Below are 214,589 nucleotides of genomic sequence, written 5' to 3'. Positions count from 1 at the left end.
GTTTACCTTTTCTTTTCTTGGAGGCCGAGAGAGTGTGACTTGTCCAAGGTCACCCAGCAGGTTTCCTTGGCTGAGCCAGCAATCAAACCCTGGTGTGGAGTTTGTTAAACCACTACATTGCAATGGCCTCTAGATGGCAGCAAAATCACACGGATGTAAAAACCACACCTTTCTTTACAGGTATATTTGCAAGTCTTCAGCCTGTTTATAGAACAGTTGCATTTTCAAACGAGTTTGTAGAACAATTGGACCTTAGATCTACAATCATGGGGAAAGTAAAACAACCAAAAGGTTTTGCAACCCCCCCCCCCCCCCCAATATTCTACTTTAACTATTCCCTGAGCTGTCATTAACCAGGCCAAATAGTTGCCAAACCTGTGGCACCCACACCACTGTCACTACCTAAGGGCCCACCATCTCATATGACCATTGGGAAATTCTAGGAGTTTTGGTCAAGATCTACCAAGGATTCTTTGTACTGCACGTTTGTGGTCCTTTCAAACTTTAATGTTGATCAGTTTAGGTAGCCAGGAAAGCCAAGGGTCAGGTAATTCCACATCCATTCCTCCCTCCCACCTCTGCTCTATAATATTTGAAATTAAGCAATATTGAGTTTTATTCCATTCCTTATCCATCTCTTCTATTGCTTCAAAGTATGAACATTGATCACCAGTGTTCCGAGACAATCACTCTGGATCAGTGGTTGTTATGTTCATTGATGATTACATGTGACAGTGCAACACATGCTACTTTAGCTAAGCAAATGATCAAGGCAGCACTGAAGGTAAGTGCTATTACAGCTACTACACCCCCCTTAATCTACCAACTGGTTAACTTGCAAAAGAAAAGGTTAAAGAGTTTGGCCAAACTGCTTTTGAACTAAAAAGCTTGGTACTAGTAATGATGAATGTTGCATCTCAGTCTTTTGATTAAAAGTCAAGTGTTTGAAATATAAATATTATGTAAGTGTAGTTGCTCTTCTACATGTTTAACTCAGATGAGTCTTAGTTGGTAAACACAACCCTTAAGTAGACATGCACAGGAGTGTTGTGTTGAAATTGTATTTGAGATTCATGCTTTAGATTTACAATCTGAATATAAAGTAACAGAATTTACCAATCTCATGGGTTTGTACTACCAACCCTCTTAAATATTTGTGAAAAGGGTATTTGAATTTACTTTCAAAACTATCTACGGAATTGGTGGCAACTGCTTCTCTGTCATATGTGAAACAAGAAGTCAGTGTTTTCTACAAGGATAAAAGTTCAATGGCCAGTCTGGCTACGGGAATTCTAAAAATTATAGTCCAAATAAGTAACGTTCCTTTAGGCCAGGCATGGGCAAATCTTTTTGATTTGGGGCCGCATTATGGGCCAGACCAAGAGGGCCGGACCAGAAGGGAGGGCAGCCAGGTATGTGCTGGATGGGATTGGCTCGAGAGAGGGGGGGGGGCTGTGAAAGGATGGGGTTGGGAGAGGTGTGGCAGGGCCTGGGTCATCCTGAGGTTATCCTCCTGGCCTAAGGATGGGGCTGCTCACTCCATCCTTATGCCAGGAGAAAAATGAGACTTGCGGCGACAGACGCGATCCTCCTCCTCTGATCTTTGTTCTCTTGGCATTATGCTGGGAGGAGGGCAAGACAGGTGATGGACGAGAATTCTCCAGAGGGCTCTCAGCTCCTGCATGCCTTCCTTGGGCCGTCCTCTAGGCATAAGGAGAGGGCCGCTCGCACCGTCCTTAGTCCTTATACTGGGAGGAGGGCAAGACATGCAGTGGTTGAGAGTGCTCCAAAGGGCTCTCAGCTGCTGCATGCCTTCCCCATACTTTCTGTATGAGAATGTGGTCGGCAACTTTGTCCTTATGCCAAGAGGGCAGGGAAAATGAGGACGGCCTGAGGTAGACAACCAGGGGCTGTATCCGGCTCCTGGGCCTTAGTGTGCCCATGCCTGCTTTAAGCTCTGGGTTACATGAAATCCCTTGTGGTTGTCAGCTTTTTAAAAAGGGAACAAGGTTCTGATTTTCCCCACACCAAAGCTGACAGTCTAGAAAAAAGAAACAAAGGCATGCCATTATTTGCTACACTCCAAGATACAGAATTGTGAAATCCAATCTAATGAAATGACACAGAGCACCAGGAGCTTCATTATGAAGCTAAATAGCCATCACTCCAAACCAGTGTTGAAGCTTTCCTTTATGCAAAAAGTACATAAAATAAAATCTCCTTCTTTGTAGCAAAGACTACTTTGCACCCATAAATATAGACACGCCACAACTGTACAAGAATGACTAAATAGCTTCAAATCCATTTTCAACATTGCACCCTTTCCTTCTCACCATTTCTTTTGTTGCACTCCAGGAATATACAGGGAACAGAAGAAAAATTTAAAAGTGCTTTCAAAACTGTGGAGAAATATGTGACAAATATGCTACAGAGGAAGGAATATAACAGTAACTGCCTTTTGCAAACCTGAACCAACATGTGATGAGAATTTGAGAATAGCTTTACTCCTGAAAATTTCTTATGCATATATATTTCTCAATCACCACTGGACAAACAGATATTGCAGGTTTTGAGGTAGTACAGAAAACCTTTGCAACTGCTTACCAGAAAGAAAAGTACATGTCTAAAAGTAATGACTGTTCCTCTTTTGAACATACTCCAAGTCTCAGAAAGAATTTCTGTGTCCAGAAATGTGTATTTTAACTTCATTTTTTGAATATATCCCTCTATCAAAGCCTTGTGAGATTGAAAAGATAGATTTCCAACTCCAAATAGGATAGAGTTAGGAAATGCTGAAGCATATAACTAGAGGAAAAGGTCAAGTGTGTATCATGGACACCCACTTTTCCCCCTTTAAATACATGTTTCTTTTCCCGCAAGTTTATTGTGAATGGCTTTTTTCCCAGCCAACAACTCAGTACTAGGGTGTGCTGGGCTTTGAGCAGGAAGCAACATAACCTTCTGGTTTAAAGAGAGAAACACCTGGGAAGGAAGCAAATTTTCAAACTGTGGAGCAAGGAGGTGGAAAAAAGAGCATCATAGAGGAAGGCGGAAAGCAGGTAAAGGCTAAACAGGTCCTTTGATTGTCCACTTTCTCTGAAAATTCAGAGTACAAAACCAAAATCACAAATTCCAACTTGGTGTCAGAGCTAACTCATGGGGCCATATTTCTAGATAGTAGTCAAAATGGGACTATTGTTCTTTGCTCTTTCAAAAAGAAAATCTAGAAAAGGATGTTAATATGATCCATTTTTGGATTTGGCAACCTGAGCCAGAGGTGCTGTAATGCAGGGAGGGTAGGGGCATGCTTTCTGCTTGCTTCTAGCACTGTAGCAAAAAAACACAATTGGAAACTTTCATGAAGTGGGATGGTGAGGAAGAGGCTTCTTTCTTTGTCCTTCCCCAACTGTCTGAGGCCCAGGTCCAGCCTGAGCCTGGATGGATTGAGTAGAGAGATGGAGCCCAGTGCTGTGACATCCGTTCTGCAAAATGGCCCGGTGTCCTAGCTCCTAACAGGGCACAATGCATTCCCTCTGCCCAAGACATGGAGACATTGGTACACCTTGAAAATCCAGGTTGTCATCAGAATAAATGTTGTCTTGCTATTCATGGGCAGATAAGAGAGCACCCTGTTCCCCAAAAAGATCAAGCAGAGGGGCTTCAGCAATGTCCCAAAGTCATTCAAAATATCTACTCAGCTCCGGGGGCAGCAGCACAAGCAGCAACAGCAGCAGCGGGCAGCTCCCTTACTCTAAGAACTTGTGAATGTCTCCATTAAGCTGGTACTGGGGGCCCATGACAGCTTCGTTGAGCAGTGGACAATGAGCTGGGCCACACTGACAACTGTGGATCATCATGATGTTCTTGGCAAAGGAGCTGCCATCAGGGCAATGGAAGGGCACACTCAGTGTGCGAGTGCGCAAGGGCACACAACAGCGCCCATCCAGGCAGGTCCCACAGAAGCTAGGCTGGTAACGTCGTGGGCTCTTGCACCCTGCATAGGTGAACCTCACTGGTTCCTGTACCTTGTGTGTCCTCAGGCACTTCTTACCTTTCTAAGAGAGCAAAAGAAATGACATTTAGTGCCCATAAATTGGCCGGAAACAGTGCTTTTTAAATTGTGGGCCCCAACCCCAAATTGCCTCCCTTTAGCTCAATGTTGGGTTCACAAAGATATTTATGTATTTATGATATTTCTACCCTGCCTCTCTCAAACCCGAACTCAAGGCAGCTGTAAAACATAGGCAGCTATCTGATGCCATTAAAACAATGTAAAAATTACAATAAACATTTTAAACAGAATTATAAAATACATACATTAAAACCTTTTAAAACATATAATACCACTACCTTCACTATTATCCTCATTGTCCAAAAACATTGTCTAAGCCATTCTAGTATTCGATTTCACATAGTTCTATGTTTATCTATTACATTAGGTTTCCAAAGACTTGTTCAAAAAGCCATGTTTTCCCTTTTCTGTGGAAGGTCAGGAGGGAAGAGGCTTATCTAATATCCCTGGGAAGGAGTTCCACAGCTGAGGGGCCACCACTGAGAAGACCCTGTCTCTCTTCCCTGCCAGTTGTGCCTGCAAAGAAGGCGCGACCAAGAGCATGGTCTCCCCAGATGATCTTAAACTGCTAGATGGTTCATAGGGAGAGATACGTTTAGATAGGTAAGCTGGGTTGGAACTGTTTAGGGCTTTATAGGCTAAAGCCAGTACTTTGAATTGTGATTGGTGGCAAACCGGCAGCCAGTGGAGCTGGCATAACAAGGGAGTTGTATGCTCCTTGAATGCTGCTCCGGTGAGCAATCTGTCTGCTGTCAGTTGGACCATTTGAAGCTTCTGAACAGTCTTCAAAGGCAACCCCACATAGAGCATGTTGCAGTAGTCTATACTATACAGTAGTATATAAATTGGCAACAGTAAAAGGTTTCTGAATGCCATTCACCTATTTCCACAAATCTGTTAGCCACACTCTGGTTACATCCCGTATAAACTACTGCAACGCTCTCTACGTGGGGTTGCCTCTGAAGACTGCTGACTTTTAGAAAACTGGTGAAAACCTGGCTCTGGAATTTAGCATTTGATGAGTGAGTCAATAACTCCTGATCACATGGACAGATGGTGATGAATTGTGACTTCATTTTGACGACTTGGCATTATGTAATTATATGATCGTATTTTAATGTTTTAGTGAATTATGGGATGTGATGTTTTAAACTATTGTTTATGAATTTTTCGTTGGAACCAGACTGAGTCCCTCTGCGGAAGTCGAGAAGACCGGTATATAAAAGTTCTAAATAAATAAATAAATAAATAAATAAATAAAAATAAAACATGCAGGAATAATAGTGTGGAAAATGCTTCAGCAGTCCTTCATAAAAAGGAACATTGATTTGTTCAGAAAGACTTGCAAATGCTGAATTATTATAAATAAATGTTTAGTTTTTATATCTATTTGTGGAAAAAAATATTAGGCAGCAAGAAGTTACAAGTGGAAAAAATTTAAATCCTGGTCCATATTCCCGGGACTAAGGTTAGTGGGAGCGAGAAAAAAATGGAGGCAAGCAAAAAGGAATGGGAAAACCTGGTGCTTTGTTTTGGATTACAACTCCCAGAGCTGGAGGAAACTAGAAAGGCCTTTGAATGTAACCTTCTGCCCTGCAGCTAAAGCATTCTTGAAATTTGGCCATCTAACCACTGTTTAAAGACCTGAAAAGAAGGAGCGTTCACTACCCACTGGAGAAATCTATTTGACTGTTAAACAGCTCTTACCATCAGGAAGTTCTTCCTAATGTTTAGACAGAGTCTCTTTTCTGGCAGTTTAAATCCATTGGTTTGCTCCTTATCTCTGCAGCAGCAGAAAGCAATTTAGCTCCATCTTCTACAGGATTCCCAGCAACCCCTACCCATTAGGCCAATATCAGGTGTTAGGGGTGTTGTAGTTCAAAATAGCTACGTATAGGACACCAGACATAGCTGACTCTGAAGCAAATCTCAGCATACAACTGGGGAATCCCAATCCCTCCCATTTAGTATAGGCAGACATGTAATTCCTAAAATAACCTAGGAGGACTCACTCCATATTGGCAAACCCAAGATAGGACATGGATGAGTGCTAGTATGAATCACTCCCATTAAACCAAGGGTGGGAATTATATTGTCCCTCAGATGTTACTGGCCTACAACTCCCATCAGCCCTGATACTGGGAGCTGTCATCCAATGACATTTAGAAGGCTAGAGTTGCCCTCCTCTGGTTAGATGTTCCAGGTCTACATGGCAGAAAAGCTGCCATTGAGGGTTGTTATGAGCACATGGAGACCCAAACCAAGAAATTAGGCTTGAATTGCAGGAAGAGTTGCCTCCTTCACTGTCTAACCTAGCCAACCTCACCTTTAGTTTGGTGAAATCAGGTTGTCCACAAGGCCTGATCTGGCAGAGTCGAGTCTCTTTGACCAGTTTGCATTGGGGATTGTCGCTGGTGACACGAACAGAGATGCCAAAGCCACAGGTCTTGGAACATGGTGACCAGCTGGAGGTCTGAGCCAAGCATTTGTGCTGCTGTTTAGCGACATGACCCTTGATGAGCGGCCCCCATGCTGGAGAGAGAAGGATCCCAGAAGAAACAGTGAGCAAATCAAAATGTAGTCAGCATCTTCATCTGACAAGCAACAATAAGACTGAGAAGGGAGTTTAAAACAAACAGATGGATTGAGAACATAAATGAGCAAACAACTGTGGGAGTGTACAGCTGGCTACTTTAAGAAAAAAAGACATGCTCAGTGAAGTGATCCAGGGAAACTCTTTTCCTTAGACGGTCCCACTATTCAAAATAGTAAATGCAGGAGGAGAGGACAGCAAAGCTATCTTTTGGAGAAGAAATGTGGAAAAATGGGATGCAGGAGAGAAAATAGAGAAATACAAAAATGCCTAGAATGTCGTGGTTTAGATCTCAGCATAATTGTGACAGGGTCCAGGACTGGCTGTATCCTTAGGCAGAGTGAAGCAGACTCATTTTGATGGTCAAGGAAACAGAACTTGGAGTAATGATTTTTGGACTGTAGCTCCCAAAATCCACCAGCTAGGCAGCAGCCATGCTGGGTAAGGGATCTTTAAAACCAGCATTTACGAGCTCTGCTTAAAAGGGCATTAAATAATTAGTTCTTTATGTATGATATTTGTAATTTTTTCCTTATTAAAAATGAGGAACAGTACTTTGTCAGTTTCAAAATTGCTCACATGGCTTTGAATACTCTGTATCTTGACTTGGGTGAAAAAATTAAGGGGAATAACACTTTCTACTCTGCTTCATGTCTCATGGTGTCTTGGGCCATCTCTGGTTAGTGAGTGATGAACTCCTTTGCACACCCAGATGGATATTGCCTCCTGCTCCCTCGGTCCTAGACAATAGCAGACGGTTCCTTCCATGTCAGTGGGGCAGGGAAAGTTGTTTCAGTGAAAGAAACATTAAAGCAGCTCTCCAAGGTGCTGAATCCTGCCCTCCAAATAGGTTAAGCACATTCAAAGGTCACACTAAAACCCAGAGTTAATTCATTGCCTGTGCTGACCAGGAAGGCGCCAGATACTAATGACCCCAGTAGAAGCAAAGTACCTTCTTCTGGGAAGGACCCCCTTCTGCTTTGCCCTTCAACCAGGTGACTTTGCATATTCTCCCTACAGTCCCCAGGGAGCATGGGCAAAGAAAGTGTTGCCTAGAGATCAGGTGAAAACTCCCTCTCCCAGGAATGTTTTCCTCCCCCTCCCTCAACAGCCACACAATTAGGCTTAGCAGAAATAGCAGCTCAGAACCAAAGCAAATGCAAGGGAAGGATCATATTTCACGGCCCTCAGGAGCACCAGATTTAGATCCCGAAAGGGCAAAGGACATGATCCCTATTTTTGTTTAGCATTTCAATCCTGCTTAGGTGCCACTTCTAACACAGCTTTTCATTTCGAAAAAGCTGTTTTTAAGCTCAACCCATTCAGTTTATTCACAAAGTGCAAGGCTTCCCTGACTGCTACGCCACAGCTTGGATAAAGTACAGTGGCATACTGGTACATTCAGAAATGTGGATATTCACATAGCTGCAACTATGTGAATGTGTAGGCAGGTGCTTGGACCCCTGTCAACACAATCCCAGCAGATTTCTTCTTCACCAAGGTATTTTATAAACCAAATGGCCTCACTTCTGCACTCAAAACCAAGCCACTGCAAAATGCTCTTTGTTACAAGAAAGTAGTTCTAAGCATGTATTGGGGAGGGGGTTATCAGGACTCCATAAATGTTGTAGAGGGTTAATGGACATCACATTTTGCAGGTTCCTGTTCACAGGAGAAAAGGGTTGCTGGATCTGACAACCTAGGTCAATCCACTACTGGGCCCAAACTGACAGCAAGTTTCTCAGATCAGCTTCATGGGAGCCACATCTTAGAAGACATTGTTGCTTCCTCTTTTCATTGGCTTTGTAAGTCTTGTTTGAGCAGACACATGCAAAGGAAGTGACAGCACAGATAGGTGGTATAGATGGGATGCTTTTTTTTTTTTGTCGTGTCAGGAGTGACTCCTGGTGTGAGAGAATTGGCTGTCTGCAAGGACGTTGCCCAGGGGATGCCTGGATGATTTTGATGTTTTTATCATCCTTGTGGGAGGCTTCTCTCATGTCCCCGCATGAGGAGCTGGAGCTGATAGAGGGAGCTCATCTGCCTCTCCCCGGATTTGAACCTGCGACCTTCAGTCCTGCCGGCACAGGGCTTTAATCCACTGCGCCACCAGGGGCTCCTGGATGGGATGCTGCCAGAAATCAATTGAAGGAGCAGGTGGCTCATCTGGCAGCAAAATCACTCAGTGAGCAAGCAGATGATTTTAAGCCTTGCCATGTGGCAGAGTAATAAACATCCTGCTTTGACATCCTACCAGAAGAAATGTTCTTGGCAGATACATAAGACTTTGTGTTATCAGAGCAGCAAATTTCATCTAACAACACACCCACCCACCATACAGAGAAGAGAAGGTTCCTATTCCTTGAAGCACAAAAGGCTGAAAATCCCCCAAAATTCCATCCTTTCCTGAAACCCAAATTCTGTATCAGAGGTGGTCACTTCACCATGCCTAATGGTAGGGGCAGTCCTATAAAGATAGGGCCATTAGTAGTGACTCAAAGCTGTTGCTTGCTTATGACCATGTTCACTTTTCCTACAGGGCAGGACAACTGGAAAATAGAGGGAGAAATTGTGGAGGCCATGACAGACTTTGTATTTCTAGGTGCAAAGATTACTGCAGATGCAGACTGTGGCCAGGAAATCAGAAGACACTTACTTCTTGGGAGGAGAACAATGTCCAATCTCGATAAAATAGTAAAGAGTAGAGACATCACACTGGCAACAAAGATCCGCCTAGTCAAAGCCATGGTATTCCCTGTAGTAACCTACGGATGTGAGAGCTGGACCTTAGGGAAGGCTGAGCGAAGGAAGATCGATGCTTTTGAGCTGTGGTGTTGGAGGAAAGTTCTGAGAGTGCCTTGGACTGCGAGAAGATCCAACCAGTCCATCCTCCAGGAAATAAAGCCCGACTGCTCACTGGAGGAAAGGATACTAGAGACAAAGTTGAAGTACTTTGGCCACATCATGAGGAGACAGGAAAGCCTAGAGAAGACAATTATGCTGGAGAAAGTAGAAGGAAAAAGGAAGAGGGGCCGACCAAGGGCAAGATGGATGGATGGCATCCTTGAAGTAATTGGACTGACCTTGGAGGAGCTGGGGGTGGTGACGGCCGACAGGGAGCTCTGGCGTGGGCTGGTCCATGAGGTCATGAAGAGTCGGAGATGACTGAACGAATGAACAACAACAACAACAGGGCAGGTCTGAGTAATTAGCATATAACTCCTGCAAGCTCTAAGTTTGGGGGCGCGGAACATGTCACTCTCCAAATGTTGTTAGATGTAACCCCCATTTACCTTAGCCAATGCTAAGAGCTGCAACTCAGCAACATGGAGGATGACATAATTTCCATTCCTACTGTAAGTTGAAAACAGAGCTGGGAAAATGCCAACAACACCACCTCTGGATGATAACTTGCAGAATCTCCTAGTCAGTATTAACTTCTCCAAGCTCTAGTGAAACAGACTCCCTACAAGCACATATCATACAAGGACCTGTCTTCAGGTTCCTAAAACAATTTAAAAATTGCACAGCTTCTCCTACTTTTGATATTTTCTCTCCAGATTTACAAAGAATTTCAAATATGGGCTAGGATCCTGTTGGTGAGTCCCAACCGTTGAACGTTGAGTCAGAACATAGGCAAAGCCAACAGAGTAAATGGCTCTTCTCTAGTAAGAACTAACAGTAGGATCTTGGACATGACAACAAACACAACTGTATATATATATGTATAGCACCATCTGTGTATATGTACAATGCACACAGAAAGGATTATTTCCCTGGGCAACACAGCAAGTGTTAGGGCAGTCTTTCAAGCCTGGTATTTCAAGCATGTCTTGGACTACTGCACTTACCATTTAAAAATAATGGTCCTTTGGGCCATGCTGGCTGGGAATGATCGTAACTATAATTCACTCTTTCTGGAGGATCTCAAGTTGGGAAAGACCATATTAGAGTCACTTCACTGAATGAGACACAAAATCCCAGATGCAAATGTGTTTGGTTTGAACAGGTAGCCTCCCTTCTCTAATCCTTGCAGCTTTTCAGAACTTGTCCCTTCAACCCACTCACCTGGCAGGTTCTTCCAGTGCCCGCCTTTGCCCACATAGATGAGCTCATTGCCATTGACTTCTCCTTTTGTGTTGTACTCAAAGGTGACCCCTCCATACTTCTTGGGTCCTTTGATGCACACAAACTTCTTGCAGCACTGGCCAGGCACCTTCAGGAGTCGAGGGCTGGGGCAGCCAAGGGAGGCCAGAGGCAGCTCTAGTGGGCAGAGTGGCTGGCAACCCACAGCCCCATCAATGCAAGTGCACTGGTGTTTACAGCTGGGCTGGAAATTCTCTCCATTTTGGTAGATACGGCCATTATATTCGCAGGTCCGCCCTTCCTGCTTTGCTGGGAAGGAAAAAGCAAAGAAAGATACATATTACTGTATTCTGGCAGGCAGACATTCAATCACCCAGATACTTACTGGGGAGGACAAAAAACAGAAGCATTTGGATCATGTCCCTGCATCAGACAGCATTGTGGAATAACGGTTTGATAACAGCACTTTGTAGAGCACTTATAGGTCCCATGAAAAGAAGATCTCGTCCTGAGTATCCACACAACCAGTTTCCTTTTTAGGGGAGGGAAAAGTGGCATGCAAGCCAAATACGGCCTCAAAATCCCCTTTCTCCTGCTTCCCAAAGACGCCTGCCAACAGCCTGAATTTTTATTGTAATTTTGGGTCATTTTCATAGGGAAAAGGCAATGAAACACCCTCCCATTAACCCCTCAGAATTCCAACTATTGAAACCTGCCCAAAAGTATCTTGATGCGGAGCCATATAGAAGTCAAAAAGGGCACTTGAAGTGATGTTATGTCATGTATGACCATGATTTGATCTGATATAGTCAAATGTTGAAGTATGTTGAAAACAGGATGGGAGCTTTTGGTCTGCTGGGGGAGGGTGAGAGGGTGAAATTATCCCCTTGTCCCATTTTAGCTTTTGATCTTAAAGGTCACAAGAGGTCAAGGATGGCACAATAAATCACAGTAAATAGCCAGAGAGTGACTGGGTGGAGAAGTGGGTGCTCTGAGGTCCTCTACGCTTCTCTTCTGATCTATCATTTTGGGTTACCTCAGGAATTATTTACATGCAGGCTGGGCAGAGGAGAAATAAGGATTTGCCAGTAACTACTTGGGCAATTTGCAATCAATTGATTCTCAATTACTGGGCTATAGCAGCAACAAAAGAGCCCCCCTCCAGTCCTAAATCATACTGGAGAAACTAAGCAAATATTCCTTTTAATTCTTATAAAGGATGGTGGGAGTTGGGAGTCCAGCCACATCCATGACTGGACCCATGGAGTTGGGAGTCCCACCCATGATAGACCTGAACCAAACTTGGAACACATACCCTTCATAACCCAACCTAAAGTACTGGCAGGGTTTTTTTTGGGGGCGGGGCGGGGGGGGGCTGATAGAACATGATGGGAGTCCAGACACATTCCAAAAGCCATGTGATTTCCACCCACGACTGAGAGCATGATTCTCCCCTAATTGGTCAGAGGAGCAAGTCAGCCTATTTGCTAGGTTGTGTATCTCAACATCCTTACCCCATCACTAGGCAGGTTTGGAATGATGAGAGCTGAATCCCCCCCCCCCCCCCACAACAAAGACTGAGCCATCTGAATGGTTAAGAGGACAGCCACAAGTTGCAGCCTGTACATATCTGATAAGATTTGCAGCCTGCCCAGGTCTTGAGCTGATGTAAGTTACAGCCCATTATATTATACAGGTATGAATCTTCTAATAGGACAATTTGTAAAATTGAAAAAGTAATAATAAGTATTTCTAATAAACAGCATTACAAAACACCTATATGCGCTAGTATATATACAAATTTTCAGACACTTCTGGAGTAGTAGTATGCAATCTCTATATAAATGGAGTATTGAATATTAAAATAAAATTAATAGGTTTATCAATGGGTTCTCATTTATGATTTTTTAAAAAGTGTGTGTATATATGTGTGTGTAATAAAAATTTAATATTTTAAAGAATTATTTACATGTTGTCTCAAATATTGTAAAAGTAGATTGTCAAAGGCTTTCAAAGCCTGAATCACTGGGATGTTGTGCTGTTTCCAGGCTGCATGGCTGTGTTCTAGCAGCATTCTAGCAAGATGCAGGTGAAATGTTAGGAGAAACTGCTGCTAGAACACGGCCATGCAGCCCAGAAACCATACAACACCCTCTTGTAATTATGTTTTTATTCATTTTTAGAATAGCCCCCGAAGAAGGCCAATTTGTGATAGTGCTGAAATACTCTGATCTTTTTAAAGAAAAATGAATTGACAATTGCATAGCACATGGAATCTGGTCTCCTTTTATTCTTACACTAAAAACAAAACAAAAACATGAGGTAAATTCTGCAGAGAGGATGCAATTTGAAGCTAACTTTGAACTGCATTCAATGGTCAATGTATATGCATAACCACATAATCCAGATCTACCTCAAAGCATGTTCATCCACTGTTAACTTTATATTCTGCTTTTTTCCAGACTAGGACTTAAAATGGCTCACAGAAAACTCCAAAATACAATAAAACATATAAAATATACAAAATCAAGTTGAAAACAGTATTGAATAACAGTAAATTAAAATCAATATAGATCTCTGAAACAGATTAAAAATAGCAAAACACAAAAAAAGAGTGTTATTGTTAAAATCGGTTTCCAAAGGCTTGCTAGAAGAGAAATGTCTTAAACTGCTGCTGAAAGGAAAACAAAGAGGGAACCTTTCTAACTTCCCTAGCAAGGGAGTTCCCAAACATGCGAGAAGGTCACTGTGCCTATGAAGGTGGTGGAGCAGAGGGAAGTCCCTCAGCTGGGCTCAGAGGGAAAAGATCCAGTCCTTTACCGGGAGGGGGGGGGGGGGAGAGATGTGTTGGTCTAGAATATCACTCTGTCAATGTGCCAAGTGAGAAAACAGACACCTATCTTGCAAAAATTGGGTTTTAGGGACCAAATCAACAAGAGAAAAGTGTTTGGAGCTTTAAATAGCTGTGTGAAAACAGGATGTGACAGCTCACACGGACTGGGATCAGGTTGCAGTCACAACAACAGGAGCAGCCTGGGTCTAGGCTGGAACTGGGAAGCCTTCTGCTGGATGTAGATCCTGGTGAAACATATTTTATGGAGACAGCCTTCACCTTCCTCCCCTGCCAATATTCAGCCCTCTCTTCATCTGCTTACTCTCCTCCTGTCTCTCATTAGCACATATGCCTCTGAACTATGGCCTTCAAGTCACACTTCCAGCAAGGGACAGATATCCTCTCTACCAAAAGAAGGGGACTCAAATACATCAGCCTTGGTGTTCATCCACAAAAAAGATGGGAGCAGTGTTGCCCCCAGTCTGAATGCAAACATCAGAGAAAGAGGTGTACATCTCTTTACTGCTTATATGGGAGGAAGATGCTATTCCTCTATAGAGGAAGTCATAGGATGGCAGTTTCTCTAGATCAACTGGGAAGCACAGAGCTTTCAATGCCTCTGTGGTCTCAGGGTGTGTATGATTGCCCAGCGGAGGGTAACAAACCCTGGAAAATAGCTTGTAGCAAAACTGCCTCAGTTTTGGAACATGTATGGGCACCTATTCTCCCAGGCCACAATTTTCTATCTCATAAGAAGAAGGGTGGGGTGGAATGTATTGAAAAACAGACTTCCTGGATTTGCTACTGGGATGTATTGGGGAAGCAACACAAAACTCGCCCAAAGGGAGACATATCTCCAAGTGCCATTGCTACCTTACTGTGACAGAGATAACTGTCTGTTGTTTTTCTCAGCCACTGAGCTGATACAACACAGTTACTAGTATTATGGAAGGGCTACAATAGACTCCACTTGGCATTTTCTCCTTTCTGGATCTAGAAGAAACAGAGAACATTGCATGTGTGCTTTGAATGGATAGATGCCAGCCCCCTCTGTCTCAGTTTGGCTTCAAGTTCACAATTAGACCAAGATGCCAGTTTCTTCTATAAAGTGCCATGGTTGAATGCAGTTGTCACTTTACCAAGTAGCAACTATGTCAACATCCATATTTGCAGTAAATCATTACTAGTAATTTTCAGTACTTCCTTGCAGAGCTCACATAGAACAAAAATGCAATATTTTTCCTTGAATAAAAAGTACTGAGTAAAAAAAGCCTGAAATGCCATTCACAATAAGGCCTGGCCTGGGGCAGAGAGCTGGCATCTCAAGAGAGGAGAATGGCCAGAAGGAGCTGCCTCTCAGCTGTCAGGCCTTAAACAGATTAAATCTATTTACTACCACCATGAACAGAATCAGACAGCAACACAGCCGTTTACAACATTTCTCTTTTCTGATTTCTCATTTCAAAGTAAAATGGTTGAAATCAACCCTCCTCCAACCCCACAAACCATCCAGATAAATACAACCAACATGTTTCTTACATTCCATTTAGACCACAAGGCAATGTGTGAAACAGCATTCCCACCAAGCTCACAGTGTCATTTTTAGGCATGCTGGATGTGCCATTTGGGTATGCCAAGGTGCCCCCCTCCCATCTTCCGCACCCCTTACCCCAACAGATGCCTCGATTAGCCAAGGGGTCCGCCCCAAAATTGCACTCCAGGCCCTTGTGAGGATCGCATGGTGAGAGCCTGTCACAATCCTCATTGAGCTGCCGGGCACAGACTTGGCAACAGCCACAGTCATCCAGCACTAGGCTGACTCCCGGGGGACAGCGAGGCAGGCCTGGGGGGCAGCGGCAAGTGGAAGGGCAGCGGCAGGACACCTGGAGATGGAGAAGGGGAGGGAGCAGGAGAGAAACAGCCATCAGGAAAAGTCCCCTTTGGGGAATTGCAGTCCAAAATAAAGGAACCCAGGCTTGAGAGCACATCCTTCTGCACACAGCTTGTGAGGGAAAAATATTTACACCAGTCATGGAACATATACAAATAAACTACTTACAATCAAAATATTATAATTTCAACTATTGTCACACAAGAAATTAAATCCTGCCCAACCTTTATTTCTCTACTTTCTGTATTAATGGGACAGAACAATAATTTGCAACACAAAAAATTAATTGGTTTTTAAAATATCTACTATTGTTACACTAGAAATTGCCAGAATCTGGAAGACAGATGCCTTGGTGGCAATGAGGGCATGAGATATCTAAGATTTTGAGACTAAAAAAAGAATACATAAATCCAAAACCTTTCGCTGAAAGATGGTTTTCATTAATTGACTATATCAACAACAACCGCCAACAGCTGAAACCTCCAGCTCAAAGTTTCAGATTTTGGAATGAAGTGCTACAAATAGATTGATTGGGCTCGTAATTACCTTGACAATCATTACAGTGGGCCCTCAGGATCCAAGACCCAGGGGTTACTGCCAGCACTGAAGAGATGATCCTCCACCACCAATTTAGTTTGAATGCCCAATCAACCTTCCCAAAGCAGTCACTTTACTCTCAACTCAAGGACAGAAAATGGAAGTCTGGTGGACAGCAAAAGATATTTCAAGATAGGCTTAAAGTAATAGGCTTTAAAAATGTGGTATAAACCAAAACTGTGAAGCCCTGGCCCTAGAGTGTTCTAACTGGAGGTCAGCAATTGCCAACAGTGTTGTGGATTTTGATGAGGAATGGTAAAGGTTTTCCCCGACATTAAGTCCCATCTTGTCCAACTCTAGGGGTTGGTGCTCATCTCCATTTCTAAGCCAAAGAGCCGGTGTTGTCCGTAGACACCTCCAAGGTCATGTGGCTGGTATGACTACATAGAGTGCTGTTACCTTCCCACTGGAATGGTACCTATTGATTTACTTACATTTGCATGTTTTTGAACTGCTAGGTTGGCAGAAGCTGGCGTTAACAGCGGGAGCTCACACCACTCCCCAGATTTGAACCTGTAACCTTTTGATCAGCATGTTCAGCAGCTCAGCAGTTTAACCCACTGCACCACCAGGAGCTCCAATGAGGAATGGAGAGAGGGCAAAAGGGAGAAAAGTGCCAAGAGGAAGGTGTGTCAAACAAACCCATGTTGTGACTGCCTTCCATCTGGAAATTGATGTCCTCACTGCGAAAGATCATGCGGGTGCAGAATACTTCTCCACAGTCACTTGTGGACTTACCGCCAAGACGCTAGCCTTGGAAGACATACTTGGCCATGAGGGATTGCCTATGATCGCAGGAGTTCTTAGCCTTGGGTTGCTGTGAGTTTTCTGAGTTGTATGGCCATGTTCTGGAAGCATTCTCTCCTGACATTTTGCCCACATCTATGGCAGGCATCCTCAGAGGTCACAACCTTTGAGTATTCCTGCCATAGATGTGTGTGAAATGTCATGAGAAAATGCTTCCAGAACATGGCCATACAGCCCAGAAAACTCCCAGCAACCCAGAGATTCTGGCCATGAAAGCCTTTGACAACACGCTCTTAGCCTTGTTCATTCCACAGACCCCTTTGCCAGTCAGGTAAAAACCACGGGCACCTTCTTGGAATGTAACGGCAGATACTTTTATGACGCTCATCACTGGGATGCCTTTAAATTAAATGTTAGGATTATTCAAAATTATGTTCTATAAAGGTAATAAGTTGATTTTTTTTCAGTTCAAGAACACGGATCCCTTGAAATCTTTCCATTGAGCTCCAGGGGGTCCATAGTCTCCTGATCAAGTAAGCTTCTTAACCCAGTATCCACACAATGTGGATTTGTTCTTCAACATATGAACTTGAATGATGTTGGTTGACACCAGTTGTTTTACATCAACCTGCGTGCTTCTGCTTTATCAATTCATTGCAAACCAAAACAAATCAAACCCCAACCACCACCACCTCTCCACAAAACAAGAGGAACTGCTAAGGGAGCTGGGTCTGTTTAGCTTGGAGAAAAGCTGGCTGAGAGGAGGAGGCATTTTTTCTTTGTCAGGAGCAACTTGAGAAATTGCAAGTCGCTTCTGGTGTGAGAGAATTGGCAAGGACATTGCCAAGGGGACATCCGGATATTTTGATGTTTTACTATCCTTGTGGGAGGCTTCTCTCATGTCCCCGCATGCAGAGCTGGAGCTGACAGAGTGAGCTCAACCTGCTCTCCACAGACTTGAACCGCGTCCTATCAGTTAGCAGTCCTGCTGGCACAAGGATTTAACCCATTGCACCACCATGGGCTCCAGAAGGGGGCATAAGAGCCATGTTTACATCTCTGAAATGGTGTCACATTGAGGAGGGGGCAAGCTTGTTCTCTGCTGCTCCCGACAGGGAGCAACGGATTCAAATGGCAGGAAGAGACACTCCATCTAAGCCGGTGGTTCTTAACCTGTGGGCCGCGGACCACCAGTGGACTGTGAGGATGAAAATCTGGTCCGCAAGCCTCTTTCCTCTTTATTTTGTTTCCACTCCTTTCACGCCGCCTGCCACTCCGTTCCTGTCACTGATCATGGCATACGTTCTGTATCAGAAACTAGAGCTGATGTGGTCTATCCAATGGAATTTTCTGAATCAGCACTCCAAACTGAATCTAAAATTGACAAAAAACTGATTTGTAACCGTTTTGGTACTAATGTTGGAGAGTGGTCTCTGGTCAAGTGGTCCCTGGGCAAAGTCGTTCCTGGGTAAGTGGTTTTTACTGCCCTCAAGTTTCTCTGGTCAATTGGTCCCTGGTCAAAGAGTCGCTGGTCAAGTGGATTTTACTGCCCTCAAGTGATCCCTGGTGAAAGGGGTCCCTGGTCAAAAAAGGTTGGGAACCAATGGTCTAAACATTAGGAAGAACTTCTTGAGGGCAGTAAAATCTGCTTCTCCCTGGAATTTTGTAGATCCTCCTTCTGTGGAGGTCGTTAAGCAGAGACTGGATGACCATCTGCCGGGGCTGCTTTGATTGTGTGTCCCTGCCGGGCAGAATGGGCTGGAGGGCTCTCCCTTCCGACTCTCGGATTCTAGGATTCGAAGAGCCAGCTCCATCCCTGCGCTGCGCTGGGGGGCGATTCCCTTGGAAGCAGGCGGCGCCTAAAGGGCTTCCTAGATGGCGCTGCGCCCCGGCCTCCCTCCCCCCCTCCCTGCCTCCCCTCCCTTGGAAACCTCCGTCACGGAATCTCCCGCCGGCCGCGATCAAAGGGGCGCCACCCCCCTCTCTCCCTCCCGCCTTCCTTCCCTCCGGTTCCCGAGCCCCGAGGTGTGTGTGTGTGTTTGTTTTGGATGGGGAGGGAATCAAATAACAGCAAGGCGCTCACTCTCCCTTCTAGATCACCTCCTCTCTCTCCATCGCGCTCTCTTTACAGCCGGAGGAGATTGAGACCTCCCGTTAAACCCCCGAGAGGCGGGCACCCCCTCCTCTGGACATGCGCAGAAAGGCTGCTTCTTTCTGCGAGAGACCCCCCCCCCCTCCCTTTTCTCCCGGGGCGCCGATGAGGTCGGCCTGTCACTCACCTGAGAGGCGGAGGAGGCGGCGCTGCCTAAGGGTTACTACTCACCAGAGAGACGCACAGCAGCAGGAAAGGCACGCCGAGCCGGACAAATACCCTCATTGCTGGGCGACCAGGAACCACCACCAGGGAGGAGGGAGAAACAAATAAATACACGTTCCCAAAGTAGAGAAGAGAAAACGCTCAGGGGAACTGACTCTCCAAGGAATTGGTGGTTGCAAACTTGTCTCCGGCAGGATGGGTCTGCTGTGCGCGCGCGCTCTCCCTCCCTCTCCGTCTCCCTCGCGCGCGCTTCTCTGCCTATTTAGATCATCTATTTTTTGCGTTCACTCACTACCTCCAAAGCAAGAAGGTTGTTTCTGTATTTATATTTCCCCGGCGCCCCGCCCACCGAGCGGGCCGCGAGCCAATAGGAACCTCCTCGCCGGCCAATAGCAACGGTGGCGGACTTCCAAACATTCCAGGGGCGGGGCCTTGGGGCGGTGGGAGGGGCCGAATGAATGGAGTCATTCATAAAATTAGAAGGCCGGCGCATTCCGAGGCAGAGCGCGCGCTCCCCGAGAAGAGAGAGAGGGAGGGAAGAGGGAGGGAAAGAGGGTCTCGCGCGGTTGGAGCCCGGCTCTGTCGCGGGCGGCGCAGAAGGCTCCGGCCTCCCACGGGGACCCTCTCTCCGCCCGCAGGCATCCCGGACACGCCGAAAACTCCTTCGAGCCAAGCCAGCGGGTAGTGCAGCTGTGAGGCTGCATTAATTCCGCAGTGTAGGTCCAGTCCTCATGTCCCCCACGTTGTGCTCAGAGGGCTCTGGAGACCCTGAAGGAACTAAGGCCACAAAAGCAGTACAGGGACCACATGTAGCCAGCCCCACAGAAAGACTTTGCCCAGCCCTGGGATACAGAGAAAGAAGTAGCACTTCAACTACTCCTATAAGCCTTTTATAAAGGCAACTATATTTCCAATAATAATAATAATAATAATAATAATAATAAGCCATTAGAACCAATGCCATCAAAGCCAGAATTGAAAAGTCGACAACAGATCCCAGATGTAGACTCTGTAAGGAAGCAGATGAAACAATAGATCGCATCCTCAACTGCTGCAAGAAGATCACGCAGACAGACTACAAGCAGAGGCATAACACCGTTGCTCAGCTGATTCATTGGAACTTGCGCCACAAATACCATCTTCCTGTGACAAAGAACAGGTGGGATCACAAGCTGGAAAAAGTTACAGAGAATGAACACGGCAAGCTACTCTGGGACTTCCAAAGTCAGACAGACAGAGTTTTGGAGCACAATACTCCTGACCTCATGATCATGTTACAAAACCAAATATGGATCGTTGATGTTGCAATCCCAGGTAACAGCAGGCATGAAGAGAAACAACTGGAAAAGCTGACATGATATGAGGATTTAAAGATCAAACTGCAAAGACTGGCACAAGCCAGTCAAGGTGGTCCCAGTGGTGATTGACACACTAAGTGCAGTGCCTAAAGACCTTGGCACTTAAACAATCGGCCCTGACAAAATTACCAGCTGCCAGCTGCAGAAGGCCACCTTACTGGGATCTGCACACATTATTTGCCACCTTACTGGAATCTGCACACATTATTTGCCGATACATCACACAGTCCTAGACATTTGGGAAGTGTCTGGCGTGTGATTCAATACAACAGCCAGCAGAGTGATCTTGTCTGCTGTGGGCTCATCTTGTTGTGTTTCAAATAATAATAATAACTTTATTCTTATACCCTGCCTCCATATCCTCGAAAGGACTTGGGGCAGCTTACAAGGGAGACAAGGCCACATTACAGATAAAAACAGCATTAAAATCCATCAAATAAAAACATAAACACAATCAATGGCTATATGACCTTGGAGGTGTCTATGGACAATGCCGGCTCTTTGGCTTAGAAATGGAGATGAGCACCATCACCTCAGAGTCACATACGACTAGACTTAATGTCAACGGGAAACCTTTACCTTTACTTTACCACCTAAATACTCATAAAGTACCAGATCCTGTACAATCTTGGAAGCTAAACAGGGTTGGCCCTGGTTTATACTTGGATAGGAGACCACCAAGAGATACCAGGGGCTCCATTTCACAGGAAGGAACAGACAAAACCACACTAGCTTACAAAAAACCTTGAAGGGAATCACTTAGATTAATTGACCACATCACTTTATACCACATTATCAGTCATGGCTTCAATTTATGTAATCCTAGGATTTGTACTTTAGAGCCCATCTGATCTTGGAAGTTAAGCAAGGTCAACAATGATTAATACTTGGGTGGAAGACTGACAAGGAAGACCAGGTGTTTTAAGTCATACTTCAGAGGAAGGAACTGGAAAACCCACCCCTGAGTATTTCTTGCCTAAGAAAATCCTGTAAAATTCATCAGGCTGCCATATGTTGATAGGCGACTTGAAGGCCCAATACATGCAACCCCATGAGCACCAATGAGCTCAGCTGGGGTTTTAAACAAAACAAAACAAACAAAAGGTTGTACCTGCATATCAAAAAGGATCCCAAGTGATCACACAATGTCTAGTATTAGAATGAATCAGTGGTGGTCCTTCAGCCATTTTGGGTGAAATCTGCGCAAGATGCCTGCCACCTTCATTCCACCTAAACTGATGGAATTTGGTTTCATGGCATTGGAGTTAGAAAGTTTTTTTTTCTCAACAGGGTTTCCATAAACCAGGAATATAAAACCACGTGGTTGTCCAAATATTGGATTGCAGCTTCCACGAACGCTCTTTAACACAATCAGTGGTGAGGGATGGTAGAAGCTATAGCCCAACATTTGGAGATCTGCGTGATTCCTCCCTATCACCAATAATAACAGGCTGGAACTCAAAGATTGAGTCCATCAGTGGAAACAGGCAGAATCCCCATTCTAATCCCATGCATTTTTCATATTCCTTATTACAATTCCTGATAGACTGAAAATTTTCCTTTTCCACATTTTATTGAAATTTCCCAGAAAAAAAAGCAAGGACAATCAGTACAGTCCTCTTTCTGGAATATCTTAGATTAATTGACCACATAGAATAAACTGCCTGGTTGCTAACAACTCAGCCCTAATTTTTATTCCTGGTTGCAGCCACCTCAAAATACTGTGGGCGTGTGTTTCCATACCCACCCCTGCCTTTCCGCTACAGATAGGAGCCAGTGTCCATTAATATCTTTGTAAAGGGCAGGCTACAATTAGGTCTGAGCTTTGCACCTTTTTAGCTGGCTTCCTTCCTTGCCTTTCCCTGCTGCTAATTTGGCTTCAAGAATGGCAATGGCATAAGGAATGTCCCAACAGTTCCAATGGGAGATGCAACCAAGGGGATGATCCATCTCAAATTTGAAGCCCCAAGGAGAAGGTGGCACCTAGGCATTCCTCCTTCTGTTTCTTATCACTTGCTTACTCAGTGCAATGTGTGCCAGCTTGATGCATACATAGAGGCAGGAAACATTTGATGATCCAAGAATATGCTATTCTTCTTGCATGCAGTATTTTAAGATTGAAGGATCTCTTGTTAAAGTTGAGTAAGCGTAGCTCAGCAATCACTGGTCACTTCCTTCAGAGATGGGTAAAACCATCTTTTCAGTCAACTCATGAAAGATTAGACTTAGGAGGAATGAGTCACTCTTCCAGGAAGAGTCTGACATGCTAATTTCAGTTAGGCATACATTGCTTAGATCTTTCAAAGAAAAACAAAATATAAGAGCAAATTCAACTAGAGTCAAGAAGACAACTGGAGAGAATTGAGAGTTCAGCACTGTCATGGCTGGACAGCTCCTTCTAGCTGCCATGTCTGGTTTTGTCTCTGTGTGAATGGTCTGGAAATATTACTGAGACTAAATCAAGAAAGCTGTAATCACCGGTACTCCTAAACTTTGGACTGATTCTAGACCCTCTTTTGTATGGAAAGGTTCTCAGAAGTTATGCAGAAGGACATTTAAGATGTTATTGAAAGATACTTGGAAAACACCAATTCTAGATCTAATTTAGTCTAGATTTGGCCTTGTTTTGGGCAGTGAATTGGCCTTGGTTGGACTGATGGAGAATCTTTCCTGAGAGAAGGACAATGAGTGCTCTCCTGATGCTCTTATTGCATCATTCAGTGGCTTTTGACACTATTGACCATGCTGTTCTCTTGGATGGACTTCATCAGTTGGGTATCAAAAGGGGCACTTTCTGATGGTTCTGATCAGACCTTCAGAGTTGGGGTCAAAGAGTAGTAGTAAAAAATACTAATTAACCTATTATAAATAGTAATGCACCGTACTCGTTTGTCCCAAGGATATGAATCTGTTGGGATCCAGGTAAAGGTATGACTTGAGGAGGGTAGCAACATTCTTGCTTGCCCCTCATGGTTTTCCATGGATTCCACAATTGCTGGATTATGTAGTGTGCTATGTATCACCTGTAGTCTGATCTTCAGTAGTTTTTGGCAGAAGGAAAAGATAGGAACTCACAGGTGGCACTCAGTGCTATGAGCCAATTTATAACATTCTCCAGGAGTGACACTATTGAGGCTGTTCATTCTATCTCATTTTGATCTAGGGAGCACAGGTGCTCCTTGACAGTTATTCCTCTGATGCTTCCAATCTTCCTCTTCCTCTGATGAATTTGTGCCCCCAGCTCTGCAGCTGCTCTGGAGTTAAGAAGAAATATTCACAAAAGAGGAGGACATGAGTTGGAGTGGGGTCCAGGGAGGATGCATTTCTTCTGATCCTTTTCTTTACTTTTGAAAGCCTGCTCCGGCACTTGAATGGGAAAACATTCAAGTCATTGATGAGGGGCATTTGCAATGGTTAACTCAAGACACAAATGACAGAGACCATGACATCTGCACACAGCACATTCCATTGACACAGCAGCACAAATGCAGCCTTTCTCCACATGATGCCTCCAGACATTTTGGACTTCAGCTCCCATAGTACCCACATTGGGCCTCACTTACTGGAAGTTATAGAAGCCATAATATGGAAAAGAACTTTCACATTAAAGTACATACAATATTGCCCATGATATTGTAATACAATATAATAATAATAATAATAATAATAATAATAATATATTATTATTATTATTATTATTATTATTATTATTATTATTATATATTACATGTAATATTACTAATATTGCAGTGTAGTGGTATAGGACAATTTAGCATATAATACTAATATTGTGATATGCTAATATATTGTATGTACATATAACTTGTAAGCTGCTCTGAGTCCTCTTTGAGGTGAGAAGGGTAGGATATTAATGTCATAAACAAACAAACAAACAAGGTAAAAATGACAACTGCCAGAATTCTCCAACCATAATCACCTCTAGCTAAGCTTACTGATGAGTCACATGGTCATGTGAAACCACAGGTAATAGTAAACCCTATTGAAATGAAGGACCTCTGACTGAAGAATACCACAGATTTGTGTTGGAGGACTTAGAAAATGCCTAGAGATATCATTATTATTTTTGTCAAGAATAAATGAAACCATGAAGGTTGTACTTCATTGCTCTTGCTCACAAAATCAATGGGTGATACCCTTCTCCACATATTAACATATGGTGACTTGGAAGTGTCTCATTCATAGAGTCACCATAAGACATCCAACTTGAAGGCAATTCTGGTAATAATAACAACAAGGAAGACTGAAAAAGTCTAAGGAGGCCTGCTGCAATGAGCTGCTGGCACTTACCATCTATTTATCTCTAGGAAAGGAAAGTGATCTCATTTGTGTGAACACAGCAGCACCTTGCAATGGCACAATTCCTATGCATTCCCATTAAGCAAATATGGTTTAATACAAATAATTCCTAATGTTAATCTGTATCTCTAATCTTGACCAATAGTTTAAGTTTAAGAAGTCAATAGTTTAAGACATATGTCAGAGTAGGTTAAAACCTCTGCATAAGTCAGAGCAAAAATATTTATAAGAGAAAGAAGGAAGGAAGATGAGTCAATTTATCCTGAAAGACAAGACTAAATAAAATAATTTAAGATTTGTATTTTAAAAGTACATTTAAAGGTCATTCTAATAACATCTACTTCTACCTCAGGTGTGGAAACTTTTAAAAAGGAAAGATATCTGTGTTACTATATATAAATGATTAACAACAAGGTATTTCTAGACAGGCACATGTATCTTTGTCCCATAAGCCAATTTTTTCTTTGCAACTAGCTTGTCATAGATCAGATTTGAAATATTCCACACCCTAAATTAGAATTCTCCTCACATGGCTAAAGCATCATGACATAAATGGCATTTTGTGCGTTAGGTATACACATTTCTTTTTTCCTTCATTAAGATAGTAGCATATCCATGATCACTCAACAACTAAAAATTAATACACGTTGTTGTTGTTGTTGTTGTTGTTATTTTCTATTTGAGCTGGAGCCTTGAGCGTTGCCATGGCATCATAACATGCAAATGTTGGGTGCCCTGACTTTGCAGAGTGAGCAATTTCCAAAACATTTCTGGGGGAGTCTGGGAATCTGGACAGATTGAGGCAGGATGCCCAGAGAAATCTGCTTGCTCCTGGGAGCAGATGAGGTCAGACTATGGGGATCAAGATGTGAGGGTGCAAGCATGGTCTCTCAGAGATGAGCACCGTTCAGAAAGTTCTCCAGGACACAACATTGTGTCTGGCAACTGCAGAGACAGCAGATCTAGTTATTTGCAAGGCTCCAAACATTCATGAATTTGCTAAAGCCACCCAGTATCTGAATCCTGAGTTTCCATGAATGGAAGTGGAAATGACCTGATCTCTCATATATCTAATAAAGTAGTGTAGGCAAGAATCAAAGTGTTAGTTTTCAGGGTGCTATAGACTTGTTGCTTTTGCTGCAACAGGCTAACATGGGTACCCCTTTGCAAACAGTTAGCAGCCCAAATTCCCCAGGCTTCCTTCCCTTCATGCTCCCCTCTTGTTCTATCTCTCCCTCCCTCTCATCCACAGACACACCTCAATGCAAACACGCATCCCTCAGCCCGTGTGTGCTGTGGGATTCCTGGGATGCTTGCAGAACCCTCAGGCAGCTTCCTCCTGTGGCCAAAACCCCGCCAGACAAAGAAGCCTGTGTGCAAGCAGCTTTCCTTTCCTTTCCACCACCCCTGCCGGCCACTGGCCCCTCTTCTGTGGAGCGCATGTGTGTAAACATCACAGCTCCTGGGGAATGGCAGGGGATGCATGTCAGCAGCTGCACAGAGAGGGCAATGGGCATTTTGGGAGCAAAAGCAAAGAAAGCAGCAGCATGAAGCCCATTAGGACCTGGAAATGTTCCTCTCTCTTTTTGAACGTCCAGAACCTTCTGAACAACAAGGCCAGGCTGAAGGATTTTGGAAGTTGCTGTCCACAGAAGGACTGTTTTCAAATTTAGGATGCCAATGAGGATCAGAGCGGCTCAAGTACTAAGGAGGAGGAGGGGTTTCTTTAGGACAGGGCAGACAAGTAACTAGAGCTCTAGGATGGATAGCAGGAGGGAAGAGCCAGATCAGAAGGAAAGCCCAGAAGAGTAACACAGAATGTGAGACAGTGGCAGGCAGATTTCAGGAATGGTGGAAAGTTGAGGAATTAGACTGAGTTACAATCATACATTTCTAGACAAGTACATTCCTAATCCTGTAAGCCAAACATAGACTGGAGGCAAATTTCAACAGGGCTGCCATTTTTTAAAACTTCTGGCCTCCCATCTGTACAGTTTGCATTTTAATTCAAGGTGCTAAAATGTCCAAGAGCTTAGAACAGGATGAAAATGTGAAGCAATGGATCAGTAACTAGTCATGGTGGGGAACTTACTTTAAAACATAATTAGCTTTTGCTATAGTACCAAAGCTCTCCCCCCCTCCCCAAATGAGGTAATTAGTTATGTTTATAGTTACATTTTCAAGTGGATTCTCTACTTCGGTATGCAAACGATTCCTTGTAATGATCATTTTAAAAAACCTGCACACTTCAAAGCTGGTACAAAACACACCCTTATTCCCTCTATCTTGGCATTGCCTCAATAACCATAACACCGGCCAAGGCATAGCATGAGTCAACACTTGAAACATTTGATATCTCTCTTCCCCTGCTTAGTAGTGCCACACCTACATAAGTAAAAATGTAACTAAACATAACCTCAGAAAAGGTTACTTCACAAAAGTGCTGAACTAATCTCTCAAGTTAAAACCACAATAAAATAGAGTTACAACTTGGGGGATGCAAATATATGACAAGTAACTAGTTATTTGTATAAAGGAGGATCTAGGCAAGCCTGGCTAAAGGCAACCAATCAACCCATCTCAGCTCAGGACTTACAGGGAAGAATTGCGAAAAAATATAGGCTTCTCTATAAGAGACCAAACGCATTTTTGATGTTGAGAGATAGAGTCTGGATTTGATAGAGATAATAAAAACTGACAGGATAGGGAACCAATTGTAGAGATTTCAGCTAGGACCACGGATAAAGAGGTCAGTGCCTGGCAAGCTTTTACTAAACAAGACCAGGCAAGATTGAGGACAACTGTTCTGTGTTGAAGACAAAGCTCCAGAGGTTTATTATGATTTAGCAAAATAGGGTGCAACTACAAGCGAAAGGCTTCAAAAGCACAAATTCACAGATATTCAAATTTCCCGCTCCCTCCCCTGATTGCTTGAAAAGTGGGCCTGGCCTGGATCCATGCAGGGATTGGCTGGAGGTTCCCCTGATGTCACTGACAGGAGGAGATTCCCATGGTGGGAAGAACAGTTGGTGGTTGGATAGTCTGAAGTTCCAATTGGTTGCAGAGACAACCCCTGGGGGGCGGGGACTGGGGGAAGTGGTGACGTGGGTATGCAGATTATTCTTTGAGTAACTGAAGTGTCCAGTTCCACTGAAACAAAAGGTGCAGAACTCAAGAGGACAAAGGCAATAGTTCCAAATAATCAGGGGCTTGGCTGCCCATCCAGGAAACTAATGAATTCCTGTTTGCTGTGCCTTCTCTTCCATGGGAGTGGCAAGCTCTCAGACCCAGTTAGATGGACAAACATCCTGAGCTAATCTTGGCGACAAAGGGGATCATCTGTCTTTACATACACACATAAAAGTCCTGGTATTATCTGACTCCGGAAATAGCTGGAGGGACCCTGAGAGCACGGGAGAGGTGGCTGCCTTCAATATACATTTGATACATTGATACATTTAAGAATTGACACAAGTAATACAAGTTACACATAAAAGATCAATTTGTTAAAGGGTTAAATTTAATAGCGTTTGGGGCACAGCTGCTGCTAAGTCCTTCCAGAGCCTATAGCAACTTTGACATTTCACAACTTTGAAACCACAGAAATTGTTTTAAAAATAAAGAAAAATCATATCTCTTGTTTGAAGTCATTCCATTGCTCTTAAACTTTGGCGAGTGGGGTGCCATGGCTTGATAATAAATGTCATTGAGACAGAAAGGACTATGGTTTTAGGGGGCTGTGATTGAGTGAGCAGTTTAAGGGATGATGTATTATTTAGTTGTGTTTTGATACAATTCCACTTATTGATTTGTTTTAAAACAGACTCGGCTGTCTCTATCAAGCCTGATAAAGAGTCAGGTCAGATAAAAGACAGTGTGACTGACAGAGGCCCAAGGACTGGAACAGCAGGGCCAGCCTGGAAAGAGAATCCATCACATCTAGTGACTTCCAAGCTGTTTTAAAAAAATAAGAAACAGTTTGGCTATTTAAACGGCAAAATGTGCGAGGGGGGGGGGGGGCAATTAACACATTACTTTCTAGATGCTATTGGACAGGATTTTTCATCATTCTTTATGTTGAAAAGGAGTGAGAGTAATTACCATGCAAAAGCCCATGAAGCAATGTTTCTAAACCTGGGGGTCGGGACCCTGGAGGGAAGGGTCACTAGGGGTGTCAGAAAGGTCATTAAAAACCATAAAAAACACAATATTTTCTGTTTGGTCATGGGGGTTCTGTGTGGGAAGTTTGGCCCAATTCTATTGTTGGTGAGATTCAGAATGCTATTTGATTGTAGGTGAACTATAAATCCCAGCAACTACAACTCCCAAATGTCAAGGTCTGTTTTCCCCAAACTCGACCAATGTTCAAATTTGGGCATATTGAGTCTTTGCACCAAGTTTGGTCCAGATCCATCATTGTTTGAGTCCACAGTGCTCTCTGGATCTAGATGAACTACAACTCCCAAACTCAAGGTCAATGCCCACCAAACACTTCCAGTATTTTCTGGTAACCGGAGTTCTGCATGCCAAGTCTATTTCAATTCCATCATTCTGGAGTTCAGAATGCTCTTTGATTGTAGGTGAACTATAGATCCCATTAACTACAACTCCAAAATGACAAAATCAATCCCTCCACCAACCCCACCAGTACTCAAATTTGGGTGTATTGGGTGTTTCTGCTAAATTTGGTCCAGTGAATGAAAATATATCCTGCGTATCAGATATTTACATGATGAATCATAACAGTAGCAAAATTACAGTTGTGAAGTAGCAATGAAAATAATTTTATGGTTGGGGGTCACCACAACATCAGGAACTGTATTAAGGGGTTGCAGCATTAGGAAGGTTGAGAAACACTGCCGTGGAGGGTCATGTGTCTCATACCCTTGATGTACAATGAAATCCAACATATGCCAACTCAGAAACAGTTCCCATTTAGCTCAGTGCTTACTCCTGGGAAAGTGGGCATAGTATTTCAGATTTTTCCAGTAGCGTTGCATAGTTTGGAAAAAGAGCCCGCTGCCCAGTTTGTTCTATTTTGTCTGTGAAATTTTGGGTCCCTGTGACCATTATAAACAGCATGCACAGTGTTTGTGTTTGGGGGTTTCCTACGAACAGGATAAAAATGGGGCATGCAGGGAGCTTGGCCCAAGGATCTAATTACTGGTTCCTTGGCATCGGCAGCAAGTCAGCAGAGCCTGGTCACCCGATCTCTACCTGCAAAAGCAGCCCGATAAACAAGCTGCCTATTAATAACAGTGTGGCACTCAGGACAACACTGTTAATAGTGATCCAGTTCATCTCAGTATTAATGACTAGTTCTTGTTATCCTCTCAGATGTGAGGATTTGGTTCTTGGGCCTTCTCAATGACTCCAAATCTCCAATCTTGATCCTCAGCTACAAGAGTGGGGATGGTCAATGCAGAAGGATGGCGTGTTATTGTAGCAGCCAGGTCAGGCCTGACCTTCCCAACCTGGAACACACAAGCTCATCCTGACTTTGGCTTGTGGACCCCACCTTGTGGCTGCCCCTATCTGGGAATCAAAATGCAACCACTGGTGGAACAGAAGCCAAAATAACAAGCCTGGTTTGCCCAAGACATTTGGCTGCCTGAAGCAAAGGGCACTCTACATACAGAAGCTGACAAGACTTGGCAATTTTATCTTAGGGCCCTTCCACACAGCCCTATACCCCAGAATATCAAGGCAGAAAATCTCACAATATCTGCTTTGAATTTGGTTATCTGAGTCCACACCTAGATAATGTGGGATTTCCTTCCTTGATATCCTGGGATATAGGGCTGTGTGGAAGGGCCCTCATGTGCACAGTGGGGATGGGACAACTAGAAAACATAGAAACTAGAGGGTGTATCCATAAAGGTTGTTTTCAGTGAAAAGAAACATTTGAAAAAAATGAAATACATAAACTACAGAAGAAGATGACATTTTCCATTCCTGACTACATGATTATGGCTGTATCTACACTACATTAATAATGCAGTTTGACACCACTTTGACTACCATGGCTCTGTGCTAGACAGTTCCATCACAGTATCACTCTCTTCCAAAGAGTGCTGGTGCCTCACCAAACTGCAGATCTCACGATTACATAGCATTGAACTATGGCAACTAAAGTGGTGTTAAACTGCATTAACTCTACAGTGTAGAACCAGTCTAAGAGAGCTGAAAAGAGAAAGTAAAAGGTGTGGTGGGAAGTGATGTCAAGTAAAAGCATATTGTTATCTCTAACAAACAAGGTTACATTTTGAAAGCTACATAATAATTAAGAGCAAAGCTATTTTATTAAAGTAACAAGTAACAGTTTCTAGTGATTTCCAAATACTACTCTTGAGGACACTTTAAGAGGTGTTTTGAAAGGATGGTTTTCAAGTTTAAAGCCATTACTGTATTCATCGTAAAGTTTTCCCCCTTCAAAAAAATAACAGTAAGTAATGGAAAAACAACAAGTCGTGCAACAAATAACAACTTCCCTCCCATCATCTTGGTGAGTAACAGAAACATGTGAGTTTTCAAACTACGATATGTAATGGAAGAAATTGCTTCTGAAAAGTAATTTTCCAGGCTCTGTTTTTCACTGATGGATGCTGGATTTTCTTTCTAGTTGCTTCTTTTAAAATTATATTTTTAAATGCATGTGAGCTGATGGGGTTATGCTTTAATTGTGCTACCTTAAAAATAATTAGTTTCTTTTGTGGGAAAGTGAGCTATGGCAGACAAACAGCCCTGAACACTGCAATGATATGAACACTTACTGAGGCCCCTTCCACACAGCTGAATAAAATCCCTGTTATCTGCTTTGAACTGGAATATATGGCAGTGTGGGCTCAGAAAACCCAGTTCAAAGGAGATATTGTGGGATTTTATGCCTTGATATTCTGGGTTATATGGCTATGTGGAAGGGATCTGAATTTAATGGCACCAGTTCCCAAGCTAAGGATCCTTCCACACAGCCCTATATCCCAGAATATCAAGGCAGGAAATACCATATTATTTGAGTATAGACAGATAATCACGTTCAAAGCAGATATTGTAGGCCCTTGCTGTGCTTTGGATTTCATTTACAGACAGCCATGTTGACTCACACTGAATCTGCCACTCATTTGCATCTCATGTCTAGTAATATTCTATTTACATCTTCTCAGGAGCATGAACCTGATTATGTCTTGAGATAGTTTGGTCAAATGATCACAAAGAATTTTGAATTAGGTGGTTTTAGAGGTCCTTCCACACATCCATATAACCCAGAATATCAAAGCAGATAATCGACAATATCTGCTTTGAACTAGGTTATCTGAGTCCACACTGTCATATAATCCAGTTCAATGTGGATTTTATACAGCTGTGTGGAAGGAGCCTAGGGAGGCCTGATTCTGTTAGCAAAATAGGAGTTATACAGCCCGTTCTTTGTCTGCAGCAACAGGAAAAGATATCAAGTGGTCATGGAGCATTGTTTCCAAATCCAGTACATATACTGTATCAATAAGCAAAATTACAACTCCACAGGTAGACAAGTTCCTTGAGGCCAAATACAGTTACACAATGGTATGCAAACTTTAATGTTCTCTGGGACTGTGTCCACACTACAGAATTATAGCAGTTTGACAACACAGTAACTGCAAGGATTCAATGCTATGAAATTCTTGGATTCATATTTTTGTGAGATATTTACTCTTATCTGTCAGAAAGCTCTGGTGCCACAAGCAACTAAGCATCCTGAGATGCCAGCAGTTGAAGTGGTATCAAACTGCCAAAAATCTGCAGTGTTGATGATCTGAGGAACTCTTCATTAGGTTAGATGAGGAGTGGGAATGTGGAAGTCCTGAAATGTAGTAATAATGTTAAAGTCTGCAGTTCAGCTAAGTTCCAAGATGGACAATCTAGGTTTGATGATTACACAGAATAATATTTGCTGAGATGGACAGAAAGTGATGGGTCCCCATCTTTGATTGCAGTTGTGCATCCTGTACTTTTTCTTTTAGGAGAAACACATTTTTTTTTCTGAAGTGGCATAGAGATGTGTCAAGAAAAAAATATATCCCACTTTGTCTCCACACCATGGTAGCACGATGAGAAGCCACCCTCTCCCATTATCTTGATATGTAAGGGTTCAATGTGTTTTCAGGAGTGCCGTTCTTTTACACATGATGGCTCATTTACAGAGATAGAGTTGTTTATTGATTAGTCCACTGACATATCAACAATAAAAGATAAAAGACAAAAATACACAGACAGACACTAATAACTATCTTAAAACTCCTGTAATAGTTAACTAAAATAAATTAAAGCACAATAAAACTTGATTATGTAATAAGCTTGGTAAAATTGGATTAAATTATAAGATGAAAGCAGAGTGAGTACAGTGATGAGTGTATAAAAATCACTCTTTGGATAAGTTAATTGCCATGACAAGGGAGCACATTTTGTGAGATATAGGGACCTTCCACACAAGACCCATAATGTGGGAGCTCCTGTGGTTTTAAGGGAGGCATCCAAACAAAGTCTCCAGTAAAACTGAATTAATTCTGAACAAAGCAGGAAAACCCTGCTTTGTCCCAAATTAATTTGATACTGCATTAGATCCGGGTCTTCCTGAAAGACCCAGGTCTAATGCAATATGGGCCCTGTGGACTACTGAGGTGCTGGGACTACCGAGGGGCTGGTCCGCACAGCCCTCTTGGGTTTTCTGGGATGAATCAGCTTTGGAAATCCCAAGGGCACCAACCCCCTGCCCAGATCCCCCCAAAAGTCTTTTTTGGGGGGTAGTTTGGGTGTCTGGATATTCTCCCGGAAGGTACCGGGAGGACATCTAGACACCCCCTGCAGAAAGTGTGAGATTTTGGGGCTGGTGTGCGGACTAAAGTCTACCCTGACCAGGGTTTTTCAAACCCAGTCCATTATGGACTTTTCTGCTTTGTGGAACTGGCCAAAGAAAACTCCCAGGTGGGCAGCTTTTATAATGAATTTGTCTATACAGCGGACTAAGTGCAGATTCTCCCCAGAAAGAAAATAGGACAGTTTGGCAACTAGATCATAACTGATTGTTCTAACCACAAGTGTCTGTAAATATTGGGATCTCACCTTGGCATATAGAAAACAAACAAAATATACACCATGCTCTCTATGGTTAGTGCACCACTAATGTGTGTTCTTTTGTGATAGAGTAGTTTTTGAAATTGTCCTGTTCTTACCATAGAATTAAGTTGTTTGAATCTGGCTCTGGTGAAAGCTATTCTCTGTCTCTGTGTGAGATGCGTCCTAAGATACTTTTCTGTGCCAAATGTTGTTTTGTTTTTGGCTAACCAGTTTAGAGCCGGCCAAGAAAGCTGTATCTGTTTGTGCACTGATATCTTGAACTCTTTGTTTGAATGTTTCCTGGGCCGAATGTCCTAGAGAAGGTAGATGGGAGGGTGAAAAGCCGAGCTGGTGTGTTACTTGGTAAAGCTGGAATGCCCAGAGGTCGGGACGCTATAGACCTAACTGTTTTTCATTTACATTTTCTAAAGGACTGTACTACATGTATGGTTACATACATAAAATTAGTATGCGCTGGTGGCAATTAGAGTGGGGCATCTAGTTAGATAGAAGTAGTCAGTGATGCAGTCTATGTGTCGAATGGTTCCCTTCATTTGTTTTCTTTTTGGCTAATGCAGTGCTGGACAATGCCGATATTCCAATTAGTATTGGTTTGCAAATGACCTGTGTAAAACAGTTAAGAGCTTGCTTTGTCCTGGAAGGTATTTCCAAATACTCAGGTCTAGAGTGCAATAATCAAAGAATCATAGAGTTGGAAGAGCCCTCGTGGGCCATCCAGTCCAACCCCATTCTGCCAAGAAGCAGGAAAATTGCATTCAAAGCGCCCCTGACAGATGGCCATCCAGCCTCTGTTTACAAGTCTCCAAAGAAGGAGCCTCCACCACACTCCGGGGCAGAGAGTTCCACTGCTGAACAGCTCCCACAGTCAGGAAGTTCTTCCTAATGTTCAGGTGGAATCTCCTTTCTTGTAGTTTGAATAATAAAAGATAATTTAATAAAAGTGTGCTTTTGAGAGGGAAGAGAGACATTTCCTCCCTCCATTTTAAATAAAAGCAGTCAGCACTGCAGTGAGGCACAGATTATGATATCCAGGTAGATGTGAACCTGACACCCATGGGGGCCACACACACACACACACACGCGCGCGCGCGCACACACACACACACACACACGCACGCACGCACGCGCACTCACACACACACACACACAAAATAGGAGAAAGAGAGAATGCCCTTCTCCTGTCTGACAGACACTTTTCCACCAGCAGATGGCGAGGCTACCTCATCATGCTGCCAATACTTGAACTTCTCAAAGTTTCATTTTCTGGGTGATGTTTATTTTTCTCTCAGTACCTTGCAAGCGGTTGCAAATGGTCCTTTTATCAGCATCAAAGTCTAGAAGACAGTATCTTAAAACCAGATGCAGTTTGCCCTTTCTTCAGGGCGGCTTGTCAACCATGGGTTCTTCCAGGATAGTCCATTCAATTCTCTCCCTTCCTCAGAAGACCTCATCCCACACAAGTCAGAAGCACTTCAAGGAATCGCCTTACCATCCTGTTCAGTCTGTCTTGTAGGAAGGTGGAAGTAAACTCTCCTGCATCACATCTTGTGTGTCTCTTTCTGTGTTTAAGCATATGAAAGCACATTCTTCCCCATCACTCAGGGGGAAGTGTCATGAGATGGAAAGCATGGGGTGTCAGGGGTTTGAGTTTTAAAATGTGCATGATTTCCCTTTGGGATAAGGCCATTACACTCTCATCCTACTCAGCCTTCACTGAGCAGTTTTGTTTGAGGGTGAAATGGTTTGGCAGCCTGGGGAGCTTTTTAAAAATTTCTCAAAACTTCTTTTTTGTATCTCTGCAAACCCTGGAATTGGAAGGGACTGTAGATCAACTTCCTATTGTTGTGAGAATTGTATTATTACAACAGTCTCCGTAGGACACCTTATGGACTTGACTTAAGATCTTCTAATGGAGGAGATCCACAGTTGGTTCCAACTTCCAAGTCAGTTGATCCCCCTGTGGTAAAGTCCTACCACCAGGAAACTCATTCTCATCCTTGCAATTTGGATGGACTGGTTCAGATCATATCAGTTGGACCAACAGAAAACAAATTTATTCAATAACTGCTATGACAGCCCTTCAAATATTTGAAGATTGCTAAATATATCATTTTTTTCTAACTTTTCCTCACAGGGTTTGGTTTCCATGTCCTGCAGCATCTTTGTCTGGTTGCTGAGAATGAATTCACTATAGAACAACAAACATGTTTTGTGGCATAAGCTTTCCTAGGCTGCATCCTGCTTGCTCAGATGCGTGAATGTTACCCTTGTGGTGTTTGTTTTTCTGTCTGTGCCCCTGTTCAAAAGATTTCACCTCATTTTCTGTCCCTGTGCTAATTGGATTTTGAAAATTTTGACTTGCTGTGGAAAAAAGGATTTGTGAAAAAGCTTCAGTGGAGACACCTTTTTCCCATGATTTCTCTTTCAGGAGTAGATTTCCCTTCTAAGGAGTAGATTTATCTCACTATTCTCTCGCCCCTGTTCTTAACTATGAGTCTCTTACACCAGTAGTGACTTGAAGTTTCTCAAGTTGCTCCTGACACACACAAAAATCATTTGTAAGTTGGATGTTTGTAACTCAGGCACTGCCTGTATTTACCTACATGCCAGGGTGATGGTGGTGGAAGGAATTGAAGAACCACAGAAGGTACCAGGACAGTCCTTTGATTAGAGGTCAGTTCATCGTTAACCAAATTAGCACAATTATCTTGTTGAAAAGTCTTTGTCCAATCAAGTATAAGGAGATAAGTACAAGATGACTTCAGAAGATGGGGGCACTGAAATGAAAAGAGGTAGAAGGAATGGAAATGCAGAAGTTACAGGAAAGTCAAATGGCTAACAAAGTTCATTAAACAAACAGAAGTTGGGTGGTAGCGCCAGACATTTTTGCATAGAAGAGCTGATTAACACATGTAGTGAGATAAAAAGCGTTTGTCCCTGTTCAAGCTGCAGGAGGTAACTGCTGAACCTCTTGATAAAGTCTGTTTCCACTCCTCCCTCTCAGAATGTGCCTTCAAGCTGTTAAGAAGAAAGCCTGTGATCAGTAGCAGCTCAGAGTGTTGGGCGGACTTGCCACCTCATCACATTGAGAGGGTAAAGAATGGGTGACTGTCCCTTTAAGAGCAGAGAATCGCCCCTCTTACATTGTCAGCAGTTCCTACCCCCCCCCCCCCCCAATCACACTCACACATGGAAACTTGAGAGCTGACAATAAGTTTATCTTAGATTCATCATGAGGTCAGTATTATTTTTTTGTTTTTAATCAGGAGAAACAACAATATCCAAAAACCAAGAGAGCCCTTGCCCTATGCCCCTTACATTAAAAGAGACTGACATCAGTTTAAAACCTCATCTTCCCATGGGAAATAATGTTCTGCTCCAACCCCAGAGGGTACAAGAGACAGCGATCCAGGTTAAAATCATTGGTTTCCATGAGATCCTATTGATCTGCATGGAACCCCAGCGGATACAAGTGTTAGTGATCCAGGTTAAAATCATTTCTTTCCATGGGATCACATTGTTCTGCATCAAATCCCATAGAATACAAGAGACTGCTGATGACTGAGTAATGAAACAGGATGGGAAACTTTTGATGGTTCCCATCCCACCTGTTTTCCATTTGTGAACATGGGAGTAAAGTGCGATAAGAGGTAGGAGCTCTGAACATGTTTGCTGGCCCATATTCAGAGTTCTCTCCTTTCAGGATGTTTCTGCCTCTTTCCAACCCTGGAACATGTGATGAGCTCCATGCCTCTCCCTGCTTGAAAAGAGGCTGAAGTGTTCTACCAGGGGTGGGGGGGTGGGGGGTTCTCAATATGATTAGGTCAATTTCAGGACACTTCTCTCCAGACATGTACAGTCCAGAATTTGCACTACAATCCAGTAAATGCTCAATGCTATAGGCCCATTGGAGCACGTGGGAGTGGGAAGCTTAACTCTTTCCCAGTTCCTGGCAGGGTCAGGATCCTGTAAAACAAGATCAGTTGTCCTGGGAACAACCCAGACAGGTGCACACAACTGATAATGAGCATGCGAATGATTTGAATTGATTTCAATACTTTAAGCAATGGTAATGCCTGATGTGCAGTACCCATCATGACTGTCCCAATGGTTGTGGCACCCAAGGAGCATACACATTTTCAAGCCGGTGAGTTGACTCCTATCAAGAAACAAGGAGCAGATCTCTTATTTACTCATTGAGGATCAAGTCACATCTAAATTCTTTGCATTGTAGTGGGAAGTGTAGTGGGAAGTGCTCATAACAACATATGGTTCCTGGAAAAATAGGTTATAATCAATATAATCATTATGATATTTTTAAGCGGATAGTTGTAAAACTGAATTGATTAAGGTGCTGCAGACCATACCAGAACCACTGGTCCTTTGCCTGAAGTCTAACATAGTAAAACATTCAGGATTAATTCAGTGAATTCTGTTGGTGGGGAAGAAGAGATTCAACAATGGACAGCTGCATTTTCCAGGTTTTTATATCTAGGGGCTCCTGAGAAAGATCAGCCTCTCTAAGTATTTGGCGTTTTAGTTACAGTAGTCCTTAAAGGTTTGTGATGATTCTTAGCATACTCTTGGAATACAGAGTAGAGAGCACATGCTTAGAAATTAGTAGCAGTGGCAGGAGTCTGGAATATGCAGATAAAGAGAGGCAGATAATATGTTAGACAACTATAACTGACAAGAGAAGCTTTAAAGGCTAGCAAGCTGAAGATCAAATCAAGAGCTGAGAATTGTGGGAGTACCTTGCCCCAAAGTCTTCATTTTTTTTCTAAAGGTGGCCATGGAATGTGTTGGAAGTCAAAACCTTTCTCACAGCGGTCTCTGCCACATACAATTACATAGTCTAAGAGATGCCAATGATTTGACAGGTGTGCTTTCATAATGTCCTAAGCTTGTTTTTTTCTGGTGGAAGAGCATGCTTGTGATGGCAAGGTTGTGTTCCACACATTTAGTGAGAAGAAGGATGCCATTTGGATGTTTCCAACCCCATCTTTTCCTATGGTCCCTGGCCACAGGTTAAAGTCCCATCCAACTCCTGCATTAAAATCCCTCAGGAGGATGATTTTGTCTTCCTTAGGTATCTCTGACAGGATGGTGTCCAGTTGACAGCAATTTTTTCCTTGAAGTTTTCATCAGCCTCTAGTGTTGGTGTATAGGCACTTATGATGGTTGCCTGTTGGTTTTTGGCAAGGTTAATTCAGAGGGTTGAGAGTCATTAATTAATGCCGATGGGTGCTTCAGACAGATGCTTCACCAGGTCATTTCTGATAGCAAAGCCAACTCCGTGTATTTTTCGTTCTTCTTCAGGCAGTCTTTTCTAGAAGAAGATGGAGCCTCTTTTTACCTCCTTCAGCTGTCCCTCTCCTGCTCTCCAGGTCTCTCAGAGTGCTGCTGTGTCAATGTTAAAGTGTCCCAGCTTCCTTGCAATAATAGCAGTCCTGTGTTCAGAGTGTTCACTGTTTCTGTTGTCCATACATTCCATGTTTAAAAGTTCATTTTTCTTCTTTGGCCACAGGCTGGTGACCCCTCTGGATGTGGCAGTCCAGTCAAAGATGAGAGAGGCAGACTATGTTTAGGACACCTTTTCTATCCCCCTCCCTGTATGGGCTGAGCAGAGTGGATCCTAAAAAGGGCGTGGGTACAGCTGCCGAACTACTTAACTGTCTTGGACCTTGAGGTAGAATGACTTAATTCATATCTACTGCCCATGTGCCAGTCTGTGACTAGGGGCAGGAGATCACAATCTGAGATGTGGAGGAGGAGAGCCACACTGTCATATCAGTGGCATTTTTCAACCCTCTGTAGCCCAGATGGAAGATATCCTCTCATTGCACCTAAATTAGAAGTGATGTGGGGCAATGGGGCTACTATAGATGGGGTCCTTTAAAGTTCAGATTATAACCTGGAGTATATTCGCTATTCTACCGACATGGAAGCTACTTAGCAAGTAGCAGATCCATGGCAATACTACCGAGTATGTAGGTTGTTTGCCTATACTTGTGCTCTCCTTTTTGGGAACTTTTTAAAAACACTGGATGGCCACAACTTGTGGATAGTTGTGGATAGTTGTGGATTCCTGCACTGCCTGGGGTTTGCCCTTGTGGTTGCTTCAAATTCTGTGATTCTGTGACTTGGATATCTTTAAGTAAACTCAAAATACTACAAAGAACCACAGCCCTCGGGTGACTTCATCTCCAAATGAAGCCAGGCCTTGGTAATGCTATGTCTGAAATGTTTCATCAGTCAGGGAAGTTTACCTTCTGCAGCCTAAACACATCTCTATGACCTTCCTTTGCTTTTCTCACCACTTTTCTTGTTTTTACCAGACTATTTTGTTTTTCTTTCTTCATTTCCTTGATGCACACACATACATGCCTTCAGGTTGCCTGTTGACTTATGCCTTCCCCGTGACTTTCATAGGGTTTTTAAGGCAAGGAATGCTCAGGGGTGGTTGGCCATTGCCGCCTTCTGACATATAGCCTGCAACACCTGGAATTCCCTGGTAATCGGCAATTTCCAGGAAGGCGTGCCACATTAATTATGATCAGCAGTGAAAACCTATGACTCTGCTGAGCACAACACCCACCTAGAGCAAGTCACTTCATGTTTCCTTCACCTCTTGAAAGAAATAATTACTGGTGACAGACAGAGAGGTAGATTTTGGCAGATGCCTGTTATTCCTACTAGAAAGTACACTCAGAAACGTACATCTGGCAAGGGTCAGTTTGGCCTGCCTCATGTCATCCATTTATTTCATCCAGAGCATGATGTTTTCTTTGACTGCCACTCATCCTGTGCCAGCATGTGAGTAATTATGCTTGTGGCAATGCTTCGGAAGCTCCTGTCTACACTCATGTTTCACTAGGTGCTATAGAAACTCAAAATAAAGATGCCTTTGTTTTCAACCATATGAGGTGGTGGAGAAATGGATGAAAGCAGGAACTGGTATCTGACTGGCATGGAAATGGGAGGGTGTATGAAATTGCCCATTAGGGATCTGCAGGGGCTGCATGAGAAGGCTTTGCCCTTCTCCCATTTCTCCAGGGGAGGGGGGATGGAGAGAGAGAAGCAAAATTGGATTCCCATCCAAATGTGGCATTTCATCCAGGACCTGATAATATGAAGGGGCATTGCTATCAGCCCTCTTATCATCCTGCCCATGGAGGACCACAACGATGGTTTCCGATCACTGATTTGTAAGTATTGGATTACAACTCTGGACAATCACCCAGCTCTCCCTCTAGCCATAAAAACCCATTGGGTGACCTTGAGCAAGGCATACTCTCTGAGCCCCAGAGGAAGTCAAAGGCAAAGACCCTGAACAAATCTTGCCAAAAGTCTCCATATTAAATCACCATAATTTGTTGAAGGCATATCCCTAACACAAAGGGATGGGACTATGACACAGTTTTATCCTGGAGTAGATTTATGTGTTTAGCAAAACAGCATTCCAATCCTATACACTTTTGAGAAAGGTACAGGGCTTTGGTGACACACTAGCATTTTTTGGTTGAGAAAGCTGTCCATGGCACTGAGCCAAGCCAGTTAAAGTGGTTTCAAACTTCATTAACTCTACAGTGTAGATTTATTTATTTATCTGTCAGAAGTGAATTGAGGGTACAGTTAAAGATGCCTTTGTTTTTAAAGGCATCTTTAACTGTATTTAAAACGCAAACAAAAGTTAAGAACTTGACATCATAATAAATTTCCTTTGACCAGAAGCTGGTCATTTGGAATGCCTCTGGTGTCGCTGTGAGAAGGTCCTCCATTGTGCATGTGGCAGGGCTCAGACTGCATTGTAGTAGGTGGTCTGTGATTGGCTCTTCTCCGCACTCGCATGTTGTGGACTCCACTTTGTAGCCCCATTTCTTAAGATTGGGTCTGCATCTCATGGTGCCAGAGTGCAATATAGATGCACTCTAAGCATCCAAGTGAGTCTTACTCCTGGGTAAACCATCATAGGCTTGAGATCTCCAGCCTTATGTCCTCTTACTTGAAAATGTCTCAATGAACTCAGACAGTCGCCCTCTGTGCATTTACATGGGAGTCAGAGTACTATAGTTGTTTGAGTGTTGGACTACGATTCTGGAAACCAAGATTTGTATCTCTGTTCAGCCATGGAAGCCTTTGAGGTGATCTTGGGCAAATCACATAATCTCATCCTTAGAAGGAGGAGCCCCCAATGGTGCAGTGGGTTAAACCCTTGTGCTGCCAAGACTGATGATTTGAAGATTGGGTTGCTGATCTGAAAGTTGTCGGTTCGAATCCAACCCGGGGAGAGCGTGGATGAGCTCCCTCTATCTGTTGGGTAAATGCAATCTCACACACATTCCTGTGTTTGTGCCATGCTGTAATGCAATCTACTGAAATTCCAAAGCTTATTGCCCCTGATTTAAATATGCATGTAAGCTAATGAGTTGTCCACCATTTCTAAAGGTGTTTGGGTCACGTATGTCTGACCACATGGATGAAAGGGTATAAAAGGGGGATGCATCCTTTGTTCTTCCTCCTTTTCGCCCATTTGCCCAGTTCACCATTTTTGCCCATCTGTTTTGTTTTGCTCTACTTTTTGGGATGTAACCACTTTGGGAAGAGAGGCCTGCCCACCATCATTAAGGCCTTCTACTCATTGCTGTGAACGTAACCGAAAAGAGCTGTTTGCCTGTATGAATTTACATCATGCAAGTTTTCTTAGTAAGTAAATACTTTTGATTTTAACTCTGTCTCTGAATGGTTATTTGCATGCGTATTTCCTAAAAGGGAGAAAGAAGGGGGGTGGCCTAGTACCTTTTACAGCCGCTGGCATTCATCTACTTTAGCTCTGGTTTCCGCAAGCTTGCTACTCTGCACATTAAAGGCTATCTTCTGGTGTTGTAACGACTGCCAGATTATGCAAATATAGTTTTATTCATCACTATCAGCTCCAGCTCCATGCGGGACATGAGAGAAGCCTCCCATAAGGATGGTAAAAACATCAAAAAACATCCAGGCACCCCCTGGGCAATGTCCTTGCAGATGGCCAATTCTCTCACACCAGTAGTGACTTGCAGTTTCTCAAGTCGCTCTTGACCTGAAAAAAAAAATCCTTAGAGGAATGCAAAGGGCAACTTTCTCTGAGAAAATCTTGCCAATAAAACTGCACGGTAGGGTTGCCATAAGTCAGAAAGCACACAGCAACAATAAGTTCTTTGAACTTAATATGTTTTTCATCTGAGTAAACATTCATAGATTTTCTTTGTTATTGCAACGTTCCTCTGAGTAAACATGTTGCTGCACATTACCAATCCAGGGTGGCAGAATTTTCATAATTAGTCACCTAATAATAAGGCCAAGTGCCTCCAGGTAGGCCTGTTCCCTGGGAAGAGTATCATCAGTGCAAATGAAGGGGGCAGATAATCCCAAAGCCAGAAGTAGCGAGTCAAGAGCAACAAGGAAGCTGTAACAGGCTGCCGAGTTTCTTAATGCTCCGGAGCACTGGTGTCAGGCTGGCATACTTTCATTCGACAGTTTCTTCCAGGTGCCGGGATCCAGGCCACCACACAAATATCGTCACTGTGTAAGCTCCGGCAAGGGAAAACTGGCGACATCACAAAGCTCCAGCCCACACACAGAAGAAACCGTCTAGTCCATCTGGAAAACAGCAAAACCCCACAGACGACCTGACCGTGTCTGTTTAGAAGTAGATCCAGGCTGGATGAATTTCCTCCAGACAATGAAAGGCTTTCAGCCCATTCATAATACTAAAGATCAGCTTTCTCCAGAACATAATAAGTACCTTTATAGGTCATTTGCCTCTGGTCACCAAAAGCAGAATTTAGCCCAGAGGGTTGCCTGCACAAATCTGCCACAAACATTTTACGTAATGGCTGGCTCAAGGAGATTATTATATTTCTCTCTCTCTCTGCCTTTTCCCTGCATTTGGACATTACCTACAGTGAGGAGCCTGACCCCAGAGCCAGCTGCATTTCAGGGGCACTGGATGATCTCTGGGCACCCCCTGCCACAAATGGCACTGGAGGATTACTCATGGGTTCCACAAGTGGCTGGTGCCTTTGTTTGCTGGCAGCAAAGTGGAATGCGGGCCCTTGGCACTGAATGAAAAGGGCATTTGTTTTGGGCTTTTTTGCCTTGGCACAAAATGAGCTGTGGAGATCTATATCACTGCAGGTGTGTAAAAGCATCTCCCACCTGGGAATAACAGTGCCTGGAAGATTTCGGAGAGTTGGTTTTAAATGCTGCTGACAACCTCACGAAATGGGAAATGGTACTATCCATGATGGCTGGACCCTTTTTAATATGCTCTACTGATGGAGAACTAATGGTGGACTCAAGTGAACAATGCTGGTTTGGCCCAGGTAAGATTTTGCTGAGGTCTGAAAAACTCGCATAAACCGGCCTGAGATCCCAATGCACAACTAGCTTCACATTGCAGAGAGGACTCCTGAAAAGCATCCTCTCACAACAGAAAGGCATGACTACCCAAGAGGAAGTTGCATCCACATGCTGTCCCTCTGGGACACTGATCAGATAATCACTCAGGGGAAGCTGGACCAACCACTCTAGTTTTTATCCTGTGTTAGGTAGGTGGTGGGTGTATGTAAGTGTAAGCAAATGATTTTGTCTAATTGGGTTGCTGTGAATTTTCCAGGCTGTATGGCCGTGTTCCAGAAGCATTCTCTCCTGATGTTTGCTCACATCTATGGCAGGCCTCCTCAGAGGTTGACCTCACACAACCTCTGAGGATGCCTGTCATAGATGTGGGCAAAACGTCAGGAGAGAATGTTTCTGGAACATGGCCATACAGCCCGGAAAACTCACAGAAACCTAATGATTCCAGCCTTGAAAACCTTCAACAAAATGTTGTCTTATGCTTGAATGGCATCTAATGTTGCCAACTATTAGCCACTCTGAGTTCCTCTACAAAGGAGAGAGGGTGGGATATAAAACACAGTAAATAAATACATAAATAAATAAGCAAGGCTTTTAATGCTTTTGGAATGTGCACCAAAACTATGCAAAAATTACAAAATAGCAACTGGAGGATGGATGTCTCATGGGGAATGCCATAGGGGCCATCCAGAGAGTTCCCTACAGCTGTGATCCCCAGTTTACTAAAGGCTTTCCAGTTTACATGACTCAGGTTTTCAAGGCCTTTGCCTCAGCACTTGTTTTCAGTAAACATACATTGACTCCAGAATGTCTTAAGTAATAATGAAGAGGTTATCAGGTGACAGATCTTAAGAAATCTCTGGTTTCACCCGTTTGCACCTGGGATTAAGGGACAACAAGATTTTTCAGGTCAGTGGACCTAATGTTCAATCTAAATCAGGGAACTCCTTGATAGGTTAAGGTAAAGGTTTTCCCCTGACATTAAGTCCAGTCGTGTCTGACTCTGGGGGTTGGTGCTCATCTCCATTTCTCTTGTTAAATCCAAAATGAATTAGTTATGGGAAGGATCCATTTTACAAACTTGACTGGAGTAACACAAAGCAGCAGCTGTGGCTGGAGAGTTTAAGGCAGGCAAATGGCCTTCAAGGTATTTTGGACTTCAACTTCCACAATTCCTAACAGCTGTAGGAGGGCCGAAGTTTGCCCATGCCAAGTTTAAGGCATGGCTAAGATAGGAGCCCCTGGTGGCACAGTGGGTTAAAGCACTGAGATACTGAACTTCTGATTGAAAGGTCACAGGTTCAAATTTGGGGAGTGGCATGAGCTCCCGTTGTTAGCCCCAGCTTCTGCCAACCTAGCAGTTCGAAACACATGCAAATGTGTGTAGATCAATAGGTACTGCTTTGGTGGGAAGGTAACAGTGCTTCATGCAGTCATGCTGGCCACATTACTTTGGAGACGTCTATGGACAATGCCAGCTCTTCGGCTTAGAATTGGAGATGAGTACCAACCCCCAGAGTCAGACATGACTGGACTTAATGTCAGGGGAAAACCCTTTACCTACTAGATGGTATTTGGCCCTCAATTCAGTTGTGGACTTCAGCTTCCATCATCCTTTTCCAAAGACCTTGCTGGGTAAACCTGACCAAAGTGGATGAGCAAAACTCCTGGCAGGCTGGCATTTCTTCTTCCCCTGTGATCTGGAAGAGGGATCAATGTCACCTTCCATAGCATTCATTCTCAGAGCCACACAGTGCAAGGCGGCTGAAAAACTCAACCCACTGGCAACGGACTGGGGCCAAACTCCAACCCTCTCACACCAGGCGTGTCCTGCCTGAGAATCAGCCCTTTGAATCCGAACATGACAGAGAACTGCCATTGAAATCACAACAGATGCTCCCCTCACCCCACACCTGGTGACACAATGGGTGCCAATAGGTCAGAGGTTCGAATCTGACGAGCTCCCGCTGTCAGCTCCAGCTCCACATGCGGGGGCATGAGAGATGGTCGAACATCCAAACACTGGGGCATTCCCTGGGCAACGTCCTTGAAGACGGCCAATTCTCTCACACCAGAAGCGATGTGCAGTTTCTCTAGTCACTCCTGACATGGGAAAAAAACCCCACCTCCAAATGGAAACTTTACTTGCTCAACTTTCGAAGTAGGAGTTAGTCATCCACAATTGAGAAGTCGACACCACCCTTCCTTCTGCGTGAGTCAATCCCCTCCACGGTGACACTGAAAGGAATTCTACACCAGGCATGGGCCTACTTGGGCCCTCCAGGCGTTTTGGACTCCAACTTCCACCATTCCTAACAGCCTCAGGCCCCTTCCTCCCCCCCCCCCCCCCCAGCCGCTTAATGTAGAATGAATGCACTTGCAAGGCACGGTTGGGAAGGATACGCCTTGTAAAACTCCAAATCCCAGGGTCTTGAGAGCGGGCAGTTCAAGTGGGGTCAGGCTGCATGCAACCTTCATACATCCCCAGAGCATGAGGATGAGCCTGGCCCTGAATGGGGACTGTGGCCGGACGCGGGCCCTTGAAAGCTCCGCCTCAGGCAGAGAAATGACTTGGGCCAGGGACTCCCCGGTGCCTGCCGCCTGGGGCTGCTCTGGGCGGGGCTACTGCGCCTCCTCCCGGGGGCCCCGCCCTCCCCGCGCCGCCGAGCCGGCGGGGGGGGGGGGGTGGGAGGGAAGGAGGGAGGGGAGAGGCCTCGCTGGGGAAGGCGGGGAAAGAGAGGACGGGGGGGGGGGGCAATCCCGGTGAGAGGGGACCGAGTCAGGTGCTGCCGGCAACTCCAGGTAAGGGCCCCACGGGGAAGTCGCGGCGTGACTATAGAATGAGCCCAGTTTCGACGCCACTTTGACTGCCCTGGCTCAGTTCTGTGAGATCCTGGGAGTTGTCCTTTAGTGAGACACTCTTGGGCAGAGAAGCAGAAAGACCTTGGAAAACTACAGCTCCCCCGAATCCAGAGCGAGAGAGCGAGCGAGAGGGAGGGACATAGAGAGAGAGGGAAAAACATGATTTGTCGGGTTTGTTTTACTGTCTCGAAAACGGGCACCAGGACAACGTGGAACATCCCACAGTTGTTTTGGTCTTGAACCAGAGAAGCAGGAGAGGGAGTTGTGACCAGCGAATCAAAGGTGGTCCCAGTGGTGATCGGCACACTGGATGCAGTGCCTAAAGACCTTGGCCTGCACTTAAACACAATCAGTACTGACAAAATTGCCATCTGCCAGCTGCAAAAGGCCACCCTACTGGGATCTGCACGCATTATTCGCCAATACATCACACAGTCCGAGAGACTTGGGAAGGGTCCGACGTGTGATCCAATACAATAATCAGCATAGTGACCTTGTTTGCTGTGTTTTAATCTTGTTATGTTTCAAATAATAATACTTTATTTATAGGGTGCCCTATCTCCCCTAGGGGAATGCGTTGTTGAAGGCTTTCATGGCCAGAATCACTAGGTTGCTGTGAGTTTTCCGGGCTGTATGGCCATGTTCCAGAAGCATTCTCTCCTGACATTTCGCCTACAACCCTCCTCAGAGGTTGAGAGGTCTGTTGGAAACTAGGCAAGTGGGGTTTCTATATCTGTGGAACAATGTCCAGGGTGGGAGAAAGAACTCTTGTCTGCTTGAGTCAGGTGTGAATGCTACAATTGGCCAGCTTGATTAGCATTGTAGCCTTGCAGCTTCAATGCCTGTCTGGTTACTGCCTGGGGGAATCCTTTGTTGGGAGGTGTTAGCTGGCCCTGATTTACTCTTGTCTCAATTCCCTTGCTTTTTGAGCATTGCTCCTTATTTACTGTTCTAATTTTAGAGTTTTTTTTTAAATACTGGTAGCCAGATTTTGTTCATTTTCTTGGTTTTTTCCTTTCTGTTGAAATTGTCCACCTGCTTGTGAATTTCAGTGGCTTCTCTGTGTAGTCTGACATGGTAGTTGTCAGAGTGGTCCAGCATTTCTGTCTTCTCCAATAATATGCTGTGTCCAGGTTGGTTCATCAGGTGCCCTGGGAGACTTCAGTTTTTGCTCCTGAAGGGAAAAAGAGAAACTCTTTCCACTTGACTTCAGTATGGATTTCTCCATAATAGTAGTGCCAGCCTATGCAGGTCTAGTCAGCATTACATCCCACCAGATTCAATGGGCCTTGCTCCCCATCAAGGCAGAATTTGGAGGAAAGTTAACATTTAGAACTGCAGTTATCCCAATCCTTTAACTAGCACGGCCCCTGTCTCAACATGCCTGCCCTCTTCTCCTTCTATGAAGACTGTTGCTATTGAATATAGTCACGTAAAACATCAAATTGGAAAAATTGCAGTGCGAGTTTAGAAGGATTCTGGAGCCTGCAGTCCAAAACAAGTTTCTCAAATGATGCAGATGGATGTAAAGGTGCAAGGGACTAGAAGAAGAATGGGGAAATCCGTGGCCAGATGTTGCTGAACTGCAGTTCTCAACAGACCTAGCCAACATAGTGTGTGTCTACACCAGGCATGGACAAACTTCGGCCCTCCAGGTATTTTGGACTCCAACTCCCACAATTCCTAACAGCCTCAGGCCCTTTCCTTTCTTTCCTATACTTTTTCACTTAAGCGACTGAGGGGGAAAGGGAGGGGCCTGTGGCTGTTAGGAATTGTGGGAGTTAGAGTCCAAAATACCTGGAGGGCTGAAGTTTGCCCATGCCTGGTCTATACTATGTTGGCTAGGACTGAATGTAGTTTCACACCACTGGAACTGCCATGGCTCAATGCTAGGATATCATGGAAGTTGTGGTTTTACAAGGTCTTTAGCCTTCTCTGCCAAAGAGTACTGGTGCTTTATAAAACTACAATTCCCAGGATTCTGTAGCATTGGGCAGTGCAAGAAGAGGTGTGAAGCTGCATTCATTCTACTGTGTATAGATGCACCCAGAGTGAGGAATGTTGCGAATGCTGTGAGCTGCAGCATCTGGTGGGCTTTGGGGAGTGTCCAACTCTCAAAGAAGTCCTTTCTCTTGGGCTGGCCTTCTGCGAAAGCCAGGCGCTCGCACATGCTCAGAGGAGCTGCTTCTGAATTGTTGCTTCCTATGCTCTGAGGTGTGGAGAAACAGGTTTGGTGAGAGGGAGAGCCGGGAATAAATGACGCTGTGCCAGCTGGATTCAACCCGGTGACTTTTGAAAAGGAAGGACCTTGGAATTGGGAAGATGTGTTGATGAGCATTGTGTATTTGTGTGTGTCTGCAGGCAGTTTTCATTTGGTGGGAGCTGAGAACGGAGACCAATTGAAAGCAGCTTGGATGTGTTGATTTCAGCCAGTGACAAGCTCTCTTGGGTTTCTCCTAGGACCACACAGCCAAACGTTCATGTGAAGATTTGACCCAGAGTGACTGGAGATCTCTCCTGAGGAGGAAGACTTAGGACTGTCGCAATTTAAAAAGGTACATTCAACACATTGTCACGTGTTATCTGTCATCTATAAAAAAGCAGGGATTGGAGTGGGGAGGGGAAAGAAAATGGGTAACTTAATACCACAAGGGATATTTAGCCCAGCTCAACTCCACTGTTGCACTGGGTGAAAAGTAGCTACTATCAGATAGGTATGAAAATATAAGAACAGAGAGATTCCAAAGTCCTTATTGTTGGTAGTACAGGCTGTCCCCAAGTTGCAGGCAAGGCAGGTTCTGTAGGTTTGTTCTTCAGTTGCATTTGTATGTAAGTCAGAACAGGCACATTTTTGAAGTGTAACTCCAGCCAATAAGCATGTTTGATAGCATAGGGAAGGGTTAACATATTTGTGGTGTTTCTTATGCTCAGAAAATTTTGCCTCACTTTCTGTCCCTGTAATAATTGGATTTTGAAAAATTTGGCTTGTGGTGGAAACAGATTGGAGAGAAAGGTTCAGTGGAGACACCTTTTCCCCATACTAAGAGTCTAAGTCAGATGTTTGTAACTCAGGGACTAGGAGCCCCCGTGGCACAATGGGTTAAACCTTTGCCGGTAGGACTGAATACCAACAGGTCGGAGGTTCGAATCTGGGGAGAGCATGGATGAGCTCCCTCTGTCAGCTCCAGCTCCCCATGTGGGGACATGAGAGAAGCCTCCCACAAGGATGGTAAAACATCAAAACATCCAGGTGTCCCTTGGGCAACGTAGTAGATGGCCAATTATTTCATACTAGAAGTGACTTGCGGTTTCTCAAGTTGCTCCTGACACACACCCTCAGGGACTGCCTGTAAATGACCAAAAAAGCACAAAATTGTGTGTAAGATTTCCGCGCTATTCAGAACTCTTCAAAATTAGGTGGGGAAGGGAGGGTGCACCTCTAGACTGTTAAATGAATGCACGTCACTTTACGTCACTTTAATGGCCATGGCTTAGTGCTATGGAAAACTGGGAGTTGTAGTTTGGTGAGGCACCAGCACTCTTTGACAGAGAAGAACTTGTAAAACTACAACTCCTATGATTCCATAGCACTGAGCCATGGCAGAAAAAGTGATGTCAGATTGTATGAACTCTACAATGAATATGCACCCATTATGTAGTGAACATGCTGTTTGCTTTTTACAGGCCATTAACCATTGCTTTCCTCAGTTTTCTTTCTGATTGGGAAGTCATTTTCCTCACTGGCCAAGGCAGGAGAGATAAAAAGGGAAATTAGTAGATAAGTAAAAGAATGTAACTGAGGTGGAAAGGGACAAACACCTCCTTTTTCTTTGTGCTGTTGCTGACAATCCCTTTAATGCTTTACTCTTTGCCTGTTTTTGGAGGAAATCAGTGTGGGTAACTGATTGGGGGCTATGTGGGTAACTTTCATGTGTTTAGTGGGTTCCTTCACCCCACAACTTGGCTTGCTCCAGGAGTGGGAATCATGGAGCCTTCCAGATGTTGTTGAGCCACAACTCCCATCAACTTTAGCTATCATATGGATGCTGGGAGTTGTAATCCAGCACCTTAGGTGGACCTTCAGATCTCATGCCCTACTTACAGGGGTTTGGAGAGAGTAAAGTAGAATGTAGTTTATTCTAGATTGGACAAAGATGAGGAAGCGGGGAGCTAAGGGCATGTACAGTATGTTTTATCCATACTACCCCTCTTGTTCATAATATATCTTACCGTAATTTACCCTAACCAATTGTGGAATACATTTGCTAAAGTTCTAGCATCTGTCCCTGGGACTGTTCAAGGCTGAAGGACCATACAGTTTAACTTAAGGGCTTTAAGCATGTTGCTGCCCCCTAGAGGATTTGGTCAGGAGTACCTGAACTAAGACGGTTTTGCCCCCCCCCCCCCCGCGCTTTGCATTGCTTCTCCCCCTTGGAAAGGATGCATTGGATGTTCACACTGCTCCAGGGACCCCACTTCCACACAAAACGGTCAGGAACTAAACTCAGCAGGAGGGGATTTTGCTCTTTCCTTGGCAGTCATTTGTAATGTGTGTCTGTGGTGCTTTAAACCCATCTTTGTGCATTAGGATCCTGCTTGATATTGAAAGTTAAGCAGGATCAGTCCTGGTTAGTGTTTAGATGGGAAATCACAAATGCATATCAGCCGACACTGTAGCCCAGTGATTTCCAACCTTTTTTAAAACCAGGGACCACTTTGACCAGGGACCACTCTCCAACAGTAGTACCAAAAAGGTTACGAATCAGTTTTTGGTCATCTTTAGATTCAGTTTGGTTATTTGGGGTACTGAATTAAAAATTGCATTAGATAGATCACATCAGTTCTAGTTTCTGATACAGAACATGAGCCATCCAGTAGTCACCATCTGCTCACCCACAGAAAATCACATTTAATAAGCCTCGGCGCTATAAGAGGGTTTCACAAGATCAGTTTCTCTCGTTGCAATGGTGTAGTAATGGTGAGGCTGTGGACTATATTTTAGTTCTTGCAGACCACTGGTGGTCCATGGACCACAGGTTGGGAACCACTTCTGTAGCCTATATTTCAGAGAAATGAACCTGGAAAACCATCTCTTGCCTAAGAAAATTCTCTGATACTCTTGGGATTGTCAAACTCCACAGGCAACATGAAGGCACACACAATCTTCCACATACTTGCACTCATACCATGCAAACACCTAGCAGAGAGGCTGCGTTGAACTGTGCTTGGAAGTTTGCTAGTCAGAAGCCCTACCTGCAGAAAGAAAGAGATTGCTAAGAGGAGGCCTTGGCTTTGTTTGCTCTCAAGAGGAGGAAGTTAAACCCATTTGGGTCTCTCCTCGGGGGAAGCAAATATGAATTCACCACCTGTATATTTAAAAGTCACAGGGAGTCATATTTGTGTTTCCAGGATCTGACTGTATCAGATGCTTTGCTCTTTGCTTTGCATGAAAAAGATTTTGATTAGTTTGTGGTGGCTGTAGCATGAGTCTCTCAAGGGTGTACCTACTCAGAGGAGGGCAAAATGAGAACATTTCTCGCTGCAAAGAAGAGTCCTATCTTCCCAAAAAAAGATTTTTTCTTTTAATCTCCTTTTTTAAGCATTGCAGAGGGTGTGTTACACCTTAAGCTAGTCAGTCCCTTGGTCAGTTTGCCTCTTTTGTGTTTTTGGGAGCCTAAACTCCTGTTTCTAAATGCACAACCAGGGGCAGCTCAACTCATTACGCAAAGTAAGCATTTGCAGTATAGATGATTTTGCCCAGGGGCGCTCTTGAGGTAAAATAGACCTTGACATATGAGAGTTGGAGTTACTGGGATGTATAGTTCACCTACAATCAAAGAGCATTCTGAACTCCACCAATGATGGAATTGAACCAAATATGGCACACAGAACTCCCGCAATGAACAGAAAATATATATCAGTGATTGGTTGTGGGGGGGGGGGGGGGGCGCCAAAATACTGTTTGCTTACCGTGCAGCTGCACCCTCATAGGAACTATTATGTAGCAAAAAAGTCCCCCTCAAAGGGAGTCTTTTTTCACCATATAATAGTTGCCACCATATAATAGTGTGACCATGATGTGGTCAAATATGGTATATTTGAGAGGGGGGATACATGAGAATGATGAAAGGGGCATTTGGGAGCTGAGTGGGCAGGAGTTAGGGGTAGCATGTAATGGAATCAGAACCTCTGGATCTTGTCCACAGTTTTAGGGAGATTGACGGGAAATGGAAAGAAGTAGAAGACAGGATTCCCTGTTAACATAGCATTGTGCTTCTACTTCTCTGGATATAATTTTGAGCTAAACTTAAAAGCTGCTCCAAAACAAAAAATGTCTAATTATAAAATGCTCTGTAGGAAGAAACTGACAGGAGAAGAGATGATAACCGGAGCACTTTGGGAATTATCTCTATTCTGAGAGATCTTCCCACTGAAAATTACAAGACCAACTGTATAAATGCCCAACGTCTCTCAAACACAAGATTATCCTAATGGTTGAATCTGGACTTCTCCCTCCTTTGCCTGCCTGCCAGCTCCCTCTTAATTGCAATCTACAGAAGCGTTTGCATGGCTGCATTGGTTCCCACACAGGACACAGCTTTATGGAGACATTGGCAATTTTAGCTGACCAGACATGTTCTTAAGCAGGAATTTCGGGTAGGGCTAGGCCTACCATTATTCAGAATCAGGCAGTCGCCTCAGGCTGTAGGAATGGGTTGGCATAAAATGGGAGCACATTGTTCTTCACTTTGTCATTACTGCATATTAATGGCAAGAAGGTATGAAATAAATAATGAGATTCTCTGCATCATAAGCCAAAATATGTTGGCTGGCTTTGGAGCAAGGGGAAAGCAGAGGAAAGCAGGAGAAAGCAAAGGTAACCATCTTCCCTTGTCTTCTGGGATGGCCAGCCATCCCATTCCCTGTCTTTTGCCCGTCTTTCCCCATTTTAAGTCATTTGGACTCGGAAACGGATCCCTACTGGAAGTGCCTTTAAATCATGTGGTGGCCTCAATGGGACCCGGGGGGTGGAAAGGGTCAATTTCTTTTCCTAAGTGCATCAAAACAAAGCCAGAAGTCCAATGGATCTTGTGGCACAATGTAAAATAATGTGTAATTCACATTTGATCAGCCCACACATTGCTTTGCCAGAGAAAGAAAATATGCCACACAGGTGAACAGTGAAGAACAAATAGTTTAGTCTTCATCATTCAGAACAGCATATGTACAATGTGATCAGCTGCATCAACTCATATAATGTCCTTTTATGAGAGATTTGAAATGTTTTTTTCTTTGTCCATATGGAGATACTCCTTCAGCAGCTCATTAAGCAAGGGCACACGCCAAACTCTGTCTCTCTGCTTCTCTCCCTGCTCCTGCTAGCACCTGCATAGCTCAAGCCTGAACAAAAATGTAACAGTATCCAAAAGTCCCAGGTTCAATCATCTCCCCGGTCATTGCCCGACCAATCAGCTTCATGCATCTTATTTTACAGTTGACACACACATACTTATTGATTCCTTGCATGCTTCAACAGATCTGATGAGGTCCAGTCACCTTGGGAAGGATGTTATTTTGAAAGTTCTGGCTCAGGCAACAAAACGCTTCAGGGCATCCCTGAGGAAGAGCATATGCAGGGCTGTAAGCAAAGATATTTCTACTGGGGAACGAGACTAGAAATCTAATAGCAAGAGATGCTCTGTCCCTTAGGCAATATGTAAAAATAATATTTTTGTTTGTTATCATCATTTATTTATATAGCACCATCACTATACATGGTGCTTTATAAGTAAAGCAACAGCAACACAGTTTCCGGCCCTCAGGCTTGCAATATAATTAAGACTCAACACAAAAGGAAAAAAGATGGCACTCTGTTAAGGAATTAAGTTCAATGGATGCTGCCTTTTCTTCTCTCCCTCCAAACTAGTAGCCAAGATTTTCTTCCTAGTATGTGAGCTGCATTTTGTCATTTCTGAAAGGCAATGAAGCTTTCCTGGGTGGGTGAGAGAAAATTGGCAACAAAGGAGAAAAATGCAGAATGATTACTGGCAATAAACTGCAGGGCCCACATCATAATAATAGTTTATTATTTGATGTTCTCTCCATCATCCATGACCACAAATGGACAACTCTGGTTGCTGTGGAAAAAGTAACAATCTACGTTTTGTTGCTATTGTGGCTGATTTTGTACCTTTTCTTGATTCTGGCCTTAATCATCCATTTAGATTAGCAATACTCAGGAAAAGGGTTGATTCCATAGCTCCATATATTATGGATGCCAGCTTCCCTGCCACTTCTAATAGCCTAGGAAGGTGGACCATATGGCTTTCCAGATGTTGAGCTCCAGACCCTAGCATCCCTCATTATTAACGTCGGTCAAATAATTCATGAGAGACCACATGTTTCCCTTTTCTGCAATAACCTTTGCTTGGAAGTGCCCTAGCACTAGTTTGGTCTAGATTTTAGCATCCTTCCACAGATAGCAGACTTCTCATGCTTGTCAACAGACCTGACCAATACAGTGTATTCTGAATCTACACCAAATTATTTTTGGATTTGTTGCTTTGGTAGAGTCAAGGTAGTACTATGTGGTTAAACATCCTTGAAATCACATACCGTTGAGGGTCTGGTGTACAATAAGAAAACATTGGTATAGGCCCAGTCCATCAAGAATTCCTTCTACAGACATCTACATGTAGTATATTAATAGTGAAACTGATGTTGTGATCCTAAAGCCTTAGGAGCCAGGTTTCTTGGGCATTCAGTTTTCTGCCATGCTGTTCTCTCCTGGCCAAAAGCTGAGCAGTGCAGTTTTCAGGATTGGATAGAAGGACAAGATGAAATTATGGTCAAGATCACCATAGGCAGGGGCCCCATGCATTTCAAGAGAAGCCAGTGTTGACGGAAATTAGATTAGCAGAAAGGGAAATGAAACAGGCAGTATTGTGTGCTAATGCGGTCCAAAACCAGATCTTGTTCTTAGATTGTGACACGAATGATGGCCTGGGAGGCAAACTTCATAGTCTCACTTCCTTGTTTAACTTTGGTACATTTGTGTCCTTCTCCTGATTGCTGTAATGTATGTAAAGCCAATGGGATTTTGGCCAAGGAGTGTAGTGTCTAGATCCAGGGAAGTCATGCTACCCCTCTATTCTGCCTTGGTCAGACCACACCTGGAATCACACTGTGTCCAATTCTGGGCACTGCAATTGAAGGGAAATGTTGACAAGCTGGAATGTGTCCAGAGTAGGGAGACTAAAATGATCAAGTTTCTGGAGAACAAGCCCTTTGAGGAGCAACTTAAAGAGCTGGGCAAGTTTAACCTGAAGAAGAGAAGGTTGGGAGGAGACATGACGAGGACCATGTACAAATATGTGAGGGGTAGTCATGGAGAGGCGGGAGCAGGCTTGTTTTCTGCTGCTCCAGAGACTAGGATGTAGAACAATGGCTTCAAACTACAGGAAAGGAGATTCCACCTGAACATTAGGAGACTGTGAGAGTTGTTCAGTAGTGGAACTCTCTGCCCTGGACTGTGGTGGAAGCTCCTTCTCTGGAGGCTTTTAAACAGAGCCTGGGTGGCCATTTGCTGGGGGTGCTTTGGATGCAATTTTCCTGGTTCTTGGCAGGGATTTGGACTGGGTAACCCATGAGGTCTCTTACAACTCTATGATTCTAAGATTCTATGTGTTGATGTATTGACAAAACAGCTACTATAGCAACCAGAATATCAGAGACCATTATGTTCCATGGGCTACTCTATTCCATGGGAAGAAACTAACTATGAAGTTATGGCTTTATCTGTTGTGGGATTCCCTTTTAATAGGCTTCAACCATAGTCCAGATATATGGAAGATGCCTCTGTTAGGCCCTCTGCTATCCAGCCCTATGCCAAAATAAAGGATCTTAGCACAAGCTATCAGAAACAAGATCACTCTTCTGTTTCAACCAAAGATTAGATCTTTCTACTGGTAGTGCTGAAAGAGAGATCAACTGTCATCATGGATGTAGTTGGGTGAGTGAGCAGTACATGTTTTACTAGATGAGGAAGATCTGAGAATGGCAGTCTCTGAGGCTTTTTTGTAGGTAATAATTATGGTATCATCTTCACAGACAGATTTCATCACTGGTAGTGAATTGTAGCTCTTTTATCACTGTGATTGTGAATCTGCTTTGAACCTTAGTCTTTAAAGGAGGCATCTAAAGATCTGAACCCATTCCAGGATTGGGTTCAGCATCTTGAACAGATCCATCAAAATTCAAAGTAAAACTTGGGTGGAGAATTTAATACCTTACTGACCTGGAAGCCACCAACTACTGTGGCCAGCTAGATGTTTTGAGTTCCCTTCTGGGGAGATAAAATGGGGGTATAAATAAATATAATCGATAAATAAACTACTTCTGATTTAGGGGAAATTTGGCCCACAATATAGCTCCCACAATTCCTTACCATTGGCCATGGTGGCTGGGGCTAGTGTGAGTGAAAGGCCAAAGTGTCAGCAGGGCCAAATTTTCTCTTCCCCGTGACTGTTGCTGTGTAATACTGTCAGGCATTATAATGTATAATCTTCCAAGTTGATTGCAAAACAAATTGCTTGTATTTCCAAAGGCTTGAACTGTCGCATTCTTGCTATTTTGTTCATGTTATTTTTACATTCATTGCAAAATGTTGATATTATCTAGGATTGATCTCTTTGTGATCTAATTAATTCATTAAATAGAGGTTCATTAAAAAACCCCAAAGAGCATCTATCCAAGTTATCTTCATCTTTTTTCATTTAGTTTTAAGAACAATTCCTCCCATGTTAGAAAGCAGGAACATTTTTTTCTGTATTTCTGAAATGTGGGATTGGGCTTTCCAGATGTTGTAGGAGTCTTCCCTTGGCTCATTTTTGAGCTGTGTTTGGTTGAATCCATAGATGCTGAATCTGTGGATATGGTTTTGTATTACCAAATGTGAAGTTGAGGCGTGGCTATTTCATCTGTGTTTGAGTGGTCATCTCAGAGTTTCTTATGTAACTTTGTTGCTGGCCTTTATTGGGTATTCTAAATGTTTTTGGATAAATAAAAGCCATGCTTTATTGCCTTCCAGCAATCTTAAAGGAACATGTGTTTTCCTGATTCTAAGATAAGCACCCTTGTTGGTAGATGCATCAGAAAGCCAGTAGTGAACACGAAATGTGTACAGGGAATCTTTATGGCAGGAATGAGTAGCCTGTATGACCAAATAAGCTGTAGTAACTCCATGCTCTGTCAGTTATACTGTTGCTTCTCTTGATTGGAGAAAGGCAGGACAATAGATAGAGAGAGAGAGAGAGAGAGAGAGAGAGAGAGATGTGATGGAACGTGAAATCAAATAACTTTAGCACCTCTGCTTATATGACTACCGTAACTGCTAAGGGTAAGATCCTGCTGCATCCAATGGCCGGGGAGAATTTGCCTAATTTTGCTTTCTTTTTCCATCAAGTGTAAAGTGATCTAAGATAGAAAAGAATTGGGAAACTTTAATTCCCTAGAGCAGTTACTCCAATGTTGACATCTCCAGCTCTGTTGGAGTCCAACTCCTACTGCCTCCAGGCAGCATAGCCATTGGTCGTCCTGACATGATGAGGAGAACTGCATCCCAGCACACTAAGAAGATTTGGAGGACACTGAAGGGTCTACCCTTTCCCATGTGTATTACTCAGCTACCTCATATTAAACGTGGCATTTATGAAAGAGGGAGACACTTCAGACATCAGATATTCTAACCCCTTCCTCCCTTTTGTTTGTTTGTTTATATTTTGGTAGACAGTATGATCCCGGTGGCCGAATTCAAGCACTTCACAGACCAGCAGCCTGCTTTCAAGGTTCTTAAGCCATGGTGGGATGTATTGGCTGAGTACATCACCATTGCCATGCTGATGATAGGCGTTTTTGGTTGCACTCTGCAAGTAAGTATGTATAGGAGAATCCTACCTGGTAGTCTAGTGGGACTTTGCACAGTGTCACTGGGAAATATTACATTGGTTGTGGCAGGGAAGAGCCTAGAGTTTGGGGGACACTTTGGGCAGGTTTGGAAAAGAACAAGTGAATGGTCTAGTGCAGAAATTGTCAACATTTTCAGCCCAAGTGTAGCAGTAGCACTGCAGAGACGACTAGGTTTCCTACAGCCAATTGCTTGTGGGTAAGAGGCCCTTTCGAAATGATATTGTACAGGCTCAGTAACTTAGACAGAGTTAGCCAAGAAAGTGCAAAAATAAGAGTTAAAAGTATTACTTTTGGTGTGTAATGAAGAGGCAAATATTAAACTATTGTACTCTCACCCTCTCCCATAGCTATACAAATACTAGAATTAGTCTTGTTTGACTACACATGCAGTAGAGTTGAAACGATAGCAGTGAACTAGCAGGTCACTGAGGAGGTTGCAAACTTTTAGTGCTCCCCATGCTTTTAAACTAAAATACACATCCTTAGAAATAAAAAGCAATGATTACCTAGTCTGTCAGGGACAGTTATTCTAGCCAGCATCACTTCCTGCTATTCTATTTTTTGACCTGTGCATAGGATTTTTATAACCTTTCCAAAATATAATCTTCCATATGCAACCTGAAGTAGTTTTTGTGTGTGTGTGTTGGGGGGGGGGGGGGGTGTGCAGCCAAATATTTTCCAAGTTTTATATATCATTCTCTTCCACTGGGTTTTGCTGTCTCACATTCTTTTCTCTTCTTTGCTATCATGGCATGATAGGTGATACATGATAAGATTATCTGCCTTCCCAACCATGTTCCCAATGGCACAGCCTCCACTGATGTAACCTGTGAAGATTTCACCAAGAGGAGAATCAACGCCTCTCAACCAATGGAAAGCCCTGCCTACCAGGTAATGAGTGGACGACGAAACAACCTGGATCTGCAACAGTACAGCTATATCAACCAGATGTGCTATGAGTCAGCCCTTCATTGGTATGCCAAGTACTTCCCTTACCTTGTCGTCATCCACACCCTTATCTTCATGGTGTGTGCCTCTTTTTGGTTCAAATTTCCTGGGACCAGTTCAAAGATTGAACATTTTATCTCCATTCTGAGCAAGTGCTTTGACTCACCCTGGACTACTCGAGCCATCTCAGAAGTCTCTGAGGAGGAGAATGGAACTTCAGAGCAAATGGGTCGGAGAAAGAAAATTAGTGTTTCCAGTGAGGCAACAGAGCTTTCCCCCTTGAAGGGCTCTATTTCAGAGAAGAAGGTTACTGAGTCCCCCTCCTCAATAAGCTTGTTGGACAAAAAGGAAGGTGAGCAGGCCAAGGCTCTCTTTGAAAAGGTGAAGAAGTTCCGACTCCACGTCGAACAAGGAGACATCCTTTACACCATGTACATCCGCCAAACTATTCTCAAAGTCTGCAAGTTTTTAGTCATCACTGTCTACAATGCAATCCTGGTTCCCAACATTAGCTTCATTGTGCCATGCAGTATCAAGATGGAGGATATGACAGGCTATGAGCATTTCTGTTGCAATCACACCAAAGCCCATCTGTTCTCTAAGCTGGCAATCTGCTACATCTGCTTCCTTGGTATCTATGGCATGACTTGTCTCTATACACTCTACTGGCTCTTTCACCGACCACTCAAAGAGTACTCTTTTGACTTTGTACGTGAGGAGACAGGCATCTGGGACATCCCTGATGTCAAGAATGACTTTGCCTTCATGCTCCACCTCATCGACCAGTACGATTCCCTGTATTCCAAGCGCTTTGCTGTATTCCTCTCTGAGGCCAGTGAGTTCAAGCTGAAACAACTCAACCTCAGCCATGAGTGGACGATAGAGAAGCTGCGACAGAAGCTACAGAAGAATGTGCATGACCGGCTGGAGCTCCATCTCTTCATGTTGCCTGGATTGCCTGATACTACTTTTGAGCTGACTGAGGTGCAGGCCCTGAAGCTCGAGCTCCTCAAAGATTTTACTTTCCCAAACTCTGTGACTCAGTTGGTCAACCTTCAGGAGCTTGCGTTGATTAACAGTCCCGTTAAGCTGAATTTCACATCTTTGATGTTTTTCCGTGAACACCTGAAAGTGATGCTTGTCAAGTTTGATGATATAAAAGATATACCAGTATGGACTTACAACCTGAGGGGATTGGAAGAGTTGCACATTATGGGACACTTTAACCCAGAGATGAACCGGGCGGGGAATCTAGAATGCATGCGTGAACTAAGGAGCCTGAAGGTCCTGACACTGCATAGCAACATGTCCAAATTGCCACCCAGTGTGGCTGATCTGGCTACTCATTTGCAAAAGCTCAGGATCCACAATGATGGGACTAAGCTGGTGACCCTGAACACCCTCAAGAAACTCTTCAATGTACAGGAATTGAAGCTGATAAACTGTAGCTTGGACCGCATCCCCCATGCTGTCTTCAGTCTGGTCAACCTGCAAGAGTTAGACCTGAGGGACAACCAACTGTATACTATTGAAGAGGTCCTGAGCTTCCAGCATTGCCGCAAGTTAACATGCCTCAGACTTTGGCACAACCACATTGCCAGCATCCCTGACCATATACGCAAGCTGAAGTCCTTAGAGCAGCTTGACCTTAGCCACAACCGGATCGAGGCCCTCCCTGCTCAGCTGTTCTTGTGCACCAAGCTGAACTATTTGGACCTCTCCCACAATAACATCCAGGTCATTCCTCCTGGGATGGGAGTTTTACAAAGCCTCCAGTATTTTTCCATTTCACACAACTTTTTAGAGGTGCTGCCTGCTGAAGTCTTCTTCTGCAAAAGGCTCAAGGTTCTCAAACTTGGGCACAACAAACTGCGGCACCTCTCTGACCGCATCAGCTGGCTACCTTTGCTCTCCAGGCTGGAGCTGAAGGGAAACAACCTGGATATCCTGCCCCGGGAAATTGGCCAGTGCGCAGCCCTCAAGCGTAATGGCCTTGTGGTGGAGAACACCCTTTACGAGACATTGCCTTTAGAAATTAGGGAGAAAATGGAGAAAGAATGATGGGGAAAATCGCAGGCGAGATAAGGAAGGTGGGTGGAAACCTCTCAAGTGTTGACCAAACTGTTATGGCACATGGAGAGATCTGGCTGAGTCTGGTGCCCATGTGTTCTAATTTAGAGAGTGTCCCACTCTCCCCCCCCCCCCCACCCCACCCATGGTGTCAGCCCAGAGTGGACTTGGCAAGAGAAGCAAAACTCCATCGCTGGCTGGAATCAGGATAGGAATGGAAAATGTTCATCCTGGGAGGCAGAGGGAAGGATTGTCAAACCTCCTGAATTCAGATGGAATGAAAGCCCAGCAAAAAGACACAATGTAGCAAACAACTCTTTTAAAAACAAAAACAGTAAAACAAGTAACAAATTATTCATAAGAGAGAATTGGTTGTACTAAACCAAATCATAATTATAGTTATTTTTATACATGTGTGTGTATGTGTACTTTTTGAAATATTCTGGGGCTTTGTTATACTTTTTTGTTTGCATGGTTTCATACATTCTTATCTACTTATTCCTCTGCCCACCTAATATGGCTTTTGCTTCCATTGAACACTTTAAATTTTATTTAGAGATGCTGTTTGCCACATTTATTGCCTATAGACTGTTTGGTGCTGGGGAGACTCTCTACAGCAGTGGTTCTCAACCTTCCTAATGCTGTGACCCCTTAGTACAGGTCCTCATGTTGTGGTGACCCCCAACCATAACATTATTTTCATTGCTACTTCATAACTGTAATCTTGCTACTGTTATGAATTGTAATGTAAATATCTGATATGCAGGATGTATTTTCAGTTACTGGACCAAATTTGGCACAAATATCCGATACGCCCAAAATTTGAATACTGGTGGGGTTGGGGTCATTTGGTCATTTGGTAATGCTGGAGTTGCTGGGATTTATAGTTCACCTTAAATCAAAGAGCCTTCTGAACTCCATCAATGATGGAATTGAATCAAACATGGCACACAGAATTCCCATGACCAAGAGAAAATATTGGGAAGGTCTGGTGGACATTGACCTTGAGTTTTTGGAGTTGTAGTTCACCTATATCCAGACTGTGGACTCAAGCAATGATGGATCTGGATCAAACTTGGCACAAATAGTCAATGTGCCCAAATGTTAACACTGGTAGAGTTTGGAGAAAATAGACCTTGTCATTTGGGAGTTGTAGTTGCTGGGATTTATAGTTCACTCACAATGAAATAGCATTCTGAACCCCACCAATGATAGAATTGTACCAAACTTTCCACACAGAACCCCCACGACCAACAGAAAATACTGTTTTCTGATGGTCTTTGGCGACCCCTCTGACACCCCCTCACGACCCCCACAGGGGTCCCGACCCCCAGGTTGAGAAACACTGCTCTACAGGGAGACACCCCACATGTATTCACTTTCATTTCTTACAAGAAGAATCATGTTTTCACTGCTAGAGACCTGGAGTAGAAAGCCTTCACATAACCTTAACCTATAAGAGTTCCTGGAATTATTGACCTTGCATTCTTCTAAACTGATAGTTTTTTTTTTCACATTGACTTGTATCATAACTAATACTCCATTGGTACGATTGACTTCACTGGAGAGTTCCAGTCATGTGCTGTTCTCCCTGCAGAAGCAATATTTGCAATATTTGGGGATTCTTCATCTGTGGGGGAAAAAAAACAACAAGGTAGAGGTATGAATATACCTCAGTTGAACTTATAAAAATCATGCCATCCATATTCTCCACACAATGGGAATGTAATTCTGTACTTAGGGCGCATCTATGCTAAAAATAATGCAGTTTGACCCTGCTTTAACTGCCATGGTTAAGTGCTGTGCAGTCTCTGGGATTTGTAGTTTTGTGTACTCTTTGGCAGAGAAGGCTAAAGACCTTGTAAAACTACAGTTCAGATTGCATGGAGTATGTTCAGCTTTTTCCGCCCTTGTCTATATCAGCCTCAAGCTTCTGGACTGTCATTTGAGGAATTCCTGTGTAGGCTTCATTGTGATGGTCTAAACACATCAGAGCATAGATCAAATTATCCCAGTCCAGGAACAACTGTAGCTAGTGGCCACAGACTTGAATAGAGAAGACTCTAATGGATGGAAAATACATCAGATTAGATATTTTCCTCCCTTGGTTTCTTTGTTGATTTCACTTTTACATGTCTGCTGGGTTTACATGCATGGCTAAAAAATGAAAGCTTTTCCTCTTGTTTCTCTCTCCCCCCCCCCCCCCTTTTCGATCCATGAATTTCATAGGGTTTTCTTAGGCATGGGATACTCAGAGGTGGTTTGGTTAGCTTTCCCCCTCCTAACACGCACACACACACTACAATGTTACAGATTATTTACTTTAAAGGCTACTGATCCTGTCTGATTTTGGAAACTCAGCAGGGTTTTTGATAAGAGACCGCCAACCAATACCAGATGCTGTAAATCACATATGTCAAAAGCAAGGCCCACGGGCTGGATTTGGCTACCACATCATTTTATATGGCTCGTGGGGCTTTCAATATTGGGTAAATATAGTTACATTTATATAGCCTTAGAATTGCAAATGACTCTTTGTAGGCAACCATAAGGCTGATGTGACCCTCTGTGGAAATGGGTTTGACACCCCTGCTGTAAATTGCTGTAGGTGATTTCTCACCTAGCTTGCAAAGGGTCCCAAGGGATGAACAAGACTAAGTACCCTGCTGTCATAGGCAATCACTTACGACTGAGCATGGTTGTCTTCCAAGGGCCATCTTGGCAGCGGGTCTGTAAGTGATTGTAGAGACCTGTTCTGGATCCGCATGATCATTTGCAATGAGGACAGAGATTTTCAGATGGAAGGTGGTCCCGACAAGAGTTTGCTTCACGCGCCTTCGCAAGTTTCTCCCTTTCACCATCTATTTGTGCTTCAAAATCCACAGCACTGCTGGTAACAGCTGACCTCCAGTAAGATGCTGGAGGCCCAGGGGTATGCAGTTCCCAGTGTTTATTCCATATTCTGAAAACTATATTTCAGAGGAAGGAACTGACAAAACCACCTTTGAATATTTCCTGTATAAGAAAGCTCTATGAAACTTATTGAGCTGACAAGCAACTCGAAGGTATACAGAGAAATTTTTTAAGTAGGTTTTATCTCTTAGATTGCATGTTATTGCCACCTAGTGGTTGATGCTATTTGAAGTACAGTACTCCTAGAGAAATCTAAATAAGATTATGTCTTAACATTCACTTCATGTATTTGAAGTGAGATGTGGGTGTTCTCTAGCAAGTTTTAAAATGTCATGTAAATAGCCAGTTTTGAAAACTGGCTGGAGAGAGGCAATGCACATCGGAAGTTTGCTTCCCTAATCTGTCAACTAGCTATTGGCTTCCTCTGGGCAAGAAAAGCAAGGGTATACATCTTTTTAAAATGATTTAAATTAATCGCCATTATCTTTTCCTAATTTGGACTTCTCTGTGGCAGAACTGGACCACATCCCTTGGGGTGTCAAGTCTTGCCAGGTTTGTGGGCACCAGACTGCTTAAGTGATTGATGTGTTCTTATATTGAACAAGTCAGAGTAAAACAATGCAACTTTAATCAAAGATTTTTTTAAAAACTCATACATTATTGAGACTGGCATTTATAATTGTGACATTGTTTGTAAATAATAGTCACAAAGTGTAGGAGACATGATTTGATGCACAAAGATGTGGAGGTAAGAGATGGATTATTGGGTGACTAAGGTAGTGGCCTCACACTGAATCGAGACATCACACTGGCAACAAACATCTGCAAAGTTAAAGCAATAGTATTCCCTCTAACAACCTATGGATGTGAGAGCTGGACCATAAGGAAAGCTGAGCAAAGGAAGATAGACGCTTTTGAACTGTGGTGCTGGAGGAAAATTCTGAGAGTGCCTTGGACCGCGAGAAGATCAAACCAGTCCATACTTCAGTAAATAAAGCCCGACTACTCACTGGAGGGAAGGATATTAGAGGCAAAGATGAAGTACTTTGGCTACATCATGAGAAGATAGGAAAGCTTGGAGAAGACAATGATGCTGGGGAAAATGGAAGGAAAAAGGAAGAGCGGGTGACCAAGGGCAAGATGGATGGATGGTATCCTTGAAGTGACTGGCTTGACTTTGAAGGAACTGGGGGTGGTGATGGCCGACAGGGAGCTCTGATGTGGGCTGGTCCAGGAGGTCACAAAGAGTCGGAAGCAACTGAACTAATAAAAAGGTAGGGGCCAATGTGGCATAGTGGTTTGAGTGTTGGACTATGACTCCTGGAGACCAGAGTTTGAATTCCTTGTCAGCCATGATACCAATGAGTAACCTTAGGCAAATGTCAGATGTTATGGAAAACATCTTCTGAATGAAACTTGCCAAGAAAGCTCTGTGATGGGATCACTTTAGGGGTGCCATAAGTCAGAAACCACTTGAAGGCAAGAGCTGAGCTTGTACAAGGCAACTTAAAGTACAGTCAGTGGTCATTCCATCATGTCAAATGCTCAGGGTGTCACCAGCCAGAATCAGCAGAAGGGGCCCTAAAAGCAACTGGGTTTGAAGTAAGTAAAGTAATGCAATCAGCAAAATTATAAAGGTAATTACCATATATACTCAAATTTAAGACAACCCGAATATAAACTGTGACACCTAATTTTACCACAAAAAAACCCAAAAAAACTGGGAAAACATATTGACTTGAGTATAAGCCGAGGGTGGAAAATGCAGCAGCTACTGGTAAATTTAAAAATAAAAATTGTTACCAATAAAATTACATCAATTGAGGCATCCATAGGTTACATGTTTTTGAATATTTACATAAAACTATAATTTAAGATAAGACTGTCGAACTCTGATTAAATCATTATTCCAACCTTCTTCAATCTTTATGTGCTTACATATCCTTCCAATAATAATAAATAGAGTAAAATAATAAATGTAATAACAATAATAGAGTAAATAATAAACATAAAAATAATAGAGTAAAATTCTGTCTATGCAAATAATAATAATAATAATAATAATAATAATAATAATAATAATAATATAAAGTAACATAATAAATAGGCCCCCCCCGGTGGCGCAGTGGGTTAAAGCACTGAGCTGCTGAGCTTGTTGACCAAAAGGTCGCAGGTTCGATTCCAGGGAGCGGCGTGAGTTTCCGCTGTCAGCCCTAGCTTCTGCCAGTCTAGCAGTTCGAAAACATGCAAATGTGAGTAGATCAATAGGTACCACTCCGGCGGGAAGGTAAGGGCGCTCCATGCGGTCATGCTGGCCACATGACCTTGGAGATGTCTATGGTCAACGCTGGCTCTTTGGCTTAGAAATGGAGATGAGCACCACACCCCAGAGTCAGACATGACTGGACTTAATGTCAGGGGACAACCTGTACCTTTACCTTTAACATAATAAATAACTTTGACTCAAATATATGCCAAGGGGGGCTTTTTCAGCCTAAAAAAGGGGCTGAAAAACTCGGCTTATACTTGAGTATATATGGTAAGTCCAAAGTCTAAACTACCTAACCACTGCTGGCTATGACACAGACATGCCACGAGAAAAAACAAAACAAAAGAGAATCAGCAGAGTTAGACGGGAAGGATCAGCAAACTAGGATGTTGAAGATGAAATCTAGTTTACCAGAGTCTTATGACCCTTGGGAAAGACTGGGTCTTCCCTGAATGTGAGCATAAAATTGAGGATAGAAAAAGGTGTATGCTGGCCTAAACCTCATGATAAATATATGAATAAAATATTCTGACAGTAGCCATGTGATGAATTTTTGCAGCTTCCTTCCTTCCTTTGTGTCAAGAAATGTGTCAAGAAATCTCTTGGAAGCAAATGAGGTTTGCTTTCAAGAACACTGTCTTTTCCCTCTCCAGTCCTTTCCTCCTGAATGCAGCTGCCATGGAAACAGTATAATGCGTCTTGCACAGGGAGAGTTGTGTGAGGCGAAAACCACAAGTGAAGGAAAGAGGTCTGGAAGAGAGCGAACCTTGTGGACTGAGGATCAGAGCAAACGGTGTGATCGAAAAGTCCCAGGCAGAAGGCAGGTGAGGATCTTTACAAAAATTAAAGTAAGTGGAAGAACAGAGAAGAGATACAGGGGGCCAGGAATGGGTGTAATGATGGGAGCGACTGCTCCATACAAAGACTCACATTTATGTAGTCATTCTCATGAGCAATATGACAGGCCAGGCGTCACTTGTATGTACTGGAAATGAGGCAGGGCACTGCTTTCTCTATGCAAATTCCCCCATTCCATTCCTCGCAAATCTTCCAGGCACCTCTGATGGAGGCCTGGTTGGCATACAGTCAGTGCCAGCTATTGTAACATACTCCCACCCCAGTTTACTTCAGTTGTTGTGAATGGAGTTCAAAGTGCAAAAAAAGTTTTTATTGAATTAACTCAGTGGAGAGGAAGGGGAAGAACCTTGCTCATGGAATTGGCAAAACCAAGCTGCTGCAATCTCCCCTGCTTCCTTCTCAGTAACTTTTGTCATCTTGATCACACTCTAATGTCACTTGGTGGTACAAGTTCCAATTTGAAAATGACTGAACGAATGAACAACAACATATCAGATAGATCATTGATACTTAGCCTTGTCGAGGCATTCTAAAACTTGTTTATTCAACATGTGGGGAGTGAAGGCTGCTAACTTTCCATTGTTGCTTGAAAAGTGATGCTTCTGAATAGGAGGTGTAAAGAGGAGCGTATATGCCACCAATTTGTAACGTCTTAGGAGAGAGGAGAGACGATTTATTATTTATTACTCTTAATGGTGCCACCAATGTGTGATGTGAGGTATTATTGGGAGATATGGCACACTGGACGCAGAATTAATGGAGGTGAGGCAGTCTTCAAACAAAAGTTAACAAGTTTATTGAGCACAAAGCGTGTGGTTGCAAGTTGTAACTTTTCTTATAGAACTCAGAATAATGCTTGGTTAGTTGAATGTTACACTTTTTCAGGTTATACAGTATCTTCCTGAGGTGAAGCACTTATTACAGAACAAAGTTCCAATACAGGGATGTCTCCCTTATCTGATCCTCCCTTGATCAGATACTTAATAAGCTTATTCTTTAGCCTTTCTTTAGACTAACGGAATACTGGTTATGTTTCCCTTATCAGACTCTCTGGCTAAGAAACTTCCAGTAGCTTAATCTGGCTTTCCAAAGCCTCGAAACTTTGCTTCACAATTCACTCTTTTACAGCTATAACCTCCTAATCTTTCCTCTACCAATTCCTCACCCTCCAATCTTAACTCCTGACTGCTCACTCCTCTAACTCTAAACCCTAACTCTGACTGAACATAAACTGTCGTTTTTCAAACTCTCCCCTCTAAGCTCCTCCCACTTCTCTACAGCATCGTCTCCATGGTAACGCACTCCTCTCAGCTAGGCCACTCCAGCATTACTGCAGCCAATCTAAACACCAATACAGTTAAAATCATATAATTTATAATCAACTTCTTTACACCTTCCCCCCCAGAAAAAGTTATTTTTGGACCATTCTCAGTCCCGGAATGGGCAAAAATAATTTCACAAATTATCCAACAATATCTAAATACACAATATTTCTGAAATGCAAACATATTATGGTTAAATGCATTATAATTCATACATACAAACCTTTAACCTTACGAAATTTTAGTATCATCTATGGATGTGGTATCAAAGTCTCACATTTCTAACATTTTTTATACAAACAATCTATCTAAACATTTCTATTTTTATATATATATTTGTAAATATTTATTGCCTATTGCAAAACATATATACCTACCACACTTTAATATAATGTGTTTATATCTTATACCTATGGTATGAAACATATACAGTTCACCACTGTAATAACATCATACATTTTATAAGTCTATAATAAAACAGTATACCCATTTTTTAAATATTACACTATACTATATTATACTATATTACACATACATTACCTTTATATAATTTGGATCTATCTGTGATCATCCTCTATCCAATTCTCCATATCAACATTAAATATCCTTGTCCAAATGTGTTTCTATCCCATTAACATATACAATTGACCTTCTACCTAGTTTGGTCAATGTATAAGACATTTATCTATATATCATACCACAACTTTTTCCTATACATATAGTTCCACTTTGTTAATAGCCCACACAATAGTTAAACTTCCACATTTGATCATTGACATAGATGTCTTAGTGTCCAATGTCTCATGGTTCAAACACAACCTCGGTTGTACTGGACCAACTGTCCACAGCAATGTCTCTTTATGATGATCTTTTAGCTTCTTTCTTCCACTTCTTCGTTTCTTCTTTTCAGGTTTCTTCTTTTGTCCCTTGATGTCTTTCCGATGACCCGGAGATACGGTTTTCTTCCTCACACGATGTCTGCAAGTCTTTTCTGTTCTCTTTTTTGTTGCTGGGGTTTCTTCTTTTAATCTGACCTTCCAATTATCAGGAACAGTTCTGTTTCCATCGAGTTTCAGGGCTTGAACAACAGCTTGCTTTAATGTAGCATCAGATTTTAGTGAAGAATCTGGAATCCCTTGAACATCTCTTCTTGGGACTGAAGAGAATTCACTGTCCTTGGAAGAACAAACAAGAATACTGTCTTTCTTTAATGCAATTTTTCCACTGTAGTCTGGATGAACCTCTATAGCTAGAAATTGCAGCTTTTTCTTTCTATCACCACCAATACAGTCTGCGTATATCAGCTCTCCTGTCAGTCCATCAGCTTGGCTTTTATTCTCTCTTTCTTCTTTGTTCAAGGATAAAGGAAATCTCTCTTCCGACACATGGCCAAATCTTCTTTTTCTGCTCACTTTCTCTTCAGATGTATGGATCTTTGTTTCACAGAAGACCCCTGGATATTCTGAACTCGCATCAGCTTCTACTGTCACATCCAGAGTTTGTTTTTCTTCAGCTTTCTCTTTTAATTTTATTTTATTGTCTTTGTCAAAAAGTTCGGCTGAGGTAATTTCTTTACGTGGAGCTGAAGGAAATACATCTTTTAAGGTCAAGGATTCCTCTTTCTCCTCAGAGTTTATCACTTGTCTTTCCAGACCTATTGTTTCTATACTCCCTTCACTGGCTCTCAAATAATCAGCCACTGGAATCGGCTCTGCTGCAGGGCTTGTTCCTCGTTTGCATGGTCTCTTCTGGCTGTACACTTCTGACTTTATATTTGGAACACCATCTTCAGCAATAAATCTATAGGGTTGTTCTTCTGCTCTTTGTTCCTGTTGAATTTCTCTGACTCCTCCTGTCTTCGTAATAAGCTCAGCAACCGTAGCGCTGGATTCTGGATTTTCATCTCCATCCTGTTGTATGGCGAAACACATGGCTTTTTGATCAGGGCTTTTGTTGTTATATTTTTCCTCCTCACACGTCATTCTCCAGTTTTCAATCTTTTTAGCCAGATCATTTCCAATTAAACATCTGTATGGTATGTCTGGACTGACTGCAAAATCCCACATACCCTTCCAACCTCCATATTCTATTGGCAAAGACACTACTGTTGTTGGTATTGTAGGTCCCAAGCCTTTTAATCTTATTTCAGAGGTAGGATGCTGAAATTTCTGAGGTATTATATCTGTATGTACAATACACACTTCGGACCCTGTGTCCCACAGTCCTCTCATGTCTTTGTTGTCAATGGAAATGGATTCTAAGTAATCCTCCGATAGGGTGTTTGACAAAATGAACAAACACTGTTTCTCTTGAGGCTCTGTTTCTGAACTCTCCTTTGACACATTATTTGGTTCTGCCTTCTTTGTTTCTTTTACTTTATTAACAAAGAGGGTTGTTTTCTCTTTTCTTAAAAGGGGACATTGATACCTTATATGATCCCACTTTCCACACTGAAAACACCTCATTTTTCCCTCAGGAGCAGTTTGACTTGTTACACTCTGCCTCCTCCAGGAGGGGTTTTCTATTGCAGAACCTTTTTCTTGCTGTGGGTGCGTTTGATGTTGGTAAAATGGCTGCCTGTTTGTTCTTTTATCACTTGGCAGATCTTCCCTTTTGAATCCTTCTTTTAGGGTAATTATTTGATCTACCATAACCGCTGCCTCTACTATAGTGGATGGTTTTCGATCCTGTATCAGCCAGCGAAAATCGGAAGGTACCAATTGGAAGAATTGTTCCAATTTTAAAAGTTCTCTCAGCTGTTGGTAATTTTCCACCTCAGACGTCCTTAGCCAACTATCGAACAGTTGAGACAATCTAGAGGCCACTTGAGCGAAACTTTGGTTTTTATCTCTTTTTAGGGTCCTGAACTTGAATCTGTAAAATTCAGGAGTTAATTGAAATTCCTGTTGAATTTGTTTCTTAAATAAATCATAATCCCCATAGGACTCCTCAGGCATTTCTCCATAAATTTGTAAGAGCTTTCCACTTATCTGAGGCCTTAGGTATGTCATCCATTTTTCCTTAGCAACCCCAACATCCCTACAACATCGTTCAAATGAGATTAAAAATTTCTCTATATCATCATCCTTAGTAAATTTAGGAAATCTCTTTATCATATCTGGGGTATCCACTCCAGAGCTCCCTTCTTGGATGTTACCGGATGTTTGAGACAAAGCTAATTTTTGCTTTTGCAGTTCAAATTCCATTCTCCTCAATTCTATCTCCTGTTCTCTCTCTTTTTGTCTTTCTTCAAACTCTCTTTCCCTTTGTTTTGCCTCTATCTCCAGTTCTCTCTCTCTTTGTCTTTCTTTTGCCTCTATTTCTAATCGTTTTATCTCTAGTTTGTACTTATAAGCCATTTCTGACACAGGCACTGGCCCTGTTTCTGCTTCAGAGCCCGAACTTTCTTCTTGGTCTCCCTCTGTTTCCTCAACAACCTTTTTTTGTCGTCTGGTAGCCATATTTCAATGACTTTTACCTCACAATTTATTCTTAAAGTAGTCTTAAGGCACTTGATCAGTTGTTAAACGGATCCCGTCGTCTGCCACCAATTTGTAAAGAGGAGCGTATATGCCACCAATTTGTAACGTCTTAGGAGAGAGGAGAGACGATTTATTATTTATTACTCTTAATGGTGCCACCAATGTGTGATGTGAGGTATTATTGGGAGATATGGCACACTGGACGCAGAATTAATGGAGGTGAGGCAGTCTTCAAACAAAAGTTAACAAGTTTATTGAGCACAAAGCGTGTGGTTGCAAGTTGTAACTTTTCTTATAGAACTCAGAATAATGCTTGGTTAGTTGAATGTTACACTTTTTCAGGTTATACAGTATCTTCCTGAGGTGAAGCACTTATTACAGAACAAAGTTCCAATACAGGGATGTCTCCCTTATCTGATCCTCCCTTGATCAGATACTTAATAAGCTTATTCTTTAGCCTTTCTTTAGACTAACGGAATACTGGTTATGTTTCCCTTATCAGACTCTCTGGCTAAGAAACTTCCAGTAGCTTAATCTGGCTTTCCAAAGCCTCGAAACTTTGCTTCACAATTCACTCTTTTACAGCTATAACCTCCTAATCTTTCCTCTACCAATTCCTCACCCTCCAATCTTAACTCCTGACTGCTCACTCCTCTAACTCTAAACCCTAACTCTGACTGAACATAAACTGTCGTTTTTCAAACTCTCCCCTCTAAGCTCCTCCCACTTCTCTACAGCATCGTCTCCATGGTAACGCACTCCTCTCAGCTAGGCCGCTCCAGCATTACTGCAGCCAATCTAAACACCAATACAGTTAAAATCATATAATTTATAATCAACTTCTTTACAGGAGGCAATCCTCAAGACATGGAGGCTCTCCACATGAGCCAGGACTCTGTTTTCTCACTGCTCTGGCTGATGTGGAAAGGTTACACTGATTGTGATGGCACGGCTGAGCCTATGGGAAAACTATAGAGTCTGGCTTTACTCGGGGCTATCTGCATATCTTCTGTTAAGATTAAAACTCTTAGCAGACAGAGGCACTTTGAGGCAAGGTGAAAAGATAACCAAATGAGTTTACTGAAACAAGATGAATACAGGGTTAACTCCACCCGGGACTATCATAAAATAACTTAAAACAAAACATTACAAAAGGATATTTTGATGGTTGCAGTAATCTTTCTGGAGACTTTGAAAGTTTCCTGCCTCTGGTGCAAAGCGATGGTTATAAACTGTCTTAATGTGAAGCATACGCTGGTCATAAGCTTCTGTTGTCCTTTGGACTTATGGTGCTAAGGATGCCTGTTTGAATTGCTTGGGACTAGGATTACCAGATAATCCCAAACCTAAGTCACAGTAGCTCTGCTGTAGAAAAGAGGGAAGAGTCCAGCAAAGAGCTCTATACAGGGAAATGGAATAGACCAACTAAGGCTGGCCTCTGGGGGTGTTAAACTCCACCCAAAAACTAATACAAAGGAAGGTATTCACACTACTGAGAAAATCTATGAACGGGGGGGGGGGGGGGGGGCTAAAGCAAAGGAAAGGAAAAGGCAGAGCCAAAACTTCACACTGATTGAAGAGGCTCTTATATTCCGTCATGAAAGCAAGGAGATATGACAATGGAGAGATAGGAAATTAATTAAACACAGATTTTCCTTAAATATATTGATATGATGAAACTGTTTTAAGGTTCTGACTCGGTAAATATTAAAATTAATAAAAATAAATAATATATGTGCCACTTATTCAGGGTATTACTAGAAATGCAGGAAATCAGGAGGAGATTGCTGTGTTTGGTAGGAAGGTCCTACGGCCAAAGAAATAACAAACAGAAAGAAAAAGAGAGGGATGTTTATAGCGACATTTATAAACTGGCTTTCTTCCAACATGCTCAAGGAATTATTCATGGCTCCCTGCCCCACACTTTATTGGTGGACGGTTAGGTCCAGCCAAGAGTAAATGATTGGTTCAAGATCACACACTCAATTTCATAATTAAATGAAGCATAGAACTAGATGTCTCATTTTTCAGTCTAATATAATATAATCATCTTTTATACCACACTGGCTTTCTGTGGGCAATCAATAAATTAACTGCAAAATATTCAGTTGTGCAATTCCTTTAGAATCTGCCTTCAATTTCTTTAATTTTCAGCCCTGAACACAGAGAGAAAAACAACTCCTCTTTTTCAACAAAAGATAAGGATAAAAACCAACAGCTAAGACGTTCTCTTCCACTTATGGAGAAATTGCAAATGCCTGACCTTTCTCTTCTATTCCCTCTTACCCCCTTTGTCCTGGACCTATTTCCATTTACTCAGTTATCAGATTTAGGAAAGAGGAGAGGAGTGGGTGGACTTTTGTCCTTCCCAGTATTTTCAGGGAAAAGCAAAACTCTTGCAGCCTCTCTCAGCTCATGAATAATTGTTGCCACCTTTATCACAATTTGATGTTGCTTGCCACATAGGCCCTGTGAAATGTTGATGGATATTAAGCACCAGTGCAGTGTAGTGGTCTCGGTGTTGGATTAGATCTTTGGAGGCCAGAATTAAAGTCACTGTTCATCCATGGAAATGCTCTTGGTGACCTTGGGCAAATCACATGCTCTCAGTCTCAGAAGAAAGCAAAAACAACCCTCTCTCTGAACAGATCTCATGAAGAAAACCTCATGATAGATTTACCTCAGAGAAACATAGAGTTGTAAAAGACCTCGTGGGCCATCCAGTCCAACCCCCTGCCAAGAAGTAGGAAAATTGCATTCAAAGCACCTCTGATAGATGGCCATCCAGCTTCTGTTTAAAAGCCTCCAAAGAAGGCGCCTCCATCACACTCGGGGGCAGAGAGTTCCACTGTTGAACAGCTCTCACAGTTAGGAAGTTCTTCCTAATGTTCAGGTAGAATCTCCTTTCCTGTAGCTTGAAGCCATTGTTCTGCATCCTAGTCTCCAGGGCAGCAGAAAACAAGCTTGCTCCCTCCTCCCCATGACCTCCCCTCACATATTTATACACGTCCATCATGTCTCCTCTCAGCCTTCCCTTCTTCAGGTTAAACATGCCCACCTCTTTAAGTTTCTCCTCATAGGGCTTGTTCTCTAGACCATTGATCATTATAGTCGCCTTCTCTGGACACATTCCAGCTTGCCAACATCTCCCTCAAGTCCTCCATAAGTTGGAAACGACTTGAAAGCACACAGCAATGGCAAACAAGCATAATCCAGAAAGCTTAATCATTGCATTTTTATTAACAGACCAATCTATTATTCAGGATACATAAATTATACAGAAAAATTGGGTTAAAAAAAATCTACAGAATTCTGAGGAGGACACTAAATCAAAAGCAGAATTTCTACTGGGATACCTGTGTTTTTAGTGCAACAGGCAATGAACATTTCCAAAACTGGTAATAGTGTGATCCCTTTATTTGACCAATCAGAAGGACACACAAATACACATAAGCATTTGAGAACTCCAGTTCACTTATAATGAAGTGAACTGGAGGAAGGTTGAAAAATAAAACTGGCTTGATCTTGAGGTTCTGTTATCTTCTGTATGGTGTCCTGAAATGCAATGAGCACGGAAGGTTCTGTAAATTTTCAATGGAGGCTATAGTAGAAAATGGCGCACACATTAACTCATAAACAGCCTGGGAGCAAGGGAGGTGGTTGTGAGAAAATTCCTAGAAATATAAAATCCAGTTGTAAACACAGATCTGGGCTCTTATTGTGAATAGAATCACACAGGCTCTTTTATCAGTGAAAAATGGAAGAGAAAAACAATGACGTTATTGAATTCATATTCTTTTTTTTCTAGTGATGTTTACTCTGACAGAAGTCACCTTCCGCAATGAGAGCCATGTTCGGTTCCAGATATTAAAGCCTTGGTGGGATGTCCTGATGGATTACTTAGTACTTGCAATGCTGATGGTTTCGCTTCTCTCTGGGACTTTGCTCATCTCTGTTGACCAAGTGACATGTCTGCCTTTGAGCAACAAGCCAAATGAGACCACAACAGTTACCTCTAAACCTGGAGCTATAAATCCTGCCATCAATGAAAAAATTATGGCTGGAAAAAGTGGCCATCCTGTGAAACTTGACTACCAGCAATACTTGTTTATCAGCCACATCTGTTATCAAAAGGCCTTGCCCTGGTTTTCAAAATATTTCCCTTACCTTGCACTTGTTAACTCGATGCTTTTAATGGCTAGTAGCAACTTCTGGTTCAGGTACCCTAAGACTTCATCAAAAATCGAACACTTCTTGTCTATCCTCATGAAATGCTTCGAGTCACCTTGGACTGCCAAGGCTCTCTCCGAGATGGCCTGCCAGCATGTCATAGGCCGACCCAAGACCCCTGGTGCAGGAGGGTGCCAAAACCAACTGATATCACCTTCCTCTTCTCCTATTCTAGAATGGAAGGACAAAGAGCAAGGCTGGGCACTCTTTGAGAAGATCTGCAGATTCAGGGCACACACTGAGAGCGCCAGCTTGATTTACACAATCTACACTGGACAAACCATCTTCAAAGTTGCAAAGGTCCTAACTGTGCTAGGCTACACCTACAGTTATGTAGGATCCATTGCCTTTAAACACATTTGCTGGTTAGACACAGATAACCTCATTGGCTACTCTACCTTTCTTTGTACCCATAGTTTGGCTTCCATTTTGCAGAAACTGATGGCTACTTATTTATTCTTGGTGTTCCTCTATGGGCTTGTTGGGATGTACCCCCTCTTATGGCTGGTACGACAACCGCTGCTCAAGTATTCTTTTAAGCAAATGCAAGAAGGCAGCCACTTAATTGACATCCCAGAGGTATACAATGATTTTGCTTTCCTGCTGCACATGGCTGACCAGTGTGACCAACTATACTCATGGCGCTTTGCCATCTTCCTTTCAGCAATGAGTGGGAGCTGCCCTTCAGATGCTGATCTTGACCATGATTTGGGTATTGGAGGCTGGAGAGGACATAATTTTCTTACCTTACTTACCAACACACAAACGCTTCCCAAATCAAAGCTTGGTAAAGTTCTTTTATGGGACACCCCCCAGAATCTCCCCACACCCACAAGTGTCTGGCAGAAGCGGTTGGGGACTTGCTGTCTAAAGAAGTAACTCTTTAGTAAATCCACTGCAAGGGGATTTGGGGACTCGCTGTCCAAAAAGTAACATTTTCCAGGCTACTGAATAAGGACTCTAAACTTTCCACCAAACCCATCATTTCCAATATCATAAAGGACAACACACCAGAACAACTCAACTCTTTTGAAAAGAGTCAAAGAGACAAGATGATCCACATCTGTCTGGTTTTAAGTTTTCTTTTTCTTCCAGTCAGGGCAATTTTTGGTAATGTTATGTTTCCATAAATTCTTAAGACACAATAGGCGAGCAAAAGATATATGAGACTTGTGTCACTGAAGGACCTAAGTGGGAAAAACATTCAGATCATACGAAGAAATGTCACTAAAACACTGCAGCAGCCTAGCAATTATTAAGGCAATTGGAAAAGAGGAAGCTTACTAATGGACTAGTAGTGTGGTGTAAAGTAAGATATAGCTTCTTACATGATATTAACTTCCCACAATGTACCCAATTTGGGAAAAAAAACACAAGGAAAATTTTACAGGAATATAAAAAAGTCGGTTTTACTAATGGGAAAGTCTATTGCCACTAAAAGTACTGTTAATACATAGGAGCTCAATGTTACTGTTGTACCTTAGCATAACATAGTATAGTATTTTCAGATGTCACCAGACTCCACTGGCTGCCTGTCTATTTCCAGGCACAATTCAAAGTGCTGGTTATGACCTAGATCAGGCATGGGCAAACTTGGGCCCTCGAGGCATTTTGGACTCCAACTCCCACATTTTGTAACAGCCTACTGGCTGTTACGAATTGTGGGAGTTGATGTCCAAAACACCTGGAGGGCCCAAGTTTGCCCATGCCTACCTTAGATGGTTCAGGTCCAGGCTATTTGGCTGACTGCGTGCCTTTGTACAAAGCTGTCTGAGTCCTGCGATCTTCAGGAAGGCCCTTCTCTCAGTCCCACCTCCACTCCAAGCTTGGTTTGTGGGGACAAGAGAGCGGGTCTTCCTTCTCGGTGGCTGCCCCACGACTCTGGAACTCCCTTCTACCCAGCAAAGGCAGATTGGCTCCCTCCCTGCTGTCCTTCTGGCGGCAGGCTAAAACCTTCTTCTTCAGGCAGGCTTTTAAAGAAGAAGGCCTTTAAGATCATTTCGGGGGGTGCTGTGGTTTTATATATTCTTATGGTTTAAATCTGAATTGTTTTTAATACTGATGATGTTTAATACTGTTTTAATATTTTTAAATTTTAAATTATATTGTAATGCTTTTAATGCTAGATGCTTTGAGTATCCTTATGGAGAGAAAAAGTGGGATATAAATAAACATCATAATACTAATGATATTAACAATTTTGTGATCCCTGATGTCACCAGCTCCCAAGAGACTGTAACTACAGCTTGGTGGCAATTCTTTTTCTTGGATGGTGCATTATTTCTTAACATGCCTTTTCTATTAGAAGTCCAGTCTTCCCCTTTTAAAAATGTGAGACAGAGATTCAAAGCAACTAACAAAGACCTAGTTCTCTGAGCTTTCAAACTGGGTCTCTTTAATCATTGTGTTACAAAAAATATGTACTGAGGCATCTATTGGTATCTGATGTATCTCACAATGACAGCATATAAAGCAGCTTCTCAAATGCCACAGACTGTGATCCCCAGTGACACTTTATTATGAAGTCAAAAATGGTACCAAGTTGTTTGTTCCTCATTTTTATTTCTTGCCTTCCTATTTGATTCATCAAGTGGGATCTGGAGGAAATGTGTACAGAACTGGAACTGCAGATATGCTATTTTTCAGGATTACAGGCAAGAGAGACACATACCAAGGATATTCCATTCTGACTTTCTGGTTTTAATTTCCAGTTGACACGCAACATTAATTTGGTTTCAAAAATACATAGGCAAAGGTTGAGACTCTCAAGCGGATACACTGCTTTCTGCATCACCATTTTGGCCACAAAGCCTCCAGGGAGTCCTTCTCTACTTGGGCATCAGAGACAGCACTGTGTTGCCTCTCCCGCCAAAAAGGTTTGCTAGAATCAGCCAAGATGATCCCACTTCTGCTCCAAGCTCCTGCAATCCTATGTTTTCCCAGAATCTTGGGGATTGTAGTTTTACAAAGACTGCTGGTGCTTCATCAAATCACAAAATAATAATAATAAACTCTGGCACAAGCCAGTCAAGGTGGTCCCAGTGGTGATCGGCACACTGGGTGCAGTGCCTAAAGACCTTGGTCTGCACTTAAACACAATCGGTGCTGAGAAAATTACCATCTGCTAGCTGCAGAAGGCCACCTTACTGGGATCTGCATGCATTATATGCGGATACATCACACAGACCTAGACACTTGGGAAATGTCCGACGTATGATCCAATACAACAGCCAGCAGAGTGTCTGCTATGGACTCATCTTGTTGCATTTCAAATAATAATAAAAATTAATATCACTTAATATTCTTTATATTCAACATTTAATGTTATTTAAAAATAATAATAATAATAAACAAGTGTTTCGATTTGTGATTTTGTGATACGAAATCCAGCATATATATCTCGTTTGCTGTGACACACTGTGTCAGTAAAATAATAATACACTTTTATTTATATCCCGCCACCATCTCCCAGAGGGACTCGGGGCGGCTCACACATGTCACTCAAAGTGTGACATGCAAAATACAACAAGTGCAAAATAAAACATAAACAATAAACAGTCAACACAACATCATACATTCACTATACCCCCTGGCAAAAACAATAAAATACAGAAATAAAGGATGCATACAAGTGGTATCAAACTGCATTACTTCTCCAGTGCAGATGTACCCAGTGTCTGAAAGAAAAGCTAACTTCTCTGCGACTTCCAGACGTGCTGCTCCTGTCCCTGAGAAAGTGGGGGAAGCGCATGCGCGGCAGATCTCCAACACGTCCCGTAGACCGAAGTAGACGTTCGAGCCCGGCGCATGCGCAAGAGAGGAGACTGCCAGGCAAAACAAGCGCCGGGCAAAGCCGGAGCCCAGCCTGGTTTGCGAAGGAGGAGGAGGGCGGGGGGAGGAGTACGGCGGCCGGGTTGGTTCATGTGGCGCCTGCGCAGTGCGGTGTTTGTGTATTCTGGCTGCGCGGTGGCGGCGTCGGCTCCGGGGGAGGGGGAGGGGGAAGATGGCGGCGTCCTCGCTGGAGCAGAAACTGTCCCGCCTGGAAGCCAAGCTGAAGCAGGAGAACAGGGAGGCCCGGAGGCGCATCGACCTCAACTTGGAGATCAGTCCGGCCCGGGCTCGGCCTAGTAAGGGAGGGCCTGAGGGGGGAGCGCTTCCGCGGAAGGGCCCAGTGTCGGGTGGGACGGGCGGCGCGGAGGAGGGCGCCTGAGCCGAGGGGAGGCCTGGCCTCGCTTAAGCAGGGGCTCGGACTGGGCTGGCGGGGCAGGAGGACTGAGGGGAGAAGTGGGGCCGGGGAAAGAAAGAGAGCAAGGCGTGTGTGTGGGGGGAGATCTTCGTGGCGAGGGAGACTCTCATAGCAGACAAGGCCGGCGTGCGGCGGGGGAGCCACATGCCTGGACTGGCCCTTATCTTTCAAGGCGACCGGTTCAGGGGGAAGGAAGGAAGGAAGGAAGGAAGGAAGGAAGGAAGGAAGGAAGGAAGGAAAGTGTCAGGAGCAAAAGGGGTGGGCCACAGAAAGTATACAGATACAGATAAAGAGATTATCTTGAACCAATGTGTTTTGTGATGGGGCAGGAGTTGTGGATGATGGCAATCAGAAATACTTTTTCTTTAAAGATGTGGGGGTCCCCTTAGTTCAGTGTTGGGATCACAACATTTAGCAACAATAAAAGGTCAATGTGTTGTCGAAGGCTTTCATGGCTGGAATCACTGGGTTGCTGTGAGTTTTCCAGGCTGTATGGCCATGTTCCAGAAGCATTCTCTCCTGAAGATTCGCCCACATCTATGGCAGGCATCCTCAGAGGTTGGAAATTCTGCAACTGAGGTTTATATATCTGTGGAATGTCCAGGCTGGGAGAAAAACTCTGGTCTGTTTGAGGCAGGTGGGAATGTTGAAACTGATCACCTTTAAATGGGGCCACAAAGTGAATTCCGTGACATGCGAATGTGGAGAAGAGCAAACCACAGACCACCTATTACAATTCAGTCTGAGCCCTCCCACATGCACAATGGAGAACCTTCTAATAGGCACTCTAAGTGACAAGCTACTGTCAAAGGACATTTAATATAATGCTTTGTGTGTGTTTTTAACTTTGTGTTTTTAAATACATTGCAACTGTACCCTTGGGCTGCTTCTGATACAATAAATAAATGAAAACCTTAATTTCAACAGAAAGGAGGAAACCATGAAAAAGAACAAAATCTGGCTACCAGTATTAAAAAACTCTAAAATCAGGACAGTTAATAAAGAACAACATTCACAAACGGGAATTCCAGACAAAAAACAATCAGGGCCAGCTAATTACCTCCTAACAAACTATTCCCCCAGGCATGAAGCAGCCAAACTTGGAAGCTGCAAGGTTATTCAATGCTACTCAAGTTGATCAAGTGCAACATTCACAGTTGCCTCCAACTGACAAGAGTTTTTTCTCCCATCTTGGACATTCCACAGATATATAAAACCCACTTGCCTAGTTTCCAACAAACCCCTCAACCTCTGAGGATGCCTGCCATAGATGTGGGTGAAACATCAGGAGAGAATGCTTCTGGAACATGGCCATACAGCTCATTAAACTCACAGCAACCCAATAAAAGGTTAATTCATGATGTCAGTGTTATTTTAGACATTTACACAAATGTTAGTAAGAACATTTGTGTTTACAGTGGACTCTACAGAAAATACTTCAGCTGCATTTCATAAGAAAGGAAAATCAGACTGTTTAACTAGCCTTGTAAATGCAGATTTTTTATCTGTGAATTTTTATTTCTTTTTTATACCTATTTTATATACCTTTATAGCCGGGGTTGCATAAAACTTTCAAAGGCAGAAAGAGGTTGCAAGTGGGAAAAGTTTAAGAAACCCTGGTGTAGTGAAACAAATTACTTGGGAGAACTGGATTTGGGATCCCTCAGATCACAGCACTGGAAGGAGGGGTTGGGGGTGGATTGAAAGTTTGGTGTGCAGAAATAGCTACAAGTGAAGTTCAGTTCAGAGTCATTCTGTCATATTTGTCTAATATTTTTGTATGGATGAAAGTTTACAGATGTTTTAGAATAATGAACTAAATTCTAACTTAAGAATTAGAAAAGTCTTGAGTGTAAGTGTCAGACAGTGTTCCTCTGATTTCTCATACCTACAGTATAGGCCTTTTTCCTTGGCTGAAATTAAAGAGTCTCTGCTTCCCTGCATCCTGTTTTCAGTTCTGAAAACAATGGTACAGCATTGTCCTTGAAGAACAGTCTAGTTAATATTGTCTCTTGGAGCAAGGTGCTCTCTGTTGTGAGGACTTTTCTGGACTACAGTGATGTTTTTGCGATCCGCATGCAGTAGCCAAATGTAGAATAAGTTAAGAACATAAGAAGAGCTACTTGGATGAAGCTCATCAAGTTAGGCATGTAGTTCCTACAATGGACCAACCACATTTCTATGGGGAGCCCTTAGTTAGGATGTAAATGTAGTATTGCTATCACATTTATATTCTCCAACAACTGGTCTTGAAATATATACTTCCTTTGATACTAGAAGTAGTTTGTAGCCTCCAAAATGACTGGTTAGTGATAACTATATCTTCCATGACGTTACCTAATTCCTGTTTATATATTTTCACATTTATAGCAATTGCTGCATATTGTGGTGGCATATTCCCTAATTTAAATATTTGGTGTGTGAATAAATGTTTTGTCCGGTCTGTTTTGAATTGCCTACAGTTTGGTTTGCTTGAATAATCCAGCGTTTTAGTAATATATGAGAAGATGAAAAGCTTTGCCTGCCTGCTTTTTGCCCACTTTGCTTATATGTATACATACACATCAGGAGCCTTCCTGCTTACCACTTCTCCAGGTTTTGTTTTCTTAAACCAAATGTTGTAACTTTTTCTCCTAGGGAAATGGCTCTAATTATTTTATTATTTTGATTGCCCTTTCTGCGCCTTTTGAAGTTGTACTATTCTTTTTGAGTTGTAGTGACATGGATTGTATGTTTATAGTATTTAGTTATCACACAATAGATGTATATGAAGTCACTATCATAAATTTGTAGGAAGGCATTAATATCTGTTTTTATTATTACAATTGGCTGCAAAAGAATGCTCCACACTAACATCAAAATATCAGTGTTTATGGCATGACTTAGTTTCACATAGGTGACATGGAAATTGTATTGAACTGTCAGTAACCATGATAACTATCAATACTTAGTATAATTTTAAATTACAAAATGTTTAGTTATAGATTATTCTAACTGCATATTCTACATCCAGGAATAGGAAACAATATTAATAGCAGTATGGCTAAGGTGAACTGACTGAAAATGAACATACTTTCTGATAGATAATTAGCTCAGTATCTCTGATAGGACATCTGGGATTATGCCCAGTTCTGATTATTGTAATTGGCCCTTGACTACTCCATAGTCCAAAGTTCTGAGGCAGCTCCTGACACTGAAGTGAATGAACAGGGCCACCTTGATACATACTTTAACTGTTGACATGATAACTGCAAGTAGATCTGTCACTAACAAAGAGGAAGTAGAATCTCCCTTTCAAGTCAACTAAAAGGAAGAGTACATCCATTTCTCAGTACTTTTCAAGTCAACAATTGAGATATTGTTTCTACACCTTGGAAACCTCTTACGTTTGAAGCCTCATTTAAAGCACGATATATTGGAAGAAAAGGAAGAGAGGAGCATTTAAACTTTTAACCTGATACATATAAAGTATATGTGAACAGCATTGGAGGCTATATTGCATATCAACTGTGGATGAATCCAACTTGTACTATTGACACTTGTGAGAGAAGATACTCTATAGGCCAGAGGTCCACAAACTTTCTAAACAGAGGGCCAGATCATAGTCCCTCAAACTGTTGGAAGGCCGGATTATAGTTTGAAAAAACATGAATGAATTCCTATGCACACTGCACGTACCTTATTTGTAATGCAAAAAACACTTAAAAACAATACAATAATTCAAATGAATAATAATTTTGACAAATATAAACTTCTTGGTATTTCAATGGGAAATGTGGGCCTGCTTTTGGCTGATGAGATAGGGTTGTTGTTGTTGTTGTTGTTGTTGTTGTTGTTGTTGTGTGCTTTCAAATAATTTCAGATTTAGGACGACCCTGAGCGAGGGCCGGGTAAATGAGCTTGGAGAGCCGCATCCAGCCCCCGGGCCTTAGTTTGAGGACTCCTGCTATAGGCTATTTGTTGTATGTAAATAGAAATTTCCCATATAAAGCGGGATTTTGCTTGGGCTATTCTTGTGCGAATGAATTTAATGCCCATTTACTGGTACCCATCTCACGTGGTCCTATCACAGAAAAGTTTAGATTGTGGTACTTGGTTAGTTGGAGCAGGGCTGGCGTGTAACGACCTCACCATTATGCATTCTTAGATGTATTTGTATGGGTTGGTCTCAACTGAAACTCACTCACCAAAATCCCCCCCCCCCCCAAATCTCTAGATCTCCTGTTATCCGGAAGTCCTGTATTGATATTCGGAGGCAGGGGTGGTGTTGATGTGTGTCTATGATAATACACCATATCCCTTTATCCTTATTGTTCTTCAAAATAAAATACAGTAATGTTGTATTCGAATACAATAAAAGAATGGGGAGAATTGGAATAAAATGCCAGAATTAAAATTAGCTGGCAGTATTTGCATAGGGCATCCAATAAGGTATCTCCACAGTAAATCATAATAATAAGTTTTTATGTACTTGTAATTAATATTTTGTTGAAATAGTTTTAAAAATAAGAATTGACCACTGATAGGAAAATTTATTTTAAAGTAGGTTAAGTTAGAGAACATTCAAAAGGAGAAAAAAGTTATTCACTTTTGTTTTGCCTTTTAAATGTTCTCGAATATCCTTTTGAAATTTGATGCTCCACACTAACATCAAATTTCAATTGCATATTCTCCCATTCAATATTCAGCATACAGAATAATAAACTTTTTTGAAGTCTCTCTTTTTCACTCTAGTCAACAGATTTCTTTCTTTTTTGTTCTGAATAGCCTAAGCAATATAAAACTATTATTCATTTGAGTTACTTATCTTGACTTTTGCTCTTCTGACTGAGAACATTCAAATTCTGTAAATGCCATTTGTGATGATAGTATTTGAAAGCTATCTTGCCAAAACTAGGAGATTATGCAGATCTTTTTATGTTAACACTAAAAGTTTATAAATCATTATAATGAATAAAGTTCAGTTTGACAGGTTGTTAGGTATGTATTAATCTTTCATTTTCATACTTTCACAACAGTGTATTTGTGCGAAGAAGTTTAAGTCATAATAAGATACCACTATAACAATGTTTTGAAGTTCTTCCAGTTCGTAAAGTGAGGAATTTCCATATTCCCAATCCCTATTAATGAACTTTTTATATTCAAATGACCAAGAGAGTCGGTGCGATTATTGGACACACAGGCTGCTGGAGCAACATAGTGGTGTCTCTCTTTTTATTTCATTATGACAACCGTCTTCACCAACACTTCATAAACTGCTTTCTGATTTTTCAAAAACTCAGAGTAGCATATGTTTTAATTTAGTGGATTTATTTCTACTCCACCTATGTTCATCACGTAACAAAATTGTATTATTCTAAGAGTATTTGTTCAGTTGAGCCAGTCTGTTAATATCATGTGGGCAGTATCTGTAATAGCAAATTATGATACTTTAAAGTAAAAAATAGTTCATGTATAGAAGTTTGACAAAAATAGTTGGAGGAAGTCTATTATTATATTGGGAGTTTCTCGAATAGCAAACTGTAATATTTTAAAGTAAAAATGTAGAAGTTTGACAAAACTAGTTGGAGAAAGAAGGTTTTGAAAGAAATATCAATTAATAGTTTGAACAACTTATCAAAGAATGTTGTCCTGGGCTACAAGTATTTACTATAGTCCGAATGTTTTAAAGTTTTGTTTCTTTGTTGCTTTTAGTTTAGATGATCTTAAGGATTTTCTCTGTTTTGGAAATGTACACACACACAAAATGTTGTATACTGTTGAAAGAGTGTTGTAGGTCATGAACTTTAAAGGAAATGTCATGGTAGGACTAGAGCTGGAAATATAAAAGATTAAAGTTCTTCAGGTATCTAGAAGTTTGAAATACTAGTCTCTAAAATTGTTGAGGTTAGGGCCTGTAATTTAGTCTGCTTTGTGCAATTTCACACTTTGGCTGTTGTACTGCCTCTTGAAAAAATAGCAATAAACGGTGCTTTTCAATATTGCTAATACATGTGTATGGTTGTGAGATGATTGAGGAGTAGATTGTTGTAGCTCTGATGAGTGGACCTTGCCTCCCAGAAGGAAGAGGGCCCATCAACATAGTTGGTTGCATGAGGGATTAGAATCCTGCCATGTTCAATTGAGCAGGCTCATAGAATACAAGCTGAGAAAGGATGGCTTCCTTCCCTTTTTGGGCAATAGTGAGGGACACAGCCTCTGTGAACCTGAGCCTTTACTTGTTTGATGCATCTCATTTTTTACCTTGTCTGTCCCTTTTGTTGGTTTCTCACCACTTCCATTCCTTATCCTGAAATCGATTTGAATATGATTTATTTTCATTTTAATGACTTGATTGTTTCTGTTGTGATTTATCGTGTTTTTTTCTTCCTTTTCCCAATCCAGTTATTGTGATCACTCTAAGCCCTGCTCCCGCTCCATCCCAACGTGCAGGTACCAGAACTTTTTATCATCGCAGCTTGGATTTCTTGCATCATTTACTTTAATGCTTCCTTCAACTGCATAGAATTGCCACTTGTCTGCTTCTTCTTCAAGTGTGTGTCTGACTTTGCTTCTTTCTCCACTTTGATATTCTCTTTTACTGTTTATCTAGCCTAACTCACCAAGACCAGCTAGGCAAAAGCCCTGCTTAAAGCCATGCATGAGAACATGTCTTGAATGCCAACAGCTGCAGTAGTTGCTTACCTAGCGCCTTCTTTTACTGATGATGTCAAAGCACTTTATAAAAAACAGTAACTACTAAATTATTTTGCCTGTGTTGGACCTTGCATTTGCCACCTCCTTCCCCTGTTATATGCCTGTAGTCTCAGGTGGAATGTGGCAGAAAGTTACTTTATCATACACAACTTTTGATATTTCTGGGTAGAAAGACAATAACTAAATGTCAGACTTGCACCTAGCAAGATTAAGTGGTATCATTCATTTGTGAAGAGCAGTTGCCTCTGAGATAGCAATTGTCAGTTCTGTTGATTTAGAAGAAAATTGATATGGTAGGAGGAAATGGCAAAACTTCCACATATAAGGTAATTCTGAAGCATCTGACATCAGTGCATGAATTATGTTGATTATATTAACTTAGTTTAGGTGTGTGTGGTCACTAGGTTGTATTCCTTTGTCAAAAGAAATTGCAGCATTTCACAGGCAGGCTCCTTTGCAATAATTTAAATATCAGGCGTTGTCTAATTATTTTCTATTTGGGCATTTTCACTATAGTTTTTATTAAGCTACTGTATATTTCTGGTGAAATGGACACTGAACCATCTTACTTAGAAGGATTTGTCTGTCAAAGAGGACTGTTCTTTTTTTTATTTCCCATATTAAGAAAACAAACTATTCTCACTTTAACAGCAACACAACTTGTACAAATGCTGAGAAAAAAATCCCAAATTCTCTTTATTAGAGATTTGTACAGATATTTTTGTAGCTGTTTTACATGTATGCAGTAAAGATATACTCAGCTATAAATGGATAATTTAAAACACTGGAAGAGAATGAACTTTGTTTTACTGGTCAATAATTTTTATTAGAAAACTAATAAAATTAAAGGGCATCTTTAATTCTATACTCTGCATGAAAATGTGGGCAGGTCAGCAGTTAAGATTAGAAAACGGTACTTATCAGTCTGTTTCTATTCTTGTACAGTACTCTACTTTTCTTTCCCTGATATGAAAAGCTAGCCTTGATTTGTTTACTTGACTAACAATATGTCATTGATGATGTCTTGTGACTAGATGCAGTGTTGAAAGGATCCATAGCAATACAGGAGCAGTGGCACAGCAAATGTTCAGATGCTTGACTTGTTGGCACAGGCTGCCTTGCTAAATGTTCTCTTTGGTTTACACAAATTGACTTCTTTACCTTCTGTCCTGACCAACTGTGCCCACGTTGTGAAATTTTTTTTTATGTTTTTTTCTACCCTTGAATCAGCAGTCATATGATGCAAAAAACATAAAGAGAACATGTGCCATTTTATCTACTATATTTCTGTCTAATCACTTCCTTAAATCGCACTTTAAGAGAAAGGCAGATGTGAGTTCAAGAAATAAATTTTAAAAATAAAATACGGCTTTGAGGTCTTTAAAGGTGGGAATGTGTGTAATTAACCTTCCACGCTTCCCAACCTTGCTTTCCTTGCTCCTACTTGTGCTATTGTGAGGTGCTACTTATTCCTTGCAGAGGTTGCCCAACAGAAAATCTGACTGTTCTGTTTCAAAATAAGTTTTAATATGATTCTCTTAGGTTTAAGCATATTGTTTTGCGTGTCTTGCCAGCATCATTGTGGCCACCTGGAAGTATATGTCTCACGGGCAGTTAAATGTTCACGATGTATGCTGTCAGGGTAGCCCTTGGACAAGGTGGGTTCTTGTTGCTGGAGGCTGAACACCAGATCAGGCAGAGTCACCAAACCATTTCTTAGCTCCAGCTTTTTTCCTGCATTTATTTCAGTTCTTTATTGAAATGCATGGTGTTACTTCATTTGTAATGAATTTGAATTAATGGAGATGTTTGAGCTTCAGGATTGAAAATGTCCTTAGCTGTTATGATTTCAGAAGAAAATGCTTGAGAGTAATCATTGTTGCTGTTTAATGCTCAGAAATATAAATGCACATAATGGCCCAGTATTGCATTATTTTGAAAACTATCTGATGAGATGACTAAAGAAGAAACAGGATGACCTTTGTAAGTGGCATAGATGTTTTTTCCTCTGTTTGAGTGAAACTGATTGCTGTGAAATTGGAACAATGTCTCATCAATGGTACACCTCAGTTCTTTCTAATAGAGGGTTGCTTGATTTTTGGTGGAATTAGTGTATTGCACTCCTGAATGCTGAATAAGAACTGGTGGGATTAAAGCTCCCCTTTTGCTCCTTTTTAGTTCTTGTGAAATGTATCTAAAAGGAAATCATCCCAACTGTCCTCCCTCTTTGGTTGCAAAATTTTAAAAAGCCTAGTCTATGAGGAACTATATAGGGCAACCATTATTGATCTTTATTGGCTCACAGAACCGTTTGAGAATTTGATGAAAGCAATGGACCCTGCCCATGCTATTAAACACATTTTTTTTAACTACTGGAAAGGAAAACAAAGCTGGTTTTCGACCGTAATTTATGGATTCCTTTTGATCTGTCCACTGGACTCCCTAGGACCGAAGGACTGAAGGTTAAATGCTCATAGATTAGGAGTGTCTCAGAGAAATCAGGATCTAGTTCTGATAATATTACGATAATTCCATGAACACACATTTCAAACATGGGCATTTATAATGCATCTACACAACAGATTATTATGATCTCATTCTTTGAATGTTTAAAAAGTATCTAGCATTCACAGGCATTTTTCTTCAATATTGCATGCTGTTCATACATTACACTAGAATGCAACTGCTCATAATTAATGTCACACCATGTGTACATTCAAAGCAGAGGGAGAGTGGTGTAAGAAAATCATCTGATATTGTAAAATCCTGACCTAATGAATATCTTAGATGCAGCCAAAACAATCCAAGTATATTTGGAATATGGAGGCTGTATGTATTACACCAGTGTTGGTGCTGGCTGAAATCAGGACACCTTTTTGAAGGTGAGAGAAATTGATTTTTCCTTAACAGAATTTTCTGTCTAGAAAGCAAAAAACATACAAGTAGAGAAGTGCTGTTGTTCAGATATCTTCTGACAGCTTAGATGGTTTGCTCTTGTTGGCTTTCATGATGATTTATTTTATGACTGAATGTTTGTAATGTTTATTTGCTTTGTTTTAATTTATTGTTTATTATTTCATGTTGTAAGCCGCCCTGAGTCCTCCTGGGGAGATGGGGCGGGATATAAATAAAGTTTGATGATTGATTGAAATGAGGTATCCACACAACACTTTTGAAGCAAAGTAGGCTGCATAGTTCCCTGCAGTTTCATTGTCTGGAAAATGCACCTGTTTTGGTGTGTGAGTAGACACTAAAAATACAGCTACTAGAAATTAAACCATCTGTGCAGTTCATTTCATAGAGCAGTGGAAAACACATACAGGGGTGCTCTTTTCATTTTGTAGTTTCTGCATTTCAGCACCTTTATTCCCTGGAGAAGGCTAGCATCTCTTCTTTATCAGTGCTCTAGTTATTTTGTTGTGGTTTTTTTGTGTTCTGATTCTACCTGTTTATTGAGGCATCTAGATCATCAGATGACTGATGTAAAAGACCACCAGTTACTCTCTGAAAAAAGGATTTAGAATTACAGTATGTGCAGTCTAGTAATGAAATGTCTGGCTGGCAGTTGAAAGTGTTTGTGTATATAGGAAGTCATACTGCAGTTATTTATCCTAACATCAGTCAAAATGCTTATTTGTAGAGGTGGGTACAAAATAAAAATGATTGTCATTATTTTTATTATTAACAACAGTCTCTTTTTCTCACACCTTTGGTCAAGTTGAACATTAGGTCACCTAAAAAATCTGGTGCAAAGCAAATTCCAAGTCTTGGATTGCTTTGTAGGGTATATGTCTCACTATAGATGTTGTTGGCAGCAATTCCCAACATTGGCTGTACTATCTACGCCTGCTTCAGATTGTAGTCCAGCCTCAAGAAAGCTGCATAATTGCACTCTGCCCTAAAAAGATTCAGTACCCTTACCCTTAACATTACCATTCCTTGAGTGTAATATTTTTTCAGATCCCCTCATATTTTGCCATGTCTTGTATGCCGTGAAATAGAATGAACACATTAAATGTTGTATAGGCTGAAAATAAGTCTGGGGTCACAAAGACAAATTCACGGAATCTCTCATTGTGGTTATAGGATTTAACATTATGTACTTGGAGCATGAAACACGTTTGCTATGCCAAAACATCTGGTTCGTTCCTATGATTTCTGTTGTTTTTCCCTCCCTGTTTTTCCCATTATATTCAAAACACGACACACCCAAAACCCAAAAGCATTTATGTGGAAAATAGTGAAACTACATAAATTAAGCATGCAATTTTCATAATTTCTTCCATAATTTCTTCCATAAGGTTGTTGTTGTTGTTCCTCTTTTTTCTCACCCTCCTTCTCCTCCTTTATCATGTCACCCCCAAAAAGGATTGGGACCCAAACCTTTAAAAACCCCACCACAAATCAATTAAGGCTAGCCTTAGTTGTTCGTTCTTTTCTTTGTGAGTAGCTGGTCCTTGTTCATGAGACATACATTTTAATGGACATTTAATATTGAGGTTGACTCAACACTTTAGTGTGGCAATGTGCGTTAGGAAGGGGCAGCGTGAGTAATAGTTTCTAAAATACATAATTATCACCATAATCATTGTGTTATTAAGTGCTAATGTATTGTTTTATATGTTTTTAAACTATTTTAATGTATTTTTAACTTTATTTATATGTCTGTAGTTGTACATATCCTATGGCTTTGTATGGTTGCCTACATTATTATTATTATTATTATTATTATTTATAACTCACTATTTCTGTCCAAAAGGAGACTCACGGTGGCTTACATTAAAAGCATTTCAATACAGTTTAAAATATACAAAACATTGAAACATTTCAAATGTGTCAAGAATATACAGTTGATAGTAGAATTCCATTTTGATACCTCAGTGACATGTATGCAAAAGCAAGTCAGTTTCTTGGATAGCTGAAATGCCTTTAAGTTCTTTTCTGAGAAAAATTGGTCTCACAAGTGATTATGTTGTTAGTTTGTTCTGACTGAACCTTCTGTTTTATTAAACCTTCTGTTTAGTAAAAACAAAAGCAAGTCAGCATGAGTATTATTTAGATTGTTTGCCTGTCTCTCAAAATGCATTTATTTTGTCATCCTGGATGTAATTTTTTTTGTTTTATTTGTTATAGCTACTTCCTGTAATCTTAATAGCTGCTCCTTCCTAGTCTTCCAATATTTTTAATATAGGCTAATGACTTCTAGGCCACATAAAACTAATATTTCTAAATCCTTGTAGATTAACCTTTCCAAATGCATCCAATACCATCTTAAGCATGCTCCTTAAAATATTGTTGATTATGTTTATTATTTGTGCCTAGAATTTCTTTGATTCTTATGACATCTATTTCCTTTAAAAAAATAATTGACATCCCAGTTTGAGTTCATTTTAAGTGGCTTATCAAGTAAAATACCCATAACAGTTTAGTTTTTAAAAGTTTATTTAGCAACACTGTGTTATTTTTAGCACTACAAATGGTTCTGTATTGATAAAGGAAGGCATCATGATCCAAGTAGATGCCTTGTACCAAGATTTTTAAGGCCATCTGAAGGGTGTAAACTATTCTGCCAATGAGAACTATGGTCATGTTGAGTTCACTGCGGGCTACTTTTGAAAGGTTTTCTGTTTTGCTCATAGTTGGCATCCCCAAAATCAGTAATAAATGCTGAACATTACATTGTCAATAGTCGGGATGCAACTTCCATTTTGCTTCCATTTTCTATGCAGTAACTGCTTATGCCCACTTATATAATTCTCCTGCTTTGCTCTGCTTCTGTTTTGTCTTATTCTATCTCTCCCCTGCCCCCATAGTTACTTCCTTTCCCTTTACTATAGTCTGATTCGGTCATACTGGAGTGATTGACCTTTTCTGCAGCATGGTTTCTCCACTTCTGTGGGTATCTGTTTGGCAGATGGAGCTGATTAGTGTGCATGATCAAGCTATAGATTAGTATGCAAGCATCTTGGACTGAGACCTTGAGTGTGGAGCAGTACTAAAATGAATTTGTCTGTGAGAGACCTTTGAAATATTTACTTGAATTTGGTGTGTGTGTGTGTGGGGGGGGGGGGGGGGTGGGCAGTAGTGATGCAGACGACAGCAGCCAGACTAGTTCTGTGTATTTGTAAATTAGTGTTGTTTTTTTGAGGAAAACATTTATACATCTAGGATTGTGTAATTTTCGCCTTTATATACTGCCCCCTGTTCTGTACTATCAAGAAAACTTGATAATCCTCTACATCATGATCATAGCCATCTGATTTCAAGCAGAAGATTTTCCAAAAAGCTCCAAACAGTTGGAACCATGTAGAGCAGGGCAGTTCAGTTGAAACATTGGCTTGTCTTTAAAATTATGAATGGAAAACAATACGCCTTAGACGTTGGTTCAGGTTTTGTTTTTTTTACAAAGCATCCCAATTGTTTCAGAATGGAGGGGCTATATCTTTCATTTTGTAAAACATCTTACCTTACTTAACAATGTTGATCCTATAATTTAGGATCTATTACTTCATTTCTCACTAGAATTATTTTATGCTATTTATCTAGCCATTGTAAAAGAGTCTTAAATGAACAGTTTGTTACTATACATATTGGTTGCAGATAGTCCAGTCTGGCCTGGCAGGTTGTGGCTAGCCAAGGAGTTCCTAACAGAATGGAGTCCAAATTATTGCTACTCAGAAAATAGTATGGAAGCCATGATATGCCAGTACATGGATTTTATAAAGTGTAGAGTAGCTGTACAAAGTAAAATGAGAATTACATCATGAAGACTGAGGATCCTTTCTTTATCTGGGGAGAACATGGATAGTACAGTAAAAATGATATTTTTTAATATTGAGTGATCTTTGAAAATTATTTTAGGTTTATGCTAGTAATTGGTTTTGTTGAAAACACAATACTGTTTTGTTGAGAACTTTGTTTGTTAAAATCCATTAAAATGCACTTGTATTCTAAGTTGCCAAAAAAAAAAAAAACCTGGCCAAAACATACTTTGGTGCCTCAAAGGTTAGACTAGTCTCTGGGTATATTTGACCTGATTCAAGAAATGCCACCAGTTTCCTCCAATCAGCTCTAGTTTTTGAGATACTGAACATATGTCTCCTACCAGTTGCCACCTGTTCACCCATAGAAAACCATGATCGTCATATCTAAGAAACTAAAGCTGATGTGGTCTATCCAATACAATTTTCTGAATCAGCACCCCAAATATCCCAGGAGTAGGCCTAAAAACTAAGACACCGATAATTTTGTTTGTTGGGCTATGAAATCAATTGTAAATAAAAACTTTGAAATATATTGTTATCATGGAGTATAGTGCAGGTCTTGTGCAAGTTTTTAAATAGTGGTCATGAATGTTGAGAAATTGGAATCTTGGTGTTTTAAAATACTGTGTTCCAATATATGTTTGAAATGCTTCTACTTCATGGATATTTAATAGGCATAAGGCCAATCAATGTAGATAAATCAATGCAGACATAAAGTCAGAGATTGGAACTTTATACCTACCTACAGCTCCTTCAGTCTTTGCCATCATAGCTAATGGTGATAAGGCTTGCTGGGACCTGTAGTCCAGCAGCATCTGGAAAGTCAAATGTTGCTCATCTCTGCAGGAAGTAATAAGTATAATCTGCATGGATTGTTAAATTAATGTAAATAGCTTGTACTTTTAGTCTGTTTTCTCAGTAGTGGGAAGACAGCAAATCATCATAGTGTATTGCAAATATAATCATTGACTCCTAAAACATAACTCTTGCTTAGTTGGATGGGTTTTCTGTATTTTGTAAAAGAATAAGCAAATACAACCCCTTGTAAATCTAAAATGTGTATCAGACAGACTGTGGCTATAAGAAAAATACTTGTCTGGTTAAGGAGTTATTGCATTGTAGCTAACCTATGATCAGGTAAAAAGTTTCTAAAAATATGAGAAAGTAGTCTAGAATATTATTCCACAAGAAAAATATGTGTCAAAGTATGTTGACCCTGTCTGTCATTGCAGTTGAACATCTAGTTTGGTATATTTAAACATGCCCTGCATGTGTATTCCAAGGCAGTTTTTGATTGCCCCACCCCACACACAGGGGAGTGGGTGGGCTCCAGTTCTCTGTTTTTTTTTTAAATGCCTTTTTAAAAACAAAAATACTGTCTTAGGTCCAGGAGAGAATTTTTTTCTTCCCAACTAGTTAATTTTTTTCCACGCTGAATTGCTTGTGTGATAATACCACTTCAAACAGGTCTAAAAAACCTGTGCTTGAACTATCCCATTTTAGACTTCAGCTGTAGGTTCATTTGATAAATGTTCTGTCATTTAAAAACAGTTGACACTGAATATTGACAATGGAGTACAGGTTCTGCTTAATATGGCAACTATTTATTTGCTTAGGAATATCCCTGCCCCTCAATAATATTCCATTGGATTCTGAATGATATGATGCAGATACTTTATCATTTGTTTATGAGAACCAGGTCATGTGTTGTTGTTGTGTACCTTCAAGTGGTTTCTGACTTATGGCGACCCTTGGGCATAGGTTTTCTGGAACTGAAAGAGTGTGACTCACCCAGGGTCACCTCATGGGTGTCCATGGCCTAACAGGGAATCAAGTCCTGGTTTCCCTTGCCGTAGTCCAAAACTAAAACCAGTACACTATGCTGGTTCTCGAACTAGGACATAATTACTTTTAATATGAAATAATGATGTCTCTAGTCAAAACCTGCTTATTTATTTGAGCTATTGACCGGTTGAAATGAGAGACTCTCTGATGTCTCCTGTTACGTTGCTCATAAAACCAGCTCTCGCAACACATTTTGGAAGCAGGAATTTGATTTTGTGTGTGAACTGCTACAGCAAAGTATTTAAGAAGCAACAGGAAAAGGTTTAACTCATTATTTCACCATTACCTTTCTGATAATAAATCTAGATTTTTTAAAGTCTTAGTTGCATGCTTCCCCTCCATTTCCTCTTTTGTTTTTGTTTGCTACCAGTATATTAAAAAAATCCCTTTAAGGCAGCAGTCCCACCCACTTGCATATGTACGCGTGCCCCAAATTTTTCTTGGTCTCTTGAGAGTTTTCCTATCTTTAGTAATGAGAACAGACATCTTTAAAATATTTTTTTATCAAAAATAACTAACTCTCAATTAATTTTCTTTAGTCATTCAAGTCAAGGATGGTTCTATTTGAAGTTTGTTGAACTTTCCTGATCTGTACATACATGATTTGATGCACTTGATTTTTCCAAGACTTACTTTGTGGCCCCTTTGTGGATAATTTTGTATGATAGCTTTGGGAAACCTGCAGTTTCTGTGTCCCTGTCTCCCCTGAGCCCCTGTTAGAAGGATAATACGGACTTCAGTGCAAAGCTTGTAAGGATTGATAGATCATATCTATAGTGCTCTTTTAGCAAAGACTGTATGTTTTGTTGTTACTTTGTCACGTAAGTATTAAGGGAATAGATATTCTGCAGTGATTAACCCATCCTTATAGGAAGATATTCTGCAGTGATTAACCCATCCTCTGTGTTGTCCTCTCATGCCACCTCTCGCCTTGCTCCATCTTTTGGGACAGGCCCAGGGGAACGATGTAGGGCTCTCCTTGGAATCTGTGTGGGAAATTTCAGAGGGATTCAAGAAGGAGGTGGATTTCTGAAAATGCATTCCCTTTTCATTTTAATTATGGATCAAAGAAAATGGTGCAGTTTGGGTAACTTGTTGTTTTAGGTAAAGGAAATATGTACTTCAGTCTCAGAACCAGGAGCCAATGAATTGCAAGATGAAATCTGAGAGGTCATGGAGGCTTTTCCCCTGCTTTCTTCAAAGTATAGTCTCCTAACTCCCCTTGCCATGAGGCACATTGTTTTTGAAGTTGAGAGGAATTCCAAGAGCAGCTTGTAGATATTTTAACAGGGCCAGCTGTTCAAAGGGAAAAAAGGTCAGATATTGGTGCATGCCATGCTTCTTTGGATCCCAGCACAGCATTTGAATAAGCACGTGATGCATTGCTTTTCGGTTTATAAGGAACAGGCAATTTCAATGTGGAAATTAGGAATCGCCATGGTATCATTTGGTATTCTGTACAGAATCAGACATGGCTGTGTTTTTTTTAAAACAACAACAACAACAACAAACAAATCACTGCCTTAAAATCCTCACATGCACCCAAAGGACAGGAGGCATGCAGATGCTTAGAGGTGTAGGAGAGACACTAATCTAGTGCCGAGGGCCTATGGTAACTATGGAAACACAGGGGAGGCATTCATTCTCAAACATTTATCTGCAACTTTGAGGAGAAAAGAGAAATAGTGAATTATGTTGTGCAGACTTGGTTTTTGTAGAAACATGGTGTGGAAGCCAATACAGGCAGTCTCCAAGTTACAAACATCCGACTTACAAATCACTCATAGTTGAGAACAGCGGTGAGACAACAAGCAGTGAGAGAAATCTACCTCTAGGAAAGGAGAAACACTCTTGATAAAGCTATCATGGAGAAAAGGGTGTCTTCAGTAAAGCTTCATCACCAATCCTTGTTTCCATAAGCCATTTTTTTTTCAAAATCCAGTGATCACAGGGATAGACAGTGAGGTGAAATCTTCTGAACAGGAGCACAGAAAGCAACACAAACACCACAAGGGTGTTAACCCTTCCCTATGCTATCCAAAGCTAAAAAAATTGGTTGGTACACTTAAAAATGTAGCTGTCCTGACTTACATACAAATTCAACTTAAGACCAGCTGTCCTTTTCTTTTTGGCCATAACGGTGTTCAGTGTATTTAGGTGTATGAATGAATATTTTTGTTAGAATCTTAAACTCCTGTTCCTTTTTTTGACATGGGCTGTGAGACTGGGGATATGAGTGCCACATAGCTGTTCTTTGTTTGATCTTATGATATCATGGTCAGATGGAGGCAAGTTAGGGTTTCTGCATAAGACGTTTTACAGTCTGGCAACATCCCTAGCTGCTGTCTCTTCCATGCCCCCTCTTCCTGTTTGGGGTTTAAGCCTGTTGAGAAGGACAAAATATGAAATAAATCAGACAATATCCAATCATTGTAGTTCTTGTGCTGGGAAGACATCAGATCTAACCATTCAGCTACTAACCATTGTTGCTAAAAGTTATGCAGCATGACTTCCTACACTAGCCTGTGTGTAGTCCTCTTGGTGTAATGCAGTTTGCTGATCTAGCTGTACATGTCATGGAAAGTTCCTTCTTTGAGATTTATGTCTGTCTATAGAAGGTTATACCTGGTATGCTTTCTTCAGTCTTAGTTACCACGAAAGTACTTGTACTAAGATCAGTAGTGGAGAATGTTCCTGGTTCAAGCTCACAATGCATTCCCTCTGTTCAATACTAGTTCAAGCTCTTGATCAGCATACAAGGGAAGAAGAATAGGTGCATTCTCCATCCTTACTCCTGTCAGATAACTTGTGAGAAGCAGCTTTTTGCTTACAAAGTATTTTAAATGAAAATGGTTCTACTTCCTGTTTGTTTTTTTCATTTGCTCCAAGAGAACAAAGGCTCAGGAGCTATGTCATCTCTTCATATAGTATATGTGAAAGAACTATTGGGGCTATAATAGGCACCTCTTTTCTGTCTGTCACTGTTAATACATAGTGTGGCTTTTTTTCTAGCCCACAGATCCCTAATCTTTGGAAGCTACATTCATAGATGCTAACAATTTGATGAAGCTTAGGGGCAGGGAGAGAACATGAGGGGCCAGAGTTCTGTCATGGAAAGGCCAGCTAGTCTCTATCCATTCACTATTGTGCTTCAAAACCTTTCCACAAGATAGTTCTCATAGCTGTCCTGCATTGAGTTTGTGTACATATATAGACTTGTGTACACACTATTTCATTTTCAGCAGAACATAGTGAGAAAAGATGAGAGAAATCTCTCCATTAGATATTGGAGATATGATCATATTGTTGTTTAAATAGAGGCTTTCAGAATTTTGAAGCTGTTTTTCAAATATATTTTGAAATAAACTGGTAAATTATTCCAATTCATTTTAGAGACCTTAAAGTAATGTTTAATGAAGCTGAAAACAATTATGAAATTGGCTTCCCCTCAGCCAAAGAAAGATAAAATCTGCAAAGATACCATAAAATGGGAATGGTTTAAATTGTTGCCAAGTATTATAGTCACCTCCAGTTCATACTAGGTTTTGCTCATCTGCACAACAGGAAAGGGGAAGCTCTGTCCAGTATTAGTGTGAGCCACCTCCATGAGGGTATGCCGAGGGATTCGCTTTCTGAAGGATGCCGTGAGACTTGAGAACAGCTAAAGGGATTTCAGGCAGACATTTGAATTAGGATAATGTCTGAATTCAACATCTAGATCCTAGATCTTGGATAGGATACTGATACATTTTTCATGAATGTGACGGGCTGTCTTTTCAGCACTCCTGCCTTCAGTGTGGAAAACTTAGGCTGCAGTGGATCCTGCTTGAAACCAAATCCCAGTGTTCATACCTCTTCATCTGACTTACTATCTCCTCCTCCTCCTCTCAGCCCTGCAGCTTCCCTTAGCCAATGATGGCAGCAGCCGTTCTTCCTCTTTGGAGAATTCACCTCAGCACCCATCACGCCCCCGAAATATGCTGGGCTTGCCTCCTCAGCCACAGTTTCTCATGCATAGGAGCATGGAAAGGTAAGCAATGTAATACATAAAGATTTGCAATCCATAAACCTATGCAGCATTGATTAAAGCCAGGTTCGGATCTGAATGGCCTCTCCACCTTACACCAAGTCATGTTACTGTAATTACTGTACCTGAAGTTTTTGTAAATTCATTGCCATATCTGTATTAGTTTTTGAACAAATTAACCTGAAATTTGTTCGGTAATTAATGCATATGAACACACTCATTAACTAATGCACTAATTCTGCCAACTGAATAACTCATTTGCTGTATGTAAAGAGTTATTCTTTACATACAGCAAATGAGTGACAGGCATGTTAAATATAAAGCTATGTCACTTTTGCAGAAGAGCTGCAGCCTGCTTTGGTTCGCCAAATAATAAAACCTATTGCTTAATGTACACCATATTTAGTTGGGTGACAGAGTTTTCTCATTTGGAGCTGTCCATGTTCATAGGATTGTCTAGACCCCCTTATTGAGGATGGGAACCTTTAATCTTCCATTGTACCTCATTGGGGAATATATATCCCTCTTTAATGGATGGGTGCAACTCTACAACAGTTTACCTTTTTCTTCTTTCACTTTTCAGTATAGAGATTGATCAGAAATTACAGGAAATTATGAAGCAAACGGGTTACTTGACCATTGGAGGGCAGGTAAGCTGACTTGAGAATTATGTGTCCTTCCAGGGGTTGTAGGACTGCCACTTTCAGCATTCCTCATACTTGGCTTTGGTTACTGGGACTATAGTCTGTGCAAGGGAGATTCGTTGTTGTTGTTTATTCATTCAGTTGCTTCCAGCTCTTCGTGACCTCATGGACCAGCCCACACCAGAGCTCCTTGTTGACTGTGGCCACCCCCAATTCCATCAAAGTCAAGCCAGTCACTTCCTTTTTCCTTCCATTTTCCCCAGCATAATTGTCTTCTCCAAGCTTTCCTGTCTTCTCATGATGTGGCCAAAGTACTTCATCTTTGCCTCTAATATCCTTCCCTCCAGTGACCACTCGGGCTTTATTTCGTGAAGTACGGACTGGTTTGATCTTCTTGTGGTCCACGGCCCTCTCAGAATTTTCCTTCAGCACCACAGTTCAAAAGTATCTATTTTCCTTTTTAAAAAAAAGTTTTTATTTATAAATTTGTCCAACAAAATGTATAAGCATACATTTTTCTCTCTTTTTACAGTATCTTAGATAAAAGAGTATGTCATATTATATACAATCTAACAGTAAATAAACTTCAAAAACATCTTTAATCATATTTCTTATCATTATTTTTAAATTTCCATTACAACTAATGCTACATATAACTGTATCACACACCTTTTATCCACTTATACATATTGTATTTCTTTATAATTATTTTTATTATACCGTTCCCCCCCCCCCTTCCCCTTCCCCTTACCTCTCTCAGTGCTGGAGAGGTTGTCAGGAAATAGGGACGTACCTTCATATGTGGTGGTCATTTAATATTATACAAAAATTTTGGGAAAGCATATTCAAAGAAATAAGAGCAATAATAAAAATAGAGACTGAGATTACACCAAAATTAGCATTATTACTTATACATGATAATATAATTCCCTTACAAGAGGAGAAAGAATTGGTTTCTAATTTGATAACAGCAGCTAAATTGTTAATAGCAAAAAACTGGAAAGAAAAAAAAAAGAAATTTAATTAGAAGAATGGTATAGGGAAATTTGGAATATAGCGATTAATGATAAGCTAACTTGCAATATTAAAATTAAAATGGAAATATGTAAACAAACAGACTTTTGGAAAATATGGGGAAAATTTATTGAGTATGTGTTTAATGAAGGGAAGGGGTATAAGCCAGCAAGAGAAACGATGATATTTTGGAATTGTGAAACAACATGAGTTGGTTGGTCCTGGTGAAGGGAGCATCTATCTTCCTTCCCTCAGCCTCCTTATGGTCCAGCTCTCACATCCATAGGTTATTACGGGGAATTCCATTGCTTTGACTATGTGGATCTTCGTTGCCAATGTGATGTCTCTACTCTTCACTATTTTATTGAGATTGTTCATTGTACTCCTCCCAAGAAGTAATCGTCTCCTGATTTCCTGGCTGCAGTCTGCGTCTGCAGTAATCTTTGCGTCTAGAAATACAAAGTCTGTCACTGCCTCCACATTTTCTCCCTCTATTTGCCAGTTATCAATCAGTCTGGTTGCCATAATCTTGGTTTCTTTGATGTTTAACTGCAACCCAGCTTTTGCGCTTTCTTCTTTCACCTTGGTTAGAAGGCTCCTCAGCTCCTTCTCGCTTTCACCCATCAAAGTGGTATCATCTGCATATCTAAGGTTGTTAATATTTCTTCCAGCAATTTTAACTCCAGCCTTGGATTTGTCAAGCCCCGCATGTTGCATGATGTGTTCTGCATACAATAGGTTGAATAGGTTTGGTGAGAGTATACAACCCTGCCATACTCCTGTTCCAATCTTGAAACCGTCGGTTGTTCCATGGTCTGTTCTTACTGTTGCTACTTGGTCGTTATACAGATTCCTCAGGAGACAGACAAGGTGGCTTGGTATCCCCATACCACCAAGAACTTTTTATTATGATCCACACAGTCAAAGGCTTTAGGATAGTCAATAAAACAGAAATAGATACTCTTCTGAAACTCCCTGCGTTTCTCCATTATCCAGCAGATATTGGCAATTTGGTCTCTCGTACCTCTACCTTTTCTAAACCCATCTTGTACATCTGACACCTCTTGCTCCATGTATTGCTAGAGTCTTCCTTGCAGGATCTTGAGCATTACCTTACTGGCATGTGAAATAAGTGCTCAAACCATACAAAAATTCGAGCATTCTTTAGTATTTCCCTTTTTTGGTATGAGGATATAAGTTTATTTTTTCCAATCAGATGACCATTCTTGTGTTTTCCCTATTTGCTGGCATATGGCATGCATCACCTTGACAGCATCATCTTTCAAGATTTTGAACAGTTCAGCTGGGATCCCGTCGTCTCCTGCTGCCTTGTTGCTAGCAAAGCTTCTTAAGTCCCATTCAACCTCACTCCTCAGGATGTCTGGTTCTAATTCACTCATCACACCATCAAAGCTATCCTCGATATTATTATCTTTCCTATACAGATCTTCTGTATAGTCTCACCACCTTCTCTTGATCTCTTAAGCTTCTGATAGGTACTTGCCATCTTTGTTTTTTTATCATGCCCATTTTCATTCCAATTTTCTGGAAGAGGTCTCTTGTCCTTCCTATTCTGTTGTCTTCTTCCACTTCTATGCCTTACGTGTTTAAAAATAGTTCCTTGTCTCTTCTGGCTAACCTCTGGAATTGTATTTAATTGGGCATATCTCCCCTTATCACTGTTCTTTTTTGCTTTCCTTCTTTCTTGGGCTACTTCCAGTGTCTCAGCAGACATTCATCTTGCCTTCTTGGTTTTCTTTTTCTTTGGGCTATACTTTGTTGCTGCCGCCTGAACAATGTTCATACCACACTGAAATGCTATTTAAGACAGGTGCTTTTTTGGGAACAGGATGGAAAGCTGGATGTCCCATTGATTCGATCTATAATGACTCAATTTGCACTTTCAAATGGGGAGGGTTGTGGGACCTATGCATCGTTTCCTTTTTATTCCTCTTCATTATAGTGCAAATGAAAGTGGCCTACAGTATTTGTGCACCCCAAAATTTATTCCATATCAGTAGTAATCTTTTCATTAAAACACATTTTACTTGCCTTTGTTTTTGACTTCCTTGTTCAGTTCTTAGGGCTTAGCTTGATCTGAAAAATTAACACACAAAGTCAGATTAGGGAGAGGAGAAATAAAAGAAAATTTATTCATAGCTGTTTGGAAAGCCTTTATTAGTTATATGTGTCAGAGCAATAGCAGATTTAAACCACTGTTAGATTAGATGAGATTTTGAATAAAAGACTAAGTGAAAATATGAATATTATTAATGAAAATAGACAAGTCGAGGAAAGATTATACGTAAAATTGACAGGGAAGTAAGTATTTTGTACAAGTCTATGATCAAGGAAGTAGAGGGTTGGTGAATGAGAAAAAAATTTAAGTTATGGTTTATTTTTATATTTATTGTTTTAATTATCATAGAAAAAATAGATCCTCCCAAAACAAAACCCTTCTCAGGGCATTGCAGTTTCATTAGATACATCTTAGCAACTGAGGTGAGAGATAGAACAATTCAAAATATCTTAATCCATCTGTTTTTAATATAAAAAACAGCCACTCTCCCCTCCATATGCATCTGATTGATAAACAGCATCATTATGTGTATCTGAGCTCTATGTACTCATCTTTTCACAGAGATACCAAGCAGAAATCAATGACCTAGAAAATCTGGGTGAGATTGGAAGTGGGACTTGTGGACAGGTATGGAAAATGCGTTTCAAGAAGACAGGACACATCATAGCTGTAAAGGTGAGACAAATCTACTTGGGTGCTGAGGTATAGGTATTTTAGACCAAAAGGAAAATGTTTGCAAGAGACGACAGGATCTTTCAGGGATTGTACTGGTTATCAGGTAAATGTTTGAGGAGGCAGGAGGACTTGATTCTTGTTGCAGCAGCTGAAGGAGAAGGGACAGGAAGGATGGGATAAATTGCTTGCCGTGACTTTAAATTCCTGTATAAGGCATAGTGAGACTCCTTGAACTCTCATGAAGAATTTATGGACTGTGATGCACCTTCTCAGTCTTACCACTTTGCTCACATATGTCACATTCTGTTTGCTTATTCTCAGCAAATGCGTCGTTCTGGTAACAAAGAAGAGAACAAGAGGATCCTAATGGACCTGGATGTAGTGCTGAAGAGCCATGACTGTCCTTACATTGTTCAGTGCTTTGGGACTTTCATCACAAATGTAAATGAATCCAGTGTTAAGATATTCTCCAGTTTGATTTTATATTTAAATGTAATTTGATTGTCTTAAAAGAATTGCCTTTGTTTTGTTTTTCTTTTTTGCTATTTAGACTGATGTTTTTATAGCCATGGAGCTAATGGGGACATGTGCAGAGAAGCTGAAAAAACGCATTCAGGGACCTATCCCTGAGAGGATCTTAGGAAAGATGACTGTGGCGGTGAGTGCTTGAAATCTCTTTTGCAGAATCTCTGATGGGAACAAAGTGTTCCTTAAGAAGTGTGTTCTCTCAGAAAGTCAGAAAGCTATCTACTATATCCTATATTTGCAATATAGAAAATGGCTGGGATCTGGAAACTTCATCTTTGCAACAAGTGCCCACATTATTCAGATTTATTCGGCTTCTAAGCTGCATCATGCAGGTTTTTATTTCACATTTTTCCCCACACATACACCCCAACTGCTGTTAAAGTTCCAAAGTTCATTTGAAATCAAAAATGAAAAAAAATGAATGGAGGATAAAATGTCTGTGTTTAGCTGCCTCCTCTTTCCTCATGTGCTCCTGTGAATCTGAATGTCCACGGCATACTCTCTGACTAATGATTAATACATTAATGGGAACTGTTTAACTGCCCCACCAGATTCCCCACCCCTTCTCCATTGTAGTTGCTTTCCTTCATAAGACAAAAAAACAACAACTCCAAAACAACAACTCCCCCTTGGTTTGTTACAAAGTTGACCCATTCAATTTTTTCCTCACACTCTGTGTGTAAATATATGAACTACAATTGGGAATATTATTTGAACTTTTCCTAGATTTTTAACTGTCATAGTTTACCTGTACCCTGATACCTACCCATATAAGTGCCTTAAATAGTTCCCCTTTAAAGATGTTGCTGTCTTTCAAGTCGACATTTTGCCTTCTTTCCAAGATATGCAAAATTCCGCCACCATTTGTTTACAAATTCTTCACTCCTTTTACCTCGCAGTCCATTAGACAGCTTGGCCATTTTATATTATCTTTTAATTTTTCCCTCCAAATTTCTCTTGAGTAGTTCTCTTTCGCCCTTCCATGATTTCCCTGGAGACTTGATCTGGCCTGTCATTTGAAGGGTCACAAATCAACCCTGGACAACCACTTTGAGAAACTCTGCCCTCAGGGAATCATGGAAATTAGGAGAAATTGTACTGAAGAGACACCTATGATGACCACAGAACCACATTTCATCCATTTTGATTTACAGTAAATTGTTTGGGCTTTGTTTGTCTGTTTGTTTGCAGATTGTGAAAGCACTCTACTATCTGAAAGAGAAGCATGGTGTCATCCATAGAGATGTGAAGCCTTCCAATATCTTGTTGGATGAGAGGGGGCAAATCAAACTGTGTGACTTCGGGATCAGTGGGAGGCTGGTAGATTCAAAAGCCAAAACCCGAAGCGCTGGTTGTGCAGCATATATGGCGGTAAGAATTGGAGGGCCAGTTGGGCAACATCACCAGAAAATCTGTGTGTAATTTCTGACTGGATAAGTTTGTTTGGGCAGTCAACCCCCTTTCCTCCATGTTGCTTGGCCTGGCTTATATATTATTCCAGACCTGCTTACTGTTAACACCTGACATATAGTATGGGCCTAAGACTTTCTCTGGGACTGTTATTCTTTGTACTAAGAAAGATGGCCACTAAAATCCTGAATGTTTGGAAAATATGCTGTATCATGCAGTTACCTATGTTTTCTCAGAACTGTATTTTGGCTTGGATTTAGTAGGTTGAGATGGGAAATGAGTAGCAAAACAATGTTCTTTGAGTTTCTAACAGCATTTTTATTTTTAGCCTGAGAGAATAGATCCCCCTGATCCTTCGAAACCAGACTATGATATCCGTGCAGATGTGTGGAGCCTTGGCATCTCTTTGGTAAGTCAAACTTTTTTTCCAATCTTGAAAGCATAAACCATGATTTTAAGGCAACTTTCTATGTGGCTGGAATGGTGCAAAGAGTGCATTAAAACTTAAAGCAATTTTATTAACCCAACTATGTCTTGTATGTGCATATGTGTATGTATATTATTGTATGTCTTCAGGTCATTTCTGAATTATGGGGAACCTTGGTCATGACATTTTCTTGGATAGATTTGTTCAGAGGGTTTGTCTTTGCCTTCCTTTGAGAATGAAAGAGCGTGACTTGCCTGAGGTCACCCAGTGGGTTTCCATGGCTGAATGAGGATGTGGGCAGATGACTTGTCCATGTTTCTTGCTCAACTGTACCAATTTCTAACACTATTTTTTCCTATCCTCAATTCAGGTTGAGTTGGCTACAGGGCAGTTCCCTTACAAGAACTGCAAAACAGATTTTGAGGTCCTTACCAAGGTTTTGCAGGAAGATCCTCCTCTTCTCCCAAATAATATGGGATTTTCTGTGGATTTCCAGTCATTTGTGAAAGACTGGTGAGTAAAGTGGTACAAATGCCACCTGACTCTCAGCAGGTGACTGCCAAAACTTTCCAATTTGTAATTCCCTGGCAGTGGAATTCCCTCCACTTGTCACTTTGGCTGATGTAAATATGATCTTTATTTCATTTGCAACTTAAAATTTGCCTATTCACTCACTGGGGTAGACCCATATTGGTTGAATATGGCTAGGGATTCACAAACTGTACTCTTATTGTAAAATATGTTGATATGGGATGGATAAGAAATACCTTAATCAATAAATGATGGAGATCTCTGATTTGTTTACTAAATTACTACTTGTGTACTATGACAATGATTCGTTGGGATTTTTGGTTTGAATGTGTGTTTTTTCTTATCAGCCTTACTAAAGATCACAGGAAGAGACCAAAGTACAACAAACTACTTGTGAGTATTTGACATATTGTAAATATTACGTATTTATTTATTTACTATATTTATAGCCTGCCTTTATCGACTCTGAAGGAGACTCAAGGCGGCTTACAGATAGGCAACAAGTCAATGCCTTAACAACTATATAAATTAAAATAAACGTTTAAATTAAAATTAAGATCAAAATTGAAATAACAATAATACAATAATAATAACTTTATTTTTGTATCCCACCTCCATCTCCCCAAAGAGACTCGGGATGGCTTACATGGGGCCAAGCCCAATCAACAGTTAAAATATAGCACATTAAAATGCATACCAACAGTATAACAATATATAAAAACAGACATCAAAACCATCAACCAATAATAAAATTAAATTTCTTCAAATACATTAAAACATTTTAAAAACATTACAATCACTATAAAACCACACTCTTATTTCCTTAGAGTTTGGCAGAATGTTTTACATTTTTCAGAAGTATGCATTCCAACAGCATTTAGCTGCACTTATGTGTGCTGACTATCTTGAAATCTGGCATAAATTAAGAGCTAGCCTTACCTACCTACAGCTCATTTCTGAAAGCAAGGTATCTCTGATTACTTTCATCTCTGTGATCCCCCCTACACTCAGTCTTGTAGTGTGTGTATGCTTGTTCCAGGCTGCCACACTTGCTAATAGTTGTCCCATCACTTTGTAAAAATATGTTTGTATGTATTCGAAATTTATAGTCTGCCCATCAATTCAAAAGACAGCAAGAAAAGCTGACAAGGTATGCATTTTGCAGTTAGGTATTTATCCAACTTGTTTCCCCTCTTCCTTTACAGGAACACAACTTCATCAAGCGTTATGAGACACTGGAAGTGGATGTGGCCTCCTGGTTCAAAGATGTCATGGCGAAGACAGAGTCCCCCCGCACGAGCAGCATCCTCAGCCAACACCACCTGCCCTTCTTCACCAGGTAGCCAAGTAGCAGCGTGGCTGCTGTGCCGAGGAGAGGGAGTTCCTTGGCAGACAGAGAGCTCCTGAGGTGGGGCAAGAGAAAGCACCCCAGCAGGCACCTACCTTCACAAGAGCAACTCTTCAATGGCATTCAATGTCTGTGCTTCACCTGCTCTGTCATCCTTTTCGCCCATTTTGTCTTCTCCTTCAACATTGCCAGGAAGAGTTGGGATGGCTATCTGGTCTTTCTGAAATTCTGGATGTATGCCTTTTACATCTTGGGCACCACTCAGCCTAAGAATAGAAGGCTCTGGGCAAGAAGGCTCTTTCCAGCTTGCGCTTGTATGGATTTGGGGCTGAGCGCCTGCCACCAAGAGTTGCCACCGAATGACACCGTGCTCCCTGCTTGTCTCTCTCCACCACGACTGGAGACTCAAGGACATGTAACAGTGACCCTTGCTCACGCACTATGAACAGACACAAAACACACAAAAGGAGAAAAAAAGAAAAGATTTTTTTACCACTTATTTATTAAGTTTAGACTTCTGGTGCTGTGGGCTGCCTGCTGCACCCGTTCATCAATCCTTGTGTTATTACATGTTTTCTTTCTTTCTTTCGTTTTATTTTTGTTTGTATTTTAGGTTTGTATTTGCTGAGGGGAAATGGGGCTTGGGGTAGAGGAGTCAGCTGCTGCTTTAGTTTCTGAGCTTAGCTGTTGCTGTTGTCTTGGTTACATTTTTTTCCTTAGGACTGTGAGGACAGGAAAGGGAAGGTTTGAAGATTATTCTCACCCAAGAGTAGCTCGGTTAGAGTGATTTTTTTTCCATCTTCAATTCTTTTTGATCTCAGGGGTTCCTTTTCTTCTTTTTTTGAGTGCGAACAAAGTTTTGTCAGTGGTGTTTTATTTACCAAAGTGTGTATTTGGTGCTAGGATAAATGCTTTTCTATTTTCTTGCAGTATTTAAGAAAAAGAAAAGCAAAGCTTAAAGATAATCCTGGCATCAAGAAAGCCATTAAAAAAAGAGATTCAGCACAAATTGTATGTTAAGTGCTGTTTCTTAGGGATTCTAAAAAAAACTAGTTAGTAACAAATTTATATTCTTTGTAAGTCTTGTGGACTTACTGGGCTAGATTCTTGACTGGTAACCTGTGTTTCCAGTTGAAGAATAGTCAGTTTGCTCTTTGGAGATCATTGAATAGAATCTACAATGTCTTTGGATTCACAAAATGTGTAGATTCTCAGAAGTGAGATCCAGAAAAATCCAAAAGGTTTGGAGGATGAAAACAAATGCAGCCTCAATCCTCCTCTGCTTTACAAGTAGAGTTTCTATCCTTTTAGTGATTTCACAAGAAGGAAAGAGAAACAGAACAGAATCCAGTCACCTCCTAATTCAAAGGTGCCTCATGGGCAGGCAAGCATTCCCACATTCATGGCACAGGAACCAAGGTGTTTGGCTCACTGAAGTCATGATCATTCATTGCCACCAGCAACAGAGAGAATGGGAGGTGGCCAAATGCTATGGGAATGGGTCCTGGGTTTTTTGTTGGGTCAGTCTCCCAGTAACAATTTCAGTTTATATGGTAGCGTAGAGACTAGCATGCAACCCTCAAGCACTGCATGTTAACCTGAAGGTGAGATGTATTCCTGCTTTCTCTTGCCTAGGGATGATTTGGGTATGTTTTTCTTCCTATTTATCTAATCCTTTAGTTGATTGCTTTGATTCATGACCCAGGCAAGAAAAAAAACCCCCCAAGATTTGAGGTCATGAGTTGCTTGGCATGTCCTGAAAACGAGTTGCAACTATAGTAATTTATTATCCAAAGATATTTGACTGGTGTCACTCTCTGGAATGGCGTAATCTTCATCTAAAATTTTATCTGTGTTCTGGCCATTTCCAAAATGAGCATTTCTGTTTGCTAGAACGGAGAAGTAAATATTGGATGTGCTCAGTGGTAGAATTAGTGTAAGGAGGAACAGGTTTACAGAGATGACTGAAGGAGCACTTAGGAGTGAGAGTCCAAAATGTCAAATAGACTGATGGAGCAATGGGTTTGGTGGTTGATCTTGTGTGCCTTGCAAGCACGCCTGCAAAGCATATATGACCTTTTGGGGATTTTCAGGATTGGACAGTTGTTGGCAAAGGATGCCAAATACCAAAGAGGTAGTGCTTGTTTAATGAAAGCTGGAAGTCTTCAGATGACCTGGATAATGGTAACAAATAGAAATTATGTTTCTGTACTGGTTTCAGTAGTAATTGTTAACATGGGAACATTTTTTTAGAGTATAGAGAAAGGCCATTATCTTACATACAGGCTTTAAAGGCAAGTTGATCTGTATCAAGAAGGAAATAGCATGTGGCACGTTTTATAAAGAGTGATATCTTGTATTAGAGAGGATAGTGAGAAGTGAGGAACTGGTGGGAAAATGCAGAGGGCTAAGATAGAAGGTTTAGAGTTTGGGTGGACATAAGCAATGTTGAAGTAAGGAGGGGATATTGGTGTGTGGATTTTTTTAATGGGAGGTGAATAGGAGCAGACCAAGTCAGATGTTGCTCCAAGAATGTCTAAAAAGATAGCACTAGGCAGAGAGAGTCTGAGAGATATTTACTTTCGAAGATGAATTCTTTTCAAAGATGTTTCATATACCTTCTCAGTGGATTGTAGTTGGGTTCACTGTAGTGCCTTCCCCAAACCCCTAGGAATTTAAACTATCCAAAAACATTATAGCCCAGTTCAGATGTATATTTCAGGCTTGCTCATTACTAGAGATGGGAAGGCCTGGAAAAAAACAAAACAGAAAAATTGAGGAAAAACTTCCCCCCCCATTTTTCCACCCCCACGCGCAGGCTTTCCCATCTCTACTCAGTACACAGTTTAGAAAGCCAGTACCAAAAGTTGGGTTGTTACATTCCCCTCTGTTTATCACAGCAATCCTGATTAGCTTATACTGCAGTTCCCCTGTTAAGTCAATAGGGAGTCACCTGCAGTATCCAACTCCTGATTTCTGATATAATAATCCACAAAAGATGATGTTTGGAATTGTGGTTGTGTAGGATGGTGAAAAAAGGGCACAGAGAAGAGTGCAGTATCTAAAGCTTTTCCCATGCAATAATGAAAAGAGCATTGCAAATGGCAAAATGACAGCATTTGAAGCCTAAGAAAGGTTGGGACAGATGTAATAAATATATGTATTGAAAGCCATAGTGAAGGGACTAAAAGATTTGATGTGAAATTCAGAGTATATTGGGTGACCCCAGAAAATGACTGGTCTTGTGGAAGTGCATTAGTAGGGTTGTGTTAGAAGTCCCAATCTGATGTTAAGTGGGAAGGCTAGCTTTCCAAGTGACAGAATGTCAATTGTCTGCCATTTTGCTCTGCATTTTACTATCAGGTTGGAGAACTTGTCTTGGAAGGTAGATCAAGTTCAGATGTCTAAAGGGACTATATTGGGTATTATTTTGGTGGGGAAGTGAAACACGGGAATAAGGAGATGTTGGAGAAAGTGAGGAGTAAAGCAGTCTTGAAGATGGAAGGTGGAATTATAGGTCCAAGTTGAAGAAGAGCAAGTGTTAGATAGGAGTGGAACTGGGCTGAGTGTTCAACACTGAACATTGAGATTAAATGCAAAGTGTAAGGAAAGTTAACTAAAGGATAAAGGTAGTGAATAGAAACTTTCTCCTAGGAACCAGTTAAGTAGCCATGTCCTCTTTAATCTTTTGGCTTTCCTGCTTGACTTCGATCTTACTTTGCTCTGTTAAAAGTACTCTAGCAAAGTAAACACACTAGTTGACAGAGAAGTGATGACACATGATATGATAGCGGGCACTGCCACCACTCCAAATTGGTCAAATGATCTTCATAGTAGAGCTTGCTGTGAAACCGACTTTTGTCCTAACAATAAAAGGAGTGGCATGGCTTTTCAGGCACTGAATACTTCAAATATTTATTAGTAGTGACCAGCAGAGGCTCCAGGGGAATTGGATTGTCTTGCCCTTGAGCCCTGCTTCAGTGCAGTCACAGTAGTATCTGTCTACTTGAGTCATTACTGTATATACTTGTGTATAAGTCAAGAAATGTTAGTTTAAAAACTGACCCCAAAAACTGGATTGATTCAGTGTATGTTCTGTATCTTGACTCTTATTTAAAAAAAGGAACCATCTCCTTTTCCAAGTAGAGTGGCAGATGGCAAGAGCTTAGTCCAGTGGTTCTCAACCTGTGGGTCCCCAGATGTTTTTGCCTTCAACTCCCAGAAATCCTAACAGCTGATAAACTGGCCGGGGTCTCTGGGAGTTATAGGCCAAAACACCTGGAGACCCACAGGTTGAGAACCACTGACTTAGTCTGTTCCAGGGGAACCTGAAAGAAGCACCGGATCGCTCCGTCCTCTCTGCCGTGGCACTGAATGTCTGGGTGGGGAAAGGAGCGCTACAAGAGTAGAAGGGCTTGTTGCTTCTAGGTTCTCCTGGGATGAACGAAGCCCTATCCTTTTGTTAACTCTGCTCAGAGAAAGCTTGATTCCCACTTTTTGAGATGAGAATTAATCATGTACCTTAACTTTTATGAAAAACCTCATTCCTGTCTCTGAATAGAGTGATGAAAGGCCTTTAGGAATGCCTGAGCAGGAAAGTGATGGCAGTAGCTGCCATTCCCCAAATTTTCCACATATCAAAATCAAGGACTTTGATCCCAAAACCTGCCTTCAACTTATACATGACATTGACTTTTACATGAATATATAGAGTCCTAATGAGTCATAGAGGATAGTTGGACAATGGCTTTGTAAAGTGCTAGAACAGGATAATAGGATATGTATTAGGAAAAGTATTGTGAGAATTATGCAAGTGCTCCAAGAGTGAATTCTAGATAGGATATATTTCATTTAACCTGAAAAAATATTTTGTTTCAGGCAAAGAACTATAGGAAATAAATGGTTGAAATTATTTATAGTATGTTCCAGTCAGTGATTGAGAATGATATGGCCATTGCTACAGAGGTTGTCAAGTAGGAGGCAAAATATAGAAGTGCTGTCTTGGTTCCCTAACATATATTGGTGTGGGTGCAGTATTCTGTTTGCTTTTACACTTCAACCTCCTAGTTGCAAACTATCTTGAAAGGACTCGCCTCTTGAAAATCCTCTTCCTTTTGACTTCAAGAGAAAGCAAGAATAATCTCTGTTCTTCTTGATGTTTTGGACTTCAATTCCCAGAACCTGTAGTTGCCATGGCCATCGGGCAAAGAGTTGTGAGAAATGTTGTCTCAAACATCTGGAAGATTAAAAGACCCCTTTCTTACTTGGAGATTGGCCAACTTCCAAATATGGAAGACACTCTCTAAACCAGGCTAAAATTTAGCCTGTGTGGGTTGGGTTTGGAAAGGTTTTAAAGGCTTTTTAAACTATTCAAAAACACGGGATATCTTTTCAAGTAAAATTGAAAAAAATGCAGTTTTATTGCATTTTTAGAATTATTTTTTTAAATGTATTAATTTAGAACAAATCTTTGTTAATGTTATTTTTAATCTGGATGGCTAAATGTTTACAATCGCCTGCCTGACATCTGCTCTTAAAGTGTGTGGGGCTATTGGGCTTGGGTGGGGCACATGTGTGCAGCGTGTGGTGCATGCAATTCAAATGGGGGATTTTAAAACAAACAAAACTGTAAAAAAAATCATGCCAAAGGTAAGGCAGAGACTAGCTGGGTAGATGGTTATATTGTAGGCATTAGCATTTCACTATATTCTCTATATATCATATATTATAAATTTGCATGTTAAAGTAAATAGAAATAACTATCTTATATGGAAAGGGACTTTAATTTTGGATTACTTGTAAATCTGGTCACTTGTCTTGATTCAGGATTGCCTGAACACCTTAAGCTTTAGCGGCTGCTTGATTTTGTTTTGTATTTTGTCTTGTTTTTGAAAGCCACCAAACTCTCACTTTGCTGCCTTTTCATTTAAAAGGCCATGGGTTATCCAAAGTTTTGTAGGGGGTTTGAGAGCAGAGCAATGAATGAGCAGCATCAGAATTGACTTTAGTTGCAGCCAACATAAAACTTGTGGCCAATTTGCGTCTGTCTTCTTAAATACCGAATCTTTGCTGGCCTGTCAAACTGGAAATCTACATGATGGAAACTCCTGAGAGCTTTGTTCCACTGAAATCCACCTGGACAACGCTATACTCTTGTGAGCAGTCTGACGGTTTCAGTTCAGCTTTACTTGTTCAACCAACCTCCCTCTTGTTAGTTCCAAGTAATCAAAGCTACTTTTGTGAACATTTATTTATTGCCCATGGGGAACTGTGTGTGTGTGTGTTAATTTATTTTTTAAATGTCCCTTTTCTTCCAGAGAGTGTATTTTTCAGTGATAGTATTTGCCAAGTAGGCTGTTGATCAAAGTGGAGAAGGGAAGGAGAGCAGATGGACCTGGCTGCCCTCGTCAGGCTGCTTTCCAAATAAATCCCAAAAGATGAAGTTTTGCAGGGCTCCATATGTGGGCAGTAGAGATCCTGGGATCTTGTAAATTTGGAATCACCAAGGTTCAGTGGCCTGTCCTTTTATTGCCCAAGGAACCTGGGCAAAGCTAGATTGTAAACAACGGAAAGAAGGGGACAGGGTTGAGCCTTGGATTTGTTTCTGCTCTACTGGCTTTCAAGCCTCACGGAGCCTGTGAAATTACTCATAGTATGAGGAGAAAGATCAAGGTTGGAATTTGGGATAGTCATAATTATGTGGATTGACCAAATTTTGTTTTGAACAAACATGACATTTGCTTTAAACCCTTAAGCTTGTCTTGATTATTTTTGCTTGTCTACTGATTTCTGACTTCTGGTGTACAGCAAACACTGTGTTCAGTAATCAACACAACTTTTAAGGGGGAAAAGACATTATTTTAGTGCAGTTGGTTTTAGATTTTCTTTCAGACACCTGATTTACAAGAGGAGCAATCAGGAATGTGAGAATATTCAACATTATAAAACAGTTGAAGACAGCTGAGAGAATTAAAACATTCATTGGCCAGTAAATCAGCAGGAAGGAGAGATGGTAGACATCCCCTGGTACTTCCCAAGTAGGGAGAGAGCATTATTCCTCTGTTGCAGCCATTGTACTTAGTAGTAAATTTCACCTGGCATCAGTAAGATTCACAGCTTCCAAGAGTAGAACATAGAAATTATGTTAAAGTGGTGTACAGTATAAAACAGGGAGATGCAAGAAACTTCATAGTGACTGTACTTCAGGAGAGTTGGTTCCTATTCTGACAATTCATGATCTGAGAGAGACTACTATTTTGGACACTTCTCAGTCTACAGCAGAGGTTTCCAAGCATTTCATGTTGGTGACTCCCTTTTTAGACGTGCATCATTTTGCAACACAGTTATTCAATTTTACTAGCAAACAGGTTAAACTAATCTTATAAAAAAGATATGGACACACTGTATACATAAATTGTAATAACGAAATGAATGGGGGCACAGTATATCTCATGAAAATCTTTCATTTATGTTTTTTGAAATACATGTTTTGTTGCTTATTTCACATAGTCTCGTTATGTTCGTGTGACACATCTATGCACTGCAGCCGACACAATTTAGAAAGCTCTGGTGTAGAGGAACTGCATTATCTCTCAATCATTTTTGTTATCAAGTCTGAAGGGTAGTCATGTCTTATTATCTTTCATGAAGGTAACCTTTTGAGTGAGTGAAGGCCACCTCTCAGCCCCTTTGACTAAGATCAAGTGAAGATAACCTTTTATAAAAACAAAGCCTACAACTCTGTATACAGGCTGAGTATCTCTTATCTGAAGTACCTGGGACCATAAATATTTTGGAGTTTAGAATATCTTTACTGCACATACTTACATAATGCAACATCTTGGAGAAGGGACCCAAATTCAAACATGAAATTCAGTTACACTTAATACACACCTTATACACATGGCCTGAAGATGATGTATATAATATTTTAATAAGAGCATTAAATAGTTTATGTACACTGAACCAGCAAAAAGTAAAGCTGTTACCATCTTAGCCACCCATGTGATTAATTTTGGATTTTGGAGTATTTGGGTTTTCAGAATTTTGGATAAGGAATACACAACTTATATAGATGTATGCCTTGTATAAGATTTAAAAAACATATTAGGTTCTATTTCCACATTGGAGCTGAAAACCAAACTGTTTTAAAGTTAGCAATGGTATTTATGCCAAAGTGCACGAGTGATTTACTTAAAAAGGTTGTGGAAGCTGGATATGCCTGTTCAAATAACATAATCCCCCTCTTTGCATAGAGCCTATCTTTATGTTGCTTATTGACACAGCAAACCACTCCCTAATGTGGCAGTTCTCCTCACTCTGGCATAATCTTTTGTACAATCTTGTTGTTCTCACCAGCACCTGATGTTTCCAAAAGCATCCATCACAGACATGGAAACAGTCCATGTGGCAGGCATATAAGATACTGTTATAACAGAGTGGAGGCTGTGTCTACACAGAAGTGGCTTATCCTAAGAAAATTTGCACAGTAGTCTCCAAACAAGCAGATCCTCGAGTTTGAGAAGGGGAACATTCCACAGTTTGAATTCAATTGATTTCAAACCCAGACAGTGTATACTATTCTAGATCGTCTGATCACGTTCTCTGTGTGTGATTGGCCACTTGGTAGCTTGAGCTCACAGCTTGTGTAGATGGGAGAAATCTGGAAACATGCAGATATCTTTTCCTTCTGATTTTCAATTGTAATTTCAGTTTTTAAAAGCAATTGGCTAGTAGTACCTCCTTGAATGTATCCAGGTATCTGTGTGAGATGTTCTTTTCTGTGTCCTGTGGGGCTAAGTCCATCCTATAGGTTTAACCCAGCAGCATAGGACAGCTCCTGGCCATCTGTTTCCATTTCTTGTTTGCTAACCATCTCTCACGGTGTGTTTTGTGTCCTGAATCTTATTGTCCATCAATTGGCCTGTGCTAAGATCCCAAATAGGGCTTTTACTTTGCTTGTCATCACCCTCCCTCCCTGCCTGTAGTCCAGGCAGTTTGTCAGAATTAGTTGCCTGCCTCCGAATAGTTAGGTCCGTCTGGTCAATTTCAGTGGATCTTTTGGATTTAAAACACACCAACAGTAGTGTAAACCAAATTACATTCATCATTACTTTTGAAAGGTTTTTTTTACTCTGTTTGTAAAAACCCTCATAGAAGCTTAAAAATAAATTTTTCTTTCCCTAAATGTCTGTGCCTTTCCATTTTCCAAGTTAATTTACATATCTAGAGCCGTCTTCTCCTTTCTTCACTCTAACCAAAAATAGTGAACCAGCTTGCCTTGGGGATAGACAGAAAAGATATGGTGGAAAATCTCACCGAAAGTAGCTCATTTTTGATAAGATGGGAAATGCTGGGTTACTTAACAAATGGGCAGCATCTTAACTAAAGGGTTTTTTTCTGTTTTTATTTATGAAAAAGCAAGTTATCACTAAATAGTAGTGATGATGATGAACCATTTGAAGGATCAATATTGAACCTTTGCAAACAAAAAAGTGAAAAAGGAAGAGTATGATGAACTTCAGAAAGGTATAGAATTACCTGCTACTCCCTATTGGTTTTGAACCCATGGTAACTGTTTCTCTGTTTCCTCTGCATTTACGTTTCGAGTCTTCAGCTTATTTATTTATTTATTTATTTACTTTGCTTCTATACCGCTGTTCTCAGCCCGAAGGCGACTCACAGCGGTTCACAAGACACAGAACACAGAACACAGCAGAATTCAAACACCAATATAAAACAGTTAATAGCCTAATCTAATACACAATTAATACACAATTACTAAGATAACCATTCACTAGCATTACGTCACTAAAACATGATCCAGATTTGTCATCCATTGTTCCATTCCTATGTCATTACCAGTCTAGCATTGATTAATAACCAGGTCTTTACTTTTTTGCGGAAGACCATTAGAGATGGTGCTAATCTAATCTCTGTGGGAAGGGCGTTCCACAGCCGGGGAGCCACCACCGAGAAGGCCCTGTCTCTCGTCCCTGCCAGCCGTGCTTGTGAAGCTGGCGGGATCGAGAGCAGGGCCTCCCCGGAAGATCTCAAAGTCCTGGTGGGTTCGTAGGCCGAGATGCGGTCTGAAAGGTAGCTTGGGCCGGAACCGTTTAGGGCTTTAAAGGTCAACAACAGCACTTTGAATTGAGCCCGGTAGCAAGTCGGCAACCAGTGGAGTTGGCGCAACAGGGGAGTTGTATGCTCCCTGCGTCCCGCTCCTGTTAGTATCATGGCTGCCGAACGTTGGACTAGTTGAAGCTTCTGAGCTGTCTTCAAAGGCAACCCCACGTAGAGAGCGTTGCAGTAATCTAGGCGGGATGTAACCAGAGCGTGGACTACTGTGGCCAAGTCAGACTTCCCAAGGTACGTGCGCAGCTGGCGCACAAGTTTTAACTGTGCAAATGCTCCCCTGGTCACCGCCGAGACCTGGGGTTCCAGGCTCAGCGATGAATCCAGGATCACACCCAAGCTGCGAACCTGTGTCTTCAGGGGGAGTGCGACCCCATCCAGCACAGGCTGTAACCCTATGCCCTGTTTGGCCTTGCGACTAACCAGGAGTGCCTCTGTCTTGTCTGGATTCAATTTCAATTTGTTCGCCCTCATCCAGACCGTTACAGCGGCCAGGCACCGGTTCAGGACCTCGACAGCCTCCTTAGTAGCAAGTGGAAAGGAGTGACAGAGTTGGACATCATCTGCGTACAGATGGCACAGTACCCCGAAACTCCGGATGATCTCTCCCAGCGGCTTCATGTAGATGTTAAACAACATGGGAGACAGAATTGAGCCCTGTGGAACCCCAAACGGTTGTGGGGTTGAACAGGTGTCTCCTAATAACACCTTCTGAGAACGGCCCTCTAGGAATGACTGGAGCCACTGTAGGACACTGCCCCCGAGTCCCATCCCCGCGAGGCGCTCCAGAAGGATACCGTGGTCGACGGTATCAAAGGCCGCTGAGAGGTCCAGCAGCACCAACAGGGGCACACTCCCCCTGTCGAGCTCCCAGCGCAGATCATCCACTAAGGCGACCAAGGCCGTCTCGGTACCATGTCCCAGTCTGAAACCAGACTGTGCCGAATCCAGATAATCCGTGTCTACCAAGAATACCTGGAGTTGTGAGGCCACCACGTGTTCCAGGACTTTGCCCAAAAAGGGGAGATTGGACACTGGCCGAAAGTTTTCAAATTTAGTGGGGTCCAGTGATGGTTTTTTCAACAGCGGTTTTATTATAGCTTGTTTTAAGCTCACCGGAATCTTGCCTTCCCGAAGGGAGGCATTCACCACCTCAACCCACTCAGCCAATCCCCCTCTGGCCTCCTTTAGAAGCCAGGATGGGCAGGGGTCTAGGATGGACCCCTGTGGGCCTCATTCCTCCAAGTATCTTATCCACATCCTCGGGTTTCACCAATTGAAAATACGCCATCAAAATAGGACAAGCAGGTGCTCGTGTTACATCCTCAGAGACTGCTTTTAACGTGGTATCCAGACCAGAGCGGATCAAAGCGACTTTGTCTGCAAAGAACTGAGCAAAAGCTTCACAGCGAGAGGTCGAGTTGTCAGGGTTCCCACCTTGAGTGGAGGGATTTAAAAGGCCTCTGACAATTCGAAACAACTCAGCCGGACGGTTCTTTGCAGACGCAATAGTGGCCGCGAAGAAAGCTTTCTTCGTGGCCTTTATTGCCGCGGCATATGCCCTTGAAAAGGACACAAACCGTGTTCGATTTGGCTCGTTCAGATCCGAACGCCACATGCTCTCTAGTTCCCTCTTCCTTCGCTTCAGCGCTGCCAGCTCCTCGGTGAACCAAGGAGCTGGTTTAGCTCGGCTACTTGAGAGGGGACGTTCCGGAGCTATCGTGTCAATTGCCCTAGTCATCTCCCCATTCCAGAGAGCGACCAGGGCATCGACAGGATCACCTACCGAGGCGGTGGGAAACTCCCCAAGAGCCATCAGGAATCCATCCGGATCCATAAGCCTCCTGGGGCAGACCAGCTTAATGGGTCCTCCACCTCTGCAGAGGTTAGGGGGTGCAGTGAGCCTAAAACTGACCAGGAAGTGGTCGGTCCATGGCAACGGAGAGATGGTTAACTCCTCAATACCACCACCTTCCTCCCATCCCTGGCAGAAAACCAAGTCCAATGTGTGTCCCGCACTGTGGGTGGGGCCATATACTTGTTGGGACAGCCCCATGGTTGCCATGGCAGACATGAAGTCCTGAGCCGCTCCTGAAAGGGCTGCCTCGGCATGGACATTGAAGTCCCCCAGCACAATGAGCTGCTGAGACTCCAATGCCAGGCTCGAGACCACCCCCGCTAGCTCAGGCAGGGAGACTGTGGTGCAGCGAGGTGGACGGTACACCAACAGAATCCCTATTCTGTCCCGGTCACCCACCCTCAGGTGGACGCATTCAAAATTTGTTGACTGCGGGATGGGGCCCCTGGTCAGAGGGATTGAATCTCTATAGACCACTGCAACTCCGCCTCCCCGCCCTCCGGATCTCGGCTGGTGCTGCACGGAAAAACCTGGCGGGCAGAGCTGGGTTAAATTCACACCTCCAGCCTCGTCCAGCCAGGTCTCCGTGATGCACGCCACATCTGCCCGCTCATCCAGCTTGTGTCCCAAACACTTCAAAGAACAATATATGAAGCAACCTTAAGAAACCCTACATTCTGTGAAATTACCCTTTCATTTGCAAGGAAACAATATGACCAAGGGTTGCTATATGAAATCTCCACACTTAGGCTTCAGCTTTGAATAAGCTTTGAATATTGCCAGCTCGCTGCATATCACATCCACGTAGAAAACATGGTCAGGATTTCTTTGACATCTTGCTCATAAGCAACACACGGGAGCAAGATGTCCCATTCAGGTGCCAACTGGATCCTGACGTCTTTCAGTGTCCCTACTCAAATCTTGCATATCTGCTGTGTGTACATGCATGCGTGTGTGTGTGTGCATGCATTGAGTCAAGTTAAATGATATGCTGCCTTCTGTATCCAGGTCCCTCCCATCCCCATTTTTGAATTACACTGGGAAAGTAGCTGGTGTTCTTGCAGCAGAGGATCAGGTGTCAAGATGACACAGTTCTTTCCCTTGTGCCAGCAGCTGCAAAGCAGCAGTGTCCTTGAACAGGGGCTTACTTTAAATGGCCTGTTCAGTGACTGCATCTGTTGGATGCCTTGTAAGCCTAGAGCAGATGTGCAACAGATCTTACTGTTCACTTATGTGTCAGGATCTTATACTTTGGTGACATTTTCCTATATCAGGTTTCATTTGTCCGGTTCACCACTTTACTGGTTAGGTGTTTGTTTTCCGCTTCACCATTATCTGTTGTAGTGCCAGTAGGTACCATTATTTCTTGGAAAGAGCTGTGTGGACAAGTACCTTTAGCCTATCCTTATAGCCATCCCTTTACCATAGAGCAGTGGTTCGCAACCTGTGGGTCCCCAGATGTTTTGGCCTTCAAGTTCCAGAAATCCCAACAGCTGGTAAACTGATTGGGATTTCTGGGAGTTGTAGGCCAAAACACCTGGGGACCCACAGGTTGAGAACCACTGCCATAGAGGGAAGCTTTGAATTCATATTGGGATCTAGTAAATATGGTGGTCTTATATGAATTAGACCAAAAGGATCAGGAACCTATCAGGAGGACCCAGTTTGTGGTGTTGGCTGTAGTCTTGACATGAGGTGTAAGCTGAATGCAGTCTTTTAGTACAGCCTATCCCAGTTAGGAAACACATCAAGTCTTAATACACCATGATCTGTACACGAGTCAAGAGTGTGATGTAGCAATTTTAAAAGCCATTGAGATTCTAGGCTGTATCAATAGGAGTGTCTAGATCAGGTATGGGCAAACCCAGGCCCGGGGGCCAGGTGCAGCCCCTTGGGCCCTTTTCTCAAACCCTCCTCTCTCACACCATCCAATCCTTCCTTCTCTCCTTCTTCCTTCCCACCCTCTTTCTCCTGCTCTTCCACCCATTCGTCCTTCCTTCCCTTCCTTCCCTTTTGTCTTTCCTTCCTTCTCTCTTTCCTCCCCTCTCCCTCTTTCTCCCTGCATTCCCTTCCATCCTTTTTCCTTCTTTCTCTCTTCTCTTCCTCCCTCCCGCCCTCCCTTTTGTCTATCCCTCCTTACCCCCCCTCTTTCTCCTTCCATCCTTCCTTGCCACCTTTCTGTCCTTCCTTCGTTGTCTCTTTCTTTCCTCTCTCCCTCTTTCTACTTCCATCCTCCCTTTTGTCTTTCCTTCATTCTCTCTTTCCTTTATGTTTCCCTTCCTTCCCTTCCCTTCCTCACTTTTGTTCTTCCTTCTCTCTTTCCTTCCTCCTTCCCTTCCTTCCTCCTAGCAGGGAGTGCTAGCAGGTGGCCCCCAAGTGTGAAAGTCTGCCCATGCCTGGTCTAGATGGAGGGAAATCATAGTCCCAGTCTTTTCTGCCTTGGTCAGACCTGTCCTGGAATCTGTGTCCAGTTCTCGGCACCACAATTCAAGGAGGATATGGACAAGCTGAAACATGTCCAGAGAAAGGCAACCAAAATGCTAAAAGCTCTGGAAGCTTATGAGGAGCAGCTGAGGGAGCTGGGTAGGTTCAGCTTGGAGAAGAGAAGGCTGAGAGGGGACATGATAGCCATGGTTAAATCTCTGAAAGGATGACATATTGAGGAGGGAAAGGAGCTTGTTTTCTCCTGCTCTAGAAACAGGCACAGCAATAGATGCAAATTACAGGAGGGAAGATTCCACTTAACATTAGAACTTCCTGGCCATAAGAGCTGTTTGACAGTGGAATAGCTGCCTTGGAGGGCAGTGGAGTCTCCTCTGGGGGATTTTAGGCAGAGGCTGGATGTGCATTGATTTAAGTGTTCCTGCATAGCAGGGGGTTGGACTGGATAGCCCTTGTGGTCTCTTCCAACTCTGTGGTTCTTTACTCTGACCAGACAGATTGCTGGTCCATCTAATTCTGGATTGAGATTATGTTGGTTTGCAACAGATTCCTAGGACCCCTGATTTTTCCCAACCTGGTTATTAAATGAAGCTCCTGGCAGAACATGAATACTGTGGCCTTCTGTTTTTTTGTTAGAAATGGGACAATTAGGATGACCAAACCATTGGCTCTGGCTCAAGATTGTTGTCTCCCAGATTGCAGTTTGTCATGTAAACAATTGTGTGAAGATCCCATGATCAGCTTGTTTTTGAGAAACAGCTGTAGATTGCAGCCTTTAGTTCTGCCAGCACAAGGAGGGCCATTTAATATGTTGTGCTTCAAAGCACGTGTTTATATTGGCATGGGAATCCTTTGTTGCAACGCAATAAACCTTCACAATACTTTTAAGTCCCCGTGACTTAAGCAGTTCCTACCATGTTTGTTTTACATTAGATACATGTGGGTGTTCCCTGGAACACAGCAGCCTCTCTCTGTGGATTTCCTTCCGCTTTCTCGCCTCTGCTGTGTTTTGGCTCCAGAATTCCACTCAAGTTACTATAAATTTGGTGAATCTCTGTGCCCAGCCCACATCTGATAAATGGATATCAAAGGAACAAATCAAGAAGCATTGATGAGGGAAATGGCGGAGAGCTGACTTTCCAGGTAAGGAAGGCATGGCTAGACTGGCCAACCTCTGCATGGGATGAGACTGAAATCTAAGGATCTAAACAAACCTGGCTCTCTGGCTTTGATCAGCCTGAAGTAAAGACTTCAAGACTGTGTTATTGTGCCTCAACAGAGCATTCATGTATTCCAGAGGTAACCGTGTACACCTTGTGTACACTTCTAGGAAAGCAGAAATATTTTTAAAGACAAGAAAGAACAAATGGAAGTGGGGGAGTGGGAAACAAAAATATAAAGCCGAATCCCTATTTTAATATAGAACAATCAAAGCAAGTCAGTTTTGGATCATTTGTTTGATAAGTTTTCAGAGACTCTTTGAACATGTAGCAGGGCATGGTACAGTTCCCATTTACTGTTCTCAACCTGTGGATCTGCAGATGTTTTGGCCTTCAACTCCCAGAAATCTGAATAGCTGGTAAACTGGCTGGGATTTCTGGGAGTTGTAGGCCAAAACACCTGGGGACCCACAGGTTGAAAACCACTGATCTAGAAAATGTTTATATTCCAAAATATAGTGACAATCTCTATTGACTTGGGAATCTAGCAGTGTAGCTGTCACATCAGGGTATATGTACTTTTATCCCAAGGCTAGATATCTTGAGGCCCTGCAGATGACATTGGATTGCAAATATCAGAAGCCTTAGTAATTTTAATGGTAAGGAATGGTGGGAGCTGAGGTCCAACCTCATATGTAGGGTCATGTGGCTTTATCTTTTACAAAGTCTTCAACCCAAATTTAATATCTGCCAATGTAAAATTACTAAGTATTGTTTGCCTGGTGCTTGTTTCATGTACCTGCTTAGGAGGACTCTACTTCACTCACCAAAGGATAGAGGTGGGGCATCTGTGGCCCTCCAAATGATAGCTATTGGGAAATGTTTACTTGTTACATTTGATAGCCTGTTTTTCCTTCAGTGAGCTTGAGGAAAGAATACATGATTCCCCCCATTACTATTTCATCTTCACAATGATGCTATGAAGTTGGTCAGGTTGAGTGACTGATCCAGTCGTGGCTTCAGCTTGGATTTCCATCTACTGCCCCAACTATTACATCACCTTTGCTCTTAAAATCTGAAGCTCTACATGTTGGCTACTTTTGCTCTTCAGAGCTGCAACCCACTTTGTTTTGGTTAGGACAAACACAAGAATGTCCCCTGCAGGGAGATTGCCATGGCCATGCCATGTGGTCTTGCAAGGCTTCTTGTTCCCTGTGAATCTTTATCCTTCTGTGGGGATCTACCACAGTGTGCCGAAGAAGATAAAAGTTGTGCAAAAGAACAGCTCTCTCTTCCAAAAGCCTCTTTGCTCCCACTATTAAATGCTTTCCCTTCCTGCTCTGTCTCAGTCTCCTGGCCAGTGATCCCTTGAAGCCAGATCACTTACCCAGACTTTCTCCTTCCTGGCCTTACTCCTTGGAGGTGGAAGCAGGTCATACTGACCCAGTGGGTGTCACTCTTTGGGGCTCTCCACGTACCTGTCTGTGCCTGTTGATAAGTCTCTTCTTGCATGTGTTCATCATAAATCCACCCTTCTTTTTAGTAACCCAGTAGCTTGCCTTGTGTTTCTTACTTGATGGGTCATTGTCAGAGTGAAGGTTGATCTTCTGGTGGCTCTTGGCCTCCATGGGCCTTGCAGCTAGTGCAAGGGATAGTAGGGAGAGAGCACCATCTCCCTGCTCTGGAAAGTGATGAAGCTGTGACTAAATAAAGGTGGGAGAGTCTTCAAATCAGAGGAGGGGGGGGGGAGAGCAAAGGAGACCTGGATGCAGCTGCGTCTGCTGTCTGTGTCTCCCTCTCTCGGGCACCTTTCCTCTGCTGCTAAATTCCCTTAGGAATCAACAGCTGCCACATAAGGCAGACAGCTTCCCTTCTGATTTGTAACCTGACCATCCTGTGGTTATTTTTAATCTTATGTTGAACTGTGTTGTTTTTTTATTGTTTGCAAAATCAGACCCTCATGAGGACAAGAGGCACTATGTTTTCTACGATTTCTGCATCTTCAAGAACAGTGTAAGAACTTCAAAAACTGCCAACTCTTGTCCTTCCTGCTTTATGGGTCAAGTAGCATTTTGTCTGACCTCTATTGAACTTTCCTCTTAAGCGGCATCTAGAACAAACTCTAGCAGAACGACTCTTGTCAGCCAAGGTAAGTGTTTGGATGGCAGCCTTTCAAAAATGTGGAATTTTGCAGATTTAACGCTCTATAGCCCCAATATTCTGTCTTGATGCATTTTACTTTGCAGTCTTGATGCATCTCCAAACTAGGGATGCCCACCAGAAAACAGCCTCGACAGCTGAGATGGATAGAAAACTTGAAGGAGAGAAAGTCTTTAGTGGCACCACTACCATCTCCATGGGAGGGAAATGGGACTTGTTGAGCATATGCTGTGCATGCCAAAAAAATATAAAACAAACAAAAACATTCAGCTCTTGGCATCTTGAGTGACTGGAAGCACATGCTGGGGAAGGACCTTGTTTGGAAATTGGGAAGAGATGCTGATGGAGTAGATAATATGGATCAAGATGATGCAGTTGTCTAACGGAATAGGGCAGTTTATGCTAAAGCAATTGAAACAATTGCATGATTGGGAATTTGGAGCAGCGTAAGGAGAAATGTGCTGTTTCAGGTAATGCATTTCTCTTTGTAGTGCCCTTTCACACTTACACTTCACAGTTACAGAGCTATGATTCCACTTTAATTGCCCTGGCAACATCCACTGGGATTGTAGTTTAGGAAGGACTCTTTAGCATCCTCAGCCAGGGAGATCCCCTGGTGTGTCTGACCAAGTTCCAAATCCCAGAGCAGTCATGGCAGTCCAAGTGGAAACATAGCACTTTAACGGTATAGTTTGAAAGGATTCCTGAAAGGGAACTATTTCCTTGATCTGGTCTTACACCATAGATATGGTGACATCTCCAGCATAATTGTGGGGACAACAGAATGGCTGCAGGATTTCACAGTGTGATGAAACTGAGTGTGTGCCCTTAGATGACATGCTCTATATGTTTGTTGCAAGCAAATCAGAAAAATGCTTAGCATCCCATCCAGGAATCTGGTAAAGAAATTAAGTTAATTAATGTGAAGCAGGAAGTGGCAGGAAAGTGTTTCCAATGGGCCCTGGTGTTCTGCAACAACTTCCCCTTCAGCTCCCTTGGCTCTCTTGCTCTAGTTTTGTTTCCTCTCCTAGATTTGCAGCCTTGCTTTGGATTTTGGGAAATATGTGCGGGAACTGCCAGCAAAGAGATCACCTATGGAGATGCAACCTGCTGCTGTTTTTCCTTTGGAGTTGTTCTGCGTCAGGTGAATCCTATGCCCTAGGGTGCCCTGGGTTTGGCTTTTAGTGATTAGTTAACTGCAGCAGGCTGCCAAACAAGGCATCACAAATAATATTCCCTTCTGCTTTCATAATATATGTCCTGCATGGCAACTTTTCAGGAACAGCCATCTCAACAGTTTGAAACATTGCATGATAATTGTTACAGTGGATTAAAGGCAATGTGCTCATCAAATGCCTCAAACATTATTTTTTAAAGGAAGTGTATGCTTGTTAAGGACAAGTGTTCTGCAAAGAAAATTGGAAATATATATAAAATGAAATAATCACAACCCTTAAAATATATTTACAGGTATTTGCTATTGTGGATGTATTAAACCTGTATTCATTCAACAGTAGCTATTTAGATCTTGTTATGTTTGTCCACTTACAAGCCCCTAAAATCTCAGATGGAACCAAGAAGCTGATCAAATGTTGTTCTCATGTCAAATTAATACCATGAAGTTGTTTTTTTTTTGTCTGTGTGGGGTGAGCAGTTGATATTTTGTTACATAGGGACTTTTTTGGGAATATATCCCTAGGGAATCAGGTTTGTACAATGAAGGATATACTTAATCTCCTGTGCTGGAGGTGCTCACTGAGAGAGCCAAGCATAGATGCTTCCTGTGGATGACTCACAGCACGTTGCTGAAGGCCTTCAGTACCTGCCGTTTGTGGGTGGCTTCTATAAAGAGAGATGCCAAGGATTTTCGAGTTGCCTAGGAGCAGAACCTTTCTGATGTGAATGGCAGAGAAAAGACCCTTCTGGAGAGAGGTCCTCCTCTTGTTTCCAGGACTCAGTGGACCCACTGAATACTCAGCTGAGTGCAGCATTTGTACAGCACCTTGGTTCCCTTAATTTTGTTGAAAATGGGAATAACTGCTGGGAGGAGCTTAAGGAGAAGCTAGCTGTTCTTCTCTCCCTTAGAGGCAACAATGGTGGGAGTTGAGAATGAGGGAGACCTTTCCTCAGCTCCTGGACCTGGTGGGAACCTATATAGACTCCAGTCTACATAGCTGGAAACTTTCTTTCTGCCATTTTAAATTATCAACTTAAGCTCCCCTCCACTGGAAGTGACAGTGGAAGAAAATCTCATCTATCACATTGATCTCACGCCTCTCCTTTCCACAAGTTCGGAGAAGGCAATAAATAACACAGACACCCCCCCCCCTACAATTTTTTCTTGGTGTTTTGATTTTAGGCCTGTTCCTGGGGTTATTTGGGATGCTGATTCAGAAAACTGCATTGCATAAGACCCCATAAGCTTTAGGATCTTAAACATGGTTATCATGATTTTCTGTGGGAAAGCAGATGAAGATTGATATGGCATTTGATCTGTATCTCAAAAACTAGAGCTCATAGGGGGAAACTGGTGCCGTTTTTGAAATCAGCAGGCCAGACTTACCCAGAAACAAATCTAACATTTGAGGCAGCAAAATGAGTGTTGGCCAGTCTAATCATTCCTTCTAATAGCAAACTTGAATGGTACTTTGCCAATTGGATTAGAGCCAAATCAGTCATCGAGAAACACAAGTGTTCATAAATGCAAAATCACCGTCAATTTATGTTTCATAGTCAAATCAAATTGCCCATAAGCAAAATCAGTTTCTTTTCTCTCTGCAGAAACCTGGCCACACCCCACATGTCTCCCCTTGTCTGCTTCCACCCCACAACCTGTGCAGGGATTTTGGGAGCTGCTGCGAAAAGGCACTGGGTGCTCCAGTCAAGAGCGATCTTCTACTGGGCAAGAAGTACACATTGTCAGCCTGCACAGGGGGATGCCAATGAATGCCCAGGTAGTGTGCGTGTCAGTGTGTTGCTGCAGACATATCCAACCCCATAGTGCAGGAATTTAAGGACTGATCCCTGTATTGCTGAGGCCAATGGGCCAATGGTTTCCTCTTTTGTTGCATTGTGAGAGGGCAAGATGGCAGCTGGGGCTGGAGAAATTATTGGACATCCCAGTTTTATAAAGGTTGCTCTCAAGATGATTGCAATAGGAAAAGCATTATGGGAGATCCAGCAGAAAGCTTGCTTCAGTGGAAGATTTCACAGTTACTAAGCCAATTTGGAAAAATGGTAATACAGCACCTTCAGACGCACCTGGGTCACAGAAGGATTAGGATGAAGGGATGGGATAGGATAGATACGCCTGTTCATCAGTGCCTTCACTTAGTCAGCCTGCCTGAAGCACAGAGCAGCATCCACTTCAATATTGATATGATCCTCCACATGTTAATGGACTTCAGCTCCAATCATCTCTCATCATTGGTTGTGTTAGTGGGAGTTGTAGTCTCATAACATCTGAGATGCAAGTTACTCATCCCTGATGAAAGAGGGCTCAGGACTGGATTTCACATTGAACATCACCTAGGTCAGACACTATTCACTGTATACCCTTCTTTCTGTACCAGCCATTTTTTCTGACTGGTGTCTTTCCCATTCCCTTTCTCTTCTCACGCTTTCTCCCTTTCCTTTGTTTTTGGAGAAAGCTAATTGCTTGGCTGCTTAACTCCATTTTAGGTCATTCTTGTGTTGAATCCTGAGCCAAAGGATGGAGCCCCCATCTTTGTGCTGCAGTCCCAAGAGCCTGTGCTCTGGATGCTGTCATCTCCTCCTGGGAAAAAATGGACCTTCCAGGTGAGAATGGTTATTGGACAGAAGAACCCAAAAGTACTATTGGAATTGCTCAGCGATTCCTAAGGGAATGGTTGAGGTCAAAGAGCAATAGCTGCATGCCGTGGAAAGAGTGGGAAACACATCCACCCATTGCCTGGCTAAGACTCTGAATACATGCAACTTGTTTTATGGTCTAACCTTGTTTGTTCTCAGAACCACGCTATGCAGTAAGTTACTGTTATTCCCATTTTACGGATGGGGGAATTGAGGCTAGAGAGGCTTGTGACGCAGTAAGTCTATTGCTGAAGTGAACTTGAAACCATATCTTCCATGTTAAACTAGAACACTGCTTCCCCTTAGTGTCTCTTGGCTTGGGATATCAGAGAGGGGCCAGGTCTGCTAGGTCAATATCCTTGAACCTTCCTTTCTGCAGGTCTCCCCGGGTTCCAGTCTTTTAGCCCCTGAGCCAGGGGCTTTTACTGAGGAGACCAGCTTTCCAGAGGCACCCCGAGGTCTGCTCAAATGGGCACGGAGGGAGCATGGAGGGGTCACATCTCTGGCTGAGTATCATGGAGTCAACACTGTCTACATCCTGGGGAATGGTATGCGCAAGGAGGGGAGAGAAGGGGGCACTGTAAGCCTGTGCCAGTTTGGTATTAGGAAGTCAGGGAGGGGGCACCAGTTTTGAAGAATAGTCTTTCAAGCAAGTAGGTCAGGAGACATAACCTTTTGGGTGAGGAGGAACACATCCAGTGTCAGAGCTTGGAAAAGTTACTTGTTTGCTCCATAACTCACAGGACCACTCAGTGGCCAGTTGTAATGTTAAAAAGGAACTGTTCCAAGTTCTGCATGTGGAGTCTTCTCATCCACTTATTATGCGGAGGTTTAAGTCCTCTGTCCCTGTATCTGTATCTGGGATTAAGGTGTGTGAGTGGAAAGGAAGGTAGGAGGGAGTGATCCTGTAGTGACATTTGCTACGTAAACAAAGAACAGGATGGAAAGATTTGCTCCAGCTGTGAGGCCTGCTTGATGTCCTTCCTGAATTAGATCACAGTTTGTCATGCTTAAAGTCTCCTACAGCCCTGCGGCTACCCCAGTTCTCCCTTCCTGGCCTTTCTCCTTCAGATGCTGCTGCACCCGCCACTTGCAAGTTGCAGAGGAATTTCCTCTCTTCCTTGCATTTTGCCTCTAAGCGCCAACGTCAGCCTTTGCAGGTCTGCCTGAATTCTCACCCTCCCCAGGACCTGGAAGTTCACATCATCTTCTCTAAAGGACTTGCTCTGAGGTGTGTGCTAGAGTTTGCCTATGGGAATCTGTAGCTGAATGTGTAAGAAGCATAACACATTATGATAAGGGAAATATGCAGAAAGCTGAAACCGTTTGCCCTGTTGAAGAGGAAGAGACTGACTCGGGAATCAAACAGGATGTGTGTGAAGAGAAACATGTATATGATAAACTCTTTCAAACAAGACTTGACATTACAAATGAATATGGTGTAAACTAAAAGTCTCTAAGATCAAAGGTAGAGACTGCGGTCAGGTGGCAGATAGCCACTGCTATTATAGCAGAGATAGAGGAAGCATTATCTAATGTGTTTCTTAACTGTGCTTAGAGACATAGTCTTTTTGCCTCTGCTGTGTGCTTCATTCTTTGGTCTGATATTGATGGTGGGAATGGTGGTATGCTCTCTTCTAGGTCCAGCTTGGCCCATCTGACTGTGGAGCTTCATGGTGTCCAAAGATCCACACGCCAGGGGCTGCTCTTGATACTGAAGAGCGAAGGAGCTGCCCAGTGGAGAGTTCAGGCACACCACCTTACTGGCCAACTGCACATACTGGTATGGATAGGATCTTGGCCATCCACAGTTTTCTGAACTCCTTAGGTGAATAGAAGTCCCTCTTCCCTAGCCAAGGACTGCAGTGCTACATTTGTGCATTTGTGTATGTCAATAATCACACCTAAATGTGATGTAGACTTGCAACCTGGTCATAACCCTTCTCTTATAATGCAATCTTCTTCTAGTACTATCTATTGCTTCCCTTCCCTTGGCTAGATAGAACGTCACACACTTAGCTATAGTGAGCCAAGGAGTGCTGCCCAGATTCTTTGCTTGCTTTCTGCACCCCCCGCCCCACCCCTCAGTTGGTGAAAGACAGTGCTGTCCTCCTAGAAGCCTGTCTAGAGGTCACTGCTTAATTCCCTGGCCCTTTGGCCCTTTTGGCTTATGGTATTATATGTGCTCTGGGATTGGTTTTCTTTCCAGGCTTCACACGAAGTTATTGTCAGCAGCACAGGAGCAGAGCCACCTCTGATTGTGACCCAGGAGGTGTCCTCCGAGTTGGCTTTCATCAGGGATCCCTTGCAGTACGCAGCAGAGCAGAAGCTGCCTGCCTTCACATCCTATACTGAGGCTGAGTGGGTGAACAGGTTTCTCCTTGTGGTTGGGATGAATGGTAGGTGAAACATGGAGGATTTAAAGGAGCCTAAATTGCAAAAGGAGCCACTCAAGAGGTCGGGAACAGTGTTCACTATATGTTCTTGCCATCCTTTTTTAAGCATTTGTATGATTAACCAGTCCTGGAATGTCATCCTCTACTTTTTTTTGTGTCATTTTGTCTGGAGCTATTCCTGATAAATCCTGACTCATATAAATTTTACTTTAGGACATGCATCAGGCATTTCCATTTTTAAAAATCTCCAGCATGAGAAGTTTATTTTCAAGGACTCTAAAATGCCCTTCACCTATTTAGTTCACAACTCTATCTGGTGCTTTTTTTTCACAGCTGCTGTGGGATCCCAGCTATAAGGAAACATGTAGTGAATAAAGTAGTGCCATGTGCACTAACTGATGAGATCTGATTTATTAATTTATCGTATCAGTAGCAAACCGAGGGTACAGTTGTAATGTATTTTAAAAGCACAAGGTTTGAAACCTTGGCATTATATTAAATGTCCTTTGACCAGAAGCTGGCCACTTGGAGCGCCTCTGCTGTTGCTTTAAGAAGGTTCTCCATTGTGCGTGTGGCAGGGCTCAGGCTGCACTGTAGTAAGTGGTCTGTGGTTTGCTCTTCTCCACACTCCCATGTCATGGACTCCACTTTGTGGCCCCATTTCTTAAGGTTGGCTCTGCATCTCGTGGTGCCAGAGCGCAGTCGGTTCAGCGCCTTCCAAGTCACCCAGTCTTCTGTGTGTCCAGGAGGGACAGAGACTTTAATCTGTGAGATCCGATGACATGATAGTATCACAGGGCATATTTCCTTCACTCTGAACGTGTTACTGGGGGGAGAGGAAGCCAGAATGTAGCTCCCTGTCTTTCTGTTACTGCAATGGGAAAAGGAATGAATTTTTGTGTTGTTGAGGCCCATTTTTTTTATTTCACTATATTATGAGGAGACATGAAATGGATGGTAGAGAGGGAGAGATTATTAGTGGCCCCACTTTTTTGTATAAAGCTTCCCCCACAAAATAATTGTCATAGGCAGCCACTATCAGTCTGAACCTTTTCCCGACTCGCTAATCCTAGATCTTGCTGGTTCATATTTCTAGAGCTGAAGGGGGAGTCTTTGGCAACTGGACAGAGAAGCCTCTCTAAGCAGCTTAGATACAGTCTAGGGCAGTGATTCTCAACCTGTGGGTCCACAGATGTTTTGGCCTTCAACTTCCAGATATCCTAACAGCTGGTAAACTGGTTGGGATTTCTGGGAGTTGTAATCCAAAACACATAGGGACCCAGAGGTTGAGAACCACTGTCCTAGACTGTGTCTAAGCTGCTTAGAGAGGCTTCTCTGTCCAGTTGCCAAAGACTCCCCCTTCAGCTCTAGAAATACCAACCAGCAAAGTTGGATTTATTTTCCCAAGGCCTAGATAACTTAACACAACTTTGTTGAAATTTTTCAAGACAACAAAGAAGTGGCTTAACAGCCATGCAGTTAAACAGGAAGGGGAGAATGACTAAGACATTTCCTTTTAAAAACAGTGTTGCTAAATACTGATATTTTTGTTAAGTCCCTAGTTTTGTCGATAGAAATTATTCCATTTTTCTACCAGAACTGATACACCTGCCATTTGAGGAAGAGGTGGGAGAGTTCATCTTCTGTCTAGCAAGGAACAGCTGGATATGTTTTCCCTGGCTGCATCACCTTTGCACATCTCTTATTTCTTTATAGAGACCCCAGCTGCTGTTTCAGCAGATCCTACGCTCTTCTGGCCATTGTTTCTGCCTCCCTCAAAACTCTCAGTCAAAAGACAGAAGTTTCCAGAAGCTGTTGTAGCAGCCAGGGAAGGAAGGCCAGAGATCTCAGAAGAAGGCCATTCTGCAATTCCTCTGCTGCCCATTTCTAAAACAGAGGGAGTGGAATCTACCCAGCATCCTACTGTGGAGCAGAAACCCTTTAATGAAAAAAGGGGCGCTCAGAAAGTGAGTACTCCATCTTGTTAACACCAGATTGGTAGACTCTGCACTGCCATATAAAATCCCTAGGATCTGCTTTGAACCAGATTATATGGCAGTGTATTATTTATTTATTTATTTAAAACATTTATATTCCGCCCTTCTCACCCCGAAGGGGACTCAGGGCAGAGCACAGTATATACACGGCAAACATTCAATGCCGGGACACGAATTCACATACACATACATAAACATTAAAAAACCATTTATCAAAATATTAAAATACACCATTTAAAACCATCCTAGTCATCTGCGTCAAATCATTGGCCTGGTCATCTTTCCTATTGCCGCTTTATTGCCCAGTCCTGAAAGCTTGGTCCCACAGCCAAGTTTTTACCATTCTTCTAAAGGACAGGAGGGAGAGGGGGCAACCTGATCTCACCAGGAAGGGAGTTCCATAGCCGGGGAGCAATCACCAAGAAGGCATTGTCTCTTGTCCCCACCAATCGCCCACCAGTGTAGACTCATATGATCAAGTTCAAAGCAGATAATGTGGATTGATCTACTTTGATAATCTGGATTACTATATGGCTGTGTAGAAGGGGCCTTGGTTTCTTAAAGTGTGGCATTATTTCTTTGTTTTATTTAGTATCCTGCCTCTCTTCAGGCAGACAATTCAGGGTGGCATCGAACCTTTTGAAAACACAACTCAAATAAGTTAAAACAATTAAGGTGATACAGTGGTTGGAGAGACTTTCTCCCACCATTGAGGATTCCCTTGACATGAGACTGCGTGAGCATCTAAAATGGCTTTTATACAGTGCCAAAGGCTGGTCTTGCTTGCTACTGAAGATTTCCTATTTGCACAGTGGCTCTTCTGTATACCAAGCTGTGGCTTCTGCTAGCATTGTCACCCAATAGTCATTTCATTGGAGGTGCTGGAAATGGAGCCAGGGTCTCTTTCGATTCCAGATTCGGCCATTAGCATTCTGAGTTCTCTTTCGGAGCTTTATTCTTCTTAATGCAGATTAGAAATACCCTGAAGCTTCTACTCAGAAGCTGACCTTTAACTTGGATGCCATTATGGTTACTGCTGTACATCAACAGCCCATATAGGCTGGTGTTTCTCATGCAGGTCTCCTTTGCCTCATCACCTCCAAACCGGACCTCTTCCCCAGAAGCCATGATATCCTTTCAGGATCTTCCCTTCAGCCATGGTAATGTCCTGCTCAACCTAGATGTTTACAACTCAGAGTCTTTTGCCAAACAGCCAGGACCCTGTACAGTCTCAGCAAACAGCCGCGTCTTTGTAGAGGTAAAGCTTATGTTTGTACCTTGCAGGAATTGGCTTTGAAACAGATGCTAGGTTTTTGAGTTCTTTCCATAAATGAGCCCAAATCAGTAAGCTTCTTTTGTCCTAGGTGGGGGTGGGGGGAACGCAGGGGACAGAAGTTTAGGCATATGTTGCATATGTCCTTCAGGCATTCCCAGAAGACAACATCCCTTTTCATATGATGCCATCCCTTAGCAGTTTCTCAGCATTTGTATGGGTTTCTCTCCATTCTAGAAGACCGAAATCTCTCTATTAAGGTTTAGGTAGTACCAATAAGAGTTTTAGGCTAAAATATACTGTTCTTTCTGTTCCCACCCTTTTGGCTTTGGCTCTAGTGAGTAATGGACTTATCTGAAACTGATTTTGGCTCTTACTCTTCTCTCTGCCTCCTCCAAAAGTCTCAGTTTTCCGTGCAGCTTTTGTAGAGATGTCAATTATAACTGTGGCTGGCTCTTGCAAAGGCCTGTTAAGCATAGCAGGGAGCATTTCTCACGCAGAGAGTCAGTGCTGTTTTTTGTAGGCCCAGGTATGGCTTCAACAAATTTGATACAGAAGCCTTCATTTTACACCTGGAAAAATAGCAAGATAGGCCACCTCTTCAGTTTCAGTCCTCCTGCAATATTAATTTTGTTGATGAGTAAACTCTGAATGATGCACTTGTTGAAGTTCTTGCAGCTTTGTTACATTACACTCTTGCCTCTTAGCATCCATCATCTAGTCAACTGTTAAAGACACTGTAAGAAGTATCTGACAGGAGCTGGATGTCCCAGCTATATATTTACCGTATTTTTGTGTAACCATTCACAAAGAATAAAATGTTAATTGCTTGGTAGGCAATGGAAATTTTTGAGTGTACTAAAGTATCAGGACAAAAGAAGCAATTTAAGAAAGGAATATGTATTCAGGGAAAACCATGAAACATCATATTAAAAAAGCAAATGTGCGTTGTGATTTCACAGAAGCAGAGAGATTTTGCAGAATACTGTATCACTGAATTCAGTTTATCTTAATGCAGGTGTTGTTTATATTACTGTAAATAGCACACACAATTCTGCCCCATAATAGTAATTTTAATTCCACCCAGGAGAAACCACTTCTATGAGATTTTGGTGATAGTAGAGGGATCTCAGAGGCTGAAGGACTTACTACTTCATCACACTAGAGAATGAATCCACTTTAAACCTAGTTTCTGTCTCCTGCAGAATTGTGGGGTTTGTAGTTTATTCAAGCTGTTAAAGGCTCCTCTAAACTACAAACCCCACAATTCTCCAGGAGGCAGAAACCGGATTTAAAGTGGATTCATTCTCTAGTGTGATGAGGTCTTTAGGAGGTTGAGTCACAAGGCTGTTTTCTATGCAAGAAAAGGGTTAATCCATTGTTTCAGTACTCAACTTCCTCAGACAGGAAGCCTCCTACAACATCCATTATGCATCAATAACAAAGTGCTGAGATTGTGTAGCAGACCTGACGACACCTTTAAGAAGAGCTGGAGGAATTGGCTGCCCTTTGGCTTATGACCCCTATCAAGCAAAATCTATTAAACATAATTGGATGTAGTGGTGCAATAGCAGCTGCATTTTCCAGCACTGTTGCTCTCTCTCTTTTTTTTCAGCTTTTTTTGAGAATCGGGCACACTTGAGCTTCATGGATAATTGCAGCTTGTTTTTCTCCAGGCTTCCTTGGCATCCTACGACTTGAGTCTTGGCTTCACCATCCAGCGATGCTTCATCTCTCCCTCTTCTGATTCTTCAGTGGTCTTTCCATACCTGCTGATCTACCACGGCTGTGCTGTTGATGCCCATGTCAACATGTCAGAGTTGGAGCAGGCAGCCCTGGGCCAGGCATTGCCTCCAGGCCAGCAGGAGCGCAGGCGGCTGAGCTTTGTGCTCCAGCCCCGCTCCAACCACTCTATTCATTTCCTGCACTGCCACCTGGTGCTCTGCAGGAGGGAGCGCTGGGATCCCAGCAAGCCCAAGGACCCAATCCCAAAGGTCTCTGGTTCCTCAGGCAAGGGAACACAGATCTCTAGTTGCTATCTGGTGGCACTTTCCCTACCTCATATCTGTGTATTTTAGACTTGCTGCTCGATGGGAAATCTTTATGTGAGAACTTGCCCGTACCAAGTCAGGCTGACAGGATATTCATTCTAGTTGTGTGCAGAATTTTTCCCATAACATGTTCCTCTTACCAAAAGATGTTGGGGGGTGAAGTTGTATGGAAAGCATGTATTCTACCACTGAACCATGGTTTGATTCACAATCTTAGAAGCATCCCTTCCCTTGGGATGGAAAGGTGCTGCCTAAGAAATAGTGTGTTCGTAGTTAGAGTGCTGGATAGAGGCTGGAGGTGGTGATGGTGGTCCAGGTTGTACTTCTCACAGAACCATGAAACTGGCCCTGGATCATGTGATATACCCTCCCCTAATAAAACCCAATACATTCTGTAATGGAGGATTGTAATGAAGATAAAGTGAGTGGTAAGGGGAGCCATGTGGAGTATGTACGGAAATAACAAACTAATAAATGAGTCGATAGGATTAGACCATGGTGACACTACTTGGACAAAGTGAAGGCTGTCTGGAGTGAGCTTGGAGTCCTCCTGGTTAATCTGGGAATCTCCATGCATAAATGAGAGATCTGAGCTTCTTGGGAAGAAGGGAGTGGGATCTGGGTCCAGGCTGTTTTCTTTTCCTGGGATGAGCATCTTTTGATTTATGTTTAAGTGCCCAACAGAAAAGGAGGCCTGCAAGGGAGAAGTGGAGCCGGGCAGTGCTCGCTTCCAGCGCACTGTCACAAAGCCCATCATTGTGACTGTGAAAACTCCACTCAGAGCTGCCACTCCAGATTTGAGACAAGGTAGGTAAGAGCTTTGGCAAGGATTCAAGAAACTGGCTAGGAGGGACTATGCTCACAGTTACATAGAAGCATAGGGGGCTGTCAGGTCAGGTCATGGGCCCACCTAGCTTTGTGTTGTCAACTCTTGACTTGCAACAGCCATTCTCAAGAACTCAAGGCAGGTTTCTTATCTTAGATCCCTGGCATTCTCCAGCAGTCTTGCATCCAGATATTAACTGGATCTGACCATGTCTAATTTCAACATTAGGGTATATAGCAGAAAATATTATTTCTAAAAGAGTGCCCTTTGTATCTGCTTCTACTTTATCAGGAAATGGAAGATGGGGCTGGCATGAGTGAGACTGACTTTAATATCTGACCCCAACAACTACAGACTCAGAGTTTGCCAATGATCTGTGCAGAGTTTGCCAATGATCTGTGCTGAGGAGCCCCCGGTGGTGCAATGGGTTAAACCTTTGTGCTGGCAGGACTGCTGACCAAAAGGTCGGTGGTTCGAATCCAGGGAGCGGATGAACTCCCGTCTGTCAACTCCAGCTTCCCACATGGGGACATGAGAGAAGCCTTCCACAGGATGGTAAAATATCCGGGTCTCCCCTGGGTAATATCCTTGCAGACAGCCAATTCTCTCCCAGTAGAAGCAAATCGCTCCAGATACAGAAAAAACAAACCTATGCTGAGAAGCTGAGATTTGCTGTGCAGAATTAAGTGTCTGTTTTTTTTTTTAAAAAAAGATCTTGTGCTGTGTTGTGTGATTTTTCCTGACTCACGGAGGGATGCTGTTTTATAGAGGAATGTTTTAATTTTTAAGTCTTTGTTATTAATTACCTATGTCTTGCTGGAGAATAGGCAGGATATAAACCTTTTGAAATAAAACTGTCTTTTTCTTATGGCTGTTCTTCAGCAAGCATTCTCTTGAATCCCCCTTTCTCCTTTCCCCCCTTTCTATAGATAATTTCCTACCCAACCAGCAAGGAAAACCACGGAAAAATGTGCAACCCATCCCAAGTAAGTATATTTTGGCTATCCTCTTTCACTAACCTCCCTGAAACAAAGAGAATGGGAAACCTCCTCAACCCAGAATCCACCTTTAGCTCTGGGAGGAGTGGAGTCAAAGAAAAGTCCAGTAGTGTAGGCTGAAAGTGATATTTTGCTGAATGGGACAGAACAGCCAATGGTGGTTTTCTCATTTAAAGCAAGGTACACAGTACCTAAAGCCAACCAAATTATTTTGGATTGCATGAGGCAAAAGTTATGAAACTGAACATGAGGTTGAAAATGCAAAATCCCTGTCTCCCTTTCCATGGCTGTAAAAATGGGGGGGGGGGGGGTTGCTGTCATTTCACAACAACCCAAATCTTCTGACTGAATGGCTGCCTCATGTATGGTAGGGTCAGCTCTGCATGCAGCCTTTTTCTACATGCTTCTGGAGCTGGGGTGTAGCAAGAGCCCCAGTTATGGGACATCATTTTATTTCACTCTTTTGGGGGGCTATAAAGCAGGCACATAATTTCTTTTTACTTACTTCTCTATGTATCCCCCCCCCCCTCTCTCTGCAGCAACAGTTGCCCCACGCCTAGAACTCCCAGCTGTAGTTGGCATTGCCTTTTCAGCTTTCATCATTGGCTTATCCCTTACTGGTGGACTTTGGTTCATTCATTCCCAGACAAGTAGGTAGGAGGCTGAAGCAACTGGATAGCCATCTTTTTAATTGCTTTAGTTGTGTGCATGGCAAACATGTGATGGCCCTTGTAGACTATGATTTGGTGAAGAGGATAATCTCAGTTTCTACAGAACCCTCTCTTGTCTGTTTATTAATGTATTTGGAAAAACCCAAGGAAGTGTATTTTCATTCACAAACTTGGTATAGCTTTGGATACAATTGGACCTATAAGATTCAGCTTCCCCAACAATGACAGGATTATGGTATTTCCCTCCTATGTGCCTTTAAGTCAGCTCCGACTTATGGTGACCCTAGCATTTCCTTGTCCAGGTTTATTCAGAGATTTGCCATTGCCTTCCTTTGAAGCTGAGAGTGTGTGGTTTGCCCAAGGTCACTCAGTGGAGTTTCATGGCTGAAAGAGGTACTGAACCCGGATCTCTCACAGTTGTAGTTCAACACTCAAACCACTACATCATACTGCTTATATCAAATAGAGGCATCATGGTATAGTAGACTAGAAATCCAGGCGCCCTGGGTGTGAATCTCTATTCAATCACTGTCTGGCCTTGGACAACTCACTCTCTCTCATGCCCAAGGGAAGACAATGCTTAGACCCTGACAAGAAACCCCCAGGATAGGGTTACCATATGTCAGAAACTACTTGAACACACACAATAAGCAATATCCAAAGATCTTAGGGCAGCGTGTCATTAAATCGATTTAAGACAAATAACAAGAACCATCATTTTAGAAGACTAAAAGTGCATTGAATATTTTCTCACTTAAATCAGACTATTTAAAACCAGTAATAAACAGAGAAGAGCAATGCCCATCAGAGAAGGAGGCATGCAATGTGCAAATTGAATAAATTCAGTTAGGTTGAAAGAGACCACATTGGTCAACTAGTCCAACTCCCTGCCACACAGGAAAAATCCCCCTACCCGTTTCTCAAACTGTGCTCCTCCGGATATTTAGGACTTCAGGTTCCACAATTCCTAACAGCTGGGATTTCTGGGAGTTGAAGTTCAAAACACCTGGAGGAGCATAGTTTGAGAAACCCTTGCTTACAGTATAAAATATGGCACAAGGGAAACATCAGGTGAAGGAGTCAGGGATAAACAGGGAAGAATGATTAAATAGCTATGCAGTTTGATGTACTTAAGCTTGATTTGGCAGATCATGGAACTAGTTTGAGGAAGTGCCTGAGTGAAAGTTTTCCTTGCAGCTGGGTTCCTGTGAGGGCCAGATAATGGAACCAGGGCTCTTAGAGGATCTGTGGTGCAAGCAGCTTGCACAGAGATTGGAATCAATGGTCTAGCCATGCTTGAGCCTATGCCATGGAGGGGATTAGGTGTCTGGCACATCTGATGTCCAGCTTATTATGACCAGTAGAGCAAAGTGCTTTCTTTGTCTAATCGTATTTGTCAATGTCTGTGCACCCAACTATGGAGAGAAAAGAAGTGGAACGCATGGGAGGATAAAAAGGATAAACAGTGATATTTGTGACAGAGAGTGGAAATCATGAGTGGGAAGTGGGATTGGTGCACCTATCAAATTGTTGACACTCATCCACTGGCTTTTTTGTTTGTTTTAGCAGACAAAGAACTCATGCATTTTCATTCCTTTTAAAAAAACAATGAAATCTAGGAGCATTAATTTCTAGACTTTAATGCCTGCCTTGAACTCTTAGGTGAGGCAACTATCACAAAGAGAAGTCAGATGGCAGCTGAGAGAGGTGAGGTGGACTGCTGGCCTTTGGAAAGCCTTCCCCTTAGATTCAGGGATTCTGAGCCGTACCAATTTCTGTCCCTGCTGACCACTTTAGCGAATATCTGTGTGGGCAAACATTCATTGGTTTTATTGTTGACTGTTGTAGTTTCTACCATACAGAAAAATGATTTCTTTCTGCTTGGCATGAACCATCCATGGTGCACCCTTGAAGCATACAGAGGGGAAAAGAAAGAATGGCAAATGCTGAAGGACCAGAATTTCCAAACCATGATTCTTGTACCTTTGAGCTGGTTTAGTTTTGTCCCTATGTTTATTGGCAGGAAAACATGCCAATATGTATGCTGTAATCTTTTGGGAGATATAAGTTAGTACAGGTTGAGAATCTCTTACCTGGAATTCTACAATATGCCAAAATCATCCACATGCATGGCTGAGATAGTGGGACCTTTGCTTTCTAATGACTCAGTGTACACAAACCTTGCCTTGTGCAAAACAAGATTTAAAATATTGTCTCAAGGGGATGTATATTAACTAGAAATTTTATATTTAGACATGGAGCCCAACTCCAAGCTATCTCCTTAAGTATGTACATGCAAATAAAAGTATTTCAAAATCCCCGCAAAATTCAAATTGCAAAACACTTCTAGTCTCAAGCATTTTGGATAAATAGTCAGTAGGTATAACCATGTGCATGTATTTTTGCAGGATGTGGTGGGGGGAGGAATCTGCAGAAGGGAGGCCAGCCCAATGTGTATACTATTGGTCCAGAATATGTACATTTTGAGGGGAGGGGCTGTAGAAGAGAGAGCATGCACAGAGTAGGCCAGGCTTCAAACCCCTACTCAGCCATGCAAACCTACTGGGTGACCTTGGGCAAGTCATGCTCTCTCAGCCTTAGAGGAAGGCAAAGGCAAATCCTATCTGAACAAATTCTGCCAAAAAACAAAAACCCTTGTGATAGATTCACTTAACTATCACCATAAGTCAGAAATTACTTGAAAGTACACAAGGAATTGTAGAAGGAGGTATCTAGTGCCTCTTTTAGCAATGCTGTTCCCCAAATTGGCAAGAGCCGCAAAGGAAGTTCCCTGGCTCTAGCTACTGATGAGTTGTGAGCACTCATCGTTTTGGCATCCTTTGTGCACCTGGTGAAGAAGCAGCAGCCTTATGTTGGAGTTGGTGGGAGCTGCATTCCCCCCCCCCCTCCCCGGGGTGTAAGAGCAGCTGGACCTCGGCCACATACAGAGCTGTGCCAGGGATCTCCCCTGTCAGCCCAGTGGCTGTTTCACCTCCAACTTGAAGGAACAGCCTCCATCCTGTGCATAAGTATGGTGTAAGGTGTAAGGATGTTGGGAAAGTTTTAAAGCATGCTCGTGCTTAGATAAATATGCAAAGAGCAAAGGGTGGGTAAACAACAAAGCATGAAGAAAAGAGATGGGGAAATAGAAGTAATGCCCCTGCATCTTTTCTCTTTTCTTCCTGACAGGTCCAGAAGAAACAGCCATTCCAAAGTCCCCAGAAGTATCCTCAGCTCTGACTGCAGCTGACCCTGCATATGGTTCCATGCCTTAAGGAATACAGTTAGCTGGATGTAAAAAAGTTAAAAGAAACGAAGTTCTGGTATTCTAATGAGGAAAGGGGGTAACTAAAGGACAACCATCAACCATGATGTATTTTCATTCAAGCTGGCCGTATGTCTGTTTTATAAGTTTCAAGTTGTGTTTTGCTTGTGACCAAGCATTTGTTTCAGCACAGCTGGCTGTGTTTCCCCCTCAATACAAAAGGCACCTATGAAGATATCAGCCTAACACCCATCTTTTAATCAGTATCGTACTATTCTGCATAACCTCATGCTCTCAATAAACGAGTAAATTCTGAAGCTGCCAACTGATACAATGTGAGGCTCAGGTACGTCTGCGGGCTGCCATTCCCAGTGGAGGAATCTGGACTAAATGACACTTGGCAGTTTTAGTTATCTGACTTTATTACTAAATCTGTGCTCTTTGCATGAATGTGAATCTGTATTTAAAGATTCTAACTTTCATTTATCTTTGAAGCACTGGTTCCTTAACTTCCTGACAAAAATCACTACCAAAAACCAAAATTTAAATTTAAGTATACTTGGACAGTGTGCGTGCCTGCTTATCTGGTAAGCTACCTTGCAAATGATGTACCAGCAGATATGCAAAAGTTCACTGTAATTATTTCAGCTAGCAGAAATGCTTTCTTACGGCCTTTTAGTGGATGCTTTTCAATTAAAATTCTAGACCTTACGTTGGCTGTTTTGCAAAAGCTTGATTGACAAGGGCAGACTATTAATGGCTATATTACTGTACTTAAGGATTTTTGAGAGAGAAAAGTAAACGGCATCTTACATGTGATCCTTGGTGCATTTTTTCCATAGTGTGTATGTAAATTATCAGTTCCACTTAAAACTACAACTCCACAGCAATAAAAGGAAATTTAATTTGCATGGCTAGTAGGGGCAGAGAACCTTTGGCCTACTGAAAGATACTGGGAGACCAACACCCATCAGCTGTTGGCAACGCACATGATGGCAGGTTCGGTCTTCCACACTGTAGGTTTCCCACCTCTAAGATAGTCCAGCAAGTACACAGATTAGCCTTTTTGAAAATGCCAGTTATATTACATGGATTCTATGTGATCTTTCAAAATGAGAGATTACTCTAGGTTTGCTATGTTGCTATAAAGACTTTTGTAAACAACATATACCTATTGGCCTCCAGGTAGTATCTATAATTTAGCACTTGACTCCTTTGCACTGCAAATACTGGCACAAACCTGGAGTTGGCAAACACATTTCTCTCAGTGATTTGAACTGGCCCCACCCGTCCAAGCCCTGTGACAGAATTATTAAGACAGTGTAAATAGTTTATTTTGTTTTTGGAAATTACAGATATTTTATACAACAGTATTTGTTTTAAAACGGGCATTGGCTAGAAAGAATGGAACTTACTAGGAGCAGAGAAGGGGACACAGTTACAGAAAATACATGATTTCAGGAACAGTTGGGGCAGTGAGGAGATCAAGATATCAACCTGGAAAGCAAACACAGTGTAACCTGCATGTTCCTCCTGGACAGAAGCAGATGGCTGTTTATTAGCAGTGAGTGGTCTAGCTGCACAGACTATGGGGTACACTAATATACAAAGATGAAATAGGAATAGGTCCACTTCTGCCACAGAGGCCAAATTTGGCAATTCATGGCATATCCCCCCTCCCCACCTTGATCCTCCAAATCTTATATCCTATCATGCAGCCTGCTCCACAAGTTGGCACCAATAGAGCCCAGAGGTGCAACCAAGCATTGTGGCAGATTTGTTTCACTAATTACATCAGCTAGCTCCACTGTTCTTGAGTGGTCTGTGATTTTGAGGTGAACTTCAGGAACCACCACCCCAACAGTAAAAATTCTTTATACTTTTAAATGCATATGACTATATTGTTGCTTTGGGATTTCCAGGCATGTTGTGCATATAAAAGTACTCAGGGTTTTTACTTTGGGGTGGTGATTCCTGAAATTCACCTCAAAATCACAAACTAAAAACAGTGGAACCAGCTGACATAGTGAAATAAATCTGCCACAACTCTTGGATGCACATCTGACCCCTACTGGTACCAATTTGTGGAACAGTATGCATGAATGTGTCTACTATCCCAGAGAGGGGGGCTTCTTTTATCCTAAGATGGGCTTTAATTTGGCATTCTTGCAGTTATAGCATACTTAATTCCAGATATATTTTCAACCCAAAGTAAAAAAGGATGTAGAAGAAAATACTGTTGTCTACCTCTGTCTAAACAAAACTCATCTCGTCTGAATTCACTTTTCCTTCTCTTAAATCACCAACCTGTTCCCAGGTGAACCCCCTTCTTCCTCAAGCCCTTCATTGCAATGGCATTCCTGTCCAATGTCATTATCACCAAAATCTCCTTCCCATCATTACAGCCTCAGCCTATAGGAAGAGTGAGAAGCAACAGTGCATGCCTTCAATGCCTTTGCTGAAGCAAATCCTCAGCAAGATCATCCTTCTGGCTTCCACAAAAATCAGGTCTCCACTCCCCCCCCCCCCCCAGCATCATCATGATTTTTAAAAGGACACCAACCTTTCGAACAGTGAAAAGATAGGGATATAATAGCATTAAAGAAAGACCAGCAGCACAGTTTTAGAGTACCCACAGTGCTGTTTTCACTTATTTTGCAACTGCCTGTTCACGGCAACAACTTTAATAATGCTGGAGGAGTGATTTGCTTCCCAAGGAAGTCTATCTCGTTCTCTTATTTATCATACATTTCATGTACCAGGAAGCCCGTTATTTTTTAAAAGTGGCAATTGTTTTGATGCAATACATACTCCCCCAATAGTAAAGAAATGTTTTTATTGCAAAGATTCATAGGGACAAAAGTGTGTTTCAAAAGTGCCAACAGACCAGTGCCAACCAAGGCCAGCTATGTCCTGGTTCAGACTTAGCAAGGCATGAGCAGTTTTTCTAAGTTCCCTTCAGAACAGAAGTGACCAGTTATGGGGTGAATAGTAGTAGTACTTTGAAATGACATCATCTGGTTTTAAAATATGGAGGTCTGCGTTCATCATTACTGTTTTCACGGAAGATTAAAAACAAGGGCTTGAGGACTACAGCTCAGTATATTATGCTTTCCATTCTACTTTGTCTCTTGGCAGATAATGTCTTTACATCCTATGTCGGGGGCTGGCATGGTCTTGGCTAGCGTCGTTAACAGGTTGTCACCCGAAGTTATTCACAGTAGTAAATGTAGTCTCTCCTGCTTCTACAGAAAGAGATATTGTGGCACATGAGAAGGCTGAGTTCAAGCTAGGAAATGACTTGAAGCCTAGTATCAAAGCCAGAATGATAGCAGAGGGTGCATTGCTAATGCTGGGTAAACATGAAAACCATATTACTTTCCCTCTATGAGGAAGGGAAAGAAATACTATTAAAGTGCAAGTTGAACCCCGTACACAGCTTTCAAAGTCACACACCAGCATCTTCTCCAGCCTATCCTGTCTAAGTGAACAGGCTGGGGTCACACACAAATGTCTGTTCCAGCCTACTTTTTTCCCCTGGTAGGAATGAGCAGCCTGCCATGGAGCATAGAGAGGGTCTGATAACCCAGTGCTTTTGAGAATACTGGAAGGCCACATGAGTAGCCAAAAAGGGTTTAAAAAAATAAAATAAAGAAGGGGTCTGTGCAAATCCACAGTTGGGCAGAAACAGATAGGCACCAGAGAGATGTCTGCATGGGGAGGTACATTTCCCTGCCTCTCTCACCTGGCTCCAGTCTTCCTGGACACATTTGTTGTCCAATACTGCACAACACTGAAAAGGCTAAAGTATTTGGCACCTTCAGTTGGAAATACTCAGGAGTAGCTGCAAAGGGAAATGCATGGAAAGAAAGCTCACAAAAGCCATTATGCCTAGAAAAGAAAGTACACAATCCTTTACAATATTTTGCGCCAAGAGTCATGCTTAAAATAATAAAAGGAGGCCAGCAGAGAGGGATGACAGAGAGTTTGACATGACAGTTCAGAGAAACGCCTGCTAAAAAGGGACTCTGGCTAGGCAGAAAACTATCCTCATGATACAGATCAAAAAGAATAATGCCCAGGAAGAGTGGCATGGAACCAGACAGGCTGGCCCCAGCCATGCATGGCAAGGCAGAAGCTTTGTGTAGATAATATGCAGAACGCAGACATTGGCTTGAATCTTGATTAGTGTAAAGGAGAGGAGACTTACTGAACCGGTTCTGGACAGCAGTCAAAGTCCACAAAGAAGTAACACAAGAATTCAGTCTTGTGTGGTAAGTCAACACATTGGGGAGTCCTATTTTACATGGAAATAGCAATGGAATTATGGTCATTCAGAGGGCAAATATTAGACAAAAAGATATGCCCGTATTTACGGAAGTCTAAGGCACCATCAAATCTAATGCACACCTCAAGTTTCAAAACCCTGAAATCCAAAAAAGTATTTACTATATTATGCAAATCTAATGTGCACCCTAATTTAGAGAAGGTAATTTAGTCAAAAAGGTGAGCATCAGAATTGAGTAAATACGGTAGCTTGATTCCAAGCGGGGTTACCACTTTAGTCAATCATTACAACTAAAGCAAGTCCTTGGACAGATTAGAATTTTGAGAACATCATTTCGGAAGGGATATTATCTCCGTATGAACAGATTATCTGTCAAAAACCAAAGGGTAGGTCTGCATGAGAAAGTAAATCAGCCTCACTATGGAATACTTGCAGTTGTGTTCACTTCGCTGGGCATTCTCACTGACTACCATTTAGCCAAGCACAGCAGGAGGGGACTGAAAATGCCATCTTGAATCAGATGAATGTCTTGTGCTCTTTAGCAGCAGAATGACAATTGCTGCCATCTCCCATTCAGTCCTTTGATACCTTTGCTTCTTCCATGTTTGGGAGGAATTGATTAGGTTTCAATTAGGAATAAATTAGTGTTTTAAAGTTTTATTGCATGTTATCCAGATTTTTACCACATGGTTTTATCTCATTCAGTCAGTGCTCAAAAAAAGATATAAACAAATATTCTCAGCTGGGAAGCAGCAAAAATCAGAGTCCTTGGGGTGAAAACACAAATTTAGACCATATGCCAAGTTTGGTGGTCTGCCAACACTGCACTTATAGAAGCATAGCTGGGGTTTGTGGCAACCACCAATCATAATAAATCACATCGTTTTATAGCCATAGTTTCAAATGCTGTGTCAAAATGTTAATAATGGGAATAAATAACTGTAGTAGAATATAATAAAAGAGGTGAACTGTTACAAGCTCTACTTCATACAGATGTCGCCAGAAGAAGCCAAACTCAAAATTAAATGACTTTCACATTGAAAACAAGCACCTGGAACACTGACCAAAACAGGCTAAGGGTTGGATTTGGGATTTTTGTCTCAATGAGGCTGGTTTTCTCCCATTGACTCCTGGGACCTCCAAAGGGGTTACTTCGGAATTAGTGCTGATTAAAGCTCTTCCCAGCTTGGAATCCTGGAGGCAGCAAGTGTTCAAGTAGCACTACATAAACAAGTAACAGCTAGGAATTTTGCACAAATTGGCAAACAGTTTCACAGGCCATCCAACACAACGAATTTGCCCACTGCTAGCAAGGAGGCAAGGGGTGGGGGGAGAGGCAGCAAGAGAAAAAGAAAAATAGCAGCAACACCAGCAGACCAACAACATGAGCAGATCAATGCAAGAGCGCAGGCTGAACCCCTGTTTGGACCACACACTATGTTGCTGATGTCAGAAGGGAGACTGAAAAATGACAAAAGAAAATTTACAGGAATTTGGCAATACAGTGTAGCATGTATGTACAGAATACATCTATTAAAATATCCAAGGTTATACCAAACTGGAGCCTTTCCCCAGGTCTATTTATATAAATACATAATATTATAACTTCAGGACCACCGATGAGGTGTACTGGGCCGGTGCATGTTTGCCTACCTGATTTAGCCAATGCTAATTTAATTTCACTACAACATGGGAGCTGAGAGCAGCCAGCATAGCTTGTTGCATGGATAACACACAAGAATACTTAGAAAATTCAAGGAGCTACTCCTTCATAAGGTACCAAATATATTGTAAACCCATGCCAAGGAGACCATTTTCAGAAAGGATTGTGTGCCTGATGCAGAATACTGTTAATTCATAATGTTGCAGGATTTAGAAATTAGGTCAAACCAGAAGGCATACTTGTTAATAACAGCACAGTGTTTGAAAGAGTATTGAATGATGGATGAAAAGAAAGTCAGTCCATAACAAGAAACACCCTTCCTTCCCTGAAAGCAGAAACAGTCAACCTCCAAATTCAGGATCTAGTCCATAGATTCTATGGCAAAGGAGGTCCTATTTAACCAGAGCTTGCCTAATGAAACTGCCTCCCACTTTCGTGGGATCCCCAATGTTATGACCCATATATGCAGGATTCCACATTCCTTACTCACAGAATCACTCCTAACGCTACTTAGTCTTCATTACCCGGCAGCAATCATATTTTTTTCGATACTTTGCAAGGCTACGTATCTCCAGGACAGTTTTGAGATCTCCCCATCTTCAATGAAAAGATTATGACAATACTGTACATGTACCCAAGTGACTTTCTGTAAAGCTGTCATGCCCTAGTCTGTTGTTTAGTAGGGATCAGAACCTTGGCCTTAAGCACTGGGCTTAAGGCCTTAAGGACCATCTTATGTGAAATGGACTTTGCTAGTTTTAAACTGTGGCTCCATCAGATAAGGGGGATGGGGTGCAGTGAAACTAACAGCCTTGAACCTCAGAAAGAAGAGAAGGACTATGAATGCCAACTGCAGATCACATCTAGTTGAGACAGTTTAGCGATAACACATGCTGCTAAGCCTTGCTCCCTTTTCCCCCAGATGGTGGAGCTGAGAGGGAGGGTGTAATAATGGGTGCCAGAGGTCACCCTGTAATCCAGACATTCAAGTAGTACTCATCCCCATTATGCTGGGGACCATGGGACAGTCCCTTTAAAATATTATTTAATCAGAATGACTAGTTGTGAATTAGGAACTCTCAATTCATCCTGTGTCAGAAATCTTCATGATAACCAAGTGACAAAGTGGTGTCATTGAGAAAGGAACATTTTTCCTCTTCTTCCCAACTCCCCGACCTCACACCAATTAAGAAAAAGAAGAAGAAGAAGGAGGGGGGGGGGCAAGGTTATTGCTGCAAGTGGCATTTCTAGGGGCAATGTTATGTACTGTACTAGTAATACATAACATTGTATAACATTGCAAGGTATTGTAACTAGTTTTCTGGTTACCATAAGAGCACTAGAGGGAAGTTGAGTAGCCATTTGACTGGGACAAGAGATGAAGTACTTGCCAATTCTCCACTGCAACTCCAACCCCATTAATGTTAGCAGGCAAAGCTGGAGCTGGGAGCCTCATGTATGCTTCATGGACAGCTTCACATACAAGTCTGGGTATACAAATTTTAAAAAAATCTTTGGGGGATCACAAATCTTTGCAGCCCTGTAATTCCCATCTCTTCCACATGCTAACTTTGCTTATCAACAAAAAAGCATTTCTCAACTTGCATTCTCTTATACTTTAAAATTAAGCCAGTTATTCTGACCTAGTGAGTCATGGGAGGAGTTTACTAACTCAGCTTTCTTTCCTAAATAATATATATTTGCCAGGTGTTTTGAAGGACTGTCACCTACCTGAAGCAAATCAGGTACTGATCTGAATTTTCCCAGGACCAGTGTTTGAAGAGACAGCCATAAAGGTGGAGTTGTGGAAAAATACAGCACCATTCCACACAATTCCAGGCAAGGAATCCTTGAGGAACTGCTGTTTACCGTGGGGAGTAAGACAGCACCTAAATCTCCTGTTACGATTACAGCACAACAGCTGCAGGCAAAATGAGCCACAGAAGGTAACACAAAACATTTCCCTTACCACAGCACAGTTAAATAGAAAAAAATGCTGTGTTTTTAGCTACATAAGCAGTTCTGGCTGCTCCAGAAAAGCCCTCACGATCATTAACTTAAAGCTTTATGCCAAGGCTTCTCAAGGAGAGGAGGTTTGGCAATTACACAGTATAAATAAATAATATATGCAGGAACAAAAATATAATTTTCTCTCTAGAACGCAACCTCTTCTTCAGAAGCACCCTCTACACACTCTCTTTCCTGTCCTTCCCCTAGTCTGAAAACAACAAGCAAGTGTTGTGGCATTTGATTTTCTCTTCTGTATGGATATCAGTAGGGGAAGGGACACATATAAACAAAGGGAAGACTGGCCCTTCTCATCTCTCCTAGTGCAAGGAGACTGAGATTCATTCTACTGGAGTGCCTTTGATGGAACCAGTGGACTGCTTGGTTCTGTTGTCCCTTCACAGTTCTTGAGTGTGCAAACCTGTGTGTGGGAGAAAATTTAAAAAGCTGTGGCAATAGGGCGGGGTGGGGAAATGTGAATGAAGCTAATACGAGGGTTTGGATTTCAACTACCAGTGACCACAGAGCTTGGAGCAAAAGGCAGTGCAGACAACAATCAAGTCAATAGAGATGTTCCAGGTAATGCAGGCCTGCTGTAGAGCTCTGCCTTTCCCCTGCGCCATCCCCAGATAGGGGCATAGTACTCACTGGGCAGGGAATGCTCAGTTGCATCTCGCATGGTCTGTCTCTGGCCCTGGCCCCTCAGTACAGGCTGGGCAGAAGACCAAGTGCCTTCCTAGTCGACATGGGGTAGCAACCTCTCCTCATTTGCCCAGGGCTTCAGCAAAGATGATCTCGCCATTAGGCTCGGTGGCAGAGGCAGGGTCATCTGGATCACTATCTGTAGTGCCATCACTCTCCTTGCCAGAGCTCTCAGCACCCCGTAGAAAGTGTGTGTTATGGGGAGACAAAGGGTACAAGACGTCTTGTAGGGCACCCACCACCATGGGGCTGGTTAGCAGCTCCTCGTCTGAGGAATGCAGGGAGTCATCGTCCACTGCCAGATGGCTCACAATATGGATGCCATCAAAGCCCATAGAGTCCTCAAAAGGCTTCTGGCCCTTCATCAGCCGGATCTACAAGAAGACAGACAAAGGTATTAAAGGCAGCCTTGGCACTCAGCATTGTAGGTATCGTCTACCCCAATGTTTCTCAAACTCTGCTCCTCCAGATGTTTTGGACTTCAGCTCCACAATTCCTAACAGCTGCTAAACTGGCTGGGATTTCTAGGAGCTGAAGTCCAAAACACCTGGAGGAGCAGAGTTTAAGAAACACTGCTCTGACCATTCAAGTGCAGAGAAAGCACCCACAGCTGACAGAGTACAATTTCTTCTTCTATGCCTTTGTGTAATATATACTGCTCCTAAAGCTCCTATGGAACTACCGTGCTCAGATGTACTAAGGCTCTGCCCTTCCCTCCCCCCACCAGGGACGGTGTGTGTAATAAAAAAAAAATCAGAAACAACACTCTAAACAATTGTCTATGTCAAGAGGGTTCCCAAACTTTTAAAGCAGAGGGGCAGTTCATTATCCCTCCAACTGTTGGGGGGCCAGACTACAGTTTGAAATAAATACGAGTGAATTCGTATGAACACTGCACATATCTTATTTGTAGTGGGAAAAAAACCCATGAAAGAACAAAACAAAACAACATGTAAAATGAAGAACAATTTTAAGCAACATAAACTTACCGTTATTTCAATTGCAACTGTGGGTCTGTTTTTGGCTAATGAGATAGTCAAGTTAATTAGGATTCTTGTTGTTGTGTGCTTTTAAGTTATTTCAGACTTAGGACTTCGACCCTGTCTAAAGTTTAGGGCAGGGGCTGGGTAAATGACCCTGGAAAGCCACATCCAGCCCGCAGGTCTTAGTTTGGGGACTCCTGGCCTAAGTGTACACAAATATCCTCCTGTTCTCTAAGAGGTGCCAAAAGAAAAACGGCATAATAGGATATCTAGTAATAATCATCCCACTTTTTGCAAACAAGTTTGGTAGAGATTCTTTTTTGGACACAAATCTCAGAATCCTCCAGAAAATGTGATTGCTATCTGGCTGGGAGTGTTGTGAGTTGCAACTTATTCCAGCTCTACTTCAGAGATTGCCAGGATTGTGTGAGACAAGCAGTTACTTTCAGAGCAAGCTAGAGGGAATCTTTTAAATACATAATGTGAACATTGGGCTTTCATCACTGTGGTATCTCCTACATTAGCTGGTTCTGCGAGTATGTAGATCTCCTCTGTAGTGCTTTGTTGGCACAATTATGGCATTTCATGCTGCAAGTTAAACACCAATAATCCACTTATAAAGATAACATAATGAATAAGTCCAACAAATAGGTAAATTGTGAAACTTAGACTGTTCAATTCACAGTAGTCACAAAATTAAGCAATATGAAATAAGTTCTGTACAGTCTTTTAGTGATGTCGTTGTATGTTCATGAATCAGCCTCCCACGACCGGTTTCGGCCTTTACTTTAGGCCTTCTTCGGGTGGTCTGTAATTTTACATACATAAATACATTTTACAATTGTATAGGTTGAACATAATGAAATAGAATGCATTTAGAAATACTTACAAAGTTCAGTCTTTTACATATGTTCTCATAAGAGATACTTAAGTTTTTTTGCAATGGGATCTAGGTAAAAGGAACAAATTGTGGCTATTAACATTTAAACGTTACATATATCAAAATAAATGTTTTACCAATATATTTCACCAAATAGGTGTATACTCACAAGATACTCTGCTTCTAAGTTTGATTCTAATTGCGAGTATGAACAGGATCTGGGGGTTTCCCCTATTTAAAGAGGAAAATGCACATCAGATGTAGAGGAGACAGAGAAGTTAATTAAAGGCTCATTTAAAGTTATAGGTGTGTAGGAAGTCACCACTAGATGGCGTTGTGAGTAATGTACTCCCCAGGGATGTGTAGTATACAAGGGATAATACAAAAAATCTCAAGGTTATATATAGCAACTGTATGAATTGTATTCATTAAGACCGTGTGGGTGTTCCGTCCGTAATCTGAAGATCCAATATGTTTCCCTTTGTAGGAGTTTAATGTTAAAGTCCATGTGTTTGGATTGTGTGACTACTTCTAATATGTGGTATTTAAAAGATTCAGGATTGTGCCGTAGATCATCAAAATGTTTATACAGTATGGAGTCTCTGGAATTAGTTCTAATTTTGCTCCGGTGTTCTATAATCCTAGATTTCACTTCTCGACGAGTTTGACCAACGTACATCAGATTGCATTCACAAATAATCATATAGATAACTCCTTTAGTTGTGCATGTAGCAAAATGGGAGAATTTAATTTTCAATGGTGGGTGTTGGTGTGTAAAAAATTTTGTCTCCACCAATTGGTTACACACTGAGCAATGGTGGCACCGATAATTGCCAATCAGATTTGATTTCATGGTCCGAACATTATGTGTTAAATCTGAATGTACCAAAAAATCCCCGATGCTCTTGGTTCTTTTATATGCTATTAATGGGGGTCTTTCACAGCCCGGGATGTCCCTTATTAGGTTCCAGTATTTTTTAATTGTTCTGATGGCTAAACTGGACATATTAGTGAGAGTAAGTGGCCATATTAATCTTTCTACTCTAGGTCTAGTCTTGTTCTCTAGAAGTTTAGACCTGGGAATATTGGCTACTTTTAAATAAGATGATTGTATTATATGTTCAGGATAACCCCGGTTTCTAAACTGTCGTTTCGTTACCTCAATCTCCTGAGTGAAATCCTGTTGGGTCGAGGAGTTACGTTTAATCCTGAGCATCTGTGAAAACTGTAGATTATTTTTTAATGCCCAATGATGGTAGCTATTGTAGTGTAACAGAGAGTTTCTATCCGTGGTTTTACGGTGGTTTCTCACCCTCAATCGGTCGTTTTCTTTTATAATCATGACATCCAGGAAAACCAAGGATGTGGCACTGATGTTCCCTGTAAATTTGATATTGTGGTGTACTGTATTGATCCAGGATAATAATGTTTCTGCCTCATGATGTGAGTTTATAATGATGAAGATATCATCAATAAATCTGCAATATTTGATTATGCTATCCGCTACAGGGTTATATGCACGATTCAGAATTATATTGTTTTCCAAATTATCCATAAATACATTTGCTATTGAAGGTGCAACAGGGCTGCCCATGGCCACTCCTTGTATTTGAAAATAATATTTTTGGTCAAATTTAAAGAAATTTTTTTTCGAGAATGATATCAAGGAGGTCCAACAAAAAGAAAGTGGGAGGGTGACAGAATCATAGAATAGAATCATAGAGTTGGAAGAGACCTCATGGGCCATCCAGTCCAACCCCCTGCCAAGAAGCAGGAATGATCTCCTGTTCAGAGTAGACTCACATACTGTGCGTGCCTCTTCTATTGGAATGCTAGTGTATAATGAAGTTACATCTATAGACATCAGAACAGCATCTGTTGGAATCACCAAGGGTTCAATGATATTGATAAAGTGTTTAGTGTCCCTAACATAAGATGAAGTCTGTTTTACAAAGGGTTGTAAATGCAATTTAAAATTGATTTGGACACCCTCACAAATAAACTCAAGGAATTTTCCACACAACTTAGATCTTTTAAACTGAAAAAGTTTGAAAGGGACGAAAATGATTACAAGAACAACAAAGTTTACCAGTGGCTATACTCCAAACACTACCACTCCAGAAAACAAGTAAGGTTTAGTGAATTTACTTCTGAAGAAGACACAGGTTCTATGTCGGATAGTTCAGGACATAGTGTGGCCTCATACAGGAGGGACAACAGCCACATACCTAGACGTACGGGTCGTATCAGAAACAAACCTAATCGTTTTTTTCAAGAGGCTCCAAATGTGAAACGGAAAACTTAATAGTGAATTTATCCAACAGAGTTTTAACCCCTCAGGAAAAGCACGTTATTAATAAAGGACTAACATTTGTCCCTAAACCCAAATACAATCCATTTAAGATGCATATAGAATTAGCTAGGCTATTTCGTACCATCAGATTAAGACAGCATTTTGGGACCACAATAAACAGCACTATTTCTACCTTCAAACCTCGTAGTAACTTTTTTCCTAGCACAGACCATATAGGACTTAGAGTTTTTGAAAAAACAATATGTGAGGAACTCTGTCACACATTCACAAAAAATAAAGGGACACACAGTACAAACTTTTCTAACAGTGAGTGGAACACGCTTCGTAGTTTAGCCAATGACAAAAACCTCATTTGGAAGCCGGCTGACAAGGGTGGAGCCATAGTGTTAATGAACCATACTGATTATATGAATGAGATCCACAGACAATTATCAATAAGAGAACACTATCTTAATATAGAACGGGATCCCACACATCACATCCAATCTATTATAAAAACAGTGACAATGGAAGGACTGTCGCTTGGATATATATCAGAGGATGTGTATAAGTATGTACACACTCCATGGCCCAGAACCCCTGTACTGTATATTCTACCGAAAATACATAAGAACATCAGGCCAGTTCCGGGCCGTCCTATCATATCAGGATCAGGCTCCATTCTAGAACCATTAGCAAAATTTGTGGATTACCATTTACAACCCTTTGTAAAACAGACTTCATCTTATGTTAGGGACACTAAACACTTTATCAATATCATTGAACCCTTGGTGATTCCAACAGATGCTGTTCTGATGTCTATAGATGTAACTTCATTATACACTAGCATTCCAATAGAAGAGGCACGCACAGTATGTGAGTCTACTCTGAACAGGAGATCAAACTGTCACCCTCCCACTTTCTTTTTGTTGGACCTCCGTGATATCATTCTCGAAAAAAAATTCTTTAAATTTGACCAAAAATATTATTTTCAAATACAAGGAGTGGCCATGGGCAGCCCTGTTGCACCTTCAATAGCAAATGTATTTATGGATAATTTGGAAAACAATATAATTTTGAATCGTGCATATAACCCTGTAGCGGATAGCATAATCAAATATTGCAGATTTATTGATGATATCTTCATCATTATAAACTCACATCATGAGGCAGAAACATTATTATCCTGGATCAATACAGTACACCACAATATCAAATTTACAGGGAACATCAGTGCCACATCCTTGGTTTTCCTGGATGTCATGATTATAAAAGAAAACGACCGATTGAGGGTGAGAAACCACCGTAAAACCACGGATAGAAACTCTCTGTTACACTACAATAGCTACCATCATTGGGCATTAAAAAATAATCTACAGTTTTCACAGATGCTCAGGATTAAACGTAACTCCTCGACCCAACAGGATTTCACTCAGGAGATTGAGGTAACGAAACGACAGTTTAGAAACCGGGGTTATCCTGAACATATAATACAATCATCTTATTTAAAAGTAGCCAATATTCCCAGGTCTAAACTTCTAGAGAACAAGACTAGACCTAGAGTAGAAAGATTAATATGGCCACTTACTCTCACTAATATGTCCAGTTTAGCCATCAGAACAATTAAAAAATACTGGAACCTAATAAGGGACATCCCGGGCTGTGAAAGACCCCCATTAATAGCATATAAAAGAACCAAGAGCATCGGGGATTTTTTGGTACATTCAGATTTAACACATAATGTTCGGACCATGAAATCAAATCTGATTGGCAATTATCGGTGCCACCATTGCTCAGTGTGTAACCAATTGGTGGAGACAAAATTTTTTACACACCAACACCCACCATTGAAAATTAAATTCTCCCATTTTGCTACATGCACAACTAAAGGAGTTATCTATATGATTATTTGTGAATGCAATCTGATGTACGTTGGTCAAACTCGTCGAGAAGTGAAATCTAGGATTATAGAACACCGGAGCAAAATTAGAACTAATTCCAGAGACTCCATACTGTATAAACATTTTGATGATCTACGGCACAATCCTGAATCTTTTAAATACCACATATTAGAAGTAGTCACACAATCCAAACACATGGACTTTAACATTAAACTCCTACAAAGGGAAACATATTGGATCTTCAGATTACGGACGGAACACCCACACGGTCTTAATGAATACAATTCATACAGTTGCTATATATAACCTTGAGATTTTTTGTATTATCCCTTGTATACTACACATCCCTGGGGAGTACATTACTCACAACGCCATCTAGTGGTGACTTCCTACACACCTATAACTTTAAATGAGCCTTTAATTAACTTCTCTGTCTCCTCTACATCTGATGTGCATTTTCCTCTTTAAATAGGGGAAACCCCCAGATCCTGTTCATACTCGCAATTAGAATCAAACTTAGAAGCAGAGTATCTTGTGAGTATACACCTATTTGGTGAAATATATTGGTAAAACATTTATTTTGATATATGTAACGTTTAAATGTTAATAGCCACAATTTGTTCCTTTTACCTAGATCCCATTGCAAAAAAACTTAAGTATCTCTTATGAGAACATATGTAAAAGACTGAACTTTGTAAGTATTTCTAAATGCATTCTATTTCATTATGTTCAACCTATACAATTGTAAAATGTATTTATGTATGTAAAATTACAGACCACCCGAAGAAGGCCTAAAGTAAAGGCCGAAACCGGTCGTGGGAGGCTGATTCATGAACATACAACGACATCACTAAAAGACTGTACAGAACTTATTTCATATTGCTTAATTTTGTGACTACTGTGAATTGAACAGTCTAAGTTTCACAATTTACCTATTTGTTGGACTTATTCATTATGTTATCTTTATAAGTGGATTATTGGTGTTTAACTTGTCTACTAAGGAACCCATTCATATTGTATTTCATGCTGCAAACCTGGGAGTCATGCACATTAAAGTTAGCCTCTGACCAGAAGAAAAACGGTAGTTCTGCAAGCTACTTAAACCAAAATAGATAGCTTGATATGGAGCTAACCGGGATATCTGAGATACCTACCAATAAGCTATCTGAAGCCACACAACCTGGCTCATTCACAGATTTCTCTTCTTTCTTGCACCAACTTGGGCTCACCTCTGCCTTGAGCTCATCAATCTGATCCTTCAGTTCACGGATGTACTGGGAGGAGTCAGAATTGTTTAGCTGACCCTGGATCATTCCTTCTTCCCTCTAGATAAGGAAAGAAAAGGAAAGGGATTTTAAAGTCTTATGCTTGATTAAAAGTATTATAAAATTGATGCCTCTGAGAGATCTTCTGCCAATATCACTCCCGCCCACCCCGTTGCTGCTGCCTGGTAGCTATTTGGGACATTTCGTCTGGCTCTTCACTAAAATGTGTCAGACAGGGCAAACCCTTCCAGCAGCACTACAGCCAGCAGCAAAGTCTCTGGCATCACAGGAGCAAACATTCACACCACTGCAGAAAGGTAGTGCTACTGGTGGTTCTCCACAGATTGCTACTATATGTGTGATTTGAATTCCTGATCTTCAAAAAAGTCTTGAGTGCTTAAGCTCAACCAACTGTACCAACCAAGAAATTTCTGAGTTTTTAAGAACTATTTTATTACTAAGGGGATTAAGCCAAAGGCCTGTAATAAAAGTAAATAGGTTACTAGAAAGCATTAGGAACAGCTTTCCAGCGCTATTTTAAAAACTCTCTTAGGACTCTCAAAAAAGGAGGTTTAAAAAGTGTTTTGATCATCCAAAATAATAACTAAAACTCCATATCCCCCAGAGAGGTTGACTGCTAGGAGTCTATTTTGAAATTAGATGCATAAGCAAGTAAATCAAAGGGGAAAGTATAATGGTAGGGTGATGAAAAAAAATGCATTTTTGTTTTTAAAAAATTCAACAATAGTTGATGCTAACAAAATAGAAGATGGGGAGGGTGAAGGGTTCCAACTGCCCAGGAGCATCAGTACTAAAGGGAGCTCCATGCACAATGAGAGGAAACACACTCTCATTCCTCTTGGCTCTATTCCTCACTTTTGTGAGTATCTGGGGGGTAATATGAGACACTAATGCATGATAGCATGTTACAACATTGCTCGCCTCCCCAGTGGTATGAGGCTGGGGCATGGTACAGAGACCTGTGGCACAATATCAAGCTACACTTAAAATGCAGTGAGTTGAAGTGGGAGAAGAGATATTAAACATTTAGTTTGGGAACAAGTTATTCTTATAGAACATGATTTAAAAAGTCAACATTAATTATGACACCAAGGGGATGGTAGAAATTTAATGTCCTAAAGAGCCATTATGTCAGTTTTCATGTTTCATATTCTTTTTCTGAGTATCTTCATGTTCTTTATATGAATAATTCATATCTCAATTTAGAATACTCTAAAAATAGAAATAAAAGAATATTATCAATAATTCTTTAAATATACGTGTTTTCACTGTTAATTTTAAGTCCACAGAGTACTATTTCAAATTATGAGAAAAACAGAGATCACTATCCTGTATGTGATTTATAGATGCATAATCCCTGTAACTGTGATGGTATGCAGTAAATCCCAGCCCAGTTCCTCCAATCTGTTTTACAGTGCCTAAACTATGGGCTACATACAGATTGTGAATATGTAACTCTGACAAATGTGTAACTACACATTACACATTTTTAACTGATATAAAGGATTCTGATAAACTACTCTTGGGACAAAATGCTGCCTTGGACCGAAAGCAGGTCAGTTAACCTTCCTTTGTCCCTCACCTGGATCTCCAGCTCAGCGATCCGTTGCCGCATTTCTGCCACAGCAGCCATGCTGTCAGCTTCTCGCAGTCGCGCAGCCATCACCTCTTCTTTGCTCTGTGACACAAAATCAGTATCAATGGCGGCAACTCAGAAGAGCCCAAGCAAGACCAGTCAAAGGTGGGAACCAGACACAACCACAACACATCACTGACACCTCCTTATGACACCTGAAAATGTCAGAATCCCCAAGAAGAACCATTAAATTGCAAAAAATGCCCAGGGCCAGAGTGCTAAAGCCAAAGATTTCTGGAATTGAAGATTCCATCTTCTGAAAAAAAAAAAGCAAATTGCCATATAACAATTCTAATGGGTCAAAGAAACACTCTTTCAGACAACAAGAATAAGCCTTATAGGTCTGGAAACAGTTTCCGTTTTGATTGCTTCTCTTCTGAGCAGTAATTCAGTAAGAAAAATTCATGCCATGTATAAGACAGGTCAAAGTACCATATGGCCACTGTATGGCCCCACACTAGACCTCACCTTGCATTCGGATTCAGCATGCTTGCGTTTGGTCTCACTTAGCTGGGTCTGCAGTCCCTTGTTTTGGGCAGTGAGGTATTGTACCTTTTCATGCAGCCCAGCACACTCCTGCTCCATCCGGTTTAGGTGATTGCTGTGGATCTGATCCTGGAAAACAGGGACAAAGGCAACATGACAACTTGGCATTTTTAAGCTCAAACACAAAAAACATGTCTCTGTGTACTTCACCCTGAGAGGCTGGACAATTTAGTGTACAAGCTGCTTGGAGGATTCTGGGAGCTGCAGATCAAAAAATGAATGCACTGAAATTCTGAAAACCCTTCCCTTAAATACAAACACACAGTTCTCTTCCATTGCTTCAAAATGTCACCCATTTCATTCAACAGAAGTTATGAAAAGAAGCAACATTATATTTCAGGTGGCTAGAACTCAAAGAAGCTTCAAATTGTAAGAAAAAAAGAGTAAAAAGAACAATTTCTTAAGGCATTTCCACTGAAGCTCTAGAGCAGGGGTCGGGAACCTTCGGCCCTCCAGGTGTGGTGGACTTCGACTCCCACAATTCCTTGAGGTTCAGCATTCGCCCCAAAGGCTTACCTTGGCCCAACAAGGTTTGTTTGGCTCTTTTTCATGGAGGACGGGCAGCAAAGGGGGAGAGACGAGCGTAACGTAGCTGTGCAGATGGCGAGGAAGGATGCGGAGCCCACAGACTGGCCTCGGAGGGAGAGAGCGGGCGGAAACCCCTGCGGGCAACGCGCCTCCTCGCCACTTCGGCCCTTAGCAACCGCCCCGCATGGACCCCCTCCCTAGCTATAGCCACTTTGAACTGCAGGTCACATGTTACTAGCAAGGCTATTTCTAGTGCCACAGAACTTTCTTGTGCCCCTCTCCCCCAAAATGCATGGCAGGACACTACAGGGCCTGGCCATGCCCCTCTGTATAAGTGTGACATCCCCCCCCCCCCCATTTTGTCCAAGAGGACAACAATATTCCCTGTCTCTGTAAACAGCGCAGAGCCCTTTCCCTCCAGCCTTCGCCTTCCCTTTTCCCCCGACAAGCTCTGAACGACGTCACTCAGCCGGCGTCATTGCTAGGGAGGGGGTCCATGCGGGGCGGTTGCTAAGGGCCGAAGCGGCGAGGAGGCGCGTTGCCCGCAGGGGTTTCCGCCCGCTCTCTCCCTCCGAGGCCAGTCTGTGGGCTCCGCATCCTTCCTCGCCATCTGCACAGCTACGTTACGCTCGTCTCTCCCCCTTTGCTGCCCGTCCTCCATGAAAAAGAGCCAAACAAACCTCGTTGGGCCAAGGTAAGCCTTTGGGGCGAATGCCGAGCCTCAAGGAATTGTGGGAGTTGAAGTCCACCACACCTGGAGGGCCAAAGGTTCCCGACCCCTGCTCTAGAGGAACACATCTATTAACCAATATTCACTTGCCTGTGTTTCAAGCTCCACCACCCTCTGGCGCAGTTCTCGGACCTCAGCCTGAGCTTGCGTCTCACGGAGACGGAGGCTCATCAGTTCATCCTGGAGGTCATTCATGGTGTTCTTGCGAGGTGAGTCTTTCCATCTCCCACCTGTCCGACTCAGATGGGCCTAGATTAGGGAAGCCAGAATGATAATCCACAAGTCTGATTGGGACTGATCAATGCAAGGTATAGACACAACAGAACAGGTCAAGATACTACTGAAGCACTGTCCAGAAAGCATCAAACTGGAAACTAATCTGAAGAATTTCTTGTTTCCAAAGGGGCTCACTACTGATGCTTCTCGGAAAATAGGGAACACGCAAAACAATAATAAAGTATTAGAATTCCTGTAAAAATCAATTTGATGGAACAACTTTTCCATTACATCAGCAATCGTTTGCAAGAGCATTGTTTTAAAGTTTCATATTTACAGATTTGTAAAGATGGGCCTTGTTTTTGCCCATTTTACAGTGATATGTATAGGCATGGAGGAATCTCTGAAGTGAAATACTACTCAGATTTTCAACACTAAATTCATATATTTCTGCTATCGGTTTGTAAATTACTTTTATAAATACATTCATATGTATTTTCAGACCCATCAAAATTTATACACTTTGTATGTGACTTTATACACAATTGACATATTTTTGAAAGGTTTACCTTGACAGGATGCTGATTAGACAGCCCAACCATTAAAGATTCCCTTGGTGTCTTGGTTTTTAAGCATGTTCCTGGAGTTATTTGGAGATCTGATTTAGAAAACTGCACTGGATAGACCAAATCAGCTCTAGTTTCTTAAATATGATTATAATGATTTTCCATGCATAAGCAGATGGCACTGGTATACGGCATATGTTCTGTATCTCAAAAACTAGAGCTGATAGGGGAAAATTGGTTCCATTTTGGACTCAAGTCAAATATACTCAGAAACAGGGCTAAAATTTATGTGTTATCCAGTGTATTGTTCCCTAACATGTAATAAGAGGAGCCGGCATGATGTAGTAGTTTGGTTGTTGCACTGGGCTTTGGAAAGCTAGGGTTCAAATCTCTGCTCAGCCAAGGAAGTACACTGTAGGACATAGGGCAAGTCATATTCTCTCAGCCCCCAGTTGCAAACCTCTTCTGAAAAAATCTTGTCAAAAAAACTCCATAATAGGTTTGACATGGGGCTGCTATAACTCAGAAATGACTTGAAGACACAGAATAAGAAGGAGCAACCTGTTATACTATGGATTAATATAGAATTGTAAATGTTACATGTTATAATGACTCTTATTTTTGGTTTAAATATAGATCTTCTAGAGTTTTGGCTGGGATGGTTATTTGTCTATGTGTTTTTCTTTTGAATGTTTGCTGACTTTGTTGTTCAATATCCCTAGTCTCTTCAGGGAGATAGGACAGTATATAAATAAAGTTTTATTAATGTATTATAAATATTTTTGTGCTTAACAAACTTTTATTTTAAAAACTTTGTTCCTTTGATACTAGTACTGTGCACTTTAAACATCCAGCCCCTGTTGCTTTCTATAAAAAAAGGTTTAGCAATGCCGCATGCTGTGAAAGGGGTGAAAATCCAGAGCAGTCTCAATGAGGAAGTAGGCAGCTACAAAATGAGCAGCCGCTCTGGTGGAACTTGCCTGCCAGTTGTCATTGAGTTCCTTGACCTGCTGCTGGAGTTCCCTGAAGGATTTCATGGCCTCAGACTCCCGCACCTTCATCGCCTTCAGTTCTTCCTGCAGGCGTGCCACGTTGTTTTCATCGGGCAGCAAGCTGTTCTTCTGCAAAGGGAAGGGAAGTCAGAAAGTTGACTTAAGGATTTGGACTCACTCTCATGCCTTTGGTCCAGATTATCTGAATAACTATATTCTCCCATATGGGCTTGGCCCATCTCTCTGTTCCACCATCCTCACAGACTCCTCTGGTGGGAGTCTGGCAAAGGGCCTTCTAGGTGGCTGTTCCCAGGGTATGGAATCCTTTCCCACAGGAGGCATGGCTGGACCACTTTCTGCTCCCTTTCTTTCAGAAGGCTTTTACATTTAGGCAGGTCTTTGTCTGTTAATTGGATATGGCAGAAAAGTATTTCAATGTGGCATCTTGTACTTTTAATTTTTTTTCTTCACTGTGTTTGAAATATAACAGTTCTCTAGCAGTGTTTTAATAGTTGTGCTTGTCTAACTTTTAAAAAGATTTTTATTATTCGAATTTTAGCTATTATTATTATTATTATTATTATTAATGTGCCACTTTTTTCTCTTAACTGGGACTCAAAGCAGCAAAAAACAATACAAAATACAAAATAAAACCTAAGGCCTATAAACAATAAAACAGAATTAAACCAATAACTATTTAAAAATAAATAGTTAAAACCATTAAAAACCTATTTAGAATACATAAAACACCACATAACAGCTCTTGGCTTCAACTTTAGAATGTTTTAAATTATGGTATATAAGTCTCAATTTTTCACCCAGAAATTGGAAAGTAAAGGGGAATATAAAGAAAGTGAGGAAATAATAAAACACATGATAGAGGCAATCAAAGCCTCAGTGGCTCTGGGCTGGAAGGACCACAAGAAATGGGATATAAAAACTTGGTATAAATATCTAGCCTTCTCCAAGATTATATCAGCGAAAGGAAAGTTACTATACAACGGGTCAAAGCAGAAGGACATAGGAAGCAAAACAGAAGGGTCTCATTTGCAGGATAAATATACAGTGTTAAATAAGACTATTCTCACGATTGAACAATTGTAATAAACACAGCAAAAGTACTTAACTGTTCCGGGGGGGGGGGGGGGGGATTGTGGTGGTGGGGGGATTGGGGGAAATACTGGTAATTTGAATGTTAATTTCAAAGATTGTATGTTTCTATGTGTTATACAATAAAAAACTTAAAATTATGGTATATGTTAATCTGCCTTGGATCCTATGCCATTACAGAGGCAAGCGATACACTGAATGTATCAGTGAATTCTGATTGAACTTCTTTAAATAAAGCACATACTAGCAAGGCTTGAGCTCACTGTGTTCCCTCATTTCAACGAAAGAAAAAAAAAATCCTTCAAAGTGTATTGTTTAACATCATCTTTTTTATGGAGAACATTTGTTCTGAGAGTTTCTTCAGGTGAATGTATGAATACATATAATGCTTTAATATTATTGGTAAGACCATGGGATGGACCCAGGATCTACCTGCTATGGATGGAGCAGATCCGCAAAGAATGCAACCTCTGTCTGGTTTTTTGTGACCTTTCTTCACCCCCCAGCACCATAGTCTGACCCATCTGGTCCTGCCCCTCAATTCTCTATGCATCATTTTCAGATATTGGGATGCTTGCTGTAGGGAAGAGTTGATGGTGGAAATCCATCTCAACCCACACAATTGCATGTGCTTAAATACCGATCCGAAGGCATAATTAAACCTTTAATGGGAAACAGTTGTTTTCAGTACTGCAGTCTTCATTCACATAAAAGATGCTAAGTTAACAAACTTCTTTGAGAAGTCAGTGAAGCTTTGCTAGCTTAAGTTACTAAAGCATGCATGCATACTTCCACACCAATCCTGGCAGCAAGTGTACCTTCTCCATATCCAGTACTTTGTCCTGCATCTCTTTCAATGCACTCAGAGTTTCAGATTCCCTCAGGCGTGATTGCTCCAACTCAGTTTCCAGGTGAGTCACAAATTCCTCAGAGTGGCGAGGATTTCCCTGCACGAACATTGCTAAATCAGTACAATTCCAAGCCATTGTAGTCATCCATAAATTATGAAGTATAGAATACTGTCTTCACACTTTTTATTGTATCTACAACTTTTACTGACAGCCAGTATGTTGTAGCTGATTTGAACTAGAAAACTAGGATTACAATTCCTGCTCAGCCACAGAAATCCACTGGATGAAAACCCACTGGATATCCTTGGCAAGTCACACCCTTTCAACCTCAGAGGAAGGCAAACCCTTCTGAACAAATCCTGACCATAAAACCCACAGATAGTGTCACCATAGATTGAAAAGCACTCAACAAAAAACAGTTCTGGAATGAATGGAAAGATTAAATATAGAAGGGAGCACTCAAGTAGATATGACATTGAGCAGTCTCTCAATGCCTGGTGGTGTTTTTAAATCTGATTTAAGAAAAATGCAACAGAAATAATGTGGAATTTCTACCATCACTGCATTTTTTCAAAAAGAAAATTGAGACAAATTTCTTACATTAGCTGTAATTTCATCTTTCAAAAGAGGCTGTAAACACACCATGAATATGTTTATATAGTGTACCCATATGTGTATATATAGTTTGTATAATGTGTATAGTTTATATAAAATATGTTTATATAGTGTATACAGTGGTATTCTTTCTTTAGAGAAGGGTGGAAATTATGTAGCACTTTACATGTTCCTGGACTACAACTCCCAGCTCCAACCATAGGCTCTGCTAAGGCAGATGGCAGTTGTGGGACCCCATCCCAAACAATGAGAATGGTGGATCACAAATGCCATGATGATGTGTGAGTTAAAAGGGCATCATCTTGGTAAAGCCTGGTCTAGACTGCCATGTAAAAATTCAAACAACCACACAAAGAATTTGAATTATTTTTTTAAAAAAATAGTGGGAAGGCCTTTTTATTTGTCCTTTGTTGGCCTTTACTTGGCCTGGTCTCATAGAAAACCACTACCCAAACAAAATCATGTAACTGGCAACTTTCCCTCAGCTTTGTGATTTCATGTGTGACACCACATGCTTACCTGTTGTTCCTGCAGCTGCCGAATAGTGCTTTGGGCTTTCTGTAAGTTCTCTGTTGCTAAGCAGCACTGCTGCCTCACAACAGCCAACTCTCGCTTGATGATGTAGTTCTCCTCGGCTTCCTGTGCTCGGGTAACTTGGCCCTAAAAGGGAAGAGACTAGAAGCTATTTTCTGAAAAGCAGTGAATCGACATGAAACTTTTCTATGATACGTGAAGGACAAGGCATTGCAACAAAATAATTATTTCATGCTAGTAAGTGAAATCCTTAACAGTTAGGGTTGCCAGACTGTAAATTAGAGAGCTGCTGTACCTGTAATGATTATTCCACTAGAGAGAATCTCAGCAGGTGTTGCTTCTCATACAACCATGCAACAAACAACACCTGCTGAAATGTTCTTTTCTATTCAGGAACCCTCTCCACCTCTCACTCAGGCAACCCAAGGAAGAGACATCTTCATCACTGGGACCTACCAAACCCCTGCTCTGTTGCTAATGACAAAAGGGTAAGCTATGTAAGTTGACTTTACCACTCGATTTACCAATTATTTTTAAACTTGAAGCCTGGGTAAGGGGCAATTCAGTCTTCTAAAACTACTTGTGAAAAAGAGAAAAACTGTATCATAAGGCATATAATTGGAATTGTTCCCCAGTATCTTAGAAGGCTTAGCTAATATCCTTCTCCTTATCAAACCATGTCCTGAATGGAACAGTTCTGTCTCAGTGATAGTAGGGTACTAAATCTGCTCCACATTTTAGTTTAAACTCACTTCAAAGGTGCTACCCAAGCAGCTAAACTCTTCCCCCAAAACTGAGACAGCTGCTTTAAAGTTCAGATTGAAAAGTAGAGTGGATTCACTGCCACTCTGTCACTATCCTCTGTGTAATTGAGGTGAAGGCCAGCACAACCTGTGGCCCTCCAGGTGTTTGGGCCTCCAACTCGCAAAAGCCCTGGCCACACTGTCCAATGGTCAAGAATTCTGGGAGCTGAAGTACAAAACATCTAGAGGGCCACAGGTTGTGCAGGCCTGGAGGAGAGACTGTAGCCTCATGATGTTTGCAGGACTCCAACTTCCATCAGCTGTGACTGTCAGCTAGGCTGAGGTTCAAAGAAATCTGGAAAGCCACAGGATCCCTGCCTTGATGCAAGGAGGTGTTTGTAAACAAAAGTACAAAAGACTTCCTGCATGTGTTTCTGCAATGGGTCAAAAGAAAACAGGGAGTGGGTAAAGAATCTAGCAGTTCATTTGAAACTGTTTTATTTTGGTATGAGTTTTCACAGATTTCAGTCTACTTCCTCAAAGAAATCGAGCTAACATTAAAGTAACAGGTTTGTATGCCTATATACCAGTGGTTCTTAACCTGTGGTCTGTAGACCACCAGTGGTCCGCAAGAATAAAAATATGATCAGCGGCCTCACCATTACTGCACAGTTGCCTTGAAAGCACACAGCAACTAGAGCAACTGGTCTTGCAAAGCCTCTTATAGTGCCAAGGCAACAGGGATGTCAGGAGGGGAGAGGCTGACTGCCCACAAAATATTACAACTACCATGTCAGCTCTAGATTATTAAATATGGTTTTCTGCAGATGAGCAGATGGTGACTACTGGATGACATATGTTCTGTATCACAAACTAGAGCTGATGTGGTTTATCCAATGCAGTTTTCTGAATCAGCACCCCAAACAAACAAACTGAATCTAAAGTTGACCAAAAACTTACTTGTAACCCTTTTGGTACTAATGTTGGGAGTGGTCCCTGGTCAAAATAAAAGTTGGGAACCACTGCTATATACCATAAAGGCACCAGATCCCATCTGATCTTGGAAGATAAGCAGGGTCAGCCAAGGATAATAACTGGATGAAAGACCACAAATGAACACATGGGGCTGTAAGCTATATTTCAGAAGAAGAAACTGGCAAAAGCAACTCTGAGTATTCTTTATTTAAAGAAAACCCTATAAAGTTCATGGGATTGACAAATGACAAGAGGGCACATATACACATACAGCGGTTGCATATTTGTGAGGGTGAAATCTGAGCATAGTAAGGTCCATGGTGGGTGTATTATTCTCTTAAGCCCACTTTGGCATTATGACTACACAAGAGACCCCAGGAGACGACCAATTTGTAATAAGCCTCACGGTACAATACTTAGACCTCTGAACTCAATAAGATTCCACCATGAAACAGAACACAGTGTTTTAGTATTCCTCATGCCTGAGATGGAAAAGGCAAAAGAGACAAGATTGAAGACTTCTGGCTTCAAGTGCATCAGCTATTATGCTATTTTGTTAAAAATTTAATTCATTGAGATATTCTTTCTTCTTTTGTTAGCACCTAAAAACATAACATAGTGTGTCCTCGTTGTACATAAAAGGAACACATCCAAAGAAATCCCACAAAGTCACAGAAAATCAATGCCAGGACAGAACATTGATTAGGAGAATGCTAATGATGAGAGTAATACCTAGCCACATTTTGCTCTTGATAGCTCTTTTTTGGTTACAAATATAAATCAGAGGTTATTTAAATAATTTGCAGCAATAAATGAAGGAGTGATGTAAAGGAGTGATGACATTATTATGTCCCTTATGCAAGAGAGACACCATTGTGTCCCCAATACAGAGGTACAGAAATGGCTATGTACCACAGAGGGATTGGCACGCCATACCTCCATGTGGACATGGTGGATTTCAGACCCCTGACACTAATGCTTCACACCATTTTGGCCAAGTATACAGGACATCATGACATAGGACTAAAGACAGGCCATACTCCCCAGATACATACACTGTTCCTACCCCACTGACCATGTATGGACATTACCCTTGAAGACAGGAAGGATGACATCGCCTGTAGCTGACCTCACCTGTAGATTACCTCACCCTTAAGAGTCTAACCAATCGCTTGGCAGTTATGTAATCCTCCACTGTTGCTATGCAGACTTTGCTGAAGAGCACCAAAACCTATATAAGCATTGCTTAGACAACAATAAAAGGTCATCATCATTCACCTCTACACCCTGCCTCCCGCCTGGTCATTATCTCGTTTCAACATCTGGTGACCGACGACGTGATAAGATCCAGGCATCCCATGCTTACCGCTGGAATAGCTACAAGGTGCGCACCTTCAGTGAGTTTTCTCACTCCCACAAATCGTAAGTTATGGGATTAAGTATGTCAGTTTCGCAGCTGCGGCATGCACAAGAACTGTACAGGTTGTTAAGACAGGCAGGGTATTTTGAAGTAAATCAGGGCCAGGTAGAAGATTTACTTAGAGAAATCAGGTATCATTGTTTATGGTACCCAGAAGGAGGTTCATTGATCCCATCAGATTGGATCAAAATTGGTCAAACCTTTCATGAAAAACCCCAGGGGACAATTCAACAATTATTGCTGTGGAAGCAATGTTGTGAAACAATCACTCTCCTGAGAGTGACAGATAATTGCCCACCCGTGGCTCCGGCCGCGAGTCAGCCTCTTCCAACTCAGATCATAAATCCTCTTTTTACCCCACTAGAGACAGAATGTCCACAGCTAGCCCTCCCTATCCTGCCTTCATGTGTCTTTGCTTTTGAATCATCCACCGCCGATTCAAATCTCCCCTCTACTTCTCTTAAAAATAAACAACCAAGTCTTGAAAAATTGTTACAGCCCCAGCCACTGAGAGACATGATTCCTCAGACCATTCAGAATGCTGAGGGCCGAAAAAACATGACCGCAACCCTTCTTGACATGGCAGGATTCGAGGAAGCTATATCCTCGACTGAGCACATTCAAAACACAACAGCCATGATTCCAGATCTAATTTATGGCTCCGGCACATTCACTAAAACAGCTGGCCGACCAGAGCTTCCAATAATGTCATTTGATCCCATAACATGCACAACTGACATTGATCACCAAACAATCATAAATATCATAATCCACCTCCCAGATTTTGAGTCTGAAAAGGCGCATGCTTTTGCAGGGGGAGTTACATAAATAAACAGTGCTTACATCAAATCTGGATGGACTGTTAGGTCACAGACTTCTCACTTTTCCTAATACATCATTGAGTGAGACAGTTTAACAACCCCTCTCTCCAAAAGATAACATTAAAACATTTCCATTCAACACAAAATAAAGCTCCTGTGATAAATATGGTTAAAAAACGCCTTCTGATAAACTTATACTGTCATTAAATAAACATTTGTTACAAAATGGTTTTTAAAATGAACTTCTGTTCAATCAGAAGTTCTAGAATTAATACATACACAATATACAGTTAAGGATCAATAAAAAATCCTCATTCTTTTTAAAAGAGTGTTTTGATAAAAAAGCTTTCAAAGTTTTATCTTTGATAAAGATAGACAATACACAGTCCTCTAAAAATTGTCAAATTTCATCTCCTTTAATGCTAAACAATATTGATTAATTATAAAAGATAATAAAAGCCACTACAACTCTTTAAGATAGTTCTTTATGTTATACTAACCCTCAACTGAGAGATTGTTTGAGATTGTTTTCATTGTTATTGCTATTTCATAGTTATAATTTTACTCATTGTTATTGTTTCATAATTATAAGTTTCCTACTGTCATAAATTGTGATAAAAATGTCTTACATACAAAACAGACTTTCATTTGCTTGATCAAGTGTGATACACATACCCATATACAACAATTTAAATACTGATAGAGTTGGTGTTGATTTCATAATCAAGAGTTGTGCTTCTTAAAATCTATAGTTCACAACTCAAACACATTCTAAACTCCACCAACAATAACATTAAACCAAACTTGACACACAAAACTTCTTGTCCCTTTCATTTTAAAGGGTCAATTATATATAAGACTCAAATTACACTATATTCAACTCACACTTCTTCCTAAATTTTAATCACACCTAAACAATTACATGCTTGGTTTCCATGCCTTTCATCTGATACTTACAGATGAATCACCTTCATAAAAACACACTTCTTACAAAACATTAGTTAACAACACATGCCCTATCAAACACAACACGCTACCTATCAACATTTTAAAAGTCTGATCTCAGCTTTCACTAGATTTAAACATTCTGTCATTAAATAAAATCAACACTCACTTCTTACAGACAGACACACACCCCTATTCGTTACCCACATTTAAAACATTAATAAAACAATACTCAAAACCAGACATTTATTGCTTTATTCATACATCATATCTACCTTACAAGACACTAAAATCCATGAAACAAAAAATCTCTCCCTCTCTCTCTCTCTGAGAGACCGAAAACAACACACGCTGCCCAAAAAGGGGGGCGTACATTCCACAAGCCGTACAAGACACGGCTAGACTCTGAGATCTGATCAACACACACACACACCAACATTGCCTGCCTCCTCCCTTTCTGTCTATTTTAAAATGATTTTTTTGATTCATGATTGTTTATACTTGATTACTCTATTTTATGCTTTTAATTTGTCTCTTTTATATGATATTATAAGATGTCTTTAAATATGCTTTCATTCTGCTTTCATGCCTAATACTTAAAAACTACAATTCCCTTCCTTACACACCGATGCCCACTCTATACTATGCTGGTCAAAGACCATAATAAATCATTGATTGATTGATTAATAGCTCCCACAATCCTTCCTCTACAACAAAACACAACCCTATGAGCCATGCCTTTTCATCCTCAAACTACAAAACCTATCATCCCTTTCTCATTACACAATCACTAAAGTTTTCCAACAGCTTTACTGTTGCTCATTGCCTCACTCATCCACATATATTTCAACAGATTAAAACCACTTACTCATAACATTGCTCAAAATACATTCCCTAAAGATTTCAATACAACATTATCTACTTTGGCCAAATCTATTCTTTACCTTAACCTTAAAGATTCTAAAACTGCTTTTTTCCTTTTATGACTCTATATCAGTTCCAAAACTTTTACATCCATACCATCCTAATACTAAAGGTTAACCATGGCTTCCCATTATTAACCTGGGTTTAACACACTCAGTTTTTTTAAGATGTTCAGTTAATCTGATCTCTTCATCACAGACAGTTTTCTGTCTCCAAGCCATCCCTATACACTCATGACAGACTTACAGACTATCTACATACAATCAACAGGTGTTTCATAAACACCCCATCCTCAATAAAATATCACCATTAATAAACTCCTAACTACAACAGTCATTTCAACTTCAACCACTTATACTCTTTGCCTCATTTTTTCCTTACACAATTACCTTTACATTCATAAACATCTTTACTACAACATACCTTATGTTACAATGCTAAATTCACAATGTTCTACCCATATCTTTAACATTCCATATAATAGCCACACCAAACGCGATTACTGAGTATTCAAATCATACCTCAACAAACCATCTGCTTTTTCTCACACACAAAACAAAAGGGGGAGTCACCCCCTTCCTCTTTCCTGCTCGTTTTTGGGTTTCACTTTCCAATGACCTTCCTATACGTGTTATTTACCATTAATCATTTAAATTTAATTTTATCTGATTCTTCTTTCGTTACCAGGATCCAGAAGCATTTCCCTCTCCCTACCCCCTTCTACTCCTTTAATGCAGGTTGCCAGATCCGGAGTAAAAAGGCCCAGCCCCCCTCATCGCCTAGAGCCAAGGAGTTAAAGGAGACCTCATGGGCCATCCAGTCCAACCCCCTGCCAAAAACCAAGAGTTCCTGCTTCAACTGTCATAAGCCTATGAACTTTACTTCTTAAATCAAGCGCTTTGGATTCCTGCTCACTACATTTGTCTCTGGAAAGATGACGTGACACCAAGGCCTCCAAAATTCCATTCACCTTCCAGTCTATTCTATATATTGTTTCAAATCTCACAAATAATTTCAACAAAATACTTATGCATGTTGTTTTTTTAATGACTTAGCTTAACATTTTAAGCAAAACACTGTACCTGCTTGGTAAAACTTTTATTATCCAATTTGTTTACTCTACACAACTATTGATGGCTATATAATAATCTGCTACTGCTACATTTGCCCATTATTATAAGCTTCTTGCTAGCCTCACGCTCTGCTGACCTTTCCCCTCCACCTCAAAGTGATATCCTAATATATGACCTGACTTCCTGTCGACTACAAAAAACAGTTCAAATTGCTTTACTATTGACTGGCTGTTTAATCATATGCTGCTGCTACATCCCATCCCTATAGCAGCTTTACCAGCCACGGCCCCTATAAGCCCCTCCTAAACATGATGTCCTTTATACGTACAAATTGTTAAAAAAAAAACAAAAAAGGGGGAGATGAAGGAGTGATGTAAAGGAGTGATGACATTATTATGTCCCTTATGCAAGAGAGACACCATTGTGTCCCCAATACAGAGGTACAGAAATGGCTATGTACCACAGAGGGATTGGCACGCCATACCTCCATGTGGACATGGTGGATTTCAGACCCCTGACACTAATGCTTCACACCATTTTGGCCAAGTATACAGGACATCATGACATAGGACTAAAGACAGGCCATACTCCCCAGATACATACACTGTTCCTACCCCACTGACCATGTATGGACATTACCCTTGAAGACAGGAAGGATGACATCGCCTGTAGCTGACCTCACCTGTAGATTACCTCACCCTTAAGAGTCTAACCAATCGCTTGGCAGTTATGTAATCCTCCACTGTTGCTATGCAGACTTTGCTGAAGAGCACCAAAACCTATATAAGCATTGCTTAGACAACAATAAAAGGTCATCATCATTCACCTCTACACCCTGCCTCCCGCCTGGTCATTATCTCGTTTCAACAAATAAATCACAATTTAGGATTGGTTCAAGAAAGGAGTAGCTATAGGGAATAGGTAATCACAAAATTCTATAAATCCTATTTTAACTTTGTGTGGAGGAGGTTCTAGGTCTTGTTCTTCAAGGAATGCAACCGACAGAAAAACGTTAATAAACTGTCAGGGTTGATTTACAGCTAGGAATAAGGATCACATGGGATCCATTTTTTCTGCTTCAGAACAACCTTTTAAAAATGTTATTGGAGAATATTTTTTAATATTTATCATGTTGACGTTGTAGCTAAGTTTCTTTATAGCACTGCTACCATCATCTTAGCTGTGGCACAGGTGAATTGGCCCTTGTCCTGTGAAGAATTGCTGGCAAATGAACAGCAGCTGTAAATGAATCGCAGCAAGGTTCTAACATAACTCCCAAAGGGAACAATTTAAAGCAGCAGATCTTGTAAAGGCTGTGTAATTGAGGTTTTAGGCAGCAGCATAGGTATTGTTTTTTTTTTTTTTTGAAAAACTGAAACAGCTACAGTGAATGAGCACAGGTTTGCTTTGCTCTCCAGTATCTTGTATTCAGTCTTCTTGGGTTAATTTGTTCTCCTGTGGAGATCCTTCAATTGTTATATTTGTATCTGGCCCTCTTTCCACAAAGTTTTGAATAACAGTTTTACACTCACAGCTACCACTGTTGTAGATTAGGCTAAGATATTTTGACTTGCCCATGACATGAATGAGACATGGAGAGGAAAGAATATGAGCTTCGTCCCCAACATGCTATTTTAGTAATTGAATCTTACAAAACACACTTCTGTTGTTTGAACAATATTATCTGTAGAACCTGCGGTTCTTCTATTTCCTCTGCTGTAAAAAGTTTCAAGTAGAACCTCTATAAGGTTTTATGAGCACCCACCTAGTGATTGTCTTACACCCCTCAGAAAAACCAATCATTTCTTTAATCTCCTGATCTGTTTCGTTTGACAAGATGGCTCACAAGGACCCATTTGGTCCATGTGAATAAACAGTGTGACGTTATTAAGTTTTAAGATGCATATCTGTCAACTTGTCACTTATATATGCAGAATATTTAGCTTACTGCACCTCTGAAAGCTTAATGCCCCCAAAATGTATATGGATGAGAATGGACCAAATGACATTAAAGGTCAAATTTTGAGACTGTCTCCATGGCCATTACCATTCTGAGTAAAGGACCCTCATACTATAGATCAGTGGTTCTCAACCTGTGGGTCCCCAGGTGTTTTGGCCTTCAACTCCCAGAAATCCCAGACAGTTTACAGGCTGTTAGGATTTCTGGTAGTTGAAGGCCAAAACATCTGGAGACCCACAGGTTGAGAACCACTGCTATAGATCATTTGTGTTTATTGGTCTCTCTGGTGAACTGTATTATCAAATTACCCATGTTGCTCTCTAGAGAGCAAGCTAGGCTGACATTTCACCCTGAGTTCTCTTCAGAGTAAGATGGCAAGTTGCATTCCTCTGCTACAGTACCACAACAGATTTACTGGCACAGTCACCTGTGCAGGGCAAGGCATGAGGTATGCGATTTTCCCATTTTTGGAGTTTACCATGCCCTCCTTTGCCAGGATAAAATGCCTTATTTAACTTTCCCAAGGTACAGAAAGGCTTTTTTCTTGGCAAGTTTTAATATCATTCCCTCTGACCTATTTATCTGCCAGATTTAATAGAACTCCACTGAGTAAGAGATACTGCCCTGTGATAATTATGAAACCGAAATTATATTACATGTACTTTTCCACTGCAGTTTTGACCGGGGTCAGACTGGAGTATCTATGATATCCCATCATACAATGCTTCCTCTGGTACTCCCTGCAATCTCTTGTGGTTGTCCTGCTCCAGGGCTCTAACAAATTGCTTACGCCGCAATCGACAAAATGTTTAACCCTCAATATTATGAACAGATTTTCCGTGTCTATGTAATTTTAATGGGCCCCGTGGTGGATGGGTTAAACCACTGTGCAGCTGAACTTGCTGACCGAAAGGTTGGCAGTTCGAATCCAGGGAGCAGGGTGGACTCCCCGCTCCCCAGATTCTGCCAACCTAGCAGTTTGAAAACATGAAAATGTGAGTAGATCAATAGGTACCACTTCTGCGGGAAGGTAACAGCACTCCATGCAGGCATGCTGGCCACATGACCTTGGTGGTGCCTATGGACAACATCGGCTCTTTGGCTTAGAAATGCAAATAAGCACCACACCCCCAAGTTGGAAACAACTAGACTTAATGTCAGGGGAAACTTTTACCTTTTCCTATGGAATTTTAATATATTCTTTTAAACTATTGGTTTGATTTGACCATATTCATTTGTATAGTGTCAATCCTACTACCTCTAGGCACTGTTTTAAAATGTATTTTATATGCTGTTTTAATGGACTCTTGATTGTAATAAACTAATGTGTGAGAGGCAAGTGGTTACTCTGAAGAGCCATACAAGTTTAATTTCTGATATAGCATTTACAGAAGCAGGAAAGCAGTCACTGGCACTGCCCGGGAGTCCTCAGAGCACAGTATAGGTCTGATTAGTGACAACTGGCAAGACAGGGTGTGTTTAGGGCCCTTTCCTGTCATCTGAAGTAAGGATTTAATCCTTCCTCAAGAGATGGGTGGCCTTGTGACTGGCAGTTTGTTAGCTTTATCATTTACAAGTTTAGTCCTGTCCTTCCTCTCCCATCCCCAATTTTTATGCACCAGTGAAAATTTCTGAAGTTCTCCATGAGAAATAGGTAGAGCAAAGATAGTTACATTGAAAGTGACCTGTCCCCCATATCACTGCTGGCATGTGGATTGCAGAGACTCTGAAACACACCAGGAGATTCATGTATACATTAACCCAGGAAGGTTGAACATAATGTGAGAAGAAGAGCACCTATATTGATTTGGCAGAAGCAGGAGGAATATCACACCCTTTAAAAAACTATGGGATTTACCCAGATGGATTCTTGTTCAAAGCATTCCTGGTTGTCTTAGCTAGGGGGTGTTAACCCCTTTTCTCTCCCATTAAAGCTTACACTTTAAGGTGCATTAGTTTGTATCTATTGCTAAATGCACAAAGTCTATAATAAAAAGGAGTCAGACTGTATGTATGCATTGTTTGTGCTTATACTATTATCTGCCTTGTTTTTTCATCTTCTCATCACTCATGACTTACTAAAATTTAAACATATTTTTGGTATAGCCCATCAAAGGAAATCCTCTGGCCATTAACAAATTCTGCTTATATGTTACTGTTATCACAAGATCAAACTCTCAATAGCACTTGTTCAGTCCTTTTAAAAATCTAGTAAAAGATTAGAAACCCAAAATGAAGGGTTTTGCTGTTCATATTAAATTCCAGAAAAGGGGAAAGCTACTAAATTTGGGGAATGTTATCATCAAGCAATCTGCAAGGAGATGTTTGGACAGAATGCTTCTCAACCTAATTTTTCTCAGTTCTCTTTTTGCAGTGGTACCATCAGATACAGAACCTGAATCAGACATCCTGAGTCTTACTCAGACAAATGAGTGTCCAAACACAGGAGAGTTGACTACCACACTTCAAAGTTAAGTGATGTACTATACCTTATGGTATTGAGGGAAAAACATTTGATCATTGTCCAGAGTCTAAAACTTTCTAACTGCAATCCTGCTTTTTTGTTGCAACAAATCAGGGGCTAAGAACAGCATGTATATCTAGGACCAGCAAGCAGCTGCATTGCAACAGTTAAAGTAGGCTACCAGAACAACCTAATGTGGACTTTTAAGAAGGGGAATTTATGCTCCGTGGTTCTGAATTTCCATTCCTCTTAATTGAGACCCCTTCCCAGTAGTATTCTGGATGCACCACAAAGACTGGGGACCTAGGCAGAAGTTTATCTCCTGGCTGAGAGCACTCTCCTGGCCTTTCGTAGCAGGAAAGCCATCATCCAATTCAAGTAAGGTAGTTTAGGCACATTTGCCAAATAATATCTTCCATCCCTGGCCAGGCTTCTTTGATAAAGAGCAAAATATATATATGATTCCTTATAAGCACTCAAAACTTTTCTGTAACTATTTTTATACAGGAAAAAGAAAAGAAAAAGAAAATGTGTCCGATCCTATTCACTCTTCTTGCGGTTTGGTATTAAAGCAGAAATCAGCAATCTCTCTAAAAGAGGCGGCCCAAGATTTCCTATTCTTCTCCCCCTGTCACTAACCCCACCCTTCAGGGCTCTTAATGTTTATTTTCTATTTAGATTGCTGAGGAATGCAGAAAAAGTAATTAAGCATGGGTGCTATGCAATACTACAATACTATGTTGTACATATTTTGATGTAAAGCCCACTGAAAATGCAACATCAATATTTATTAAACAACAAACAAGTAGGAAGAGACATCCAAGCAAGGTGTAATCATAATTATCCTTGCTAAGTCTGGACTTCACAATAGGTGGTTAGACACTGAATCTTGGTTAACAGATGTAGGCATAGCTCTAAATCACATTCCTTGCCTCTAATATCTTCACTTACCCCAAATAAGGTGTTTATTGCCAAATACCTATTTGCTCAAAGTTTTAAAAGCCCTCATAAACATGTTCATGTCAAACAAAGGATGGCAAAGATGCTTGTAAATCACAGACCTGATCACACAGCACTCACACACATGCCTGCAAGGAACATGCATCATGTTGTCATACTAGTGAACAGCACGTGCTTCTTGGAAGTGTTACGTGAGTATAGATGTATCATACATCAGCATACACACAGGAGGAGGAAAACACACACTGACAAAGAATAAATATATACAGATCCCACTGAATGAGATGTTATTTCTTTTGTACAGAATACAATCAATATAGTCTTGATTCCATTCTAATGCTTACTTCAAGGATTACAAGGAATTGACCTGGATCCTGTATTTTGTCAATGTATGATTATGCTACTTTCAGTATTAGCTAACAGATCGGATATATTGTAGAATTTTGAAAATATGCATATCTTTCTAAGAACATCTAAGAGTGACAAAGGGAAGTCTGAGAACCAATGCAGAATGGTTAGCCTAGATGAAAGTGCCAAGCGAGTCCAACATTGCAAAGAGACAGGGCTGCAAGTGGTTTAGTTGGATTGGAATGAAATGAATCACCAGGAAGATAGTTAGAAACAAACAAACAAACAAAAAGGTTTACTATACCTGGATCAATCTATCTGCCAAGGCAGCACTCTCCTACAGATCCAGAAGAGGAAGGAAAGATGAAGAAAAAAGACAACAGCAAGGTCACACAAGCACTCAGAGCTAGAAGCACAGAAGAAAAAAAAGACAAAGATCCCAAAAGAGCCCAGGGAGAGAATTTCCATTCCAGAACAGTGTATCATTTCCCTTTGCAGAACAAGCAATATAGCCTGTATCTTTGTGATTTTTCCTGTCTATAAATGAAAGCATTACATACTTGTCATGTATTAAGACTGATCCAGCCTTGTAACTCATTCCCTTTCTCAATCAGACAGAGACATCTCTGCACTACAGAAGTCATATATGTCCCAAAGATTTAAAATAAATGGACACTAGTTTCTAACTCATAGGATTCCCTAGAATTGTTGCATCTAGACCATTTTTCAAGATATTTATCTACAAGTTCTTTAGACCAGTATGGTGTCAAGGATTTTTGAAATGTTTCATGTAAAAGTCTATTATTTAGCACACAAAAACATGTGAGGTAGTATGATTGTGAGAGGGGAAATATAATTAAGGCTCAGCTGCTACACAATAAAGTCAGCCAAAAGGCAGGGTAAATGACTGCTTGTTCAGAAAGTCAGTTATTTATGTTCATGTTACCAAGTTCATGAATTATTTTTTCCAGTTGCCAGAGTTTGCTGATTTTTCCATCTTAAAGCATCTAGGCAGCAGATGACTTGGGATTTACCTCTTCATCATTACGAGCAGAGGCACCAATGTAGAAAGGCCAGTAGTACTTCCTGGGAACATGTATTCTCTATCGTTAGAACTGCATGAGAGATAAATGCCCACAGCAGTCCCTATGAAGATGCACAGCAGAAATTAATGGTTGGCACTTGTAGTAGTGTCTATAGTCAACTGGGACATATGACTGTTTAATGTTTCATTTTTGGTGGCCAAACTAGTCTGGAAGCGGAGGAAGTGGATTCTCATGCGGCTGGGTACACTCCTCACCTTCTCCAGGGTTTCAATTCTCTGTTTCAGAAGGCGGTTTTCAGTACGAAGCCTCTGTAAGCAAGATCAAAATCAGCACGTGTTCTAATGTGTAAGCATGAGCTTTTGTTAAGTTGTTGCCAGCATACAAAATTATGCTGAAATCCAGAATATCAAACTAAAGCCATCTGCTCAAGAAGCTGCTTGAATAACCAAGAAAGGAAAGATTTCACCACACTCACACAAGCAAATAATTAGACCTACTGTTCAGTAGGTGGGGATCCCTTAAATTTCTATCATACACTGCATTCTACTAATAGAAGTGGTTAATTGTTCTATGCCTTTTTTTACTAATAGAAGTGGTTAATTGATCTATACCTGAAGTATGAGTACTTAAAAAATAAATGGCACTGTCGTTTCGTATTTAAATAGAATACACTTCTCCCTATAGACAGAAAGAACCAACACAACAGAAGTTTGTGACACTATAGAAGGATGATGGGAGAAAGCATCAATCAGTGCAGAACAAGTAAAGGCACCAGGTACAGACTATCATTTAATGAACAGCATTTTGAAGACTTTCTAAGTATGAGGCTATACTAACTTAAGAAACAAAGCACAGCAAACTCCCATAATTTAATTCTATGAACTGGTACAAGAGCAAGACCATATGAAAGAGGGCTGACCTTGATTTCAATCTGCTCTTCCATCTCTCTGTTCTTGATTGCAGTGTACTCTTTCTCCAGTCTGTAATATAGGCAGAATGCAGTTCACTGTGTTTCTCCTTAAATAATGACTAAATTCTTAGAGTACCCTGATTGCCAAACTTGATGTAATGGAGCAGATTTGTGTTTTTAAACTCACATCTGCTGCAATCACATAGAATGAGGCAGGTTAGATTAAACATACGGATTAGGGAACTTGAAATCCTCTGGTGCAACTTTTTCTTCTGAGAAAGGGCAGGGATATTGTTCAATTATCATCTGCCTCACCCAGCATGATCAACAGTAAGGAACTACTGGAATTGTAGCCAGAATTGTAGCCCTATTATTATTATTATTATTATTAACTTTATTTGTACCCCGCTAGCATCTCCCGAAGGACTCGATGCGGCTTACACGGGCCGAAGCCTCAAAACACAATACAATAGAAAACATAACACAACAATAGACAAGCAAATCAAACAATTAAGCAAATAACCACAATAACAATACATCAAGACACTATTAAAACTGGTTCGGCCAGCGCAATGGGGTACAGAGTTAAAAGTGCTGAGATGGCAGGAGGAACGTAGGATTAAGTGCGGTGTGCAGCAACATTAGTAGTGCTAAAGTGCATCTAGGACTTGGGATGGGGATTCCTAATCTGCGAAGGCACATCGGAACAGCCAAGTTTTTAGGTTCCTTCTGAAAACTGCCAGAGTAGGGGCCTGACGAAGCTCTTTTGGAAGGGCATTCCAAAGTCGGGGGGCCGCCACAGAGTGCAGAGGTTCCATATCTAGCACATAGCTTACACAAAATGCCTCTGAGTTAGTTAGGTGAGAAGTCACTAGCTGGAGATAATAGTAAAGCGTTCCTTCCACATTCTCACCCAGCACTCACAAGGTGCCAGCCAGGCCATAGCAACAGAATTTAGCAGCTAGTTGAGAGTGACATGCTCTTTCTCTTGACACTTGACGCGCAAAACAGGTCTCTCACCTAAGTGCCATGTGGAGAAACTCAACCTGGCACTATGGCTAGGAATCCAATGACATGAGAGAAATGAGGGAAGTGGAGCTACCACAAGAACAAACTCTCTTTCCCCTAGCACAGCTCCCCAGCTCTAGTCTAAGCAGTTTACCCCACTCAGCATCATTTCTAGTACTGAAACAAGCAGGAAGGCAAACGGCAAAATGAAGGCTCAACTCTCTTTGTTAGCAGGCCTTTTTTCTTCCTTAAGCCACATTCTCAAGTCGCTCCTGACACGACAAAAAATTTGCTTAATCACTGGTTTTCCACAACTGCATGTAGTTTCAGTTTAGAAGTGCCAAGGTTCACTCCAACAATTCCCTAACCACACTGCATGCCATGTAATATAACACTGGCCAACACACATTTGGTGCCTCAAACATTAGACCTGTTTCTGGGTATATTTGACCTGCTGATCCCAAAAATGGCACCAGTTTTCCCATATCAGCTCTAGTCTTTGAGATACAGAACATGTGCCATGTACCAGTCTTCATCTGCTCACCCAGAAAGTTATGATATCCACATCTAAGAAACTAGAGCTTATGAGGTCTAGCCAATGCAATTTCCTGAATCAGCACACCATTAACTCCAGGAACAGGCCTAAAAATCAAGACACTAAGAATTTATTTTTTTCCAGCTGTGTAATCTATCTTCATTGTGGCCACGGTGGTCCACGCTCTGGTTACATACCATATAGATTACTGCAACGCTCTCTACATGGGGTTGCCTCTGAAGACTGCCCGGAAGCTGCAATTAGTCCAGCGCCCAGCAGCCAGGCCACTGACAGGAGCTGGGTACAGGGAGCGCACAACTCCCTTGCTGCACCAGCTCCACTGGCTGCCAATTAGCTTCCGAGCACAATTCAAAGTGCTGGTTTTAACCTATAAATCCCTATACGGTTCTGGCCCAGTTTACCTGTCCGAACGTATTCTCCCGTATGAATCATCAAGGACATTAAGATCTTCTGGAGAGGCCCTGCTCTCGGTCCCACCACCTTCACAAGCGCGTTTGGTGGGAATGAGAGACAGGGCCTTCTCTGTGGTGGCCCCTTGGCTATGGAACTCTCTCCCAAACGAGATTAGATTTGCCCCCTCCCTCTTGTCCTTCAGGAGGCTAGTGAAATCCTGGTTATTGAATGAAGCATTCCCAGAATAATGGCTGAGACTGATTACAGACCAAAGTGAGTGACCACATATGCGGACTGAGTTGAACATGATTTTACCTTGGCGATTTGGAATATATGTATTTTATCTATTTGTATTTTAATCTTGTATTGTTGTATGATGTTTTAACTTGTATTAGTAGCATTGAATCCTTGCTGTAAGCCGGTCTGAGTCCCTCTACGGAGGTGAGAAGATCGGGATATAAAAGTTTTAAATAATAATTGTGATAGTGAACTTGATGTCATTGGAAACTATTAGGCGCTTTAGATAGCTACTCAGCACATGCTAGTTTGCGAAGTTTAAACAAAATCCTCAATTAGGTTATCTAAAGAAAGTTAACTTCTTTCAACAAGTAGCATCTGGGCCCAAAGACATTCAATTTTAGCCTCTGCCGCATATTATTCTAGAATTGCAGTAGGTAAAGTCTTCATAAACTGATGTCACTGTCACTACCATGAATAAATGTTCTGAGGAATTAGCTGCTTCCTGACAGCCTGCTCTGGATCTTCAGAGCAAGGCCTGTGGGTGAGCAGCACTGTCCAGGCAAATTATCTGTGCCATGCCACAGATTATTTCCCTATTAGCTCCAGCCTCCCTGACAGCCTAGCTCTCAGAACTGAGAATTGGCTACTCAATAAGGAGTCTGTTTCCTTCTATAGTAGAACTGGTTATTAGTAGTGGCAGCAGCAACATGTTATGACACAAGAGGGTGGGTTACTGAGATGGTTGTGCTTTCTTTAGCTAGTAGCAGCAGCACTTTTTCTTGGTCCATCTTCCAAGGAATGACACAAATTTCTGACTGACAAGGAAGATTTGCCCAAAATTGATGGAAAGGTGCAAAAAGGAGCTTAATTGCCATGAAATCCAGTTAAAAACTGCAACACCATTTTTGTTGAGGGGAAAAGGATTTCACATTAAGGAAGACTGAAGATCTCATGAAGCTATACCTTGCTGCTAGTTAGCCATAGCCCGAAATTACTTCAAGTCACTGATACCTTATAGCACAACAGTACTGGGGAATTGGATTGGAGCTGGGCTTGGATTGGGGCCGCTGGTTTTTCTGCCAACACTCAACTTTCAACTGTTCCTCCTGGGCTTTTGTGGGGACTTCTGTTTTTGTTTTGTTTTCAGAATTTATTTTATTTTTATTGACTGATTAATCGATCGATCTTTTGTGGAGACCTCTCTTAATTTTCTTGCTGGCTCATGCAACATATACTACTTAATAAATGAGTCTCCACAATCATTGTAATTGGTTTTAAATGTTTTGAATGCTTAATTTATTTATATCTTATTTCTGGATGTTATTATGCTTTGTGTGATTTTTGTATTTTATTTCATGTTAAATGTTCTTTGATTTGTATTGTATTATGTTGTGAGCTAGCTTTGGATCTTTAGGGAGAAAAGCGGAATATAAATAAAGATTTATTGTTATTATTATTATTATTATTATTATTATTACAATTTCTACGTTTGTTCTAGAATCTCTCTCATGTTGTTCCGTATCAAATATCCAGATTTATGAGCATTTTAAAATAAATCTTTCACTTTAGAACAAGTTGGAATTCATATTTGATGGTATTTAAACTACATTCATGAACATTCCACCATGTTTTCCATTGCTCAAATAACTATTTTGTTGAACTAATACTAACTCCCTCCCTACATTTATATAGAGCTTTTTGGATTTCTTCTGTTAAAGATTAATGTTAACACCAGGTACTTTTTTGGTGTCTTAACAAGTTCAAAACTATTTACATATATGTTTTCTGGGACAGCCTTCAGCTGAGCTTTACGTAGTTTCTTTATTCTCCTAATTAAGTTATTGTGTATTATTCAACCACATTCAATATTAGGTAAAGGTAAAGGTAGTCCCCTGACATTAAGTCCAGTCATGTCTGACTCTGGGGTGTGGTGCTCATCTCCATTTCTAAGCCGAAGAGCCAGCGTTGTCCGTAAACACCTCCAAGGTCATGTGGCCGGCATGACTGCATGGAGCGCCGTTACCTTCCCGCCGGAGCGGTACCTATTGATCTACTCACATTAGCATGTTTTCGAACTGCTAGGTTGGCAGAAGCTAGGGCTGACAGCAGAAGCTCACGCCGCTCCCCGGAATTGAACCTGTGACCTTTCGATCAACAAGCTCAGCAGCTTAGTGCTTTAACCCACTGCGCCACCGGGGGCTCCTCATTCAATATTAGGATGGGCTAAAAACTTACCGTTTCATTTTCTTAGGATTGTATTTGATCTGATAGGCCTTGAAGATGAGTTTATCAGGACAGCTGTCAAACTGATGAGGAATTACCTTCTGGAAATACTGAAAGATAGACAACACAAGAGTCAGACTACATCTCACATATATTATTTGAAGGTAAACATGGCTCTAATGCCCTGTTCAACTGTATATGCTGTTTCCTATCTAGCTAGGCATAAAGGAGAATGCAAAGTAACTATTTTTGAGTATGCTATCTGTGGCAAGATGCCCAAGTCCTGATCACTTAAATTTTACTTCTATAAAGTTCTAACATTATGATCTGCCAGTCTCAGGAATGAAAAAGGGCAGGAAAATCATGACAGAGCACATTCTTTATAGCTTAGTAAAAACATTCTGGCAACTGTAATTCTTACTCGCTTGGGAGGTGTGTGTATGTGCACATGTATATACAGAAAATGATGGAACACAGAACAGTGTGAAATTAAGTTTGTAAGACACTGCTCAACTTCGACAATCACATTGAATTCAGAACAGAACAGGTTTTGTCTATATATGTGGATGTGTCAGGCAGTACAACTAGAAAAAACAAAATGAAGACATGAAATCCCTGTTGCAAAAAGTAGTTACAGCTCTTGATAGCTACAAAAGTCAATTCAAAAAAACCAAAAGCTGTTATATTCTACTGTTTAAAGCTCTCACAAGCAGCAAGTGCATATTCTTAGTACTTCACTTGCCAAGATAAAGTGACTGCATAACTTTCTAGTTATCTTGCCATTCAGTAATATAACTGCAACACGGGAGAAAATGTTCTCCCTCTACCAGTTTAAAGTTCTGAAAGAAAAGTCATGGGAGATGCTCTGGGGTCAGGGAAGACATCCAACAAAACATTAAGCTTGCCCAAAGTATTGCCCATCATGGAAAATCTGGGCTTACTTGCAGTGTAAGCAGGCTAAATTTAGTTCACGAGTTACAAAAAAATTGGCACACACTTCACAATGCAAATATTAGATAGCAAGGCCACTTATTATTTAAAATGTTCCCCTCCCCCCATACTTCAGCCCAAAAGATGATCAGAATGACTTGTTCTAAAGATTTGTAATGAGTATGGCCATTAACTGGACTCAAATGATGTTGAATCTTAATTGGTGGGAAAGTCTAATGTCTGGCTATTCACAAGAGTGAAATGTGGAAGAGTTTTCAAAACCTCTGACATGCAGGCATGACTGACTCATGGCTCTCTAGCTGTCACTGGATTGCAGCTCACACCATACTGCATCATATTGTAGTTTGGTCTAATGAGAGCTGCATTCCAACCATACTTGAATAACACAAGCCACCTTGAGTTCCATTACTAGGAAAGGGGGAAGGGAAGAATATAAATGAATAAACTAATAATAACACTAGTTGTCTGACCCTGCTTTAAAGTCATGAGGCTAAACAATTTGGCATCATTTTCACTTGCATTTGTTTCTCCCAGTTGAGTAGCATTTTTCTATTATTGTCACAATCTTCCCTGAGTACTACACTAGCATAATAGTTGTTGCACCATCAGGTGTACTCTCTCACCCATTGGATAGGTGTGATTCTCAGTGCAGAGAATGGTTCAGCAACACAATGGAGCATTCTGTCTTGCCTTGAACTTGGTAGAAGTAACTAATATGCTGCTGTGGAAATGGTAAGTTCAAGTCCTTGGCATCTGTTGAACCATCAGCTGTACAACTCTGAGATCCAGCATAAAAATGCTGGTACACAATTTTGTGATACTAAAGGGGTTTAAAGCAGGGGTCCTCAAACTTTTTAAACAGAGGGCCAGGTCACAGTCCCTCAAACTGTTGGAGGGCCGGATTATAATTTGAAAAAAATATGAACGAATTCCTATGCACACTGCACATATCTTATTTGTACTGCAAAAAACACTTTAAAACAATACAATAATTAAAATGAAGAACAATTTTAACAAATATAAATTTATGAGTATTTCAATAGGAAGTGTGGTCCTACTTTTGGCTGATGAGATAGGATTGTTGTTGTTGTTGTTGTGTGCTTTCAAGTCATTTCAGACTTAGGATGACCCTGAGTGATGGCCGGATAAATGATGTTGGAGGGCTGTATCTGGCCCACGGACCTTAGTTTGGGGACCCCTGGTTTAGAGCATTTTCTCTGCAGCCCCAAAAGCTTGGAATGTATGAGTTCAGCATTGTAAGCTACCACTTACTTAGCTAAACTGGATGCAAATTGAAGTACATAAGCCTACCTATCCATCCTGCATCTAGCTACCCTCCCTCATGCTACTTCTAACATTTATAACAATAGGCACATTCCTTCACTAAATTTCTTTTTAATGCTATTGTAGAAAAAAGGTACAAAAAATATTTTAGTAATTACAGTATGACAATACATTATGATGCTCCTAGGACTTTCTTCATTATATAGCCTAAGCATTTCAATTTTACTGAAAGCAAAAAACAAAGCACATTACAATTAATAAAACATATTATTTTAGTGTAGTATCACTCTCTCTTCCACAGAGGGCCTCACATATCAGTATATTGGTACAGAGGGAATGACATAAACATGCAGTGTATCAGAACAAAATAATTTTCTATTTTTAAAACTGCAAGAAGATTTGAAGAACTTTATCCCCCTCCCCTCATTAAGCTACATTTAGAAACCAATAAGTGATAGGGGAAATAACTGATTACACCTCACATAGAACAAAGAGAAACTGATATTTGGGCTTTTGTTTTTGTTTTCTGTGGTACTGGCTCTGACACTTAGGCATCAACAGACAAATTAAAACAGTTTGAGTTAAGGGGACAGCATTCCAAACATGTTGAAGGGTCAAGTGCTCTTAAGGAAATCCCCATTTCAATTTTCCCTCAGGTTTCGTAACATTTAGCTCAAACCCTGTATGGAAATCTGAAATAAACTGAAACTTTACAACTAATATTATTTAGCAAATCTACTTCCAGTCTCAGAACATGCAGATCAAGAATAGGGCTCCACGGTCACCTACGGACCCACTGCCAGTACACCAATCTTGGAAGACAATCCTACTCAGACAACAAAGGATCGCCTAACTAAGTAAGCATTGTAGAACTCACCTGTGACATCCCTTCCATGTCTAGTTGCATCAGTTCGGCTTGGTTGAATTGTAGAAGAGCCATCCCTACACGGAAGATTATTTCCAGTCCCTACAAGAAATCAGCAGAAGTTATGGACTCCACTCCAAAGGAAGTTTCTGATGATTTAGAGAAACTGTCAAAATAGCTACTTCCTATGCCAAATAGACATATGTTAGAAGACACTTAACAGGAGAGTAAGATGTTTGTCTTCCCCCACAATGTTATCTACCTATCTGTGCATACAGTTCATTGAGTATCTGGTTGATCTATAGTCAAATCATAGCAAGAACTCAAAATCAAACAATTAAACCATCCTGAATGAGTTGCATAGGTAGAAACTGGCATGAAATGTTAGCATACTTAATTTAGTTATTTTACAGAAACAAAGATGACTGGAGCATTATATAACACCCATCTAGATGGCTTTAAAGGGGGATTAGACAAATTAATGGAGAATAACACTAGTTAAACTATTAGTTATGATCACAGAGGTGGCATGTCTCTATATTTCAGTTGCAGGAGAACAAAATTTTCCCATACCGATTTGAATAAGTATATAAGAATAAGTATTAGTCATTCTGTTACACAGAGCTAGACTAGCAGGAAGGGAGAGAGGGAAATATCCACTTTATCAAAGTTTCTTCTGTATTTGCAACTTTTAGTAGCAGTGGGCCAGTTTGTTCCCTAGGGAAGCGTGCTTTGCTTCATTCAGATTTATTTTAAAATGTATTTTAAAGCCATAAACTATAGTTATAAAACCCCCATGTCATAACATACAATGTGGCAGTGCCATTTGAAGAACTGGTACAATATTTTCTTAATTTGTAATATAACATCTCTTCTCCATTCTATAGCCCACTCCCTTTTAAAATATTAAACACTTTACCTCATACATGAAGATATCAAACACTCGAGTGGCCACAGGTAGTGGAAAGGTGGTAAGGAATAGAGTAAGAAACCAAGATGATGCATACATGGAAGTAAGGAAGCTTTGGGAACGAAAATGGATATTCAGTTCAGGCAGTTGCTCCTGAAGAGACACAGAACACAACTCTTGAGATCAGCAAGACTCTAACATCACAGCTGTATCCCTAACTCGAGCACGGGCAAACTTTGGTCCTCAGGATGTTTGGACTTCAACTCCCAGAAATCCCAGCCAGCTTACCAGGGGGAAGGAATTGTGAGAGTTGAAGTCCAAAACACCTGGATGGCAAAGTTTGCCCATTCCTGCCCTAACTGGTCCCTAAAGCAACACACTTCTTGACAGTACAACAGATGCTTCTTGACAATGCAGCAGATGCAGTCTTTTACCTGCAGCATGTATTCAAACTGGTAGATGCAAAGTCCCAATTCAGCCATAGTGGGTTTAAAGAGTTCCCGTAATCTGTATTCTTGCATTAGCCGTACAAACACACAGAAGGCCTCTTCTTCAGGCATCTAGAATCAGACAAGAGATGTACACGTCTTTCCAAAGCTTACTGAAGATCAAAACCAGCATGATCATGTTTTGAAAGCAAAACATGAAGCAGCTTTACACAAGTCTCATCTAGCCACAATCCCTCACATGAAAAGATCTTAGGTTTACTGCATGGCATCTCTAATTAGAAGGTTCATGGTATCAGTATCACGATCAGTTAAAACAGTTACCTAAAACATGAAGTATTACTGCCATCAAAAGTGGCAGAACCGGAGAGCTATATTGTTAGTCTTACACTGATGCCAAGTTACTGGTACTGACCAGATACTCTGAAAAATCTAACTCTTTATTCAAACATAGACAAATTCACAATGTACTGAAAAATAATGCATCTCTGCATTATCCTGAATTTGTTGAGTTCGTTCTGCCATATTCTGAAAGTTTCAAATTCCTAAATACTGACTTCAAATATCTGTTTTTCAAAGTGTGTGTTGTTTTTCTAATCCTACTGCTAGATAAAGCTTTTTGGAAATATGAGAAGTCCCAACAAGGTCACAATTTTAAAGTTTTCTTCAGCTAAAGCACCTACTTTATTAAACTTGACTAACATATGAAGTTACAAATTCACACTATGATTCAAGCAACTAGATTGTGAATCATTGGTATTTAATCTATGGCAATTATTTCTATGAAAATTGACTTGAAATTTTAGGAGTAATGATGAACTCTTGTACACAGATGAAGATCTACTCTCATACTACACCAACCTGCATGAGAAGCAATCCCACGATGAATGCACTGCCCTGGCAGTACCCAACTTCACGGTCGACTAGGGAGTAAGCCTGAAAGAGATGGAAACTTAAGCAAAAGAAGATATAAATAAATATGCCTAGAGCTCAGTAGTACAGTTGCCAAGTGCTTTTACTGACCTGAACCAAAATTTGAGGTATATAACCATCAGGCAAAGATTAGAATATTTGGTCAAAATGAACCAAACTGCATTGCACTGATTTATTTACCCAAAATGTGAGACTTAAGATGGACACATAAATTTGATTCCTTGCAGCGCATCAAGTAGCAGCAATGGGAAAGAAGTATGTCTAGATGAGGTGGCTGAGAAGCAAACAAAACATGTCACTTATGACCTCATTTATACCAAGAGACAGAGATAAAATACTTCAGAAAAAAACAAAGGCAATGGACATAATAATATCAAGGGAAAACACATTAGTGCCCAGTTGAGTATATGAGAAACTGGATGAAGAACTACCTTACTTTTAGAAATGAGATGCTGGAACCCTTATAATTAAAGGCAGATGTGAGAGAGTATGTTCTTCTGAAATGAACTTGCCTTAGTTTAACTAACTAAATGCTTCTAGAAATGAAGTTTAAAATGTATACATTACACTGGATAACTTCTTCCAAGGTGCAGGTTGAGCCACAAAAGTTAAATTCTTTACATAGGTCTCTACTTAAACACAAAGGAACAAATGGAAAATGCTACTTTCCAAAGCAAGTTTATTATCAGGGCCTCCTACTTGCCTTCATGACATTGAAGAGAACTTCTTGGCCCAGACTGTCCTGTCCCTTAAAGAACTCATGCTCAGGGTATGTCCTGGCAATGTCCCTCCTGATCAGCTTTTCACATGGAGAAGACATCTTCAGCAACTCTGAATACTGATTCTTCACTGGCATGTCAGTGGCGCTGCACAAAAGCTGCCAAACAATGGCTCGGAAGTGATGGGGAATTCCTTTCCTTATGAGCTCCTGAAATAAAATAAAGAACGAGAAATTCCAAATTATAGGTAAGACCATCAGAGATTACAGCTCCATTTTATATCACAATATATTTTTATTCAATATTCATTATTGATTAAAATACATTTTCTTCTTCTTGTCTTCCTTTATATGCACTAGGCTACAGCTTTGATGTATGGACATAGAACTGGGAAAAGGATTGGCAGTCCAATCAAGAAAAGCTTGTAGAAAACGGGAACAAGTTTGTGTCACTGTAGTATCACTAGAGACAGCCATTTTCCTCACCCTGAGCAGTTTTTCTTTCTTTTTCCTCCATTCTTCCCATTCATTGACAATCCTCCCCCACAATATCCATGTATCTTCTTCAAGATGGCTCAAATTGGATGAGGCAGAAGAGCTGGATACCAAAGACGACCCACTGTTCCTTCTTGAGCCATTCATGGAGCGCAGTGACTTGGAATCTGCTTCCAGAAGCCTGGAAAATGTCATTCACAATTAGTACCATCCCTACCATGCCCATAATGACACTGAACTTTAGACTTTAGATTTGCACAATAATGTAAGTGCTGTCATCATATTTGTCACAGCATTTTATACAGATTTACATGAACTATATGCTATATTTGGCATTATACATTTTTGAGAAAATTCGAAATAACAGGGGGAAACATTACATATACATTGGTTTGCATATTAATGTGTATATTAGGGTGGGAAGTAAAGTTTGGCTAGATCAAAATACAGATTTACCACTTTAATTTCTCTTTAATTTTGGTAGCAAATGCTGAACTCTAATAAGTCTTTGTGACAAACTGGCAAAAAGAAGAGATCAATATGATAGTAACACAAAGGTAGTTTACTGTAGATGCTGAAGACCATCTTCTCCATATGTCAAACAGAAAGAGGAAGCACACATATTCAGAAAATGTGATGATTAAAAAGGGAATTGCCAAGATTCATAAAATGCTAATTCTGTTACATGAAGCCTTATCTAATTAAACAACTCAGCATCTGTATGCTTGCCCACAATTCCCTGCCTCATACACAGAGGAAGAACTGTTTAAAGCTATAGACAATGCAGTCACTGTTGTCCGTTTTTGATCTAAAACTATTTAGCTGCTTGTGAACCTTTTATTTTATTAGTTTTAAACTATGCAATGTTTTTTATTAGTTTTAAACTATGCAATGTTTTTGACACAAAATAAAATCTAACTAAGCACCTTTTCCTCAGCTATTAATACCAATACTTCATGTTTCTTCAGAACCTTTATTTTAGCCATTGTCATGGATGTCTAAAAACTGAAGGCTTTCCTAGATAGAAACACCCTCTCACATGTCTATTCCATGATGCGACATATTTGAAAGATATTTTTCTAATATTAGGTATGCTCAGAAATCACCTTAAGAAGTAAAGTGAAGAACACATTTTCTTCACAATTCTACAAATAAGTATAACAGACTTTATATTTTATATCTTGAAAAGCCTTTAGAATTCAGGGGGGAAAAGAGTTTTTCTTTCTTTATTTTTTTGCATCTCCATTTATATATATATATAAATGCTTTGTGCATAATGAGTACCTTAAAAACAAAAACTACATGGCAAAATGACCCCAAATTTGGCAACAAAACTCCTCACAATCCAAGGAGTGACCATCACTGAAAAAAAACCACAAAACACCTTTAAATTCAAAAAAGGAAGAAGACAACACACCTCCCCTGCCCCCCTCACGCTGAGGACACAGAATGAGGGTTCCGCAGCAGCGGCAATGGTTGCTGCTCCCTACCTGTCTCTCAGCCCCTAACTAACACTAAGGCAAGGGATCAAAGGGCAGAGGCTGAGGAGGGAGAGGAGAGAGAGAGGGAAGGAAGGAAAAAAGAGGGAGGCGGGCCACACGCTATGTACACACTCTGACTCTCTGTCTCCCACACACACACCCCAACAGCACAAGGGAAGGAGGAAGGTGCCATGATGGGGGTAATAGGGACACAGGAAACCGACATTGCTTGGAAAGGAGCTCCAAAGACCATCCAGCCCAACCTCATTTGGCAGTAAAGGAAGACACCATCAAAGCCCTCGCAACAGATGGCCAACCAGTTGAAAGGGAACCCTAAAGGCCATCCGGTCCAACCCCCTCCTTCCCTCCCTCCCTTTCTCTACTTCCCTTCCTTCTCCTTCCCTCCATTCCCTTCCCTTCCTCCCTTTCTTTCCTTCCTTTTTCTTTTCCCCTTACCAGCTTCATCCTCCTTTATTAAATCTACAGAGTAGATGCACCCAAAGTAAAACCTCCCACACTACCATGTAAAATCCAGTTTATCTACTTAGGACTGGATTATATGGCAGTGTAGACACGCACACACACACATGGATGGATGGATGTTGGATCACTGGTTGGTGTGATTGAGATATATATATATATATATATATAGAGAGAGAGAGAGAGAGAGAGAGAATTATAATACTTTATATATTACTATTATATATATTGCTATATAATATATATTATATATTATTGTTATATATACTAATATATAATATAATTTTACTACTATATGTTACTATATTAAATAGACTCATAGATTAGACTTAGAAGGGACTTTACCATGATATTGGGGGAGAACAGACAGGAAGGAAAGAGAGAAGGAGGGAGGGAAAGAAGGAAAGAGGGAAGGAAGGAGAGAAGGAAGGAAGAAAAGAAAGAGGTACTGAAGGAAGGAAGAAGAGAAAGTACTAAGGAAAGAAAAAGGGAAGGAAAGGCAGGAAAGAGGTAAAGAAGGAAGGAAGGAAGGAGAAAGGGAAATAAAAAGTGAAAGAAGGAAGGAAACAGGGAGGGAACAAAGGAGACAAATGAAGAAGTAGAGAAAGGGGGAGGGAAGGAAGGAAAGAGAGAAGGAAGGATGAAACCAAAGAACGAAAGAAGGAATGAAAGAAAGAGGTAGAGAAGGAAGGAAGAAAGGCGAGAAAGGGGAAGAAAAGGGGGGGAGGAATAGGTAGGTATTCTTTCATAATAGTCCAGATGTCTACCTCTACTTCGAAAATTCTTACTATAGGCCACAGCAACGCGCGGCAGGGTACAGCTAGTAAGTAATATTTTTAAAACATCCTTCAGAAGTAGAAGTGGGATGGAGGGATTCACAAGTCATTACAATGCATATTTGGTCGTGTCAGGAGTGACTTGAGAAACTGCAAGTCGCTTCTGTTGTGAGAGAATTGGCCGTCTGCAAGGACATTGCCCAGGGGACGCCCGGATGATCTGATGTTTTATCATCCTTGTGGGAGGCTTCTCTCATGTCCCCGCATGAGGAGCTGGAGCTGATAGAGGGAGCTCATCCACCTCTCCCTGGATTCGAACCTGCAACCTGTCAGTCTTCAGTCCTGCCGGCACAGGGGTTTAACCCACTGTACCACCGGGGGCTCCACAATGCATATAAAACATTGAAAAACTTGCTTGTGTTTACAAAATGCAAATAATTGATATAAAACCATTATGTGACCTTAGGGTAAGAAGAAAAGATACAAAACACTCCTCAAGTTAAGCAATCATTTTATATAGAAAGAGTCCAGGACACCAATACACCACATATCTGAATGATATTGTGAACTCACTTCTACTCTTAAATGTAAATCCTTTCTTCAAAGTAAGGGTAGTACCTGTGTTTAACCACAGGATCAAAGAACTAAATTCAAATCTTCTGGGGTTTTTTTAAAATATAAAACAAATGTTCATTTTCAAGTGAATCTTCTTGTAAACAACTCTACATACCAACTTGTTACTTTCCCACACCCTTTAAAACATTTCACACAAAATACAGAATGGGGGACGCCTGGCTCGAGAGTAGTACGTGTGAAAAAGATCTTGGAGTCCTCGTGGACAGCAAGTTAAACATGAGCCAACAATGTCATGTGGCGGCAAAAAAAGCCAATGGGATTTTGGCCTACATCAATAGGAGCATAATGTCTAGATCTAGGGAAGTAATGCTACCCCTCTATTCTGCCTTGGTTAGACCACACCTGGAATATTGTGGCCAATTCTGGGCACCACAATTGAAGAGAGATATTGACAAGCTGTGTCCAGAGGAGGGCGACTAAAATGATCAAGGGTCTGGAGAACAAGCCCTATGAAGAGCAGCTTAAAGAGCTGGGCATGTTTAGCCTGAAGAAGAGAAGGCTGAGAGGAGACATGATAGCCATGTATAAATATGTGAGAGGAAGCAACAGGGAGGAGGGAGCAAGCTTGTTTTCTGCTTCCCTGGAGACTAGAACACGGAAAAATGGCTTCAAACTACAAGAAAGGAGATTTCATCTGAACATTAGGAAGAACTTCCTGACTGTGAGAGCTGTTCAGCATTGGAACTCTCTGCCCTGGAGTGTGGTGGAGGCTCCTTCTTTGGAGGCTTTTAAACAGAGGCTGGATGGCCATCTGTCAGGGGTGCTTTGAATGCAATATTCCTGCTTCTTGGCAGGGGTTTGGACTGGATGGCCCATGAGGTCTCTTCCAACTCTATGATTCTATGAATTGTTTACTTGTGTGCATTTATACATGGGCAGTATATTTTTCTATAAAAATAAGAAAAACTTGTTCAGTATGCACAGTTCAGCAGAATTTCATTCCTCACATTATAATAGAAGCTCTGCTTGCTCATCAACAAAATATTCTTGGCATTTCACTTACTTCTCATGTCTGATCATTAGTCATGATAAAAGCGGTAAGGTAAATCAAACCGTTATGGAACCAAGAAAATAGCAGTTACAAACACTTCAAAGAAACAGCCAAGTACCAAGAGATCAAGAAATCATTGCTTATTCTACTCAAGCTTTGGTGCTTATGTTACTTTTTTTTACTGTAATAGTTTGATGTTACAATGCCACCTCATGGTCATTAGGAAAATCAGGCAGAAGAAACTCACCACTTCATCACATTCATTAAATTCTACTGAGCCACCCACTTAAGAAATGGCAATCTACTGTGTTCATCACATGATATAGGCTTCAAATGTAGGATAGAGATATCTTGGAGTTTCTTAAGTGTTATAAAGGGTTATCTTTTCTGATAATTGCTAAGCTGGTTGGCAAATGACTTTCTTGTAAATTATCCACATAGAGATGGGCAAAATGGCCAGTTCTGTAATGTGATGTTTTCCCGCCTGTTCTCGACTTTAAAAATGAAACAATTATGCAATTTGTGCCCCTTTGAGAAAAAGCTCTGCCATTAACCAGGGCTAACCCTTCTAAGCTTCTAAGAATACACAGGATTTGGTGTATTTAATGTTGCCTAAATAACCATGACTGGAAATCTCATAAAAACATGGACTAGATAACCTCCCAACTATATGATAGTATTATTTAAAAGAATTGGTAAAGTATGTCAAAATCTGGACTATCTTTTTAGTTCTGACATGCAATTGATGTAGCTAAATACCATTAAGGCAGATTCAGAAACACCATTACTCTTTGATTTCAAATTGCAACACAGCAATAGCGGAAGATGATAACTTCTCACCTGTTTTGTTCTTCTAGCTTTGCTAATAGTTCCAATTCATCTGGGCTCAGGTTCTCAGAATCTGAAGTAGGAGAGCATGCAGGTATAGAGTGGACAGAAGAGAGTCCTTCATGGGAAGAAGAATCAGGGCTGATGGCTGGACTTGCCATCTCAGGCAATTTAAGAGTAACAGGGATGTTCATTTGAAATAAATCCTCAGATACAGCATTCAGAAAAAGTCAATGTATTACCTGAAAGAGGAAAACAGAGTTCTTAAAATAATAGTCAGTTGCCTTTTTTACATCCACCCTATCATTGATACCAACCTGGCAAAAATTCAAGTGAATGTGAAGACCTTTTCCAAGTTCCCGAGACACCAGGGTGGCTCGTAAGTTATAGAACCCCCTTCTTGGAGAGAATGAATAGATCCCCACACAAATTTAAGCATTTGTTTGAAACACATATGCTTCTTGCTAGCTTTCAGTGCAAAGTGACTGTTATTTGACTCTTCAGCTGGTTTATATTATATTTGTTGTAATTCTAAAAATACAAATAAGATTAAAGATTAACATTAATGTTGCCTCATTTTATTGTTAGTTGCTCTTTAGAGTGATATATAACGTGCCTTATATTCTACTACAAGCTTTTCAAAAGCATCTAATTGGCTTTTGTGGGAGCAGAATGTTGATAAACCTCTGGCCCAACCAAGCAGAGCTTGTGAGGAGCAGGCAGGCTGGCAGTGGGATATTCATTACGTTGTGAAATAGGCTTCAATGCCAGTTTTGTTTCCCTCATGCAATAAAGTTCTAAGATCTAGAGAAGAACTTTTAAGATGTAACAGTAGCTGCATATGAGAACTAGGTTGCTGTTCATTGATTTTTCTACATAGCATCTTGTGATCTCTCAGATTGCTAATGTACAACTGACATCCCTATCAATAGAATCAAACATGTTGCTCCAAAGCTAACAACAAATTCAGACTCAAGGACAAGTCCTTTTTATGAAAAACCTTCTAATGTTTTTGAAATAAAGAGGTCACAGTACTTTCCCTTAGCAAGCTAAGCTGGTTTATTAAACTCACAGGTCTTAATTAAGTTGCATTTAGCATAGAACCTAAAAGCTGTGTAAATATATCTGTCCCCAAAGAGTTTATTCAGTCACCCTCACCTCAGACTGTCATTACATTCCTTTTTAACATATTGGCTGGAATTCTGTATTGAAATTATGCATTTGTAACCTAGAGTTATGGATATGTAAGTGCTCCATATTCAGTAAGATTACATAGCATTACTGCAACTGAGAAATGTGAGTACATACAGTGAAGTTTATGGCACAGCAACGCATTAAAAATACTTGAACATCACAGTGGATGGCTCAGCAATTAAATTCAGCATCCAGAAATGCAATTCCATTGTGGGAATATTTAAGAAAGGAACACTAAAAGATCCGCCCTGAGGCTTGTGCCAGACAGAGGAAAAGCAAATAAATAAATAAATAAATAAAAATACCACAATTCTTTGTGGGCATACATTTATGCCATGCAAATGCAGTGTAAGATCTTGGCCATATAATTAAGCCACTCTTATTGTGAATACAGCATTGTACCACCAAATATCTATTGGATAATGTGCTTACTTACTATCCCATTACAGAATATAGAATGTGCATTCAATGGCAACTAAGCTATGGTTCTGGCTATTCCATAACCCCAATGAATCTACTAGTAAATAGAAGGCGAGGACACACTGTTACATACCAACCAAGTATGAGCAACTGTTATTCTTGCAAAACACATGTCTAACAGTGAATTAAATACAACCGTTGTATAACTGCACACTAGAAGGAGTTTAAGCATGTCTTCTACTACTATTGTTAATATGACTACATATAGAATACTGCATACAGTCTTGCTGGGAACATCTCAAAAAGCATATCACAGAATCATGTTTAAATGTCGTATTATCTTATGGTGAATTTGTCCTATTGTATTTTATACTTAGTCATATGCATTCGATTTATGATTTGGTTTATGTATGTAAGGCACTGAATTTTATTATTTTTTGTAAACCGCTTTGAGTTCCCCCAGGGGTGAGAAAAGCAGTATATAAATACTGTAAATAAATAGATAAATAAGGTATTGAGAAAAACAATTAAAGTGATTATGACAGTAAACTTCTGATGAAAGGAAAGAAATAGAGCCTTTTTAAGTTTCGGAAAATAGAGACATACAGTGGATGTAGCTGAGGCATACAAAATTATGAAAGTCACATTGAGTGCCTTCTTTTGGCAGAAAGACAAGATATATATTTAATGGGGGGAAAACTCATGGTGTAGAAAAAATAGAGAAAAAGTTACTCCCTATTTCATATTACAGTAGAGTCTCACTTATCCCACGTAAACGGGCCAGCAGAACGTTGGATAAGTAAAAATGTTGGCGAATAAGGAGGGATTAAGGAAAAGCCTATTAAACATCAAATTATATTGTGATTTTACAAATTAAGCACCAAAACATCATGTTTTACAACAAATCGACAGAAAAAGCAGTTCAATACATGGTAACGTTATGTAGTAATTACTGTATTTACGAATTTAGCACCGAAACATCACAATGTCTTAAAACAGCTGTGGATCCGAACAGGAGGCAGACTGTGTTGGATAATACAAAATGTTGGATGACCGAAAGTTGGATAAACAATACTCTACTGTAGTAGATTTTTTAACTGAAACTGCTTGGTTCTTTGTTTGTTTTTATTATTATTATTTGTGAACTATCCTGAGAATTTTGTTATAAGGCATTATGTAAATTGCTAAAATAAATAAATCTTTGTCACCCAGTATTATCTACCAAACAAATCCAACTTTTTCACATTCATTCATACAATGGGACTCCACTTTCTTCTCCTCCCCTTGCTCTCACAGTTGAAGAGAGTAAATCATATCCCTTTTTATTAGTGATAGAAGTTTTCTATAGATGGGAGACAGTAATTGGATAAAATGCACTCCCTGAAGCCTCAGGAACAGCAGAAAGAAAATACTCCTTCACAAAACGTGAGTTTTGGAATTCATTGCCACAAAATGTAGTACTTCTCAGGTTAGCAATGGTTTAATGGTTTAAACAAAAATCATTTCTCAGTGGGTTTATAGAACTTCCATATTCAGAAGTAACATGTCATCAAATATCAAATGCAGGGAAACAATAGCTGGAGAGTGCTAGTGTCTTGTACAGCATCTTTGTTGGCTTCCTAGAAGCAGACCACTGATCACTCAAGGGTAAGTAAGAATCTGGATTTAATGGACCTTTAATCTGATCAAACAAGACTCTTGAGTTATATTAGTTCTCTCCCCCCCCCCCCAAGCACTCATATTTGGATCTTGGAGAATTACTTTTTATCAAACAACTGAATTGAAAGCACTTATCACAATTCAGTGAAAATATAAAAATGAAGTTGAAAACAGAACAAAATGTGCCATAGTTCTATTTCTTGCCTAGTTCTTACTGCTTCCGATTCTTTTCCTTCTTTCTCAAAGAAGGTGTCTTGGTGTGCATTTAACAAAAAGTGTACCAGAGGTCAACCTCACTCACTCCTTTCTCTTCTATCCACCTGTAAGTGTCACACTTGAAGCAAAATTATACACTCCTCTCTTACTTTGGATTCACTGTTCTGAAGTACATGGGGTCAAGTGACATCATTTTTGCTCTAGGTGTAAGTGTGTGCATGTGTACAGAAGTAGCATAGATGTTAAACCTTCAATTGTTTTTTTAAAGAAAAGAACAGCAAGATCTTAGCTAATATGGTGTGTAATTAAAGTGATCTGAACTAACACTACATAGGTGGCTATGTAGAAAGAAATCATTTTAAGAAAATCTATAGTGTTTCCATATACCTAGTTGCTACAAGGGATGGTTTGATAATTAACTGCTGGCAATTAAGAATTGGCAACTGTGTATTTAAAAAATACACACAAAGACAAAAGCTTACTGTGTTCTTGCTAACTTGGAATCAATTATACTTTTATCACGAAATTGTTGTATAGCTACATTACCCCCCCCCCCGAACAAAAAAGATTCATAGTACATCAAGAGACTTCAAGCAAATATGATTTATTTTATTTTCTTATTAAAACTTTTTCTGTGGATCAAGAGTTGCGAAATGCTAAAGTGCTAGAACAGGCATGGGCAAACTTTGGCCCTCTAGGTATTTTGGATTTCATCTCCCACAATTGTGGAAGTTGAAGTCCAAAACACCTGGAGGGTTAAAGTTTGCCCATGCCTGTGCCAGAGGCTCTGGAATGGATCTAGCAGCAGATGTACCCTACAAACTATCAAATTTAACCTTTTAATAAAATGTATCCATTTTATGATTTTTGTATAACTTGTACAGTTTATATACCATGTCAATTCCTAAAAGTATAAACTATATCGAATGAAATGTATCAAAATGTATCTAGGAGGCGTGCTCTCAGCTTACATAATCCCTTGGGAAAGGAAATCACAGCCAGGGTCCCTCTATCTCCCAAGCCAAGTAACTATAAAAACCTTTGTGTGTGTATGTGTGTGTGTGTGTGTGTATCCTCTTTGTCACCAGGGTAAGCTCTGGATGTTTGTTCATTCAGCTTGAGGCTGAGGGTCTGCCACTCCCATGGAAGAGGGGACTCAACAAAAATGAATACATTAACTCTCTATACAAGCAGCTAAGTCTCTAATTGACTGGAATCATCATCTTTGTCTCACACGGAACTGGACACTTGCATTAATCAGGGACTCATCAGCATACCCACATCACCATTTCCTCATGGACTGCGTCCTCCCAGAGGGTGTCTCTCCAATGGATTGGTTAATTGAATGAACCAACCACCAGTTGATGTTCCTCCCACCAGGGGAATCTCCTCCTTCAGGCTGTGACTTCAAGGGAACCCCTGGCCAATCCGGGTGCAGGTCCTTGCCTGCCTCTCTTTCCAGGGGAGGGAGTCTGAATAGCTGTCAGAACTGTATAAGATGTCTTGTATTTTTCTGTGAATTTATGCTTGTATCTTTTGAAGAAAATTGCTTGTACTTGCATCCTTTTTGGCCAAACTGTAATAAACCTTTTAGCCAAATTGTAATAAGCATCAAGATCAGGAATCTGCTTTGGATTCCATTATGAGAGAAAGGCAACATAAAGTATAAACTATACATAAAGTATAAACTAGTTAGCATCTCTACATTTTAGATCAAGGGCAGGCAACTGTAGAAGACAAGGGACTGTATTAACCCTCTAAGACACCTTGGAGGACATCGTCACTCCACTTCATTTGCTCCAGCAAAGAAATGCACAAAACACTAAAACTAATGTATTTTGCATACAATGCCCTAACTGCACTTGTAAATAGCAACTTGCCCAGATACTCCGGAGCTATAAAACAGCACCTCAAGGGAAAGGAAACTTTAAAATATTTGAAGTAATAGTATTGTTCTATGTAACAAGGCATGTTTGTGCTGAGATAGATGACCTACACAGATGGTGCAATAAGGCAGCTTTGCAAAGGCAACAGCAGTGAATTACACAAATGGCAATCATTTTACTTTAGTATTTTTCCCCACTCAACTTCTGAAAACCACAACAGAAGAATGTTTACAGTAAGGGCTACAGGAAAAGAAATTTAAGTCTAAAGTTTGCCTAAAAGACAGACTGAATATGTAAAACCGAATATTATTTTCACACAATCTTTACTGTTTAATATCTATTATCTTTCTATTGGTAGGCAGGTGGGGAACAGAAAATAGGAGGGAAAGCTGGGAGCAGGGAGGAGGAAGGGTGAGGAAGGAACTGCGGAGACCCTCAGTATGCTTCACGGAGCTCTTGGGACTCTGCAGAGCACTTTTTGAGAACTGCTGGCTAAAACAATCAAAACAATTGCAAACTGACCTAATATATCATATTAACGCCTAATAGCAAAGACATTTTAAAATATAGTTCACTACTCCTTTTAAGTCCAACATATTAAGAAGAAGGAGAAACAAAATATTATCAAACTACTGCATTGAATGCTATCCATTTGCATATCATTTCACTCTGTTACAGCTATGTTTTGAACAGATAGCAGTGACAAATATGAAAGATTTGTTCATGAGCTGCTATGAAAGACTTCTGCACCTAAAGAAGACTGGCCTCTGATTTGAATTCATTTTTAGAGTAGACAATTGCTTAAAATTGCATGTCTATGCTGTATAACATAGCCGAAAGCAAGGAGGAGCTGAGGAGCCTTCTAATCAAGGTGAAAGAAGAAAGTGCAAAAGCTGGGTTGTAGTTAAAAAAAAACAAAACAAGATTGTGGCAACAAGAATGATTGACAACTGAGAAATAGAGGGAGAAAACATGGAGGCAGTGACAGACTTTGTATTTCTAGGTGCAAAGATTACTGCAGACACAGACTGCAGCAAGGAAATCAGGAGACGCTTACTTATTGGGAGGAGAGCAATGTCCAATCTCGATAAAATAGTGAAGAGTAGAGACATCACACTGGCAACAAAGATCCGCATAGTTAAAGCAATGGTATTCCCCGTAGTAACCTATGGGTGTGAGACCTGGATCATAGGGAAGGCTGAGCGAAGGAAGATAGATGCTTTTGAACTGTGGTGCTGGAGGAAAGTTCTGAGAGTGCCTTGGATAGCGAGAAGATCCAACCAGTCCATACTTCAGGAAATAAAGCCCGACTGCTCATTGGAGGGAAGGAAATTAGGGACAAAGTTGAAGTACTTTAGCTACATCATGAGGAGACAGGAAAGCTTAGTGAAGACAATTATGACTTTGATATAGAAAAGAATAAAGACAAGCTACTCTTCCACATGGCTACAGCAGCGAGAATTGTCCTCGCTATAAAATGGAAGGTTAAAGAGGCTTCAACCTTAGAAGAATGGATGCTCAAGTTACTAGATATAATGAATATGGATTATCTAACCCAATACTGAAAACCAAACAGAATATTGACTCAGCCAAAACAGACTGGACTTTAGTCAAAAACTTTTTTTCCCAACACTAACTAGATACATGCCGACAGAGAGGAAGCTCTGATAAATCAGCAACTATTAACACTGCTATAAGGGGGGAAAATCATTAACATAAAATATTAACCCTCCCCGCACTCAACCCACAATACCTATCCCTCTACACCACTTCTTCTTCTTCTTCTTCTTCTTCTTCTTCTTCTTCTTCTTCTTCTTCTTCTTCTTCATGCCTATTTTCCCTTCTCCCCCTCCCTAAGCCCCCATATATCCTTTTATGACAATTAACCCTTTGGATGTACCCTTTAAAACACTCAATAAAAATTATTTTTTTAAAAAAGAAGTACTTTGGCCACATCATGAGGAGACAGGAAAGCTTAGAGAAGACAATTATGCTGGTGAAAATGGAAGGAAAAAGGAAGAGTGGCCGGCCAAGGGCAAGATGGATGGATGGCATCGTTGAAATGACTGGCTTGACTCTGAAGGAGCTGAGGGACGTGACGGCCAACAGGGAGCTCTGGCATGGGCTGATCCATGAGATCACAAAGAGTCGGAAATGACTGAATGAATGAACAACAACAATGCTGTGTAACAGCGCAACAGACTAACTCTGCAACTCCCTAGAAAATATTTTATATTAGTTACTACACAAAAAGTAATCACTAGCAGTACTGTATTTTCAATTGCAAGTAATTGCCCAATGACTTTAAGAAGTTTCTCCTAAACTTATAAAAATTTCCAAAGCAAAATGAATGATTTGAGTTTAAGTATTTCCCCTTTACCTTTTTTAAATGGCAGTAGATTAAAATAAATAGAACCACGTTCTTCACCTATTCAACTAGTACTGCAGACCAATAAGACTTTCCTTGAGTCTACCCAAGTCAGCATACAGTAAAGTATGGTAGACACACCTCTACTGCAGCCCCCCTCCCAGACTTTTTAAGCAGAGGGCTGGTTTGCGGTCCCACAAACTTTTGGGGGGGGGGGGCAGACTATAGTTTGAAACAACATGAACAAATTCCTATGCACACTGCACATATCTTATTTGTAACCTTAAAAAACCCAACCATGAAAGAACAATACAATATTTTAAATGAAGAACAATATTAACAAACATAAACTTCCCACTATTTCAATGGGAAGTGAGAGGCTGCATTTGGTTGACAAGATAGTCAAGTTAATTAGGATTGCCATTGTATACCTTCCAGTCATTTCAGATATAGGTCGAACCAGGTAAATGACCTTGGAGGGCCACATTTGGCCCATGGGCTTTAGTTTGGGGACCCTTGTTTTATTGGAGGGAAAATGGGTAATCAGAACAAAGAACTCTAAACAGTCCTTTTCATCTCCAAAGTCTATTGTCTAAAAGTATTAACTCACTCAAAATCTTTCAAGTAGGAAACTATTCTACAGATAAGTATTAGTAACAATGAATTGTACCAAAAATCAGTCTGTAAATCTTACGTCTGTCCATATCAATGTAACAGACCTAGGAGTACAAGAGGATTCGAAATGATGAGAATAAAAGATTGGTATTGTCACCACATTCCATTCTGTCAAATGGTTAGCTGCCCTCATTCTCACAGAACTGAACGCTCCATGAATGTCAAAATGATAGTTGAAAAAGCTCTTAAGCTTCTAAAACGATTCTATATTCCAGGTTTACCACAGTTCACAGAAGAAATCACTTTCAATTGTCAGTTGAGTTATGACATGATTTCAGATTGCTGACATCAAGAGTGAAGACATTACATATTAAGTCTTAGCTGAGATTCCAAGAAAATCATTCATTTTTAACTGTAGAAACTAGAAATGACTCTTTGCCACCAAATGTTCAACTCTAGCTGAGGTACAGCTACAGCTATGAACCTATATACTCAGGTAGAGTTATGGCTGTAAACATATATACTTATACAGTAGAACAGAAGCCAGAAAAAAACAATTCAAGAGTTAGCGCTACCAAGGCAAAATGTTTTTTCAACTCTACATTGGTACTTTGGATATTTTCGGTGACAAGAGTTCTGACAGTTACAGCCAAGAGCTACTTAATAACTATGATAGCCAATTGAGATTTTTGTGTGCACATACACTCTTTTTTCAAGGCATTCAACAACAGTTGGCATGCATGCATACATTAATTCTTCCCTCTTCTGGAGATACTGTTTGGAAACAGTTCCCTCATTGTTTAGGCTGCAATACTGGACTTCAACTAGAACTAAAAACAACTAATAATATTAGAAAGCTTCCCACTGGTACTCAATGGTATGCAGGGTTATGGAACAGCAGTTCTTTATTTTGTCTTCAATTAATACAAATATAAAGATCCTGGATATATATGTTTTAAAATCCACAATTTCCAATTTCTGCTGCCCAGCTTTTAAGAAGCTAATATGAATACATGGTTATTTCAAGCTATTTTCTCTTCCAGATTCAGACTACAGCAGATAAACTTCACAAGGCTGCCTATTTTGTACAGATTGTGTAAACATTAATACTAAATCTAAATGTATATCACAATCTTTCAATGAAGGACAGATATCTGGATGGTGATGCATTGTATTAAAACTGTATTAAGAAAAGCAAGTACCTTAGATTACTATCCTACTTACTAAAATCCAACAGAAATGAACATAATAAAAACCTTTCAGTTGTTACCAACTGGACAATGGCAACATGACTGAATTCAAAGATTTGGAATTATGATACTCTCTAAATTTGCACTGAACATTAAGACAATGGATGCCTCATCTGTTCATGAACAGAAAAGGCCTCCTCATTTTCTGACTATAGTGGAAATATGGTAACAAGGGGCTGTACACAGATTAATTCCTCAAGCCAAGTGCATCCCTATCCCTGAAGTATAACCTTTCTCCAAAGTAAGGACAACACTAACTACCACAGTAAAGGAAGGTGGTGTGATCCAATTGATGTTGAGCATGGCCATGAGCAAATAATGTAAGAACAGTCTTGAGGAGGATTAGACTGAAGGCCTATGCAGCCCAACGTTCTGTTCATCCAGTGGTCAACCAGGTGACTATGGGGAAAGGATGACAAAAACACAACAGCACGCTCCTGTTCTCTTCCCCAGCATCTTGTATGAAGTGGCATTGTTGTTGCTGTGTACCTTCAGGTCATTTCCAACTTACAATGATCCTATACTGAAGCTATGACTGGCTTTTGCTTGGCAAGATTTGTCTTCCTCTGAGGCTGAGTGTGTGATTTGACCAAAGTCACCGAGTGGGTGTCCATGGCTAAGTGGGGATTCAAATCCTGGTCTTCAGAACTTAAGGGCATCCATAATGTAGAATTAATATAGTTTGACACTACTTTGATTGCCATGGCTCAATACTATGGAATCACAGAAGTTGTCGTTTTAAAAGATCTTCAGCTTCTTCTGTCAAAATGTGAGTGCCTCACCAAACTACAGCTCCCAGGAACCCATAGGTTTTTTTTTTATCATGTCAGAAGTGACTTGAGAGTAAACTGCAAGTCGCTTCTGGTGTGAGAGAATTGGCCGTCTGCAAAGACGTTGCCCAGGGGATGCCCAGATGTTTTATCATCCTGTGGGAGACTTCTCTCATGTCCCCATATAAGAAGCTGGAACTGACTGATGGGAGCTCACACTGTCTTGCAAATTTGAACCTCTGACCTTCAGGTCAGTAGTTCAGCCAGCACAAGGGTTTAACCCAGTGGTTCTCAACCTGTGGGGCCCCCAGATGTTTTGGTCTTCAACTCCCAGAAATCCTAACAGCTGGTAAACTGTCTGGGATTTCTGGGAGTTAGAATCATAGAGTTGGAAGAGACCTCATGGGCCATCCAGTCCAACTCCCTGCCAAGAAGCAGGAAAATTGCACTCAAAGCACCCCCGACAGATGGCCATCCAGTCTCTGTTTAAAAGCCTCCAAAGAAGGAGCCAAAACACCTGGGGGCCCACAAGTTGAGAACCACTGGTTTAACCCACTGCGCCACTGCTGTTCCCGCACTCATAGTGTTGAGCCATGGCAGTTAAAGTGGTGTCACATTAAATCTACAGTGTAGATGCACCCACAGTCCAACACCCAAAGCATTACCTCATGCTGGCTCCAATACTGGGCACAACAACACAACCATCACAACTGCCAGTGATTATTCACTGGTCTTATCTGTCAGAGGAAACAGGGTTCAAATCTCACATCAGCTGCACATATACTAGTGAGCTCCCATTTTCGGTTTTAGTGCCGGGCTTAAAAAATCTGCACACCGAATGACACGCAGAGATTGATAACATAAACAAAGAGGACAGAACAACACCTTCTGTCTACGCAATAAATGGCTAACCAGTGAGCTGCCTTGGGGAAAGCAGTCATAAACCACTCCTTAGTTGGCAAGGGGCAAGAAAGGACAAGCCGTGAACGATTTCAGGGGAATGAGCACAGGCTGTGGCACACCTTCACAGTTTGGGAAGGAAGCCCTGTCAGTGTCCATTCCCAGTGAAGGAAGGAGGAGAAGAGAAGGACCATCCCTTTCCCCTGGAAGGGGGCAGGGAGGATAGAGCCCCTAAGGATTTATGCCCCCCTAAACCCCCACAAACACCCTACCTCCCTCCCCACACACACACACACAACCATAGAGAGAGGCTGCAAGGGTGGAGAGGCTCTGAACTTGGCTGCCTCCTCAGACTTCGCGGGAGGAGAGGGGGGGGGCAGGAGGAGGAGGACTTTCTCTGAGGGAAGGAAGCCCTGAGGGGAGCGCTCCACACACCCTGCATATCTGGAAAGGCTTGGCTGGCGAGGGGGGCTCATTGGGGAGGCCTCCAGGCGCGGGGAATGGGCCGGGGGCCTCCCGAGGCTGCTCCTACCTGGGCGGCCATGTCAGGTCCCTTTCCTCAGGGAGGCGGGGGTCCCAAGCCTCCGGGCCCGGCCTCCTCGGAGAGCAGCACATGCAGCGCGGCGGAGGGAGCCACGCCGGGAGCCGCAGTGGCCATGGAGGGCGAGGAGGAGACGCTGAGGGAGGAGGCGGCGGAGGCGGCGAAGGAGGCCCGCTGCCAACCGCCAACCAAGCCCCCCCTCCCCTCCTCTCCCCTCCTTTTCCTCCCCCCTCCCGCGGCAATCCCAATCCACCGCCTGACAGCCTGGCTGACTGACTGGCAGCACGAGGCCCCGCCCACTCGTCCCCACCCTTCGCCTCGACGGGCCAATCCGCTCCGGGCATTCTTCGCAAGGAGCCCGCCTACCTCGCCACACCCTCCAATCGGAAGCCAGCTTTCCGCCAAGGCACCGGATCCCCCAGCACTCCGCAGAAAGAGAGGGAAGAAAGCGGGCCGCGGCTGCCACCGCGAGAGAGGAAGGAAACCGCGGCGGCTGTGGTGGTGGTGGGGGGCGGGAATATCAAGCCCGGTCCAATCAGGCTCCTGGCCAATAGCGAGCCGGGAAGAGGCTGACAGGCAGCGCGTCGCCTCTCCTTGAGTTTCAAGAGCCGAATGCGGGGCGAGGGCTCCAGGGAGGCATCCTCTCAAGGGCTCCGGGGATTGGCGGCCGGCTTGGACGGAGCAGTCATCGCGGAGAGATATAGGGCAAGGGAAGAGAAGGGGAGGCCTCCGGAGAGCCATCATTCGGCCTGCGGGCCAATTCATGAGCATTTAGCAAGCCTTTGCGGGGCTCTCCCTGAGTGACAGGACGGGGAGCCAATGGAACGAAACAAGGGCAGCTCTCCTTGGTGCTCCCATCCAGCCGTTTTATGGATTTCTGGGGCTGAGGAGGAGGAGGAGGAGGAAGATTATCACCCCCCCCTTCCAAATTCTAGCAATTTGCCCCCCCCCCCCCCGTTTGCTAAGTGTTTCTTCTTCCACTGTGGCCCAAATAGGGTGGGGAGGAGAGAAAAAAGCGCTTCCTCATGAAATGCCACTAGGTTTTAATCTGAGGCTTCCTCAACTATAGGTTACCTGGGATATTGAGAGCTGCATCTACTTTTTGGAGCTAATGCAGCTGGGCACCATTTTAAATGTCAGGGTTTAATACTAAGGAAACAGGAGGACTATAGTTTTAATAATAATAATAATAAATTTTTTGTCGTGTCAGGAGCATCCTGTTGTGAGAAAATTGGCTGTCTGCAAGGACGTTGCCCAGGGGACGCCCGGATGATTTTTGATGTTTTATCATCCTTGTGAGAGGCTTCTCTCATGTCCCCGCATGAGGAGCTGGAGCTGATAGAGGGAGCTCAACTGCCTCTCCCCGGATTTGAATAATAATAAACTTTATTTATACCCTGCCACCATCTCCCCAAGGGGACTCAGGGCGGCTTCCATGAGGCCAAGCCCAACAAGACATCAGTAAAACAACAAAGCAGCAAGCAAATAAAGCAGTACAATTAATATAACTCAGATATAACACACAAAAATTTAAAACATTATGGCCGGGCCAGATGTAATAGATTAAAATTTTAAAATAAACACTGGGCGCGAACAGAGGTAGAGTATATCTAAGCAGAGGGGTTTAAAGGATAATGTAGGGAGATCAACCCAGTGCTTCTGAGGAAATTTTGCTGGGAATTGGTCAGAGCAGAGCATTGCTTCCTTTATTCAGGGAAGGCACACTGGAACAGCCACGTTTTCAGGCTCCACCTAAAGACTGCCAATGTGGGGCATGTCTAATATCCTTGGGGAGTGAGTTCCAGAGTTGGGGGGCCACCATAGAGAAGGCCCTTTCCTTCGTCTCCACCAATCGCGCCTGTGAAGGGGGCGGGAGCGAGAGCAGGGTCTCTCCAGATGATCATAGAGATCGCGTGGGTTCGTAAACAGAAATGCGGTCACGCAGGTATGCAGGTCCCAAACTGCCTTCTCAGTCAAATAATGCCTCATGAAACTACAACTCCCAGGATTCAATAGCATTGAGCCATGGCAGATGAGGTGGTAAAGGTAAAGGTTGTCCCCTGACATTAAGTCCAGTCATGTCCAACTTTGGGAGTTGGTGCTCATTTCTATTTCTAAGCCGAAGAGCCGGCATTGTCCGTAGACACCTCCAACGTCATGTGGTGCACACAGAAAACTGGGCAACTTGGAAGTCACTGAACAGACTGCGCTCTGGCACCACGAGATGCAGAGCCAACTTTAAGAAATGGGTCTACAAAGTGGAATCCATGACATGCGAGTGTGGAGAAGAGCAAACCAAAGACCACCTACTGCAATGCAACCTGAGCCCTGCCACATGCACAATGGAGGACCTTTTTGCAACAACACCAGAGGCACTCGAAGTGGACAGCTACTGGTCAAAGGACATTTGATAGAATACCAAGTCTGCAAACTTTGTGTTTTATTTGTTTGTTTGTTTTTAATGCAATACAACTGTTTTGGTTTGCTCCTGACATGATAAATAAATAAACAAATGTGGTGCCAAACTGCATTAATTCTACAGTGCAGATGTATCCTACTATTGCCCCCCGCCCAGTCACGGTTTGGACCTGACTGCGCCTTGGTCACCTTTCTGGATAACCTGCCTTGGAATTCAGCAGCTGAAGTATAGAAATAGAGAAAGCCGCTATATTGTTGTCGAGCCATGGGACCCTCCCTCCAAAGGATTTATGAACTTCAATAAGACTCCAAGCAAGAGTTATGATTGTGTTGTCGAAGGCTTTCATGGCTGGAATCACTGGGTTGCTGTGAGTTTTCAGGGCTATATGGCTATGTTCCAGAAGCATTCTCTCCTGATGTTTCACCCACATCTATGGCAAGAATCCTCAGAGGTTGTGAGGTCTGTTGGAAACTATGCAAATGAGGTTTATATAACTCTGGAATATATAAAGAGAAAGAACTCTTGTCTGCTTGTGGCAAGTGTTTATGTTGCAATTGATCACTTTGATTTAATGGCCTTGCAACTTCAAAGCCTGGCTGGTTGCTGTCTGAGGCGGATCCGTTGCTGGGAGGTGTTAGTTTGCCCTAGTTGATTCTTGTCTGAAGCTCTCCTGTTTT

General features: G+C 41.5%; 6 protein-coding genes across 15 annotated transcripts; 4 read left to right on the top strand and 2 right to left on the bottom strand.

Annotated features, from left to right (window-relative positions):
• Positions 1 to 2,172: 2,172 nt before the first annotated feature.
• On the bottom strand, positions 2,173 to 19,441 carry LOC132768723 (CCN family member 1-like). The gene is made up of 5 exons (XM_060764897.2): positions 19,143 to 19,441; positions 15,254 to 15,467; positions 10,734 to 11,060; positions 6,399 to 6,604; positions 2,173 to 4,055 (listed from the first exon to the last, which is right to left on the bottom strand). Exons 1-5 carry the CDS (start codon positions 19,194 to 19,196, stop codon positions 3,747 to 3,749), a joined length of 1,110 nt encoding a protein of 369 aa, XP_060620880.2. The 5' UTR covers positions 19,197 to 19,441; the 3' UTR covers positions 2,173 to 3,746.
• A 27,604-nt stretch (positions 19,442 to 47,045) lies between these two features.
• LOC132768724 (volume-regulated anion channel subunit LRRC8E-like) lies at positions 47,046 to 62,554 on the top strand. Of its 2 annotated transcripts, none has more exons than XM_060764900.2 (4): positions 47,046 to 47,128; positions 49,649 to 49,743; positions 58,980 to 59,118; positions 59,915 to 62,554. In XM_060764900.2, the coding sequence occupies exons 3-4, from the start codon at positions 58,981 to 58,983 to the stop codon at positions 62,162 to 62,164; spliced, it is 2,388 nt and encodes a 795-aa protein (XP_060620883.2). In that variant the 5' UTR covers positions 47,046 to 47,128; positions 49,649 to 49,743; position 58,980; the 3' UTR covers positions 62,165 to 62,554. The 2 variants fall into 2 exon arrangements, with proteins under 2 accessions (XP_060620883.2, XP_060620882.2); XM_060764899.2 differs by having other exon boundaries at positions 58,976 to 59,118.
• Positions 62,555 to 68,022: 5,468 nt separating this feature from the next.
• LOC132765556 (volume-regulated anion channel subunit LRRC8D-like) lies at positions 68,023 to 78,126 on the top strand. The gene is made up of 2 exons (XM_060759838.2): positions 68,023 to 68,179; positions 76,826 to 78,126. The coding sequence occupies exon 2, from the start codon at positions 76,828 to 76,830 to the stop codon at positions 78,124 to 78,126; it is 1,299 nt and encodes a 432-aa protein (XP_060615821.2). The 5' UTR covers positions 68,023 to 68,179; positions 76,826 to 76,827.
• A 3,068-nt stretch (positions 78,127 to 81,194) lies between these two features.
• MAP2K7 (mitogen-activated protein kinase kinase 7) lies at positions 81,195 to 118,669 on the top strand. Of its 2 annotated transcripts, XM_060764901.2 has the most exons (12): positions 81,195 to 81,374; positions 87,878 to 87,925; positions 100,690 to 100,828; positions 101,409 to 101,475; positions 105,125 to 105,238; positions 105,560 to 105,679; positions 105,789 to 105,896; positions 106,958 to 107,137; positions 107,505 to 107,585; positions 107,974 to 108,116; positions 108,482 to 108,527; positions 109,340 to 118,669. In XM_060764901.2, exons 1-12 carry the CDS (start codon positions 81,251 to 81,253, stop codon positions 109,475 to 109,477), a joined length of 1,308 nt encoding a protein of 435 aa, XP_060620884.1. In that variant the 5' UTR covers positions 81,195 to 81,250; the 3' UTR covers positions 109,478 to 118,669. The 2 variants fall into 2 exon arrangements, with proteins under 2 accessions (XP_060620884.1, XP_060620885.1); XM_060764902.2 differs by lacking the exon at positions 87,878 to 87,925.
• A 6,135-nt stretch (positions 118,670 to 124,804) lies between these two features.
• LOC132768726 (transforming growth factor beta receptor type 3-like) lies at positions 124,805 to 145,363 on the top strand. Of its 3 annotated transcripts, none has more exons than XM_060764903.2 (16): positions 124,805 to 125,059; positions 127,031 to 127,225; positions 128,268 to 128,380; positions 130,018 to 130,190; positions 130,918 to 131,034; positions 131,447 to 131,615; positions 132,139 to 132,298; positions 132,709 to 132,850; positions 133,277 to 133,466; positions 135,180 to 135,430; positions 136,539 to 136,718; positions 138,410 to 138,727; positions 139,459 to 139,591; positions 140,540 to 140,596; positions 141,148 to 141,258; positions 144,469 to 145,363. In XM_060764903.2, exons 3-16 carry the CDS (start codon positions 128,299 to 128,301, stop codon positions 144,552 to 144,554), a joined length of 2,169 nt encoding a protein of 722 aa, XP_060620886.2. In that variant the 5' UTR covers positions 124,805 to 125,059; positions 127,031 to 127,225; positions 128,268 to 128,298; the 3' UTR covers positions 144,555 to 145,363. The 3 variants fall into 3 exon arrangements, with proteins under 3 accessions (XP_060620886.2, XP_060620887.2, XP_060620888.2); XM_060764904.2 differs by having other exon boundaries at positions 141,148 to 141,262; XM_060764905.2 differs by lacking the exon at positions 141,148 to 141,258.
• A 490-nt stretch (positions 145,364 to 145,853) lies between these two features.
• EVI5L (ecotropic viral integration site 5 like) lies at positions 145,854 to 211,965 on the bottom strand. Of its 6 annotated transcripts, none has more exons than XM_060764907.2 (20): positions 211,860 to 211,965; positions 199,687 to 199,916; positions 194,474 to 194,663; positions 193,973 to 194,197; positions 193,198 to 193,272; positions 192,325 to 192,450; positions 191,900 to 192,043; positions 190,993 to 191,082; positions 187,893 to 187,990; positions 183,470 to 183,530; positions 182,805 to 182,858; positions 181,809 to 181,841; positions 168,857 to 168,997; positions 167,690 to 167,818; positions 165,750 to 165,890; positions 164,078 to 164,236; positions 162,652 to 162,798; positions 162,130 to 162,225; positions 160,416 to 160,586; positions 145,854 to 153,578 (listed from the first exon to the last, which is right to left on the bottom strand). In XM_060764907.2, exons 2-20 carry the CDS (start codon positions 199,866 to 199,868, stop codon positions 153,267 to 153,269), a joined length of 2,574 nt encoding a protein of 857 aa, XP_060620890.1. In that variant the 5' UTR covers positions 199,869 to 199,916; positions 211,860 to 211,965; the 3' UTR covers positions 145,854 to 153,266. The 6 variants fall into 6 exon arrangements, with proteins under 6 accessions (XP_060620890.1, XP_060620889.1, XP_060620891.1 ...); XM_060764906.2 differs by lacking the exon at positions 211,860 to 211,965 and adding an exon at positions 211,485 to 211,710; XM_060764908.2 differs by lacking the exon at positions 211,860 to 211,965 and adding an exon at positions 211,485 to 211,710 and having other exon boundaries at positions 160,491 to 160,586.
• Positions 211,966 to 214,589: the final 2,624 nt, after the last annotated feature.

The sequence above is a fragment of the Anolis sagrei genome, chromosome 2, assembly GCF_037176765.1.
Source record: "Anolis sagrei isolate rAnoSag1 chromosome 2, rAnoSag1.mat, whole genome shotgun sequence".
Classification (NCBI taxonomy): Eukaryota; Metazoa; Chordata; class Lepidosauria; order Squamata; family Dactyloidae; genus Anolis; species Anolis sagrei.
The sequence above is the reverse complement of the archived record's forward strand: the minus strand, read 5'-3'. Positions and strand labels throughout refer to the sequence as shown.

Bases quoted from the DNA above. Each gene is read 5' to 3' on its own strand.
- EVI5L (XM_060764907.2), bottom strand. From the start codon at position 199,868: ATGAACATCCCTGTTACTCTTAAATTGCCTGAGATGGCAAGTCCAGCC. The intron at 194,664-199,686 runs GTGAGAAGTTAT...GACATTTTCCAG, and splicing joins AAGCTAGAAGAACAAAACAG to GCTTCTGGAAGCAGATTCCA. The intron at 164,237-165,749 runs GCAAGTTCCACC...TCCCTAATCTAG, and splicing joins AACTCAATGACAACTGGCAG to GCCCATCTGAGTCGGACAGG.
- LOC132768723 (XM_060764897.2), bottom strand. From the start codon at position 19,196: ATGAGGGTATTTGTCCGGCTCGGCGTGCCTTTCCTGCTGCTGTGCGTC. The intron at 11,061-15,253 runs GTAAGGGGTGCG...TTTCCTTCCCAG, and splicing joins TAATCGAGGCATCTGTTGGG to CAAAGCAGGAAGGGCGGACC. The intron at 6,605-10,733 runs GTGAGTGGGTTG...TTCTCTCTCCAG, and splicing joins GCACTGGAAGAACCTGCCAG to CATGGGGGCCGCTCATCAAG.
- LOC132765556 (XM_060759838.2), top strand. From the start codon at position 76,828: ATGTTTACTCTGACAGAAGTCACCTTCCGCAATGAGAGCCATGTTCGG.
- LOC132768726 (XM_060764903.2), top strand. From the start codon at position 128,299: ATGTGCGGGAACTGCCAGCAAAGAGATCACCTATGGAGATGCAACCTG. The intron at 131,035-131,446 runs GTGAGAATGGTT...TCCTTTCTGCAG, and splicing joins GGAAAAAATGGACCTTCCAG to GTCTCCCCGGGTTCCAGTCT. The intron at 140,597-141,147 runs GTAAGTATATTT...CTCTCTCTGCAG, and splicing joins AAATGTGCAACCCATCCCAA to CAACAGTTGCCCCACGCCTA.
- LOC132768724 (XM_060764900.2), top strand. From the start codon at position 58,981: ATGATCCCGGTGGCCGAATTCAAGCACTTCACAGACCAGCAGCCTGCT. The intron at 59,119-59,914 runs GTAAGTATGTAT...ATGGCATGATAG, and splicing joins TTTTTGGTTGCACTCTGCAA to GTGATACATGATAAGATTAT.
- MAP2K7 (XM_060764901.2), top strand. From the start codon at position 81,251: ATGGCGGCGTCCTCGCTGGAGCAGAAACTGTCCCGCCTGGAAGCCAAG. The intron at 105,239-105,559 runs GTGAGACAAATC...GCTTATTCTCAG, and splicing joins GACACATCATAGCTGTAAAG to CAAATGCGTCGTTCTGGTAA. The intron at 105,897-106,957 runs GTGAGTGCTTGA...GTTTGTTTGCAG, and splicing joins TAGGAAAGATGACTGTGGCG to ATTGTGAAAGCACTCTACTA.